A 286555-nucleotide genomic window follows, 5' to 3' on the forward strand; every position below is an offset into this window, starting at 1 on the left:
TTTATTTATTTATTTATTTATTTATTTATTTATTTTTGGTACCGGGGATCGAACTTGGGACCTTGGCTTTCGAGGCAGGTGCTGGAACCACTGAGCCAAATCCTTGGCCCCGTTTTTAAAGGTTTAGAAGAAAGCTCAAGCCGGGCATGGAGGTACACACCTGTAGTCCCAGCACTCTGGAGGCTGAGGCAGGAGGATCGCCATGAGTTTGAGGGCAGCCTGGGCTACATAGTGAGGTCAAGGCCAGACTGAACTACAGAGCAAGACCCTGTCTCAATCCCCTCTCCAAAATCAATTAAAAAACAAAAAAGAAGGGAGGTTGGGCCATTGCATAAGCAATATAATCTCCACCCAATAGCAAGCTACAAACTTTTCAGGGTCCAATCTATGCAGTGTTCATGCAGTGCCCATACAGGCCCCATGTGCTCTCCTGATCGTGCCCTGGGGAGGTCCGTGACAGCTGCAGGACCCCTGCCAGATGTTTTTGTAAGGTCCCTGGAAGGGGTGACTCAGCCACCTCCACTCAGGACTTCCTGACTCCATTTTGGGGCTGCTGACCTTACTGCCTAATAGAATCCTAAATCCTGTTCCACTAATTCCTGTTACCCACCTCCCTTAAGAGGTGACCCTAACTGCTGTTAGGGAAGAACAGTGTTGATGGCTCTATCTGCTTCTCACTGTGCAGGGGCAGTGAGAAGGGGTGGAGGTCAGGGGCGTCCTCCTGGGCAGCTAGACCTTCATTGAGACCTTCTGAATGTAACAGACTCTAGGCAAGAGGAAGCAAAGTGAACCCAGAGATTTAGCAAATAGGGTCCAAATATACAGAAGAGTAGCATGAGTGTCAACACTGGCATGAAGGATTTAGAAGGGTTCAGGCCCACTCGGGACTACCTGAACCTAGGCTGGGTGAGAGACTGTTCTAGGAAAGAGCCCAGATTAGAGATGGATCCAGAGGTGGAAAGTAGATTGGTTAAAGAATTTGGAAGTCGGAGGCACAGACAACATGAAAAAGGCCAAATGTGGGATAAGAGCCTTGGGCCGAGGATGTAGCTCAGTGACGCTATGCCTGCCTTGCAAGTGCAAGGTCCTGAGTTCGATCCCCAGTACCAGAAAAAAAAAAAGAGACTCCCTTAGAGAAATGGAGCCCAGTTCCTGTGAGGGAGAGGGCCGTGGTCTTGTCCAGTAGCCAGATAAACTTAAAGATGGATGTAACCTGTGTCCATGGGGGAGGCGCTGGAATTCTGGGGGACTGTGGACTATGGATGAAGGTCTGGTTCCAGAAAACTGCAGAGGGGGTCTTTAATGGTGTGATTGCTGGTGGGGCGGGGGGAGGTTGACTAGCACTGTTTGGATCATGAGAGTGGAAATAGAAAATCTGGAGTACAAGTAATGTCCTGTCTTACTGAGCACAGGCCCAAATGTTGGGAGTGATAACCCCAGGTATGATGATTGGTGTAATTTAGTTCTAACATGAGCCCGGAGATTTAGCTCAGTGGTTCCACTGCCTGCCTCGAAAGCACAAGGTCCTGAGTTTGATCCCTGGTACAAAAATAAAAAGAAAAGAAAAGAAAAGAAAGAGACATTACAGAGAGAGAGTCCAAGGAACCCCAGGACAGGTCCTGTGCCATTAAGGTTAGAGAAGCAGTAAGAAGGCTTTGGAAGTGGAGATGTTGCTTGTCCCATGAGCTGGTAGTTTTGTCCTGTATTTTTCCAACTGGGGAACTGAGGCTGAGACCACCCTCCAACTTTGTCTCCCAGAGGGTATGAGGGCCAGGCATGCAGAAGAAGGTCAGACTGAGCTTTTTCAGAATCTGGGTCTCAAATGAGTCCCATTTTTGAGGATATGCTCCAAAGGGATGATGGGAGCTGAGACCAAGATTCCCATTTTTTCTGAAAAACATCAAAGGGAGAGAAGGCATCCATTGGTCTGCCTATTGAAGTACTCTCTGCCCAAGCATCTCTGGGCCACATGTGAGGGCCTAGTTACTAGCGACTGCAGACTAAGATCAAGAGGGGGTAAAACTACCAGATTAATCCCTTTGACTGCTGTGCTCTTCATCCTCTTTTGTGTCCCGGAAGAAATTGGACTTCTTTTTTTAAAATTAATTTTATTGGTACATTTTAGGTATACAATATAATGACATTCATTATTGGAAATTTGTGCCTTTACATAATTTCTACTCTTTCTTTTTTTTGGTACCGGGGATTAAACTTGGGACCTTATGCTTGTGAGGCAGGTGGCGGCACCACCGAGCTAAATCCCTAACCCTTGGACTTCTTTACCCCAAAGAAATTGAAACTTCTGAAAGTGAAACTGAAGATCAACTGCCAGACCCTCTGTTATGTGCTGAGGGGCAATGAAGGCTAAAGAGGGACAGTCCCAGGAGCCACAAAGCCAGGCAGAGCAGCCACATAAGCATTCTTTAGGGCCATATTATCACCAAGCCCAAACTCAAAGTCCAGATCTTGACAAGACATAGGTGGTCGTCTGTTTATTAAACAACTACCAGCAGATGCTGTCTTACCTCATCTCCATATAAGAAGACAAAAACAAATCCTACTAGATTGCCCTGCCCTTCATCCTCGCATTATGCAAGGAGACAATGAAGAGGGACCACTGCTGACAGACTAGGGAGGGGAGTTGGGACCTGAGGAGGAGAGCTACAGCTCTTTAGCCACCTTTGAGCAGCAAGAGCTGTAGAAGGAACAGTCTAGGGCCAACAAAACCAGCAAGAGCAAAAACTTAAAATAAGCAAACATGCATATTTCCTTTCATATGCCTCAACGTTTTCAAATCTTTTCTTGTTTTGTTTTGCTTTGGCTTGGTTTGTTTGTTTTTTTAGACAAGGTCTCACTCACTATGTAGTTCAGTTGTCCTTGAACTCACTATGAAGCCCAGGCTGTCCTTGAATTCTTAGGGGTCCTCCTGCTTCAGGCTCATGAGTGATGGAATTGCAGGTGTGTGCCACCATGCCTGGCTTCTTCAAACCATTTGACATATTTGGACTTGCTAGTTTTGCCATGATTTTTCCTTTTTCCATCTTGATAGGGTAAAATCTTGTCATAAAATCCTCTTATACCAAAAATATATTTTCATACTTATAACTTTCTTTATATTTCCTTCTCTAACCTACTTAGTTTCCTTTTTTAACAAGCCTATGTGGCTTGGATTTTAAAATGCCCCTAGTACACTTTTTTCCCTTTCATCTCAGAGTTAATTTATAGATGTTTACATTCCAATTAGGACTGGCTGAGCAACAGACTTCCAAGTGACCTTGAGTAGCAAGCATCCTTATCTTAGCCAGAGCAGAAAACAGCACAAGAGCAAGTTAACCCTGTAATTGTAGTTTAAGAACTATCCCAATGCACAAGAAATGTTTGTCAATTAGACAAAAATACCAATTCAAGTTGGAATCCCAAACTAAATTTACCAATCAGCCAAGATGTGCTTCAGTGGATTCTTTTTTTTTTTTTTTTGGTATCAGGGATCGAACTCGGGTCCTTTCGCTTGCGCAGCAGGCGGCAAAACCACTGAGCTAAATCCCCAGCCCCTCAGTGGGTTCTTGTTAATCCTTGAAGGTGACCAGGAAGGCTTGTTTCCTCTCTGGTATACCCAGAGAGGAGTTGACACCAACTTTGTGATCCATTAGGATGCAGTGCAGGCTGCATACTGTTGAAGAGCCGTTTTTCCCATGCAGCTTGTAAATTGGCCCCATGAGATCTCAGAAATGAAAGCCACGGCCTTTGTCTGAAAGCACCAGTTTCTGTGACGTGCAGGAGGATAGGAGAGCAATTTGGCAGGTGGGAGTGGTGGAAAAAGAAGAGTTTGAAAAACAGGAAGAATGTGACTCACAAGAGAGACAAAGGATTAGTCGAAACTTTCAGAACTCAGAAGCAACCAGGACAAAACATTCAGGGTGCAGGAAAAGATTATGTGTCAAAGACATTTTATCCTTTTGTTGCACAAACATAAAATGTAAACCTAGCAGATGCATGGGAGTTTTCCTGAGTCTGTAGAAGCCTACAATGCTCTGTCCCATGACTGAGTTATCCTTTCACAGGAGTCTTTGGAACACTGGATGCCCTAACAGCCTTTAATTATCTGACTGTGCTCAAAGAGTGCAACCAGACAATGAAGACAATGAGACTTGGGGGTCTTTCTTATCTCCTGGCTCAGCTTACCAAGAAAGGGAGTCCTAGGGGCCGGGGATTTAGCTCAGTGTTTCTGTTGCCTCCCTTGCAAGCACAAGGTCCCGAGTTCGATCCCTGGTACCAAAAAAAGAAAAAAAGAAAAAAAAGAAAAGGAGTCCTGGGTATAGGGGTGCACACTGGTAGTCCTAACACTTGGGAGCCTGAGGCAGGAGGATTGCCATGAGTTTGAGGCCATCCTGGGCTGCATGGTGAGTTCAAGGGCAGCCTGAACTACATAGCGAGACCTTGTCTCAAAAACCCAAGAAAATAAAAGGGGAGTGGTTATGATACCAATGGAGAAAGGCAATCTGTTCCCTCCAGCGGGTGTGGGAAGTGAAAGGAGCAGTATGTCCAAGGACCATCAGCCATGGGCATGGACAGCCAAGAGGACCAAGAGCAGAGATTGCTCCCTCGACAGGGGAAGGATCAAATTGGAAAGGAAAACTAAGGCAAGACTGGGCCGACATTCCCTCCACTCATGTTAGAGGGATTATCAACTTAGCCCATATCAGTGAAACCTGTCCCCTAAGACTTAAATATCAGCAACCAAAAAAAAAAATATATATATATATTTATATATATTTATATATATAAATAAATATATATTTATATATATTTATATATATAAATAATATATATATATATATATATATATATATATATATATATATCAGCAACCATGCTAGTGAATTTTTTTTTTCTTTTTTTTAGTCTTGCTATGTAGTTCAGGCTGGCCTTGAGCTCACTAGGAATCCCAGGCTGGCCTCGAACTTGCAGAGATCCTCCTGCCTTAGCCTTCCAAGGGCTGGGGTACAGGCATACACCACCATGCCCTGTGCTAATTGCTTTTAACTGGTCTTGGCATCCTGGTATTGTTTTGAGCAGAAAGCCGAAAAGTGAAAGCAAAGAATGTAGGAAAACAGAGACTTCATTTGGAGTCCTGGAATTCCTCTTCTTGAAATCATGGATGAGCCCCTAAATATGATGCCAGAATCCCAGGGTCATGTTTCACAGTGACAAAGAATAAAACCATGGATGGAGAAGGTAGGGCAGCAAATTTATTTAAAAGATATTAAGGCAAGCTAGGAGGGGTCCCAAGCAGGATGCCCAAGATAGCTCTTTGTCCAGGAATTTTTAAGGGATTTAGAAGGAAGCTTGGGCCATTGGATAAGCAATATAATCTCCACCCTTTAGGAAGCTACATTCTTTTCAGGGTCCAATCTATGCAGTGTTCACCTAGTGCCCATGGAGGGCCTGTGTGCTCACATGATCATGCCCTGGGGAGGTCCCTGACAGCTGCAGGACCCCTGGCAGATGTTTTATAAGATTCCTGGACAGTATGACTCAGCTGACTTTATTTTGAGCTTCCTGGCTCCATTTTGGGGCCGCTGAACTTACTGCCTAACAGAATCCTAACTCCTACTCCACTAAGTCCTGTTACACAATGCCTGTGCCCCGGGGAGCCCCACCTCTGAGAGGCTGGATAAATGTGGAGAGGTGAGCAAAGCCTGGAGAAGGAGATGGAGAGGCGGCAGGACAAGAGCAGGGGTCTGGGAGGAGGAAGTGATCCCCAGGTCAGGTGCTACTGATGGGCCAGTGAAAGCAGGCTGACATCTGACCACTGGCACCCATAGTGTGAAGGTCATTGGTGAGTTGGTTTCAGTGAGGGAGTGGAGATAAAAGCCTAGAGAGTAAAATTTGTCAGGCATGATGGCACCCAGGGCTCGGGAGGCTCAAGCAGGAGGATCAAAAGTTCAAACCTAGCTTGGGCAGGTTAGTGAGGTAGTGAGACTCTGTCTCAAAAAATAAGAAAAATAGGTGCTGGGGATTTAGCTCAGTGGTTTCGCCGCCAAGGACCCGAGTTCGATCCCCAGTACCAAAAAAAAAATAAGAAAAATAAAATTAAAAAGCAATGGGAGGCTGAGCTTGGTGGTGCATGCCTATAATCCTAGCACTTGGGAGGCTGAGGCAGGTGGATTGCTAGTTCAAGGCTAGCCTGGACTACAGGGCAAGACCCTGTCTCAAAAAACAACCACAACAGGGCTGGAGATTAAGCTCAGTGGTTCTGCTGCCTTCCTCACAAGTGCAAGGTTCAGAGTTTGATCCCTGGTACCAAACAACAACAATAACAACAACAACAAAGCAATGAGAATGTAGCTCAGAGTGAAGGCTCTGGGTTCAATTCTTAGTGCAAAAAAAAAAAAAAAGAAAAAGGAAGTTTTATATCTGTGTAATGTGAATTTGGCATGTCATTTTATGTACTTTATCAAGTTTCCATATTATGGTTATGCTAGTTTCATTATGAATAAATTAGGAGGACTCCAATCTTCTGATCTAAAATAACAATAGATAGACTTGCTAAAAACATTTTTTTTCTGGTTTGGAGATTGAACCCAAGGCTTTGGATTCACACTGAGCTATTTCTCAAACCCCTATCCCTTTATAAAAATTTTTATTTGTAGACAGGGTCTCACTAAGTCACTGATTTCCCTGGGCTGGCTCTAACTTTTAACTCTCCAGCCTCAGCCTCCCTGAGTGCTGGGATTATAGGTGTGCACCACCATGCCTAGCTCAATAGACTCTATTTTCAATGATTAGAGAGAATATAGCTATGAAACCATCTGATCTCATATTTCTTTTAAAAATAATTTTTAATTTATTTTAATGTAATAATAGACTTACAGAAAAGTTGTAAGACTAATACTAGGGATTTTGGATTCAATTATACTTTTTTCAAAAAAAAACAGTTATACTTTTTTCTACGCAATTCTCATATTCTCATTCTCTCTCTCTTTCTCTCTCTTTCCTTGTAAAACAAAGACATTCTCTTATATAGCCACAATATATTTATAAAATTCAGAAAATTTAATTTTTTTTTTTTTTGTACTGGGGATCGAACTTGCAACCTTGCGCCTGCGAGGCAGGCGGCAGAACCCCTGAGCTAAATCCCCAGCCCCAGAAAATTTAATATTAATGCAATACTATTACCTACTATACACTCTATATACAAATTTCTTTCTTTTTTTCTTTTTTTAAGACAGTCTCTCTATGTAGCCCAGGCTGGCCTCAAACTCAGGACAATCCCCCCCCCCTTTTTTTCCCATGGGGCAACCCTCTTGCCTCAGCTTCCTGAGTGCTGAGGCTACAGCCGTGTGCCACCACACCTGGCTCCATATTCAAATTTCATCAACTGTTCCAACAATGAGCTGTAGAGCTATTTCTTCCAGGTTCACGATTGAATCTAGCATCATAAATGCTCCTGGTCCTGTCTTTTTAGTCTCCTTTAATCTGGAACTGTTCTTAGGGTCTCACACATGCTAGGCAAGTGCGCTACCACTGAGCTATATTCCTAGGCCCCCATCTTCTCTTTTTAAGATAGGGTCTCACTATGTAGCCCAGGCCGGCCTGAAACTTGTGGCAATCCTCCTGCCTCAGCCTCCCCTGTGCTGGGATTACAGGCATGCACCACCATGCCTGGCCCCAAATCTCAAATTCTAATACAACAGAAACATTTCCACTCAATATCCTGTTACATTTGCTTGGCGGACCCTGCTGCTTTTCTCCTGATACCCATTCTCTTCTTTAATAGAACCATTCCCAAAATCAACTGGCACAAAACCTTCATTTCCCAGACTTCCTTGCATTTAGTGTGGCTATATGACCATGCTTTGGTCAATGGACTAGAAGTTTTTCTTTTTTCTTTTTTTTTTTGGTACCAGGGATTGAACTCGGCTCCTTGTGCTTGCAGGGCAGGCTGTGGAACCACTGAGCTAAATCCCTGGCCCTGGACTAGAAGTTGTTTTTGTTTTTTTGGTACCAGGATCGAACTCGGGTCCTTGTGCTTGCGCAGCAGGCGGCAAAACCACTGAGCTAAATCCCCGGCCCTGGACTAGAAGTTTTTAAGAGACTCTTTTAAAGAGTCTTCTTTTGTTTTTGTTTTTGTCTTGGAGATTGAAACCAGGGCCTTAGCACTAAGCTACATCTTCAGCCCACCCTCTCTCCCTCCCTCTTGTCCTCCTTCCTTCCCTCCCTCCCTCCCTTCATTCCTTTCTTCTTTTCTATTTTGAGACAAGTTCTTGCTAAATCATTAAATTGCCCGGGCTGGGCTCAAGCTTTCGACCTTTTGCCTCAGTCTCCCAGAGTGCTGGGATTATGAGCATGCTCCACCATACTCGGCTTTCTTGGGTCTTGAAGCTAAAACCAAGCGTGGTGGAGCCACAAAAGTAGTGGAAAAGTTTGGTCTTCGCTGCATTTGCAGCTGCCTAACCCTAAGTACAATGAACTGAATGTCTGTGTTCCCCTCAGATTCATATGTTGAAATCTTGATCCCCAATGCAATGGTGTGAGGAGGTGGGGCCTTGGACCCCAAAGAGCTCCCTTACTTTGCTCTCTCCTCTGTGAGGCTGCAAGACGTCGGTGATCTGCAGCCCTGGGGCTGGGATGAGGCCAGTGGTAGCCAGCTTGCCTAGCAAGCCCAAGGCCTGGGTTCATCCTCAGCCAAGAAAACAACTACCAACACACAAACCAAACGAACTGCATGAGGGATCCTCACCACCAGAACTCAACCGTGCTAGCACACTGACCTTAGCCTTCCAGCCTGCTCACTTGTGAGAAATAAATTTCTGCTGCTTATCCCACCCACTTCACAGTATTTTATTAGAGTTCAAACTGACAAAGACTCTCATAAATACAGTACAGCCGGGGATGTGGCTCAGTGGTGCCACGCCTGCCTGGCAAGCACAAGGTCCTGAGATCCATTGCCAGTACCAGAAAAAAAACACAGTACAACTGGGATTTTTTTGAATAGTGGTGGAGATTGAACCCAGGGCAGAGCCTCGTGCATGCTAGGCAAGTGCTCCAGCACTGAGCTAGGCCCTCAGCCCCAGAACCTGTTTTATCATCTGTCTACCCACAGAGACATTCAGATCTATGAGGACAAGAACCCAGGAGCCCTGACTGCCCGGCTCACCTCACTGCATCGGAACACCTTGCTGCACATCCAGCAGAGTGGGTGGGTACTAGCAGGGCAGAGGAGTAAATGGGGATTGCGGTGACTAACCTGCCCAAGGTCACCCTGGATACCTAGCAGTAGGTAATCTGATGTTAGGCCTCAAGAGTTCCTGCTCCCCGACATCTGCTCAGTGACCAGGCTCAATCTCAGGACAGCCTCACTTCCAATCTACTTCCTTGGAGGACTGGCACTGTAGAATGACTTTATTTATTTATTTTTTTTTTGGTATGGGGGATCGAACTCAGGTCCTTGTGCTTGCGAGGCAGGCGGTGGAACCACTGAGCTAAATCCCCGGCCCTATTTATTTATTTTTGAGACAGGGTCTTACTGTGTAGTTTAGGCTGGCCTTGAACTCACTATGTAGCTCAGGCTGGCCTTGGACTCATGGAGATCTTCCTGCCTCAGCCTCCAAGTGCTGGGATTACACGAATGTGTCACCACACTTGGCCACCGTTGAATGACTTGCAGTTCCTTAAACACAACTTCTGGTTTTGTCTCTGGACTTTGGTTTTTGCTTGTATTTGCAGCACTTAAAACAGAGCCCAGGGGCTTTTCAATGAGCTGCATCCCCAGCACCCTTTCTATTTTGAGACATGGTCTCATGAACCAGTAAATTGTCCATGCCAGCCTTGAAATTTTGATCCTCCTGCCTCAGCCTCCCAGAGTGCCGGGATTATAGGTGTTGTGCACCACCACACCCTGCTGTCTTTGGACTTTTACCTAAACTGTTCCTGATGCCTACAATGCTTCATCCAATCCTCCCTGCCTTTCTCACTTATCAGCCTTATGAACACCAAGCCACTTTTCTTTTGCTTGCTTTTGGACAGTCTCACTATGTCGCTCAATCAGCCCTCAAACTCACTGTGAAGACCAGGCTTTAACTGGAGGTAATCCTCCTGTCTCAGCCTCCTGAGTACTTTGAAACCAGCTTGTCAGTCAGCCAGACTGGGCCTTCCCTTGCTCTTTTCTTCCACTCTACCTGTCCAGATATGTTTTGTTTAACCATCTCTGCATAAGATAGGCACCCTGATGTTTGATACACATAGCCACAGTCAAGCAAGGGCTGCAGACATGTAAGCTGACAGATCCATCCCCTCACAGGGCTTTACCTTTCTTTTCCTGCATAGATTTCTCCCAGCTGGGGATTTAGCTCAGTGGGGCCGCCCTCTATCTCGAAAGTCCAAGGTCCTGAGTTCGATCCCCAGTACCCCCCCCAAAAAGGAAAATAGATTTCTCCCAGCCCAATGATACTCTCTCACTGCTCTGTAAGTGGTAACAAAGTCACACTGTCCTGTCCCTCGTGTGATTTCTCCAAGGGCAGGAACTGGGTTTTATTCACCTCTGAGTTCTCTGGACCTGGAGCATAATAGAGGACTGGACTATTTGTTGAATTAATAGGATCCTGATTCCATTTTATAAGGAGAAAATTGAGATCCAGACAGGGATCTAGAGTACAGGTCTCCTGGCCTGGTCAATAATTTCCCTGTTAGTTTGCTGGGGTTATTATGACAAAGGACCACTGCCAAGTGGCTTAAATGACAGAAAAGTATTGGCTTACAGTTCTGGAGGCTGGGTTCCCTTCTGAGGGCTCTGAAGGAGAATCGGCTAGCTTCTGGCAGTTTGCTGGTGATCTTTGGTGTTCCTTGATCTCCTCTGTGTGTGTGTGTGTGTGTGTGTGTGTTGTGCACGTTAAGCTAGTGCTGTACCACTGAGCTCCACTCCCAGCCCCTCTTCCTTCATCTTTATAAGGTGTTCTGTGTGAATCTGTCTCTAAAGTTATCCTTTTATAAGGATTCAATAATTCTGAATTAAGGGCCACCTTGTTGATCTCATTTTAACTTGATTTTGTCTCTGTAAAGACTCTCCAAACTATATGCAAAACAGGGGCTGGGGATTTAGCTCAGTGGTTCCCCTGCCTGCCTCACAAGTGCAAGATCTCAAGTTCAATGTCCAGTACCCCCCACAAAAGAAATATACAGGGCCGGGGATTTAGCTCAGTGGTCTCGCTGCCTGCTGAGCAAGAGCAAGGCCCCGAATTCGATCCCCGGTACCAAATATATATAGACACACAAAACAAGACTCTCCAAACTAGATTACACTCTGATGTGCTGAGGATTTCAATTTAAATTTTTGAGGGGGACACTATTCAACTCAAAATAGCTTCTCAATTGCAAAGTGAGCTAGGTGTGGTGGCACATGCCTGTAATCCCAGCACTTGGGAGGCTGAGGCAGGAGGACCACCATGAGTTCAAGGCCAGGATGAACTATACAGCAAGACCCTGTCTCCAAAAAAAAAAAAAAAGCAAAGGGAGGGCTGAGATGGTTGATATGGTCACTTCTGTCTCCCTGTACCCCAGGAGAGGGGAAGTGCTGGCTCAAGTCCACATAAATAGTATGTAGAGCTGGGATTCAAACCCAGGTCTGCCTGACTCCAAACCCTGGACTTTTTTTTTTTTTTTTTTGGGGGTACCAGGGATCAAACTTGGGTCCTTGCGCTTGTGCAGCAGGCGATGAAACCACTGAGCTAAATCCCCGGCTCCAAACCCTGAACTTTTAACTCAGCACAGGTTTCCAGTGCCCACTGCGAGGGGCCAGGGACTTCAGCTTCGAGAGGGCACAAAGTGCTGCTCTGGGACAGCATGGCCATGTACCCATCTCTGCAGCTATCCTCAGCCTCTAGTTCTCCTGCAGTGCAGAGTCCCTGAAATCCCAGCACTCGGGAGACTGAGGGAAGAGGGTTTCCATGAGTTTAAGGACAGCCTAGACTACATAGGGAGACCCTGTCTCAAAAAAACAAAACAAAACAAAACAAAAAACCAAAACATATTTGTCATCATTATTATGCACAACAAAGCTACTTTAAAATTTTTATTTTATTGTATTGTATTCTATTTATTTTTTGGGTACTATGGATCAAACTGAGGACCTTGTTCCAGGCAGGTGTGGTGCCACTGAGCTACATCCTGGCCCAAAATTTTTATTTTATTAGTACATCTTTGCAGTACATAATGATTACACTCATCATAGGGATATGACAATGCTATTATTAAAAGACAGCACTTGAGGGCCAGGGATTTAGCTCAGTTGTTCCACCGCTTGCCTTGCAAGTGCAAGGTCCCAAGTTCCATCCTGGTACCAAAAAAATAAAACAAACAGCACTTGAAATCTTTTCTGTTTTGCATTTATAATTATTAACAAATATTTGTTGATGCTTGTTTTTGCAAGAAACCAAGAATAAAGAAACAAAGCACAGTGCTACCTCTAGAGAACTGAGATGAAAAATAAAAGTCCTGGTGAATGTAACCTATCATTTAGCTCTTCTAGGCATCAATTTCCTGACTCGCGAAATGAAGGATGATATTAACATTCTCTTGAAGTAAGAAAATATGCTGAGGGCTGGGAGTGGACTCAGTGGTACAGCACTTACCCATCCCTAGGACTGTGAGTTAAGAGAGAGAGAGAGAGAGAGAGAAAGCAAAGGAGGAGGAGGTGAGGTCTCCTTACTCCACACCATGTTGACCATCTTCCACTCTCTGTTATTCAGAGACAGCAGTTTGGCAACTTTCTCAGGTGGAGGATGTGACAGTCTACATGAGCCTCAAAACTCTTGGCCTGGAGATCTCTTTGAAAGTAACAGCAGACAATGGCTCATGGCATGGTGGCACTCGCCTGTAACCTCAGCTCTCTGAGAAGCTGAGGCTGGAGGGTTGAAAGTTTGAACCAATCCTGGGCAATTTACCAATTAAGTGAGACTCTGTTTCAAAAAAAGTTTTTTTTTGTTTTTTCTTTGGTACCGGGATCGAACTGGGGACTTTGTGCTTTCGAGGCAGGTGCCGGAACCACCAAGCTAAATCCCTGGCCCTACAAAAAAAGTTTTTTTAAGACTGGGTACAGTGGCGCACACCTGTAATCCCATCACTGAAGAAGTTGAGGCAGGAAGATTACTGTGATTTCGAGCTTGTGCTACATAGTGAGTTCAAGGCCTGAGCTATATAGCAAGATCCTGTCTTTAAAAAAATTAAAAAAAAAAAAATGGATAGAGGGGCTGGGGATTTAGCTCAGTGGTTCCGCTGCCTGCCTCACAAATGCAAGGTCCCAAATTCAATCCCTGGTACCAAAAAAAAAAAAAGGATAGAGGAGCGGGCTGGGGATTCAACTTAGTGGCACCATGCCTGTCTTGCAAGCACAAGGTCCTGAGTTCAATTCCCAGTACTAGAAAAACAAAATGAAGAAAAAATGGATGGGGGGAAGTAAGCATATTAAGGCCTTGGGTTCAATCCCCAGTACTGAAAAAAAAGCATTCAGAATAATATTAGATGTGCCAGAAGTGGTGGTGCACGCCTGTAATCCCAGCACTCTGGAGGCTGAGTCAGGAGAATCTCTGTGGTCTTGAGGTCACCTGGACTATATAGTGAGTTCAAGGCCAGCCTGAACTACATAGTGAGACCCTGTTTTAAAAAAATATATTAGATGTATGTATCAGTGGTTCTCATTAATAAAGGATACTAATATTTCATAAGCTTCTTTTTATTTTTTTAAGACAAGGTCTTGCTGTCGTTCAGTCTGGCCTTGAACCCACTATGTAGCTCAGGGTGGCACCAAACTCGAGGTGACCCTCTTGCCTCAGCCTTCTGAGTGCATGCCCCACTTACACCTATTTTTCTTACAAAACAATACATGTTTATTACTCAATATTTATGATTTTAGAAGCCTATGAAGCTGGGCGTGGTGGTGCACACCTGTAACCCCAGCACCTTGGAGGTTTAGGCAGGAAGATTGCCACAAGTTCAAGGATAGCTTGGGTTACATAATGAGACCTTGTCTCAAAAACACCAAAAGGAAAAAAAAAACCCCACCAAAAGCCAAGTACATACAAAAGCCAAGTACATACAGTTCACTCCTTGGAGTATGCATTTATTTAATCAGCCTTTATGGAGCACCTGCTGTCTACCAGGCCCTGACTGGGAACTGCTGTGTGGGATGTGAGCCTTGAAGAAGTTCCTGGTGTGAGTCACTGGGGGTGGGGGTGGGGGTGAGAGCTGAGAGCCTGGGGGGAGGGAGAGCTGCTCTAATTGCCAGGAAGAAAATGTGGCAGACAGAGGAAAGGTGGGTTTATGGATCAGCAGTAACTCGCCCAGGGTAGCCTGGGAAGGGACTTTCTCACCTCAGCAGAGCCTTTTCGTAGGATTATAAGGAAAAGAGTTCTTGCTGTGAGAAGGGCTCTGTAGATGTCAACCTCTGCTGCAGAAGTTCGAAGCTACAGATCTATAGCCCCACCGAGCCAAGTGGCCTTTGGCAGGGAAAGGACCATTGTCAGAGAGAGGCTGGGGAAGAGTCAGGGACAGGGGCCTCCCAGGCTTCTAGCCCAGGAGCGCAGCTACCTACAGACGTACTTTAAAAAACTGCTATCAGTACATGCTTGCTGTACATTCCTTGTGGGGAGGTGGTACATGTACATGACACATCTTAATTTTTTTTACAACCCTCTTCCTTTTTCTTCTTCCTCTCCCTTCCCTCCCCCTCCAACTCTTTATGTTTCAAAACATAGAAACAAAACAAAACGAAAATTAATAGAAAAAGAAGTAAACCTGGTGTGGTGGCACCCCTGTAACCCAAGGGCTAGGACTTGGGAGGCTGAGGCAAGATTCCTGTGAGTTCGAGGCCAGACTGAACTATATGGCGAGACCATTTTCCTCAGAAGGCAGTGGTGTCAATGAGATTAGTATGTAACATGTCATGTGCCTGGCACATTGACCAGGTGAGGAAGCATAGTCAGCCAGTCCAGATTCGCACTCACATTCATCTGCCTGCACCAGAGAGGGCTGTCCACACCTAGTGGTTCCCTCCAGGTGGCACTGTTTTGGAAGCCAACCTTTCCTGGGAACCCGGGGAAGAATGGGCAGGTGGAATTGGGAGAAGCTCACTTCTCACCCTTCCCATGATTCTTCAGCTGTTGAGCTCAGCAGGAGTTTTATTATTTATTATTTATTTATTTTGGTACCATTTATTTATTTTGGTACCGGGGATCGAACTCCGGTCCTTGTGGTTGTGCAGCAGGCGGAGAAACCACTGAGCTAAATCCCTGGCCCAGCAGGAGTTTTATTAATCAGTAGACAGTCTGGGACACAGCCTTGACGCTCTAACATCCTTAGACTTCTTACGGTGGTCGTAAAATGAATTCGTGAAACTCCCCAGGAAGGAGGGTCTCAGAGCCCTGTGTTTCGTGGGGGAATCCGTTCCTTCCAGATCCCAGCCAGCAGTTTCTGAACTGCACTCCTACGCAGCGGCCTTCCCGCAGCCAAGGAAGGGAAAGAGCTTCATTCCAAAAGTTGTCTTGAAATACTTTATCTTAAAAAGAATTAAACCGCTCTGCCTTTTAAAACGAGTTTTGTTTTGTTTTATTTTTTTGGTACCGGGGATTGAACTCGGGACCTTGCGCTTGCGAGGCAGGCGCCGGAACCAGCTCAGTTTTAACAGGAAGGTGCGCATTAAAAACAAGAGCAGATCCCCCCCCCCCCCCCAGCACGGGGGATTGAACTCAGGGCCTTCACACTGAGCTACATCCCCAACTCTTTTTTATTTCTATTTTTAAATTTTGTGGTGCTGAGGACCCTTCACACACACTCTTATTTTTTATTTTGAGATAGGGTCTTGCTAAGTAGCTAACGTGCCCACGCTGGGCTCAAATTCCTGCCTCTGCCTCTCCGAGTGCTGAGATTACAAAATCCGTTCTTTTTAAGAAAACTGAGGTCAGAGAGGAAGAGGCAGAACCTTAGGCTGCCTCCACACGCACTGCCCCACCTCCAACCCCCGCTAGCTGAGTTTAAGCTCCCCTGCTGGAACCTCCAGTCTCGGTATCGATGCAGAGGACCAATCGGGTTCTTACTCACAGACTTTTGCACCCACTGCCCTCCTCGGGACCTGGGCCCCCCACACACACAGTGGGGGAGGGGTCGCCTTCTCTCCTTGCCCCTCCGCCCCACCCCCTTCTTCCAGCTCATCTTTTGGACAGTGATTTAATTCCTGGGGTTTATGTGTGTGGACAGGTCCCCAGCTGAAAAGAAAGAACAAGGAACCACAAAACCAAAATGTACTCAAAGGAAACTCGTAAGCAGTACAGCATTTATTTTGGCTTTGCTTTTGCTTTAACAGTACATGTTCTCATCAGTACCTTTGTAAAAGGCAAAATGAAAGTAGAGTTGCCAGGCACAGTGGCACGTGCCTGTAATCCCAGCACCCAGGAGGCTGAGGCAGGAGGATGGCCATGAGATCAAGGGCAGCCTGGTCTAGGTAGTAAGTTCAAGCCCAGCCTGAACTACATAGAGAGACCCTGTCTAAAACAACAACAATAAAAACCGAAACAAACAAACAAAAATTAACTCCTGACTCTAGGAGCTAGCTGGATTGGCTGAAAGACTGTGTCTCCTCTTTCGGGTCCAGGACACTTGTGTAATACCTCTTAGTCTGGGGCAGACAACCCTGTGTCACCACACACTATCCTTGGCCCCCCTCCACACACACTTGGGCCAGGTTGAACCACGAGGATGGCTCGAGCAGAGGACAGGACTGAGACCATCCGTGTTTCACTCTGAAGCTTGGGAAAGGAGGTCAAGAACAATGCCCGGACTGGGGACACCTCCTTGGGGCAGCAGAGAGGGCCCCAGGTTCCGGACCAGAGGCTTTTTACTGAGGGTTGAACCCAAGGCTTTCTGGCTACATCCCTAGCTCTTGTTCTTGCTGTTTTCTCTCCCTCCTTCCCTTTCCCCCTTCCTCCATCTTTCCCTCTATGGCTCTATCACTTTTTTTTTTTTTGAAACAAATTATTTATCAGTACATTTTAGATCTACATAATGATAACATTCATCATTCTCTCTATCATTTTGAGACTGGGTCTTGCTAAATTCCCCAGAGGGGAATCAGGCATCAAATTTTCAATCTTCGCTGTCTTTTAAAAGATATTTATTCAGGGGCTGGGGGATTGTGCTGCCAGGCAGTGTTGCCCGAGCCAGGGCCTGGGTTCGAGTTTGAATAAAGGTGTTCCTCATTCTCTCAGGCCTTGAGTGTTTCCCCACGCTGGGCAGCAACAGAGCTGCCCTCCTGCCTGCCAGCAGCGTGCTCCCCAGAAGGAAAGGAAGACCCAGCGAATGTGAGGGGTGTAGAGGAGGGAGGCAACCGTGGGACAAAGAAGAGCACATAGCTTAACAGCGTTTTTATTTGGAAAATGCAAGACAAAATTTTTTAAAAAAATTTCCCTCTGTCTCTTTTTTTTCAGGGCTGGGGATTAACCTGGGACCTCGAACTCACTACAAGTGCATTCCAGCACTGCACCACACCCCGAAGCCCTTGAATGCTTTTTGTTTTATTTCTTGTGCTGCTGGAGATTAAACCCTGGGCTGTGGCACTGAGTTAAATCTCTAACTTTTTGTTCTGTTTTGTTTGTTTCTTCTCACTCAATTGCCCCAGGAGGTGGAATTACAGGTGTGATTTTAGTAATGCAGAGAATGGAGAGTTCCTGGAGAGGAAATCTTAACCCTGAGGGGTGTAACAGTCTCCTGTGCTAAATCTGGTGGTGGTGTAGGGTCAGGCAGGCAGGCAGGATCTATCAGGAATAGGTGGGTGTGACCTGTGTCTACAGGTGTTGTTTAAAGTGTGCTGCCCTAGGGCAGGTGTCTTGGAAGGAAAGACATTCCAGATTAGGAGGCTGAGTGGGAATCTAGGCCCCTTGGCAAAGTCATACAGGGACGGGGGGGGGGGGGGGGGGGGGGGGGGGGACGGACCGGAGATTAGGCTGGGAGGTTGGCCAGGATACAGAGGATCCTGGACTGAGCTAAGGCTTCGTGACCTATGTCCCCAGGGTGAGGGAGAGCCAGAGAGTACTGGCCAGGGTTGATTATGTACAAAGGCACAATCACAAGCTACAGTTTTAACTATTTTTTGGTTTTTTAGTTTTAAATGGTTTTTAATACTACAAGATGGAATGACAAAACAAACAAAACAAAAACAAAACAAAAGATAACATGACAGCTCCCACTGGGCAAGCAATGGGTTTTGTAGGGTGGGAGCAGGGGAAAAACAATAGAAAAAAAGCTGATCAGCTAGCATCAAGTGACTTCAGGTTACTACAGTATTTTTAGTGTCCGGAGACTTCCCTATTATGCTGACTCAGGTAGCCTGGAATCTCCTGTTTTCGGGAACAATTGGTCTGTTTTGGGATCTATTTGTTCCTTAGGTTTCAGTCTGTTTATGTGGCATTTAGCATGAGTCACTCCATTTTGGTTGGATCTGGTCTGTTGAGGCATAGTGCAGGAGCTCAGTCTAAAACAAGGGACTCACATAATTTTTGCTTAACAGTGAACAGCAACAAAATCTAGGGCTGGTGGTAAAGCTCAGTGTGGGGCACAAGCCTCACATACATAATGTCCTGAGTTCAATTTCCAGCACCAAAAAAAAAAAGCCTATTGAAAAAACAACTAAGGAGGGCTGGGGATGTAGCTCAGTGGCACAGTGCCCTGCCTGGCAAGCACAAGGCCCAGAGTTCAATTCCTGGTACCAAAAAAGAAAAAAAAAAAAAGAAAGAAAGAAAAAAAAAAACCAACCAAAGGAACAAGAAGCAAGTCAAGAATTTGGCCTGTGAGCTGTATCTGCTGATCCCTGTTTTAGAGAATTACACATGCTCCTCTTCCGTGCTTCTTGTGAGAGTTCTTTTATTTATTTATTTTTGTTTTGTTTTTTGATTTTTTAAAAAATTTGGTACTGGGGATTGAACTCCAAACCTTGCGCTTTTGAGGCAGGCACTGGAACCACTGAGCTAAATCCCTGGCTCTTGTTTTGTGTTTTTGAGACAAGGTCTCACTATGTAGTTCAGGTTGGCCTTGAGCTGGCTGCCTCAGCCTCTGGAGTGCTGGGCATTACAGGTGTGCGCTACCACACCTGGCCCAGAGACTCATTATGTAGCTGGGGCCAGCCTCAAACTCCTGCTGATCCTCCTGTCTCAGCTTCCTGACTGCTGTAATTACTGGCTTGCCTCACCTGGCACCTCTGAGCATTGAGTCTTTTGAGATGAGGCCTCGTTATGTGCCCCAGTGTGGAGACTAGGCTGTGCTCTGCTGTGAGTGACTCTACATGGTATAGAACAGTGACTTTCTGGCTGTGCCTCACCCTGAGTGATTCTCTTTTTATAAAACAAACAGTGCACTCCACTGGAAATACAAATGCTGAGGCAGAGTGACTGGGCAACCTGAAAGTACGAACAGATTACCACCAGATGTTGGACACATCCACCTTCTGTGGGGGGCAACTCCCAGCTGCACAGCACAAGCATAAGGCATAAACTGATAAACACATGAAGCTGCTAATAGAAGCTTGCCGCCTGTAAATGTTTGTAGTTAAGTCAGCAGCGTGTGTATCTAAGCAAGATTGGAGAAAACCAGGGAGCTTATTGGACATGCCAGGCCTACCTCAGATGCAGCCCTCACTGGGATCCTATAAAAGGAGGGACACCCAGCCCTAGGGGACACTGACCCATCATCTTATCAGACTGCTGGCTACTGCATCATCAGGTGCACAGGCCACACTCTCTGGCTGTTGTGCCCTGGTTTCCTCAGCTCAATTTCCCTGCCAGATGTGGCCGCTCAACCACCTGCCCTCCAGAGTCTGGCTCTGAACCAGCTACTCAGTAAGCCCGGAGCCGCCACCTCCTGGTCTGCAATCTCATCTGCTCACCCTGCTGGTCTCACCTCCTGAGACCCTGCTTGGCTTTCAGTTTGGCCCTTTGAATCCAGCAGGTGCTGCTAACCCTTTCTTAGCCAGTCTGTAACCTATCTGTTATCCCCTGAAGTGTGATGTGTAAGTTGAGTGTCATAGAGATTAGTAATTAGGACTGAAATAAAAGAATCTGTGCGATCTCTGGCTCATTTGCCTACCAAATGAATGTTGAGTACTCAGCCTGATAAGACTGGTGAAATTGACATAGCTTGGGAATTCATTGTTGTTCAATAAATTATGACATTATGGAAAGACATGAACATGTTCAGTCTATGTCACTGGCATAGCTCGTTCACCACACCCAAACTGGCCTCAAACACTTTTGTTTTGCAATGATGAGGATTGAACCCAAGGCTTTTGCACTGAGCTACATCCTTCCCCATCCCCCCTCCTTTTTTTTTTTTTTTTTTTTTTGGTACGGGGGATTGACCTTGGGACCTTGCGCTTGCAAGGTGGGCGATGAAACCACTGAGCTAAATCCCCAGCCCTCTTTTTTTTTTGAGACAGGGTCTCTATATGTAGTTCAGGTTGGCCTTGAACCCACTATGTAGCCCAGGCTGGCCTCAAACTTTCAGAGATCCTCCTTCCTCAGCCTCCCAAGTGCTGGGATTACAGGAGTACGCCACCACACCTGGCTCCCTTTCCCTTTTTTTTTTTTTTTTTTTTTTTTTAATTTGAGACAGGGTTTCTCTTCTAAATTGCTCAAACTGGCCTCCCAGAGTGCAGGGATTATAGGTGTGGGGCATCACACCTGCTGGCCTCAAGTTTCAGTGATCACAATTATGACAAACATTGTCAGCTTCCTCACACACTTTTTGCAGTGCTGGGGATGGAGACCAGGGCCTTGGATGTGCTAGGCAAGGGCTCTACCATGAGCTCAGCACCAGTGTCATTTGGTATACCTCCTACAAACTAAAAATGGGACATAAATACCATTGTAAGTATTCAATGGTGGTCATGCTAGAGGTTAGAAAATAACTCACGATTTTTGTTTCTTTATACATGATATCAAAATCACATGTTTGGTTTTTTTTTTGTTTTTGTTTGTTTGTTTCTGTTCACTGGGGATTAAATCCAAGGCCTTGCACATGCTGGGCAAGGGCTCCACCACTGGGCTACATTCTTAGCCCAATTATAACTGTATTGTTTTTTTTGCTTGTGTTTTTGTTCTGTTTTGTTTTTTGAGACAGATTCTTGCTATATAGTTCAGGCTGGCATTAAACTCATTGCAATCCTCCTGCCTCAGCCTCCCAAGTGTTGGGATAACAGATGTGCACCACCACACCTGAGCCTAGGCTGGCTTTGAACTCACATTAATCCTCCTGCCTCAGTTTTCTGAATGCAGAGATTACAGGCCTATGCCACCATACCTGGTTTAAGAAGGAAAAATCTTTCCTTCCCTGAGTCATCTGCTAAATAAAACCTCCCAAAATGTTATGTTTTATATATATATATATATATATATATATATATATATATATTTAGTTATTTTATTGGTACATTTTAGGTATACAATTCATTTACATTTATCATTGGGTGTTTGTACCTGTACATGATATGTCTTGGTTCTTATTTTTTTCCCCCATTACCTGTGCACCCTTCACCCCCTCTGCCCTTCCCTATTTACATAGATTTCATTTCCTTTTTTTTTTTTCTTTTCTCATAGTTTTTTCCTTTCCCTCTTTTCCTTTCCCCTTCCCTTCCCTTCACTCTTTTGTCTTTGGACCTTTTTTCCTATTTCAAATTATCAATTATTCATTTTTATGTATTATATATTAACTTAAAAATATGTGAAGCTGGGCATGGTGGCGCACTCCTGTGATCCCAGCACTTGGGAGGCTGAGGCAAGAGGATCACTGTGAGTTTGAGGCCAGCCTGGGCTACATAGTGAGTTCAGAGCCAGCCTGAACTACAAAGGGAGACCCTGCCTCAAAAAAAAAGAAAAAAAACCCCCAAAAATATATGTTTATGGGAAATTAAGAAGTCTAAAATAATGTTTTTTGCCCTCTAGATACTTATTTCTTGACTTATATCTAAAATAAATGAGCTGGGCCTATAGTCTCAACACTCAGGAGGCTGAGGCAGGAGAATCACTGAGAGTTCAAGGCCAGCCTGGGCTACATAGTGAGCTCAAGGCCAGCCTCAATACAAAGCGAGACCCTGTCTCAAAAAAACAAAAATATAAAATAAGTGAGTATGGGGCTAGGAATGGTAACACATGTCTGTAGTCCCAGCACTTGGGAGGCTGAGGCAGGAGGATCACCCTGAGTTCAAGGTCAGTGTGAATTAGATCATTTCTCAAAAGAACAAACAAAAGGGCCGGGGATTTAGCTCAGTGGTGCGGCCACCTACCTCACAAGTGCAATGTCCTGAGTTCGATCCCCAGTACCAAAAAAAAAGAAAGAAAGAAAAAGCTGCTTCTAAAAGAAACAACCACAATAATTGAATATGGGGTGGAGAGTGTACCTCAGTGGTAGAGGGCTTCCAAAGCATTCAAGAGGACCTGGGTTCCCTCTCCAGAACCATAATAAATAAAATAAATTAACTGAGTAGCGTCTGCCATCTCTTTATTCAACATGATCTCATTCATTGCATCTATAATTTTAAATTAGTTCCATCTTTCATTCCTTAAACAATGTGTAATGCTTTGTATCAATATTTATATTTTATGTAAATGTTCTGCCACAATTGTATCAATTTTGATATGATTCTTGCCAAATAAAGAAAATTTTTCATTATCACACTCATCAACTGCCTTGGATGAGCCTAGATATTCCCTTACCAAAATCCGAATCATAAATATCATGTTTCAGTAACAGCTCTCACTTTTTTTTATTTTCATATGTATATGTATATGAATAAGGCATCAGTAGTTTTGGTGGTATAAATTCGCTTTCTTCATGTTTCTTAGGAACATGCAATAGTTGCTGCCAATCTATACACTCAGGCTCATTCTAGTGTTGATTTAACTTTTCTCTATCCTCAAACACTTAGCAGCTTAGACAAAATATCTGATCCTTTGAGATACAATGTAGTTACTGGGGTATAGTGATTCCCCCCTTGGAGAACTGTATTAAGTTTCCTAACACTTTCTACCTGAGTTGTTATTTTGAAATTTAAAATTCTTATTGGGCCGGGAATTTAGCTCAGTGTTTCTGCTGCCTGCCTCGCAAGCGCAAGGCTCCGCGTTCAATCCTCAGTACCAAAACAAAAAACAAAAAAACCCCATAAAATTCTTATTTAGGATATATAATATCAACTAGAGTTGTTGTTTTAATATGCAAAATGATGTGGCCAGGTACATAAGCAGGAAAAAAAATAGCTAAATGAATTCTTTTCTCTTCTAGGTAATTTTTTATGTATTTATTGTCCTGAGGATTGAATCCAGGGCCTTCACACTGTGTTACATGCCAAGCCCTTCTGAGATATTTTTTATTTTTTTATTTTATTTTATTTTATTTTTTTGGTACGAGGGATCGAACTCGGGTGCTTGGCGCTTGCACAGCAGGCAGCAAAACCACTGAGCTAAATCCCCGGCCCCTGAAATATTTTTTATTTTAAAACAGGCACTTGTATGAATGAAATTCCCTAGTCTCTGGTCCTTCAAGTGATCATTGATTGATACTTTAATCAATAAAGCAGTTCTTGGTATTTTTTATTTTTGATTTTTGGATTACTGTCAAAATGGAATGATAGGACCGGGAACGTACCTCAGTGGCGTCGTATCTGCCCGGCAAGCACAAGGTCCTGAGTTTGATTCCTGGTACTAGAAAAAAAAAAAAAAGGAATACTATCTGGTGAGTTTGACAGAAAAGACTATTTATCTGGGTGCTGGGGGATGGATCTCAGGGCCTCCCCATGCATGCTAGGTAAGCTCTTTATCACAAGCAACATGCTCAGCCCTGAGACTAATATGCTCCTAAATATGGTAGCAATTTCTAAAGAAGTCAAGGATCTTGGGAGCCAGCAAAATTATAGCAAAATGTTTTACTATAATTATAATTGTAATTCAATATAATTATAAAATTATGGTAAAAATTTAAAAATTTTTATATTTTATATTTTAAAAAATTCAAAATAGCAAATCTATCTGCTGTTTGAGGGTCAACCTTGAAATGTGATGGTGTTGTATGGGATACAACCTTAACAGCTGTACCCAGAAGATGTGCTGGTGGTGGTCATGTGATGGGGACCTACAGGAAGATATTGATAAACTGTGGTAGAAGATGCCATTTCCAGATGAAGGGCACTATTTTGTCCTAATTTCATGGCAACAATTGCCAGGAGAGGAGGGAAACAGAAGTGAGTGCTACAGGGAGTCCCTGAAAGTATCCACTGTAAAGATTACCCTCCAGAGCTGGGCATGGTGGTGCATGCCACCTGTGATCCCAACACTCAGGAGGCTGAGGCAGGAGGATCGCTGTGAGTTGGAGGCCAGCCTGGGCTCCATAGTGAGTTCAAGGACAGTTTGAACTACATAGCGAGACCTTGTCTCAAAATAAATAGAGGGCCAAGGATTTAGTTCAGTGGTGTCGCTGCCTGCTGTGCAAGCTCAAGGACCCTAGTTCGATCCCTGGTACCGAAAATAAATAAATGATAGATAGATAGATAGATAGATAGATAGATAGATAGATTTTTTTTTTAACAGATTACCCTCCATCAACCTGTGGAATCTCTTCTCTCTCCTCTCTTTCTTCATCACCCGGATGTGCTGGAGCCCTACTGGCTCCCTTGACCTTACCCAAGCTCACTTTGCTGTGGCTTTCTGACATGCAGTACCATCGCACTCCCTCTATTCCCTCTTAGAAGCTTTTCCATTGCCTCTTTTTCTATTGTCCTCAAGGTCACGACAAGATATCTTTGGCGTGCGTCGGTGCCATCCCACATACCCTTCCGTCATTCCTTTGGCGAGCATTCAGGCCCCACGCTGGCCTCTGGAGACTAGCAGATGGGCCAGGCACAGCCCCGACTCGGCCTCAGGAGAGACGCAGGCGGGGTGGGGGTGGGAATGTGTCCGACCTTGGTCTAATGACCGTGCATGCGCAGCTCAGGGGCCCCCTCGCTACCCACTCAGCAGCGAAGTGGAGGAAGGAGGCAGGCAGAAAGGATACAGTGACTGAGATTGCTAGGGGAGCGGGAGAGAAGTCTTGGCAGTGCGGTGACTGGCGGTGCCGCTCACAGGCCTGGGCAGAGGCAGGCGGTCTGGAGAGAGGAAGAAGATGAGGTGTGAAGGTCTAAAGAAAGGAGGTTTTCTGTGTTTGTAGGCTGAGCAGTGGGTGGCTGTGGGGCCTGCAGCTGGGCAGAGGAGTCTGTACGAGCGATGGAAATGGGAGCAGAATTAGTACATCAGTTGTAACTGTGTGGACGGGATCCCCCCAGGAAAGACTGATAGAGAAAAGAGAATTCAGGATAAAAGTGTAGATGACAGCAGCGCATAAGGTGCAGGCTACCTGGGCATAGTAGTGCACATCTGTGATTGCAGGTACTCAGGAGGTTGAGACAGGAAGATCGAAAGTTCAAGTCCAACCAGGGCAACTTAGCGAGACCCTGTCTCAAAAAATAAACAAGTACGTTATTCATTTATTTATTTTTACAAATACTTTTTTTGGGGGGTTACCAGAGGTCAAACTGAGGACCTTGGGCTTGCAAGGCAGGCACGGTACCACTGAGCTAAGTCCCCGGCCATACAAATACTTTTTTTTTTTTAACAAATATATTTTTTTAAAAGGGGTTGGGGATGTAGTTTGGTATCAAGGTTAGGTACTACCCCCGCCCCATTTTTTTTTTTTAAATTTAGAAAATAGGACTAGTTTGGGGGGTATGGCTAAACTCATGGCTTCAGGACTTGATGGTGTTTGCCTCTAGGTTCATTTTCTTCTTTCCTGGACAACTCTTCCTATGATGTAGCAAATATGGTAACCAGCAGGTTCAAGATTATATCCTACTTGTATCAGTATCCAGTTCATTCATTCATTCATTCATTCATATATTGCAGCACTAAGAATTGAGCTCAGGGCCTTTGCACTGAGGTACATCCCCAGTCCTTTTTTATGATTTTCTAAATTATTATTATTATTATTATATCCTTTTATTGGTACATTTTAGGTGTACAATATAATGACATTCATCATTGGAGATATGCACCTTTACATACTCTCCCCCTTCCCCTGCCCTCCCTTCAACCCCTCCATCCCTCCCTATTTACAAAGACTTTGTTTCCTTTTTTTCATTTTCTCATATTAATTCCATTCCCTTCTTTCCTTTCCCCTACCCTTCCCACTTCCCCTTCCCCCCTTTTCTTCCTATTTCACATTATCTATTATACCTTTTAGTCCTTATTCACACTTTCAGTTTCTCACACTAGAGAAACTATTCGATATTTACACATGTGTGTCCTATTTATTTCACTTAAGAGTATCGCCTTGGGCTGGGGATTTAGCTCAGTGGTTCTGCCGCCTGCCTCGCAAGCGCAAGGTCCCAAGTTCGATCCCTGGTACCAAAAAAAAAAAAAGTATCGCCTCAATGTGCATCCATTTAGCAATAAATGTCTCTAATTTCTCATTTTTAATGGCTGAGTAGTACTCCATTTCATTAAAAAAACACATTTTCTTTATCCAGTCTCCAGTTTATTGGCACTTGGGCTGTTTCCAAATTTTAGCTATTACAAACTGTGCTGCTATGAACATAGGTGCACATATATCACTGTGGAATGATTCTTTTAATTCTTTGGGGAAGATACCCAGCAGGGGAATAGCGGGGTCAAATGGGACTTCCAGTCCTAGTTCTTTGAGGTATCTCCATACTGATTTCCACAGTGGTTGCACCAGTCTACACTCCCACCAGCAGTGGAGCAGGGTTCCTCTTTTCCTACAGCCCTGTCAGCATTTGTTATTGGTTGATTTCATGATAGCAGCCATTCTTTCTGGAGTGAGGTGGAATCTCAACGTTGTTTTCATTTGCATCTCTCAAATGACCAGTGATGTTGAACATTTTTTCATATGTTTATTTGCCATGTCTACTTCTTTGTGTGAGAAATATCTGTTCATTTCAGATGCCCGTTTTTGGATTGGGTCTTTAAATTTGGGAGGTCTGATCAACTTGCCAAAGACTAAAACTAGACCTATATCTCTCACCATGTGCTAAACTAAAATCGAAATGGATTAAAGATCTAAATATTAAAACAGAAACTCTGAACCGGCTGGAACAGAGGTTAGGTAGAACTCTTGAAGACATTGGTGTAGGAAAAGACTTTATGAACAAAACCTCAGTTGCCCGTGAACTAGCACGATCAATAAGTGCTATCTCTTCTTACTAACAAGCTTCCACACAGCAAGAGAAACCACCAGCAGTGTGAAGAGACAACCCACAATGTGGGAAAAATTTTTCACCAGCTGTCCCTCAGACAAAGGTGTACTATCTCAAATCTATAAAGAACTTTAAAAAAATCAGACCTCCCAGATTTTCTAAATTATTAATTAATTAATTTTTGGTTTGAGACAGGGTCTTGCTATATAGTCCAGGTTGGGCTTGGAGCCCATGTAGCCCAAGCTGTCTTCATACTCACACCAATCCTCCTGCCTCAGCCTCCCAAGTGCTGAGATTATAGGCATGCACTACCATGCCTGGCTATGTTTTATTTTGAGACATAGTCTTGCTAAATTGCCCAGGCTGGGCTCAAATTTGTAGGAATTTTTTTTTTTTTTTTGTACCAGGGATTGAACTTGAGACCTTTTGCTTGTGAGGCAGGTAGAGGAACCACTGAGCTAAATCCCTGGTGCTCAAGTTTGTGATCTCTCATACCTCACCTTCCCAGAGTTCTGGGATTACAGGCCTGTGCCACCGTGCCCCACAATATAACTCATTTTTTTTTTGTTTGTTTTGTTTTTTGTTTTTAGATAGGATCTCACTGTGTAGTTCAGGCTGGCCTTGAACTCAACTATGTATCCCAGTTTGGTCTCAAAGTCACAGCGACCCTCCTGCTTCAGCCTCTGGACTGTTGAGATTACAGGTGTGTGCCACCATGCCTGGCTAATTCTTTTTTTTTTTTTTAATTGTAATTTCAGGGTGTCCACATAGTTAGAAGTTAACAAATTATTATTGAATGCCTGAACTTTGAAATATAATACATATACTGGTATAAGAAGACACTGGAATGCCAAAAATGTTTAAACTGTGCCAAAATGAGTGTGTCCTTCTTTCAAAACCATTTTGTAGAAGTAGCTGTCTTAAAAAAAAAGTAGCTGTCTAATTTTATTTATTTATTTTTTGGTACCGGGGATCGAACTCGGGAACTTGCGCTTGTGAGGCAGGGGTCAGAACCACTGAGCTAAATCCCCGGCAAGTAGCTGTCTAATTTAAAGAGTGTGTGACACAGGCCAAGTGTGGTGGTGCACACCTGTCATTTCAGCACTTGGGAGGCTGAGGCAGGCAGATGGCCACGAGTTTGAGGCCAGCCTGGACTACATAGTGAGACCTTCTCTCAAAAAATAAAAACAAAACAAGTGTGTGACAGGCAAAGAAACAGTCTGTGCAGACAGCCATTCAAGTCCTCTGGCTGTGTGTGAAGGGGAAGAGCAATGGAGGGGCAGCCAGTGGAGAGCAACTTGACCCTTCCTGAACATGCAGAGCAGGAAGGATCATGCTGTGATATACATCATCCACGGAACAAGTCTTTGTGCCTCACATTTGGCTATGTTCTACGTTGCAAAACTTTGGTCCATGTGTTTTGACTTCAGAGTGGAGATTTGGTTGAAGAAATGATGTAGCAGTCAATAGGAATTTCAAAATCTATACCTGCTGGGGATTTAGCTCAGTAGTGCCACCACCTGCCTTGCAAGCACAAGATCCCAAATTCAATCTCCAGTACCAAAAAAAAAAAAAATAATCTATACCTGTGTTCTCCACTAGGAATCACAGCTAAGCCAGGTGGTTCTGTCTAAAGCTGATCTCTGCTGAGCCGCTAGATTCAAGAATATCACTCCCGGGCTGGGGATTTAGCTCAGTGGTTTCACCGCCTGCTGTGCAGGTGCAAGGACTGGAGTTCGATCCCCGGTACCAAAAAGAAAAAACCAAAAAAACCAAACAAACAAAACAAAGGGTATCACTCCAGCAGTTCTTCCTCTCCTACATCATCCACTTTTGCTCTGTACTGGATTATTCCCAGGACTTCCTAAACATTCCATTTCTCTCATCTTAAAAGAAACTTTTCTTTACCTTCACACGTTATAGCTTCTTTGAAGTCAATGTCCTCCAAAGAGCTGTATACTTTCACCATCTTGAATTGCTCTCGTTTCATTCTCTTTTAATCTTGCTCTGTTTTCTTTTTTCCTTGCTCTGGTTTTTGTTCCAGCATTCCACTGAAACTGTTCTGGTCAAGATCACCAAGGGCCTCCACTTTATTGAACTCAGTAGTGATTTTCTCTCTTTCTTTCTTTCTTTCTTTCGCTCTCTCTCTTTCTTTTTTTTCTTTCTGACTGTCTATCTGTCTGCCTGCCTGTCTGTCTTTCATTTTCCCAGTACTGGGGGTAGAACTCAGGGCCTTGTGGTTGCTATGCAAGTGTTCAAGTGCTATGCTAAATTCCAGCCCTTTAAAACATTTTTTTTAAATTAATTTTTTATAGTACTGAGGATTAAACCTTAGGGGTTCGCAACTGCTAAGCCAATGCTCTGCCATTTAGCTACATCTCCAGCCCTTTTTACTTTTAGTTTGAGGCAGGGTCTCACTAAATTGCTAAACTGCCCAGGCTGGCCTCCAACTTGTGATCTTTCTGCCTCAGCTTTCCAGAGCCCTGGGATTACAGGCATGCTCCACCATGCCTGACTCTCTTTTTATTTTGTATTTTGAGACAGATCTCACTAAATTGCCCGGGCTGGGCTGGAACTTGAAATCTTTCTGTCTCGAGAGAGAGCTGGGATTCCAGGCATGTGGTTAATTCTCGATTTCACCTAACTTGTCACATTACCCCTCCTCCTCCTGATACATTTTCTACTGCTGGTCTCCTGGACACCACATCACCTACTTCACATTCTTTCTTCTTCTCATTGGAAGCATCTTTCCTTCTCCCAGACTGCTGAATGTAAGCGCGCTGCACAGCCTGGTGCTGGGTACTATGCTTTGTCTGCATTTACTCTCTTGTCTCATTCAATGTCTTGGTTTAAATTCCATTTGTATACCAGGAACTCCTAAATTTATATTTCTAGCCCATTTGCTTGAATACTCCACTCATTTATTCTACCCAACTACCCTGCTTGAATCTACATGCATGTTGAAGAGCTATCTCAAAAGTTTTAAGTGTTCATGCTGGCAGTATAATGATAGAGTGCTGGACATCCATGAGACCCTAGTTTGATCCCCAGTGCCACAAAACAAAACACTAAAGAGTAGGCATGGTGTTGCATGCCTATAAGTCTAGCTACTTGGGAGACTGAGGCATGAGAATGGCAAATTTGAGCCCACTTGGGCTAATTATCAACTTAGCAAGACCCTGTCTCAAAAATTTTTTAAAAATGTTTTAAAAGGGATGGGGCTGTAGCTCCGTAGGAAGGCCCTGGGTTCGGTCCCCAGTACCATAAAAGCAAAAGGGAAAGGGAGAGAGAGAGAAAGAAAGAAAGAGAGAGAGAGAGAGAGAGAACAAATGGACCAATTTAGTTACATTAACCACCCACCCTGACCACTTGGGATTGAACCCAGGACCTTGGCACTGAGCTACATGGCCAGCCCTTTTAACATTTTTTTTAAAACAGAGTTTTACTATGTTGTTCAGGCTATTCTTTAACTCACTGTATAGTCCAGGCTAGACTTGAACTCATGGTGACCCTCTTGCCTCAGTGATCCTCCTGCCTCAGCCTCCCAAGTGCTGGGATCACAGGCATGTGCCAGCTACCACACCAGCCCCATTTCTTTTTATTTTTCTTTTCTTTTCTTCTTGAGACAGGGTCTCCCTATGTAGTTCAGGCTGGCTTGAACCTGCTATGTAGCCCAAGTTGGCCTCAAACTCACAGTGATCCTCCTGCCTCAGTCTCCTGAGTGCTGGGATCACAAGTGTGTGCCACCACGCCCAGCATTTTTTCTTTTTCTTTCCTTTTCTTTGGTACCGGGGATCGAACTCAGGACCTTGCGCTTGCAAGGCAGGTGCTGGAACCACTAAGCTAAAACCCTGGCCCTCTTTTTTTGTTTTGTTTTGAGACAGGGTCTTGCTTTGTGGTTCAGGCTGAACTTGAACTCACTATGTAGTGCAGGTTGGCTTTCAACTTGAGGTGATCCTCCTGCATCAGCCTCCCAAATGCTAGCATTACAGGTGTGGAGCACCATGCCTGGCTTTTTTTTTTTTTGTCCTGGAAATGGAACCCAGGGCTTCCTGTATGCTAGGCAAGGACTTTACCACTGAGCTAGATCTCAACCCCTTTATTTTTTCCCCATTCTTTTTTTTTTTTTGGTACTGGGGATTGAACTTGGGACCTTGCGCTTTCAAGGCAGGCGATGGAACCACTGAGCTAAATCCTCCGGCAAGCTCTTTATTTTTTATTTTGAGACAGTCTTGATAAGTCACTAAATTGCTCAGCCTGGGCTGGAACTTGTGTTCCTCCTGCCTCAGCCTCTCAGTGTGCTGGGATTATAGGCCGGCACCACCATGCCTATCTGTTATTTTTATGGTAATTGTTTTACTTAAAACCCACACACATGCTTATTAAATTCATATCAAATGGGGGGTACTTGAAGAAGGGGCCTTTGCCCTGAGCTATATCCCCAGCTCCTCTTGCCCTCTGACACAGGTCTCACCGTCACTAAATTGCCCAGGCTGGGCTGTGATCCTCCTGCCCCTCAGCTTCCCAGAATGCCGGAGTCACAGGCGTTTGCTACCTTACCTGGCTTATTTTCTTGAATGTAATAAACAATTCAATGACTCCAAAATCTGATGTTATTGTGGGTCCTTTTCTGTATTATTTCTGCTGGATTTTGTTCATATTATTTTGTCTTCTAGCATGTGTGACTATTTTGCTTGTGGAATGAATATTAGATCTACATATTTGTTCATAGCCCAAATTAGAGGTCAAGTATGTGGCCCAGTCTTTATCCCAGAGGATACCTGTTTTCTGCTATATATCTGGAGGTACTGGTACTCCAGATCACCTTAGCGCAGGTTCCAGGTTTGGGATGAGTCATAGTCAAGTTGCAAGCCCCCGGGGAATTCCTGAAAGGGTCTGTCTACTTTATTCACCTTTACTTTTAGGGTACCGTCCTTTGGACTCTAACCCAAGATAGAACTGTTCACGAGGGTCTCTCTCCCTAGGTAGGCTCCAACCCCAGTGTCTGATCTGTAACTACCGAAGGGTGTTAAAAACTCCACTCCCCCTGGGTTTGGTGGTGCAGACCTGTAATTGCAGCTGCTTGAGGGCCTGAGGCCAGAGGAGCTGGAATTCAGGCGATCTTGGGCTACACAGTGAGAGCCTGTGTCAAAAACCAAACCAGACCAAACCAAACCAAAAAGAAAAGCAAAGAGGAAGCCCTGTGTGATGGTGCATGCCTGTAATCCCAGCACTTGGGAGGCTGAGGCAGGAAGGTCATCCTGAGTTCAAGGTCAGCCTGGGCTACATAGTGAGTTCGAGGCCAGCCTGAACTGCATAAGGAGACACTGTCTCAACAAACAAACAAACAAACACCCCCAAAAACCAAAAAGTGAAGAGCAAAACAAAGAGCAGGATATATAGGGAATACTCCCTGGTACCCAGTACTATTAAAAAAAGAAGATAGAGGGCTGAGGATTTAGCTCAGTGGCACCAGGGCTGCCTTGCAAGCAACAAAGTCCTGAGTTTGATCCCCGGTACCCCCCTCCCCCCAATAAATAAGATGAAATAAGCCCCTGTATTCATCCTTTTACCCTTTTTGCTGTGTTTCAGGAAGTGCCTCACTTAGAAAAGTAGCTCTAAATTTCTGAATGTGGAGCTTACATCCCTCAGTTGCTCTCCTTCCCTAGACCAGGGCTCAGTAATTCTTCACTAACTCCTCAGCTTTCCAATGGCACCAAACAGAGATTTGCGTGTTTTCCCACTTGTACTAGTTTTCCTCCAGCGGGAGGGTTGCTTGGAACTACCTAGACGCCAATAGCAGAAGCCAAAGCCTCCCTTCCTCCCCTCTTCCGGTAACGCTAATAAGCTGATCTGCTAAGGAGAGAACAGCGACAGTTTCCTAGGCCAGGAAACATCCCTGCTAACTCTGGTGAGTATACCAGGACACAAATGCAACATAGTTGGAAAACAACATTGAAAACAAAGTATCCATTAAGAAAATTAGTGTATTCAAATTTTGCTTGGGAATGCTTTATGTTAAATTTACAAATTAAATTAGAAATTACCACATTATAGAAACTTTTTTTTTTTTTGATACAGGCTCTTGGTATGTAGTTCAGGTTGGCCTTGAACTCACTACATAGCCCAGGCTGACCTCGAACTCTCAGTGATCCTCCTGCCTCAGCCTCCCTAGTGCTGGGGTTACAGGTGGGCACCACCACACCTGGCTCACATTAAATAACTTTACTGGCCAGTAATGGTTGTAAAGGAGAATGCACTTTGCTGGAATGGAGTGGCATTTGTTCTCAGCTATCTAGCAGGGCAGGATGGCCAACTTAGCAGGAAGCTTCAGACCACACTTTGAGAACCATACCCATATGAAGGAAGAGGTAATACAGTATTTGAAATTCTGAGCCAAGGCTTTCTTGAATTATTTTCATTGAAAGTGTTTCTTTTTTGTTTTTTTAGTTTTTTTTTTGTTTTTGGTACCTGGGATCAAACTCAGGTCCTTGCGCTTGCATGGCAAGCGGTGAAACCACTGAGCTAAATCCCCAGCCCTGAAAGTGTTTCTTTAAAAAAAAAAAAGTGTCTGTCTTGAAATAGGGGCACGGTGAGCCAGGCATGGTGGAGCATACCTGGGCATACCTCAGGAGGGTGAGGTGGGAGGACTGTCAGGAATTGAAGGCCAGCCTGGGCTACATAGTAAGTTAAAGGCCAGCCTAAACTACAAAGCAAGACCTTGTCTCAAAAAGAAAGAAAGAATGAAAGAAAGGAAGGAAGGAAGGAAGGAAGGGGAAGGGAGGAAGGACATGTTGGCACAGACCTGTAATCCAGCACAATGGGAAGCTGAGGCAGGAGGATCAAAAATTTGAGACCAGGGCCGGGGATTTAGCTCAGTGGTTTCGCTGCCTGCTGCGCAAGCGAAAGGACCCGAGTTTGATCCCTGGTACCAAAAACAAAAACAAAAACAAAAACAAACAAAAAAAATTTGAGACCAATATAGACAACTCAGTATGAAGGCACTGAGTTCAATCTCCAATACCTCCCTCAAAGTATCCGTGTTGAGATTTCTGTCTTTCTTTGGTAAGGCTACAATTACATAGATTGAGTTCTTCTGATTAAATTAAAAACACTTCTCAAATTTAATCTTTTCCCCAGATCAGCTTAATTAGGTTTTTAGGTTTCACAACCTCCTGAAGATTGATTTTTTTTTTTTGGTACCGGGGATAGAACTGGGGTCCTTGCACTTGCGCAGTAGGCGATGAAACCACTGAGCTAAATCCCCGGCCCATGAAGATTGATATTATCTGTTATGTATGGGTCTAACCAGATGAATATGTGGGGATTGCCAATTTTTTTTTTTTGCATTTTAAAAAATTTGTTGGTATATTTTATTTTATATTTTGGTTTTTTGAGACAGGGTCTCACTTTGTGGTTCAGGCTAGCTTTGAACTCACTGTGTAGTCCAGGCTGGCCTCGAACTCATGGTGATCCTCCTGCCTTAGCCTCACTGTGATTACAGGGAAATGCCACCATGCCTGGTGGTACAGTTTAGATACACATTAATGATCATGTTCATCATAGGAAATTTGTACTTGTACATGATATATCTTGCTTCTTTTTTCCCATTCCCCTCCCCTCCTAATTTACAAAAGCTTTGTTTCCACCTGGCCTGGTGGAGCATGCCTGTAATCCTAGTACTTGGGAGGCTGAGGCAGGAGGATCATCAGGAGTTCAAGGCCAGCCTGAACTACATAGTAAGACCCTCTCTCAAAAAAAAAAAACCAAAAAAAAAAACCCCACAAAAACCAACCAAACAAACAAAAAGCTTTATTTCCATTTTTTTCTTTCTATTCTCTCTCTTTTTTTTACCCCTAATGGATAAATATATATAGGGAAATGGAAAGAAAATATTCAAAGGAAAAAAAAAAAAAAAGAAAATGTTCAAATGAGAAGGGGAAAAAGGGAGTAGTTCAGGCTGGCATTGACCTCACCATGTAGCCCAGGCTGTCCTGAAACTCACAGCAATCCTCCTGCCTCAGCCTCCCTTGTGCTGGGATCACAGGGTTGTGCCACCATACCCAGCATGGATTGCCAAATTTGGGGCAGGATTTCAACATTGTCTTATCCAGAGCAACTCTCAGCAAATAGATAACTTGCTTGGATAAATGTAGACTCAGTTCCTTAACCTTTCTAAATCTTGGTTTTCTCATCTTCAAACAGGAATAAAAATGTCCATGTCATAGATCACAGATACTTAGGAGTTTTAAATGAAACAACAAATGTAAAAAGTCTCAGGATAGCACATGACATACAAGTAAGATTTTTTCTTTCTTTTTAAAATTATTTATTTATTAATTTTTGGTGACACTGGGGATTGGATACCAGGGCCTTCACACTGAGCTTGATATCTCCAGCCTCCCCCTCTTTTTTGGTACCAGGGATCAAACTCGGAACCTTGAGCTTGCAAGGCAGATGCCGGAACCACTGAGCTAAATCCCCAGCCCCCTTTTTATTTTTCACTTTGAGACAGAGTCTCTCTAAATCAGTAATTTGCCCAGGTTGGGTTCAGGTCTGTGTTCCTTCTGCCTCCACTTCCCATAGAGCTGGGATTACAAGCCTGCGGCACCAGGCCCTGGCCAGGGAAGCTTTGACAACAGCACAGACTCGCGAGTTAGTTTGAGGCCGTGTTTTGGTTGGGTTATTTTGAGTCTGGACAGGGGCTGTAGTTCCTTTAGGACACCAGGGATGAGTGAGGAACACTCAGCTGACATTGCCTCTTTTGGTTGAGCAGGGGCCTGAAGCCTGCTACCACAGGATGGGGGCTGAACAGACAGACAGTCTCTCCGCCTGAGTAATGAAGTCTAAAGTTAAAACTAGGGAATTAGTCACGGACTTAAGATGAAATCACGGAGCACAGAGCCTGGGAAGATTCTGGAGACGAACTTTCTCACATCTGCTATGTTGCTTCCTCCTGCGCAGTTTCCTATTATGGCCACCCAGACTGTGCAGTCCTGGCCCCACAGGCTAAACACATTATCCACTTTATTTCACTTAGTGCTGTTGTTATACCCTCCATCTTGCAGGGGGGAAACAAAGTAAGTAATTGTTGGTCTGTCTCCAGCGCTGGATCTCTGAATAGAACATATTACTTGGGAAATTGAGTGTTGACACTATAAATGGCTGTTACATTTATACATTTAACAAACATATTTATTTAGTTAGTTTTTTGAGACAGAGTCTCACAGTGTAGTTCAAGCTGGCCTCAAACTCATGGCAATCTTCTTGCCTCAGCCTCCCGAGTGCTGGAACTCTAGGTGTGTACACCACACCTGGCTAACAAACACTGAATGAGCGAAATTCGTGTATGCCCTGCACCGTGTTGGCCCCTAGGGATTCATACATGAAAACAAGACCACTACTACAACAAAACAGCTACATTTATTGAGTACTAATTCCATATCAGACCGTTCACATATACGAGTTCTTTTAACCGTTATAGCTAACCCGTGAGAAGAGTATTAGACATCCTTATTCTACAGATGAAGGTGCTGAGATTCAGACTTGCCCAATGTCACACAGCCAGGAAGTAGCAGAGCTCAGGATCTTTAACTCTCAAACCTTATTTTAAAAAAAGAATTATATCTCTATCAGTACATATTTTTGGCACATAATGCAAATTCATGGTGGGGAGTTGGTTGCTGCAGGGATGTAACACATCTTAATTTTCTACACCCCTCCTCTCCTTCCCCTCCCTCCATCTCTGGCCCCCCTTTCCATTTACCGAAAGATCTATCTCCCTGATTCCAGTCATCTTTTACTTTGCTCTTTAATGTATTTATACTTTGGTTTTCTCACATAAGAGAAATCATGCACTATTTAAATTTCTGTGTTTGACTTATTTCATTTAACAATATGGTCTTAGAATGCATCCATTTATCTACAAATGCCTCAAATTTATCCTTCTTTATGGTAAAGTACTGCATGGTGTGTAAATACAATATTTTCTTTATCCATTCATCTGTTGATAGGCATATAGGCCACTTCCAAGATTCAGCTATTATAAATTGTGCTGCTATAAACATGGGTATGCATGTATCACTGTAACATGATGTCTTTTAACTCTTTTAGGAAGATACCTAGAAGCAGAATAGCTGGGTTGATGGGAATTTCTAGCTTTAGTTTTTTGAGGAGTCCCCATACTGATTTCCATAGTGGTTGTACTATGGTGTTTACACTCCCAGCAGCAACAGAGAAGGGTTCCTTTTTCCCCCACAGCCTCACCAGCATTTGTTATTGTTTGATTTCTTGATGATAGCTCTTCTTTCTAGAGTAAGATGGCATCTCAGTGTTGTTTGAATTTGCATTTATCTAATGGCCAGAGATGTTGAACACGTTTTTGTTTGTTTTTTTGAGGCAGGTTTTGCTGTGTAGTTCAGGCTGGCCCTGAATTCACTATGTATCCCAGGCTGGCCTCAAACTCATGGCAATCCTCCTGCCTCAGCCTCCTGAGTGTTGGGATTACAGGCATTCACCATCATGTCCAGCGAACATTTTTTCATATAATTATTGCCCATTTGGACTTTTTCTTATCATAAGTGTCAATTCATTTCAATTCCTTTTTTTTTTTGGTACGGGGGATTGAACTTGGGTCCTTGTGCTTGCGAGGCAGGCAGTGGAACCACTGAGCTAAATCCCCAGCCCCTATTATTTATTTTTTTGAGACAAAGTCTCGTGTAGTTCAGACTGGCCTTGACCTCACTATGTAGTTTAGGTAGACCTCCTACTTTTGACAATCCTCCTGCCCCAGCCTTCTGAGTGCTAGGATTACAGGCATGATCCACCACCCTACTACACCTGGCTTTCTGTGTTAATATTTAGATTTTTGTTGTTGTTGTTTTTTTTGAGACAGGGTCTTACTATGTAGTTCAGACTGGCCTTGAACTCACTATGTAGCCTAGGCTGGTCCCAAATTCCCAGTGATCTTCCTGCGTTCTGAGTGTTGGGATTTCAGGTGTGGACAACCACACCTGGCTAATATTTAGATCTTTTATTTTTAGTTTAGTAGATGATGAGAGATATGGATCTAGATTCAGTCTTCTGGATGTGGACAGCCAGTTTTCCCAGGAGCATTTGTTAAAGAGGCTATCTTTCCTCCAAGCACGTGTTTTTGGCCCCTTTGTCAAAGATTAGATAGCTGAATATGCCTGGGGTTGTTTTTTTGTATCCTTTATTCTGTTTCTTTGATCCACAAGTCTGTTTCTTTGCCAGTGCCATTTTCTTACTTTTTTTTTTTTTTTTTTGGTACCCTGATCGAACTCGGTCCTTGCGCTTGCGCAGCAGGTGGCGAAACCACTGAGCTAAATCCCCGGGATCTTTTTTTTTTTAAAAGACTGTAGTGCAGGAGGGCCTGGAACTCACTATGTAGTAGTTTAGGCCAGCTCTTTTTTTTTGGTACTGGGGATTGAACTCTGGACCTTGTGCTTGTGAGGCAGGCAGTGGAACCACTGAGCTAAATCCCTGGCCCTAGGCCAGCTTTGAATTCCTATCCATTCTCCTACCACACCCTCCAAAGTGCTTGGATTATACTTGTGAACTATCATGCCTGGAAAAAAAAACCCACAATTTTTTTTTTTTTTTTAACAAAGGAAATGTATCTTGTTTTGTAAATACAACAAATATATGCTCAAACAATTTAAACAATATGAATACTGATTTTTTTCACATACTTAGAAACATCATGTTAAAATCATTTAAATTTTGACCAGGTGTTTCATAGATGAATATATTCTATTTCAACCTCCCATCCCCAGTGCTGAGAATTGAACCTTTGTGCTGAGCTGCATCCCCAGTCTTTTAATTTACTTTTGTGAGACAGGGTCTCACCATGTAGCCCAGGTTGGCCTCAAATTCATGGAGATCCTCCTCCCTCGGCCTCCCTAGTGCTGGAATAACAGGTGTGCATCATCACACCTGACTCCAGCCCTTTAAAAATTAATTTTTTTTTTTTTTGAGACAGGGTCTAGCTAAATTGCCCGAGCTGGCCTGAAATTTACCGTCCTCCTTTCTCAGCCTCCCAGAATGCCAGGATTACAGGTGTTCTGCTGTCACTATTTTGAAATTTGTAATAACTTTTGAACGAGGATCCTTGACAATTTCATTTTGCGCCGCAATTTTACAAATAATGCTATTGATGAGTTCAGAAGTCCCAGGGAGTGTACTAGGTATTATATATACATTGTCCCTAAATCTCACCGGCATTGTTTCGGGTTTTTTTTGTGGCGGTAGGGATTGAATTCAGGACCTTCGTCATTGAGGTACATTTCCAGCCCCTTTAAAATATTTCCTTTTGAGACAAGATCTAAGTCGCTAAATTGCCCAGGCTGGGCTGGCGCTTGTGATTCCCCTGCCTCAGCCTCCCAGAGTGCTGGGATTACACCTGACATCACAGGCGTTCTGTTAATGTGTTACCATTTTTCTTTTTATTTTATAAATGGGGAAGTGAAGACAGGAAGATTAAAAACAAGGCCACAGCTAGAAGGCTTCAGTAAGGGTCTGAGTGCAGCGCCTCGGATGCCAGAGCCTCACTGGTGCGTAACACGCCCCCCGCAGGCTGCTCTAAGCTGGCCGCTCTCTAGGGCTAGGAGACCTGAGCGCTCTCAGGTGAGTGTTGGCGCTTCGGCCGCCGCCGGCGCGCGCTCGCCCATCAGGCGGGCACTCTCGCGCGCTTGGATAGTGTTGACAGCGAGTTTCCCAAGTTCAAACAGGCCCTGGGTTGGCATGGCAACCAGGCAACCTGTTCTAGAGCTGCCGGCGTTCTTCTCACACGCGGCTGCCACCGCCGGAGTCGGGGCCAGAGCCTATCCCATGATGCACCGCGTCAGCCCAGTCCCCAGTGGGCCGCCATGTTGTCGGAGTGAAAGGTAAGGGGGAGCGAGAGCGCCGGAGAGAGAAGATCGGGGGGCTGAAATCCATCTTCATCCTACCGCTCCGCCCGTGAGTATCCGCACCCCGCTGCCCCCAAACGCTGCTCCGGACCCCTAGCGAGCAGATTATCACTTCGTATTGGTGTTTGAGAGCGGATGGGGGCCCGAGAAGGGCTTTGGAAAAGCCGCTGGGGCCCTGGCTGAGGCTTCTCACTGGCTGTTCTTCGTACATGTTTTGGAGTCAGCAGCAAGGCCCCTATTGTTATCAAAGGAGGGGGTGGGGTGGGGAGCGGGGTCGAAGCGAGGAAAATGCCTGGGGCTTAGGCCCAGGCCCAGAGCCTAGGGGTGTCTCCCTTATTTGTGCTCGACCCTGTTGGGAGTCCCTGGAGATTGGTGTTGCCATTCGGGTTGCTTTTTTGATGGGTTTGCGAAGCCCCGAGCCTTGTGTGTGGCCATAAGTGTAATTCTGTGCAATCCCGGGTTTCTTCGACTTCTTGAGCTTCCGTGGCGGCGCCGATGGAGAAGGAACAATAAATCGCTTTAGAAGCAGCCGTGGCCCTAGTGCACGGGCGAGACCCACCATGGGGAACTTTGCGAGCCTTAAATGTGGAGAAGAGGCCATCAGGAAGTTTCAGATCGCTCTTTAGGCTCCTGGGTTCTTGTGGGCCTTTTGTTTCCGTGAGAGCTCATGTTTTTGGTAGGTTCTTCCTCTCAGAGTCTCTCAGTGTGGTGTGTCTCAACTTAAAGAGGGGTTTTCCTACCCCTGGCTCGTAGGAAAAAAACATGTATATTCAGAATAATAGTTTTCGCCCTTACAAACGTGCTCGGTAAACATAGGTCATTTGTTTTACTTGTCACTATCACTCCCACGTCCAGTGAGGAATACACTCTTGTAACTTTTTTCCACTGTAGTTAGCCCCCCCCCCCGACCTGAAAGCAAACCAAAGAACCCACGCACAAATTACCAGAGGAGGGTTTTCTCACCGTAACTTTGAAGGATCGTTCCCCTTCATTGTTCAATTAAGAAAACACTGTTCGTAGCTCTTGATCATTTTGCTCACTTCCGATTATGACTGGGATTAGTAAGAGTAAGATTTTATGAGACCTTTTATCGAGGGTCTGTTAAAGTCAGTTATTTCTGAGACAATAGGTTTGTAGCTTTAGGTTTTTGTTTGCTTTCGTGAAACGCTAAAAAACCAAGACAAGCCTTCCCCGAGATATATGACTTCTGATGCGACTTTAGTAAACAAAATGAAACGTTTTATCCCCTGCAAATTTTAACTTTGTAAAATTCTGGGTGCTGTTGATTCTTTATCTGGAAAACTCACTGGATTCTGAACTTTGAGTTTGTGTTTTGCCTTAGCCATATTTGAATTCATTTTGTTCAAGGCCGTGGCTTTTTCAAGTTGGAGTTTGTTTAGCTTGGGTTTGAGATAAACTGCTTTAAAATAAATTTATGACCACAGAGTGTTTGTTCAGTGTGATAAAAATAAACACCTTTCAAACCACTAAGCATTTTAGTAAAAGGAGATAGTTTAAACCATGTTCCTTTGTTTGAAGTAAACTCTTTTTAATGATAATTAAAAAAAAAAAAAAAGGAAAACCAAACCAAACCACACCTTGATATAAACAGTTTGGGAGCTGTGGTAGAATAGCAAGGATTGGCATCTCAGTTGCTTAAAATATTTTTAAAAAATATTTTAAAAGTGCATGTTAATAGAGAATAGTGGTATTATTTTGGAGAATTGGTACATGTATATATAAACCTCTTTACCTTCTCTATAAAATTGTTTTATTTGTCATTTGTATAAAAATAATTTAAGCCAGGCATGGTGGTGCACCCCTGTAATCCCAGCACTGGGGAGGTTGAGGCAGGAGGATCACCAGGATTTCTAGGCCAGTGCCAGCCAGCCTGGGATACATAGTTGGACCTGTGTCAAAAAACCAAAAAAAATTTTAAAAAGTATAAAATTACATTTCAAATGTTACACATAATTTTTAGTGAGCTTTGAGAGTTCCTAAAAGATAAGCAATTTAAATTGTTTCCTGATACTCTTAATTTTTGTACTAAAGTTGCCCAAGACACTGCTTATTTATTGCTGATTGCTTAGGTATTGCTCACTTTTCAAAATGTCCCTTCTGCCAGGTTTTCTCCTGTTTGGGAAATGGCCTTGCCTCCTTAGGTAAAGCAAGGAAGTCTTCAGGGCCTACAGATAGCTTTACAAAAGCCAGTTATTTGGTTTCAACATTTTTAAAGGTCTCCTCTCCCCATCCCTTTTTGGAATGCAGTGATGTTTGGTGTGCTTCTCTGGTAAGTTTTTTTTATATGGAAATTCATTTATTTATTCATTTAATTTTTTTTTGGTACCGGGGATTGAATTTTGGACCTTGTGCTTGTGAGGCAGGCGGCGGAACCACTGAGCTAAATCCCCGGCCCCCCCATTTTTTTTTTTTTTTGAGGCAGGGTCTTGCTATGTAGCCCAGGCTGGCCTTGACCTCATGGTGATCTTTTGCCTCAGCCTCCTGAATGCTGGGATTACAGGTGTGTGCTACCATACCCAGCTGGAAATTCATTTTAGATAACTATTTTGACAGGCCTTTTATATCAGAAAAGGCTGCATTTACTATTTTAGGATTTATTTTAAGAGATTGGCACACCAATTATTATGGGTGGTAACTAAATTTGTAGGTCTTGAACATTGTGACTTTAAATTTTTCAAAAACTTTTAAAACCTATTACTTTATTTTGATTAAGAAACTGGGGCCAGGCCCCTGAAGTGGCGAAGGCCTGTAATCCCAGCACTAAGGAGGCTGAGGCAGGAAGATTGCTATGAGTTTGAGGCCAGCCTGAACTACACCTAATGAGATCCTGTCTGGAAAAAAAATATTTCGAAAAAAACCCAAAAAACAAAAAACAGGCGTACAATATTTCTTCCATTTTCTACATATGGAAACGGGCTCAGAGAGTTTGTTAATTTAATGACAACTTGGGTTTTGGGACTCCTGGATTATTCTAGAAAAAAGATTGTTGGATTGAGCTTCTCTTGCAGAAGAAAATGAGATGTTCAGTATTGGAAACAGGGCAATGAGCACTTTTGAAAATCAAGTGAGAAGGCATTAGGTTTGTACTTTGCAGAAGACTATAGTGAAGCCATTGTGCTTTCCTACTTTTGGTATTTGTATATAGACAAGATTTTATTGATGAAAACAGAAACTGAAGTCTAGAATGCTGAAGTACTCCATACTGTGATAAGGTTCTCCTGGATTGAAATTGTTAACCTAGAGTAGACATTTCCTAATTAGGCTTTGAACAGATTACAAATTCTATTGTGTCTTCTTATTCTGGTTGCAAAACATGAATTGTGAGAAGTGAGTGCTGCTTTACTAGAAAGCTTAATTATTCAGTAAGAGAGATTATCGATTTCTCATTGATCTATAAGGCATAGGTAGCAGTGGACTCAGGTTGATAACCTTTAAATCAGGCTCTAGTCCTTGAGATGGCTATGTTATAATTCTGATTTTTTGTAGCAGATGAGAAGGATGTGTCTTAATTTTGATTTATTTACTTTGTATGTACACATGTAATTTTCATCAGTATTAATGTTTCATAGAAAGAGTTCAAGGATTCTTTGTTATTTTTCCCCAGGAGGAGAGGATACTAAGGGATACAGTTGCAAAGGGGTGGTAGGGAAGAACTAGGTTTTTAAAAATTTTATTCCATTCCCCCCCCTCAGTCGCCCTTCCCTCCCCATGTACAAAAGCGTTATTTCTATTTTTTCCTTCTATTTTTACTTTTTCTTGTCCCTTCCTTCCTTTTTCCCTCCCTCCTCTGGGAAGAACTAGGTTTTAGTGCAGAACAGATTGAATTTTTTTTTTTTTTTTTGGTACTGGGGATCGAACTTGAGTCCTTGGGCTTGCGCAGCAGGCTGTGAAACCACTGAGCTAAATCCCTGGCCCCAGAACAGATTGAGATTGAGGTCCTTTCCTGCTACTGGCTAGCTGAATGGCCTTGGGCACAACACATAGCTTCTTTCATTTAAGACTTTCATGTGTAAAATAGGGACAGTAATCCTTACCTTTCAATGTTTTTGTGAAGAGATAATGTCAGCAGTATATTTGCTACACTATTACTGTGGTGAGGGCTTTGGTTTTTACAGTGCTTTTTACACTAGTAAAGTAAGTTTGTTTTTAGGAGTTGAAGCATTAATCAATTGTAAGTTATTAGAAGTCTTGAATTCCCCCCTTCCCCATCAATAGCACCTGAGCAGTGTTTAGGCTGAGAACATTCTGTTACTGTTCTTGGTCAGAATGTCTGTTTCTCCAAGAACTATTCTATGAATACTTTGGACATGTTTTTGTTTGTTTTGAGGCAGGATCCCACTATGTAGTTCAGACTGGCGTTGAACTTACTGTGTAGCTTAGGTGGGCCTGCAACTCACCCTCCTGCCTTATCCTCCTTGTGCTAGGATTACAGGCATGAGTGCCACTCTGCATGGCTATATGGGACAATTTATTGTTGACTTTTTTTTTGGTACTAGGAATCGAACTCAGGACCTTGTGCTTGAGAGGCAGTCGGCGGAACCACAGAGCTAAATCCCTGGCCCAATATTGGACAATTTAATTTTTTTGTTTTGTACTGGGGATTGAACTTGGGTCCTTGCACTTGCGAGGCAGGTGGTGGAACCACTGAGCTAAATCCGAGGTCCTATATTGGACAGTTTAAAGTTACACAATTTGAACTATTGATAATTATATTTGGAGTTCATTTTTTTTGTTGTTGTTGTTGGCATATGTTTACTCCAGCTGTATAGTTGTGATTTATTTATTTATTTTTTATTTGTAAAAATCCAGATAAATGTGATTTATTTTTTAATTTTTAAAAATTTAAAAAAATTGTGATTTTTTTTTTTTGGTACTGGGGATTGAACTTGGGACCTTGTGCTTGCGAGGCAGGCAACGGAACCACTGAGCTAAATCCCCAGCCCCCCAAGATTGTGATGTTTTAAAAAGCTTTTGTTGCTGGGTGTCATGATGCACACCTGTAAGCCCAGATACTCAGGAAACTGAGGGAGGAGGATTAAGTTGGAGTCCAGTCGGGGTATTTTCTCAATAACTTTTTTTTTTTTTTTTTTTTTTTTTTTTTTGGTACCAGGGATCAAACTCGGGTCCTTGCACTTCCAGGGCAGGCAGCAGAACCACTGAGCTAAATCTCCGGCCAGTCTGGGTATTTTAGTGAGTCCCTGCCTTGAAATAAGAAGGATTAGGATGTAACTCAATGGAAGAACACCACTGAGTTTGACCTCTAGTACCACTCCTCCACCCCCTCCCCCCAAAAAAAAACCAAAAGCAAGAAAAGAAAGATACTTATTCTTTTAAAAGCTGTGTGCTACAATTGACTTAAGGAACTGGTATGGTAGGTCGGGTAAAGAAACCATTGATTGAAGTCTAAAATTGTGTTAATTTTTTTTTTTGTGTGTGTGTGTTGCTGGGATTGAATATGTGCACATGTCTTACACATTAGGCTAGTATTCTGCTGAGCTATGTCCTCAGCCTCTATATTGTTACCTTTTTTTTTTTTTTTTTTTTGGTACCTAGGATTGAACTTGGGTCCTTATGCTTGCGCAGCAGACAGCAAAACCAATATTGTTACCTTTTGGTAAAACTTCCCCTGAAGTTGCTAATTAAGTCCTGATCTCATCTTGTCAGGAATGTCTGTCACCAACTGCAACCTTTATTTTCATTACATGTATACAGACTCAGCAACTTAAAAATAGAGATTTCGGTTTCAGAAATTGTGTGTATATTACAAATACATTGCTGGTTGTATTGGAAAAGATACGTATTTTTTTTTTTTTTTTGGTACTGGTGATTGAACTCGGGACCTTGCGCTTGCGAGGCAGGCAGCGGAACCACTGAACTAAATCCCCGGCCCTGTAGTTTTAACTTTTATTGCTATAGGTCAAGTTGTTTTAAAAACCCAAATATTGAACATTTTGAACTTGTTTGTCCCTAGGTGTTGGTGGAATGAGCGTTGCATGTGTCTTGAAGAGAAAAGCAGTGCTTTGGCAGGACTCTTTCAGCCCCCACCTGAAACATCACCCTCAAGAACCAGCTAATCCCAACATGCCTGTTGTTTTGACATCTGGAACAGGGTCGCAGGTGCAGCCACAACCAGCTGCCAATCAGGCTCTTGCAGCTGGGACACACTCCAGCCCTGTCCCAGGATCCATAGGAGTTACAGGCCGCTCACAAGACGACGCTATGGTGGACTACTTCTTTCAGAGACAGCATGGTGAGCAGCTTGGGGGAGGAGGAAGTGGTGGAGGCGGCTATAATAATAGCAAACATCGATGGCCTACTGGGGATAACATTCATGCAGAACATCAGGTAAAAAAAGTTCACTATTTTGTAAAACTTTTGTAATTTCTGTCCACTTAGGATATCTGCTCTCAGTGAATGTCTTTAAAAGCTTAAATTGCTGATTTAAACAAGAGTCATTTGCTTTAAAGGATGAGTGCTAATATTGTCACTTGGTTATGTACCATTTTAGTGCTGAATAGTAAATAATTCATTTAAAAAAAGATTTAGCATTGTTTTAATGTGCACAGTGTATTTCTAGGAATACTTTTAACAAAGAACACCTTTTTTTCTGTTCATACATGTTTTTAAGATTGCTGGGTGGCTTATGGGATAAATACGTATTTTAAAGTCTTTTCTGTTGGGCATGTTTATTTTTAAGCTATTACAGTTAAAGGATGGGAAATTGATAACAAATCAGCTAGATGCTTAAGTGACATCTGTTTGAAATAGGACTGATTCATGTTTTGTGTCAGGAAGTTTTTTTGGTACCAGGGATTGAATTCAGGACCTCGCGCTTGCCAGGCAGGTGCTGTGCCTCTGAGTTACATCCCTGGCCCTGTGTCAGGAAATATTGATTGTGGCTTTTAGGTTTTAATCATCTTTGTCCATAATAGCACATTACTGAAGCCCTAGCTGCTTGGGAGGCTGAGGCAGGAGGATTAAAAGTTCAAGGCTGAGGGCTGGGTATTTAGCTTAGTGGTTCCTCCACCTGCCTGCCTCAAAAGGGGAAGGTCCCGAGTTCATTTCCTGGTACCAAAAAAAAAAGGTTCAAGGTTGGCTGAGCAATTTAGTGAGACTGTCTCAAAGAGAATAACAAGATTCGGGAATGTAGCTCAGTGATAAAGTGCTTGTCACAGTAGCATGTAAGAAGGCCTGGATTCAATTCCCAGTTCCATAAAAAATTTTTTGTTCAGGAGACACAGATCAGACTAAACCTGTAGTCAGTAAAATATATTCTGATTCCAGCTTTGATTTTGGACTAGTAAGATTAACAGTGTTAAAATTAACCAAATCAAACAAGTTCTTAGAACTGATTTACATCTATCCAGTCCTGTAATAGACCATTTGAGGAAAGTTATTGAATGCATGAGTCCTTAGCCCTTTGCCCTCTAAATAAAGATAAGGAAAAAGGACATCTTTATAAAGATAAAGGCCTTGAATTTCAGGTTAAGATTTAATTTAGTAAGGTAGCAAAGTTTTTCAGTGTTTGGAGTTGCTTTGCTTTGTTTTTTGAGACAGGGTCTCACTGTACAGTTCAGGCTGACCTTAAACTCACTATGTAGTCAGGCTGGCCTTGAACTTCTGGGATCCTCCTGTCTCAATCTCCTGAGTGCTAGGATCTCATAGGCCTGTGCCACCATGCCCAGCTGTAGTTGCTTTTCTCCAGTGATGTTTTGGGGAGATTACACTGGTTTTCAAAGGGATTGGAGTGGACATGGACTGAGACTAATTGATTAACCTTTGTAATAGACCTGATGTGATAAATGCTTTTTTTTTTTTTTTTTTGTACCGGGGATCGAACTTGGGTCCTTGTGCTTGCTCAGCAGGCAGCGAAACTACTGAGCTGAATCCCCGGCAACTGATGTGATAAATGTAAAAGAAGCAGTGAGAGATCTGTGTGCGATGGCACATGCCTGTGATCCCCAGATCCTGTGAGGCTGAGGCAGGAAGGATTGCAAATGTAAGTCCGGCCTAGGCAGTTTTGTGACTTAGTGAGACGCTGCCATAAATTAAAAAGGACTGGTGATACAGCTCTCGAAGGCCCTAGGTTTAATCCCCCCCAATGTACTGAGATGTGCAGAAATTTTTGATTGAATTTGAAATCTTAGTTGTTGAGAAAATGAAGTAATAGAGGCAAAGAAATAGAGAGGGTCTGATTTGGGGACAAGGTGGTGAATTTGGTAGTACACTTGTTGAGTTTAAGGTGAAGGTAGAATACATACGAAGGAATATATTCTAGGCAGCTGTTCCTTGTAGGAAAACATCAGGGTAGTAGGAGTTGATTTGGGTGGCACCTGTGAGAGGGACAAAAGTAGAAAGCCTATTTTGCCTTATTTATCTAAAACACCGAAATTCATAATTTTTTTTTTTTGGTACTGGGCATCAAACTTGGGACTTTGCATTTTTGAGGCAGGTGGCGGAACCACGGAGCTAAATCCTCGGCTCTAAATTCATAAATTTTTGGGGCTTGGTATTGGGGATTGAACCAAGGGTCTTCACACTGAGCTATATCCCTAACTCCTTTTACATTTTTATTTTGAGACCAGGTCTTGCCAAGTTGCCCAGGCATAGCTAGCTCAAACTTGTGATCCTTATGCCTCAGCCTCCCAGAGTGCTGGGATGTGCTTAAACATTGATTTTGGGGAGGGAGTTTGAGACAAGATCTCCCTGTATATTCTAGGTTGGCCTGGAACTCCTGGTGTGATCCTCTTGTCTCAGGCTCCCAGCCTCCTGAGTGCTGGGATTACAGGTGTGTGCCACCACACCTGACCTTTATTTGAGACAGGGTCTTCTTAAATTGCTAAATTGCCCAGGCTGGGTTTGAATTTGTGATGATCTTGCCTCAGCCCTCCCAGAGTGTTGGGATTATAGGCCCGAGTGGGAGTGGAACTTGTTGGTTTCTGTTTTTTTGAGACAGGGTTTCACTATGTAGCTCAGGCTGGCCTCAAACTTGTAGTCATCCTCCTGCCCCAGCCTCCTGAGTGGTAGGGGGAATGGATCTTGTGGCTTAGCTGTTCTGGTTGGTTACACATGGTAACAAAGTAGAGGTCAGTGACACAAGGAAAGGTAGTGAGTTGTAATACAGTTGAAGACAAAGGGGCATATCTATCCTTTGAGAGAGATAATAAATCTCATTTTTTGAGAGATGAGAAACTAAAGGTTAGTTTTGAGGTCAATCTTGATTTTGAAATCCAAGTCTTTGGTTCTAGTGCACCTACCCTAGATATACTTCTTTAGGTGAGACAAATCAGACAGAACAAAACTCTTGCAACAAAGTAGCATGGTCAAGGGCCAAATAATTACTTTGCCATAAATTTGCTTGAAAGTAAGAGATAAACTTAATACTAAAGAGATAAATATAAAATGTGTCCTTTCTCTGACTCTAGGAATCTTTTTTAACCTCCCACAAGAACAATAATGCTAAAGTCCACTTTCTTTTCCTGTTGTGTTTTTCCTCCGTTGTGTTTTTTTTGGTACTGGGATGGAACTTGGGTCCTTGTGCTCCCGCTGAGCTAAATCTCTGGCCCTCCATTGTGTTTTTGTAAGAATCCTAGGTGGTAATGTGGGGAATGTAATCTCTAGAGATGGAATGATCCTCTCTGTCACACTACTGGGTCATTATTCATTTTGGTGGGGCCTTTTCCTCAATAGTTTTTCTTCTGAAATAAATGACCTGTTGGGCTGGGCATGGTGGTGCACACTTGTGATCCCAGCACTTGGGAGGCTGAGGAAGGAGGATCACTGGAATTCGAGGCCAGGTTGGACTACACAGTGAGACCCTGTCTCAAAAACAAAAAAGGCCTATTGGCTTGATGAACAAAGTTAATATTAAATTGGTGGGATGCTTTTGCCAGTGAACTGGTGAAGGAAAGAATATCACAGGCTGTGATGCCAACCAGTAGTATTGGAAGGAGGGAAACTTGTGCCATAATTAATTTATGATCAGTCACTTTCATCCTTTTATTAGAAGGCTTTATTTTTTTGGTGGTACTGGGGATTGAACCCAGGGTTCTTGCACTGAGCTATATCCACAGGCGCTCCCCCCTCCCTTTTTGAGACAGGGTCTCACTATGTAGTTCAGGCTGGCCTTGAACTCGTGGTGGTCTTCCTGCCTCTTGTGTGCTGGGATTACAGGCATGTGCCACCATTCCCTGCTCCTCAGCCCCCCCTTTTTTTTTTGGTACGGGGTATTGAACTTGGGTCCTTGCACTTTCGAGACAGGCGACAGAACCACTGTGCTAAATACCTGGCCCTCCTCAACCCTTTCTAAAATATTATTTTTTCTTTTTTTCTGGTACTGGAGATTGAATCCAGAGCCTTCAAATTGAGCTAAATCCCCCGTCATTTTTATTTTTAATTTTTATTTTGAGAGAAGGTCTTGCTAAGTTGCTAACTTGCCCAGGTTGGTATGAATTTGTAATCCTCTTGCCTCAGCCACCTAGAGTGCTGGGATTATAGGCATGTACCACTATTCCTGGCCCCTTGCCTTTGTTTATTTAATTTACTTTTTATTTTGAGGCAGGGTTCTGCTACCTTGCCTAGGCTGAGCTTGAACTTGCGATGTTCCTGCTTTAGCCTTCCCAGTGCTGGGATAATGGGTACATACCACCACACCCAGCCTTTCCTTCTTTTTTTTTTTTTTTTTTTTGGTACTGGGGACCGAACTCGGGTCCTTGTGCTTGCACAGCAGGCAGTGAAACCACTGAGCTAAATCCCCAGCCCACCTTTCCTTCTTTTAATAGTGAGCCCTTTCAGCTGTTCTTAAATATATTGCTAAATCTTTTATTTTTTCTTTTCTTTTTTTTTTGAGATGGGTCTTCCTATGTAATTCAGGCTGGCCTTGAACTTGTGATGATCCTCCTGCCTCAGCCTCCTGAGTGCTGGGACTACAGGCATGCGCCACCACACTGGGTTAAATATTTTATTTTTTAAGTATGAAACTTGGCAGGTAATTAGCATTAGTCCTTTTAAATACAAGTTTAAAACATTAAGAGCCTGGGGGGCCGGGGATTTAGCTCAGTGGTTCCACCGCCTCGAAAGCACAAGGACCTGAGTTTAATCCCCGGTATAAAAAAAAAAAAAAAGAATAGTTGGGCCAGGGATTTAGTTCAGTGGTTCCGGCACCTGCCTCACAAGCACAACGACCTCAGTTCGATCCCCGGTACCAAAAAAAAGAGCTTGGGGTAACATGCAGTATGTTGAAAGTCTTGCAAACTAAGATATTTAAGATAGGTGAATAAATTAAATTAATTTAGGGTGAGGAAGAATGTTAAGATTTGTTTATGTATGTATGTATGTGGTAGTGGGGCTTGAACCCAGGGCCTTTGCACTGATCTACACCCCCAGCCCTTTAAAAACATTTTTTTTTTTTTTTTCTTGGTACTGGGGATCGAATTTGGGTCCTTGCGCTTGGGAGGCAGGCAGTGGAACCACTGAGCTAAATCCCCAGGCCTCTTTATTGTGTTTTGACAAGGTCTTGCTATGTGGTTTAGGCTAGTCTTGAACTCATTATGTAGCCCTGACTGGTCTCAAATTTCTCAGTTCCCCTTCCCACCTCAGTCTCCTGAGTGCTTGGGATTACAGATGTGCACTATCATGCCTCGTTTTAATTTTTTACTGAGACAGGGTCTCATTATGTTGTTAAATTGCCCCTGCTGGACTGGAATTTGGGATCCTCCCACTTCAGCCTCCCAGAGTGCTGGGATTACAGGCATGTGACACTAGTCTGGGTTGCTTGTTTTAAGGTTTGTTTTTTTTTTAAAAGTAGTACTGGGATTGAACACAGGGCCTCACAGGTGGTAGGAAAGTGCTCTATCACTGAGATAAATCCCTTGGCCTTTTTATTTTCTCTTGAGACAGGGTCTCTGTATATATGATCCCCCTGCCTCTGGATTAGCTAGGATTATGGACTATACTACCACTCTGGGATCTAATAGTAACTTTTATAATTTACCATTTTATTCCTGAACAGCATTGAAAGTTTCATCATGTAGTACTGAAGGTCAGGTCTTTAACGTGCTGTGATTGTTTTATTCCCTTATTGGAAAATCTGTTTCTCTGTAAACTGCTGTGAGGTAAAGTGGATGATGAAATAGGGAAAAAATTTTAAGGTCGATTGGCTCAACTGTAGCTTCCGTTTTGAGTTACAAGGGACAGAGACAGGTAGAAACTCTGCTGGAGGAAAGGAAATTTAGAGGACAATTTTAAGAGTTTAGTTACCTTGCTTGCAATCTTTGGCGCTAGGATCTGTCAGTATGTTTGAGATTGACAGTCTGTGGAAAGTAATTGTGGGTAGCCAGGCAGAGTTCAGTGGATGAATATTCTTTCCCTCTACTTGTACTGCTTTTTTACAGTGTTGTCATCTTACAGTGATGTGCTGACACCCACCTTTGATATACCTACCATTCTGATTCTAAAGTGCTATGAATTAATCTTTGCACCTTGTAATTATTAGGAACTACTATGTTAAACTAGAAAGGAGCCCACATATTCTCCAGACTGGGAGCCTTGTTATTCCCTGGTGATCCCCCCTTTTTTGGGGTCTGTCAGTGGATTTCCAACCATGAATCTCCTTTCTGGATAGTTTGCTTAGGTGCTTCAGCATTTGAGCCAGTAGCATTTAGTTTATGTGCCTTTTTCATATTTCATTATATTTTGAGTTTACAAGACAACATTATGTACTTAGAAGAATCATTAGCAATAGCTGGGCATGGTGGCACAGGCTTGTAATCCCAGCACTCAGGAGGCTGAGGCAGGAGGATTGTTGGAAGTCGGATGCCAGCCTGGGCTACACATTGAGACCTTGTCTTTTTTTTTTTTTTTTTTTTTTTTGGTACCGGGGATCGAACTCGGGTCCTTGCGCTTGCACAGCAGGTGGCGAAACCACTGAGCTACATCCCCGGCCTGAGACCTTGTCTTAACCAAAAAAGGGGCCAGGGATGTAGCTTAGTGGCACTGCACCTGCCTGGCAAGGGCAAAGTCCTGAGATCGTTTGATTCCTGATACCAAAAAGAAAGAAAGAAAAAAAAAATCATTAGCAATTCCCCTCATTTATTTTTTGCAGTACTGCGTATTGAATTCAGGGTTTTCTCACTGAGTTACATCCCTAGCTGTTTTGGTTTTTTTTTTTTTTGGTACTAGGGGTCAAACACTGGTCCTTGCGCTTACGAGGCAGGTGGTGGAACCACTGAGCTAAATCCCTGATCCCCGTACCCCCGACCCCCGATCCCCGATCCTGTCTTTTAAATTTTGAAACAGGATCTTGCTAAGTTGCCCAGGCTGGGCTGAAATTTGTGATTCTTCTGATCCAGCCTCCCAGAGTGCCTAGATTACACCCACCTGTAGCCTTTTGACTATAAGGATTATTTCGTTTGAGTTGTGGGTGTGGGTCACTGGTAGAGAGCATACTTCACATATTTGCAGGTTTTGGTTCAACCTCTAGCACTCCAAAAAAAAAAAAAAAAGTTTTCAGTCAGATGCCCGTCTTTGTTGTGTATGGAACTTAATTGTGTGTTTCCTACCTGGCAACTTCTTGTAAAGGATTTTCTCTTTCCTTCTTTCTTTTTTTTTGGTACTGGGGATCGAACTTGGGACCTTGTGCTTGTGAGGCAGGCAGCGGCATCACTGAGCTAAAACCCTAGCCCTCTTTCTTTTTTTTTTGAGACAGGGTCTTGCTATGTATCCCAGGCTGGCCTTGAACTCACTAAGTAGCTATAGCCCAGGGTGGCTTCAAACTCATGGCGAGCTTTCTGCCTCCATCTCCTGAGTGCTGGGATTGCAGACTCACCACTGTGATCAGTTTAAAAACATTTTATTCATTTTTTTGTTAGTACATTATTTGTAGTACATGATTATATTCCTTGTGTGGAGTTGGTACCTGTACACAACACATCTGAATTCTTTTTTCATCCCTTTCCTCTCCTTTCCTGCCTCCCTCTTTGATCCTCTGTTTCATTTAAAAAAAATCTGTCTCCCTACTTTCTATTAACTATTATTTTGCTCTTCATATTTTGGGTTTCTGATATAAGAAGGTATGTGATATTTGAGCTTGTGTATCTGATTTATTTCATTTAACACTATGTCTCAAGGTGCATCCATTTTCCTACAAATGACTCAAGTTTATCTTTTATGGTAGAGTAATACTCCATTGCGTATAAATATGACATTTTCTTTATTCATTCATGTGTTGACTTAGAATCCATTTCCAAGATTTAGTTATTATGAGTTGTGCTGCTATAAACATAGTATGTATCTGTAATATGTCTTTAACTCTTCTGGGAAGATACCTTAGAATGGGTTATGCTTTTGATGCCCAGTTAGGAAAAAGTTAAATAAAAGGTGGTAGTGGTAGTTCATATGGGAAAATAAGAATGTAAGGGAAATGAAATTAACTTAGAAGTATTGAATATTGGGTTATAAAAATTTGCTTTGAGTGTGCTTATGACTAAAGAGAATGAGATGAATCATAAAATTGTTTTTTTTTTTTTGTTATCGGGGATCGAACTCGGGTCCTTGAGCTTGTGAGGCAGGCAGTGGAACCACTGAGCTAAATCCCCAGCCCAATGATAAAATTCTTAGTAAAATGTAGCAGTTAGGAAGAATTGTTTCAAATTTCAGCGTGTGGTGGAAGTACCTTGTAAACTGTAAGGAATAGAGTGTTTTCCACACACCTTTCTGTAGTTACAGAAGAGATGTGGATGTTTTGAAAATGTGTCCACTTTCTCTCAGGCAATAATCTTTTGTTTTTTCTTCTATAATAGGGATTGAGCCCAGGGCCTTCATGCTGAGCATACATGCATCATGTATTCTTTATTCATTCATTCATTCATTCATTCATTCACTTTGTAGTGCAGGCTGGCCTCCAATTCACAGGGATCCTCCTCCCTCAACTTCATGATTACTGAGATCACAGCTGTGCCCCACCACACCTGGCTCCTTTATTTTTTATTTTTATTTTGAGACAGGGTTTCACCAAATTGCTGAGTTGACCTGGCTGGCTCTGTTTGAACTTGGCACCCTCCTACCTCAGCTTCCAAGAGTATTCAGGCAACCACATTTGTGGAATACTTTCTACAGGCTAAGCCTGAGTACTAGAGTTATACTTCTTGGGTTTTGTGGAATCTGTCTAGTTACTCTTGTGAATGATTTACATGCCAATAGAGGAACATAAGACAAACAACACACACCAAGAGAGTAGTGAGTGCATGAGCTGTATGTTTCTTTTTTTTTCTTTCTTTCTTTTTTTTTTGAAGAATGTTTGTCTTCTGTATATTTTACATGGAGGTTTTTTTTTTTTGGTACTGGGGATCGAACTCGGGACCTTGTCCTTGCAAGGCAGGTGGCAGCACCATACATGGAGTTTTTTAATCCTCTGGATACATTAAGGAGCCAGAGTGGAATTACAGCTCAAGCTCAGTGTGTAGCTGTGGATGCCCAAGCCTTTGGTTTTTGCTAGGAATATTCCAAGAAGTGGTACAGAGGTTGCCAGTGGGTGAATTTAGCCTTTTTTTGTGGCATTGTGGATGGAACCCAGGACCTCATCCATGCTAGGCAAGTCTTGCTGTACTGCTGAGCTGTATCTCCAGCCTGGGTTAGTTTGATATTTGGGAATTTTTTTAAAGAACTTGGCTTACCGCGTGTACATGCCATTGGTGATAAAACTTGAGATTGTAGAGTTATTAGACTTTGTCTAGAGAGTGTTTGTAATTTTTGGTGTGTAATATTTTTGAGAACTGCTAACTTAACTGATTTTTTTTTATTAATGGTTTGAAAAGATTTGGCTGACTTAGGTTTGTCTATGAATTGCCTTTAATAACTGCTTTTAGAATTGTTGGAGTACATTTATTTATTTATTTATTTTGCAGTAGTGCGGATTGAACTCAGGACCTTGCATTTGCTAGGCAGGCACAGCACCACTGAGCTACATCCCCAGCCTGGAGTACTTTTATTTTTATTCTAACCAAAGGCCTCATGCATACTCGCCAAGTGCTTGACTATTGAACTACACTCCTCTCCCTGAATTAGTTAATATTTTTTGAGTCTATGAGGAAAGCTGTTTCAGTTTTATGGAAATAGAGCACTCTGAAAAATTTTAAAATAAAAGCTTTTATTGGTATAATATTTACCCCTTTAAAGTAATTAATTGGTTTTCAGTGTATTCACACAGTTGTACAACCAACATCATAATCAATTTCAGAACATTTTCAATACTTCAAAAATCTTTTACCTTCTAGGTAGTCTCCAACCCTAGGCAGCCACTAATTTATTTGTCTATGAATTTGCCTAATTTGGACATTTTATATAAATAATCATACAATATATGGGCCTCTGTGCCTGCCTGTCTGCTTTCTTTCTTTTTTTTGGAGGGGGGAGGGCAGTGTCTCACTGTGTAGCCTAGGCAGGTCTGGAACTCACATTGATCCTCCTGCCTCAGGCTCTTGAGTGTTTGGATTACAGGCATGGGCCTGGTTTGTCTTCTGCCACTTAATGTTTTAAAGGTTCATCCTAGGGCATGGGGATATAACTTGGCAGTAGAGTGCTTGCTTGCCTAGCATACATTAGGCCAGTGATGGTGAACCTTTTAGAGCTTGCAGTGATAACAAACAGCCTACTGTGGCACACGTGCCATAGGTTCAGCACCATTGCATTAGGCCCTGGATTCAATCCCTAGCACGTAAAGAAAAAAAAAGTCATCTTTGTTGTTGTTATCAGTGTGTCATTTCCTTTTATTTTTGAATAATGTTCTGTTGTATAGATCTGCCATATTTCATTCATCAGTTGGTAGGCCTTTGGATTGTTTCTGCTTTTTGACCATTATGGATACTGCTCCTACGAACATTTGTGTAGTCATATACAGACATCTGTCTTGGTTACCTAAAGAATTTTATGATGATGCTGAGGATTGAATTTAGTACCTTGAGCATGCTAGGCAAGTGTTCTTCCACCAAGTTACACCTCCAGCCCAATATTTTAGAGTGCATAGTTCTCTAATGTACAGATAAAAAAATAACAGAAATTTCACTGGTGCCAGTGCTTGATAGGAGGGGTTGAGCTGGGTGTGATGGCAAACACCTGTAATCCCAGCATTTGGGAGGCTGAAGGAGGAGGATCCCTTCCGAGGCCAGCCTAGGCTGCATAGTGAGTTCAAGATCAGTCTGATTTACATAGTGAGACCTTGTCTCAAAAAACCAAGAAAAAAAAAAAGGAGGCGGGGAGTTGGATTAGTTTATCTACAGCCTTGTACTCTGGATTTGAAAAAATTTTAAACCAGTGTCAAGTTTTACTGGAGCCCTTTTTTCTGTGAAGAAAGTATTTTCAGGCAGATGGTGTGATGGTGTAAGTAAACCTGTCTATACTCTGCAAAGAGGAATGCTTACAATGTAGAGTAGGTGTTTTCAGGGGAGCTGTAAACTCTTTAGATGCCATGAATATACTGTACAGTCAATTGATCTGCTAATGACAATTTTTTTCTATTAAAGAAAAGTCTCTGAGGATTTTAACAAGGCTGTATGTATTAAAAAGCACCAAAGATGCTGCTAATTTCAAGAAGTTCTGTAGTTTAAGAGTTTGATTCAAATTGTTTCCCCCCATCCCAAATGTTAGGGAGATACTCTAATGGGTCAGAAGTCTTGTAATAGCAAAACAGTGAAATCAGTGTGTTATTTTCTCTGAAGAAACTTAATTTCATGTGGAAAGGAGGTAATTGTAAGGAAGAATATTTCAAAATGAGAATTTCATTGAATTTCTGTGATGAGATGCATGGCAAGGTGAGGTTATAGTATGTGATCCAGAAAATCAGACAAAAAGCAATTCTGTATCAGCAATTCTGCATCAATTCTGTACATTTCCTTCATTTGTTAATCTGTTTTCTAGCAAACAGGCTTTATGTTCTATGTGACATATATAGATTAAAGATTCGGAGGAAACACCACAAAATAATATTTGTTTAGGTGGGGAGCTTCATTATGTGTGATTTGGTTTCTTGTCCATTTTTTTTTGGTACTGGGGATTGAACTTGGGTACTTGCGCTTGCGAGTTCTTGTCCATTTTATAGTCTCCAAATTTCAAATGGCTAAAAAAGAAAAAAGGACAAGCTGGATACTGTCTAAAAAGAGATTGGCCTGCCATGTTGAGTGAAAGTGTATGCTTGATATATTTCTTAGGGAATTTTGATATTGGAAAAGACTTTGAGAATCATTTAGCTTTTTATTTTTTTAAAGTGCAGTAATCTCTTTTACATTAATCTAGTAAATTGTTTCAATAAACAGATTCTTGGGCTTATGTCCAGACCTATTGAATGAAAATCTCCAATGATGGATATTCATTCTCTCTTCAACATATGGGATATACACATCCATTTTTTTTGTGTGTGTGGTACCGTACTGGGAATCGAACTAAGAACCTTGCGCTTGCAAGGCAGGCGGCGGCACCACTGAGGAAAATCCCCAGCCCCTACATATCCTTTTCATTGAGCTACATCTCCAGCTCTTTTTTATTTTTTATTTTTATTGTTTATTTATTTATTTATTTTGGAAGTGGGGATCGAACTTGGGACCTTAAGCTTGCAAGGCAGGCAGCGGAACCACTGAGCTAAATCCCCAGTCCCCCTGGGTGCTTGTACCTGTACATGATGTATCTTGGTTCTTATTTTTCCCCCATTACCTGTGGGCCCTTCCCACCCTCCACCCCTCCCTGTTTACATAGACTTTGTTTCCATTTCCAGCCGCTTTTAAAATTTGAGACAGGGTTTCTTCAGGTTGCCCTCTCTGGGCTAGAACTGGTGATTCTCCTGCCTCAGCCTTCCGGGCTACCATGCCCAGCTCATGTTTTTTTTTTTTTTTTAAATTTTCTTTTTAGTTTTTTGAGACAAGGTCTTGTTGTTTAGTTCAGGCTGGCCTTAAACTCACTATTCAGCTGAGGCTGGCCTAAAACTTATGGTGGTCCTCCTGCCTCAGCCTCCCAAGTGCTGGAATTACAGGGTTGCATCACCAAACTTGGCTTCATGTATTATTATTATTATCATTATTATTATTATTATTATTATTATTATTGAGTCAGGGTCTTGCTGTGTATCCAAGGCTGGCTTCAAACTCATTGAAATCCTCCTGCGTGCTGAGTGTGTGTCACCACTCCTGGTAATGGATTTTTTCTTTTTGAGACAGGGTCTCACTGTGTAGTTTAGGCTGGCCTTGAATTGGAGACAAACCTATCTCAGCCTCCTGAGTGCTGGGATTACAGGCATATGCCACTATGCCCAGTGATGGATTATTTTTTAAAGCATTCCCTGGTAATTTTCATGTGTACCTTAATTAAGAACCACTATGATGGTTCTTCAAAAACAAACCAGAAAACCCCAAAAAACAAAAAAAACAAACCAACCACAAAAAAGCCAAGAACAAAACAAAGAAATCTTTTCAGCCTTTTATTTCTAGCACCTGGCAAATACTCATTAAATGCTAAATGAATACATTGTGTCATCAGGGCACATTGAAGAAATGTATTGAATGTAGTGTTTTATTTTGAAGAGTATTAAGATGTTATTTTGAATTGATAAAAATGTAAGGTTAACAGAATGTAGGATCTTGAATATGAGGGGGTTTGGGCTTGAAGGTATGGAGCCAGTAAACATTTGTTGAAGGGCTATATAAAAAAAACCTTTTAAAGAGTTTTGTCAGCTCTAATTTTGTGCTTGTTGTAGCCTTTTTTTTTCTTTCTCTTTAAAGTGTTTAGTTTCAGTGTGAAGAGTTATGGCACAGGATTAAAAAGAAGTTATTTTGGGACCAGGGATTTAGCTCAGTGGTTCCGCTGCCTGCCTCACAAGCGCAAGGTCCCAAGTTTGATCCCTGGTGCCAAAAAATCCCAAAAAAGTTATTTTCAACGATATCAACAGATAGGCAAACAGAAAGGACTACAGGACCAAGGTTTACTTTCCTGATTTTGTGAAATATTTTTTACCAGTTACATTACATATTGGGAAACAGTACCTTGCTGCTTCAACCTAAAACATCAAGGTTAGCTTCTGTTCTCAAAAGTGAATATTTTCTACCAGGACAGCTGTTTTTAGTTTTGTTTTTTTGTGGTGGTGGGCATGGAACCCAGGACCTTCACATTGAGGTATATCCCCACTGATTTTTATTTTTTATTTTGCGATAGCATCTTGGTAAGTTTCCAGCTTGCCCAGGCTGGGCTTGAACTTGTGTTTTTTTTGGTACCAAGGATCGAACTCAGGACCTTGCACTTGTGAGTCAGGTACGATGCCACTGAGCCAAATCCCCAGCCCCATTTGATTTTTGTTTTTTGAGACAGGGTTTTGCTTTGTAGTGTAGGCTGGCCTTCAACTCACTATGTAGCCCAGGCTGGCCTCAAACTTGGGCCAGTCCTCCTGCCTGAGTCTCCTGAGTGCTGAAATTATAGACATGTCTCAAAACAAAAAAATGGCTGTTTGAAAAGTTCCTGTTTTCAAATACACATTTTCGAAGCTATCACTATAGTCAAAATGATGGCAATACCATCATTTGCAAAAGCCCTTCACCTTATTTTCCCTTTTTGAGATACTGGGGTTCCACCTGATGCCCTTGGGCAGGTTAGGTGAGCTCTCTACCATTGAGGTACATCCCAGGCTCACCATAGCCTTTTTTCATTTCTCCCCAGCAGCAGCCAGTCATGTGCTTTCCACAGAGACCTAGCTTTTTTTTTTTTTGGTACCGGGGATCGAACTCGGGTCCTTGAGCTTGCGTAGCAGGCGTTGAAACCACTGAGCTAAATCCCCGGCCCCAGAGACCTAGCTTTTGAGTTCTGTATTCTAATAACACATGGAGTGAGAGTAAGAGCAGTCTTGCTATTTGTAGTAACAGGTGTGCCCTATCTCCCAAAGTTTTGCACCCAGTTCTGTTTGCTTGAATGCTGTTCTCTTGGATTCTGTCAGTATTGCTTCTTGTCCTTTAGATCCCTTGCTGTGTGCCACCTCAGAGGGAGCCCTTCCTTCCTGTACTCTGCCTTTTCTGCTTTAAGTTTTGCAATAACATTTATCACTGTTTTGTAATAACCTGTAATTTCCAAATGTTTGCAGGGAGCATCTGTTGTTTTTAGAATTCAGAAATATCTAAAAGCCATTACTTTTTCTTTTTTTGAAAATCTCACTGTAGTTCAAGCTGGCCTTGAATTCACTGAAAAGCCTGGGCTGGCCCCCAACATCCTCTTGCGTCAGTCTCCCTAGTGCTGGGATTATAGGCATGCACCACCACCCTGGCCTTTTTGGTTTTTTGGAGATAGGACCTCACCACGCATAGCTCAGGCTGGCCTCAAATTTGGAACAATCTGTCTCCCTCAGTATGCCAAGTGGCACCATACCCAGCTTCCCCTTATATATTAATCTGTTGATTTAGAATCATTGTATCTTGGGCCGGGGATTTAGCTTAGTGGTTCCGCCGCCTGCTTTACAAGCGAAAGGTCCCGAGTTGGATCCCCGGTACCAAAAAAAAAAAAAAGAACCATTGTATCTTGATTAGCACATCACACTTTTAATTCAGCGGAGGTAGGAAAGCTAAATGTGGTGGTGTATGCCTGTAATCCCAGCACTTGGGAGGCTGAGGCAGGAGGATCAATGTGAGTTCAGGGCCAGCCTGGGCTATACAGTGAGACTGTTTAAAAAAAAAAAAGAAAAACAAAGGAGGTAGGAATCTATTGAAGTAATTTCTTCCATGGATACAGATTTAGATTTGTGTATTATATATTCTCTTTTAAGATCATGAAGTCCAGAAGAGTTATTTGGTGTGTTCAGTAGCTTTATTATCTGGATAGACTTTTACTGGTTGAAAATTCCTAATTCTCTTACGTATTAAAAACAGAATGTTGAAACAAAGGGGTAGTGATGTTGGTAACAGGTGGCTCAGTGTTAGAAGACCTTTTCTAGGCCTCCTGGCCAAAGACATGTTGAATAAAAGCAGCTCTTATTTTCTTTGTTAACTGTATTGAAAGTGTAATACCGGACTACAACAGTAACAATGGATGTGCAACTTGAGAAACTTTCTCTGAGAAATGTTAGGTTGTTAGTGTGGATTGCCTTTGTTACTGTACCATGTTTATTCCTTACATCTAGAATTGTAATCATCCTGTTTTGCAGATAGGCTGAAACAAAACAAAGATACTTTTTACTGGTGCTGAATGTAGTTTGTATTTCAATATTGTAAATGAACTAAGGACTCATTCTATTTTGCATCTTCATGAATCATGTTTGAAAAGTCAGATGTCTTGCCAGGTGTGGTGGTGCACACCTGTAATCCCAGCACTTGGAGGCTGAGGCAGGAGGATTCTTGTGAGTTCAAGGCCAACCTGGACTGCATAGTGAGACCCTGTCTCAAAAAAAAAAAAAGGTCGAATGTCATTTATCTTCCCAATAAAAAAATAATGGTTTGCAGGTTTGGGGGTGTTGTCGCTCAGTGGGAGCGTGTTTATCTAGTTTGCTGGAGACTCTGGGTTCAGTGCCTAGCATTGGGAGAAAACTAAATTACAATGACTTGTATGTATTTTTGAATTTTGAAATCAGTAAATGTTCATTGTAAAGCTTGGAAAGTATAGAAAATTATGAAATTACTCCAAAACAAAAACAAAACCCAGATCACCCAAGAATCTAACCAGCCTTTAAATGTAATTCAATTTTCTATGGAATCTTTTTTTTGTTTTTTTGAGCGAGTCTTTCACTGTGTAGCACAGAATGGGCTTGAATTTGTGGCTATCCTCCTGCCTCAGCCTTTTGAGTGCTGGAATTACAAGTGTGCACCACTATGTTTGGCTATTTTCTTTTTTGCAGTGTCGAGGATCGAAGATTGAATTCAGAGTCTCTTGTATTTGATGAGATCAGGTGTGTTCAGGATATGGCTATAGATGGCCTCTTGTATTTGAGACAAGTGCTGTACCCCAGAGCTGCATCCCTGGCATGTATGTGTATATATACACATATATACATGTATATATGTATATATGAGTTTTGCTTACTTCAGCCAGTGTTTTGTTAATAGCTTTCTTTTTGCATTGCCAAGAAGCTTTTTTTTGTTTGTTTGTTTGTTTGTTTGAGACAGAGTCTATTTCAGGCCGGCCTTGAACTCACTGTGTAGCCCAAGTCGATCTCACTCTTGGCAGCAATCCTCCTGCTAGAGCCTTGTGAGTGCTGGGATTACAGGCATGCACTGCCATGCCTGGCTTCTTGCATTCTATTGAAGATTTTAAATAGCTTTCTAAATATATCTATGTGTATGTTTTATTTTTGCATCCAATAGAAGATCATTTTTAGAAATCTTTCTTTCAGATCTACATAAGGAGGTTTCCTTTTCCTAGTTAAGCAGTTTTCTCTCCGTGGTCTCATGTTGATTTATTTCCGTTTGATCATCCTTGAATTAACAGAGAAGAATCCTAGTGTTTGCCCACAGATGGGCTGTGTGGGTTGTTATATCTTTTGATATGCAGCTGGTGGCCGGGCTTTTGTACAATTCCTTAGTTTTCGGGTTCTTGCAGACTTTTATCTAGTGTAGCTGGGTTGGATCTGGATTATTATTTTTTGCTTTTATTGCTTAAAAAGTTGAGGTATTCCAAACATATTTTGGTCCCTAATACAGAACACTGGGTAAGAGTCAGAATTGAGCTAGGCTGCCTGTGTAACTTTGAAGAAGTTACACAAAAAGAGAGTAGAATGAGGATAATTCAAAATTCATGAGACCCTTTCTCAAAAAAAACCCAACAAAAACCCAACCCCCAAAACAAAACAAAACAGCCAGGCATGGTGGCACATGCCTGTAATCCCAGCACTAGGGTGGTGGAGGCAGGAGGATTGCCACAAGTTTGAGGCCAGCCTAGGCTACATAGTGAGTTCAAGGCTAGCATGAACTACATGGTGAGACTGTCTCAAAAAAAAAAATCAAAATTAAGTAATTTACAGTGCTAGTAAAGAAGTAATAAGTAACTAGCTATTATAACAGTGGGTATGTGGGTGCTGAAGGTTCATCCTGTCTTTGTTCTTTTTTTTTTTTTTGGTACTGGGGATCAAACTCGGGACCTTGCGCTTGCGAGGCAGGCAACAGAACCACTGAGCTAAATCCCCAGCCCCATGTCTCTGTTCTTTTTTAACAGTGCTTCAGCAGTGGAAACTGCCCCTGGATATGCTATAACTCTTTTCATTTCCTGTTATCTATTTATTCCTTTCCTTGAGGATTGAACCTGGAACCTTTTCACTTCAACTACGTCTCCAGCCCTTTTGAACATTTTTTTATTATTATTATTTTTTTTGGTACCGGGAATTGAACTTGGGACCTTTCGGTTGTGAGGCAGGTGGCGGAACCACTGAGCTAAATCCCTGGCCCTTGAAATTTTTTTTTTTTAACACCAGGTCTTGCTGAGTTGCCCAGGTGGGGCTGGAAGTTTTTTCTTTTTCTTTTTTCTGGTACCAGGGATCGAACTCGGGACCTTGCACATGCGAGGAGCTAAATCTCCAGCCCTGGAACTTTTTTCTTGAGACAGGGTCTTGCTATGAAGCCCAGGTTGCCCTCCAACTTGCGACAGTCCTCCTCCAGCAATCCTTGGACAGCCTCCGAGTGCGCCACCATGAGTAGTGGGGCTGGAGCTTGTGATCCTGATACCTCAGCCCTCCAGAATATTAGATCACAGGCTTGCTTCGCCACACCCAGCTAGATAGCTTGCAATTTTAATAGTATAACTTTTACTTTAATAGCTAAAGGTGCTGGGAGCTTTTTTGATTAGTGATAATAAAAAATGAAAGTTTAACCTAATTCTAGCTTTGATGGTGACTTTATTTTTTTCTCTGTTATGTATCATGGAAGTGAAAATAAAAATAGTATACTAAGTACTTGGCTGGAATAACAGGTGTTTAGCCTCGGGTGTATTGGAACTTTTGTTCTTTTTTGGTGAGAATAGGAAGTAGTAAAAAGTAGCTTGGAGTTATTAACGACATGACTTTGGACAAGTCTGTGAATCTTGGTCTCATGTAAAATGGAGTAATGTCTATTTTTCATTATAGTGTGTATTTAGTGTTGTTATTGACAATAAATAATTGAAACATTCACAAATATGGTCATGTAATAGGGTTTTCAGACAAGCCAAAAGAATAGCAGGGTTTTTTTTTTGTTTGTTTGTTTTGTTTTTTTGTAATGGGCATTGAAGTCAGGGCATTGCACTGAGCTACATCCCTTGCCCTTTAAAAAATTTTAAAATCCGAGGGTCAGGATTTAGCTCACTGGTTCCACCGCCTGCCTCGCAAGTGCAAGGTTCTGAGTTCAATCCCTGGTACCAAAAAAAAAGCATGCATCTAAAAATTTTAAAATTTGAGATAGGATCTTGCTAGGCTTGAAATTGTGATCTTCTTGCCTCAGCCTCCCAGAGTGCTGGGATTACAGGTGTGTGCCACCACACTTGGAGAGGTTTTTTTTAGGGTTGGAGGGGGTGGAGGGACTTTGGAGATTGAATTTGGGGTCTGGGCAAGTAAAAACATGCGTAACTACTGAACTACATTCCCAGCCTCCCTCCCCCATAATTAGGAAAGTGTTGATTTATCTATATTTTTTTAAAGAACTAGAAGACCTTGTTTTTATTTATAAATAAAATGGGGATAATAGTACTATGTTTCAAAGACTAGGACAGGGCCTATCACAAGTATTTTTGAGTAATGTTAATGATAAAAAATATAAGGAACAGAAGACACCTGTAGAATATAAAGGATTTTTTTCACTTTAATGAGTAAATTCAAGTTAGGTTAATTCTCATTCTATTTCCCCTTCTCATTCATTGCTCAGATTTCTCCTGTTTGTCTGGTTTTTTCTCATTGCTATCTTTTTCCTCTAATTGTGTTTGCTGTCTGCTCTTTTATTTTTATTTTTTTCCATTTTTTATTGGTATACTTTATATATAATGATTATATTCATCATAGGGAAATTTGTACCTGTACATGATATGTCTTGCTGCTTTTTTCCCATTCCCCTCCCCTCCCATTTTTTTCCCCATTCCTAATCCCTCTTCTCCTCCTGTTTACAAAAGCTTTGTTTCCATATTTTTCTCTTTTTTTGTCCTTTCCTACCTTTCTCCCTGTCCCCTCTCTTGTTCCCCTTCTCATTTGAACATTTTCTTCCCATTTCCCCATATCTATTACACATTTTGGTGCTTATTTTCACTTTCGGTTTCTCATACCAGAGAAACCTCATGCCATTTCATGTGTGTCCAATTCATCTCTCTCAACAGTATAGTCTCAAGGTGCATCCATTTAGCTAGAAGTGTCTCAAGCTTATCCTTTTTTGTGGTATAGTAGTACTGCATTATATTAAAAAACCCACATTTTCTTTATCCATTTTATGCACTTCTTTGGTTGATGGACATTTGAGCTGTTTCCAAGATTTAGCTATTACGAACTGTGGCACCAGCTCTTCTATATGTATTGGTCTGGGACTATGTTTGGTTTTTTTTTTTTGGTACTGGAGATCGAACTCAGGACCTTGCACTTTTGAGGCCAGTGGTACCACTGAGTTAAATCTCTGGCCCGGTCTAGGACTATGTGTTGTGAAATGGAGTCATTATATCTAGGCTTGCATGTTTGAAAAATCCTGCAGGAGAACAAAAGTAGGTGTGGAGATGGAAAGGCAACTGTATTGAGGAAATAGATGTTTTATTTAGCAAATGCAGTTTCAGTGCAGTCTCAAGGTATAGAGAAGTCCACTCTAGTTAGCAAAATTTCAGGGCATTTAATTTAAAAAAAATCAGGGTCATTGTGCACCACAGAGCAAGAAATACATATGGGAGGGCTCTTGAATACTGGGAATATTTCTCTTTTTCAGGGACACTATCTTGTCTCATATTCTATGAGCATGTTCTTTTTTTTTTTTTTCAGTTCCGGGGATGGAGCTCAGAACCTTATGCTCGTGTGGCAGGGGTGATGCCACTGAGCTTAATCCTGGCCCATTTTTTGTTTTTCTTTTGTTTGGTATTTGAGATGGGGTCTTGCGATGTAGTTCAGGCTGGGCTGGCCTTGAACTTGCAGCAATCCTCCTGCCTCAGCCTCCCAAGTGCTAGGATTACTGGTACATGCCATCATGCCTGGGTAGCATGTTCTTTCTTTCTCTTTGCTGCATTGACTGCCAGCTTCTGCTTATTCTTCAGGTTATTCTTGAAACAAGATAATGGGCACATCCTCCAAATCTTTGGGAAATTTTAGGTTCGAAGATGACCTTTCTTATAAAATAGAAGTAAATAAAAATGGAAGGAAAAACTGATAACTAAAATATCTCTACACATCTTTTTTGGCCTAATTCAATAAGGCTAGTTCATCATTTCTCTATGGTGTTGGCTTCTTCTTTCTTTTTTTCCCCCTCCCTCCCTCTGTTCTCCCAGGCTGCCCTCCAACTGGCTGCAGTTCTGTCTCAGCCTCCCCAGTGCTGGGATTGTGCCACACCCGGTTATTTTCTTTACAGCAGTGATCTTTGTGGCCAGAGGCAGTAAGAATAAGAATTGAGACTTTATCAATCTGGGCAGGTAGCACACACCTGTAATCCGAGCACTTGGGAGGCTGAGGAGGAGGATCTCAGTGAGTTCAAGACCACCCTGGGCTACATAGTGAATTTTTTTTTTTTTTTGTACTGGGGATCCAACTTGGGACCTTGGGCTTTCCAGGCAGGCTGCAGAACCACTGAGCTAAATCCCTGGCCCGCTACATAGTGAATTTGAGGCTAGCCTGAACTACATAGACACTGTCTCCCAAAAAAAAAAAAAAAAAGTCGCCGGGGATTTAGCTCAGTGGTACCGCCACCTGCCTCGCCTGCCTCGCAAGCGTAAGGACCGACCTGAGTTCAATCCCGGTACCAAAAAAAAAAAATCAAGAAGTTACCCTTCTTTACCTGGGTGTAATGGCTTATGACTATAATCCCAGCATTTAGGAGGCTGAGTCAGGAGGATTGCTGGGAGTTAGAGGCCAGCCTGGACTACATAGTGAGTTTACGATTAGCCTGAAGTACATATCTCAAACCCCCAACCCAATCTTTCCTCAGTAAAGTGTCTTGCCTCTTACAGAAAATGTTCAAAAAATGCCAAGCATTGTGGTCCATGCCTTTAATCCCAGCATTCTGGGAGGCTGAGACAGGAGGATCTGAAGTTTGAGTCCAGCCCCAGCAACATAGCCATTTAGTGAGTCCCTGTCTTATAAAAATGGACTTGGAATATAGCTCAGTGCAAAGGCCCTGGGTTCAGTCCCTAGTACCAAAAAAAAAGTTCAGAAACCGTTTAAACCGGCCAGTGTCATTGTAAATGCACACTGAGCAATTAAGGAACAATAATCCAAGGACAGGAATGACAACAGAGCAAGGGCATGAACCAGGTTAGCATGCTATCAAATATCAAACCCTGTTGTTTTTTAGTAAAAAAAATACTTTTTTTTTTTTAAACTGCTGGGGAACAAACGGCGCCATGATCTCTTGCATGCCTTGCCAGGGTTCTACTGCTGAGTTACAGTCCCAGCCCCGGTGATTTTACTCTGGATTCTATGGTATACGATGATGTCTCCTTTATTCTGTTCTTTGAGGTTTAATGTTCAATGATGTCCTTGGAAAAACTGATAAATTATACCTCAAAATAATCTGTTTCTATTTGAATTATTAGCTCCTTCCAGTCTGTGTCCAAATCTCTGTCTGTCTGTCTTCTCTTCTACTCCTGTTCCTCCCTTCTTTGTTTTTGACTATAATGTAGAGTGGCTGAATGAAAGACCAAAAAAATAAAATAAAATAAAAAATAAACAAACAGCTGGAAGGAGAATCAGGACACCATAGTGAAATAGTCAAGGAATGAAGGAATTTTCAAAGATAACCTTACTGATTAAAAAAAAAGAAAATTGATCAAGTATTGTGGGCTTGAACTAGTGATTTTTTTTCCTCCTTGTCATACTGGGGATTGAATCAGGGCCTATGCACTGAACTGCATCCCAGCCTTTTAAAGTTTTTTTATACAAGATCTTACTGAGTCCCTAAACTGCCCATGTTAGGCTGGAGCTTGGGACCCTCCTGCCTCAACCTCCTGAGTGCTTCAATTACAGGCATGTGCCACCATGTCTGACTGAACTTAATGTTCTAAATTAGGGTTCTTACTCTGTTAGAAGAAAAGGGAGGTGTGAAGCTCATAAAAAAAAGTTGTAGACTCTAGAAAAGGAAACTCAGAAGAAAAGATCATGTACATGAATGATGTTCTTGGTTGGAATAAAGAGAGGAATACAGGATTAAATCTTGCACTGAAATTGTCAACTCACTTTTTTGGGGGGGGGCATAAGGAGTGGGAGGTATATTTACAGAGAGGACCAACAGCAGAGAAAGCCCTGGATGGGGATAAATTAGTTTTCCAATACTGGTAAATGGCCCAAAGAGAAAAATAAGAAATAGTTTTGTGAAGCCAAAGGAGATGCAAGTAGAGATAATTAGCAAAAGTGAAAAAGTAGTTAGTAATACTAAAAATTAATACTAAATTGCCACTCAGATTTTTGGAGGAGTTGTAGACTATAAATATTTGTAAGGATTGTTCTGCGTGATGGAAGTGTTTACTCTGATTAAAAGTGACAGCTGGGGGCTGGGGATTTAGCTCAGTGGTTCCGGTGCCTGTTTCACAAGCTCAAGGTCCTGAGTTCGATCCCTGGTACCAAAAAAAAAAAAAAAGTGACAGTTGGCTTTTCTCCTTCATGATGGAGAAAGCTGCTTTGTTATTGGCCTGAAATATTTCTGACAGGCATCTGTGTCTTTTTTTTCCTTTTTTTTGCTGTGCTGGATATGGAAGCAGGGCTGTTCTGACACTGAGCCACATCCCTAGCCCTTTTTATTTATTGAGATAGGCCCCCCCTAAGTTGCTTCGGCAGGACTGGTTTTGATCCTCCTACTTTGGCCTTTCTCCATGCTAGGATTTCGTTTGTGTGCCACCATGCCTAGCTTCATGTATGTCTTTATTCTTTGGTTTCTACTGATCCCTGAGCATTCTTTTTAGATAGTTTTGCTTCCTTGGAAGAAGACTAAATCAGCTCTACCTCCCTTTATAAGCAAAGAACTTCCTGAATAGTTCTTGTGTAAGAAGTGACTTAGTCTTTCCAATGTAGTCAACTATGGGTTGATCCACACTTAAAAATGGGATTTCGGGCTAGCAAAGGAAACTTCAGTGAGGCTTCTTTCTCAACAGTTGACTATAGGGAGCAGAGGGTGGTACACAGAGGTGGTAGAAAAATGGCTTATGGTGTACAGTAGGGGAGAGAGTAAGGGAGTGAGATGGGAAGTGGGGGGCAGAATAGAAATGAGTGGTGAGAAAGAGAATGATGACAGGAAGCTAGCATAGAAAGGAACAGGAAATGCTGTAGGGACAGGGGACCCCCCCCCCCCCCCCGTATTGATCCCATGGTCTTTAAGCTGAGCTACATCCTCAGGCCTGGCCCTTTTTTTTTTTTAATGATAGATTCTTACTAAGTCACTAAGTTGTCTGAGCTTGGTTTGAATTTGAAGCCCTCTTGCCTCAGCCTCCCAGAATGCTGGGATTATAGGCCTGTGCCACCATGCCTGGCTAGATGGGCGTATTTTGTTTTGTTTTGTGAGACATGGTCTTTTAAAGGCTGGCTTTGAACTCACTGTGTAGTTCAGACTAGCCTTGTACTCTCGGTGATCCTCCTGCCTCAACCTTCCTGGGCTGGGATTACAGGTATGCACCACCACACCTGGCAAGGGCATAATTTGAAGGTAGGAGAGGAAACAATGGAAAGCAAAGGATAGAAGGCCTAGGGTACACTCTGATCAGAAGCCCACAGCAGAAACAGATGGCAATTTTGCCTCTGTTCCTCAAAGAACCCTGGGAGTGCAAACTTCTGTGGCTGCCATGGTGGCAATTTGGTGTAGTATGGGAAGGACATTTCTCATTATTATTATTATTTTAGTTTTTTGAGACAAGGCGTTGCTGTGTAGTTCAGGTTGGCCTTGAACTCACTATGTAGCCCAGGCTGTTTGGTGATTCTTCTGCTTCAGGCTTTCTGAGTGCCAGAATTATAAGTGTGTGGAACCATGCCCAGCATACTGTTATTATTTTGAGACAGGGCCTTGCTAAATTGCTTAGGCCAGTCTCAACTTGGGTCTCTTCTCACCTCTGCCTCATAAGTGCTAAGAATGCTGATGTATACCACCACATCCTGCTGAGCATTGGACTTTAAATGGAAAGACATGGATTAATACCTCATTTTAAGTGCTTTTCTTAGCAGTGGTTGGAGAAGACAGTTCTCTGAGGCTTAGTTTGCCTGTCTCTTAAATGGGAATAGTCGCTTAAGATTATTCTGGTGTGAGGGCTGGGGATTTAGCTCAGTGGTTTTGCCACCTGCTGTGCAGGCACAAGGACCCGAGTTTGTTCCCCAGTACCAAAAAAATATATATATATTTTGGTGATTATGTAAGTAATGCATAATGCAAGTTCTCTGCTTTTATTCCTGTTTCATTTTTTAGGAGATATAAATATACTTCTTAATATTTCTGATTAAAGCTGTATTTGTAGACTTTTGGATTTCCAAGAAATGTCTAGCTCTAGTTAAGTATGTGATTAAATTCCACAGGAGGTAGACATAGACCTTTGTGCATTTGATTTGCATGCTTTGTAAATGTTAATGCAGACCTGATGGTTCAAAACCATTTCATATAACATTTGTAGAGTTTCTAGCTAACATCCTGTCCTCATTCTCCCTTCTCTTTATATATATATATTTTTCCTTCTCTTTATATTTTTAATGTATAGTTTTGGAACGTATGTATTTAGTGTACTTATCTATCAGTAAATGTAATCACATTGTAAAGTGATTGTAGCTTCTATTTCCAGGCCTTCTGAAACTATTATATCATAATAATAAACCTTGCCTCTTTGAACTTATGTAAAATGGTATTTTAGTTTTATTTTGAGTATTATAAGTTTATATTTTTAGTCTGTATTCCAAAGCTGCTAATAGCTTAGTGGCAGTGTGTATCACCCCTGGGCTTTTTTTTTGGTACCGGGCATCTAACTTGGGCTCTTGCACTTGCGAGGCAGGCGGCAGAACCACTGAGCTAAATCCCCGACCCCTCCCTGAGCTTTTTTGTTGTTTTTATTTTTTAGAAACAGGGTCTCTGTGTAGTTCAGATGGCCTTGAATTTCACTATGTGGCCCAGGGTGGCCTTGAACTTGCAGTGATCCTCCTGCCTCAGCCTCCTGAGTGCTAAGATTACAGACAAACACCACTATGTCTAGCCTAAAAATATGTGATTTAAAGCAGTAGTATTTTTATGTAGTGCTGGTTTAGACAAAACTCTTAGGTGGGTGACATAGGCAACATTGTAATAAAATTTTTAAATTGAGTCTCAAATGCATTTTGGTCCATGCCCTGTGTAATCTTCCCCTTTCTTTCTTGGCTGTAGCTTGACCTTTGCATTTATTCACTGCTAGAAATTATATACCAACCTTTAGTGGGTAGTGGTGATCAGAGGAGGGGGTTTTGGAGTTGTGCAGTCAGCAAGCAGTCTTTTCCAGTGAGGCAGAAGACCCACCTTTTTAAATAAATTCTTCTATTAAGGGATGGGCAAAGACTAGCCTCAGAGCAGAGATGGCTTGCTGCTTATACTTGAGAAGGCTAGTAGACAGCAAAGAATTTTTTTCCAGTACTGGGGATTGAATTTAGGACCTTGCGCTTATAAGGCAGGCACAGCGCCACTGAGCAAGAACTTTTGAATTATAAAAATACTGAAAGCTAAGTGTGGTTGCATTTTATAATCCTAGCACTCAGCCAGCTGAGGCAGGAGGATCAGTCTGAGTTTGAGGCCAGCCTGAACTGCATAGGGAGACCCTGTCTCCAAGAAACACATGAAACAGGTCCAGGGATTTAGCTCAGTGATGTTGCTGCCTGCCTAGAAAGCACAAGGCCCTGAGTTCAATCCCTGGTACCAAAACAAAACAAAAAAACACATAAAACAAGACCCCCAAATTTTGAATTACAGTTTCTTTCTTTTTTTTTTTTTTTTTTTTTTAGACAATGTCTTGCTTTGTAACCTAGGCTGGCATTGAATTCATGGTCATCCTCCTGCCTCAGCCTTGTGAGTGCTGGGATTACAGGCGTGCGCCACCGCACCTGGCAAATTATAATTGTTTTAAATAGTCTTTTTCACTTAATTCTCAATATTGATATTTTTTAGTAACAACTTTAGAAATGAGTAGGTTGAAGTCTAAAAAGATTGTTATGCTGTGAGTAGGAGTACATTTAATGATAGGTAAGGTTTGGGATATGTGCTGGTTTTTAAAAATTTTTTTGGTACCGGGGATTGAACTCTGGACCTTGTGCTTGTGAGGTAGGCGCCGGGACCACTGAGCTAAATCCCCGGCCCTATGTGCTGTTTTTTGCTGCTCTGGTTTTGGGGTCCTGGAAGCCCTCATGGATCTTCCACTATGGAGAAATGTTGGAGCTAGGCACAGTGGTGAATCCCTGTAATCTCAGCTCCTTGTCAGCCTGAATCAGCCAGACTGCAAGCTTGAGGCCAGCCTGGGCTTCATAGCGAGACTGTCTCAGGGCCCCCCCCGCAGTGTTGCTCAGTGGAAGAGAGCCTTCTTAGCATGCAGTACTAGTTTCAGTCCCCAGTACTTCAGGGAGTGTTGTGGCCTAGGGGAGTTGTTGGGATACTCTGTTACAGTATGCATGGTGCTCCAATGAGATTTACTGAAGACATAGTGGGTTGGATGGGATGAGTTCCCTAGTTTATACCAGTCACAGCTGGAATGGAGCTCTGTGATCTTTTGACTTACTAGCAATGGTCAGTTTACATAATCACCTCCAAACATCATTGTCCTAAGTTAAAATGTATAAAAGTAGCTAACAGTTGTCATGTGAATGTATTTTTTAATATTTTGAACATAAAAGGGAATGGGAGGGATAAAGCAGGGATCATTGCTGAGCCCTGATGACGATGAAAGGTAAGTGAATATTTAATCTCGGTCACTTAATTTTTGCTGTTTGTCAGTATTTGAATGTAAATGAAGCTTTTCAGTTGTGTGTAAAATTCAAGATCCTGAGTTGAAGCTTTTCCTTCCTCTATTCTCAACACCTAGGTGCGTTCTATGGATGAACTGAATCATGATTTTCAAGCACTTGCTCTGGAGGGAAGAGCAATGGGAGAGGTGAGTGAGCTGAAATATCAGAAAAGTGGGTCTGTCTTTAAGGGAAGGTTGTCTTTCATCAAATGTGTCCAGATCTAGTCTCCAGAAGTATGTGCTTGGTTTTCCTTGTTGGCCATCCTCATGACAGAAATGGAATGCTGGAGAATTTTGCCAAAAGTATATCATTATTGGAAGAATGTTAACTTTGCCTAATGGCTGAAGATCAAAACAAAACAACCAACATGCGAGCATAAATTATTAAATATTGAGTACAAATTATAATTCAGCTATAAACTGAGGCATTAAAATTTAAAGATATTTTAATTTTATGTTTATTAAATGTCTTTACCTTTACCTCATTTTCCAGTGGTTAGGTTCTTTGGCAGTTGGAAAAGGGAGCCTTAGTTTGGCTGCTTATCAGAATATGTCAATAACGTATTTAAAAAAAAAATAAAGTATTTTAATTTTATTTACCTATTTTTTTTTTGAGATAGGGTCTTGCTGTGCAGTTCAGGCTGGCTTGAAGTATGTAGCCGGGGCTGGCCTTGAACTCCTGGTGACCCTCCTGCCTCAGCCCTCCAAGTGCTAGGATTGTAAGCGTGGGCCACAGTTGATTGCATTAACCTGCAATAACCTAGAGTACTACCTTTTAAAAGGAAGTTATTTAGAGCTGTGTTGTAAAGGTAGGGGTGGCTGTTAGATTTCTGGTCAAATAATTTCAGAAGATTGAAGTTTGAATCAGTTATCTTCTAGAAAGAATTCAGAAATAAGACTTTTGCCTTGTTTGTAGTGTTTAAAATTTATAAAAACATTTGTTATCACCCATTATACAGATAGGTAAGGTTGCCGTGATTCTAAAAGAAAGGAGATTATGGCTAGCTAAAGTAAAGGCAACTTCTTGTGATTCTAGTTGTTGATAAGGAGCATGTATTGATGATAAAGACACCTTGTGCAGTTTGAATTAATTCTTCAAGATGTCACAGGTTCACAGTGGGGCATTTGTGGCTTTCATTCTGGAGAGTAAGTTAGCTTTTCTCTTCTGTTTGTTGTATATCTAATATATAAAAGCTTCCCTGTCTATTCAAATATTTTAAATTAGGGACAATTGTCATACTTTATTTTTCTCATGTATGTATACCATCCATTAGATATGTTTGTTCTTTGTTTCAGCAAATTTTATTTGATCCAGGCACTGTGCTAGGTTCTGAGGATTCAAAATTAAAGTTAATTCCTCTCCTGAGTTTATAACAAACATTCATTGATTGCCTTTGTGGTTGGGCAGTGAATAGTTAAAATCTTTGGAGGTTTTGGCCTGAAATTCCTTGTTCCTTTGTTATAAGCTGTCGCTTTGCTTCCAACTTTTCTCAATCATCTAGTGGTCACAGAGGCCAGTGTCCTATCATCTTGGGCTCATGGCTTTTAAGAGATGATTGGTAGGTATGCTAGTTTTAACTGTGCTTGCCTAATATTGAAACAGTGTATGTCAATAAACCCTATGTGACAGAAGTTTGAACAGAAAATTAACAGGTTTGTTAGATTTAAGAATTGATAGGAAAACTACATTCATCTTATCACACTCCTGATTCTAACCTGTTTTGTGCCACTAAATAGCTAATTCCAGATTGGTTTTAAAAGATACAAAATATGAATAATCTGTTAATATTTTGTAAATACCAGTTAGTGATCTCTCTCTCTCTCTCTCTGTCTCTCTCTCTCTCCCTGTCCCTCTGTCTCTCTGTCCCCCCCCCCTCCCCCCGCCCATTTTGTCTGAGACAGGGTCACACTATATAGCCCAGGCTGGCCTCTTACTCAGGGTGACCTTCCTACCTCAGCTTTCTGAGGGCTGGGATTACAGGCATACGTCACTATGCCCAGCCCAGTTAATGATCTCTTAAGGTTTAATTTTTTTTTTTTTGTACTGGGGATTGAACTTGGGTCCCTGTGCTTTCGAGGCAGGCGGTGGAACCACTTAGCTAAATCCCTGGCCCTCTTAAGCCTTAATTTTAAAGGAATAGTGAATAAGATTTAACAGAGGATGAGGTTTATTTATTTTAAAATTTATTTTGTAATATCTGGGTATTGAACCCAGTGGCACTGTTCCACTGAGCTATATCCACAGCTCTTTTTATTTTTTGTTTTGAAACAAGCTCTTGCTAAATTGCCTAGGCTGGACTCCCAATTTCCATATCTTCCCACCACAGCCTCCCCAGTGCTGGGAGTACAGGCATGTGCTGTTGTGCCTAACTTGAAGGGTAAATTTTATTTCAGTGACCAGTTGACAATGTTAACTTTTGTTTAAAAATGTTTTTTTCTTCCATGAGTGCTTGTTTTTGGTATATGTAAGTAATTCCTCAGACACCCATAAATAAGTAAACAGCATCATTAGTCATCACTGTGTGACTCTGCTTTCTTTCCCTAGTTTCCAGAGAGTAGCAATAGCAATGGACATATCTTAACTACTCTATTAGGCTGATGTAAGTGGCTTGCATGCATCATCCCATCAGTACTACCAAGACAGCAGTTTCCTTATCCACATAAGGAAAAGGCCAAGAGAGTTGAATTAATTTGCCCAGGTTAACAGTTGTAATGGAGTTGGGATTCTGACCAAAGCATGTGCTCTTAATTAGAGTAAGTAAAACCAATATTTTTTGTAAAAATAATTGAAAGACAAAACATTTAACTTTATTATTTTCTTTTGTTTGTGAAACAGGGTCTTGCTAGGTAGTTCAGGCTGGCCTTGAACTCACTATATGGCCCAGACTGGCCTGGAATTTGTAGTGATCCTCCTGCCTCAGCCTCCCAAGTGCCGGGATCACAGGTGTGCACCACCACACCTGGTTGTTTTTTTTTTTTTGCAGTACCAGGGACCAAACTCAGGATTTTGCACTTGCCTGGCAGGCTGCAGTGCCACTGAGCTACATCCCTATCCCCCACACTCAGTTTTAACAATCTTTTAAAAGTAAGTTTAAAAACACAACTTCTAATTATTTCATTATTTTTCAACCTATTTAGCAACAGAATACTTCTAGTAGACATTGTATGTAAATACAGTGTTTATCAATATAAATGCTAAAATTTCAAGTAAATTTAATGGACTTTTAAGCTAGACACAGTGCATTTTATTTTATGTGTGTTTGTGTACATGCCCATGTGTGAGTCCTCACTAGAGGAAACAGTGTTAATGTATAAGAATGTATGAATCTTTAGATTTCAGAGACTTGGTTCCATCCAAATTTATAACAGTTAAAATACATTTTCAGACCGTGTTGATTGTCTGAAGTGCAGCTGTTCTTAGCTGAAAGACTGATAGTGCAAGTGTTTTACTTGCCTCCTCCTTTAGAAAGGCAGCATGAAGAAGATAGGAAAGTGTCTTTGGATTAGGCCCACAAATTAAAAATATTTAATCTATGTTCCTTGTTTACTCCTTTCATTCATCTTAAAATTTTTTTTCACCTAAAATTTTTGAAAAGTTTAACATCATGTATTTGTGCAGCTTTGCTTTATTATGAAAAGATTAGTCTGTAAGAGAATATCTTGGTAGTAGTGCAGAGAGAGAGGCTTAACTGACTTGAGTTTCTTTGCTCTGTTTCTATAGTGGTTTAGTTTATGATTTTCTTTCTCTTCGCTTTGAGATAGGGTCTCAGTATATAGTTCAGTCTGGCTTTGAGCTGTGTAGTCCAGAGTGGGCCCACACTCGATGGTGATCCTCCTACCTCAGCCTCCCTAATACTGGGATTACAGGCATGTGTCACTATGCCTGGCTGCTTTATGATCTTGCAGGACCTAAATTGCTCCACCTGTAGAAGGGCAACATTATTACTGTCCATGTCCTAAAAAACAGATTTTTGGACTGAGTATGCAACTCAGTGGCAGAGTGCATGTCTTAACACTTTAATTAAAAAAATTTTTTTATTAGTACATGTTTTCAGTGCATAATGATTGTTTTCATTGTGGGGGCATTGGTACATGTACATAGCACATATTATTTGAAGGAGTGCCTATTGTATGGAGGGTTCTAGGTTCAATCCTGAGCCCAGGGTGGGCTCTGGGGTGGGGTGAGAAGCAAGCGTGGATTTGTAAATAGCAGAGGGAATTACTCTGTAATTGGAAAATACTTGGAGAGCCTTTGACACAAAGGTACCTAATGCTGCTTAATTTTTTAAGTTTGAAAAAACCAGGGTTTTTTTTTTTAAGACTCCTTAACATTTTAGATGTAGTGAGCTTTACAATTTTCAAGGTAGTTAAAATAGAGAATATCATCTCATTTTTTGGATAAATGAAATATGTTTAGATATGTGGCCCTTTATCTTTGTCTTAGGAAAAAAACTACCCTTGGTAAATGTTTGCAAATATGATACAGGAGATCTTATAGAATCACAGTCCTGAAAGAACTTGTTAGCAAAGTGCCGTAAAGCAACTCAGTTGAGTATAAAGTGGATAGGATGTTAGAAAGGACGTATATTGTCTGTCACTGAGATCATGTGGCCTTTGCTGGAGTGGGGAGGAAAGATTAATAAAGCCTTAAGGTATATTAAACTTTTGAGTACAAATAGCAGTGGTTAAAAAAAATGGTCCCTTATTCCATTAGCTGTGTATTAATACCATTCAGTTTTGGAAATTCTTGACATCTTGTGGTTAAAAGTTGAGGGAAAACATAACTAGCTAGGCTGAACAGAATCAAGGAACAAGATGTTAGTAAATGGCTTACTTGTATTAAGTTAATGAGATGTTAGACGTGAAATGACTTTTCTATGAGTATTGTTTGTGGAAGTTCTTGGGACCTCATAATAATTTTGGAATTGAATATTTTTGAGTAATAAAATTGGGGAAGGTATCTTCTCACCTAGAAATGTGGATGTATCTACATCTGGAACCTACTCCTTAATTCTGGCCTGTCATTTTGAGATTTGTGTGCAGTCTCACTCATTCCAGTATCTGCTTCATAGCCTGCACTAAGGGGACTAGGCAGACCCATGACTATTTACATGGATTTGCCTTGGAATGATTGAATACAACAAAAATATACACTTGTTAATAGGGGAGAGATTCACCTACTGCCTGATCTATCTTCATTAAATTTCTACTGTTTTATCTTTTGGCTAAAATGTTATTCTTTGATTTGAGGACTAAGCTGTAATAATTTATACTTTTCAATGTAATTTCATGGTGTAATTGATAGCATTATTTATATGAACCTCACAGTAGGTTTCTGAGGGATATTATTCATTTTTTTCTTTTGTGGTACAGAGGATTGAACCCAGGGGCTTTGCATTGTAGGAGGTAGGATGTAATTCTTCCTCTTCCATTCCCCATGCTATCTATCTATCTATCTATCTATCTATCTATCTATCTATCTATCTATTCATTCATTCTTTTATTTTTTATTTTTTTGAGACAGGGAGGGTCTTTCTAAGTCACTGAGTTGCCCAGGCTGGCCTTAAACTTGCAATCCTCCTGCCTTAGCTTCACAGAGTGTTGGAATTACAAGGATTGCTACCACACCTGATTCCACCTCCTATTTTTTTAAAAAGTGGGAAAAAAGAGTCCTGAGTTCAGGTGACTCCAGCTAAGATCATAAGTATCAAGGTGTAAATTCAGTTCAAGTTCTCTTTTGTTAGGCTCAGAAATAATAGTTGCCAGCACTATTGCACATATGTTGTTTTCTAGGTACTATGCTAATCACTTCATGTACATTACATTTTTTACAGTGGCCCTGCAATATTATAATGCCCTTTTAAAGATACGGAGAGGAGAATTAGAGCGCTAAGGGATCATGAGCCAGCTATTTATTGAACCTAGATGTCTTATTGCTCTTTTTTTTGGTACCGGGGATCGAACTTGGGTCCTTGCGCTTGCGCAGCAGGCGGTGTCTTATTACTCTTAAGTCCTGAGTTTTCCTGCCACGTGTTCTGCAGATCGTGTCTGCTCATTATTCAGAATCCAGCTTTAAGTTTGATTACCTCTGTAAAATTTTCTTGTTCTCACCAACTTGAAGCTATGGAAGGAATTAAAGTAGCAAGTGGTTTATATTATTTGATGCCCTTAATTTGTTTTATATATAGTGACCTGTGTACATGTTTTTGTTTTTTGTTTTTTTGTACACGTTTGTTGTGACCGGGAGTCTCAGCTAATGATATACTTTGCAAGGAGTAATAGCTTAATGTATTGTGTTGAAAAACATATATACCAGGGCTGGGAATGTAGTTCAGCAGTGTAGCACCTGCCTGGCAAGTGTGAGGCCCTGAGTTCGATTTCAGGTAACAAAATAGAAAAACAAACAAACAAACATATATACCAGTAAATATATTATCTAAGCATGGATTCCTCTTTACTTTCTCTTTTATACCAGAAGTTGATATCCTTGTCCCTGAAGGGACCTCAGTGCAACTTAGTAAGTGTTGGTTGTGCATTACATTCAGATTACTTTCTTTATCCTCAGAGTGTAGGGGTGTGGAGGAGAGGATAAGGACAGACAAAACTGAAAATAGTTACTCTGTCTGCTCTGCAAATAGGTACATTTTAGAATTATTTGATAGTTCTTTTTGCAAACATAAGGTATGAAAGGTGAATAATAAATTAACAGTGCTGTTGCCATCTAAGTTGAATCTGATATAAAGCATTTATTGTAAAAGATTTTTCAGGGCCAGGGATTTAGCTCAGTGGCAAGGTCCTAAGTTCGATCCCCAGTACAAAAAAAAAAAAAAGCAGAGTTGGTAAAAGATTTTTCATTTAACATAGTTGTAACTAGTTCAATAGCACATGTTCTCTGGGCCCTCTGTTAGGTTATAGAAGCATATCTTCATTATAATCTCTACACAAGAGGCATAATGTTTAGAAAACTGGAATTTTTTGGTTACATTACCTCTTCAAGTTTGTATTAAACTACATTGTGTGTAATTCCTTCTTGTTTTATTGATAACCAGAATACTAAAGCTAATTTATTGCTGATAAGAACCAGAATACCAAAGCTAATTTATTGTATTTTGAATTATAATTAAGTTGTTGTTCTCCTAGCAAGGAATGTAGAGAAAATAGTTTATCTTCTGTATTCATATTCCCTGTACACATAGTAGCCATATCTATGAACTGTTCATTTCCTGGACTGAATGAAAAAAGGGAGATGCTCTATGTCTGGTATATTGAGATCCTTGTCTTGTCAATTCAATAATTAAAAATACCTGGAAGCTGACTGATATGTGGGTGGGTTTGAGTATTTGATTCCATATTGAGGGGAACTTTTCTTTCTGTTCTTAGTTGAGCTGTTTGCTTCCTGCTTTGGGGATCTGAGGGGCACGAGTCATAAAACAATCTAGTGCTTTCACTGTTTTATTCATGAATTTTACAGGTTTCCTAAGTGATCTGGAACATACCTTTTGCACAGAGGGCTTTTAAATACTGCAGTTATTATAGGCCAATGATAATGTGAATGTGGTTATGCTATAGATCAAACCATATAGTGTATGTGTGTGTAAATATATAGATACACATAACCTTATTTATAGGTAACTTAAAAATAACAAGAGGTAATATAGTGCTCTTTACATATTCTTGTATCATGCAGAAAAGCCTGGTTCACATCAGACATTTTGTCATTTTCTGAGCATACTTGATTGTCAATCTGTCAATGTTTATGAAGATAGTAGAGAAGTCTCTTTTGGGTTTGTTCCCAATACTTTGAAATGGGCAAGTATAAAGAAAGCTTGCAGTGGATTCAGGTGGTAAAAGAATTAGTACAGAACTTGTCCCCAGGTTAATTCATAACAAAATAACATGAAGTTTGAAATGGTATCAGTATCTGGATATTAATTTTTTGAAGGGCTTGTTTTTATGAAAGTATGAACAATGTAGTTGCTGTTTTTTTGGTGCCTCGTTTTCTTGTTTTAAGAATGAAGTTCTTAATGGTTGCTGTGTTCTTTGTTGTGTAAAGAACACGGGAAACCCCTGTGTATTTTGGAGTTTAGTCATCAGCTGAAGAGCCAACTCTGCAATCCTAACTTAGGACTATCCTAATATTTAAATGTTATAAAATCCTTCTTAGTGCTGCTTAGATTGCTTTTTTGATCCCTTGATTTTATTTTTTTTGATTCCCAGCAACCAAAAGTAGATGTTTGTGGAACCCTTATAATCTTTGGACTTATGAAATATAAACTTGTAATGTCATGCTCTTTCATACTTGGACCCTGTTTGCATTTACCCTTTGCTCTCAGCTGGCTGTATGGAATGGACTCCCTAGTTGTAAATTGGCTTGTATATACTTGGTGACTTCATCCGATCATTGTAATGGGTGTGACTTTTTTTTTTGCTTTTGGGTATGAGGACTCGAACTCAGGACCTTGTGCTTACCAGGTAGGTGCTGTGCCACTGAGCTACATCCCTGGCCTTTTTTTCTTTTGAAATTCTACAGATTTTTTATTTTTAAACATGCTGTGAAAGGCCAGGGATGTAGCTCAGTGGCACTGTGCATGCCTGGCAAGCACAAGGTCTGGAGTTTGATTCCGGTTTGGGGTGGAGGGGCATGCTGTGAAAGCTGAGAGGCACCTCAGCAGTAATTCCTTCCCCAACTTCCACAGGTCCCTTCTGTTTTCCATTTAACAGCTGATGACTGCAAGTGACATCTTTGCTTAGACTCTTCTTCAGCATTCATTTATTTTCCCTTACCTCACTTTATGGAGAACTGTCAGATTACTCTTAAAAATAAGTTTTATGGTAATACTCCCTTTTTCTCCCTCTCGAACTAGAGTCCACCTCCTTGGGCTCATACTGCTGCACTGGCAGTTGGCATCCTTTCCTTTCTGCATACTGTCTCAGCAGCCAGTCTCCCAGTGGGCACCTGCTTCAGTTGCTTTTAGTTCTACTTTTGCTGGTTGCAGAAGATGCTTTGTATTGTCCTGCCCATTCTAAAGTCCTGCCTGACCAGCCTATCCCTGGTATGTTTTTCTGTTGACTGGTTAGTGTTCTTTTTTTCATCTGAAGTAGATTGTGAGATGTAACAGTCTTCACCATGCTGTTAGGGAGCCTGCTTATCTTAAAATACCTTGTAATTGTATCAATTTGATTCTTTTTGAAGAATTTAAATTTTAAATCTTTTAAATTCTTTCAGGGCAAAGAAAGGTTTTTATTTTTATTTTTTCCTTAATAGTAGCTAATGTAGGCTGTGCATTTCAGAGTATGTTCAAGTGGTACCTTTGACTTCAGGAAGTCAAACGGTGCTTAAAAAAAGTCATGATGGTGCTTAAACTTTTCTAAAGCCAGAGAAAGAATGTTGGTTTTCAGAGGTTGGAAGGAAGACTAATGATTTGGCCTCGTTTTGGAGATGGCTAAGTGATTCATGTAGTTTATTCTATAGTAGTGGAAGTATTAACAGTGCTTACCAAAGTGCTCAATAACCCAGAGAAACATTAAAGAAAACTATTAGTTTACATAATTATAACTAGGCAAAAAAAAAAACCAGACCCAAAAACTTAAACAAGAAGGAAAGGAGTAAGCCAGGCATGGTGTTGCACGCCTATAATCCCAGCAGTTGAGAGTCTGAGGCAGGAGGATCATCTGAGTTCAGGCCAACCTTGGCAACATAGCGAGACCCTAAACAACAACAAAACAAAACAGAAAAAGGATTATATTACATTTCTACTGAAGGAGACTTTGTTAAGAGACCATTTCTATGGAAGTCAGTAGTAACCATTTCCCCCGTAGGGTAGAAAATTTAAGCAGAAATTTTATAGCAGATTTTTTTTGTTTTTGTTTTTGCTTTGTTTGTTTGTTTGTTTTAGACAAAGTCTTGCTATTAGTTCAGGCCTGCCTTGAATTCACTGTGTAGCCCAGGCTGGCCTTGAACTCATGGCAATTCACCTGCCTCAGCCTCCCAAGTGCTGGGATTATGGGCAAGTGCCACTACTCCAGGCTAGCAGATGTTGATTTGTAGGTTGTGTGTGTGTGTGTGTGTGATTGGAATTAAATGAAACAATAAAAGTAACATTTAGAAATAATCTTTTCACATAAGTTCTGAGTAACTGATGAAAGACAGTGCAGCATGTGTTCTTCATGAGCAGATACACCAATAAGCACAATTTGGTAGATCATATTTTTTTTGGTACCGGGGATTGAACTCAGGACTTTCAGTTCTTGGGAGGCAGGCGTGGCACTGAGCTAAATTTCTGTTTTTTTTTTTTTGGTACCAGGGATTGAACTCTGGTCCTTGCCCTTGCGAAGCAGGTGGCGAAACCACTGAGCTAAATCCCTGGCCCCTGAGCTAAATCTCTGGCTGGTAAATCATCTTCTTAACCGAAAGAGGTGATAACTAAAAAAATAAAATCTTTTATATTCTTTTTTTTTTTTTTTTTTTTTTGGTGATGCAGTTTTTTTTGAAGGTAGGTAGGTGGGATGCCGGGGATTGACCCCAGGGTATTTAGAGTGAACTGCCTCCCCACCCCCATTTTTGTTTTGAGACAGGGTCTCACTGAGTCACTAAGTTGTCCAGTTTGGGCTGGAACTTTGGATCCTCCTGCCTTACCTTCCCAGAGTGCTGGAGGATAGGCGAGAGCCACCACTTCTGGCTTATATTTATTTGGAACTTAAAAAATAACTGACTTGTGATTGCAGTGAACATTTAAAATATTCTTCATTTAAACTACAGTTTTCAAATGAATTGGAGGTTTAGTTATTAAAATTATTCTAAACTTTTAATATGGTATGAGCTCTCTTAAAATTAGTACTAGTTTTTGTCAGTTTGAAGTTATACTGAAGTGAAATGTGTCAGCTTAAGAGAACATGCTTTATTTGTAGTGAATTCCAGACCATCATCATCTCAGTTTTTATTAGAAGGTCAATTGTTGGGCCGGGGATTTAGCTCAGTGGTTTCGCTGCCTGCTGTGCAAGCGCAAGGACCCGAGTTCGATCCCCAGTACCAAAAAAAAAAAAAGAAAGTCAGTTGTAAAGTATAACAAAAATATATTTTGTCACAGATAATTCATAATCCTACCACACAAGCATGTGTGTGTTTGTCATTTTTCTTTCTAGTCTCTATCCAAAAGAGAAGGGTACATGAATAACATATACCTTTGTATTTTATTTTTAAAATTTAATGTTCTATAAATATTGCATGCAGTCATTATGGCTATTTTTGGTGAGCTTACATTATATACCACAGCTACCTGATTATTGAATATTTAATTTGAGACCACCTTTTTGGTTTGTATCCAACAGTCTTATAGACGTAATGAACGTAGTGTTTTCTTTTGGAAAAATAAAATTTTAGCCAGGCATGGTGGTGCATACTGGTAATTCCAGCACTTGGGAGGCTAAGGCAGGAGGATTGCCATGAGTTTGAGGCCAGCCTGGCTACATAGTGAGTTCAAGGATAGCCTGAACTAGCATGGTGAGACCCTGTCTCACACAAAACAAAACAAAAACCAAATTTGTTTTTTTGGGTACTGGGGATCGAACTTTGCGCTTGCGCAGCAGGCAGCGAAATCACAGAGCTAAATCCCCGGCCCCCAAAAACAATTTTTTTTTTTTTGGTACCGGGGATCGAACTCAGGTCCTTGTGCTTGCAAGGCAGTTGGTGGAACCACTGAGCTAAATCCCCGGCCCACAAAACAAAATTTTTAAAGGTACATTCTCAGAAATGAACATGACTTTTAGTGATCCCCCCACCTTTCTAAAGAATTGTAATAACAGCGAATGAATGCACGTCTTTTTTTGGAAATAATGTAAAGGACTGATTTATACTTTTAGGATTTGTCTGTATATCTACCCATCTGTCCAATCTATGGGATTACCTGCATGTGCCACCACACTTGTCTCCTTTATCTTACTGAATGGTCACAACAGTCCATTTTCTAAGTGAGAACACTGAGCAGCTAAGGCCCAAATTCACACAACTATGATATAAAATCAGTTTTTTTTTTTGTGACTCTAGGCATTTGTGTGTTATCATTTTTATTTATCAAAATAAGCAGACTTACAGGTTCTTGATATTTTCATCTCTTTATCAGTATTGAAAGAATTCTTAGTTGTAGGTGGTCATGAGATGATTGTGTAAGTTTGGATTATGTCTTTTTTGTTGGATGAAAAAAGGTGTTGCCAGGCAGAATGTGGAGGTTGCTTACATGGCCAGCATTGCGTGTACAGAATTTCTCTTTTATTCTCTAGAAGCTTCATCAGTAGGCTTCCTGACTTTTTTCCTTAAGTCTTTTGTTTCACAAATCTGGGGTTCAAGGTAGGATAAATAGTGCATGTGCTTTTCTTCCCAAGATTTGAAAACAGACACCATTGGTAAGTAATAGAAATTCCATTTAATGGGACATTATGAGGAAGAATACAGGTTTGGTTTGTTACCTGGGGTGGTAGGACCTTCCAGGCTCTGCTTCCCAGTTTTCAGACAGACTCTCACAACTTTGGAGATATTGCAGGACTGACTCCACACTAACCAGAACCACAGGAGATTAATATATAAAAAGCAAAGTGAGCTGGGCGTGGTGGCACACACCCGTAATCACAACACTTGGGAGGCTGTGGCAGGAGGAACAGTGAATTCGAGGCCAGCCTGGGCTACATAGTGGGTTTGAGACCAGCCTGAATTACAGAGCCTAAGAAAAAGAAGCACAGAATGCCCTCTACTAATTTATAAGGAGAAATAACTAACTCTCAAGTGGACAGAGTCTTGTGTTCAGTGATCTTGCTTGGTTACTGGAGGAAGTCAGTCCTTCCAAGAAGTTAGTTGCTTGATGTGTTCAAAGCAGGTGTCTACTGTAATCAAAGTAACTTGATGCCTCTTTTGCTTTTATAAGGACAGAGTGGGTTGTGCATCAGATGCCCTCTCCTTCAAGTGTGCCAGCCCACAATCTGACTTCTGTTTTCTTTGCTTCTGTTGGACCAATTCTTAATTCCTGTTATCTTCCTTTAGAATTGTCAAATCTTTTAATCCTCTTATTGTTCCATCTTTCCTCTAAACCTCTGTTGTGATCTGTTGCTTTTTGTCTTTTTAAAAAAAAGTCTGGGGGCAGGGGATTTAGCTCAGTGGTTTTGCTGCCTGCTGAGCAAGGGCAAGGACCCAAGTTCCATCCCCAGTACCAAAAAAAAAAAGTCTGGGGCCAGGGATTGTACTTCAGTGGTTAAAGGGCTTATCTAGCATACACAAGGCCCTAGGTTCTACCCCCAGCACTGCAAAAACAAAACAAAACCAAGAAATGAAAGAAAAACTCCAGTCTTTATTGCCAAGTTCTTGATATGGGGTAAGGAGAATCTGTCTTTTCATATAGTACTTACATGTAAATTTTTGGTGATTGAATTTAGGTTTGACTAATTTAGGCAGCTATAAAGGTCCACAACATAACTTTAATTTGGTCACTTAACAATACTGTATTAATTCTTCCAGCTATACAATGCTTTTAAATTTAAACTCTGTCCTCAAAAAGGTGGTTGTGACATTTAAAAGCATATAATCACACTAAACAACTAATACCATCAGTTAGTTCCTGGCTATTACATTATTTACCATCCCAAGGACTTCATTCTGATTTAGCACTTGATGGATAAGTCCAGAAGAGCCTGTCATTTGGCTCCCTGCATGTGGATGATGATTTCATCAGCACAGAGATGCATGAGCCATGAGTCAGTGGATTGATGAGCCAGGAAGAGAGGTTACTGTTGAATTTAAGTAACATTTGGACAACACATCATTATTTTGTTTTAAAGTTTATTGTCTTAGTCACTTTCTTGTTGCAGGACACTTTGGCTTATGTTTTAGTAGTCTCAGTCCTTGCATGGTTTGCTGGCTCCAAGGCAGGACTGCATGGCGGAGGGGCCTGTCAGAGAATTGCTCATGGCACAGCAGACAGGAAACAGGGAGCCAGGGAGGAGCTGGGAAGGAGATCCCCTTCCCCCATCTGCTTTTGCTGATGAGACCCCACCTTCTGACATCACACCATCGCATAGTGCTCTTAAAATCCAATCACTTTACAAAATACTCCACCTGGGCCACGGATGGCTGATGATGTAGCTCAGTCACACCCCAAGGTCCTGAGTTTGATCCCCAGTATGGGGCTGGGGGGGGGTGTGGATGGAAAACACACAAAAAACTCCACCTTTGCATGAGGCGTTTGAGGAGGGGTATCCAGATATAAACCATAACATTTATTTTATCTATCTTTTTGTTGTTGTTGCTTTTTTGAGACAGGGTTTGCTATGAGACAGGGCCTGCTATGTATAGTTTAGGCTGGCCTTAAACTTCCTATATAGTGGTGATCCTCTTGCCTCGGCCTCCTGAGTACCGGGATCACAGGCATGCACCACTATGCCTGGCCTGACTCTTGAATATAAATGATTGCTACTGATTTCAGTAAGCTTAGTATATCTATATTAATTTAATTTTGGAGTTTTAAAAGCAAGTTTTTTTTTTTTAAATGAGACAGGGTCTGGCCTTATATATAGTTCAGGCTGATCTTGCATTCACTGTGTAGCCCAGATTGGCCTCCAACTTGTGATCCTCCTTTCTCAGCCTCCCAAGTGCTGGGATTACAGGTGTGCACCACCATGCTCAGCAAATCTCATCTATCTAATCCAGGTGTGGCTTCACTAGGGTCTCTGCCCAAGCTGCAGGCAAGATTTCAGCTGGGGATGCATGTATCTCAAGTTTAACTGGGAAAGGTTCTCTTCCCAAACTCTTATATCGGGGCCAATTTTTTAGATTGTTAGAAAGTGAGGGCCTTAGTTCCTAATGAGTTTTTTTTGGTACTGGGGATCGAGCTTGGGTCCTTGCGGTTGTGCAGCAGGCTGCGAAACCACTGAGCTAAATCCCCAGCCCCCTAATGAGTGTTTTGCAGAGATCTCTTGTGGGTTGGCCTTTCCAGGGGTTGCTCACAGCATAGCAGCTGTCTTCACCAAAACGAACAAAGCAGATGAGAAGGGTATAAGCAGTATGGACTTCACAGACTTTTAAAAAACCAAGCTCTTGCCTTATGTTTTTTCTTAGCGAGTCACTAGGTCCTGCTCTGTAGTCAGGAGAAGGGGATTAGATTATTAGGTGTCATCTCAGATGCTGTTAACAGTTGAGTGTACATGGGTATATTTCGGAGTGATGAGAGACATACTAGGTTCTGTGTGATATTTAAGGGGTTGACTAAGGTTTGCTTCTGTCTTTGCCCAGCCACTGTGGTTCAATAATTTTCATTCTCCCCAATTTGCAGAGCACCCTTGGAATTCATTAATTCCACTCTCCTCCTGCCCCCTTATCGGCAAGTTATCACCCTTCTCACTTTTTCCTTTTATTTCTTCTAAACATGCCTTTTCTGTTCCTACTGTTTGCATTAATAATAGCCTTCTCATCACTACTTTGCCAAAGCAAATTGTATTCTAGTACTTTCTGGGCTGCCCCTAAGCATCTGCTTAGGATTTATATTTATTGATTAAAAATTTTTTTTTGGTAGTATTAGCGATAGGATTTAAGGCTTTTACACTGAGCTTCATCTCTAGTCCTTTTATCTTGTATTTATTCATTTTTTTTTTTTTTTCAGTGTAGAATCTCCACTTTTTAGCATTTGGGTTCATGTTTGGTATATTGTTGGTTCCTTTTGAAAGAATTTAGCCTAAAAACAGCTTTGTTATGTGCTTATCTGCTTTTTCTGGCTCTGTACATTATGACAGCCTGACAAGTTAACAGTGAAGGATAACAGGAACCCAAAAATCATTTTTGAAGCCATAAGCCCAAAGACTGCTGCTTTCAGTTAGCAATTTAACAAATTATAGACAGACTATATTTGCATATGAAGTCTAGTACTAGGACTAGAAGCTATTTCCTGAGGTCTTTTGTTTTTTTGTTGGTTGAGTGAGGGCAGTACTGAGAATACTCCCTCAGTTTTGAATAAAGATTTCCAAACTTGTGTGGAGGATGATGAACACTTAAAAAAATTAAAGGATAAGAATGGTTTTAATCACTTTTGCTCTTTCCACTGTTATGTGGAACATAAAATTAACCAGTAAGTGAGGTGGCCCCGTGCTGCATGCTGCCATTGTTTCTTTTGTATACAGAGGGGTAGTTGATGTGGGCTCTTGTTTGCTCTCACTGTCTTCAAAATAAAGGGAAAAAAATTCAGAATCAGAGCTAGAAAGGGGAAAGAAATTTTATTTGTCATCTCTGGATAAGGTTTTTTTTAAACTATAAGGGGAAAAAAGGCATGGATGTTCTAATTGTCCCTTGAATAGTTTACATCAATTTTCAGTATCACTTCTGGGATTTGAAAGCACCTAGGTGTGATGCCACTGAATACATTTATTGAGAATATAATGTGTGGGAGACATTGTGCTAGGCATTTATTGACAATATCTCTAATTATCACAGCAGCCTGAAAAATATTTGCTTCATTAGTAAAAAAAAAGAATGAGGCCCAGGACAGTTCAATAAATTTCCTAGGCAGGTCACAGTTATCTAGTTTAGAGCTTCCTGGATCCACTGCTTATTTTTAATTGGATTGTCTATCCCTCTGCTTTTACCATCTCCCACCTCACTTAGATCCACTGAAGTTAACCCCAGAGGAATTGACTGCTGCCTGTTACTGTTGGCCTTTGAGGAAACTTAAGACATCTCTGCAATTAAATGTCAGATCAAAATGTCTTTTGTTATATTGTTTGATTAGAAAATATAATAACAAAGCCTGAAACACATATGGGAAACTGTATTGGTCCAGGCAGTAACCCATGTCTGCAAGATAGATTTATAGAACTTCTTAAGAGTGGTTTCAAATTATGCGAAGAAATTAAAAATTATGTTTGGGAAACCAGGATTCATTTTAATGGGCAGAGTTTAGTTTTTCTTCCTTATTGGGTTATAGGATTATAAATTGGAAAGTTAAACCTTTATTGTCAAGGAGGAGAGCAAAAGCTTTGAGTTTTCTGTTCCTCTGAGAAGTGCAGCTCTATAGGTGTGTGCCTTTTTATGTCTAAAAGCAGTGGTTAAATACTATCTCAAACTTTAAAATTTTCTGAGTAATAGCAGTTGAAAAGAAAACAATTAGAGGAAGTATAAGGGACATTTTAGTGAACAAAGCTGGTGACTAGAACCAGGAATGATGGATGGAGTTCTTGTGAAATTTTCCTTTGTAACCCTGATTGATCACTGATGCTTTGATTTTATGTAAAACTGTTCTGTGTTTTGCTTGAAGAGTACTTAGTATTTCCTTGGTTGAAGCTTGTTTAAGGTTCTCATCAATTTAGGGCCAGTGATGCCTGCATTTCTAAGAAGGCTGAATGATTTTTGAAGTCATTTTAATGGCACTACCAACTATTGTTAAAATTAGGAGACATTTTTTCTTCTAGTAATGTACAAATAGCTCTTCTGTGTTTTCAGAGTTTTGGAATAGTTTAAAGTTGTGGTTGGGAAGTGTTTGGTTAAGAGTCTCTGTGTATACAGGAAGTGAATTTTGCCTGTAGCATGCCATAGCTGGGGTACCCAGCTGGGTGCATGCTCCAGTATGAATAACTTTGTATGATCAAGTAGTTACACGTGTATGTAGAAGAAGTGGTTTAATAGTTGGTATTTTCTTTTTTAACAAGAGTCCTTTTAGTGAGCAGTTTGCTTACGGGGCCAGTATTATTTCCCTTCCCTCCCCCTTAAAAATCTTGGCATAGGTTAAGACATTTAAGACATATTAGACATTTAAGCTGAGCTGTTATTTGATGGTCCGATCAGTGTCCCCCTTTGCCTTAGGCCTCACTCTTATCTTTTACCAAATATACAGTAGTGCTTTGACCGCAGCTGTGTAGTCAGAACACTTTGATTAAAGACCTTGAGGGCACACGAACATCTTCAGTACCCTTGTCTAAAAGAAAGTGTTGACTGCTGTACTTTCATCCTTTATGAATTCTTTAAAAGCATCTATTATTTTTAATTTGCAGCAGCTCTTGCCAGGTAAAAAGTTTTGGGAAACAGATGAATCCAGCAAAGATGGACCAAAAGGAATATTCCTGGGTGATCAATGGCGAGACAGTGCCTGGGGAACATCAGGTAATCTAGATCTAGCATCTGTACTGTGATTTATGCCTGTCTTAGAGCTCCTTTCCTCAGCAGTTGGCAAGTCATGAATTTTACATCAGTGACATAACCATGTCAAGCAAACATCCTATCCACCTGTATAATTGCCATTAAGGAGCTTATATGCTGTAATATATTAAAATATAATTAACACAAAATCAAATCTTCAGTATTTTCTGAAGTGCTAGCCACAGAGGTATGGTCTTATTTGAAGTGACCATAATTTTAGCTATAACCTTTTGTTCTGTACTACTGACAGCATACTTGGAATTAGAAAATCTGTACCTGCCATTTGAAGTTCATATTTCTTTTTCTCCCCTTGCCCCTGAATACCATGTATGGGATGATTTGTCTTAAAATGTACTTGGGGCCAAATGGAGTCACTGGGCACAGACATTTTTGTGATAGGCTACCCCTGAAAAGGGATGAGGGAGAACATATAGAGACAGACACTGACAGAAGAAAAATGTGACTGATTATAGGGAGAAAGGAGAAAGAAAACCCCAAAGATGGTGCGCTATGACACATCCCAGTGTAAGAATGGAACCTCATGATGACAGCTAGTCATCAGGAAAGATTGGATTATGTTGCTGTTTTTAAAAAGGGCAGTAAACTCATATTTACTCAGTGATATTACCAATAAAATACTTTTAATACTCTGCTATTTGAAAGGTATAAATATTAATTTATTCATTTAGCTAGATGAACCAATTATGTGAACTGCTGTATTCTCTGCTATGCTGCATAAATGAGGAGTGTTTTCCATTTCCTTAGTTTATGTAGAACATCAGTACCTAGTGAATACAGTAGGAGATTTCTCCTCAGGAACATAGCAGGTTTCCTGATTCCCAGTCACTGGTTTATCCATGAGACATCACTCATAATTTGTTTGGGCCTCTGGCTGCACTGTATCATGCTTGTGTATCTTTTTTGTAGATCATTCAGTTTCCCAGCCAATCATGGTGCAGAGAAGACCTGGTCAGAGTTTCCATGTGAACAGTGAGGTCAATTCTGTTCTGTCCCCTCGATCGGAGAGTGGGGGACTAGGCGTTAGCATGGTGGAGTATGTGTTGAGCTCATCCCCGGGCGATTCCTGTCTAAGAAAAGGAGGATTTGTAAGTTGGCCTGAGGAACTTGTTCCTATCTCTCTCTTTCTCTTTTTTCCCCCCTAAAGCAAAACATACCTGTTTGACTTCCTTAGTTACTCACTGCACCAATTAAGGGTATTTTTAAACATTTCCATTGTAAAGAGAGCTCAGCAAACAGGAGGTGATATTAAACTAAACTTTAAAAGTGGAGAAATAGTATTTTTGGGGGACACACTGTGAAGTAGGAACTGAAATCTAAATCTTAATTTAATGGCCTACCAGAAAACATTAGTCTTAGTTTTAATGAAAGACAAAAAGCAAAGAGAGGAAGGAATTTAAAAAAGAAAGTTGAAACTGGGTGTTAATAGGGAATCCCAGATCTGAGACAGTCATTTGTCAGTATCCTCGGTGACCTTAAAATGGTCCAGATTGAATCATTCTTGCTTGCAAGCTAGACTTTATATAAATGTCATCTTTGGCCCTTCTTGAATAGCTTTGCCTCTCACACCTGGCCTATCAGGAAATTAGAATTTCTGTTATTTCTTTATTTACAGTATTTTCAAAAAATTCATCACTACTGACCTCTCTGTGGCTGAATGGTAGCTATAAGCTTTACCCATACATAGCTTCTTCCTGTTAAAGCTTAGCAGTCTTCCTGCAGCATCTTTGATAGCATTTCTCAAATCTAGTTCTTTCATCAGTATACATCCAGAAGTCTTGTTACATTACCTTTTGTTTCTTTCTCATTTTGTGTTCTGTGACTGGTTTTATGTTCAAGTCACAGCTGAGAAGGCAAAGAGAGACATCCCGAATCTGTCTTCCTTCTTTCTCTTCTAATGGAACTTGTTCTCTACCTTTTCACAGCCCTCTCTCCCCAAAGTCCTTTTTGGCTAATACCACCTAATGGCCAGCATTTAGGAGACTTTCCCCAAATTATATTAATAATTTTGGCTCCATAACTACTTTCTTTTATCTTATAGCATTTATTACTCAGTAATTTTATTTTTCTGTGTCTGTTACTATTGGAGGCTTGGCCCTGTGTTCCCCCTTTCACTTTAAAACTTCTTAGGGTAACAGTGTTTCATTTTGGTATAGCTTCCTGAAATATCAGGTATAATTCTTGAGTAATAGCCATTCTGAAGTTGATCTGATTGCTTCTGGGTCTTTTGACCCTTCAAAGACTTAGGTCGGATTTAGTGGCTTGGTGGGTCGGATAGAAAATAGCTTCTTATATTTGAACCTTTCCAAGGGGCTGCTTGGGAAGAATGGGATCTACCCTTTGGGAGTGGAGAATAGGGTAAGTCCAACTAATCATTTGTCTGTTGTCTCATGGGAAGAATGGAGTTACTTCTCTTTTCACTCTATCCCCAGTTTATCCCCTCAGTCCCAACCCTTCCTCATCCTATAAGCACAGATTCTTTAGAAGAAGTACTGTCTTCTAAACATTGGCTGAAACTTTCATTCATTTACCAGAGGAGAAAAAAATAGTATTATGCTTTAGTGAATTGCTAATGTGACGAATTGGAACTTTATGATCTGGCTGTGAATTTTCTGATGTGTGTGTGGCCACTTTCTAGTTTGTGGGCCTAGTTGGGAGGCATGTGCCTGGGTGTAACTATTATGTTTATAGGAGGCAGAAAAATCAGTGGAATGAGGAGGAAGATAAAATGGCGGGACTGAATTATTACTATAATTGCTTATAGTTTCCCTCTTTTTAAAAGAATTATTTTCTTAAGAGAATTTTTATTGTAAGGGCTGTGTCTTTTGGGTTCATTTTCTTTTCTTTCCTTTTTTTTTGTAAAGGTGGATTTCATCTTTATTTCATCTTGGAAGATTGGTGATTTTTAGCTTTTATGGTATTGTGACCAGAGGAGATTAGACCTCAGGATAGAGGATATCAGGAGAGTGCACTATAACAATTGAATAATTTACTGAGCTTCTGAGTCATGCGTACAGATTAATGAAAACTCTCTAAATCTGTGTTCCAGATTCTCAGAAGGAAGATTGTAGGCAATAAAATATTATCGTATATTTTGGCTTGAATTGCATCTACAGAATGACAGGAAGACTGGTCAGTGACGTCAAGCCACCATATTGGCATCTGCCATCTTGAGCTGCTCATGAGCTTTGGGGTTGGATCCTGGTGATCTTATGCCTAACCTGGCTTTGCTTTGCCTGTTGGTTAAGATAACACCTTACAGAAGCTATGTTCGTAGAAACATGAATCATTTTTCAGTTAAGATATGCATACATCTTCTTTACAAAGGTGAACCTTTTCTTTTTAAAAATAACTGATCATTTGGAATGTTGAGTTCAGAGAACAAGGACAATAGGATATCATGTTGTAGATAATTATTGTAAAGGGTGGTACTTGGTAGTTTAGGACCCAGGGCCTCTAATTGTTTTTTTTTTTTTTTTTTTTTTTGAGACAGGGTCTTGCTATGTAGGCTAGGCTGGCCTTGAACTCACCATGTAGCCCAGGCTGGCCTCAGATTCACAGCAGTCCTCCTGCCTCAGCCTCCCAAGTGCTGAGATTATAAGCATGTGCCACTACAACTGGCAGTTGTTTTACTTTTTGGGTGACTTTACCAATATGACTTCCAATAGGTCACAGAGAAATCATATTTTAATCAGAGAAGTAATATTTTAATCACTTGAGTGCTGAAAATATTATCTCTGATGGCATAATGATTATAGACCTCAAAGTAAGTACTAAGAAATCATTCTCAGACATGACAACAGATAATCTAGAGTTTAACTTTTCAGTTGAAGGTGGTTCATAACTATAGTAATCTCATTCTGCAATAGTTTTCCATCTTCAAGGAGGTTTCCTTGTTACACCTTGAATGACAATATTTAACTCTTTGTCACCCTTCTCTGAGCCACCTTTTATTTATTTTTTTATTTTGGGACGAAGTCTCAGTAAGTTGATAAATTACCCAGGTTAGGCTCAAACTTGGATCCTCCTGCCTTAGCCTCCCAGAGTGCTGGGACCTGGAGCAATCTTGAGTTCATTTTGGTTGGAAAAACAGTTTAGTAATTTTGGTTTCTGCTATAAGAATACTTGCAGGCTGACAAGAAGAAAATGACAACAATACTTTATTCTTAGCACTTGGAGTAAATTCTTGGGTAGCATTCCACATGTGAATCCCAACCTTCAGGGTAGTGGTTTTTGCAATAATAGGAATCAAGACTTTAATTTCTCTTATCTTTTTGTATCCTTCATTTTATTCCTGCTTTCAAAATGAAATGCAGTTTTGTATTTTTCAGTACTGTGCTTGCATCTATAGACCCTGGTGTTGTTGATCTTCTGGAATAATAACAGCTATATTCAGATAGACTAGAGCCTTGCCAATCAGACCAGTCAGAAGGGTCATACTTTCTGTCTTGTTCGTTAGAGAAATGAGAAGACTACTTTAAATAGTGATTAGAGTTTAGACTATTCTTTTCTTTTTTTTTTTTGGTACCGGGGATTGATCTCGGGTCCTTGTGCTTGCGCAGCAGGCGGCGAAACCACTGAGCTAAATCCCTGGCCCTAGACTATTCTAACCTTGCAAAAATAAGATTTTTAGAAGAAATATCTTGTGAAGGTCTTTGTGCTTGCTCTATAGAGAGTGGTGGCCTTTGCCCTGGAGGATGTGTACACATTAATAGCAGTTTATTTAGGTCAGTTTATTTGTTCTTCTAGGCTTCACTGCATTTATTTTAGGTAACCAGTACTATTTTAATTGATTTAAGAAAAATAAACTTTGAACAGTGAAATACCAGGGAGAAGTCAGGATTTTGAGTCTCATTTGGACCTTAATTTCCTCATCTGCAAATTGGAGATAAATATGGCTACGAAAGCCATATGGAAAGTCTCTGTAAGTCATATAACGGATTCCTTCACACAGTCATTGCACCAATAGCATTAGTGTCACCTGGGAGCTTATGAGAAATGCAGATCTTAGACCCACTCTAAATTACTGAAGCAAAACCTACATTTCTTTACAGATATACCCCCACAATTTCTTTCTGTATTAAAATTCCATAAGCTCTGCAATAAGATAATTTCCTTGGAATATGGAATCATCAAGAGGCTCTTAGAAACTCATATACCGGGTAGAACCCCTTCAGATTTGGGCTTGCATTAAGACATCTACATGCTCTACTTTGTAGTGTCAAGGTATTTATGTATGTATGTATGTATGTTTTTTGGTACCTGGGATCGAACTTGGGACCTTGTGCTTGTGAGGCAGGCAGTGGAACCACTGAGCTAAATTCCTGGCCCATGTCAAGCTTTTAGATGCTGACTAAATAAAGAAAAAAACCCAGCACATTATTTTGGGGAAGTCTTTATAATAAAAACAGACATCATTTTCCACATGTAAAACACGTTTTCTTTTTCCTCTTGGATGTTACAGCAGAGGTGACTATTTCTGCACATTAGAAAATGGTTGATTTTGTCTAGATTGCCTGGTATTGACTCTACTGTAATACACATCTCCTCACTTTTGTTTATTCTGAAATTATGGTACATATTTCAAGAGACAGTGTACCATACTTTAACTGGAAGGGTTTCATTTTTTAGTGGTGCATAAAATGTATCAGATTAGGGGCGGGGGATTTAGCTCAGTGGTGCTGCTCCTGCCTGGCCAAGTGCAAGGTCCTGAGTTTAATTCTCGGTACCAAAAAAAAAAAAGTATCAGATTGGATGAATCTTAGAAAAATCAGTTGGACAGAGTCTAATGATTAGAGTCATAAGTGGTAGCTCGGGGCACAGAATGTCTAGCAGTATTTTAAGCTTTGGGGGAAGTGGGAGTAAAGGAGATGTTTCTCTGAAAAAGGCAGTGGGAAAAATGTGAAAATTGGATAAAGTCCTTTGAAAGCTTTTTAAACAAATATGAATTGCCTTATTTAATCCTTAGGGTAGTACTTTTGTTTCTGTTAATTTATAGTGAGAAAAATAAGGCTTAGAGGAAAAGTAGAGGCCTGGATTTAAACTTTGCTCTAATTTTAATTCTGATCTCTATATAATTTTTTTTACTCTGCTATGCTGGCTTAAGAGTTGGGTTCCTCATAAAAGGATCCTATTTTGTTCAAGTTAAACATTTCTCTTTCCTTCTCCTTCCCCCTTGTACTCCTCACCCATTTGGTGGTACTGGGGATTGAACCCAGGCCTTTCCCCCCAGCCCTTTAAAAATGAAAAAAAAAAAAAAAATCAGGGCAGGGCTTTGCTATGTGCTAAGTTGCCCAGGATGGGCTTGAACTTGGGATTCTCCTGCCTCAGGCTCCCAGAGTGCTGAGATTATAGGCATGCATCAGTACAAAGGTATTTCACTTGGCCAGCAATTCAAACTTTTATTTATTTATTTATTTATTTTTATTTTTATTTTTTTTTGGTACTGGGGATTGAACTCAGGTCCTTGCACTTGCAAGACAGGTGGCGGAACCACTGAGCTAAATCCCTGGCCCAAACTTTTATTTATATTTGTAACTATTTCATTATAGCTATAAACTGCCACACCTTAAAAGAACTTGGCATTTTAGTATTTTGGCATTTTGTGAAAAACATAATTATGCTTAAGAGAAATCAATATTTAAATCAACATTGTGTTTTTTACACTCAATGAGTCAAGCAGATACACAAAATAATTCCTTTCTAGATAAAGGGGAGGAAAGCATCCTTGCATTTGGGAGGCTGAGGCAGGAGAATCTCTGTAAGTTAAGTCAGTCTGAGCTACATAATGAGACCCTATCTCAGAAAGAAGGAGGGAGGGAGAAAAGAAAATTTCTAATCTCATTGAATATAACTTTGTCATGTGGAGCTTTCTTCTAAGATTACTAGAGTAAGAGTGAGAATTAAATTCTACTTTTGAGGGCTGAGGATGTAGCTTAGTGGCACAGCACCTGCCTGGCAAGCAAGAGGCCCTGAGTTTGATTCCTGCCCCCCCCCCTTATACTTTTGACTTCATTCAGAATTAAGAGTGATACTTGGAAGTGTTTCTCCTTTTATGTGAATCTTCTGAGGAAGTGGAGCTATAAGTACAGGACTCTGATCTCAGTAGTATGTGCTGCTTTTACCCATGTCTACTCCTCTCCCTGTTTTTTAATACCTAGCGATGGACTATATTCTTTCACTTTAGCGTTTTTCTTGGTTCCACATAGTAAATTTTTATTGGGCTTGGAACACTTGGATTTTGGAATTTGTGTTTGAGCAGTGGGTTAATGTTCATCTAAATGAAACTCATATAAAAAAGATGCTGTTACTCCTTATTTTGTCAGTTATTTAGCTTTTAGTACCATCATGTATTAGAAAATATGTAACCAAAAAAACCCATAAATAAAATATAAACTTTTTTTTCCTTTGGCTTTTTGAGACAGGGCTGGCCTTGAACTCACTTAGTACCCAGTGTTGGGATTATAGTTTTGGACTACCATGCCTGGCCAAACCCTACTATTCTGATGCTTATGTTGGATTTAATTACATTGGTTCTCAGTTGTGGGTGCTTATCAAAGCTGTTGGAGTCAAAACTTTCATAACATTTGCTGGAGCCTCTGTCAACCACATAAATCAGAATATCTGTACCAAGACACTTGCTTAAAAAAAGATTGTGATGATCAGCCCTAACTACAGAACTACAGCATTGTGAAAATGATTGTGTCCTGGGAAGACCAAATTGACTATACACTTGTATTTCAGAGTTGAACCACTGAATTGAGGCATTTAAAATTTTTAATCTTGATACCTTACATAGTGTTCCTTACGAAACACAGTACTAGTGTATCCTTTTTACTAACATTATGTTACATTTGTATAAAATTACATTTTCTTTTCTCCTTTATAAAATGTTTACACATGCATTATTTCATTGACATTCTTAACTACTTTTTTCATAACTACTCTTTATTAAACACAATTGTCCCTGTTTTATAGCAAGCAAACTAAGATTAAATGGCCTATCCAAGCCTTCTGATGAGTGATTGTTAGCAGTTGAAATACAACATGCATTTGGTGTACCCCATGTCAGTACTTTCTGAAAGGCCATATACCTGTGACTGCCTTATTTTATGTATTTAAAAAAGTGTAAAAGTACCATATAATTTAGGAAGCTGGGTGTGGTGATGTACAGCTGTAATCCTAGTACTTGGGAGGCTGAGGCAGGAGGATTGGCGTGAGTTCTAAGCCAGTCTGAACTACATATTGAGGCCCTGTTTCAAAAACAGACAAGGGCCAGGGATTTAGCTCAGTGGCTGTGCGCCTGCCTCACAAGCACAAGGTCCTGAGTTTGATCCCTGGTACAGAAAACCAACCAACCCAAAAAACCCACACACAAAAATACCGTAAAAATTAGCAGTTCATTTATACCCTTGTTGTATTCTCTAGGATCTTAACATGTCTAAAAGACATTACGGCTGAGGATTTAGCTCAGTGGTTCCAGCACCTGCCTCACAGCCCCAAGGTCCCAAGTTTGATCCCCAGTACCAAAAAAAAAAAAAAAGACATTACTAGTTGGGCATAGTGGTGCATGCCTATAATCCCAGCACTCAAGAAGCAGAGGCAGGAAGATTGCTGCAAGTTCGAGGCCAGCCTGTGCTACATAGTGAGTTCGAGGCCAGTGTAAGCTACATAGCGAGACCCTGTCTCAAAACAAAGATATTACTACATTCTCAGACCTAGACTTTTGATAAATTGATTCCCACTTGGGCTCTTAGTGTGATTCAGGAGTCAAGATTTGACTGCCATGCAGTTTTATTGAGGATTCACTGTTGATTTACTGAGTTTTTTCTTTTTAAGCTAGAAAAATGTATTTTTTAAGTAGTGGTGGTGGTGGGGGTGGTGGGGATTGAACCCAAGGCCGTTTACATGCTAAGCATGTGTTTTGCCATTCAGCTATACCCCGATCCTTAAATAAAATTTTTATTGAACTGTGACCGATGTATAGAAAAGTGTGCAAGTCATAAGTGTTCCTCTTCATGAAATATTTACCAAATGAAAAAATTCATGTGACAGTCATCCAGATCAAGAAATGGAAGCATCTCTAGGGTCTTTCCCTTCCCAAAGAAGTACCTACTATTCATGCTGTCATCAGTAGCTTATTCAGAGTAGAAAATCAGGTGGCAATGTTTTGTAGGAATAAACTTAAAATAATTTGTGAAAAACAGCTTATCCCAGGGAAATTATTTGAAAATCTAGCTTTTGGCAATATAATTTCCTCCTCCTCCTCCTCCCCCTCCCCCCACCTCTCCCTGTCCCCCCTCCTTTTTTTGATACTGAGATTAAACTCAGGGCCTTCACACTGTGCTAAATCGCAGCCCATTTTTATTTTGAGGCAGAGTCTTGCTGAGTTGCCAAGTTGCCCAGGCTGTGCTGAAACTTGTGACCATTCTGCCTCAGCGTCCCACACTGCTGGGATTACAAGCCTGTGCCATCACACCTAGCTGATAGTATGATTGAGAATATAACTGGTGGTGGCAGGTTTTAAGGCAAGATCAGTCAGCATGTAGATAGATGGGCTGAGCAGTTTCTCAGTAAGCCCTTGTGAAGAGTGTCTGAAAGATAATGCAGTACATTGATTTGATCAGTGAGTATTCCTTGTCATAAGTTTTCTTGCATTTTGCAGAAACTTCCTATACTTCTTTATTCTGCTTCTTTGCATTTTCCCCTCCAGAAAATGAGGGGAACGTTTGAACTCATTGTGAGATGTTGGAGCCGAGTCAGTGATTTGATTTGTACATTTCAAGAAGATTCCTTATCCATGGCTGGGGAATGATTCTTACAGCTCTTTTGCTATTGACATTAATGGTTTCTGATTTAGGTGGAGTTGTCATTTAGACTATATTATCACCATCTAGACTCTCGTTTGATGATAATAGAACAAGAGGTAATGTTTTACTTTGAAGTTTAGTTTTATAGGATTTTTCTGGTCCTGTGTGTGTGTGTGTGTGTGTGTGTGTGTGTGTGTGTGTGTGTGTGTGTGTAAGTCATATTTATTGAGCTCCTGCTAGGCCCTATATTCAGTGCTGGGGATATAAAAATGAACATACAGCTTCTGTTAGTTTTACCTTTGCAGTATGGAGGAAGCTATTATCTCTGGATATCTTAAAACATCCCTTGCTTTAGAATCCTGTCATTTTCCCATCTCTACTTTGGGATCTCAATGTGGTATTTAATTAGCTATTATTCAGTCTTTCTGAATTAATAACAGCCCCATATTTTGAAGATTTTACTCTGAAAGACACATCTCAGTGACTTGCAGGTGCTATGGCTTACCATCTTGATGTCACGAAAATAAGTTGTATATCTTTTCTGAGTTCCTTGTCATATGTGTTTCTTTTTTCATATTATACACAAAAGTTTTCTTTTTCTGTATTCCGTTTATAAAGAGAATGAATTAAAAAATAAAATGGACTCTGAATCAATAGTCAGAAGGTCTAAGAATTTCAGAGTCCTTGAATTATTCGTATCCTTTCTTGGTCAGTATTTGAAAAATTACTATAAGATCATCTGTTAGTTTTATGTCAACAGGCCTGCCCCTGTACACAGTCGGTCTGTTCACAACTGATTGTGACTTTGTCCTCCATTACTTATGTTCTACCCAGTTTGCTTTTGGTGACTGAAATGCTGTGTAGCAGCTCTCATCTTCTGTTGATTGGACTTGCCTTTTTGAAGCCAAGAGCTTTAATTTGGATCATGTGTGCTTATTTCTTCCTTCATCCAGAGGTAGGTGGTGAGGAATAGCAAGACTGACTCCCTCTAGTATTACAAAAACAAAGATTACTTAGTGCTACTTGATGTAAGGTTCTTCAAAGGTCCCTCTACCATGTCAGGCCACCATATCAGATAGTTTTCTTTTGAAAAATCAAGGTGCATTTCCTTTATATATCCAGTGCTTATATTTAATTTCCTTAGAAAATAGAACATAAACATGTTTGGCAGCTGATCAGTTCTTGTAGGGTCAACATTTCAAGCTTTGTAGTGTGAAACACTTAAGAGATAAATTCTTTTCATCAAATGTTTTGGTATGCCTGCACTTATATCTCATGAATAATTTGCTTTGAAGAAGGCAGGTAGTATAAGATGGCAGATAGTTTTTAAAGTACTTTTCCTGACAGGATTTCACAGCTATATTTAATTTGTTTTAAAGTATTAAAAAAACTAAAGAGTCATCAGAGAGTTGTTGATGCAGTCAGCTGGGACTTTTATAGGTGGAACTAGAGAGATGTTGGTGCAAATTGGCAAGACATAGTCCAAGATCAAGTATAGAATAATTGAGTTGGAGTGATGTTAAGACCACATTGAGCTCATGTTTGGAAGTAAAGGAGAGGTTATATAGGATTGTGGGGAAGTATGAAATTCTTTTATGAGCTTAATACCTTGCCTTTATACTATTAGCTACCATACCTGGAGATTATTAGGTTATTACATGTTATTACATAGATAGGGATTTGAAAGTAGGGAAGTGGGACCAACAGGTACACAATTATGGTTGGGCTTTGGGCAGAAAGGGTAACCTGCCTTTTCCCTCACACAAATGAAACAGAACTAAAAACAATGGAATGGTGTCTAAACTCTGTAACATACACATATGTCTGTCTTCCCCATTTGGCAAGACTTTCTGTGGTGTTTCTGCCTGTGTTGTTTGTTAATTGGATGTAATGTCTGAAAGTGTATGGGTACCTCCTTTTCTGACTAGCACCTAGAGTAGCCTGATGTCCACAGTGGATGTCCACTTTACCAGTGATGATGATTAGTGAAGCTGAAGCTATTTTTTAAACAGGGCCCAAGGGATGCAGACAGTGATGAAAACGACAAAGGTGAAAAGAAGAACAAGGGTACGTTTGATGGAGATAAGCTAGGAGATTTGAAGGAGGAGGGTGATGTGATGGACAAGACCAATGGTTTACCAGTGCAGAATGGGATTGATGCAGACGTCAAAGATTTTAGGTTTGTATGTTTTACACTTCCGATTTTTGAATGTGGGCTGTGCGTTTTTGTTTCAATTTATATTTGTTTTAGAGAGCCCGTTTTCCCCCGTTTTCTTCTCAAATATTGGATCTAGTGTAGGCTATGCTACAAAGATGTTAATTAACTAGTAAGGTAGAATTTCCCAAGAATTGCCAATACCCGATACTTTGCCAAAATGATGAATTTTGCCTTGTATAGAGCTCTAGAACTCGAAGAATGATTCCATAAAAAAAAAATTTAAGGAATGCTCAAGTATCACAATTACCTCAGATAGGCACCTTGGGACTTTTACCAGCTTCTCCCAAATCATGGTACTAGAAAGCCACGTTACTAATGGAAGTGGGTCATGTTCCTCTGGCATGTTAGAGGGAAAAAGTTTTGAACTTGTGTATTAGCTCATTTGAGTTTCATAAGCTCCTTTTGAGGTGGGTGGGTTATGTATCATTTCCCTCATTTTGAAGAATCAGAGATACAGCTTAAATGACTTGGGCTTAATCATACCACTTCCACATGTGGCTCTCTTCCCATCTCTAGTCCTTACTGACTTGTAGATTTTACCCTGTAATTTAATACACAGTATTGCATACTTATCTTTCACAGTGGGCAACTATTTCTTATTTATGTTGGCAACCTTCAGTTATGGGGAAGAATTTTTAAAAAATCTATAAAAATCCTATATAGTTAATAATATAGTTAAATCGTATATATAAAAAATAAAAATCATGTATAGTTAAATACTATAAATATAGATGTAGTTAAATAGTTTAAATTTGAATCATTTTAATGTCAGCCTAAGTTAATAGATATATATTTTCATGTACACCACACAGACATACACACTATTCTTAATATCTACCAAAGTTAAAATTAAAATGTATTTTGCATCATTTGTAGAACAAAGTGGTAGTTGTTTAATTTTTATATCTTGAATGTGTATAGAATTATAGTCTTTGAGTAAAATTTGAGGCAAAGGGTAACAAGCTCTTCCCTGTGGTCTTTTAGCTGAGTTCAGGTGGCCTTTCCACCCTGAATTGCAAGCAGCCTATAACAATGTTTTGTAGTATTTGACTGGGGACTGGTAGTGCTGTGTGCATGAGAGAACTGATGTTACACTTAATATATACCAGCTATAGAATTTCTTTCAGGGATGAAGGACATTGAATGTAGCCAAAGGCTACATCCCTTGACTATAATATTAATATGTTAGTTTGATTTTGTATGTTATAATTCTGTAATCCTTTTACATAGGGTGATGGTATATCCTGGGCTACCCAGAACAGCATTCCTTTATACTTATATCCCAGGTAACTACCAGTAGTACCCTTTTTTTTTTTTTTTTTGCTGTTTGGAGTGTCCTAGCTTGGATGATAAATTATATCATCACATTAGTTTTAATTTTTAGATTTCTTTTGTTACTAGGGGCATAGCCTTGATAATGAATTAATTTTTACTGTTTTGAAATGGTTTGTTTTTTCTGGTTTCTTAGAAGGGAAGAGAGTTTTAACATTTATCAGTAGTATCAATGATACATAAAAAATTTTTATTAGAATCATTCTGAGATGTGGAATTTCCCCTAAAAACAGACTTTTTTCCATTGCCTCTATATTTAAATGATACATGTTGTATTTTTAATATTAGTGCCTACTTGTAGTACATAATGCTTACATTCATCGTGGGGAGTTGATACACATATATGACATATCTTAATACTTTTTATATCCTCTTCCTTTCCCCTCCCCCAGATGTTGCTTGTTGGGGGCATATTTTACTGCCTGTGTTTTGGTAGGCATGTCTTCTTTTGTTTTTTTTGAGATAGGGACTCCCTGTGTAGTTCAGGCCGGTCTTGAACTCACTGTGTAGCCTGGGCTGGCCTTGAACTTGTGGCAGTCCTCATGCCCCAGCCTCCTGAGTGCTGGGATTATAGGTGGGAGCCACCATACCCAGGGCATGTCTGTTTTCACGGATGCCACAGGCAATGATTTTTTTCAGTTTATCTAGTGTTCTCAAATCTGAACTTTTTTGGTGAAGGGATTATAAATTAATAGCAGTTAATGTAAATTTAATGAGTGGGTGGGTGTGTTGGGTGGGAAGGCCAGCAATAGAAAAAGTAGAGGATATAACCTTGTAAGGACCAGAAAGGATTTCTGGTTATTTTGTAGGAATAACTTTTTAAGTATTATTGATAATGAGCTGTGTCAAGGACATTGTCCTTAAACTTGGGGTTGCTTTAGTGTCCCTTCCCACTCAAAATAAGGTTTAATGCCCTTTACTTTCTCTGTTTAGCCGTACCCCTGGTAATTGCCAGAACTCTGCTAATGAAGTGGATCTTCTGGGTCCAAACCAGAATGGTTCTGAGGGCTTAGCCCAGCTGACCAGCACCAATGGTGCCAAGCCTGTGGAGGATTTCTCCAACATGGAGTCCCAGAGTGTCCCCTTGGACCCCATGGAACATGTGGGCATGGAGCCTCTTCAGTTTGATTATTCAGGCACGCAGGTACCTGTGGACTCCGCAGCAGCAACTGTGGGACTTTTTGACTACAATTCTCAACAACAGGTATTGTGTGTGTCTCTGTTACTCTTCCTACTTTCCCTCCAGCCAGCATATAATTCAAATAATTAAGGATGAGAGGGTGGGGGGAGGGTGGCATTATTTTAGGCTGGCTAATGACAGCCCCTACTAATCCCCAACAGTGAAGTGGGTTTACAAAGCCCATGTCTTTGTCCTCTGGCTTCTCATGCTAAAGTTATTGGCAAGAGAGTACCCTGCTGTATGTGTGCTTCCCTTGCCTCTTTTCTTCCCAGCACTTGGGGAGTGAGTGAGGTGGTATTACCTCTATATTACTTTCTCTAAAGATTTATGTGATTGTGATACTACTGCTTTGTTTTGTTATTGTGCCAAATCATATTAGTCATATTTTATTTAAGTTGGTTGCTGTAGATAAGTTATTAACATAATTGCTGTAAATAACAGGTAAAGGTCTGGTATCTTTCAAAACAGAATAAGATTAGGAGAACATACACAAGTAACTCTTAAGATCTACAATGAAGTTACCTGGCTCTTTCATTCATAAATTTCTGGAAAATTTTGTATGTGCGACATAGTCATAGAGGACTAATTCTAGACTTTCTGATCAGTTTTAGTTTTTTTTTTTTTTTTTTTTAAGGAACATATGAATTATAAAAGGAAGGCAAATAGCTTTATGATCTTGTTAAATACGACATATTCCTTATGGTAGAAGCAGTTGATGAAGTTAGAATTTCTGTTACTCTTGAGTTTGTTCTGGAACATGTTACAGCCTTCTAGGTATGAGAGGTGACTGTCTTATTTTGAACTTCAGAAACTGTTCATAGTGAGAAATTAGCTTATGATTTTGTGGATCAGTTGTACCATTTTGCATCTTTAGTTACTGTCATAAATAGCTAATATTGATAGTTAGCAACCCCCCCCCGCATACACACACTGGGATTAAATCCAGGGCTTTTGCACTGACTGCGTCTCCAGCCTACTTTTCTTTCCATTTTGATTCAGGGTCTTGCTAAATTGCCTAGGCTGGGCTCAAACTTGTGATCCTCTTGCCTCAGCCTTCCAGAGTGCTGGGATTTATATGTCTTCCTCACATCTGGCTTGAATGAATTTTGACTGGTAGACAACTAATAAAGTTAACTCTAAAAAGTTCATCAAGATAAATCCCATTGACATCCAGTTTCGTACACAAGTTCATTATGATCATTGATCCTTTTTCAATGGGAAATTGGTATGTGTTCCTAAATTTTAATCCTCCAACCTTTCTTATGGATTTTTCTTTTGATCACATTTTATTCCATTTTGTACTTCTAATTTAAAATCCTTCCTTTGTTTATCTGCACACCAAAAAGTATTCTTGTCTGCTTGTTTTGAACTCTGTTGTGTCTTGTGCGTGTCCTTTAAGAAAAGGAGTAAGTAACACGTCTTCTGCCTTGTGGTCTGATTTGTCTAATAACCCTTGTTGGACTGGAAGCTCCTTGAGGCCAAGGATTTTCCTCTACATTGTATTAGCAGACCAAGTTTTCAGGGAACTTTCCTCCTATCTGATGTATTATGTCTTTGTGTTTATCTTGTGCTTATTTACATAACTATTTATTTATATACATTGATTGATTGCTTGTACTAGGACTTAAACCCAGGGGCTTTGCACTGAGCTACATCCCCAGCCTATTTTATGTTAGGTTATTTGATTGATTGATTGATTGAGGAAGGTCTCTAAGTTACCCAGGCTGGACTATAAATTGTGATCCTCCTGTATTAGCCCCTGATCTCTTGTTTTTAGTATACTGTACTTTCAAAATTAAAATTCGCAACTGTAAAATTACTGTGTGGTACTCAGGAAAGTAACATTAATGTATAGTAATATATATATTTTTTTGAGATAGGGTTTCACTTTGTAGTCCTGGCTGGCCTTGAACTCACTATGTAGCTTAGGTTGTACTTGACCTCATGGTGTTCCTCCTGCCTCTGCCTCCTGAATGTTGGGATTACATGCAGCATGTGCCATCACACTCTGCACCAGAAATGTGATTTACTGTATAATGTCAAGGAGCATAATTTCTTGGATCAGAAATTGGATCTATTGCCATGTGATTGAAAGCCATGAGTCTTCTCATCAAAAAAAAAGAACAGATCTGTCAGCTACAGAGTAACCTTTTGTTATCATCTTTGGTTTCATCTGATCCAAGCATATCTCTGTGAATAGAGCAAGATTCCCTTTTTGCAACCCCCCCCCCCCCCGGACTTCTCAGTTTAGTAATTTAAATAGTTGAAAGAAGTACTTAATAACTTTTATGTCTGTGCCTTAGGAACCTTGAGAGCAAGGAAGACTACACTAGTCTATAGGGAAGGACAGATTATGGAAAAGGTGGTTTTTGAGTTGTACCTTCAATGACTTATTTATACAGGAGGAGAATGAAAAGCTCATGGAGGAAATAGTAAAACTAAAGCTTGAAGATGGAAATTAGCAGGAATGTGTTCAGTAGATAACATAGCAGTGGTTAGTCTGGCTGGTAGTTTAGGTTGAAGAAAGGTATGGAATAAGGTTGAATAGATAGTATATGTCTTACTGACTTGGCTGGGTTGCCTTATAGGCAATAACAAGACTTTTTTTTTTTTTTTTGGTACTGGGGATTGAACTTGGGACCTTGGGCTTGCGAGGCAGGCAGGAGAACCACTGAGCTAAATCCCTGACCCAATAACGATATTTTTAAGGAAGAATGTTTTATCTTCTATTTTTTTTTCAGGTGGGTGTTAGTTTAGAAGCAGTTTTAAACATTCACTTACTCATGTTAATCAGTTATTTGTTGACTGTTGTGTTTTTCGGGAACTTGAGGGTAACAGTTATGGGCTGTTTGAGGAACTGTGTTTAACTGGTCACAAATGCTATCACACAGGAGGGTGGTGAGAACCAAGTGTTTGAAGAGACAGTTGGAATCTATATTGTTGCAGGTAACAGAGCAGAGAAATGGAGATGGGAATATGGTGGTGTAGCCATAGGCTGACTACAGTAGAGGACATTGAACAGGTGCATTTGGTAATGGAGTCCTGGAGCCAGGTGCGAATCTCAGATGATATATTAATAATTATACTAATAACCAGAGTTGTAGAGTGGCACATATTTCCTTCCATATTCTGCTCTTTGATTTTGGCTTAAGTGAGCAACAGAGGTGAACTTCTTTAGTTTTTGAATTATTTGCTACAAACAGTAGTGTAGGTTTAACTGTGATTTTGTGTGCGGGTCTGATTTGGAATTTGACAATAGAGTGCCCTCTTGTTTTATTTTCTTTCAGCCAGGGCTTTGATTTGTTATAATAAGTTGGTTTCATAAAATTTAATATCAGCTTAAAGTGAGATGCATATCATGCAGTTTGCAAATAGGGGAAAGAGTATAAAGAAAGATTATAGTGGAAACCAATTATATAAAAAAGCTGTCAAGGTATTTACCAATAAACTTAATGATGTATTTGCTTTATCATAAGATGCACGGAATAGAGGTATCATAATGAGCACAATGAGAACTCTGGGATGTCTGTAACAATCATAAAGTAACATGAAAATATTTATGATTTTTAACTGTGGTAAAGCCATAGGTGTATGGCTAATATTACTGTGGGTTTTGGGGGGGAATTGAAGAACATGCCATATTTTAAGTAAATAGATGTTCATGAAAATAAAGATGCAATATTGCCCACTTGAGTAGAGACATGTTGGATTAACAGCCTCTAATTTAGGTCATTTTTGTCAACTTGAAGTGCTCATTGATGTCTCCGTAGTCTTGTCACTTTTTCTCACTTTCCCCACTTGCATTCTTCATCCTGGAAAATAGCCACAAACAGTTCATGTATAATGTGTCCCTGTCTGTCTGTCTGTTGGGCTCCCCCCCCCCGTCCTTCTTTGTTCAGGCTAGTCTTGTACTATGTAGCCCAAACTGGCTTTGAACTTGTGGTATTCTTCCTGTCTTAGCTTCCTAAGTGCTGGTATTACAGGTGTGTGCCACCATACCCAGCTTGTTTTCATGGTTTGTGTGTTGGTGCTTGAGAAGTATTTTTAAATTTTTTTACAAAATGTTTATTTCCTCAAATATATTTTTCTTTTCTTTTTTTTTTTTTTTGGTACTGGGGATAGAACTCGGGTCCTTCCTTGCGCTTGCGGGGCAGGCGGCGGAACCACTGAGCTTAATCCCCGGCCCTCCTCAAATATATTTTAGAAAAATATTGTTAGGTTTCATTATATTGTAACCCTGTAGCAAAATCCAAACCAGGAATATACTAGCATTGATTACCCGTGTGTGTGCGTGTGTGTGTTTGTGTATGTGTGTGTGTGTGTGTGTGTATAAAATTTTTTTTTTCCCCCCTCCGGTACTGGTGATCGAACTTGGGTCCTTAGGCTTTCGAGGCAGGCTGCAGAACCACTGAGCTAAATCCCCTGGTGATTAGCCATATTGTTCATATGCTTTATTTAGAATTTATTTAATCCAAAAATAGCCTAGGGCTGGGGATTTAGCTTAGTGGTTTTGCTGCCTGCTGCTCAAGTGCAAGGACCTGAGTTCGATCCCTGGTACCAAAAAACAAAACAAAACAAAAATAGCCTAATATAGCATATTTCACAAAGTTGCATACTATAGTACTTAAATACTTAAATTGAATATGAGTTTTAAACAAAGAGGCAGTATTCTTTACCATCCTGACAGGGTCTCCCTAAGTTGCCAAGGCTGACTTCAAAGTTGGAATCCTCCAGCCTCAGATACCCAAGTAGCTTGGATTATAGGTGTGTTCTATCTCTGGCTAAAGAAGCAATGTTCTGAACTCATTTCTGCACAGCCATAGTCAAGAGAGAAAATTAACTGCCTTTTGTTGTTGTTGTTGTCTGTTTGTTTTTCTGGTATGGGAATTGAACTGAGGACCTTGTGTTTGCAAGGCAGGTGTGGTGCCAACTGAGCTACATCCCCAGCCCCTCTTTGTTTGTTTTTGAGACAGGGCCTCACTATGTAGTTCAGGCTGGCCTTGAATTCACTGTGTAGCCTAGGCTGGCCTTGAACGTACAGTGATCCTTCTGCCTCATTCTCCCAGGTCCTGGATTTACAGGTGTAAAGGTGACATACTGCTTTTATTTTTATTTTTTAATTTTTAATTTTTTTGATGTATAGAAATACCTGGCTAACATGTCCCCAAACAGGTCAGTTAGTAAAATAGATTCTAGAGAATATGGCCTATACACAGCCCTCCCTCCCCAAAAATAACCCCAAGGGTGGACATTTCCCTCCTCCTGGGCTCATTGGGTATGAAAAATGTTTGGCAGTTGTGTTTATTATCTGGGTATGGGGCACCATGTCCGATATTCTGCATTTTCTGGGGTGCTTTTTAAATTTTATTTAATATTTTTTCCAGTACCAGGGATCAAACTCAGGACCTTGTGCTTGCCAGGCAGGTGCAGCACCACTGAGCTACATCCCTGGCCCCCGACATACTTTAATTAATTAATTAATTAGTTAATTTTTTGGTGTCAGGGATCGAACTTGGGTCCTTGCGCTTGCGGGGCAGGCAGCGGCACCACTGAGCTAAATCCCTGGCCCTCGACATACTGCTTTTAAAGGTGTGTTGATCATTAAATGTCATTCTCATGAGGCCAAGTATGTGCATAAGTTTTAAAGGAGATATTAAATATTATCAACTTTGTAATTTACAGATGATTATTCTGTCTGTCTCATGTGTATGGTCACCAACAAAGAATTGACTAGTAAATTCAGTCAATCGAAGCTTTTTATTTGATTTTGCTCAAATTTTATTTATGATAATATTTTCCTCAAAAGATATTAACTTGGTAGGTGGATTTTTTTATCTAAGACCTTTGCTGGAATTGATTGATTGACTATGCTGGGGGTTGAACCCAGAACCTTGTTTGTGCTAGGTGAGCACGCTACTGCAGAGCTACATCTCCAGCCCAGAATAAATATATTTGCTAAAAAACTGTGATGACTTAAAAAAAAGTTTAGTGGTATGGTTTGTGTGTGTCTGTTTAACCAAAAAATTATTGTGATTTTTTTTTTTTTTTTTTTTTTTTTTGGTATGGAGGATCGAACTCGGGACCTTGGGCTTTGCCAGGCACTGAACTAAATCCCTGGCCCTGTATCTGTTATTTTGATTTCTAGCTCCAGGCTGTTTTCCTTGAACCTCGTACTAGGAACACAGAGCCTTTGATAGGTGACATTGTCCCACCTTCACATTCAACTTTATTCATATCCTTTTCTGAAAGGAGTCAGATGTAAAAAGTACTTTTCAATTAGAATAACAAAAAATAGTTTTCTTCCTTCTGTGTTACTTTTTTGGCCCACTGACAGCAAGCAGTTAGTGCTTGTGGTGTAGTGGGGTTTTGATTCTCAAAGCAGGCTTCCTTGTGCTTGGGCTGCTGTGCTCTGGGTGAAGCCAGAAGAGGCACTCTTTTCATTCACTAGGAACAGTATCACACTGAAAGGACTGTTAAGGACTTCATGTGTGTTAATTTTAATCCTCACAACAACCCTATGAGCTGGATATTTCTTTGTTTCCCTATTATGGAGAGGAAAGTGAGACACAGAGAGGTTTCCTAAAGTCACTTGCCTAAAGTCATAGACCAAGTTAGTAGTGCAGCTGAGATATGAACCAAAGCTGTCTGGCCCGAGAGTCTGCACTCTTAATCTGTATCCACTATGTATGTTGTGTTACACTGGTAAAAAGTCAGGGCTGGCATTGCATTTTATTTTGGAGAATGAGTTTAGTCTTTTTTTTTTCATTAAGTTTATTAAAGTTTGGATTTTTTTTTTTCCAGTACCAAGGATTGAACTCAGGACCTTGCGCTTGTGAGGCAGGCGCAGCAGCACTGCGCTGAATACCCGGCCCGAGTATAGTCTAGTCTTAATACATTTCCTCACTTGTATTTGGACATTTTTTCCTTTATATCAGGAAATTCAAGGGCATTGATTTTGTGCCAACAGTTATTAATGAAAACAGTGATAATAGTAACAACTCTTTTATAATACTAATAGTAGCTAAATTTTCCAAGATGCCACCTACAAGTCAGTTCTGTGTTGGGTGTTTTCAGCTGCCCAGATTCCCCTGTGGAACATTAACACTGTCGGTATCTTTTGTAAGGTCATGTAGTAAGTGACAGAGAATGGAATTGAACTAGCTTGTCCCATTTCCAATTTGTGCTTTAATATTTATTAGGAACCCCAGTGTGCCTGAAGTGGTCAACTCCTTTCCTCCTACAGTGGAACTTTGTAATAGCTTATGAATTTTACCGAAATTAATTATAATCAGTATTGGCACATTGATCACTATATCAACCTTTAATAAGCATGCCCCTCAATTCTCACAGTATTTTGTCCCTCAATTATAGAGTATTGGCCTGCTTTGTGAAAATTATGAAAATGTTAACAGAGCTGTGTCTTGCCAGCAGATGGCATTTCTGTGTTTTTCAGGATTCTTTGGAATCTGTCACTTGCCAATTATCTAATTTTGTTTTGAATACTCTGTATTTCCAGTTAATATTGTGCCACTTACATAAAGAGAATGTGCCAAAATTGATGTAATCTATTCTGTAATCAAATTTTGCTGGCTATGGATACACAATTTACTTTTGTTAAATTTTTTATAGTAGTGTGCTCTCAAGAAAGTAATTCCCCCTTCATTTATCGTAATCACTAATATGTTAATCAGCTCTCAGGCACAGGGTATAGTGGAGCTGTGTGCAACTATAATGCTCTCATTTAAGAGTTTCTACTTCAAAATGTGGTAACATGATGGTGAGAACAACAAATACATATATAGAATGAGTAGTATATATTACGTGTAATAGTGAGAAGCGAGAATAGTCAGAATACCATTGGACTAGTGGTTTTGGTGTATAAGTCAGGATGAACTCCACAGTCATATTCTGCTTGTGTGTTTGTTTTTAGGTTGGTTTTGTTTTGTTTTTTGACTTTTTGAGACAGAGTCTCGCTGGGTAGTTCAGGCTGGCCTTGAACTCACTATGTAGCCCAGTCTGGCCTTGAACTCAAAGCAATCCTCCTCCCTCAGCCTTCCGAGTGCTGGGATTACAGGCATGTGCCATCATTCCTGGCAGCAGTCATTCTGAAAACAGCATGTAGCTCTGTTTTTCCTGAGCTCCACGTCGTAGTATTTACCTAGTGATAATTCAAAAAAGTTCAATGAAATGAGTCGTTTTGTTTACAATGGGGATAAAGGAGTGCAGAAAAAAAGCAAGAGCAGTGTCTTGAGGTGTTGAATGTTTCAAGTGGTTTTAGGCCAGGAAAATTCCAGAGCCCCAATGAAGAGATGATAAGATATTCAGTGGAACTAGGAGTTTTTACAACCTTGGGAGTAATTTTAAAATAATTTTATACTATATTACTTGTTTTCTGCCTCTTGGCTGCCATTCTTACTACCTCCTCTTGGTAAAAAAAAAAAAAATCAAACTGTGACACTGATCTTTAGGTAAAACAAAAATGTGAAACCAGCTTGCAGAAATTGCAAAATCATTGACTAAATTTTGACTGTCTCCTGCAGTGGACAAAAGTTTTAATATATTTGTCAGTAGATTTGATTCCTCCATGTCTCTTCATGACTTGATATTTAATGAATGCCTGTAAAGAAGTCCTTTTCCCTTTTATAGCATCACAGTGAAATTCTACTTTACTTTGATTTTGGGTAAACAACCTCAAGTATTTTTGATAACTATACGTGGTTAATATTGACATTTGTACTATAAAAGCAGACACTTAATTTTATTCTGTTTTTTCGACAGGGCAGTGTGTACAAATGAGAGCTAACAGGTGATGTTGGCCAGTACACTCAAAATATTCAACTCTTGCTTTCTTTTTATTTAAAATCAATTTACTCATGTATTTGAGGCACAGAAGTATCCAAGTCTCAGGCGGTAGTCACATTACATTATTTAATCTCTCCACTGCCAAGGATAACATGAAGTTCAATCATGACAAACTGAGTTGATGGAATGACATTATCTCTTAATTTCTGAGACAATCAGGTCTCTTAATATAACTTTAATTCAAAATCTGTGGTATCTGTGTTGTATCACCCAGTGATATCAGCTGAACTGTTGAGAAATCCTCTAGAAAGAGCAAGTAGGCCGAATATCCTATTCAGAGCAGTCCTTTTAGGAATACTTTCATTGCTGATAAAAGTCTTCAGTATGACTCCTTGGAAGGAGGCCTGTTGGGGTGATGAAAATCAGGTTACCAGTACTATTCATACTACAATGTAAGTTCTGTACAGGCTGGAGCTATGTACGGTTTTATTCACTGTTGTATCCCTAGTTCCTTGCACAGTGCCTAGTAGTTAACTATTTGCCTCACAAATACTTGTTGTATGAATGCGTGAATGCATGACTATCAAGATGGAGTCATAGATTATTTTTAGTGTTAAAACCTGCGAATTTCTTTAGTTTTTAAACTAAGAATTGTGCTAGGTATGAGTTCATAATCCAAGTTTTGTTCCCTACCTGTAAAGAGTAGATGTCTTAGGAGACTCTTGGGATCCCCGAAAGTTGAGGAGTTGTCTAATTTGCTCTTTAGGGCAAGCCACTAGTTCCAGTGTCATTTTCTGAGAAAGAATCAGCCTAGAGGATAATGTAAACCCTTTTCACGTTCTTCTTTAAAATGAGTATATCTGAGGGTTAATGAAAATTTTCTGGGTCTGAAAAAACCTGAAGGGAGATGATAGTACTAGGAGTAATGTGGTAAGTTATTTTTGTAGTTTTTTTTTGGCGGGGGGGGGGGTGATACTAGGGAATGAACCTATGGTCTTCACACTGAGCTATATAAGCTGCCCTTTTTATTATTTGAGATGGTCCCACAAACTTTAGGCAGGACTTAAATTTGAGATTGTCCTACCTCAGCCTCTCGAGTGCTGGAATTATAGGATTACATGATTACCACCACGCCCAGCTGTGCAACTTTTAAGTATACCTTGAATCAGGTAGGTCCTGTAGACTTGCTGATAAGCATTGAAAATTTTGCAAATGTATATATTTTTGTGGCTCAGGGTTCATCTAATCTTTGAAGAAGTCAGCTCCTGGAACTGGGCACACCAAACAGAAGGAAAGAGATAGGGAAAACAGAAGAACTGAGAAGCATAGTAGTAATACCATGGAAATGGAATAGAGTGTTTTTGTTAGTCTCATGCCTCATTAAGGATTTATTGAAGAGGGCCAGGGATTTAGTTCAGTGGTTCTGCCACCTGCCCCCGCAAGCTCAAGGACCCGAGTTTGATCCCCAGTACCAAAACAAAAACAAAAAAAGGGATTTATTGAAGTTTCTAGAGAGTTGGGTTTTTTTGTGACCCCCCCCCCCCCATACTGGGGATCAAACTCAGGACCTTGCACTTGCCAGGCAGGTGTAGCGCCTTTAGAGAGATTTTTAAATTGTTTCATAGGACAGTTTCTCTAACCACACGTCTTTCTTTTACCTCAGCTGTTCCAAAGACCTAATGCGCTTGCTGTCCAGCAGTTGACAGCTGCTCAGCAGCAGCAGTATGCACTAGCAGCTGCTCATCAGCCTCACATTGGTAAGTACTTAAGCCGATAGCTCACTTATTAAAGGGGTGACCACCTTTTTAGGATAAATGGATGCTGTGAAACCCAGTAGCTTAGACTGATTATAAAAGTCCAGACAGATGTCTCAGAGTAAATGGCCTCTTCCATTTGTTTCTAACTACTTTCTTTGTTCTTGACATACTAGATTTCCTTAGTACCCAGCTCTTGCCTTATCTCACCTGTTTAAAAATTTAAACTATTCATTTCAGAAATGGCTAGTGATTAGCATTAGCTCTTTTGGTAAGGTTTGGACACTGCTGATTAAGTGGGCATTGTATGGACTGATTGTATCAACTTCTCACCTTGCTAAGTAGCAAGTAGTACCCATGAATCTATCTTCAAAGTATTGAACATTTTAAAAAGTATTAATATAGGTAATTGCTAGTTGTTAAATACATGTGCCTTTTTCAAGTAGCATTTATGAGCCTCAATGAGTGAAGAGGAGTTTCTTGGGCCACATATAAAGTATATAATATTGCCAAGGTATATTAGTAAACCAACCCTCCCCTGCCTCCCAGACAAGGTCCCACTATGTAGTGCAGGCTGGCTTTGAGCTCACGGTGTAGCCAAGCCTGGTCTTAAACTCATAATTCTCCTGCCTCAGCCTCCTTTTCTTCCTTTCTTTCCTTTCCTTCCTTCCCTTTCCTTCCCTTTCCTTTCCTTCCTTCCCCTCCCTCCCTTCCTTCCTTCCTTCCTTCCTCCCTTCCTCCCTTCCTCCCTTCCTCCCTTCCTTCCTTCCTTCCTCCCTTCCTCCCTTCCTTCCTCCCTTCCTTCCTCCCTTCCTTCCTCCCTTCCTCCTTTCCTCCCTCCCTCTCTCCCTCTCTTTCTCTCTCTCCTTTCCTCTCCTCTCTCCCCTCTTTCTCTCTCTTTTGTTTTTTTGGTACCAGGGATCGAACTCAGGACCTTGCACTTGCAAGGCAGGAGCGGTGCCACTGAGCTAAATCCCCAGCCATCCTCTTTTTTAAAAAAAATATTTTTTATTACTTATAACATTTAAAATAAAAATGAAAGTTCCCCATAGCGCACAGGCCACAGAACATGCCTGGGTAGGCCTTTCTCCCTAATTGACCTTTTTTTTTTCCTGGGTATTGGGGATCAAACTTAGGACTTTGCTTTTGCCATATGGGCGAGGCACCACTGGGGCTATATCCCAAGCCTCTAATTGACCTAATTTTCTTCGTTTTGGTACTTGGAATCGAACTTTGGACCTTCCACTTTCGAGGTAGACGGTGGAACCGCTAAGTTAAATTCCTGGCCCAAATTGACCTTTTGTTGGTCATTATTTTTTGGTACTGGGGATTGAACTCCATGTAAGGCAGGTGTGGTGCTGCTGAGCTCAATCCCCAGCCCCCTAATTGACCTTTTTAAGGTCTCTTCAAAATGAAATGCCAGCAGGGCTTGGTGACACACACCTGTAATCCTAGCACTTGAGAGGCTGAGGCAGAAGGATTAGTGTGGGTTAGAGGCCAGGCTGGGCTACATAATTAGTTCAAGGCTACCCTAAACTACATAGTGAGGCCCTGTCTCCAAAAAACAAACAACAAAAATGAAATGCCAGAAGTGCAGACAAATAGAGGCACAGATTTTCTTTTATGTGCCAGATGGTACAGTTGAATGGAAAGGAGATCACCGGTTTTAGATGTGGTATGGTGTGGAAGAAAAAACTTGGATTAAGTTAAATCCTAACTTTATAGCGGCCTTTGTCTGGACCTGATACTATGTAATTGTAGGTAGTAGCCTTTATAAACATTTGGAGAATTCTTTTAATTGGAAATAAATCTCTTCTTCTGTTTCATTTTACAAGTCTTTTACTCTGTTTTAATTAAAATTAATTTAAGGACTGAGAGGGCCGGGGAATTTAGCTCAGTGGTTCTGCTGCCTGCCTTGAAGGCGCAAGGGCCCGAGTTCAGTCTCCGGTACCAAAAAAACAAAACCAAACCAAATTTAAGGACTGAGAAATAACTCAGACGAGCAGTATTGCCTTGTGTTCATAAGGGCCTGGATTTGATCCAGCACTGGGGGAACCCCCTCCCCCCCCAATTAATTACAATTTTTAACAAACAAGCTTAGTTTAAAACTACATAAGCTTTTAATTTAAGCATTTCTTTAGCAAAAGTTCTTTCTTTCTTTCCTTCTTTCTTTCCTTTCTTTCCTTCCTTTCCTTCCTTTCCTTCCTTCCTTCTTTCTTTCTTTCCTTCTTTCCTTCTTTCCTTCTTTCTTTCCCTCCTTCTTTCTTTCCCTCCTTCCCTCCCTCCCTCCCTTCTTTCCTTCCTTCCTTCCTTTCCTTTCCTTTCTTACCTTGAACTCACTGTGCAGCCCAGGCTGGCCTCACGAGTGCTGAGATGTGCCACCACTCCCAGCTTTAGCAAAAGTTAATGAAGAAGACTAGCTATATCTCATCACAATCTTTCTATCTCTCTCTTTTTTAAACTCCCAACCTATTCTCTGTTTTCTTTTTTCTTTTCCCCTCACCTACAGCCTGAAATGCTAGCCAAATATATAGATATTTGGTAATGCTGCAGTTGTGGTCAAGTTTGTTTTAACTGACAGGTGTGTTTTCAGCAGGTTTAGCTCCCGCTGCGTTTGTCCCCAATCCATACATCATCAGTGCTGCTCCCCCAGGGACGGACCCCTACACAGCTGGATTGGCTGCAGCAGCGACACTAGGTGAGATATTCTGCTGCATGAGGGATTTTCTCACCTGCTGGAAAGTCATGTGAGATAGGTGTACGTTCTTTATATTTCCCCAAATCCATGTCTCTAATGGAAATGTCTGCTGATTTTCAGTGCTACCCACGTGCCAGCTGAATATCTATACTGAGCTATTACATGGGCCCCTCTGACTTCAGTGTATTCCAAAACAAATTGATGCCCTACCCCTTGCATAGATATTTTGGATCCATGGAGCCATCTATTGATTATTTATATTTTAGGAATTTCTCTCCTTAGCCAGGTCTCTTAATACTACTATCTATCACACTTCAAGTCCTGATACTGGTCTCTTACAGATTCCTAATTTCTCTGCCTTTTTCCCTTCCTCTACCTTCTATATTGTTCCAAGAAATGGTTTTAAAACAAAAATTGTGCCACTTCACCCTTCTGCCTAAACCTTATAATGATTTTTCTATTTCCCACCCTAATATGGTATGCTAGTCATAATTCAACATGATGGATGATTACAAACTGCTTGGGTGGTGGTGGTTCCTTGGGATTAGTATTTTTAAGGAGCTGTCATGTAATGCTGAGGGTTAGCTAGGGTTGGGACCCACTGTGTATGGGACTTTCTCCATGACTTGTACATGGATCTGAACCTGTGAGTCACTCTCTTCCTGCCCGATTTGCTACCATTTGCTAACACTTTACAGTAGCAACACTGATCTGATTTCCTTTTGCTGCAGGTGCTATGCTGGTTTAGCCCTTTGTCTTTGGACACTGTGGTCTCCATGGTCTTCTGTAGTAAATTCTTTTTCCCAGGTTTTTCCTGGGAAGCTCCTTGGGTGGCAAAATCACCTTTCCTTGGTAACCACTCCCTGTTATTTCTCTATCATTGTCTACTACATTGTTTTTATTTGCTTTTGGTATAGTCATAAGTCAGAGGTAAATACCTTTCCTGTTTGACTCTGTATGTCACATTTGCTGCCATCCCAGTGGAGCCATAAATGGTGGATTGGGTTCAGGATTAGGGCAAACAAAATGTCTTCCAAAGTAAATAGTTTTGGGACTGGGGATGTAGCTCATGCCTGCCTGGCAAGCACAAGGTCCTGAGTTCAATCCCTGGTACTGGGAGAAAAAAAAAATTCTTTTAGGCACATCCCTTTAAGTTATGTTAATCATGACTAAATATTACTGCAATATGAGATTTTGTTTATCAGATAACATAGTTACCAATTATGAAGTCATGCACTCTATGCAGCATACTATTTCTTACTTTTTTGGTACCAGGGATCGAACTTGGGAACTTGTGCTTGTGAGGCAGGCAGCAGAACCACTGAGCTAAATCCCCAGACCTTTTTTTGTGGTCCTGAAGATTGAACCCAGGACCTTTGCACTGAGATACATCCCCAGCTCCTCTTTAAATTTTGAGGCAGGGTCTCACAAAATTGCCCAGGCTGGGCTTGAACTTTCAATCCTCTTGCCTCAGCTTCCTGGAGTATTGGGTTTATAGGCTTGTGCTACCATGCCCAGCTATTTCTTAGCTTTTCTTTAGAGTTGTTTCCCTGGTTATAATGTGAACTTATGTAGTCCCTGCTCCACTTTTGCTGAAAATAGAGTATTTTTTCTAATAGAATGATCTTTGTCATCCTTTTTTTTTTTTTTTTTGATACTGGGGATCAAACCCTGGACCTTGCGCTTGCGAGGCAGGTGGTGGAACCACTGAGCTAAATCCCCAGCCCTGTCATCCATTATTAACATTTACTGAACACTTAACTACCTGCCAGGCATTGTCAGATAGATGGTTATACTTCACATAAGGAGTTTATGGCCTACAGAGCTATCTTTTGTGGGATTATACAATTTAAACATTGTGTAATTGGGATTATAACCAGATTTAACTAAAGCCCACGCATCATCTTCACTATCTTATATGGAATGGCTGTGCTATCTTGTATGGTCTTCTCTTCTTTTTGTTTTCTTTGCCCTTATCCTTTTCTCTTTTTCTTTTTCCTTTTCCTTTTTGTCCTGTCCTGTCCTTTCCTTGTCCTTTCTTCTGCTAATTTAATATATGTTACTTGAAACAAAGAACTAGTTGTAGGGATGACATACTTGGAGTCAATAAGATGATAGGTAGTGAGGGTCTTGTTTTTTGTATTCATGAACTGAACCAGACTGAATAGGACTTTCACACATGATAGGACACATTAACTGTACAACCTGTGATTAACTATTGTGTTAATCACATAGAAATTGAAGCAAGCATTTTCATGAGCCAAAGTCAATTAATTAATCACCCTGGGATATCATCCTAAATTCAGTATTAAGTTGCATGAGCAGGATCCAGTAGTAGAAATGCCGGTTGAGAAAATTTATAAAGGACCATGGAAATATTTATATTACTAGCAGACCCTGCCCAGTAGAGATTCTCTTTGTTGGCTTTTGAGACTGTCACTGTAGGTTGCAGTCCATTCCTTTAGGGTAGATATGGCCATACTCCTAGAACCTCTTACAGCTCTTTTTTAAAGTTTATTTATTTATTTATTTTTTTCTTACAGCTCTTTCATAAGTGAGGAAACTAAGGCACAGGTAGAATCTTTGCCTTTTTCTCTCATTGTTTGCTTCAACTGACTAGGGTTTGACTAGTCAGATGAGTTTGGGGACCTACCATTGTCTTTCTTTAACTTGGAGGTATGGTGTTTAGACTATTAAGGTTTTGCCAAGTAAAAATGCTTTAATCTGTTTGCTTATTGTAATAGTTTATGTCATAACACAGCTTTTCTAAAGAGCACCTACATTCTGCACCCAGTAGTGTTAACAATGGTGGGAACTTTCACTTGTAAACAGAATTTCTTGGTCTTTGCTAAGCCTACAGGTACAGAAAATAGCAACTTCGAAATGTCAGAGTAGATAACTGGACAGTGAGTGATACGATCTAACCTGTTTATGCTTTGGAAGCGTAAATGGGGAAACAGAACACATGTTCCAGTTTATTTTTTATTTACTTTTTTGGTACTGGGGATTGAACTCGGGACCTTGTGCTTGCGAGGCAGGCGGTGGAACCACTGAGCTAAATCCCAGCCCCAGTTCCAGTTTATTTTGACTTAATGTATGATGTACGTTTTTCAGAGTTAGCCACTGTGTCAAGATAGCTATAATGCTTGAAACAGCTCTTTGGAACTCCAGTGTAAGGCATGGCTTTATGAATCAAGTTGAAAATATTTAACTGCTTTAATTATTAAAATTCCAATTGGAGATATATTTCAGCAGATTTATTTCAGTATTATTTTTGAGCCATTTTCTTGGTTGGCAGTGTGCATCCTTGGTGTTTCTTGTCACCAGCTTCACCAGAGAATTCTAAGGATTAGACTTCTGTCACACTGAAGTGTTATCTGCACAGCTTTGTTATGTCTGTAACTATAGCTTATTCCAGAGAAGGTGAAGGGATCATTTGGATTATAGTGGGATGTTTAGTCTTTTAAAGGATATTCACCTGGCCTGTAACAAGTCTAGGGATATGTTTTGTTTTTGTATTTGTGTTCAACATTGACTTAAATTTAAAAATTCACATATCAAAGTCGGAATGTCATTGTTTTGAGTCCCTTTTGTTACTTTTGAAAATAGAAATGTTAAACCAAGCCTTTTTGGAGTTAGGTGAAGGTTCAGTTGAGTGTCTGGGTTTTGTTGTTAGAGCGGATAAGAGTTTCATGTTTTTTTGTGTGTGTTTTTGTTTTTCCTGTGTGAGTTTCATGTTTTTGAAGTTAATGACACACCAGGGTCCTAGTACCTGTCAGTCCCTTCAGGTGCCACTCATATCATTGAAATCAGAATATAATGAAATTTTGTTCTTTTCCATTACTCTAAGCACACAGATCTTCCATTTATTTCCCTTCTAACAACAAACTACATCTATGGCTATCTTATATTATTCTCATGGGAAAATCTTGACTTCTTCCAGTTCCTCCATCTGTTGGTAAATACAGTAACACCTTTCAGCTTCTTCTAACAGTTTTTCTCTTTTCAATGTCTTTAATAATTTGTTCCCCAGTGCCTCTTCCTCTAGGCCTGGAATATAATACTGAATTGATAAGACTTTAGTGTAAAGATCTTGTATAATACTTTCTACTTTTAAAAAACAGAATTAATGACTAGCACAAATCAATATTCTAAGTTAGTATTTTATAATAGATCTGTTGTTAGGTGTAGTCTTTGGGATCCCCTGGGATGAGTCTTACTAGTCTAAACTTTCGTTCTCTTTCTCTTGCTGTTTTTAGGCCCAGCTGTGGTCCCTCACCAGTATTATGGAGTTACTCCCTGGGGTGTCTATCCTGCAAGTCTCTTTCAGCAGCAAGCTGCTGCTGCAGCAGCAGCAACTAATTCTGCTAATCAGCAGACCACCCCACAGACTCAGCAAGGACAACAGCAGGTAAATGTAAATAACATTCGCTCTATCTAAGTGTGATTTAGTTACTGTATTTAATTCATAGATGATATTATTGGTTTTAACAGACAAACATTGTGAATGTATGAGCTCTGAATTGTGTGTGTGTATCTGAGTTCAGGCTTAGATTGGGTTGTTGTTGCAGAATGCCTTTTAAGTAAGTATCAGTCCCCTTGGTCAGTGTAACTAGGTGAGATAATGATATTAATTCAATTTTTTAATGAGAAAATTGTTTAGAGCATTTTCCATTTAGTGTTACAAAGCTAGCACATAACAGAAGTGGATCTTTAAATCTAAATTTTCATTCAGCCATACATACTGTAGTTTCCTGCCGAACAACATTTTCAGATCACTTCAGGGCTTTGTAAATAGCCTGCCAAACCAAAGGAAAGAGTCTTTCTTTTGGTTTTATGATTATTTACAACACCCATTGGATTGGATATAAATCTTAAACCTGTCATATCAGCGTTAACTTATAGGAGGTTTTTAATTGGGTTGGGAAAGAATAGTTAACTGCTAAATTGTATGTCGTATTCTTTTTTTTTTTGTACCAGGAATCGAACTTAGAACCTTGTGCTTGCGAGGCAGACACAGTGCACTGAGCTAAATCCCCAGCCTGTCCTTTTCTTTTAATAGATTAGGTCCTTTTCCTGATTACTAGACTAATATTTATTGTTACAACTTGTGGTAAACTGGGAAGGGGGAAAAATTACCCTAAGTTTTATATTAACCCAATATTAGTATGCTTTGTATATGTTAGTCTATCTTTATCATTTAATTTCTTTTATAAATTTTTTTTAAAGAGACAGGGTTTCACTATGTAGTTTAGGCTTGAACTCACTATCTAGCCAAGGCTGACCTCAAACTTGCAGCAGTCCTTTTCCTCAGTCTCCTGAGTGCCAGGATTACAAGTATGTGTCATCATGCCTGGCTAATTTCCTACAAAATTAGAATTACTTTGTCCAGTTGGTTTCGCTTCCTATTTTCATATTGTCTTGTATTATTTAGTGTTCTTTTTAATATCATTCACTTAAATACATTACAGGGCATCCCATACTTTGATTTGTTACATTTGATATTTAACTTAGCAATATTTTGGTGTTATAAATTTTTTTTTTTTGAGACAGGATCTCACTTTTTAGGCTGGCCACGAACTCATGGCAATTCTCTTGCCTCAGCCTCCCAAATAGTGAGATTATAGGCATGTGCCATTGTGTCCAGCTTTGGTGTTATAAATAATATTCAATTAACATTCTTTTCATAAGTCTGTAATTGTTTCCTTGGAATAAGTTCATAGTAATGAAATTTTTCTATACAGCCTGGTTGGATTTTCTATCCATGTAGTTTAAGGTAGGTATTCTTCCCTTGTAAAGCTGTCTAGAGTCTTTATCTAAGTCAGAAACAAAAATTGCTTTTGCAGTGCTGGAGATTGAATCCAGAGCCTTACAAAAATAAGTTTCATAGTATTTCGATACTACTAATTAGTTAGTCTTTATGGATTATCCATTGGATACCAGGCATTGTTTTTATAGCTGTTTTTACTATTCCCAGCAAATATGCAAGATCAGCTGTTAAACTTTCAATATTTACAGATTAGAGAAAAGATACTGAGTAAATTGTCCACCCATCTTTTTCTGCTGGAGAGTTACCAATGATCATCTTATGTTCATTTAATAAATAGTTGATTATTAGTGTTGTTTTCACTTTTACATTTTTTTACCAATAGTTCCAACAATAATTTCTGCCCAAGTTCTTGTCTACATATCTAACTTTAATAAATAGTAAGGTGATAGTGAAAATTATCTGATAAGAACTTTGTGTTTGGAAACATTGCAGAACACATTGTTAGCATCGATCTGTGGATTTGAAGTTTTTACTTGCTGGAGTGTATTGATCTTATGAAATGGAGTCTTCAGATCCTTTAGAGTAAGAATGATATCTAGCATTTTGGACCTATGTTTCATTAACAAAGCGAAACATCAGTGGCAGAATTGATGTTCTGCGCTGAACTTGACTAATGCTCATCTCCATTTAGATGAAGGTATTTGTGAGATTTATGAAAAAAGAACTGGAAACTAAATAAAATCTGGTGAGCTTACTTGGTTTTGATTGAATGGGAATAATGGTAAAGGGTAGAGAAAATGGTCTTATTCCATGTAAAAGAGAATATAGTTTCATGTGTGTGTGTTTTTGACACATTTTAACTTAAATATGTGGATGAACTACCCTTGTTCATCCTATCTAAACTACTCTCCCCCACACCTTTCTCCTTTCTATCCTTCATCACCATTTTTTTTTAATCAGAACATTGACATTATATAGCTACTGTTTATTATTTTTCTTATTCACTGGAATAAAAGCTCTGCACAGAAGGAGTTGGCCTCTCTTGTTTATTGCTCTGCCTCTAGTATCGCCACTGGGTAGGAATTGATACTTAATTATTGAAGGAATCATCTCTTTTGTATGTTTTTTACTACTTAGATATATTTAAAAAAAAAAGAAAGATATATTCAAGATTGTTAGAATTAAATTTCATTTACAATAATAATATTAATTGGATTGTTATCCTAACAGCCATACCACATGAAAGCATTATAGAGAAAATGTTTAGAAAGTCATCTTTAGTAGATGGTGGATCTTAGGTCTTACATACCTTTTTTTTTTTTTTTTTTGAAGGGTGGGTTTGAGACAGTCTAACTGTGTAGTTCAGTCTAGCCTTGAAGTCACTGTGTAGCCTAGTCTGGCCTTGAACTTGCAGCAATCCTTCAGCCTCAGCCTCCTCAGTTGTGAGATTACAGGTGTGCACCACCACACCCCGCTTAGAGACTTCTAATGAGAATAAAGTAGTTGGACTTATTTCTGTCTCACATTCCCAGGTTCTCCGTGGAGGAGCCAGTCAGCGTCCTTTGACCCCAAATCAGAATCAGCAGGGACAGCAAACAGATCCACTAGTGGCAGCTGCAGCAGTGAATTCTGCTCTTGCTTTTGGACAAGGTCTGGCTGCAGGCATGCCAGGTAAGGCTGCATACTAATGCTTTGGGAGGGAGGGAGATAGAGTCAGCTTGTTTCAGGCAATGCTGAGGTGAATTGGCAGTGCTTTCAGCTTGCCTAAGCTCATTGTGATTTGGGGACTGGCAAGGAAGATACACACTTGTCCTCACTTAGATCATAGTTCATTGATAGCATTGTTCTGAGCCAGTCTTAAATCTTACGTGTTGGAGAATATCCACTCAGCTTAGAATATGTGATTTTCTTTGGTGGTGACCTCTGTTCTCCTTCAGGATTAAGAATAGGTAGAATAGCCAGCCTATTTTGGCGTCACTCCAAAGGCTTTAGTCTTTATGCCTATATATTTGAACCATATAGTCAGGAAGAAATTCCTGGTGTTCTTTGTAGGGGCATCGCTTGTACATCTAGTATTTCTCCCAAATAGCAGAGGGCCTCTTTAGCTATCTAACTCTGAGTTATAAATGAACATGTATCATGAGTGTAATTTTGGTTTTGGCTCACTGTCCTGTACTTTGCATGGGATTAGATTTAGTAGATCTTTACTGACTGTAGAGCATAGCAAAATGAACTGATCTGTTCATGACTTCAGTAACAGTGTTAACTTACTTCATTTGTTTTGCTAGTAATTGAGTATTTTTTATTAGGAAATCATTTCTAGTTATTCATATGGCTTGAATTAGGATTTAGAGATTGCATTTTACCTAATAGGGAAGCCTGTTTAGTTATTTTCCTGCTAACTTGCAGGATATTAGTGTTTAGATTATTATGTGTTATGAAAATATTATGATTATTGTAGCCATTGTAGCTTCTGTTGTTTGTGTAGCCAGGAAAACAACATATTGTCCATATTTGATTGCTGATGATAGCAATAGGGAAGAACACAGGTATTCTCTATCACACCACAGTTGCTTTCCTAACAATTGGCAGAGGACACATAACATTTCTTTATTGCACACTTAATATGTACCAGACACCATGCTAAATGCTTTACATTCATATTTTATTTAGTTTTCTCAAGGGTTTTTTGAGGCAAGTGGTAGTATTTTTATCCTCTTATAGATTCAGAAATGGGTGCTCAGATACTCAGGAGCATTCAACTAACTAGTTACTTGGTGGAGCCAGGATATAATTCTAGGTCCCCCCTTGTCCCACAGCTGAGTTTGTGACTATCTGCAATATGTTGGTGCACAGGGACACATTTGTTTAGTACAGTAGATGCCTCTTCTCCCATCTATTGGAGTTCTAAGACCCCAGATACCTGAAACTGTGGATAGTAGTGAACACTGTATATACATACTAAGTTTTTTCCCTGAGAGAACGCTTAATTTGTAAATTAGGCACAGTAAGAGATTAACAACAATGCCTTACTGTAGATTTTAGTAACTTTAGCATATGAGTTTTCTTTTTTTAAGTCAAGAAATTTTACCTTTTCACTTGGCACTTAATTGCTTTTGTGGCCTACCCAAATCGCTAGCGTCACTACTGTTGTACTTTGGGACCCTTATTAAGTAAATAAGGGTTACTTGAATGGAAGCACTGCAGTTCCAAAGTTGTTCTAATAACTGAGACAGTCTGATAACCAAGATGGCTACCAAGTGACTAACAGGTGGGTAGCATTTATAGCATAGATATGCCAGACAAAAGGACTATTTATATCCACAGCAGATGGAGCCGAATAGTGTGAACTTTCCCATGCTATTCAGAATGGAATTTAAAACATGAATTGTTTGTTTCTGGATTTTCTGTTTAGTATTCTTGCATGGTCGTTTACTGGAAATGTGGCAAGTGAAGCTGCATTTTAAGGGAGGACGATGTTATATGTTTTTATATGTTGGCTTGATATTCCTAGGCTACCCTGTCTTGGCACCTGCTGCTTACTATGACCAAACTGGTGCCCTTGTGGTGAATGCTGGAGCCAGAAATGGACTTGGAGCTCCTGTTCGGCTAGTAGCTCCGGCCCCAGTCATCATTAGTTCCTCAGCCGCGCAAGCAGGTGAGGTGCATCTTACTGACTCCTGTCAGAGATCTAGAGGGATGTAACTAATTGTGACATTCTTAAAAAAGAGGGAAATATGCTTTATTTGATACCCTCAGTGTGGCATATCTACCCTGTCATATTTCAAATAGAGAAATAAGCTACAGTTGACCTCAGTGGATTCTGATTTTCTTGAGGGGAATGTATCATCAAGTTAGAAGCAAAAACTCGCTCCATTGAGAGAGAGCATAAGAAGTTGGGTTACTCACATAAAAAATGACACTGTTGAAAGAATTGCAAGGCAAAAGTCACAGAAACCCAAGCCATTGTTTTTCAGATAATTTTTTGGGGGGGGGTTATATATTTTTTGGCTTAGGGCAGGGATGGAGGAAGTGAGAAAAAGTAGTGAGAAGTAGCAGAGTAATATAGTTGGTTGGGGAAGTGGTACTTCTTTTTTTCGAGACAGGGTCTCTCTGTGTAGTCCAGGCTATCCTTGAACTTGTGGCAATCCTCCTGCCTCAGCCTCTCCCAAGTGCTAGGATTACAGGTATGCCCACCACACCTGGCAGGGAAGTGGTAAGAATTACATGCTTTTTTTTTTTTTTAAGTTAGTAACAAGAAAGGAAATATCTAGAAGAGAGCAGCCTACTAAAATAGGGATTTGAGAAACTTTAGTATATTGTTTTAAGAAAAGCTCACCATGGATATGTGTGGAATTTGAGATTTTAAGAAGTAGTACTATTTAATGGATACATTTGATGTTTGTACCCCTTTTAAACTACAGAAACTTTAAATTAGCTGTCAACATAGTTGAGCCTGCTCCCATGATATTTTGACTGCAAGTCCAAAGTAGAAATAGTAGAAGCTTTGAGATCAAAGATTTTTATAGTTCTTTACAGGATCTGTTTTTGTCTTGAAAAGATAGGCAGCATTAAAAGGTTTTTAAAAAATAGATAAAAATGTGGTTTAGAAATGTGACCAAATCCCCTTTATAGCCCATCTGTTTGCTTTCTTTTTCATAGCTGTTGCAGCAGCTGCAGCTTCAGCAAATGGAGCAGCCGGTGGTCTTGCTGGTACAACAAATGGACCGTTTCGCCCTTTGGGAACCCAGCAGCCTCAGCCCCAACCCCAGCAGCAGCCTAATAACAACCTGGCATCCAGCTCTTTCTATGGCAACAACTCTCTGAGCAGCAACTCACAGAGCAGCTCCCTCTTCTCCCAAGGCTCTGCCCAGCCTCCCAACACATCCTTGGGATTTGGAAGCAGCAGTTCTCTTGGTGCCACCCTGGGATCAGCCCTTGGAGGGTTTGGAACAGCAGGTAGAAATCAGACTGATGCGCTATTAAAACTGATTTTTAATTATTTTTTACAATCTTTCTGGAATCCTGACAATGCGTGGAACCCTGGACAGATACCACAGGCAGGTCTGGACTGAACCCAGTGGGGATCCAGCCAGCCCACATAATCTTTGAGATAATGGAATATTGAAATCAAGTTACACAGTTGGGGCCTATGTCAGGTCGATGCTCATGTTGCTACTTAATTTATATTCACATAGTCAGTTTGTTTCAGAGGCTTGAAAACCAGGGCAGATTTTTACAGGCATTGGGAAAAATGTGGAGGTAACTATAGAAATGTGGATGTTAAAAACTTAGGAGGACCTACTGAAGATCACAGGGCTGAATGCTCCATATTTGAGACTGTGCCCCATGCTAGTTTACAGACCATAAAGAGTTAGGAATTTTCTCCAGTCTTTTGAACAACATTAAGGTAGACAGTGTGAAAAATTGGGAGGAAGGATATCAATTAGACCATGATATTTTTAATGTTTTGATGGGAGAAAACAGCAGGAATTGTGGTCATTGAACAGTGAGAAATTGCAGTGGCTATAAAACAATGTGATCTCAAAACAGAAGGGCATGTTTGAGAGCAAATATCCTATTTGGAATCTGAGGCTAGTAGTAACTAGATTGAGCCCTCTGCGAAACAGGCTTTCAGATGTAAGTCTTGTGTAGTGGGGCAGTACCCCATTTACAGATCTTTTTTTCTGTATTCCATTTTTCTGTTAGTACCTTTGGATTGATGAAAGGCATTCTTGTCCATTTTCTTTCACCTTTTCCCATAGTTCATGTGGCCGTCAGAGCTTTTAAAACCCACCCCGTCCCATAATATACAACACCAAAGGAAGATAAATTTGCCATATATGTGTGATGGTTTGAACAAAAAAGTTTCATGTTAATCTGAGCCATGTCCTCTTTATTACTTTATCTATCCCGTAGAACTGCTACATTAACAGTTAGGCTGTCTCTGCTGACAAATTTGCGGTGGTAAGGAGTCTGGATCAAAGTAGTAGGGTCAGGTCACTGGGCTTGTTCTTCGAAGAACAGGCCTGTTCTTATCTGCATTGTTTTAATTCCATTTTAGTTGCAAACTCCAACACTGGCAGTGGCTCCCGCCGTGACTCCCTGACTGGCAGCAGTGACCTTTATAAGAGGACATCGAGCAGCTTGACCCCCATTGGACAGAGTTTTTATAACGGCCTTAGCTTTTCCTCCTCTCCTGGACCCGTGGGCATGCCTCTCCCTAGTCAGGGGCCAGGACATTCACAGACACCACCTCCTTCCCTCTCTTCACATGGATCCTCTTCAAGCTTAAGCCTGGGTAAGAACCATTACTCTAACACCACCTTGCACTCTAGAACTCTCTTGCCACTGATGACATTACAAGTACTTTGCATAAGCAAAGGACAATCCCTTTTTCCTAGAAGTGTCCTGGGTGTTCTGTGCCTTCTGTAAATACTTCATGTTGTTCAGGCTGTACCTATAGCTAGTAAAGCAGGTTGTGATTGATTAGCATTTGGGTACTCCCCCTATATATTCACTTCAGCTTTAGTATGAACATTTTGTTCTTTGGCTGCCTGTGGTAGTCTTTCATCATAAACACAGTACAGGTTCATTGTAGTGGAGCTAGAGAACACAGACAGAAAAAAATTATTCATTTAGTTATCTACACCTGAAATACCACCACAAGTAATATTTTGCTTTATTTCTTGCTGATTCCTTCCCATATATTATATAATGGTTAATATATTATTTTTTCATGTAACTCATTTTATTTAAAATTTTTTGCCAGATTCTTAAATATTTATAAATAATGCTTTTAAATGGCACAGTGTGCTAATGAGTAGATATATTTCCTTATTGTATGTTTAGGTTGTTTTATGTATGGGATTTAAAAATTGTTACTAATCTAGATTCTAGGAAATGAGGAGAAAAGAGGATTACAAGCAGCAGACTATAAGAATGAAAATTATATTAGCAATTTGGGTGGCAAATCTCTAAAGCTTTCAGAAAGTAGGAGATGATTTATCACGGACACATGGTGCACACTACTGCATTCTAGGCATCTATCAAATGGATTTCAAAGTACTTTCAGTGGGGAATGTTGAGGCTTAGAAGTGGTGTGACCACATGTTGTGCAAGTGAAGAGAGTGCTTTTAATCATTTTGTGTTGGTAGACCTAGATCGGGACTGCCATAGCAAATCAGCATGGATGGTTGCTTTGCCTAGAAAATTCTGTTTTTAACCAGCAAGTTTAAATGTGGCATTTTGGATTCAGCAATGAGAATCAACTAGAAATCAATAAGATACTTTGATTCGGAAAGACAAAGACTGGAAATGGTTTGTAAAAGTGAAGATTCTGAAGTGTGTAGGGTAATGAAGTTATTCTAGAGCGAGCTAAGAGTTGCTGCCTTTTGAGTTTGAAAGAAAATATATTTGCACATGTGTATTTTCTGAAATTTTGAAAAGTTGCAGAGATATTTCCTGATTGGTAGGTTGACAAAGGATGCATAAGGGGATGAGATATGTTGCAAAACTATTTCCTAGAGCTAGAATGCCTGGCTATAGAGACCAGAGATGAGTGCAAAATAAGAAGGGAGGTCAAAGTCCCAGTATGATATTGTGGATAGAAGGGAGGAATGAATATTTGTGGACCTAACATTTACTTGCTACAGTGTTAATGGCTTTGGGTCCTGTACAGACAGGGTTGGAAGGGGCAGGGATCATCCCCATGTTACACACATGAAACAGCATCTCAGAAATTTTGTCTTGCCTGGGTGGATTCAAATTTGAGCAGTATTGACTCTTAAAGCCTACTGTTTCAGTGTATGTATTTCACCACATGATGTGCCCAGGATATCTTCTCAACCAGTCCATTATCAGATCCAGAAATATTGCCTTTTAATTTCTTCATTTAAAATTTGAACTGTGTCACCTCATACTGCACAGTATTAAATAAACTAAATCTGCAAAGCTTTATTTACGTAGTGATTAAAGAAGCCAGATAGTATTTTAGATTTTGTGGACCAGATTTATAAAAAATAAGTAGTAGACCGAATTGATTCTGGAGGCTGTGGTTTTTCAACTTTGAACTAAATACTGTGGCTCCTTGGCATGTGAAAATGGAGCTGGAAATATTACTTGCATTTTTAATGCCTTTCATTTTTCCAATGTATCAGCAATTGAATGAAATACTTCTTAATTCTTTTTTCTCCCCCTGGTACTGGGAATCGAACTCAGGACCTTGTGCTTGCCAGGCAGGTGTGGCACCACTGAGCTACATCCCTGGCCCTGAAATACTTCTTACTTCTTATTTTCCTTATTAAATAGGAAATAATTATTAGTGTTTTAATTCTTTCAGAGACTTGCTGCCTGCAAAGGTTTATGTATAACATAAATTAACCTCAAGTAATTTTATTTGTGTGCATTTGCATTGGACTTCTATTCCTGCACATAGTTTATGTGCCATTTCTGAGGAAATTCATGTCTGAGTCAATAGAGCTTTGCCTCATTTCAGTCTGCTTCTTTGAGAAAAGGGTTTTTCCCCCCTTAGTCTTACAAAATAGATCTGTGGTAATTGCTTTGCAACAGTGTCTATAAAAAGGCCTTAAACTGCCTTCCTTGTGGTGCAAGACACCTAACAAATGTATATTGAGCCATTCCTAGTATAGCTTCTCTTGTTAATATTACTTGCTGCTGCCATCAGCCCTCAGTTACTGGATTGTGAGCAGCCATTATATGCATTTCATAGTCAGTATATTGAATACTCAGAATTCCTCTGCACATGGAAACTTAAACTTAGCATGGTTTAAAGTACGGATTTTTAAATACCCCATAATTAAGAAGTAGTTGAATGTACATACTAGCCTGTCTCTGTTGTACCAATGTGGATGTTTTTCTCCATCACATCATTTTCACACTTTCTCCAGTCAGTAGTCAGGCCTATGTTAGAATATTTCTTTAAAAAGTCAGTGATCTGCTTAGTAATTTTTTTCATTATTCATCAGTCATTTGATTTCCCACTTAAGAATCTTCAGTGGCTTTTTTATGTTTTGTTTTTTTGGTACCGGGGATCAAACTCGGGACCTTGCGCTTGTGAGGCGGACACTGGAACCACTGAGCTAAATCCCCGGCCCATTCAGTGGCTTTTCATTACCAGTTGTTTGAAGTTGTGACATAGGAAAAAAACTCTACCAAGTTAGATATGATTAAAATTTGCCCATTTTAAGTATACTTACTATTCAGTGTATTTTAGTAACTACAAGTGGTACAGCAGTTATTATAAATCCATTTTATAAGACTTTCATCCCCTCAGTGAGACCTCCCCTCCTGTCTTTTTATAGTTAATCCCCATTCTTATTTTGACTCTGCATTTTCTGGACATAAAATATGTATGTCTGTATAGTACTTGATTTTTTTAAGACAGAGTTTTCTATATAGACTAGGCCAGCCTTGAACTCACTATATTGCCCAGATTGGTCTCACATTTATGATCTTCCTCCCTAAACTTTCCTCCTCAAGGACGTAGATTACAGACATGCTCCACTACACCCAGCTTGGCTTCTTCTTTTTTTGGGGGCGGGGGGTGGTACTGGGATTGAACCTGGGACCTTGTGCTTGTGAGGCAGGTGGTGGCACCACTGAGCTAAATCCCCAGCTTGGCTTCTTTTTTTTTTGCATTTTTTTTGAGATTCATCCATGAGATACTATGCACCAGCAAATTGTTCCTTTTTGAATTGCCTTTCATTTTATGTATATACCACAGTTTTGCCCTTCCATTCAACAGCCAGTGCACAATTACTGGGTCCAGTTTTTGGCTGTTAGAAATAATGTTGCTGTGAACATTCCCATGCAGCCCCTTGTGTGTCCACATTATTTCTGTAGGAGTAGAGTTGCTGGATCGTATGAGAGCTTCATATTAAACTTTTTGAGAAACTTAAACTATTTTACAAATTTCTGTATCATTTTTACATTCTCACCAGCAGTGTGTGAAGGTTCCAATTTCTGTACTTTCTCCTCAACATTTATTTCTGTCCTAACACATTCCTGCTGGCTTAAATCACAGATGGTACATGCACAACTGTCCCATTGGGCAGCTTGTAGTACTGGTGGTGCAAGTGGTACAGTCATGCATATACCATGGTGGTTCAAGCTGCCCCGCAGTGAGACATATGAATTATGACCTTGTTGTGAACGTGTTAATGGAACTATTGCAGCCAGGTGTGGATGGCACATGCCTGTAATTCCAATACTTGGGAAGCTGAGTGAAGAGGATTGCCGCAAGTTTGAGGCCAGCCTTAACTACATAGTGAGACCCTGTCTTAAGAAAACTAAAAACCAAAACAAAATACACACACACACATACACACACCCATCCCAAAATCTCTTGGATATGAAGTGGTATTCCAATGTGATTTTATTTCCATTTTCCTGATAACTGGATGCAGGCTCAAGAGCATCTTTTAGTATGCTTATTCATTTCTATTACTGAGTTGTAAGAGATCTTCGTATATTCTTGATATAAATTCTTTATGAGCTATGTTTTGCCTTCAGTGTATTTCTCTTTTCATTTTTAAAGTGATGTCTTATGAATTGTGACATTTTAATTTTGATGAAGTTCAACTTATTGTGTTTTTTTTTGTACCAGGGATCGAACTCAGGACCTTGCACTTCAGCACCACTGAGCTAAATCCCTGGCACTATTGTCCTTTTATTTTTTTTTTTTTTTGGTACTGGGGATCGAACTCCGGTCCTTGCTGCTTACACGGCAAGTGGTGAAACCACTGAGCTAAATCCCTGGCCCTATTGTGCTTTTGATATAGTATCTAAGAAATCTTTGCCTAATAGAAGGTCTTAAAGCTTTTATACTATAAAGATTTTATGCTTTAACGATTTTTTTCTTTCATCCTAAAAAATTCTATTGTTTCAGCTCTTACATTCTAGTCATTTTACTTTGAGTCGATTTGTCTCTTTCGTGAGACATTGCTTATGTTTGCACCTGTGGATAGCTTAGTTGTCCTAGCATCATTTTCTTCGTCATTAACTTTCAGTGTTCAGGACTTACATTTCTTTTGTTAAATTTGTTTCCAAGTATGTATTTTTTTTATACTATTGTGACTGGAATTGTGTTCTAGTTTTATTTTTGGATTTTGTTGTTTGCTTATAGATATATAGTCCAGTTTTGCATATTGATCTGTATCCTGCAAACACCTCACTGTTATTGGTTCTGATGATTTTGTGTGAATTCTTTAGGACCGACCTTCCTTCCCTCCTTCCTTCCTTCCTTCCCTCCTTCCCTCCTTCCCTCCTTCCCTCCCTCCCTCCCTCCCTCCTTCCCTCCTTCCCTCCCTCCCTCCCTCCTTCCTTCCCTCCTTCCTTCCCTCCCTCCCTCCCTCCTTCCTTCCCTCCTTCCTTCCCTCCTTCCCTCCCTCCCTCCATTCTTCTCTCTTCTCTCTTCTTTCTTTACCAGGGATCGAACTCGAGATCTTGTGCTTGCAAGGCAGGTGGCCAAACCACTGAGCTAAATCCCCGGCCCAGGACTTTCTGTATACAAGATTAAATATAATTTTTCCAATCTAGATGCCTTGTATTTTTTGCCTGACTGCATTGGTAGAACCTCTAGTACTGTGTTGAATAGATGAGAGCTCATTTCCTTGCCTTGTTCCTAATCTTGGAGGGTAAAATGTTCATCTCTTACCTTTACGGTTGATCATAGTTGGCTCTCAGTAGATGCCATTTATTAGGATAAGGAAGTTTTCTGCTATTCCTAGTTTGTTGAGTTTTTGTTGTGAATAAGTTTTGGACATTGCCAATTTAAAAAAATTTATTGATAATTGTGTGATTTTTTTGTCCTTTCTCTTGTGAATATGGTACTGTACATTACATTAGTTGAATATTAGATGTTAATCCAACCTTTCAGTCCAAGGATAAATCCCATCTGGTCATGTTGTATTCAGTTAATATTTTTGTTGTGGGTTTTACATTTATAGTCATAAGGATATTTTGTTTTCTTTTCTTGTAATGTTTTTGTGTGGGTTGGTGTCCTGGTGATAATTGACCTTTTGGAAATGGATCACTACCCTCTAGTTTCTGGAGTATCGGCATTACTTTGTTCAGTGTTTGCAAAATTCACCTGTGAAGCTGTCTTAGTTTATTTGTGGTAAGATTTTGAATTACTGATTTAGTTTCTTTAAATCTTATAGGTCTTACAGGTTCAATTTTTGTATTTCTTGAGTCAGTTTTGATCATTTGTGCCTTTCTAGGAATTTGTTCATCTAAGCTATTGGAGTTGTTACCATAATGTAATTGGGTTTTTTTTGTTTGTTTGTTTTGTTTTGTTTTGTTGTTTTGGTACCTGGGATCCAACTCGGGTCCTTGCACTTGCGCAGCAGGCGGCGAAACCACTGAGCTAAATCCCTGGCCCTGTTTTGTTTTTTTTTTGTTTGGTACCAGGGATGGAACACAGGATCGTGCACTTGCAAGGTAGGCATGGTGCCACTGGCTAAATGCCCGGCCCACCATAATGTGATTTTTTTTAAAAAGTGAAATTTCCTCTTCCTCAAAAATGTCTCCTTCCCATCTCCCACCTATATACTCAGTACACATAAACATGCAAGCTTGGTAGTACATATAATATTTGTGACTTGGAACAAGACGGATATTGCAAGTATTTATTTGGCTTAAAAGTTTGTGTTATATTTCTCAATTTCACTTTTCTTTTTTAGTACTGGAGGTTGAACCTAGGGCCTTCACACTGAGCTATATCTCCAGTTCCTTTCTTTTATATTTTATTTTGAGGCATAGTCTTGCTGAGTTGCCCAGGCTGGCTTGAATTTAAGATGCTCCTGCTTCAGCCTCCTAGAGTGCTAAAATTACAGGAATGTACTACCTGGCCTCGATTTGATAGTGTTATTTTCATAATTATTAATAGGTAATATGATTATTAACTATCTCTATAAGTTTGGGGTTTTTTGTTTTTTTGGTACTGGGGATTGAACTCAGGACCTTGTGCTTGTAAGGCAGGTGGCTGTACCACTGAGTTAAATCCCTGGCCTGTCTATAACTTTTGTAAAGGGTTAGATGAAGCTTATATGTAAGTGCTCACCTATAAAGTATCCACCTATAGTAAATTCTAGCTCCTACCTCAAAAAGAAAAGGCATAAGGGATGATGTGGATGTGAATCTCCCAAAAATCTGATTCTTAATGTTTTTATGTCCGACAAGCCATATATCTCTGTCCAGTACCCATCCTCTCCTTATTTCCGGGTATGTTTTTCCATTTTGATGATCTCCCCCTATCCTCTCTCCTCTCCCCCTTCCCCTTCTCCCTTTCCTCCGCTTCTCTTTTTCTGTCTTCCCTCCCTTTTATATTGCAGTGCTGGGGATTCGACCCAGGGCCTTGTGCATGCTAAGTAAGTGCTGTACTACTGAACTATAGCCCCTGGCCTTATTTTGAGACAAGATCTCTCTAAGTTGCCCAGGCTGGCTTTGAACTTGAAGTTCTCCTGCCTCAGCCTTCCATGTAGCTAGGACTACTGGCACCCAGCTGATGCTTACAGTTTTCTGCACAATGCCTGGTTTGTACCATTTAAAACTTTTAAGATCAAAAGGTAGCTGATATAATTTATTTTAAGGCATGATTGACAACCCCCAGGCTTTTCATGTGTTCTGGAAGAAAAGTATTATGTTTTTTCATTTCTTAAGGTTGAAATACTGTAAAAGAAAATTCAAAACATAATCTACCTAGAACAGAATAGTGCGATCATTTAGTTTTATTATTGTTATAAAATTTCTGTCTTCCTAAAATTCTGTCTTTTATATTCAAAGTTGCATGTGTTGTTCATCTCTTAGGCTAAGCAAAGTGCAAAGACAAAATGCTTTTCTTTGTCCTTGCCCAGACTGAAGTGGTATCTGTTATTATTGAGAAACCTGTACTAAGTGCAGGTTGCCAGTTGTGTGTACACCTTTAGTTAGATACTTGCTCATTCTGAACAGAATCTCTGAAAGTGACTTTATCAGCTGTAAAACTAACCATGTGAAAATTAAGACACTTTAGACATATTATCATGCACCAGTGATATTCTTAGCCTTAACTTTAATTCAGGACTACCTTTGTATTGTGTTTGATTGGATTGGGAAGAGCTTAATTTTAAAACATTTTGATGAACACTGTTGCATCTTCCTGTATTATGTGTAGAGGTAGGTATTGGGGGCTTTGGGAATTTTTCTTGAAAGATGGCAAGAGGTCTTTACAAGACGAGGCTTTGCTCATGAGGCGTGTGTAAGATCTATTAGTACCAAGCACAAATAAAAGAAATTCCACACACCAAGCAGTTGATATACTAGATGGCCACTGACAGAAAGTCCTTTAGTAGGATTATATAAAAAATACTGGAGCACAGAAAACATTTATACACTTACTTAATTTCTGTGGAAAGTTTTTGTAGAACATAGTCCTATGAATTCTACCACTGGGAAGATGGTATAGGAAACAGAGAAATAATGAGAGACAGCTTTTAAAGTCTGATGAGAAATGTTTCTTTTAAGAGTTGCAAATTTAAGTACTTTCAGGGCTGTAATGGGTTGGATACAAGTACATGTAGTTAGTTGTATGAGCTATGAGGAACTGTGAAAAATGCTTCTTCACATTCTTCATCTAAGTGAGATCCAGTCACCAAATATGGATGGTCTTCTTGCCAGGCTTCTTTCCAGTAAACAACCAGAGAACTTGAATCAAAAATTTAGGCATGAGAATAATGTTTAAAGATATACTGCTTAGCCCCCACAAAATATATCTGAATTCTCGTTTTGCCACTTACAGGTACTAAATAGTACCTGGGAAAGTTTCTTTTCCTTTTGAGAGATTTGTATATTTTTTCAATAATAAAAGCGCTGTGGTGTGGTGTGGGGTGTGTGTGTGTGTGTATTTGTGTGTGCGTGTATTTGTGTCTGTGTTTATAACTGTCTGGAGCCCATGAGACCAGAGGCAGAAAATCAAAACTTAAGGGTGAATGTATAGGTATAGTAACCATTTCCCCCTCTAGCCTTTTGTTTTATGGATTAGTGTATTTTTTAGGCCACAATAATAGAAAATCTAACTAATAGTAGCTTGGGCCGGGGATTTAGCTCAGTGGCATCATGCCTGCCTCTCAACCACAAGGTCCTGAGTTCGATTCCTGGTACAAAAAACCCAAAAAAACCCCCAAAAACAAGTTCCATAACTATTAGTAGCTTAAAAAGTAAGTGCATGTATTGGGTCATATAACTGGAACTGTAGTTATAGGACAGTGTTCAGAATTGATTTGCCTTATCATTCAACATTGTCACCAAGAACTTGGCTATTCCAGTTTATCTGTTTTGGTCAGTGGCCATGTTCTTAAGATACCTTTAAATCATTCTAAAACTATGTATATTTGTGGCATTCCCTCTTAGGCATGCTGGTTGGTATTGTCATGTTATTCTAATACCTGCTGCACCATCTCTCACTATCTCTCTCAATCTCTCACAGAGAAAAAAGTGGTTTCTGAAATGGAATAAAAAACAGTCATATGATTACTGTCTTATTTTAAAATAAATCTGCTTTCTTTTCTTCTTGGATTAGAAAATATTGTGGAATTCAACAAAAATAGCAGCATTCCAGAGAATAAGAAAACTTGACATAACTGAGTCAGAATATGGATTTTGTGTAATTGCAGGGACCCTGACCCAGGAGTCAGGAACCTGGCTCTGAATTCTGGCCAAGACAGTTATGAGTATTATGTATTTGGATGATCATTTCATCTCTCTGGATCCTAATTTCTTATTACATAAATGGAAATTAAAAACGCCTTCATAAAAAGGCCAATGAGAATTCCTTAGAAAGTATATGGAAAAACATGTAGTATAGAGGTAGAGATAGGACAAATGCTCAGTAAATATTTAACAGAATTTAACATTGAGCCATTTTCTTTTGGTTCTGTTACTTTCATTGAGACCCAGATCTTTGACGCTGGGCCCTGGAAATCTGGAGAAATCCAAGCCAGTTATCTTTCTATAGTTACCATTAAACTCCAAACCAGACTTTCATTAAAACTCACGAAGAAGTTAACAAGCAGTTCAGGTGGGTGAGTTTGCTCATGGATTCTGAATTGTTATCAGTCTAAGCATCTAAGCTCTTTGTAGTTTGTGGCATTTCTTTGCTTTTGTTTTGTTTGTTTCTTTAAAAGGAGGGGGAGCCGGCCTGGTGGCACACGACTGTAATCCCAGCATTTGGGAGGCTGAGGCTGGAGGATCGCTAAGAGCTTGATGCTAGCTTGGGCTACATAGTTCAAGGCCAGGCTGGACTATACAGCGAGACCTTGTCTCCAGAAAAGGAGGGGGAAAAACAACTGTGAGGACTGGGAGTGTAGCTCATTAATAGAGCACTTGCCCATTGTGCTAGAGGGAGGCCTTGGGTTCTATCCCTAGCACTGCCCCCACACCTCAAAAGGCTTCATGACCTTTTTATAGTACAGTCTAAAAAATAGCCATTATTTAAAAAATTTTCAAACATGTACTTGTTATACTTATGCTCCTTTATATGTGTTTATGGCTGGCTGGGGATTGAACACAGGGCCTTGCACTTTAGACACATGGTCTACCACTGATCTGTACTCCCAGCCCTGGTTTACCTATTTGATAAGCCTTTGGTCATATCTCTATCTCACCTGTGTAGAGACTCAATTATTATTCTGTTCTCACCAGTTAAAACATCAGTATCAGTGGCATGAAGGTTGATGCTACTGCAGTCATTTCTGGCTCTGTTCATAGAAATTGTGAAATGCCTCGTGTTTGGAATGAAGAACTTGAAAGCTACCATTCCAAAGTGTGTCTTCTTTTTTCTACCCCCTCATCCTTGGCCTTGGGTATCTTAGTGCTTTTCAAATTTCTGTTTATCAGCAAAATTATTCCTTCACAGAAAGCTTCTTGGGAGTTTGTTGTGTATAAATAGACTAATGTGGTTACTCTCATTTTTAAGGATGGGTTTAAGATGGAAGTGAAGGTTATTTAAGGAAGTCTCCGCAGGGCCCAGAGCAGAAAATCACTGAATCTTCACTGCATTTTTTAAGTCTTTTCTACTGGTACTCAGATGCTGGGTTCACATGGTAGGCACTTTACTGTGGGCCATCCTGGCATCATCATCATCTTCATCATTGTTTTTTTTCAGACAGACTCTCACTATGTAGTTCATGCTGGCCTTGAACTCACTATGTAGCCCAGATTGGCCTCAAACTCACAGTGATCCTCCTGCCTCAGCCTCTCACTTAAAAGGATTACAGGCATGTGCTACCATGCCTAGCTTATTGCTTCATTCTTGCTAGCAGTCTACTGTCAGTGAAAAAAAGCACCACCTTCTCAGTCTTTGTCTAAAAGTTTCCTTCCATATTGGTCAGTTGGCCTTATAAAAGTTGCAGCACTGATAGAATTGAGTCCTAACACAAAAGCAACAGAATCAAAAAAATCAGAGATGATGGAGCATTTTATGTGTGGGATACTTTTTCCCCTCTTGAATACTGTTAAGAATAGTCTTAAGTTCTTCTGTTCTGTAACCAACAGGAGGACTCACAAACGGCAGTGGAAGATACATCTCTGCTGCTCCCGGTGCTGAAGCCAAGTACCGCAGTGCAAGCAGTGCCTCCAGTCTCTTCAGTCCCAGCAGCACCCTTTTTTCCTCCTCTCGTTTGCGATATGGAATGTCTGATGTTATGCCCTCTGGCAGGAGCAGACTTTTGGAAGATTTTCGAAATAATCGGTACCCTAATTTACAACTGCGGGAGATTGCTGGACACATAATGGAGTTTTCCCAAGACCAGCATGGGTCCAGGTGAGGACTTGGCTTTGGCACTTAAGGTAACTGAAATCTTAATGCCTTAAATTCCATGCCTCACATAGGCATGTACTAAAACAAATTGCCATAGTATGATTCAAACAGAGTATACCTCTAGTATGCTTCCTGTTACTTATTTCAGAAGGACATGGATAACAAGGGTCACCAGATAAGTGTTTGGATAGAGCCTTTTGTAGTATAGGTCACATGCTTTGAGCAAACCTTTTAGCTTGCTGAAAAAGAGTGTTTTTAGTTCCTAAGAATCTCCCAAACCTTTACAGTCTTAAGAAACAGAAGTGCTAACATGAAGGCATGTGCACACTTTTGCTACTTTTTTTTTTTTTTTTTGGCACTGGGGATCGAACTCAGGTCCTTGGTGCCTGCGCAGCTTTTGTTACTTTTAAGCAATATAAAGAATCCTTTGTTTTCAAAGAGAAGAGTCTTTAAATGTAATTTTGGATCTCAGCTGGGTAAGAGTAAGGCAGATCTACCACTTACAGAGGTGAGGGTGGCAGCTGCTATAGCAGACCGGACTAGGCTTAGTCTGCCTCCTTCTGCTTGGCTGCTCTGGGGCTTTTTCCTAGAGATGAAACATAATTTGATGACATCACCCATCCTTCTTTCCCATCCCTTTCGGTTTCTGTTAGCTTTTTTTCCCTCTCTCTGTACGCAGTGAAACAACTTACAATAACCTCTCTTCACTGTAAGTTCTGGCAGCCTGCTGCTGCACAAGTGCTTCTCATGTTTGGAATGAATAGGTAAGATTCAGAAACAGAATGATTTTCCTGAGCTGAGCAAGGCAAACTGCTTATCTGCTGCTTAAGAAGATAATGAATATTGCTGTTTCTGGATATGAGTTAAGGATTATAGCAAGGGTTGTAAGCTTTGAGTTCACTGATGTGGGACTGGCTTCTAAAGGCAAAAGTCAAGAAGGACTCTCAATTTGGTACACTTGTCCTACAATAAAGAAATGTGTTAAAAGTTTTAAAAGTTCAGCTACTTGGGATAATTCCTCCTTTCAGAAGTTCTTTTAAGTTCTCAACTGACTCATTTAAACAACACTCAGTTTATTGTTTGCACATGTGAATGCATATTTCAGAGCTGATAAAGTGTGACTTATTAATTTCCAAGTCTTTAATTTCCCGTTTTACTTTGTACTTCAGATTCATTCAGCTGAAACTAGAGCGTGCTACGGCGGCTGAGCGTCAGCTTGTCTTCAATGAAATCCTCCAGGCTGCTTACCAGCTAATGGTAGATGTGTTTGGAAATTATGTCATTCAGAAGTTCTTTGAAGTAAGTCTTTGTTCTTTCTATCCTTTGACTTTAGAGAATATCCAGAGTGTTTTGCTTTTCACTGGCCTTTTAAAAGAACAGTTCTGATTCCATTCCAGTCCTTAAAATGCAGTGTGTGTGGTCTTTCTGAAGAGGTTTCTTAGTTTTTTCCAGTTCATTAGCAGTAGTTTACTCATTTTATATGATTAAGTACCCAAACAGGTCATGCTAGTTTATTCTGGACGTTTGGTTTGTTCCCATTTAAGACTCAGCACGTTTATTTTTGATTGTCAGACTGGTTTCATTAAGTACGTCACCTTTGGAGGAAATAATCGTTTTAAGGTAATTTTTAGCAGAATCACAATTATATATTGTAAAAAATGAAAAAAGAATTAAAGATTCCTAAAGAATTGTCTTTAAACACCAACTCCAGTACTTTTCTTTATAAACTAGATTGTTGAATGCTTCTTGGAAGATCCTTTGGCCATTGCTTCTTACTTCACCTCTTAATTTGAATACACTCACTGTTATCATTGACTTTGAAAAGAAAATAAGAAAATGTTGTGTTACTATCTGTGTCCTCTAATTAGTTAAAATTTCAGAGGAGGACAGTTTAGTTTGTTTTTTTTTTTTTGCACACCATTATTGGCAATCCAAGTTACGAATCCAGAATGCCCTTTAGTCACTTCGTTCATTTCTGGGATACTTGATCCTCACAACTTGAAGGAGGGGAGCTTCATTTTGACTCCCATTCTAAAAGCTTCAGTCTTTTTATGGTCACCTGGGTCGAGGAAGAAATGGCATGGTGGAAGGGCCAAATGGAGGAAAGCTGCTCCTGCCCTGACAGCCAGGAAGGGGTAGAGGGCACAGAGAGACAAGCAGAGAGAGGGAAGAAAAGCCAGGATAGGAGATAACACCCTTCTAGGTAAGGCCCTCAGTTACCCTCCTCTTATGACCATACACTACCTCCCAACATAAACTCATCAGTGTACTAATACACCAGTGAGTATAGCACCCAGTTGATCATGAGGTTTTGTGTGTGTGTGGCACATCCAGCTATAAACCATGGAAGGTAAAATTATTGAAATTAAGAATCTGTAGGACTGGGGATTTAGCTCAGTGGTTCCAGCCCCTGCCTCATAAGCACAAGGTCCTGAGTTCGATCCCCAGTACCAAAAAAAAAAGAATCTGTTATAGAAATAAATATTGGAATACTGCCTCCCACCAAACAACTTCGTAAAGTTCTTACATTTTACTTGGTTTGTATGAAGATTACAAAAATGTCTTCTGCTGGGCATGGTGGTACATGCATGGGAACCTACCTATTTGGGAAGCCAAGGCAAGAGGACTGCAAGTTTGAGGCCAACCCTGGGCAGTTAAACCGGATCATGTCTCAAATTTAAAAGTAAACAACTAAAAAGGGCTTGGGATGTAGCACAGTGGTAAAGTGCTTCCTTAATATGCATGAGGTCCTGGATTCAGTCTTCAGTATGAGGAAAATAAAGGCTTCCTACTCAAAGGTTTTATCATCTCCATTTTTTCTTATGAAGCTTTAAGTTGTAAATGTACACTAAAATCTAAATGTGTCTCTTGTACTTTTGACATTAGAATGTTTCTATACTGCCAGCTTGCTATAGATACAAAAATAGCTTCTCTAGAAGCTGGTTGAGGTTGGGGTCGCAGAACATACAAATAGAATATAACACTGTGGTTTGAAGAAAGCTAGAGACTTCCCTGGATCTTAGTGTCCTTTAACAGAAAATGAGGGGGTTAGACAGGCTGAGAATTCATAAATTCTTCTTTAATCTCATGATTATGCCATTTGAAAACAAAAAAAGCCAAGGTTAGAAAATCATTCTAATTTTAATGGTTGACCTTGAATCTTGATTCTACTACCTTTTCCCTCTCAAGTCTATTGGCTCATGTAAATAGTAGCAATTCTTGGAAAGATATAGTGTCTGTGTATGGTTTAGCTTAAACTTCACATAGATGAGAGAGCTTTTAAGCTAGTGGCCCCCAATGCCTCAGATGCTGTAATTTGCTGCAAGAAGTCCTTGCATCTTTCCCAGGCATTGTCTGAAGCTCTAAAAAAGTGTTTCCCACATGTTATTCATTTTAGAATAAATACTTGTGCTCTTATAATTAATGAAGTATATTCACTTAATAGTATCAGTGAAAGCTTTGAGGATTACATATTTGCTTAGCAAAAGTTGCTAGAATTGTATCTGACAAAAAATTTTAACATTAAAAGAAATTTCTCAGAATCAGGCACAGAACTACTGGCTTGAAGAAACAAGGGATCTTTGAATAAAAGGTTTAGTTAATCATATGTAACGGGGCTAAAGAAGGTTATGTCAGTGATTAGTGGAGAATAGTGAAAACTTTGCTTTCTCTGGTTTCTTTGCTTCTACCTACCTAAGTAACGGTGTTCACCTACATATTATATCTAGTTTGGAAGCCATGAACAGAAGCTGGCTTTGGCAGAACGAATTCGAGGCCACGTCCTATCATTGGCACTACAGATGTATGGCTGCAGAGTTATACAGAAAGCTCTTGAATTTATTCCCTCAGACCAGCAGGTAATTGTAAGTTTCCCCTTTAACTTTTCTCTTGGTGTTTGATGTTTCTCTGTGGTACGTGCAGTGACTCTTATAAATCTGTCAGTCTTTGGTTTTCTTTCACAGTGTTACATTAGCACTCATGGCTACCTTTCTGTGCATGGCAAGCATGAATTATGCAATCAGTTTTGTAAATTTGTAGTGGGTCAAGTGTCTTGTGTTAAAAAAAACCCAGTAGATTCACTTTTACTAACTTATTAACTTACTTTTACTAACTTTTATTAACTTAGCCGTTAATAGTTGCAGTTATACAAGGTGGGTGCTTTCCTTACCAATAATTGAAGCAGGTAAAATGCTAATATGTTGCCATTTTCCTCAATCTAAACTTTACATCACACCAAACAAAAACTTTCATCCAACCTGTGTTCCGCTCCCTGGTTTACTCATTCTGTTATCATGTATTAAACAAATTGCTGCTCTGTGCCAAGCACTGGGCAGCACAGAGTTGACTAAGATCTGATCCCTGCCTGCTGCCCACAGTCTGGTGTGGAGGAGCAGTGTTACCCACATGAGAGGGGCCCCTTGCCCTCCCCAGTGTCCCAGAAGGAAGGCTTTGCAGAAGACAAGGCTAAGGAAGAGTTAGATAGGGGGAAAGGGACAGAAATCTGAACAGTTAGGTTCTGTGAGTGGAGAGCTGACAGAGAAATCACCCGAAGAGGCATCGGGCTGCAGGAATAGTCACAGAGTGGGTCCACCCCGTCACTGCACAGACCACAGGGCCCAGGGATCAAAGCAAGCCGATGAGCAGGCAGGGTGCACTGCAGCTGTGCTTGTGCCAGGCAGTGCCCCAAGCCCCAGGGTGCTTCTGAGCCCATCCCTCAGCCGGGGGCTCTGAGCTCCCTCAGCCCTTCTCAATGGAGGGGTCGTCATCGTCTGGCAGTGATGACTCACTTGCCCTCACTGAGAACAAAGTTCGATAATGAGAATCTTTGTTATGGACTCAAGTTCTGAGCCAGACAGACGTGCGCCCACCTCCAGTTCCAACCCAACCCATCCAAACCACCAGCCTCTGGTGCTGGCGATGGCAGCTGTAGGTTGGGGGGAGTCCAGAGTCCTTCAGGTTGAGTTTATTATTAATTTTAGTTTTACTGGATAATTGAATTTTTCCTCTTTAATTTCTTTTTTCTTTTTTTGTGGTACGGGGAAGTGAACCCCTGGCCTTGAGTGTACTAGACAAAGACAAGTGCTCTTCCATTAAACTACATTTCCAGTCCTTGTTTCTTTTAAAAATGGGAGGTGTTTTTGCTTTCTTGACCACTGGTTGAAAGAATGTAGAAGTATGGTACTTTCTTATATATCTCTACCCCTGCCTTCCATTTTCTCCCATGAGCATGGTAAATGGTTGATTTTTGTTGCTGACTTTTAACATTTTACTCTTCTCTAATTGGATGGGTATATTATGGAAGGTTTTTTTTTTTGTTGGTTTTTGTTGATATCCCCCCCAACCCCCTTCCCTTCCCCTCAAGCTGTTTTCTGTCTTACATAGTTTTGTATCTTTTTTTCTCTGGTCATGTTTCTCTTGGGCTGTTCTGTTCTAGTTTGAACTTCTTCCTGCTATGGATAATGTGCTATTTTTTAGATGCAAGATTATTATTTTAGGTGAAATTCGCTTAGTTCCAAAGCACTTTTTACCTCTTTCAGATCAAGGAAATATTTAGGGAAGTCATCTTTTCTTTTGTTCAGAAGTTACCTTTATCTTTATACTGTATAAGCATTATTCATTATTTATCATTCCTGTAACTACACTTCTGGAGTAAATTATTCTTTGTGCTATTTGAATAGATGCTTCCCTTTTCTTCTGGCATTTGATTAGTAAACTTTCCTTTTATTCTACCATTGTAATCTTAAATTTCTTTAATTAGATTATATCTTAGTTGCTTTGACATACTCAGCATCTCAGGAATTGAGCCATTTTATCATTTTAAAGTGACTGTAGTCTTCTAACAGAAATACAGTCAGTGCAGTAAACAGATTGGGGGCAGCAAGGAGATTGGGTAGCACGTACCAGGGTGCAGCCATGTGTAGACAATTCTATTCAGGTTCCTGAGGCAGTGAGTTTTGGGGAAGGGCTTTAGTCAGAATCTCACTCTCTCTTCTTTCTCTCCCTTTGTCACACCCATTCCTTAAACAGGCACGTCACATTCACACATACTCGATGTCTGGCTGTTGTCTGTGTTCCCTTGTTTGGACAGTTTTCATTAGTTAACTGAGCAAACATTCCTGTAAACTTCACAGTCATTATGGATGTTGAAGTCACAGCCTGGGCTAGAATTCTGATTCTGTTGCTTTCTCCTGTAGTCTTTCTCTTCTTTTTTTCTTTTTGAGATACGATTTTTCTCTTGTTGTCCAGGCTGGCTTTGAAGTCTGGGGCTCAGCCTCTGAAGGGCTGAAACTACAGGTGTGTACTACCATAGCTCTATCCATAGTTTTAATTACCTGGCTTAACTCCTCTCAAGCTCAGTGTCTAAATATGTGTGTGGAAAGGCTGTGCAGGAGATTATATAATTGACAGTTGGTTTGCCAACAAACACTAGTACCACACACTGAAGCCAGATTACTTGGGTTTGAATTTTGGCAACGTGAGTCTAGATTTTGAAAAAATCTTTCAATTTTTTTGTGCTTTGCTTCTCCATCTATAATAGTGCCCGGTGCATAGGTCTGTTAGGAATCTATAAATAAAAACATGCTAAGCACTTACAGTTATGCCAATTTAGGGTCAGTTCTAGATTAATGCTTATTATTATTAATAACAAGCCTTAACAAGGTTATCAAAATAAAATCCTGAACTGCATGTGAAATCTTTTAATACAGTATGTTTCTGGGGTTTTTTTTTTTGGTACCGGGGATCAAACTTGGGTCCTTGTGCTTGTGAGGCAGGCAGCAGAACCACTGAGCTAAATCCCCGGCCCAATACAGTATGCTTCTGTTTGAAGAAGTTTACATTTTTAAATATGTTCCTGCTGACTTGAAGCACCAGTGGCACATGCATGACTGTCCCCATCAGGTGGCTTGTACCACTGGTGGTACAAACAGATCTAATCACTTTTATTGGTATTTTTACCAGTAAAGTTAATAAAAATCCCCTGATGGGACAATCATATATGTACCACCAGTGGTTCAAGCTGCCCAGCAGCGAGACATATGAATTACAGCCCTGTCGTGAATGTGTTAAAACTCCAAGAAGTCTTTCTCGAGTTAGAGATCCTTTGTGGTACTGGTTACCCTTACAGTAACTTTTACTGTATAGTAGATCTGTAAACAGACGGAAGAACTTGAGCCCTCATTCGTTGCCGCATTGTCATATTGCCACAGTTGCATTGTTCCACTTTCATTGTTAATAGATTCCATTCAGTACCTTGATGTCTGGTAAGGAGACTAGACTGTCCTGGTGTTTGCTTGCTGTGATTCTGTTGGTGTTTTCTTTCCTTGTTTCCAATAGAACGAGATGGTCCGGGAACTCGACGGCCATGTCCTCAAGTGTGTCAAAGACCAGAATGGCAATCACGTGGTTCAGAAATGCATTGAATGTGTGCAGCCCCAGTCACTGCAGTTTATTATTGATGCTTTTAAGGGGCAGGTAAGTGACTTAGGAAAGAAATAAAGGAAGCAAATTAATGAGTGTTTCTCTTGTGAGCAGTGAACAGAATAGGATTTGTGGCACGCTCTCAATATGCTTTGTTTGTCTGAGACTGCAGCAAAAAACAGTCCTCCAAAGTGGCTCTGTTTTACCACCCTTCTTTCCTTACGTATCTTTGGGACTTTTCTTCATCATTAATACAGATGTCTGCTCATGTTGGAATGAAACACTGTCATCAGAATTGTTAAGATGAAATCTCATAATTGCTGAATAATTTTTTCCTTTAAGTAGTATCCTAATATTTATTGATTGGATTGATTAATTGATCTTTTTTTTGAGACAGAGTCTCAGTATGTAGTTCAGGCTGACCTTTAACTCACTGTATAGCCAAGGCTGGTCTTGAGTACACAGTGATCCTCCTGCCTCAGCCTCCCAAGTGCTAGAATTATAGGCATTCTGTACCTTGCCTGGCTATTCTAGTATTTAAAGGGTATTTTAAAAATTAAAGTCATTTGCAGAAGTAATGTAGGTCATACATGAATATATCTTTAAAATAACTGTGTGTCCCTTATCTGAAATTTTTTGGAGGGGATATGGTTCACATTGATTTGAACTTCATTAAGTGGCCACCTAACCAGAGATAATACTTGCATGTCAAAAGTCTGTTCTTAGCATCAGCTTCTAAGTTGTTATTTTTTTGGCTTTTCCTGAATTGCCTCTAAATTATTACTTTCCTTTTGCCAAAAAATAATACGCTCAGACTTCTAAGTTGACAGGAGCGTGAAACATGCCACTTTTTTATGTGTAGTGAAAATCAGGTGTAGGTTATCAGGTGCATGTACAGTTAAGCCTAGATTGGTAAATGGTTTTGACTTTTTCAAGTTTTGTAATTTCTTCAGTTACTGCTTAAGTTACTGGTTAAGTAGACTACAGTTAGGATTCAGAGGGTCTTGAAAGACAAGACTCCATGTGGAAGCAGGGTATGGTAAGACCCTGAATATGCGTGCCTGTGTGCATTTGTTTTGAACATGGTGCTGGGGGAATGGAACCCAGGGCCTGACACATGCTAGGGAAATGCTGTACCACTGAGCTGTATCCCCCCAGCCCAGGGAGAAAATATTTTCAAGATTGAAATGTCAAACAGTTGATATCTACAATATATAAAGAACCTGTGTAACCAAAGAAAAGAATACAGTGTAATGAGAAAAATGAGCCCAAAACATGAAGTAACATTTTACAGAAGAAACACAGATTGCCAGTTGACATATGGAAAAAAAGTTGATTCCATTAGTAACGAGGAAAATGCAAAAGGAGGCCCAAATGACTGAGTGTTTCCCACCCTTCAGTTCCTGTTTGCTGGTGGGAATGCAGGGTCTTGCATACTGCTGATAGGAATGCATACTGGCACAGTCATTTTGGTACATAATTTAGTTTCATCTTTTTAATTTCAGCATTTATATTTCCACTGATCTAGTACTCCTGGCCTGGGTTCACATCTCGTGTAACATCTGCACAATGTATGTTCCTTAAGACCTATTTAGACCTGTTTAAAATAGATTATTATTCCATTTATGGGAACAGACTAAGCAGTGTGGAGGTCCATGAGCTGGATATTGGGTTTCTAAAATACTGACATTCAGCCAGCAGGATCCTGTATACCTACCTATGCAGAATAACCTACAGAATCATCTACTGTCTTGTAAGTGAATGTTGGAAATGTAATGTTGAGTGACATTTCCTGCATTGCTCTAGGCTCTGAGTGTAGCATTTTTATAAAGCTAAACTCAAGCAGAATCATACAGTATATTAGTATCAGTTTTAAGCATAAAGCTACATATATAAAAGTCATACATAAAGCTCTCAGTGCAGTTACTGACACTTGATGGGAAAATATCCAGTATATATTAACTATTCTTACTGCTTCTGTCATTGTTACTGATTACAGATCTGAGATGCATGTCCTTTAGCTTGGGTGGGCAGAATCAAGATTGAATGTCTGATCTAAAGGCCATGCATTTTTTTTTTTTTTTTTGCGGTATTGGGATCAAACTCAGGACCTTGCACTTGCAAGACAGACGTGGTGCCACTGAGCTAAATCCCTGGCCCTGAAGCCCATGCACTTTTCTGTTGCTCAAAAGCCAATAAAACATCCCAGTTAACCTCAGAAAGTTGTATGCAGTTGGTGTGTTTATGGGAAAGCATTTAGGATTTTCTTCCAGCCCTCCTTGCTTGCACTGGATAAGTGGTCTGTGCTTGAGCACCTCGCTCCCTTCTCTTTTTAAAAAACCCATCTTTTGGAGAGGCCGTTGAGTGACACTCTTGTTCTTTTTTTTTTTTTTTTTGGTACCGGAGATTCAACTCAGGTCCTTCTGCTTTCGAGGCAGGCGGCGGAACCACTGAGCTAAATCCCCGGCCCTCTTGTTCTTAACTATGTGTTTTTCGTGACTGTTTCTTTCTGGGCTTGGAAAAGTCTGTTTTTGTTCTGAATTTATACAAATTAAATGAATTTCCAAAATAATTAAGGAATGGATGTATTTACGTGCAAGAGACACATACTCCTTGTTATTTGTAGAGAGAAGTTAAATACCTTAAGTTCATTTGTGAAAATCAGTGCGATAGTGTGTATAAATTCTTTTGAAGCAGTGAAAGTGGTAAGTGTCATTTTTGCCTTTCTTTATATGTTGTCTGCTCTAGGTATTTGTTTTGTCCACGCACCCTTACGGCTGCCGAGTGATTCAGAGAATCCTGGAGCACTGTCTTCCTGACCAGACTCTTCCTATTTTAGAGGAGCTTCATCAGCACACAGAGCAGCTTGTACAGGTAGTGGGGTTGCCAGTAGAGGCACTGCTTACACAAGTGGGCTTCAGTGTGTCCTGGGAGACCTGCAGCTGGTGTGTTTTGTCCACATAGTTCCAGAAGAAGTTAACATTCCTTAAGTACCATGGAGTCTTGAGGGCATGTCTTTTTTAGCAGCCCGGTTTGTGTTTCGTGAGTATAGCCTGGACCTCGGAGTTAGAACTGACTTCTGGAGCTGCTGTGGATTTTGTCACCTTAGACCGTTTAATTTCTCTAGGTCGCAGTCTCATCATTGTCAGACCAACTAAGTGTATTAGTTGATTGCTTCTTTCAGGCTTTGTTACTTTTCTCTTGTTCTGCCACTGATTAAATAATTAGCTGTGTTTGTTTTGGACATAAGTCTTTCCAGTTTTTATCTATTACAGAAAGGTACAGCAAACCATTTGTATTTTGCTAATGACTCTATTCTCAGAAGACTACCTCCCCTCCCCTTTTTAAATTATAGGCCTACTTTTTTGTATGCACTAATTTATGAAAAATTCAACCAGAACCTGTAGATAAATAAATAGATAGATAGATAGTTGGATAAAAAGATATTCCCTTGTCTAGAAATAATATGTTCCTATTTTATAATGATAAGGGAAATAGGGCTGGGGATTTAGCTCAGTGGTTTCGCTGCCTGCTGTGCAAGCGCAAGAACCCAAGTTCGATCCCGGGTACCAAAAAAAAAATCCTTGGATAGGGGAAATTGTTATTATTTATTTAAAAATTCCCTAATATTAGTATTCAATAATCCATCATGGTGAATAAGAAAGATAGGGATTACTTAGATGTAAGACTTAAATAAGCCACAGAACTGGTTTTTATATACATTTTTACTTCTCTTGTTTCTTTAAACAGGATCAGTATGGAAATTATGTAATCCAACATGTATTGGAGCATGGTCGCCCTGAGGATAAAAGCAAAATTGTAGCAGAAATCCGAGGCAATGTTCTTGTATTAAGTCAGCACAAATTTGCAAGGTATGTGCTTTGAGTTCCATGGTTTCTATTCCAGAAGAGAAGATTACATAGTAGTTCAGCTATAGAAAGAATGAATAATAATTCTTTTAAATATTTTTTCAAGCATACCTAGCTTTAAAAGTCAAGTAGTTCTACAAAGTAAGGGGTACATGAAGCCTCTTTTTTTTTTTTTGGTACCAGGGATTGAACTCAGGACCTTGCGCTTGCGAGGCAGGCGGCGGAACCGCTGAGCTAAATCGCCGGCCCACATGAAGCCTCTTAGGTGGGCCTCTCACTACCCTAGAGTCAGCCACTGTGAAATCTGGGGACTGTGATTTAAAATATAGGACTTTGATACACTGGGCATTGCATTAACTGAATTGTTTGGAACTATGGAATGTTTATTACTCAGGTTCCTCTTTTGCCTGAAAGACAGGCAGTTTATAGTATCTCTGTAGGCCTCAACATTCTCAGAATCTCATCTCCAGCTTCATAGTGTCCAGGCTCAAGAGTGAAGCATGCTAGCTGTTCCCAGGTTGAGAAAGATGTTTTAGGTGACTTATAAGTAGCAGAGGCTGGAGAAGAAATTGATGACTCTTCCATGGATTTAGTGGGATGGTCTTCAGGTAGGTTCTGGCTATCCTGCTATTTATATAACACAGTGCTTTACATTTTTTGAATATTTTCTTTCCTGGTTTTTAGGATAAATTGCAGGGCAGGTAATATTTACATAGTTTTTATGTTTATTAATATTTATTTTTAATTTATAAAATCTTAGATTTTAACATGAAAAATAGAGGAAAGAAATAAAAGCTCCCAAAGTGTGATGATTTGAGAGATAAGAAAGAATGTTTAATAGAACTATTCACCTGTATGGTAGTTGCCCTAGAAAGTAGCTACTTTCAAATCATTAGAAATTTCTAAGCTGTAGTTAAATGACTATCTTGCAGGCTGGTCAGCAAAGGTGCCCTGTACTGGGTAGGTATGGATTTTTTAAGGCTCTTTTCCTTCTTCATTTTTTTTTTGTTGTTGTTGTTGTTGTTTGTTTGTCTGTCTGTCTGTTTTGCTTTGTTTTGTTTTTGAGACAGGATCTTGCTGTGTAGCCCAGGCTGGCCTTGAGCTTACACCTATCTTCTGTCTCAGCCTCCCAAATGCTGGGATTACAGGCATGAGGGTTGTGTGATCCAGAGTAGCTCTTTCCCCCTGCATGAACTCTTTGCTGGGGAAACCTTCAGCCATGCTCTGCCCCCACTCCCACATCCTTCCTACCAGGTGTACTGGCTCCAGCAGTACACATACATATAGTGGGTATTGTTCTTTGACATCATGCAGCATCATTCCCACAGAGCCACAGGTGCAGGGTAGTGGTGTCTGATAGAGCTAAACAGCAGTGAGTAATCACTCTTGGATGGTAAATATCCATTAGTGTGGCAGCATATAATTTAATCAGCCTCTACAGTCCCCACAGATTATGGAAAAATGGTGTTTTAGTGGAACCACATTTCTCTTTTTCTTTCCCAAGAAGATGTATTTGTGAAATGTTCAGAAGTGCAAATAGGCCTTAGGATCCTGTGCTTACATTCCTGATGGCAGGATATAGTAGTTTCCCAGTGGTGCTACGGCCTGTGGAAGCTCCTTCACTGAGTCTGGAAGCCTCTGCTTAGTGCCATGCTCTGTGCTGGCAGCAGGAGACAGGCATCAGTGAGACTTGTTCCTGCCTTCCATAAGCTTATAGAGGTGAGGAGAGGATTGATAGGTTAGGGTAAGACCTCACTGACTGTTGGACACCTCAGATGGTGGAGGTGGAGGCTCTTTAAGAGCTGACAGTGGGTGGATTCATTTTCCACAAGTGCTAGTTGTCTCTTGCTGCACAGGGGATCCTCTCCTAAGACTTTCCCTGGATCTGTCTCATTACAGCAATGTTGTAGAAAAATGTGTCACCCATGCCTCACGTACAGAGCGTGCTGTGCTCATTGATGAGGTATGCACCATGAATGACGGTCCCCACAGTGCCTTATACACCATGATGAAGGACCAGTATGCCAACTACGTGGTCCAGAAGATGATTGATGTGGCAGAGCCAGGCCAGCGGAAGATTGTTATGCATAAGGTAGGTGAAGTTGAGCAGAGTCTTAATCAGAGAGAAGAGGTGAGGTGCAAGGCCTTGGGTTCATTTCTAAAACACAAAGGAGGATTGCCTTTTCCTTCAGGCAGTCACTGGACTATACCCTGAATTCATTTTCTTTTTATGTCGAGTCACCAGTGCCCTCACATGTCTGCCACTCCTGTGAGTATATTAAGCTCAGTTTTTGTTTTTTGGGGGTTTTTTTTGGTACTGAGGATCGAACTCAGGACCTTGCACTTGTGAGGCAGGTGGTGGAACCACTGAGCTAAATCCCTGGCCCCTAAACTCAGTTTTTGTGAGGAGTTTCTCTCCCTGGTCTTTTAAGAGATCAACTTACCAGTCCAGCAAGTGAGCCTGCTCCCCTTGCTTCTATTTTCTCCTCCAATCTTGTTTACTCATTCCACCAACATCTACTGAGCAGATGCTTGCCCAGGGGAGTATATCATCTGACACAAGGACCTAAGCCTAGTCTGTGCGAGGCGCTGGGCAGCACAGAGTTGACTAAGATCTGATCCCTGCCTGCTGCCCACAGTCTGGTGTGGAGGAGCAGTGTTACCCACATGAGAGGGGCCCCTTGCCCTCCCCAGTGTCCCAGAAGGAAGGCTTTGCAGAAGACAAGGCTAAGGAAGAGTTAGATAGGGGGAAAGGGACAGAAATCTGAACAGTTAGGTTCTGTGAGTGGAGAGCTGACAGAGAAATCACCCGAAGAGGCATCGGGCTGCAGGAATAGTCACAGAGTGGGTCCACCCCGTCACTGCACAGACCACAGGGCCCAGGGATCAAAGCAAGCCGATGAGCAGGCAGGGTGCACTGCAGCTGTGCTTGTGCCAGGCAGTGCCCCAAGCCCCAGGGTGCTTCTGAGCCCATCCCTCAGCCGGGGGCTCTGAGCTCCCTCAGCCCTTCTCAATGGAGGGGTCGTCATCGTCTGGCAGTGATGACTCACTTGCCCTCACTGAGAACAAAGTTCGATAATGAGAATCTTTGTTATGGACTCAAGTTCTGAGCCAGACAGACGTGCGCCCACCTCCAGTTCCAACCCAACCCATCCAAACCACCAGCCTCTGGTGCTGGCGATGGCAGCTGTAGGTTGGGGGGAGTCCAGAGTCCTTCAGGTTGAGTTTCATACATACGTGTGTGAAGGCAGAGGGAAAGTTGGGAGATATGTAGAATTTAAAGCATGTCTTTTCATTCGTTCATCAAACACTTAAGTATGGCAGGCCCTCCTCTCAGGAGGCTTATATTGGTGAACACCATATGGTGCACAAATTGGCACCATAATTCCTGGGAAATAGGGGTTCGTAGGTGGGGCAGCGTGTCTCTTGGTATATGTGAGTACAGAGAAGGCTCCTCAAGGGAGAGGCATTTGCATAACCCTTTTCAGGAGGAAGGAGCTTGGTATGCAAAAACTTGGAGCCAGGACAAAAGGCTGAATCTGTAAGAAGTTTGGCAAGATCAGGAGGGCAAAGCTGTAATGACAACATCACCTCCACATTCCAGATAATTGTCCTGGCCAGTTAGTATTTTAACTTGGAAGAGGGAAGGCACTGATGAAACTTGAAATAGCTGAGTCAGTAGCTGGTGACAGCTTCGGGATTGAAGAGAAGTGGACCAAATTGTGTTCATATCAATAGGGTTTCTTGTTGGTTAGTGGGAGAAGTTCTAAGAGTCCCTCACAGTTGTCTCATTCTTTCATTAGTAGACAGTATCCTTTTCAGCAAAAGGGAATGTTGGGAGAACAGCAAGTTGATTACTTTCCACTTTCTGTTGAGCCAAAAAACAATACAGTGCAATGAGAGATAGAAAAAGAGGGGGGGCGGCATTGTTGCATTCTTTTTTACAGGCAAGTTTAGGGAAGTATTAACCAAGTTGTCTACTTCACATGGCTCAGAATTAAAATCTGGATGTTTATTACTTGTTGTTTTCCCAGAGAATGTAGTATTTGATTTGAATCTGTGTCCTGTGTGAGTTCCTAAGTGGTTTCTAGATCTGGTAGGCCCTTCCTCACTTTGAGGGCACGGCTGAAAGATGGTTGCACTGCTAGAGCTCTCCCCCTCAAGCACCCATGACTCTCATCCTAGTGTGTTGGTGTGTGCACATGCAAATTTGAATTGGGAAAATGGGCTTATACACCATGGCCCTTTACTCTCTGTGTGTAAAGATTGGTGGTGGTTCAAAAGAGAGAAAACACTGAGCTCATAGAGAATCACCACCTCTTGGTCACTGGGATGCACCAGTCTTCCTGAGATAGATCAGCCCAAGAGCAGGGCAGAAGAGAATGCTTGAGGGGTGAGCCCCAGACCATAGTCGTCAGGTAGGGTGAGGGAGGAGAGAAGAAATTTCTGAAGAAGGCAGACAGTTTGGGCTCATATAACTGTGTTAACCCTTGTCAGCCATTTCATCTTGACTGAATAACAGTACCACTCTGCCTTCACTTTTTACCAAATCAAATGGGGCTCGTCACTGGCTCATAATGATCATCATTTTTGTTGTTACTCTGAGCTTTCTGTGATCCCCTGTAAACGAGGGATGGGTCAGGTGGTGAGCCCAGGGTTCATGGAACCCAGAAATAAACCCTCATTTCCTCAGCCTGGATACAGTGTATGAGGCCAGGATGCCAGGGTGTGCCCTTGTAGCGTGGCACCGTGCAGCTGGCCAGTCGGTGTACTGTGTGTCTGCTGTCCTGGGAGTGGGCCATGTCACCTGGCCTCTGAGCCCTCACATCCTGTGTCAGTGCTCACGGGAAGAGCTGTTCTCCTCATCTGATGGGTCATGAAAACTCCGAAGCTCAGGAGACTTGCTGAACCAGTGAAAGGCATCGCTGTGGGAGTGTGCGTGTGTGCATGATGGTTTATCTATGGGTGCGTGCCAGAGCTGAGGCCAGCATAACTCAGCTTGTCTTTCCTCCTCAGATCCGGCCCCACATTGCAACTCTTCGCAAGTACACCTATGGCAAGCACATCCTGGCCAAGCTAGAGAAATACTACATGAAGAATGGCGTGGATTTGGGGCCTATCTGTGGCCCTCCTAATGGTATCATCTGAGCAATGCACCCCGATCCCATTACTGCTGACCTCACTGGCCCCTAGCAGATCAACCAGCAACCCGAAATGTCCTAGTGTAGAGCCTGAAATGGGCACATGGTTGCTCTGGGATTGCTCCCTCCTCCAAAAAGGAATCAGTCAACCAGTGGAAAAGCCTTTGTAAATTTAATTTTATTACACATAACATGTACTAATTATTTTTTTTAATTGACTAATTGCCCTGCTGTTTTACTGGTGTATAGGATACTTGTACATAGGTAACCAATGTACATGGGAGGTCACATATTTTGTTCAATGTTGTATCTATATTCCATGTATGGAAACTTTCAGGGTGGTTGGTTTAACAAAAAAAGTTTTTAAAAAAGAAAAAAAAGGTTTTTAACTCATTTGCCTCATTGGCAAGTTTTGCAAATAGCTCTTCCCCACCTCCTCATTTTAGTAAAAAATGAAAACAAAAAAAAAACCCAGGAAGTTTGAATTTTAGTTAAATGACCCCGAACTGGCATTTAACACTGTTTATAAAAAGTATATATATATAATACACACACATACACGCACACATATAAAAAAAAATGAAAAACGTTTCAGAATTGCTAAAACTTCAGTTTATGACATTGTGTTCATGAAACTTGTGAAAGCCGCTCCTTTTGGAGATGCTAGTGTACCGAGGAAGCTGATGTGGTCCGTCTTGCGAGGAGGCACAGCACCCAGAATGTCTTTCAGGGCCGGGTGGGTGTGACTGTTTACTGCCTACTGGATTTTTTTCTGTTAACATTGAAAGGCAAAATCTGATTATTTAGCATGAGAAAAAAAAAATCCAACTCTGCTTTTGGTCTTGCTTCTATAAATATATAGTGTATACTTGGTGTAGACTTTGCATATATACAAATTTGTAGTATTTTCTTGTTTTGATGTCTAATCTGTATCTATAATGTACCCTAGTAGTCGAACATACTTTTGATTGTACAATTGTACATTTGTATACCTGTAATGTAAATGTGGAGAAGTTTGAATCAACATAAACACGTTTTTTGGTAAGAAAAGAGAATTAGCCAGCCCTGTGCATTCAGTGTATATTCTCACCTTTTATGGTCGTAGCATATAGTGTTGTATATTGTAAATTGTAATTTCAACCAGAAGTAAATTTTTTTCTTTTGAAGGAATAAATGTTCTTTATACAGCCTAGTTAATGTTTAAGAAGAAAAGAATAGCTTGGTTTTATTTGTCAGCTAGTCAGAAAGTAGTGAGATCCTTTCTAAATGTTATTCTGGATGATTGAGTTCACACTAGTATTTTTTTCTTTTAACCCTAAAAAAGTAATGTTTTGCTTATTTTGTGACAGTCAAAAGGACGTGTAAAAGTTCAGCCATGCCCCAGTTTTCCTTACAATCAGAGCTCCTCTCACCTTGTAAAGTGTGAATTGCCCTTCCTTTTTGTACAGAAGATGAACTGTATTTTGCATTTTGTCTACTTGTAAGTGAATGTAACATACTGTCAATTTTCCTTGTTTGAATATAGAATTGTAACACTACACGGTGTACATTTCCAGAGCCTTGTGTATATTTCCAATGAACTTTTTTGCAAGCACACTTGTAACCATATGTGTATAATTAACAAACCTGTGTATGCTTATGCCTGGGCAACTATTTTTTGTAACTCTTGTGTAGATTGTCTCTAAACAATGTGTGATCTTTATTTTGAAAAATACAGAACTTTGGAATCTGAGTTTGTGCCTAACTTTAAACCAACCAACCAACCCCCCCAACCCCCACCCCACACCCTAGTTATGCCCCAGAACAGCCTCTTGCTTGCCTCAGCCTCTTTTTCTGCTCTTTTTGGGGGGGGGGTACTGGGAATCGAACTCGGGACCTTGCGCTTGCGAGGCAGGCGCCGGAACCACCGAGCTAAATCCCCAGCCCTATCTGCTCATTTTTTGAAGGAGCTAGGCGGGAAGAATTGGACTAGAGTAGGAGGGTCAAGCAGATGGCTCATGTTTTGTTTTGCTTTTTGAGACAAAAGTCTCTCTCTGTAGTGCAGACTGGCTTTGAACTCACTGTGTAGTCCAGGCTGGTCTTGAACTCATGGCCCTCCTCCTACCTCAGCCTCCCGAGTGCTGGGATTAGAGACGTGTTCCACTACGTCTGGCTAAGCTTGAGCCCAGTTGACCCAAAGATGTGTTGGGTTCGCTTTCACAATCAAGATCATTTGCATAAAAACCTAAATTTCCAGCTTCTGTTGGAAACATTTGCTTCTTGGAGCTGAGTTTGTCTTCTCCAGGCCTGTGCCTTGTAGTCTGATCCATCCTTCAAGGGTGCTCTTCCTTCCTTTGCCCTTCTGGCCTGGCCTCTGTAGCATATGTGAGAAAGCCCTGTGGTTTGAGTTAGATGTCTCCAAAGGCTGGGCAGTGGGTCAAGTGTCTGGACTGCTTCAGTGCCTGCCTGGGGCTCTGCTTTCTCCTCCCCCTCTCCAGTGTTTGGGCTGGTTCTGTCTGCATTCTGCCACCTGCACTTCAGGCTGCCCGAGCAGTCCCAGTGTCCCAGCCTACCCTTATCACCCTGATGGGCAACCTCTCCCTGCTTGTAGTGCAGGAAGCCCCTGCTCACCAAGTGCCTGTCACTCGTGCTGCATCCTTGGTTCACCACCTTTGCTCCAGGAACAGCTTTAGCAAAAGCTGAAACAAACTTGGGTCCATGTTGATGACTACAGGATGTGCTCGGGCAGGAGGGCCATGTGGGAGGTCATACCTGGAGGAAAAGGTGGCTGGGGAGTACAGGTTTTCAGTTCAGGACTGGATTGTGCTTGGACAGCTGCAGAGTAGCCTGGACCCAGTGGTGTTCCCCTGCAGTGGCCGTCATGGCCTCCAGAGAGAACCTCTCTGTGGTGTTTGTTCCCTTACATCTGTCTGCTCCTGTCAGTGATTCTGAGAGGGTAGGGCCTAGGTGTGTGAGTCTTTCGGTCTGTAAGGTGGGGCAGTGCCTGTGAGCTTTGTAACACAGCAGCTGGTAAGCAGATGTCCAGTGCTGGCACACAGGAGGTGCTGGCCTGCTGGCTTTCTTCTCTCCCTGCCTGTTTATGTTTGTGCTTTGCACTCTGAGGTTTTTTCTCTCCTTTGGTCTCAGTTTTTAGTTGTTTTGTTTTAGTGGTAATAAAGCAGGGACCTAGGGTAGAAGTGTGATTGCTGCCACTCTCTTATTTCAAGTCTTTGAGGCCTTGAGGAGGCTTCTGAGGATTAAGTTTGATTTAATCCCAACTGCTGTTTTTCATCTGGGTACTCCTGAAACTCAGTTTCTCTAAAATGGGAAATATCAATACCAATGCACAAGACTAGTTGTGAAGATTAAATTAGAAGTTTGAATAGTGCCCAGCTCATAAGCCTCCCCCACATAGAGCTAAATAACCCATTGCTCCCTTTTTTGCGCTGGAGAGTGAAACCCTGGTGTAGGACCTTTGAACTGAGTTATGTCCCCAACCCTCTTACCCCCTTTTGTGAGACAGGATGTAAGTTGTTAAATTGCCCAGATGGGGCTTAGATTCTCTTGCCTCAGCCTCCTGAGTAGCTGGGAGTACAGGGGTGTGCCACTTTTTTGGGACTTTTACTTCAATAAGGGGAGATAAGAAGCAGTCCTTGGTACAAAAATGAAAGTACACTTTGTCTTTTCCCTTCCCATAACCTGTACAGTGGTCATGCACAAGTTTTGGTGAAGAAAACAGTCCTTGGTCCTTATGGAAGGAGATCTAATGTCATTAACTGTAAGCCTGTGCTGCCCAGAACAGTTTCCTTGTGGGTTCTCAATTGTTCTTGTAGGAGCCCTGCCTGCAAAGAATGTGATTCCCCCTGTTACAGAGATCTGGAACTGAGGTTCTGAGCTCTGGGACTGTGGGTTCCCCCTCAACTCGTTCTGTGAGACCCTTTCCTGCTACAGGCCCAGCCGCTGCTGAGCAGGCTGTGCTCTGGGCTCTGCTTAGGCCACCATTTCTTGGTGCTATCAGGTCTGCTCCAAGAATGCTTAACTGGGTACCTGTATTCCTGGTCTCTTTCAGAGTCCTACCAGGGCATCCCTTGTGTGGGTACCTGTTCAGTCTTTGCAGTTTGCAATGCTCACATTTGTGATTCCTTTGGTCCTTGTTGAAAGCCCTAGGAAATGAAGTGAAGTAGATATTTCGACCCATTGTACAGATGAAAAGTTTGAGGCCCAAGCTTCATGTGAGTTGATAACCAAGTGAGGAATTTATCTGAAGTCTCCTGATCCCCAGTCCAGTGCTCTGTCCATGCCTTCTTGCTCTTTGGACCTCCTGTCAGCTTCTGCAATGGTTGCTTTCTCTTTTTAGAGGGTTGCAGAAGGGTAAGGCCCCAGGGAGTGAAGCATTCTGAGAGGAAAGTTGTGACTTTATGTAGTTACTGGTTGTAGCCACACGAGGGTGCTGCTGCCTAGAGCAAGTGTGGAGGCCCCAGGGCACAGTGGTCCAAGATCAACTTGCCCCTGGCTTGAGGGGCTCAGGACCAGTCAGGAGTCCCACTCAGGGAGCAGAGAGGTCTGGCATCTGCCCTGAACCTGCTTTCCCCTTTCTTCACTCCTTCCTGTCCCCAGGCGTCCCCAGTGCATAGGGCTGCTAGGCTCTTGTTCTGGTTGGAGGTGGGAGGATGTAGTCAACTCTCTGGCATAGGCCCAGGCTTTTTCTTTGACTTCCTGTGTGACCCTGGCAAATCCCTGACTTTTCTAGGGTTCAGTTTCCCTAACTGGGCCCTGGAATATTGATTTAATACTCTTGCAGGCTGGTATGGAGTCAACGGTGGGGCTGAGGAAAGCAGTCCCAAGCCTCTGAGTGTATAGCCCAAGGCCTGGGTGCCTCCTGCTGGTACCACACCTCTGGCTTAGGCACCAAGCTCTCAACCCAAGCCCCCAAGTCTTCCTGCGACCAACGGCTTCAAATCTCAGCTCCACCTCACCCTCTGTGGCTTTTGTAAATCACGTGCTGTCCTATTCCTCTATTTCCCCAGCTGAAATGGTATAACTATAGTTCTACTGCACAGGGTACATTGGAAGTCCTTGTTACAGGGCTGGGCCCACAACCACACATAAGAGTTGAGGCTCACATTATTAGTGTTATCCTGCCTCTGATTTCCCCCTGCTGCGTTGGTGGGACACCTTGAAGCACAGAAGAGGACACATTGCCAGGTATAGCTCTGGGGTGGCCTCATGGACTCTGGTGCTGATGTTCTCACCTTGTGGAGTCCCTGGCCACGCGGGAAAATAAGATACTGTGAAAGGGTCGCATGTGACTTCTCAGGCTAGTTCACAAAGACACTGCAACTTTTGCCTCCTCTGAGGGGAAGCCAGTGGCCGTATCTTGGGAACACTGACGCAGCCTGGTGGCAAGGCAGGCATAGGGAGGAACTGAATCCTGCTGGACCCATAGATTAACATATTGGGGATAACCTGCCACCCTGGAAGTACAGCCTTCAGGAACCTGTAGCCTCAGAAAAGATCCACCCACAGACTGCTTCTGTCTTCCTGACCCACAGAATTTACCAGACAACAAAAACGTGCTGTTGGTTAAGCCCTGTGTTTGGCTGACTTGTTATGCACCTAGATACAACTAACACACAGCACAAGTTGCGTGCAGTAGGACTGCCCAGGCAGACTGGGAGGCCCCCAGCTCATGGCATCCTGGTCTGGGGCCAGGCTTACCCTCCCTCTGAGCTCTGGGGAGTCCGTTCCCACCCTAGCTGCCCCTCCCACAGGTCCCAGCCCCAGGGGTGCTTCAGCCTCTGTCTCTTGAGTTCCAGACAAAGAGTGGCTTAAAAATAGTGGCCAGCTGGCTGTGGCTATGGGTTTTCCCTGTGCTGGGCACTGTCCTGGGCCCCCTGGTTTGCCTGCCTCGAGCTCTGGGAGCCATCAGTGACAGGCTTGCTGGGGAGACCCTGGGAAGTTGTAGACCTGGGATTCAACTCCTGGCCTCCCCTCTGAGGTGCTGCCAGATCCCTCCCCCCCTTGCCGTCCGCAGGGTAAAGAAATGCTCACTCAGACGTAGAAGTGAGACAAGGAACAGAGCAGGGACTGTCCCTTCTGGAATGCAACTTGCTGTTCACTGCCTGCCTCTGGCCCTTCCATGCCAGCTCCCACCTCTACAGTGCCAGATCTGCAGCAGGCCTAGAGCACAGCTCAAGAACTGTAAGGGTTGAGCACCAGGCTCCCAGAACCTTGAGAATTCAGAAGAAAATCCCACCCTAAGACGTGTTAAATGTCTCAATGACAGCTGGGCCTGGAGAAAGTGACCACGTGGCCAGGAGCCACAGCCTGGGAGTGGCGGGGAGGCTCTCCCTCAGCTTGACAGCAGGGCTGCTTTAGCCCCAAGATGAGGCGAGAAGGAAGATGTATTTTTAGGGAATTTTTTTCCTCTTTCAGGAAAATGACTCCAAATGTGCAGTTTCTTCCCAGGAATGGGGTTGTTAGTGGCATGGCAGCAGGGGCAGTGCAGTCCTCCTCCTTCCGCCTCCTGTCCCTGCCCATACTGGGTGCTCCTGGCCTAGGTTCCCCCAGCCTTCCCTGGTCCTGTGACTTTGGACCTGTGAGCCAGAATCTAGGCCGGGAGAGTCTGACCCCAAGAATGTCTGCAAAGCACGGGGCAGGGGCCTGGGGGACGGGGTGGGAAGGGAAAGCCTCCCGGGTTCTAGTCCCGGTCCTGCTGCAGACTCTGTGGCCTTGGACCGGTCTGCCCCCTTTTTGGGGCCTTACTCCTCTTGATTGTGGGATGGGAAGATGAAGCAGGTAGGTGGGGACCAAGACAAGGTCACGCTGCTCTGTCCGCTCGAGGTCATAGAGACGCAGCTCCCGGAATCGGCTCAGGCTCATCCACACACACGATGTCAGGACGAAGCCTCAGGCTGGGTGGTAGCAACTTCAGAGCACCTGCTTCCCCAAGGCCTGCCTGTCACAGGCCTGTGGAGATGTCACCACCACCACCGCAAAGCCTTCCTAGATTGCTCTTCCTGCCCATGCCTCTTCCAGCTGTGCTGGCCTCAGACTTCCGCTCAGAGGCAAATGTGCTGCAAATGGGTGTGGCCGAAGTGTCAGGGCCCTCACCTTGTCCCCGCGGTTGTATCTGTGAGCTCCTCACATCATGTCAGCTTCAGACTCCACACAGCCAGGTCCCACCCAGCTCTCTGGCCACCCAGCTTGAAATCCTGGGTGGGGTGAAGGCCTTCCCCTCAAGAAGACCCCTCCTCTGGAGCCTGGCCAGACCTGACCTAGAGATGGGAGCTTCTGTAGCTACAATGGTGGCTGGGACCCATGGTTGGGTCCCCATGGTCCCTACAGGGACCTCTTATGAGTACAGCCAGGCCTGGCCCAGGGCCTCAGAGGGCCCCACCTCAAATCTCCCTCGCTTTCGCCCCTCCCACTCTCACTGCCCCTGAGGCTTTGGGTCACATCTGGGGCTCGAAGCATGTTAGTACCAGACCTAGGAGAGGCCTGAGTTCAAATCCTAGCCCCATGCCTGGTGGCCATGTGCCCTGGAGGTGCCATCAGCCCCTCTCCGTGAACGGACTTGCCCAGCACACAGGATGATTCATGAAGCTGGCCTTGCCCTGCCCAGCACCGAGGTTCAGCATGGCCCTGTGACACTCTGACCAGCCCCCTTGGCTGGGCTGGAGCTCCTCCACTGGTAGAGACTGCGCCCTCCTACCCCTCCCTCCCTAGGCCCCTGCATGGCTCTGCGGGTCCTAGCAACGGCTGCCCAGGCTGGATGGCCACTCACAGAGGCATTGGGTGGCCTTGGAGCCTCTCCACCTTCCCCCAAGAGGACATGTGGACCCTTTAGAGCTGGAGCCCTCCTGCCAGGACCCTGTTTCGGTTCCTGAGTTTTGGGGGTCACTGACCTCTTAGGGCTGCTCTCACCCAGATTTTCCCAGAAGTGAACCTGGGCTCTGGCTCCCATCCTGACTCTAGCTCAAAGCAAAAGAAAGCTGTGGCAGAGGATGTGGGGGTGGGAGTGGAGCAAGGGGAAGCAGGGACCTGTGATTGCCTTGAGCCAAGAAGGCACTTGTGTTTGGAGGCCCCCTTAGGATCACAAAGTCCCCCTGTGCCCTTGGGGACAGCACTGCACAGGGCTAAAAGCTAGAGCTCTGTCCTCACACTGCCTGGCTCATGTCTTGGCTGGCCATGTGCTCAGGGCAGGTTACTGGACTTCACTGAGCCTCAGACGAAGTAGCGAGCAGGTACACACAGTGCTCAAGTGTGCCAGGCTCTCCTGGAAGTGCTAGCTCATTTGTTCCCACAGCAGCAACCCTGAGGGGACTGTTGTTTGTTGCCTCCAAGCCCTAGGCCTGTGGGAGAAACATAAGAGAGCATTTTCTCCCAGCCTGGACCCCGTGAGTTGGAAGCCTGGACAACTCTGGCCCTGGCCCTTCCTATCACAAGGGAATGCTGGGTGCTGAAGAACCGGTCAGTGCAACCAAACCCCTGGGGACACATGGAGTCAGGTGGCAGGTGCTGGCCAGGAGTACAACCCTGAATGAGGTGCATTGGGTCCCCCTGAGGTGCTCCAGAGGCCTCTGATGACCCCTCTGCTGCCTTATTAAAGCCAGGAGGTCTGGCCAAGGGCAGACGACAAAGATCATGCTAGGGTGGCCAGAGCCTCTAGGTGTGGAGGTGGGAGTTATGCAGGTGCCAGGCTGAATCCGAATATGTCCTCAGGTTGGTGTGTGGATCCCTAAGTGACTCTTTAAGTCAGTCATCAAACACTTCCTAGCACATCTCTAGTCCTTACACTATGGTGTAACTATTAAAAGCCTAGGTCAAAAATAAAAAATTAAAAAAAGAGACAACATGAAAGCAGACGGGAGACTAGTAGGAGAAAGGAGATTGGGGGGAGGGACGGGAGGCAGCGGAGGGTAAAAATGATCAAAATATGTCACATGCATGTAAGAATGTGGCAAAACAAAACTCAGTATTCTGAATAAACAACATGCACTAATGAGAGAGGAAGGGAGGGGGCACCTGGGTCAAGATCTTGCTTCTTACTTCGCAGCTGTGGAGAGCTGGAATCCTCTCCTAACTTCCTGTGCCTTGATTGCTCATCTGGAAAAGGGGGATGATGTATGTGTGTGTATAGGACAGTGCCTGGCACTAGCCAGCTGTATTGAGCTCTTCAGGTTTTGTCCGCTGGGGATACCGAAGTGGACACTAGGGGTACCGAGGGCAAGCCAGACTGAAGGAATGGTGGGGAGTGCAGGGAGAGTGTGATCAGGGTGACACCCGAAAGGAGTCAGGAACCCTTCCTGCTAGAGATGGCACATTCTGAGGGCCAAGAGGGCTGGGAGAGTTGTCCTGAGAGGGCAGTGCCAGATGCTTGTGCGGGTGGCCATGGCAGGGAGTCGAATGCTGGAGTGGGGCTCTACTGACAGGGCACAGAGGGTGACCATGTGGGTGCACCTTGTGCTTGAGGGTAGGGAGTGGACACATGTGCCCAGGAAGACCCGGAGCAGGTGGGGAGCTGGATGAGACCCTCTTGGTCCAGACCTGACTGTTCTAGCTGCGACCAGTGTCTCTGATGAGCAGCAGGTGGCGCTCCTAGCCTGGCCAAAGACTCTCCACCCCCGCCCAGTCCCTGGGATGTCAGGGAAGAGGGCCTGGTGCTTCCCAAGTCTCTGACCTTTGAAGAAGGGCCATGCTCACTGCCTACCTTGTGCATGGAGACCATCCTTATGGTGTCCCTGCTAAATGGCTCTCCGAGCCTTGTTCACTTCCCATGGCAGGGTGCTCACCACCTATGACAAAAGCCCCTGGCGGCTATGGCCGACTCCAGCGGTTCCAAAGTCCTTCTGTGTACCAACTGACGTCTGGTTCCTTATAACCACACTCCAACCCTGTTGTGTCTCTGGGAGCTCCTCAGAGCCAGCCTGTGCCCCTGGGGCTGCTCAGCTTCTCTGGAAGGTAACTTTATGCCCACATCTGGGTCCCTTCCTTTGTAAGTATCATCCCAGCCACCTCTCTCAAACCCACAGGGTGCCAGGCTCATGTGCTATCTATCTCCATATTATAGATGGGAAACAGGCTCAGAGAGGTAAAGTTATGCTAATGTAACACAGCATATAAATGGCAAAGGTGGAATTTGAACTCAGGTACTTGCCTAACTCAGAGTTAGAGCTCTTTGGTTCCCGCTGTACTACCTCAACTAAAACCAGGTCTGCTGGTCCTACTTGACTTTTCTCTCCCAACCATCTGTCCAAGATGCTCGTGGGTCCAAATTCTTTTTTTCCTTTATGTACTGGGAATCGAACTCAGGACCTTGAGCTTGCCAGGCAGGCATGGCGCCACTGAGCTAAATCCCCCTCATAGGTCCAAATTCTGAAAGATTTGGGAATGAGATTTCCAAAGGTTGGGATCTCAGAATTCCTAGGGATTTTCAAACAGCAGAGTTGAAAAGTGTCCCCCTGTTTCTGCAGGATGCCTGCCAGAGGGCAGTGGGGCTGGCCTACAAGCGCTTCGGGGCCTGGACTCTCTTCAGGGAACCCTTTCAACACAGCTCCATGTTAAGCTAAGCTCACTGTTGTCACCTAGGCTTTCTCCGAAGGACCCTATAGGCCCAATCAGGGGCCCCTGACACCTGCAGGCTATGGCTGTCTGTGCAAGGCCGGGTCCCCTCTTGCCTGTCCCTTGCCTTGTCTACACCGTTCATCCTTTTGCTCGTTTCAGTTGAGCTGGGTGTGGAGTCACCGGGACGAGAGAGGAAAGTGGCCAAGGGCAAAGACACCTAGCTCGCCATCATCACCAGGTAACCTTTCCTGTCCCAGCCTCAGCTTCTTCATCAAGGAAGTGTAGGTACTGGCAACACCGACCCCATGGAGTTCCTGATGGATGACTTGAGATAACCGAGGAAAGCCCTCGGCTGATAGCATGGGTCTAATAAATGCTTACTCCTCCCCACTTCCCCCCAAACACCTGGGTGTGGGCGAGCTGAGGCCCAGAAGAGACACATCATTCGTTCCGCACCCACTGCATGCCAGGATGGGCCAGTGCCGGGGACCCAGGTGACATTGGGGGCATTGGGGACTAACGGTGGCAGCTCCACGCCTGCCCTTCTGGAGCTTAGGTGCTAGTGGGGATGCCAATAAGCAGGCACAACGCACAGTGTGTCTGGTGGAGGAAGAACCAGGCGCAGGGGCTGGGAGCTGCTACCAGACACCCAGAGTGGGTGGTCTCCACTCCACCCGGGAATCTGAGTCTCAGAACCGGGACACTTCAGGCCTGCCGTGGTTCGACTGCAGATCCACAGTGCCAGGGTCCATCCCATGCTGCCTGGGGAAACTGAGGCCACGAGAGGGCCAGGCCCAGCCTGAGGTCAGCAGCCCTTCTACGGTCCTAGAGACTGGAAAGGAGTCTTGGGTCGACTTTGGGCCCATTCCGCAGGCCGGCTGGGCGCGTGAGGGTGGCAATTGGAAGCCCCTGAAGGAGGCTCCTGATGGTGATACCCACATGACCCACCCAGAAAGGGGTCCGGCCCAGGGTGGTGTCCCAGCCTTGTGCGCGCGCCCGGGGGACCGAGGAGGTGCATGGGGCCCGACTTCCGCTCGCCGCTGCTGGGGGCCAGGCGCCAGGCGGGGGTCCCGGGGGCGGGGCGGCGCGAGGCTCCTCCCCTCTCCCTCCCAGCTCCGCCCCCTGCCCGCTCCCAGTCCCGCCCCCTCCCGCTGGGGCCGGCGGCGGCGGCGCACGCTTCCTGCGGGCGCGGCCGCTGTGGGCGCGGAGACTGAGCGAGGCGGAGCCGGCCGCGCAACCGAGCCGAGCCGAGCCGCGCCGCGCTTCGCGCACCGCCGCCGAGCAGCCGCCTGCGCCGGGAACAAAGGCCCCGCCGCCGCCGCCGCCATGAAGCCGGGGCCGCCGCACCGCGCTGGGGCCGTCCACGGGGCAGGCGCCGGGGCCGGGACCGTGGCCGCGCCCGGGGCCCGCGGGCTGCTGCTGCCGCCACTGCTGCTGCTGCTGCTGGCCGGGCGCGCCGCGGGGGTGAGTGCGGCGGGGACCCCCGGGCCCCTTGTCCCTCGAGATCACGTCCCTCCCCCCGGGATACTCGCTCGCCCCCCGACCCTCACTGCGCTCCCCCGGGACCCCTGCCTCGCCCCCCGCTATCCCCACCCCGCCCCCCGCGCTGGCATTGGTGGGGAGGCCACCCCGCCGCGGCGCCTTTGCAGGGCTCGTCGACCCTCCCTATCGGGACCCCCTCCCCAGAAGGAAGGAACTGGGGTATGGGTCGTGAACCGCCCCCAATCTCCGCGCCCGGGTGAAACGGCTCCCTGGGGGCGGCGCGGGGGTCCTTGGCTTGGCCCGAGGGGCGCGGGGGTGGCGCTGACACGTGGCTGGGTGTGCCCACACGGGGGCCACTCTCCGGACACCGCGGCCCAGGGCCCTGCCTGGGGAGGGTGTGCACCTGGTTTCTCCCAGGGTCGCTTCCCTCAAGCCACACGCGGGCTTGTGGGGGCTCTCGATGGAGAGGCAGAGGGTGATTTGGTGAAGGTGACCTGAGGGGGAGAATGAGGGTGACCCTGTGTGTGTGTGCGCTCCCACTTCAGTGAGGGCCTGTACCTGGGGGATGTGGGGTGTGAAGAATGCACCTACCAAATGCGTGGGTGCCACCATACCCCTACCAGTGGTTGTGTGAGGGCGACCCATTGTGCATGGCGTGTACCTGCGCCGGGCTGGGGCACTGTGGCCATGGCCATGTGTGCTTGCAGGGGTGTGGGGTGTGAGTGGGAAAGACCTCCGGTGGGCGTGTGCGTTCAATGCACAGTTACCCTGGGCGTGGGGCAGGGACCTTGGAGGAAACCACGTGTATTTAGGTAGAGGTGCTGTGTGTGAGGCGACCCCCTAAATATCCCTTTGGGTGACCACAGCAGCTATGGGGAGTGAGAGGAAGGGGGTGGAGGAATCACAGCCCCCCCTTTGAGGAACCCAGTCCTGATGAGTTCCTTGTGGGCCCCTGTTCAGATGCTGGCATGGGTGGGCTGGGATTTCTAGGTCCAGCTTCCTCAGTTGGTCCCACAAGCAGTGCTGTCATCCCCCAGGCTGAAAAGGAGCTGGGCCTGTCAGGCAATGCCAGGTGCCCACCCTGCCCCTGCCTGTCTCTTTCCTCTTAGAGCCTGAGTGGCCAGGAGGCAGGCTTCAGCTGGGGGTGTGGGTGTGGGTGTGGGTGTAACGAGCCTGGTGGTTCCACCCTCATACCTCTCCTCCTCCAGGTGGGGTGAGGGAAGGGGTCCCTGGGAAGGATAGAGACCCCACCCATTCTAGCAGATGGGCTCACTTTCTCAGTGCTTTCTGGAAATCCTTAAAACCAAAGTCTTGGGAATCACAGTCTTGGGTTCAAATTGCTGACTACCACTGCCCATTCCTGGTGTGATCATGGGCATGTGGTCCCACTTCTTTCCTGGGTTGCCCATCTGTGAAGTGGGGCTAGTGACACCCTCCTCAGAGGGAGCAGATTACAGGAGATGTACAGGGAATGTTTCAGGGGGTGAGTGAACAAGGGCCTGTGGGCATCAGAGCTGTGCAGCCCTGAGCAAGTAAGTCACTGCCCATGCTGAACCACTGTCCCCTGTCCATAAAGCAAGGCTAGTAATTACTCCCCCACCCCACACACACATGAGGCAGTGAAAGGAATTAAACAGAGCATTTAGGGGCCTGGTGCACAGTAAGGCCTGAGCAAGGCAGAGTGACCCTGAAGCTGAGAGGCAGATCAAGCAATTCTCCCACCCCAGGGAAGGGGCTCTGCTTCGGGGAGAGGAGAGGCTGCAGGGGATGCACCGAATCCCTCTCCACACTGCCCATCTTCCCAGGGCTCAGGCTGTGAGGAAGGACATCAGCTTTCTGTGCGCTTGTGGCCTGGGAGGCAAAGGGTTGATGGGTGGGGCTGGTTGCCAGGGATGCCATGCAGAGGAGAGGTGATGCCTGCTTAGCGAACAGGGACCCGGGCCACGCGGGCACCTGGCCAGGTGCTCCAGGAGTGGCCTCTGTTTCGGTCCTCTAAGGACCTATGGGGTGAGTGGTGTCTGGCTCAGGGCAGGGGAGGGACAGGGTGACCCTGGGTGTGCCCACCAGCCTGAGAAAATGGGGCTCCAGGTGGGGATGGCAGGTCTCATTCCTGCTTCAGATGGGCTGAGAGTGTGTGTGTGTGTGTGTGTGTGTGTGTGTGTGTGTGTGTGTGTGTCTGTCTGTCTGTCTGTCCTGGTGTCTCCTTGGGGAATCCTGTCTCCTGAGAGACCAGGTGACTTCCTGAGGGACATCTGCTTTCAGGGCCACTTCAGCTGCTATATATGTCACTGACCAGAATGGCTTGGAGTGTGGGGGGTCCAGGAAATTTTAGCTTTTGAAACATAATCTTTTAAAAGTCTAGGTTTGGAAGAGATCTTAGGTGTTGCTTAGTCTTCTTTGCTTGGACCGGGGATTTAGGTCAGTGGTTCTGCCGCCTGCCTCGCAAGCACAAGGTCCCGAGTTCAATCCTTGGTACCAAAAAAAAAAAGTCCTTGCACCCCTTATTTGAATGCTTTCAGCAACGGAGTCTGGTAATCTGTGGCCACGTGACCTTGTAAAAGCTATTTAATGTCTCCGTCCTTTAGTTTTCCACCTGTATGAAACAGGGTAGGTAGAATGACAAGGGAAAATGTTTAGCCCAGTACCTGACAAATGCTAAAGGCTCAACAGATGTTGCTGTCTTGTTCTTTCACCAAGCTGTCGTTCTGTGGTTGGGAAGGGGGCAGAGGTAGGGAGTGGAAGGCAGGTGATGGATGAGATGTGTGGGGGATCAGCCAGGAGCGGTTCCTGCCCGTGCCCCAGCCCCCCTGTTTCAGGCATCCAGGATCCCTTGATTTTGCTTCTCCTGGCTACTCTGGTTGACTCTGAGTCTTGGGTCCTCACTGCAAAAAATGAACAGTGCAGACCCCTGGGATGTTCCAGGCCGGGCCCTAGGGTGAGCAGCATCCTCTCCCAGCAGCTGCGGGGCAGGGGGGGGCTGCAGGGACCCTGCATGGGTTTGGAGCTTCAGGGATGCGGGGACGGATGACTGCTGTGTGATTTGGGCAGGGGGTCTTCTCTCCGTGTCTCAGGATCCTCTTCTGAACAAGGACAGTCATAGTATCTGCTGCAGGGGTCCCTTGAGGAGCCTGAGCTCCCCGGGAACAGGGCCCTTCCAAGAGGGAATCTGGAGGGCTCAGGGAGGGCTTCTTGGAGCAGGACGCCTTTGTGCTAAGCATTGGGAGTGGTCACCATGTGCCAATAAACAAGGTATAGCCTGCTCTGACCCACAGGCTTCCTTCCTGTCAACTGAAGACACACACTTGACTTACGGGGGAGGTGACAGTGTCCTCGTGGCAGAGCTGGAATTTGGACCTGGAGCCTGCTGCTCTGTGGGGATTCAGTGCCGTTCTTGGGCCCCCCGTTGGCGGTGAGAGGAGGCCTCTGCTGGAGAAAAAGCAGTGTGGCATTTGGAAAACAGATGGCTCCTGTCCGGACTGAGGCATGACACCTTTGGGACATGGCACCCTTGAGGGGTTGGGGAGCCCCGAGTTAGCGGAGGAGTGAGTAGCAGGGAGAAGCTCTGGCCAGAAGCTGCCCTCCTGGGGCCTCCCTTCTGTCCTCGCCATGGAGGGAACACCACCAGGTCCACCTTGAGCAGTGGGGCTCTGAAGGCTGGAGCGGTCCGGAGTCCCTGAAGTCTCCACCCCAGCTTGGCAGGGGCTGGGGCAAGGTTTGGAGGGTGCTCCACTCCTCTGAGCGCTTAGTAATCCAAATAGCTGCTACTACCCAGAGCTCGCCCACCAAGCACTCTTGTGTTTTGGTATTTAGTCTAGATTGTATAATGAAGTAGAACTTATCTGAACCCCCGTTTTACAGAGAAACCTGAAGCACAGAGAAGTTAAGTGACTTGTTCAGAGTCACAGAGCCACAAAGTAGTACAGCTGGGTTGAGCCAGGCAAGCTCATAGAAGGAGCTGCGGTCTTAACTCCATGACTTCTTGCTGTGTGAGCACCTCGTTGGAGCCTCTCTACCCCCAAATTATGCCCATATTTGCTGCTGCTCTCTTCCCAGTTGGGTGCTGTATCTTTTTCTCCTTTACTTCCCAGGTAGTCTCTGTGTTGCCAGTGGGGGGAAGGGACGTGCGCAGGGCGCTTCCTTGACTGACTTGCTGGGCTCTGCCATCTGAATAAGGAGCTACTCTGAGGGCCCCAGGGAGGGGCTGGAGGAGCTTGAAACTGTGAAGGGCTGTGGACAAGATCATGTGTATTTGAGGGGCTCGTGTTGGGGTCTGTGGTCAGGCCCAGGAGAGGGGAAATGTCTGGAATCTCAGGAGGAGAGGGGTCTAAGAAGCCACCATTCCACTGGTGCCACCTGAGTTGGGGCTCACCCTGCTGAGGTGACCAGGCCTGACCCTGCCACCCCCTCTCCGAGTGCTGAGCCCACTGCACTTCAGATTCCCCAGCTCTGCAGTGAGTGAAGCTGAGTGGGGGGAGTGGCAGGGTGCCCTAGCAGCAGGAGTGGTGTCACAGTACTTTCTTGATAGAACAGGAGCTTCCAGGGGTGCACATTCACTGAGCCCCAGGGACCTCTGGGGGCCTGGCTGGGAATTAAATGATTCACATGGTGAATGAATGAAGGAAGGAATGGAGGAAGGTTGCAGGAAGGGGGCCAGGGCTGTGGGTATGGTAGGGGGACAGTGAGGCTGGCAGGGGCCTGCTGGGTTCCAAGGCATGTGCTGTGGGCTGGGAGGCGCCAGGGGGCTGCAAGGGGCTGGCCTGTGGTCTGAGCACCCTGGCACTGCCACCACCATATCTGGCCAGGACAGAGAAGCTGTGGCTCTGGGCTCCAGCCCAGCTTCTGGGAGCCCTGTGATTTTGTGTCTGGGGGCAGGGAGGCCAGAGCTTTTGGAGCTTCCCTGGGCTGGCCCATTGCTCTCCTATCCCTTCCAGACCCCATGGGAGTGGGAACAGAGTCTGGGCTGATTGGATCTCCTGGCTTATCTTGCTGGCCCCTTCAGACCTCTGCCCCTCACAACATTCTCCCCATCCTGGGGACATCAGGCAGGCTCCCTATAAACATGTTTTGACTGACACCCCCCACCCCCAGTTGCCTTGGTTCCCAGTTTCGCAAGATTCCAGGAGGCCGGGTAGCCTTCACTTCTGGCCCCCTCGCTCCAGAGCAGGCCCTGGCCAGAGGGGCAGCCAGTCCCCTCCCCCCACCAGGCTCAGTCTGAGAGCCAAACCGGAAGCTGTGATTATAGGGGGAGTGTGAGCAGCAGTGGCTGCGGGCCCAGCTGTGGGATTGGGCGAGGGGGCTGACAAATGGTCTAGCCTCTTTCTAACCTGGTTGCTGAGGGTGCAGGGCCAGGAACACCTATGCTGGCCTTTTCTTTTACCAAGAGGAGAGGGTTGTACAACACCGTTGCCTGAACTGGCTGAAGCTGGCCTTCTTTGCACCCCAGGATCCCCTTAGGCCTTGGTGCTGTGTCTGGGGCCCACTAAGTCTGAGGGTGCAGCCTGAAGCAGAAGGAGCTGGGACCCTGGAGCCAACTAATCAAGCAAATTTACTTAACCTCTCCAAGCCTCAGTTTCCCCTCCTTTAACAACCCTGGGGCCTCAGAGATGTTTTGGAATTATTAACATGAAGTAATAAAGTAAACAAAATAATAACCAGGGAGTCGGATGTGCCTGCAAATGTGGTTTCTTCCACCCACCTGCCCTGGCTCTGCTTTTCTCTGTGCCTTTCTTGGTCTTACTGAGAAACTGCTCTTTGGGAATAGAGGCAAGATTTTCCTTTGTAAAGTGTGGGGACCAAGTATGGATGATCACAGATGTCCCAAAGCTGAGCTCTGGGCTGGGGCTATGCTGAGAGGGACGGCTTAGGCCTCCCAACTGCAGCTAGCAGGATGTAGGCCAGATTGGACGATGCCCTCTCCAGGGCCTTGTGGTGCTGAGTTGGCAGGGAGTTTGGTTCTCCAGAGCTGCTGAGCAGCCTGCAGTCTAGACTAGGGGCAGAGGCTGGAGTTGCTGCTGCTCAGGTCCTTCCTGTCCTGGGGCTCCAGGGAGACCTGGTCACTTGCAGCAGGAACCCAGGCTTGGTGGCATGACAGGTGGTTGCTGTTGTCTACCCAGGCCCTGGCTAAGAGGGTGGTGCTGATGTTGACAAAGGACTCGGAGAAGTGGTGCCCTTGAGAGATACGGTCAGGCCTCAGCCTGCTGCTGATGGTCTGGTTCGCCATGGATCAGGGCTGGTTCTGCAGTCCCAGGTCCTTGAGCCTTCTGGCCACTCTTGGAAGCTGGCAGCCTTCCTGGCATTCAGAGGCAGAATCAGAGATGTCAAGACACCTGCCAAAGCTCACACAGCCAGGAGGAGGTAGCACTGATGTTCAGGTGCCCTCTTCCCTACTGTGGCATTCTCTGCACCCTTGCTGGTCTTTTCTGGGGTGAATGAGAGTGGAACAACACACTGAGACCGTCATCCTGGCTCTGGGGTGGTCCATGGGCTTCTAGGCTGCCTCTGCACTGTTGCTTCATTCTGGGGTCAAACTGCCCCAGCTCCCCAGAGCTTCCTACCCCCTGCCCGCACTGTCGGGTAGGCCCCTCATCCGTCCTGCCCTCTGTCCCCACCACCAGCCCAGACCTTAATGAGAGTAATTTCGAATCAATCACCCGCAGGACCTGGGAAATCTAATTGCAGGAAACTGATTGCCGGTTCGATTGCTGGCACCAGGGGGCTGTGGGTGCTCATTAGACTCCTCCTCAGCCCTGGCCTGGGGCTCTTCGGGGGTTGGGGAGTGAGTAGGCAGAGCTCCCAGGGAGCCCACATACTGTCCCTTCTCCAGGGCCCATGCGGGGCAGGGGGCATCCAGCCTCTCCCCGTCTTTCTCCACTACGTGTTCCTGCCCCTGCTTGGCCTGGCTGCCCCTGGGCTGTGCAGCTGTGCCATTTGGCTCCTGGCCTCAAGGTGCTTCTCATGTCAGGGAGACAGACTGCACAGAGCACAGTGACAGCAAGGGCCGGGACATACAGAGTTCATCTGTGCCCCAGGTAGAGTTCTCGGTGCATCCCGTGGCCCATCCCAGCTGCCCCTCACCAGATCCTGTGTGGTTGCCCTGTTTTACCAGAGGCCCAAGAGGCCAAGGCAGTGCATCCAAGGTGAGCACGTGTTTACCGTGTCGGGCGGTGAGCACAGCTCTCACCTAGGGCCCAACTCTTGGCTCACTGCTGGGTTCACTTGGCAATCTCTTATCAGGCACCTGTCACTGGGCCCTGTGTGTCTCCCGGCTGTGCTGGCTCGGGAGGTGTGCGGTGCAGAGGGAGGGAGGGGGTCCCCCCTCTCCCCTTCTCTCCTTTGGGGGCTGGGGCCTAGCTCTGCCCGGGAAGTGGAGTGAACTCGGCTGGTGAGCCTTGGCTCACCCTCTGTCTCCTCTCCTGTGAGATGCAGCTGACGATCCTTGACTCACAGGCCATGGTGGAGTAGTATGGGGGGCGGGGTAGAGCTAGCTAACTAGCTGGCAGCTGGTTAAAGGGGAGCTGCTACTGGATGGTTACTTTTAATGACTCTACTTTGCCCGAGATTGTTGCATCTCAGAGATGAACCTGCCCCTCGCTTGTCAAGTAATAACTTTTTACCACCTCTTCTACTTCCATACCTGCAAAGTGGGGAGAAGGTTTGGAGAGAGCCAGGTGCCTTCCAGGCTTCAGGTTTGGGGAACTATCAACAAGACCAGAGGCCAAGAGGGCAAGGCCTGACCTTGAGTGGCCCAGTGTGGGAGGAAGGCCGGCTTACTCCTTTCACGTGGCCTGTCTGGGCTTCCTCTGGGCCCAGGCTGGGAGGGGTCCCTTTCTTTGCCTGTCATGCTGAGCACCACCTCCGTTCTGACCCCCTGGGCCTTGAGTCTGGTTTCTTAGGGAAAGGAAGAGGCCTGGGGAGGGAGACCAGTGCTGTGCCCTTGTGCCCACCCTGCTGCCTGTCACTTGGGTGTTTCCTAATGCCCCTCTGAGTCTGGCCTGTGCTGCGAATTGGGGTTATCAGTTCTATTTCTGACCTCAGGAAGCTCCCAGTTAGGTGAGGGAAGGAGTCAAGGAAGTGATAGGTTGGTCCTGGCTCCATGGAGGAGGTGACCTTAGGCCATGATGGATAGCTGCACATTGCTGGACAGTGGGACCCGGGTGGGCAAAGGCAGTCATGGGGAGGGTCATGGTATGTTAGGGAGCTAAAGTGTAGTTAAAAGCAGTAGTTCCCAGTTGGAGGAGGGGGCACATGTGGAGAGAGGAATGCATCTCCTTTTGGGGTACAAAGGTTCCTGCTGTAGGAGGCGCTTTTTCTGACAAGCATGTTTTGCATATTTAATAGCTGTTTAGTGGGCACTTCACAAGGGCCTCCTCTGTGCCCCAGGGCATTCTGGGGCTGAAGGGTTTCAGCACAGAGGCCCCCAGTGCTTGGGGACAATCCCCGTGCCTCCCAGAAGGGGCTGCAAGTCCAGAGCATTTGTGTTCTGTCCTGCAGGTGCAGGGGGAGGGGACTACAGATAATCTGTTAAATGCCTCCTGTGTAAAAATTCACTTAATCCTTAACAGCGCCATGAGGGAGATACTAGCATTATCTCTGTTTTACAAAAAAGGGAATGGAAATACAGAGAGATGAATTAACTTGTCCAAGGTCACAGAGCTAGTAGGTAACTCAGATGGGGTTTAACCCAAATAGTCTGGCTCCCTGTTTCCTACCTAGGGCATAAGCTTTGCTCCCTGCCACCTCATCTATAGCAAACTATAAAGTACAGTGCCCCTGAGAAGATGAACTGAAGACCAGATGGGTCTCGTGAGGTACTTGAACTTGTGTGGCTGCCATGGGGGAGGCCTTAACCCCAGCCTGGGGGATCTTGGCTTCCACTTGCGTCTGCTCTCTGCTGTTTGTTTTCTGTCCATATTGAGTCTGGACTGAGGCTGGCCCAGGCTAGCGGAAGATCAGAGGACTGGAGGTCTCTTCAGCTTGAGGGGCCTTGGAAATCCTCTTGTCTATGTTGTCCATTGGAACTGAGGCCAAGGCATCCATCTCAAGTCATAATGTCTTCTGCAATCCTGTTGTTCGGCCTTCTTATTTTACATTTGGAGAAGCTGAAGCTCAGAGAGGCACAAGGTCTTGCCCAAAGATCTTACTGTTCCCCTCTTCATCCTCACACACAGCAAGTTGGTGGTTAAGCTGGGACTAAAAATTCCATCTCCTGAGCCCTGGGCAAGGCACTACCCAAGCCTAGTACCTGTGCCATGTTTCTTCTTTTTACCTGACTCTGTTCTTCCCACAGTACAGGCCCAGCTCCACCTCCCTCCCCCTAGAAGCCTTCCCTGATGGCCCCAGCTGTCCCTGTGCCTGATACTCTATTCAGACTCCTTCCCATCAATGCATTCCATGCACTTCTCTAGCCTCACTCCTTTGTCTTTACATCTGCACAGCTACCACCCAGTCCCCAGGCACAGAGCACACCATGGTCTTTCTTTGCTTCATGTCTGCCTGTGTGCTGTCCCCTCACCGTGGACTGTTTCTTTCTTCTGGTGAACTCCTACTCATTCTCAAGAGCCTGCCCCTGTTGTCCCCTCTTCCCAGCTTCTGATTTTCTTCTAGATTCCCAGGCACTGCATCTCTCCTAATGTGTTGGGATACTTTGCCAGGCCTCTGTTCTGTGCTTTGCTTCCTAGTATCTGGCTCCCCACAGGGTTATAGTGTTGCCTCCCTGGAGCCCTCACTTGGAGATATTGTTGCAGCTCCTAATCCCCCATTACATCATCTCTCCGCTCAACCCTCACACATGCTACTTTGTTTCATTCCACCAAATTCTGACATTGCTACATTGTTTCTTTTCCCTGCTTTCACACATCCTCGATCTGTTTTATTTCTAGTTCTCCCCATTGTCACACCTTGTCCTTTCTCCTCAGCCCCCTGCTCACGTGACCCCAGGCCTAGAAGCAGGGAAAAGTAGAGCAGGCACGAGGGGGTGCAGCCTTACAGTTTCAGCAGACTGAGGAGGTGTGGGGTAGGGGAGGGGTCTGTCTGGGCTTTTCTATTCTATCTTTCTGGAAGGTGGTCTCTCAGCTTCCGGAGGCTGCAGCTTGGTTACCCAGAGGTCCCCTCACTGCCCTTCTCTCCTTCCTCCCCTGTGCTCCCTCCTGCTCTCATTCCCGTGGGCCTCTGTCTTCCTCCCTCCCTCCCTGGCTGCAACTCAGTTGGGTGACGGGTCTCAAGGGCTGGAGCTGGGCCTAGGGTGCCTCTTCTTCCGTTTCTCACTCTGTGGGTCCAGAACTTCACCCCCGCCCCACTCCCCGGGAGTGGAGCTCTGAGACAGAGAGCTGTTGGAGTCAGCCCCGGCTTTGCTCTGAGGAGGACACTGAACCTGAAGACAGAGTGTGGCTGAATGGGCCACACAGCAGAGGGGGCCGCTCCACAGGGGAGTGTCCCCTCTGTGTCCCCTGGGAGCTGAGCCTGTGCTCAGGTGAGTTCTGTTCTCATGTTAGGTGGGAAACAGGAGGCTGGGGGACAATTTCAGATCCAGAGGAGCCTGCAGCCCAGTGTCCAGGCCGTGGCCGAGCCGGGTACTCCTTTTCCGTGTGTAGTTGCCATTGACACAGGTTTGGGTGAGGGCCGGGATGTGCTGCACGCTCATGTGAGCAGGTGTGTTGCTGGGCACCTGTGTAGATGTGTGGGGCTCCCAGTGTCTGTGTGGGAGACGGTGTTTGTGCCCGACACAGCTGGGGATCAGGAGTCCCCAGCTGCTGTCCCTCCCCTCACTCAGCCACAGGGCCTACATGCAGTTGTAGCTCTGGGAGGGATCTGAACTACCAGGGCTGTTTGTCCTTAATCCCAGTCATTAATCCCAGGGTCTAGAGCGCCCAGGCCAGAGGAGCAGCTGGTCGTCTGGCCTCCTTAGGGTGATTACGGCAAGGGCGGAGGGGGGGGAGAATAGCTTTGTCTGCCTGACTCCAGGCCCACTCCAGCCCCAGCCCCCGAAAACCGGCCTGGGTTCCTCCAGCGATTTGGCTCTATGTAATTTACTAAACCCAGGCTGTGGACGTGCTGGGGAGAGGCGAGAGGGTGTGGCTGTGTGTTCCAGTGGAAAGTGACAGTTGCCATGAGGGAGGCCGGGAGAGGTGGGTCCTCACTCAGCTGCACCTGACGCTGACCCTGAAGGGGACTCTTCAGACTGGACAACCCTGTTGCTTACTAGGAGGGGCATTTCTGATGAAGTAGGAAAGCAAGGCCCAACCAGGAAATAGCGAATTTGGGGCCCTAAGCAGGAGCAGTGGTCACCAGGGACAAGGTTGGGATAGGGACCTTCCAAAGGGAGCTGGGGCCTGAGCTGGCCATGGAAGGTGTTGACTCTTGGTGCATGGGACATTGTGGGTTGCCACCATAAAGGAGGTGCTGCTGGCATTTAGGAGACAGGGAGCATGGGTGCAGAACGCCATCATGCCCCGAACACTCCTGCCGGGGAATCATCCCACCAGGTGTCGGCAGGGCTGCTGTTGACAGGTGCTTTGGGGGTGGGGCATTTTGAGGATGCTCCTCGTGGCAGGGGTCACGTGGACCATGGCTCCAAGGTGACTGTCCTTGGTACGCCATGGAAGGGAGTAGAACCCTACTCTACCCTGGGTACTCAGCTTATGCAGGCTGAGGCCCCACTCTGCTCCTCTGCCCCCAGCACCCCATGTTGGTGTGGATGTGTGTATCTAAGGGGCCATTGTGAAAAATGGTGACAAGAAGGTGCTTTGGGCATCAGCCTCATGGGGGCTCTACTCGGGTCTCAGCTTGTCAACTGGGTGACCTTGGGCCGGTCCCTGTGTCTGTGTTGTCCTCTGAACCTGCATTGTTCTCTATACAGGGATGGTGCCTGTGGCATTCCAGGGAGTTGCAAGGATTGGGATTCCGGGGGCCCAGGGTCCACACACTGCAGTGCCCGTGGCTATGACTGGTGTGGCGGAGTGGGGCCGTGCTAGTGAGAGATGGCAGCCATCACCCCCGTCCTTGTCCTGGAGCTTGGGGAACAACACTGTCCTCACAGCAGCCCCTTGCTATGTGCAGCTTTGAGCCCATTTTTTCAAGCCCGTCCTTCTTTCATAGGCTTGTCTTCTACGGAGCTTGACCCCTGGGCCAGCCCATTTGAGACTCACTCATTCCCCCGGGGCCGGGACTGGTGGGCAGCCTGGCCCCAGAGCTGGCCTTGGCCTGGTTCGGTTCCATAGGGAAGGGGCTGGAAACTGGTGAAACTGGTGAGTGTCAGATGTCAGAGCCTGAGCCTTTCCCCTGGGCCCAGCACGGGTCTGGGGGGACTCCTGGTGGAGGGCTGTGTTGGCCTTGTCCGTAGCAGGCAGGGAAGTGGGCAAGGCCTTCAGCTCCCTGAGGACCCGGTGAGTGTGTGACTCTGAGCTCAGTGGGAGGACCTGTGCTGTGAGCTGCAGGACATGGACACACTGGGCCCTCAGGAGGCAGGTGAGTGTCGGGGAGAGAACACGGGACACTGGGCTTTCTCCGGCTCCCTGAACCCATCTCTGGGACTGAGAGGTCTTTGTGGAGTTCTTGGCCTCCCTTCCTCTAGATCCTTGTGGCCCCTGCCCTGCAGTCTGAGCTGTGAGGCTGTGAGGTCACCTCCTCTCTTCTCTGTGACAATATGGGGAACTTGGCCAAGGAGGGAGAGACTTGGCCAGGTGGTGGGACAGAGGACTAAGGTGTTAGGCGTCACACCTGAGCCAGCCTGTGGGGTGTGGGGGAGGAAGGGGCCCCAAGCCCCTGCCAGACAAAGGGCTGGCAGCTCAGGCCTAGGCCCAGCTCCCAGACAGACAGGCCTGCGTGCAGAGAATGAGAACGGAAACCAGCCCAGGGCTTGGCAGCTGCCAGCTGGCCTGGTGGCAGCTGGTGCCTGGGAGCCAAGGGGAGGTGAGGCAGGGGTAAGGGGTGGCCCTGGAGCTGGTACAGGGGTGTCTGTCCTCAAGGCTGCCTTAGACAGGGCCACAGGGTAGATGGACTTGTATTTGAGCCCTCTGCCCCCTTCCTTGGCAGGAAGTAGCTTCCTGTGGGGAGCCACGTGGGCAACCCCTGAGGGCTGCAGCTGGGAAACAGGTCTGGGACGGGGATGGCAGCCAGCTTCTGTCTGGGGCGCCACCCTTCCTCTGGGTTCCTTTCAAGACTGGGCTGAGACTGTCCCTTCAGTGGCCCCACCTGGCAAAGTGGCCTTTGACAAGCTCAGAGGAGGCTGTTGCTGAGCTGGGCCTCACTCACTCAAGGTCTGCAGAGTAAATGTTTGCCCGTCCCGAGGTGGGGGGCCTGGAGCTTGGTTGAGAGGAGCGCGGATGTGGCAGGAGGGACAAAGCAAAGGTGTCTCCAGGACAAGGAGCACTGGGAGCTGTCATCTGGATTTGAGTCTAGGCTCTGTCGTGTGAACCTGGGCAAGTTTTCCCCTCTTTCTGAGCTTCAGTCTCACATCCTTTCTTTTTCTGTCTTCTCTCCTGTCTCCTCCTCCTTTTCCCCCCGCGGTGGTAGGGATTGAACCCAGGGCTTTTGCACTGAGCTACATCCCCAGCCTCTTTCTTTTTTTCCTTAAACAGCTTTATTGAGACATAACTCACATTCCATACAATCCACCCGTCCTAAATGTATACACTGTCCCTTCTTGGCTGTGGTTTCACTTTCCATGACTTCAGTTACCCATAGTCAACAGCAGCTTAAAACTATTAAGTGGAAAATTCCAGAAATAAACAATTCATAAAATTTAAATTATGCATCGTTCTGAGTAGTGTGATGAAATTTTGAGCTGTCCCGCTCTGTCCCGTCGGAGACAAGAATCTCCTGTGCTGTGTGTGCTGCCGGCCTACGTGTCACTTAGTAGCATCTTGGCTCTCTCTCAGTGCCTGAGTTCAAGTGACCCTGCTTACTTAATAATGGCCCCAAAGCCCAGAGTGGTGACGCAGAGCAGGTGGCAGACAGAGAACACAGGACAGCAGAACTCCGGTGCTGCGGGGCGGTGCTGCAGGGCACAGGGGAAAACAGGACGTGTATGTGGTTTGTGCCATGTGAGGTTTCACGCATCCCCTGGGGTCTTGGACAGTCTCCCCCATGCACAGAGAGGGCTGCTGTAGTTCAGCGCTTTCTGATTTATTTACAGAGTTATGTAACCTTTTCAAAGTTTAGAACATTTGTATCACTCTGCCAAAAAACCCTGTACCTATTTGCAGCCACTCTGCTCCTGCCCAGTCCCAGGCATCACTTGTGTCTGTGTCTGGGGACATTTAATTCAAGTGGAATCATACAATGTGTGGTCTTTAGTAATGGATTTCTTTTACTTAGCATAGTGTATTTAAGGCTCCTTCACATTGTAGCAGGCATCGGGACTTCATTTTTTTTTTTTTGCTGAATAATATTCCGTTGAATGGACATACCACATGTTATCTGCCCACTCCTCACTTGATGGCTGTTTGGTTAGTTTCAACTTCTTGGTTGTTATGGAGAATGCTGCACTTTAAAAAATAATGTGGACATATGTTTTTATTTTTCTTGAATATACACCCTGGGAGTAGAATGACTGAGTCATATGGGACTCTGTTTAACATTTCAAAGAACTGCCAGCCCCATTTCTGAAGTGGCTGCACAATTTACATTCCCACCAGTGGTGCATGAGGGTTTGGATTTCTCCGCAGCTTCACCAGCTTGTCATTATCCAGCGCTGTGATCACGTTCACTCTTGTGTCTGTTCATCCCTCAGGTATTTATGGAACATGGGTACTGAGCAGGGCAGAATGCTCCCTGCAAAGTGGGAGGAGAACCAATCCCTTGAGGAGTTGTTTTGAAGATTCAGTAGCACAATGTGTAAAACCCCACACTGGGCCTGGCACGTAGGAGGCTCTCAGCTATGTGATGAGCATTGTGAAGGAGAAGCAGGGGTTGGTGGCAGGACTCATGGGCCCCCCTGAGAGCAGAGGAAAAGAGGCAGGAGCCCATTTGAGAAGTGGTACTCTGGTCCTCATGACCTGTGGCCTGTGTCAATGTCCCATTTACAGTTGGGGGAACGAGTAAGAGCCTTGTTTGGGTCATGTCATCGAATCCTCCCAGAGTTTCAAGGTCGGGGCTGTTATTATGCTCATGTAGTATGTCAGAGAGGTTGACTTCCTTGTCCAGAGTTGCACAGCTGCTGAAAGCTGGTTCTGGAATTTGGACCCAAGTTTATCTTCAGAGGCCCTGTTTAGTGTGAGCCCCTCTGGTCTCCCAGGACTCAGCAGTTGCCTCTGGGGGCTGTCAGCCCTCCCCTCCATCTTTGGTCTGACTTATTGCTGTGCGCCTCTCTTTGGCCTGTGGGCAATAGTGGTGGTGACCTAAGGCCTCCGTGGCACAGGCCACCTGAGTATGGCTTGTTCTGTTCCTTGGAGTGGAACAGCCCGGAAGCCAGTGGGGCAGCTCTGGGCTGGGGGCAGGAGGTATCTCCACTGTGTGAGGTATAAATAACTCAGCCAACAGGAGGGCGAGGGAAGCCATAGCCCAGCTTCTCAGAGCTCAACCTAGATGCACGCACACTGAGCGTGTGCCCTGCTTGTGCCTGGGGAACATGTTGGAGTGGGGTGCTCTCCCAGGATGGCTGGCAGGGCTGGGCCTGCCTTTGCTGACTCCAGCAGGGGCCGTGCCATTTCCTGGAAGAGGCTACCTCAGCCCATGGAGACCTAGGGCTGGTGAGGCTCCTGGAGCTCCTCACCTGGCTACAGGGTGTCCCTGAGGTCAGACGAGGGTCCCTCAGCTCTGAGGGCTGGTCCTGGGAGTGTTGGGCCAGATGTGGCCGTGGGGCCTCTGTCTGCACCCCTAGCCCACCCCCACCACTGGCTCCCATGCCCACCTGCCTTGCACCCCCTCTTCTTACCTCTCACCCCGACCTCCACTGGAGTGCACTGACTCTAGCAGGCCACTGGGCCTCAGAGCCTAGGAGTAAGGAGCCCATTTCACCTGGTCCTGAGAAGATGACTGGGAACACAGAGCCTAGCGTGCTCAGTGGCTGTCTGCAAACACCGCCTGCTCTCAGCACAGGCCTGCTTGGACAGTGCCCAGAGGTGTGGGGTCCACTGGGAGCCCTCATACCTGCGTGCTTTGACATATAATTTGCATAGATATTTCATAACAAAATACGCTGGCATCAGTCTCAATTTCCCTTGTCCTCTGCAGTCCACTTGGAGTCCCCCTGGCTAGGTTTTGGAGGGATCGGAGTGAACCCTGTGTGTCCCCCTGGTTTTAGGTAAGGGGGACTGAAGCTCAGAGAAGGGCAGGGCCTGGCCTGGCTCCCACTGTGGGGGGATGAGTGATGTGTTGCCTGGACAAACACTGCCAGAGGCTGACTCTCCTGGGTCCTGGGGCAGAGAAATGACCACACGGACCTGGTCACTGCCTCCGGGAGCTCGTGAGGAGGAGCCCGACGTTAAACAGGGAAACAAAGACATTAATTTCAGGCAGTGGTGAGCTCTGCGGGGCAGCCGTGGTTCTGGCAGAAGTGGGGTATGTGGGGAGATGCTTGGGGGAATCTGGTGATCAGGGAGGTGAGCTTGGAGTGGGGACACAGTGGTGTCCTTGCACCTGCTAAGTGCCCGTTAGGTACTAGGTGTATTGTAGCCGGCATCTGGATGTCTTGGGGGTCACCAGTCCCATTGTGTAGGAGGGAAGACTGAGGCCCAGCGAGGTGGAGGAACTGGCCCAGGCACGAGTTAGGGAGTGGGAAGCCGGGTCTGGAGCACACGGGTAATGCCATGGAGACTTGGAGCCCCAGGGCCAGCAGCCCTTGCCTAGTTTGTTGGTAAGGATGGTGTGGAACCCAGAGACTCAGTCCCAGAGGCACGTGCTGGTGAGTCATCGGTCTGCTCACCTGCTCTGGGCTACCTGTCACGTCAGCATGCCGTGCCGGTCAGCTGTCTGCCTGCATGTCTGTGCAAGGTGCTGAGTGGGGTGGGGTGGCTTCTGATATCCCCTCACCTCAGGGCGCTTTCTGGAGGGGGAGACTGAGGAGGCCAGGCCTAGGCTGCTCTGTAGTACAGAGGGTGGTCTTGGGGCTCAGTTGATCCGGGGTTTAAATCCTGGTTCCATTGCTGTGTAACTCTGGATCAGTTGCTTCCCCCGCTCTGAACTTCACTTTGCCCATCTATGAAAGGGGAATGCGAATCCCTCACCAGGAAGGTGTGCAGAGGAGTGGGGTGATAAGAACATAGCCGTGGCCATTTCCATGGGGAGGGGAAGATTGCCCCAAGTCCCCTGCAGAAAAATGGCCAGGGGGACAAGTTGTGTCACAAACTGGGATCCCCACCTGTACCCTCGGAGGTTCAGGAGATCCTGGGCACAGGATTTGATGGTTCACTGGTAGCTTAAGAGTGTCAGTCTCTCATGTGTACATGAGGCCAGTGGTACCCACTTCCTGGGTGGCTCAGGGGCTCAGTGGATCTGGTGGGGGGGGGCTGTGGGAGCCGGGAGCATGGCTGATGGGCTGCCTCAGCAGGTGACAACACCGTGGAGCTAGAGTCCCCAGGAAAGGATTCCCTCATCTGGGTCAGGGCAGTGGTGGGGTGTGGATGTGACATAGGCAGGCCTGCAGAGGGGTCTTGAGCATCACGGGGGCACACCGGTCTTGTGGGTGTAGGTCTCCAAGCACTGGCAGGGTGTTTGGCACACAGCAGGTGTCTATAAGCGGCAGCTGTGCTGATGAACAGTCACATGGGCGCTGTTGGGGCAGGGTGTCCTTGAAGGAGCTTGGGTTCCCAGAGCCTTCCGGTGGAGGAGTGAGAAGGAGCAGGCCTGGAAAGGGGACCTCCATGAGGTGTCCTGCTCTCAGCACAAGCCCGGGGACAGGAATCAATGGGCGATGTCAGTGGCCTGGAGGGTGACGTGACCGCAAGGGGCTGGGACAGGTGGAACAGTAACAGAGGTGTCCCGGTGTGGAGCGAGGAGAGGTCTGGGCTTTCCAGGGCCTGGTGACATCCTCTGTCCCAGCGGGTGAGGACTTCTCTGGCAGGTGTAGCCAGAAACTGGGCTTCTGCTTTGGGTGCCCTCCCAGGTGGAGACCAGACAGACAGGGCAGTGCCAGGGGAGGGAGGAGCCCTGCCAGCCTGCCTGCCTGCCTGCCTACGGGGAGACACCGCCTGCCAACTCCTTGGAGGCGCTGTGTCCTTTCGTCCCTGCTCCCTGCTCTGCGATCACTCTAGAGGGGCACAGCCTGGCGGGGTTCCTGCTGGGGATTTCACAGAGCAGAGCGTGGCAGGAGGAGCGTGCTGTTTCTAATGCTGAAAATGCTGTGAGTCTGTCATGGAAAACGTGGAAGCTTCAGATTCCCCTGTGATCTCCCTACCTGGAGAGCCTCCTGGAACCTTCCAAATTCAGGGTCTGGAAATTCACATTGGTAGTGAGTTTATTAAAACAGGAGCAGGTTCCGCGTGTGTTTTGTAACCTACTTTTTAAACTTAACGGTGATAACAGCATTAACAGCCAGCACTCAAGTGCGAGCACGGCCAGCCTCCTCCGGGGCAGCTCGCCAGGTGGCTATCATTACCTTTGTTTAACAGGCACAGCAGGCTGGGAGATTAGAGGTCTGTCCAGGGCCATGGGCACTGAGGGATGGAGCGTCTGGCAATCCTTCCAGCAGCCCAGCTGTACTGCCTTTCCCCAAATTCTTAATTATTCTTTGGAACAAGTTAAAAAAAAGTAAAGCCTTCTGTGATACATTCAGACTTTTTAGGGACCCAATTACTGTGGATTTGTGTAAACACACTTCTTGACAGCTGTATACTATCCCACATTGAGGTTGTGACCTCACTTATTTAACTAGTCCTCTGTGGGCGGTTAGGTCGCTCCCACTTTTCCCTCTTATAAGTAACGTTGGCCTGGGTCTCCTTAACTCAAGCCCTGGCTTCTAGCAAGCACAGCCTGTCAGGATCAGAAAGGCCCTGCTTAGATGGCTAGGCTTGAGCTGTCATTTTACAAATGAGGCAGAGCAAGGGTGGTAGGGGGAGGGCGCATGTGCCTCCGGAGCCAGGGTGCCACCTGCTCTCCTGTTGGTCTGGGGTGTGGGAGGGGGCTCTGGGAGGATGTTGGGAGCCTGGGGGAGGAGAGCCTGGGAAGGGAGGGGATCTGCAGCAGGATCTCCTTCTAGGAGAAGCTGGTGGGGGTGTGATGGCCCAAGGAGGGGGTGCTGCCCTCTGAGCTGCCCTTGTGGCTGAAGGGGAGGTGGAGGAGGGCATGGCGGCCGGTCAGGGTGCAAGTCTGGGCCTGGCTGGGTGTGGAAGGAGGGGCTTGGCAGGGTTTCTCCACCCCTCTCCTGCCTTCCTGCCCCACATGGCCAGCAGCAAGTGGGTGTGGGCAGTGCTGGGTTCCCAGCCAGGGCAGCTGTGGCCCAGCGGGGGTGGGGACCGAGGCATCCCCCTCCTGGCCCAGGCCATCCATTGTGCAGCCCCTTGGCTGTCCTGCTGCCCAGAGCCTGGCCCGACCCACATTCCTGTGGTGACGCTCTGGGTCTCCGGGGTGGAGCTGGTGAGCGTGAGGGGCACTGAGTTCTCACAGGACCAAGGGCCTTTTGGGGACGGAGTCTGCAGGGATCCAGAGGGCTCTGCTGAGACCCTTCCTTTACTCCCCTGCTTCCAGGAGCTGGTCAGTGTCACTGTGTCTTTGGGTGGTTTGCTTTACCTCTCTGAATGCTGGTTGGCAGTCTCATTCCCAACCACTCACTTCTCAGGGGTGGGATAACGCAAGGCTTTACCCTCTTTGTGCCTCAGTTTCCCCACTTGTTGGCAGAAGGAATTGAACTGAGTGATCTCTCAGGCCTGGTTCAGCCTTAAAGTTGTGGCCTGATGAGGGAACCGTGCCGTGGGAATACCATGCAGATACTGTACTGAGCTCTGGCTGTGTCCTGCAGTGTGTACCTTTGGTACATGGTCTCACTCGATTCTCACAGTAGCTCTATGAAGGCTGTTATTTTCACTCCCCAGTTAAAGAAACAGGCTTAGAGAGGCCAAGCAACTTGCCCAGAGTCACTCAGCAAGTAAGCAGAGCTGGACTTGAACCCAAGACTGAACCTAAGGCCCTTGCTCACATCACATCTTAAGCACCGGGAGAGTGGAGCCTGTGTCTGGCTAATTAGGGGACCGAGCCCGGGCCAAGCTAATTACTCTTGATTGTGCTGTTAGCTTTTACAGTGTGATTAGTGTGGCTCAGGGTGCTGGCCCCCTGCCAGCTGACCTGATTTGTGTGTCTGGGTCTGTCTGTGGCTCGCCCTCTCCCAGTCACTCCCCCCCCCCGCATTCTCCCTTGCTGTGTGGCACTGGCACTGCCACTCGGTCTCTCTGCGCATTAATATCCTCATCTCCATTTACTCTCACCAGGAGGTTGAGGCTTAAAGGACATAGTTTCCCGAGGTGGTCATAGAGCTCTGAGCGTGCAACTAAAAATGACCTTGGCTACGTTACTTTATGCTGCTTTTGCTTGTTTTAGGGGCCTGTGTTTGTTACCTGTGTGATCTTAATCTTCACAGCAACTGTGAGAACCACCTCCTCTTTTATCCTCTCCATTTTACAGGGAAGACAACTGAGGTATGGAGAGATTAACTGAGTTGCCTGCAGCCAGCGGGCAGTAAGAGGAGGAACAGATAGATCCTGGGTTCATGTCTGTGGCACCGTGTCTGGGCAGCTCGTGGTGGGCAGCGGAAGGCCATGGGGGCTGGGCACAAAAGACCCCAGCCTTCTCAAGCAGACTTGGAGGGGGCTGGGGCTGGGGGTGAGGGAGGTGGCCTGGCTCTCCCTAGCGTGTCCCCTGCCCTCAGAGTGGATGGTGAGTGGCTGTGGAAGGGCAGGGACTTGTCTGAATCAGGACGTTCCCCACCCCAGCCCTGGCTGTGGTCCAGGGAGAGAGGGAAGCCCGGAGAGGAGCCCCCCAGTGGCTCTGAAACTGTGGAGAGAGTAAGATATGTCGGGGTGGTGACGGGGGCGGGGGTGCTGCTAGACACTGCTGGGACTGGCTGTCCTGGGCTGGAAGCTTTAGGGGTTCTGTGGGACGAGGCTACCAGTCAGTCCTGCCTGGGGGTGACGGGGGGAGGAGAATGGCAGGGGTGTCAGTCTGTTGGGCAGGATGCCACACCTACCCTGCAGTGTGCCTGTGCACTTGTGTACTCCCTGCGAGTGTCAGTGTGTATGTGGGTGAGGGGCCTGGTGGTGGGCCCAGGTGTGTGGTGTGTGTGTGTACCTGGTTGGGTGAGGTCTATTCAGGGACATGGCCATCAAGCAGGTGGCAGCAGGGTGGGAGCTGGGAGCTCACGGTGTGTGCTGTGTGCTGTGGAGAAAGGGTGGACATTGGGTGGTACAGAGGGTGTGGGAAGTGGGACTGTGGTAAGGTGTAGGAACCCTGGCTCAGGAGGAGCAGTGGGTCTGGGTGACCTCAGAGTATTTGGGGCAAGGGTGTCAGAGACCAAGGGCCAGTGTTCACAGCACAGTCCTAACCCAACATCTGCATCTGTGGGATGGGGATCAAGGAGACAGCACAAGTGGGGTATTTCCAGCACCTGGCAGGCAGCCAGCCCTCTGCCAGAGCCCACTGGCCTCCATGGCTCCTCTGGGCCCCAATGCTCAGATCCCCAGGAGCCCACCTGGAATCCTCTGCTGGGTGTCTACCCTGGGGTTGGTGGTGGCAGGAAGCAGGAGGGTAGGCACTTCCTGGTGGGCATGCTCTTTGTTGAGGTTTATGTGGGGCATCTGTGAGCTGAGGAAGGCTGTGGTGTATGTCTGCAAGTGTCCCTGGGGTGTGTGTGTGTGTGTGTGTAGCTCAGGGTGTAGCAGATGGGAGGTGTGTGCTGGAGTGCATTGGGCTGTATTCCCAATACGCTCTGGAGAATGTACAGGTTGGGGTTGGCAAACATTGTTAATTGTGTGGTATGTGTGCATGTGTGTGTTTGTGTGTTAGAATGTGTGTGTCTGGGGCATGCAGTGCATACATGAAGATGTTGGGCTTTATGGTTTGTCAGTCACTGTGTGTGTGTGGGGGGAGGGGTGTCCGCCACCCTGTGAGGTGGGAGGGTATGAATTTACCTGGAGGGTCACAGTGTGGGTCCAGGAGAAGCCAGTAGGATCATGGGGCATTTGGATTTAGTTTTGCTTGAAGGGAATAGCATGGATAATTATGTACATTATGCATGAAATTATGTAAATGTGGAGGTCATTTAGGAGTCAAAGGCTGGTTGCCACTCTCCTTTGGCATTTTGTGACTCCCAAGATGTTCCGTGCTGCCTTCGAGGCCATTTCCATTCCCCTTCCCTTGGCACTCCACAAGAAGCCACCTCCCACAGGCCTTGGGTGTCCCCAGTGTTGAGTCCCCCCAGCCACCCTCTGCACCTCATTTGGGGGCTGCTTATTATTTGGGAAGAATGTTCTTTCAGAGGCAGGCTTGGAAAATCACTGAGGTAGCCCTTTCCCTAGCCTTGTCTGATCAGCAGGAAGCTAAATTAAGATGTGAGAGCTTTCTGCTTCCGACTCTTGCCTTCTCACCCTCCTTCTGCCCCTTCCCTGGCCTGTGGCCCTCTACCCCCTGGCCCCTCTCTGTCCTCTGCCTCTCCATCCCTGTCTCCACCCTCCCTCTCTGTTCCTCCAGGATCTCTCCCTCTCCTGCACCCCCCCCCATCTCTGTGGGGAGCTGCAGCTCATGGTCCTTACCATGGAGGAGATGGTTGTCATGGTAACGGTTGTCATGTCAATGGCTACTGAGCTAGGGATGAATAGTATCTAGGTGAGAGCTACCTGAGTGGAGGCTGATGGATTCACAGGAGGCTTGATGCTTGTCTCTGAGCCTCAGAGCTGCACAGTACACCCCACCCCGCCACTTCCCTCTCTTGCAGTGCTGTGTGCACCAAAGGCACGCTGACACATTGCCTTGCTGTGGCTGCCTTTAGGTGAGTGTGTTGGGGTTGCTGCTGTGTTCTCTGTCTCTGGGTGTGTCATCTCCAGAGGTTTCTGCGGCTTTGGGAGGTAGGGGACTCTTTGGGTTTGTGCAGATCTTTCCAGAGTCAGGATGTTGGGGGCTGCTGCATTGCACTAGTCACCGTGGAAACTTGACTCCCTGTTTGGGGTCCCAGGGAGCACTGACTTCTCAAAATCCTTCCTCTCCACTAATGGCCTCCTGGTCACTCCCCAGCTGCCTGAGGGGTAGAAAGTGAAGTTGGCCCTGCTCAAGCCCGGTGGCTGCTTAGTTCCCAGGGGCAGAAAGTTCCTGGGGGACTCCCGCTTGCGCTCCTGGGGATTTGTTCCTCTGGCTGGAGATGGGAGCAGCAAACACCTGGACAGTGGCTGCTGTGCACTCCTGGAATGTCTGAAAAGGAGGAAAACCCAGCAATTAGTCACGGGAACACTTACGCTAATTGTTCCACTCCATGACTCACTGGTAGAAAGTAAATACTGATTAATTCATTACTTGGAGACGTGTGTGTGCGCACGCGTGTGTGTGCGTGTGTGCGTGTGTGTGTGGTGAGGGGGCATCTCCTGGCTCCTTGCCCTGGCTGGGCTGTGCAGGGCTTGGAGCAGGTGGTTGAGGCTGCAGGCAGGAAGCCAGGACTGAGATCCTGTCTCTGGCTCTGAATGAACTCCAGAAGGAGGCCTATTGGTGGCAGGAGTATGAGAGGCTGTGCACAAAGTGCTGATCCAGCCCCTCTCCTGCTCATACACCTTTCACAGCTCCCACTGCCAGTCAAACATTGCAGATGCTCAGGCACTGAGACCTACTGGACTCCTGCATTTAGCTCTCACAAAATTCTTTGTTGTGCATTGACCAGTTTTCAAGAGAAAAACTGCAAAACCCTGAAACCTGTCTGTGATTGGGCCCCTGCTCCAGCCTGCTCTGCCCTTCCTCAGCCTCTAACTCTAACTCAACCCTTAACAAATATGTTCCGAAACTACTCCGTGCCAGGCACCTTGCCTGACATGGACGCACGTTGCCTTCATCAAGGGTCTAGTTTAGCAGGGGTGGGCACAGCCCCATGGACATGTGAACACCAAGCAAAGCAGCAGTGATAGATGTAAATCAGGACCACCAGGTTCTCTGAAAGCTCAAAGTAGTAGGCTTCTCAGAAGTGAGGTGGGATTGGGAGTTAGCTGCACCTAGTTTGAGGACGAAGGGATGGAGGCAGGATTGAAGGAGGCATGGAGCAGAATGGGACCAGAGTGCTGGGGGAGGATAGGGGGTAGGTAGGGTCCGTTTCAAGGACAATGGCTGCACTTCCTCACCTTGGAGTCTGCTTTTTCTCTTTCTGTTGCCGGAGCTGCCTTTCTTTCCCATTTTCAGTGTTTAAAACCCAAATGCCACACCCACATCCTTCATATCCTGGCACCAGGAGTGATCTGACTTCCCTCTGAGATCTCTCGGGGCAAGGACTGTGACTAGAGCTGCAGAGCAGAGCCATGCCTGTTCCCCTCTGGGCTCTGCTCTCCTGGCTTGGAGGTCCTTAGCTCTGGCTCTAGCCCTAGCATTGCAGGGGAGGGTAGAGGGGAAGATTGGACTCAGGATCCAAGGCCTGGTGAGCTGGACCCTTGCAGAAACCCCTCTCACCCCTCCTGGCCCTCCTGGCCCCTGGAGGTGGGGGTAGCATGTAGGCCCTGTGCTGATTCTGGGCTGTGGGGTAGGCTGGTGGAGGGAGCTTTCCCCGTTCTGGTTCCCCACCAAGGAATTGCCCTCCCTGAGTCCCAAACCTCCCCAAACCTCCCCAAACCCGTGTCTACCAGATACGATAGTATTAAGTGCCCTGCCTTTGGGAATTTGTGGTGCCATTTAGGGTCCCAAGCAGAGGCTGAGTCTCATGCATCCCCTGCCCTCTGGTGGCCTGGGCAGCTGCACCTCAGTTCTTCCATCTGTGCACTGGGCTGATACGCTTTGTACCCCAACCCTGTCTGGAGGACTCTGTGGGCTCTTGTCCACAGTAGGCACTTGTAAGTGGATTGATGACACTGGCCACATCGAGGGTGACAGACAGCTTGTGCTGAGCATTCACTGCACATGGGATGTGCCAGCACTGCTTGGGAATTAGCGTGTTGCACATGCACAGTTTGAGGAGCCAGGTGCTCTTCACTTATTTTCCAAATGAGTAAACTAAGGCATGGAGGGATGAGATAACTTACCCCAGGCCCCACATTTAGTAATCAAAGGAACCAGGACTCAGACTCAGAACTGGCTGGCTCTAAACCAGGTTCCACAACTCAGGGATTCTGAGCAGGGGATGGAGGGGAAGCCAGGGGTTCCTAGTGGTGGCCGTCAGGCAGGAGATGGAGCTGCTACCCTGTTGCCCACATGGATGTTACTCAGCCCTCCAATCTGCCTGCCATCCCTCTGGGTGTGTTCAGGGTGCTGGCCTCGGGTTCTGAGGCCTGTGCTTGTCCCGCCTTTCCAGGCTCAGCGCTGGCGCAGTGAGAACTTTGAGAGGCCTGTGGACCTGGAGGGCTCCGGGGATGATGACTCTTTTCCTGATGATGAACTGGATGACCTCTACTCAGGGTCGGGCTCCGGCTGTAAGTACCTCCCTGTGTCCCTGCCTGCCTGTAATGACCAGTGTGTATCGGCGCCCCACCCCTGGGAACCCACGCAGTCCTCCTGTAGTACAGGGGTCAGACTGGGCTCCCAAAGGGCAGAGCATCCTCCTTGGCAGTGAACCAGGCCAGAGGGTCCTTAGTACTGGGGACTCCTAGCTCCCCATGGCCTCTTGTCTCTGAATCTCCATGCTGGCAGGGTCGCTCTGCAGTCCTCTAGCCTGTGTCGGAAACAGATGCCCCTCAGTGATCCAGTCTTCATGGCACTATTCATCCACTTGGAGGAATTTAGCGTCAGCTCTTGGTGGGGATGGCAGGTCCTCAGCAGTGATTGGCTTAGCTGGGGTCAGGTGGGCCCCTTGGATCCAATCAGCTGTGCCCGGGGTGGGGCTGAGGCAGGGCTGATGGATCAGTGGTGCCCAGGCCACTGGTTGGTGGCCCTGCCCTGGTGAAGGTGTGTCAGGCCGTGGGTCGGACAGAGCGCGGTGAGATTAGGTGGCTTCATCGTGGCCTTGCTGCTGCTGTCTCCATATTCTTCCTTGTAGATGGGGAAAAACATACTTTCCTCTTGGGGACTCGAAGTCAGTGTCTGAAGGGGAAGGTCTAGAAATGGTAGGTGGGTGATCCCAGTGGAGAACAGGATGGCATCTGCTGAAACCTGGGCCACATGCTATGGAACTGGCTGCTGCCAGCCTCTAGCCTCCCTCTAGCCCACTCCTTGAAGCCTTGTCCATGTTAATCTTGGTAAAGACCCTTCCCTAATGAATCTCCCTCCCTCCTGTCCTCTGCCTCTTCAGCCCCCAGAGCTCTGGGCTTCTCTTGGACACTCCCCCAGTCCCTCCTTACTCCCTTCATCTCATTTCCCTCCAAGTTTTTTTTTGCCTATCCTGGGGGCATTGACTGAGCCAGTTCCCTGTAGGAAGGGCCCATTCTCCCTCTTGCCCTCTGTCCAGGCCTTGGAGGGGGGGGTCGGGTCACTGCCTCAGACTCGCAGTGGGCATGCACCTGACACTTCCCGAATGTCACACCTCTGCTCCCTTTAACCCAAAGTGAGATTTGCAGCCAGTAGCGCCTTCATTGCTGCTGCTTGGACTCAAGCTGATAGGAGCTCCAGGCAGGGAGGCTTCCTGGAGGCATTGGTTCCCTGGAGAATGTTTGGCAAGGCACAGAGGAGCTAGAGAGTATCAGCCATTTGGAAATCTGAGGCCAGGCTGTCTTCCTCCTTTCCCTCATGTTTTCCTGGAAGCTTGGTGGTGGTGTGGGGGGGTCACTTAGACGGCTGCTGCTTACCTGGGATCCTCATCCCCTCACATTACCCAGCTCCCTAGCTTTCTCCCTCTCCCTACCCCTTCAGACTTCGAGCAGGAGTCGGGCATTGAGACAGCCATGCGGTTCAGCCCCGAAGTGGCCCTGGCCGTGTCCACCACACCTGCAGTGCTGCCCACCACGGACATCCAGCCTGTAGGCACCCCATTTGAAGAGCTTCCCTCTGAGCGTCCTACCCCAGAGCCAGTCACCAGTCCCCCAGTGGTGACAGAGCTTCTGGAAGAGCCCAGCCAGAGAGCCACCACTGTCTCCACCACCATAGCAACCACCGCTGCAACTACAGGGGCCCCGACTGTGGCCACAGCACCTGCCACCATGGCCACTGCTGCTCCCAGCACCCCTGCAGAACCCCCTTCCACGGCCACCACTGCTACCATAAGGACCACTGGCATACGGAGGCTTCTGCCTCTTCCACTGACCACAGCTGCCACAGCCCAGGCCACCACCCCTGCGGCCCCCTCAACCCCCACCACGGTGGCTGTCTTGGACACGGAGGCCCCAACACCCAGGCTGGTCAGCACAGCTACCTCCCGGCCAAGGGCCCTTCCCAGACCAGCTACCACCCAAGAGCCTGATGTCCCTGAGAGGAGCACCTTGCCCCTGGGGACCACGGCCCCTGGACCCACAGAAGTGGCTCAGGTGAGGACACTGGGAGAGGATTGGCCACAAGAGGAGGTCAGGGCCTGGGCAGGAGGATGGAGCTGGGTAGGGAGAGGACTGGGAGGTGCTGGAGATGAGCCAGGCAGGGGTGATGGGGCAGAGAACCAGGGCTGGGTGCGAGCCACGGGATCGGGACAGCGATGGAGCTGGAGAGGCAGAGTGGGTCAGAAAGCCAGGGGTGGGCTCTGATACTGGGCCATGATGCCGATGGGGAGGGGATTGGGTGTGTGGATGTGGGCTGATGGGAACTGGGTGCATGGAGTGCCATGAGGAGGGCCAGAGCCATGTGCTCTGGTGAGGAGCACAGACTTGAGAGCCGGCAGCCTAGATTTGAATCCTGCTGCCAGTTTTCAGCCATGTGACTTCAGGCTGGTCACTGACCCTTCCTAGACCTCCATTTCCTTGCCTATGAAAAGGAGAAAGTAACAAAAAGACCATCATTGTATTATGAGAATTAAATTTTGTGACACATCCAAAGTGCTCAGCACGAGGTTTGGCAACAGTACACAAACTAAATGCTTAGCCACAGTCATTGTCCTCATCATTGTTGTGACTGCTGCTGGCTGGAGGGTGACTCGGTGCTGAGCTGAGTGGACAGGGCCCTTGAGCTTACTTGTGTGGGGAGCCTGTCCCCGGGCCAGCTGTGCTCAGGCTTCTCTGTGGCCTCTCCTCTCCCCTGGCTCCACGCTCACCCCTGGGGCACTGTGATGGGCTCCTGTCCCAGAGCGGAGGCCACTTGCCAGGGCTCCAGAGCAGTGCCAGTGTCAGGATGGGAACCAAGCAGTTGGCTCCTGAGATGGGGCAGTCTGGGGGCCTGGGTGTGTGTGTGGGTGGGTGAGGGGCAGGAGGGCTGGGTGGGGACTGAGGGAAGAGGAGGATGAGGAGCACTCAGGATGGCACGGGTGAAGGGGAGCAGAAGCCTGGTCCGTGTGGCTACGCTGGGCATGGGGGCCCACAGGGCTGTGGGCAGAGCTTCCTGGAGTCAGCATCTGTCCCCGTGGGAGCGGGCCCTGTGCTGGGTTCCTCTGAGCAGCTGGGGCAGACTGGTGCTTTTGTGGAGGCTTGGCCGAGCAGGAAGCAAAGACAATGGCGGGGCTTGGAGCCAGAGCCCAGGCCACAAGTGTAGCTCCAGCGCACTGCCTTCCTTGCCTAGGGATCAGACTCACAGCACCCAAGGGAGCAGCTGCCTTGCCTTGATGGCTCCCACAGCCCCTGCTCTGCTCTCAGGAGTCCTCACACCGTCCTGCCTCCATGTGGAGGGTGACACCAGGGTTTCTAGTCACTGGCTGGCTGTCTGGATGTGGAGTTGGGCTCTTGGACCGACTGAGGGACTCTCCTCTGCCTTGGGGCCAGGCACAAGTACATAGCAGTTGCACCCAGGGGTCCCCTGAGGGTTGTTAATAAGGCAGCTGGAGGGGACAGGATGGGGCCAGATTGAGAACAGAGGCAGCATATTAGAGTGACTAGAAACACAGACTCTGGAGTTGCATGGATCTAGTTTTTGGGGGGTAGGAGTGGGAGGTGGCACAGATTTGCAGTCTCCTGCCCCAGCCTCCCAGAGTGCTGGAATTATAGGCATGCATCACCATGCTTGGCTGATAGATTTAGATTTCCACTTTGCTTCTGCTTATTGTGTATCCTTGGGAAGTCACTTAACCTCTCTGGGCTTACTTCCTGCTCTGTAAATTGGAGGTAATATTACCTCCCTCGTGGGGACGGTGCTTTGCACAGTGCACTGCTTACCAAGTGTGGGGAGTACTTAGCACTCTGGGGGATGGAGGGATGGTGGGGGCTTATGTGTGTGGCTGTCTAGGTTGCTTGGCCTTGACTTCTGGGGTCCTGCCCCTTCTCTGCAGTCCCCGACTCCGGAGTTCCTCCTGACCACAGTCCGGGATGAGCTGGAGGTACCAGTGAGTGGAGGCCCCAGCGGGGACTTTGAGCTGCCGGAGGAAGAGACCACGCAGCCAGACACAGCCAATGAGGTAGTGGCTGTGGGAGGTGCTGCAGCCAAGCCGTCACTCCCGCCTGGAACACTACCCAAAGGTGCCCACCCAGGCCCCGGCCTCCTGGACAATGCGATCGACTCCGGCAGCTCAGCCGCTCAGCTGCCCCAGAAGAGCATCCTGGAGCGGAAGGAGGTGCTTGTAGGTGAGGATGCACTCTCGGCCAGGGCCTGGGAGAAGCCCGGAGTGTGGCGGCCAGTCAGGGCTGTTTCCCTTGGGACTGGGAAGGGTGGTCAGGGAGTGCCTTCCTGGGATTCAGATCAAAAGGGAAAGCTGGGGACTCCACTCTGCCTTCTGGCTGCTCCACTAACCTTCCCCCTAGCTGACAGTCACTGCCTTCTCATCTCCGGAACTTTCCTCAGTGCCTTCTGACCCCTCCTTGGACTCTGACTTACCCCTGGTTTCCTGGGTCATGCTGGTTGACCCCGTGGGACATTGCTTCCTGGATACTGATTCTGACCTATCCTTTGGCTTGTTGTTCCTCCACCCTTGAACCCAGGCCCTATGGACCTGCCCTGGCCACATCTGCTAGAGAGCCTTTGGACAGGTGGTCCAAGTCCTGGCTCCCCGTTAGGAGCAGTGCCACCTCTGCAGCTTCCTCTCCCCATCTGCATCTGGTCGCTTCTGTTGTGCACAGCTGTATGGGAGTGTGCCTTCTGTAACAGGGAAGTGCTGCTGTTTAGATGGCAGGGGCTTTTCTTTCCTAATAGTTATCAACTAGTGGAGCATTTTATAGCAAACCTGGCATCTTACATCTGATGCAGACCCCACCTCTCCCTCACAGGGCAGGAGTGAGGAGTATTTTGGGGATGGAGCCTGTGCTTTCCCCCCCTTCTCTCCTGCTCTGCTGGCAGATTTAGGACTCCCAGCCCTAGGCCCCACCCTCCAGTCCCTCAACCTGCTTCCATCCTACCTCAGTACCCTGACCTTTGCTCTCTTCCTCCATAGCTGTGATTGTGGGCGGGGTGGTGGGCGCCCTCTTTGCCGCCTTCCTGGTCACACTGCTTGTCTACCGAATGAAGAAGAAGGACGAAGGCAGCTACACACTGGAGGAGCCCAAGCAGGCGAGTGTCACATACCAGAAGCCTGACAAGCAGGAAGAGTTCTACGCCTAGCGGAGCCTCAGTGCCTCCCGGCAGCCTCAGCCGCCCTCACCCAGTCCCAGCCCAGCCTTACTGGCCCAGGCCTTCTTTGCCCTCCCTCCCATGGCCTGCCCAGGCTGCCAGCCGCACACATTGCCCTGAGGAAGGGGTACTGCCATCTACCCCAGACTGTGTCCTTATGAGCTCACCTCTTGTCTCTCACCAGCCTGGGGGTTTGGGATCTTATGTCAGTGGGGTAGGAGGAAGGAAGCTCCTGATTGGCTGGTGGGAGAAGAGGAAGGGTGGGGGCTGAGATGGCCTGAGCCTCTGTGAAATCCCAGAGGGCTGGCTCAGTCTCCTTCCTGGGTCAGAGAGGCCCTCAGGCTGGCTTCTGGGACCAACACACACAAACTTGGCCCTTGAAATCATCTAGACACTGTAGCCTCACCCCTGTCGCAGGGCCTCTCTTTGCCTGGTTGAGGGGAGGGATGTCCTTTGTCACCAGCCTATTTTGTCCTGGCCTCCCAGGGGTTGTGGGACCATGCTCCCCTCTCCTCTGCCCAGTGCATACATGCCCCAGCCTTCCCTTCCTCTTCCCCCAAGGACATGACTTCCTGAGAGTGCAGGGCCAGCCACTGGTGAGGACAGCCACCTGATGTCCCGCCTGTGAGTGGACTCTACACTGACACCACCCGCTCTGTTATACATATTGTCACTTGGTCACACACAAGACACAGTGGAGCAATGACAAAAGCGCATACCCAGCGGTGACCATCCAGTCCGTCCAGACAGGTCACAGACATGCTGTCCAAAGATGTGTCTCTTCGTGCATTGCTTACCCAACCCTTCAGACACCTCTGTAATGCAAGTCACTAGTCCCGGTCACCTGAATGGTGACAGTGTGGCCTGCCTCTCTGGCCCCCCTGCACACCCTGGCCCCACACACATCACACTGAGCTCTTTCAGGCTCATTGGAGAAGGCAGAATTATGTTGGACCAGTCAGCCCATATTGGGTCTCAGTTGCCCTGTTGCACTTGGTCCCACATCAAGGTGCCCACACCAGCCACCTTGCTCCCCATCCCAGCCTCTGTCAGGCACAGTTCCGCATGGATGTACAGTCTTAGTCCACACAGCCCTGCACTCACTGGGGGAAGACAGGTGGGTGCTTGGCTTTCCTGGAATAAAGTGTGATGTGAGGGGACATTGCCACCAGCCCTCCCAGAGCTTTTCATACCCGAAGGCCTGGCCTCACCCCTGACTGCTTCCCTTCTCTCTGTGGCCTCAAGGGGAGAGGTTCAGGACCAGCCCTGCCCACTGAGAGCCCTGGGACTTCTCCAAGGCTGGAGAAGGACAGGGTTGGGTCCTGAAATTTGGCCCTGGGCGGTAGAGGGTGCCTGGGTCTCCCTGGACCAAGGGCCCTGGGTGGGGAGGGGGCTCAAGGTCTGTCTCCTGTCTCCTGCATCCTTTTCCTGCTCTGCGTTAGGGGGCTGATTCTGCCTCCCAGGACACAAGTTTCCAAAGTGCCTGTGAGGGCTGGCCCTCCGCCCGGGCCCTCTGCATCCTCTGCCCCACCCACCCATTTGACCAAACAAGTCAGCAGTTCTGGCTGCTGCTGCTGCATGGGCCCACAGCTGCCCAAAGCAGCCCATCCAGATGCCCCAGGCCCCAAGGGCAGATATTTGAGGGACTAGAACAGGTGACAGCAAGAAGGGTTGTGTCACAGGCCCCAAGCCTGCTTTCCCCTTTGTTGTTACCCTTGAAAGTGGGGCCATTTTATAGGTATTGGAAGTGTGGGGTCACCACTCCTTTGGGCGAGGGTAGCCTGATGGGGGCTCTGGGAGCCAAGGGGATGTGGTGTGACTTGTGACTGGTTGGCCCTCCCACCCCACATCTCACCCACAGCCAAATCCAAGTCAGGAGCCCACCCTAGTTTTATTTCTGTTTCCTTTTCAAGATTACCTGGCAGTGGGCTTCTGCAGAGGAGGGGCCTGAGAAAGCAAGGGCCAGGCGCCAGGGGTCCTTCATCCAGACCCTGAAGCCCTCCTCGGCAGGGCCCAGAGTTGTGTGAGGAAGTCAGCCAGCTGGAACCTCGGAGGAGGGGTGGGGAGGGGAGGGGAGGGGGATTGGCCTCCTTAGGCCCTGCAGCAGAGGGGCTGGGCATAACCAGCCTCCCCCTGCCCTGGTTCCTGGTGAGCTGCTGTCTCAGGGACGGCAGCTCTGGTGAGAAGGCCCGGGCAGGCCAAGGCTGGGAAACCAGGGAGTGTGAAGGAGGCAGTGCCTGGGCACCCAGGCCCCAGGGACGCTGGCATTGGTGCGGGGGACCAGTAGTGAGCAGAATTTCTGCCTGTGGCTGGAGGCCAACATGGGGTGGCCTTGGCTGGCCTGATTTCTCATAGCTCAAGCACTGGCTCTGGACTGGGGCCTATGGACTTGGCCTCTTGGCACTGGTCCCTCTTCTGTGTCCTTTGCCTTTGAAAGAGAGGCCGAGGGCCTTGTGCATGGAGCCCTGGACCCACGGCCAAGGTCCAGGCTTTATCTCCATGAAGTTTAATGGTCTGCCCAGGCCAGGTCCTTCAGGCCGGTCTGTGGGCAGGGTGGGGGGCAGGGCAATCAAAGAGCCCAGCCAAGGACGAGCTGGAGCTCTCTACAGTGCAATGGGGGTGTGGGGCCCTCACCCCAGCCCAGGTACGGTGTGGAATGTGCAGGGCTGGCCAGGTGGGCCCATAGACGCCCAAGTGCTCCTGAGAGGGTGTGCTGCAGGCCCTGGCATTTCCTGGGAGCACAGCACATTCCAAATGAGATGGAGCTTGTGTGGCTTGAGAACTCTCCTAGGCTTTGATCAATGGAGGGCAAGGCAGGCTGAGCCGAGCTGGGGGTGGGACCGGCCTTGGCTGTGGTTTCTAGAGCCCAAATTCAGTCTCTCCAGGTGGCCAGACTCGATGGGACTTCACCTGAAAGGCTGGTCCACTCGATCACTGGAAGAATGGGGTGGCAAACGGGGCTGGACAGGCCTATGACAGGGACTTAGGGAGCTCAGGCCAGACCCTTGGGCTTGGCAAAGCCGCCCATCAGGCCAGGCTGGGAGCAGAGCTGACTTTGTCTCCTAGGCAGGAGTGGCCTTCCTGGATCTCCTGGCTTTCCTCCGCCAGCTGCAGCCTTGGACTTGCCCCCCTGCGTCTCTGGTCTGTAAATAGAAGCCCACAACTGTACAGATTGAGCGAGGCCGAGGCTGGGCCTGGGAGTCACCATCTGAGGGCTGAAGGTCCTGCATCCCCAGATGCCCACCTGGCCCCAGTGTGACGAATGCATGTAAATATTTCTCGTAGGCAGCGTGGCTCCAGAGAGCCCCCTAAAGACAGTGTCCCCCTCTGGTACGTCCTTTCCTCTGTACAGAGCCCTCCCAGCCCCGGCCGGTGGTGGGTGGGAGTTCGTCCTTCCCAGCCTTTGGTCTTCCCCACTCTCTCTCCCCCATAACCTCTTTATTAACCATACCTGTCCTGAATTCATGGCCAAAACTTTCAATAAGGAGAAGTGGAGGAAGGACAGTGGACAAGGTGACCAGGGCACTGCCCCACTGTAGGAGTGTGCCTGGCCCAGCCTGGGGAACGAACTGGTTTGTTTTTTATTTTTGTTTTTAACATTTCCCGTGCTGTGCCCATTTATAAGAGGAAATAAAATTAAGCTGAAATGATGCACTGTTGCCAGAGTGTGAGATTAATACAGGTGACGTTTGGGAAGGGGTGGCCCTGTCCCCACCTCGGCCTAGGCCACCTTCCTTTTAAAGGAAATTGAGAATCGAGCAGGGAGAATTGACCGGCAACCCCTGTGGGAACCATCGTGGTAAAAGCTGCCCTGGGTTCATAGTGTTTGGGAGACCCGGGAGGTGAGTGTGGTTGGGATGCGGTGGGGGTGGGGGCTGTGGTTCATCCCAGGGGAAGAACCCTGGTTTCAGGCCGCAAAGAGAATCCTGGTACCACAGCATAATGGCCTTGGAGCTCCCAGGTGAGTGTCTTTGGGCCTGATGGCTTTTCCACTCGGGTGATGACATCTCCTAGCGTTGACTCTGGGCAAGGCTCTTGGCCTCTCTGAGCCTCAGCTTCCCCATCCGTGAAATGGAATGACAAATGGAATGTGGTAGGGCTTACACAAAGAAGAGCAGTCAGCACAGGGTCTGGCAGCAAATGTGACTCAGAATCTTTGATGATGGAGTTAGGGTGGAACAGAACCAGGGCTAGAACTTCAGTTGCCTGCATTGTATACTGACTCCTGGGCTTGCAGGAGCAGAGGCCTGGGGCAGGGGTTCCCAAGCCAGCCCGGCCCCTCCTCGGAGTAGAAATCCCTTCTGTAGAGCCTTGGTGAGGCCTTCCCAGCCCCCACTCTGCCCATCTCTCTTGCCAGGAGCATCCCAAGGGCCACACTCTCTCTGCCTGTTTTGAAATCTGAGCCCCCCTCACCTGAAACCCATCTTGTCTGTGTGGACTTTCTCTGGTGCTCATGGTGCTCTTGGACTCATGGAGCTGTTTTGGTCCCTGCCAGGGGACAACACCTAGGGTTGGGTGTCATAGTCACGAATCTTCCTCCTCCAAAGGCAACCTCTCCAGGCCCTGCAGAGAATTCTTCTGGAAATTTCTTCCTCTTGAAATGTGATACGCAGGGTCCTGATGGTCCTGGGCTCCACCCCTTGGTGGGTTGGAACCTAAGGCCTATGGATTTGGTCAGGGTCCTACCCTTCCCTCTCTGCCTCTTCCCCTTCCTCCTTCCAGTAAAGGTACTCAGGGGTCCACTTATACCCAGCCTCTGCTTGGGGCTGGGAGGTGAGAAGTCACCGGTACAGACCCATCCTTGGCCTCCCTGCCCTCCCCTCCAGACACGTACAGCCCATTGGGCAGCTGGACAATAACCAGCCTCATGACTGAAGGCACCCATGTGGGGTGAGGGGATCTTTCTTCCTCAGCTGCCACCTCCAAACTCTGCACACTCTTTACTGCTTGGCAGTTCAGGGACAGAGCCCCAAGGCCCAGGGCCTCACTGTGAGACCTCAGACAACTTGTCACTTGGAGTCTGCACAGTTGTAAAATGGGGAAAAGGGGCCAGACCTGCAGAGGGCTTGGATGCAGTTAAAAGCCTTCTGTGATGTGAGGGGCTGGTTTCCCAGGATTCAAAACCAAGCACAGACGGCTGTTCATCCAGGAAGCTTCTGGAAGGTGATGCTCCACTTCCTCTCAACTCCCCTGGCCTGTAGTCTCCCCTTGAGGGGCCCACATTGTCTTCCCCACTGAATTCCCCTTGGATGCGTAGAAAGCGTAGTCTTGGAGTCAAGCTGTGTGGGTCTGTGTGCTTGGGCACATTGCTCTACCTCTTTGGGTCTCCATGTCCCACCTGTAGAAGGGAACAAGAAGGCTGCTGTTTGGAGGCTATGTTGAGAGTTCACTGAGATACTGTATTGAAATGATCTGCCATGAAGCTTGGCTTCCATGACCATCACAGCAGGACTGAAATTCCTCTCTTCAGTACCAACCTTTACCAGGAAAACCTTTCTTCAAATCCTAGCTCTGCCACACACTAGCTGCAGGGTCTTGGGTGAGTTCCATCCACTCTCGCTGCTCCTGGCAAGAGGGTCTGTGCTGTTTCATGTGTATGGCATTTGCCCCGTCCTGGGCCTAGGATAGGTGTTCTGTGGCCGTTATTATTGGTGCCTTCTTTGTTGGTGCTATCATTCAAAGGGCTCAGCATGCTGGCTACTGAGTGGATCAACTGTCAGTATTGGCTCTAGTTTGACCTATGACTTAGGCTTGGGCTTGTTAGAGCTGAGGTCAGCTGCCATATGTTTGGGCTGCACAGATGGTCTGGGCATGGCTGGGAGCTGGAACATTTTCTTCTGGGCCCCTTGGTCCAAGGGAAGGTGGAAGAATGGCTGATTGTTTCTGGCAACCCAGGAGGTCACAGCCACTGGGCTAAGCTGCCTGCAGAACACAGTGTGCTCAGCATCCAGGGTGCCCACTGCCTTTCCTTGTCTCAGGGTGGGCTGGGGGCTGACTGAGGATCTCAGCTGGGACTGCTGGAGCCGTGAGCCTCAGCCCGCCTTGGGGAGGGAAGAAGCTGTGCCATGTGTGCGGTGGGAGTAGAAGGTGGACAGCAAAGGGCACCAGGGTGCAGCTCTGCTCCCGTTAGTTTACTTAACCCCAGGCAGCTCTGGCCTCTTGGCCTATTTGTAAATGAAGAAACTAAGGCTCAAAGAGCAGAGACCCAAGTCTCAAAGCTGTTAGAGGGTGCAGTAGGATTTGAGCCAGGTCCTATGGTTCCCTCTGGTCCTCATGCTGTCTCGTTCCTCCCTGCTGTGTGAGTGTGGGCAGGTTCCTAAGCATCTCTGAACGACAATTATAGCATCAGAACAGAAGCAGTAGGGTGTAGTGGAGAGACTCAAAAACTAATATTAATGCATGACATCTGTGGACTGTCTTCCAATTATCAGCACTCATTCACACGATCTCATTTAATTATTGGAAAGAATTTTTTACCCCCATTTTACAGAGAAGGCATTGACCTTACCAACAAAATTATGCCATGGGACACTGTATCAGACAATGACTCAGCTTCTTCAATAAATAAATTGGAAGGAAGGAAGGAGAGAGAGAGGGAGAGAGAGAGAGAGAGAGAGAGAGAGAGAGAGAGAGAGAGAGAGAGAGAGACAGAGACAGAGAGAGACAGAGAGACAGAGGAGAGAGAGAGACAGAGAGAGAGAGAATCTATTATGTATTTTAAAAGTTATTTTGAGACAGAGTCTTGCTATGTTGCTCAGGCTGCCCCAAACTCCTGGGCTCCAGCCATTGGCCACCTCAGCCTCACACTCCCAGGCAGATGGAACTAGAGGTGCATTCCATGGCCACTGGCTAGCAAATTTATAAATACAATTAAAAGATATTCTTAGGCTGAGGCAGGAGAATCTCTGTGAGTTTGAGGCCAGGCTGGGCCACATAGTGAGTTCAAGGCCTGCCTAAACTACATAGCAAGACTCTTTCTCAAATAACAAAAGAACAAAAAACAACAAAAAACAAAACAAATCAGTTTTCAACGAGGGAACCTAATATGGATCCTGATTCACACTAATTACTTTTAAAATGCCAGCTATAAGGCAAGTGGAAATTTGAACATGGAGTGAATATTAGTCCTAACAAATCTTTTTCACTGCTTTTAGATGTGATAAGGGACCTTGGTGGGAGGAGTACTAGCGATTGACCTAGGGCTTTGTGTATGTTAGTAGCTAGGTGCTTTACCACTGAGCTACAGCCCTTTGTAAAATAAAATTTTGCTTCAAATAAAATAAGATTTTGTCTCAAACTTGCCCAGGCTGGCTTCCAACTTAGGATCCTCCTGCCTCAGCTTTCTGAGTAGCTGGGCTTACGGTCCTGCACCACAACTCCTGGCTCCTTCTCCCTTTTCTCCTCTCCCCTTCTCCTCTTGGCCCTTTCTCCTCTCTTTCCTCCTCTTCTTCCCTCTCCTCCTCTGCTCCTCATCTTTTAGGGATACAGACCGAAATCTTAGCAGGTGAAGTGATAGACTGTCTGGGATTGGCTTCCAAGTCCTGGGGGGGAGGGGTGGGGGGAAGGAACAGGAAGCGAGATGGGCTTGAGTTGATAATTGCGGAAGCTGAGGAATGGGCACATAGCGATTCATTATATTAGTCTCCTACCCTCAGTTTGTATTTTAAATTCTCATAATAAAGTGTTTTAGTGGGCTGGGGATTTAGCTCAGTGGCACCGCACCTGCCTTGCAAGTGCAAGGTCCTGAGTTTGATCCCCGGTACCACACACAAAAAAAAGTGTTTTAGGAAGGAAGAAATTGATTCTTAGGGGCCCTGGGGATCTGGCTGAGGTCTCACCCCTAGGAAATGCAGAGCTGGGTCTTCAGGCCCCCAGTCCAGGTCCCTGGCATGAGCCCCAAAGTGATGTCATACTGCCTCCAGCTTTGTCATCCACTTCTGGATGCTCAACACTTTCAGGGGCTCTGTTCCCACCCCTATTGTGGAGACTGCTTCTCATGGATGACGCTGGTGGAATAACCCAAGTGGAATCCCAGTGAGTGACGTGGCTTTTGCCTTTTCCCTCCTCCAGGGAGAGTCTCGGCAGTGGCTCCCTTCCCAGGTGAGCTTTCTAGGGACTCCTTAGCCTCGCTGTCACATCAGTCCTGGGAGGTGGGCTGCTTGGGGTTACCTCTCCCACTCGAGGGGCCCTGGCTCTGCTCCCCTCCCCTACTCCCTTGTTAAGGCTCTAGTCATGTCCAGAGCTGCATCACGTCTTGCTGGAAATCACGCAAGGGACTCTCCCCAGCCACATCTCGCTTTAAGGAAAGGACATGGGTTGCACATGCATTCTCTCGGGTCATTCTTGGAGGAACCACGTCGCTCCCCACTCCCAGCCTTGGCCTCCTCCTCTGTAAAGCAGGCATAGATGTTGGCTGTGGACGCTGTTTGTGGGGATGGGACTCAAACAGCAGGCAGGTTGAGGAGTCCAGCACAATGAGTGATACGTGGCAGGTGCAAGCAGTGATGGTGTGGGGCTCACAGTCTCAGCAGCAGAACCATGTCATCATGTGGACTGTGTGCTGGACGTATGTTGCGCATTTCTTCATATGTGTGAGGCATTTAGGACGGTACCTGGCACGTGGCATGCATGACATGAGTGTCCATTAGAAAAGTTTACATGTAGTAGCTCATTTAATCTTCACATAAGCCCTGAGAAGTAGAGTTTATTTCTTCATGTGAGGAAACTGGGGAACAGAGACTCCCAGAATGCTGAGAGTGTGAGACAACCCTGTCCACCCTCCACCTCGTACACTCCTATGGGCCCTTCAAAACCCTACTCCAACATCAGCCCCTCTGGAAACTCCCAGGCAGCACCAGACATTGGCCAGGAGGAACTCTTAGACATGCAGAAGAGGAAAACCCAGGGAAGAGAGGGCCAGGTGGAGGCTGGCTGAGTGAGGGAGTACAGGGACAGGTGGGTCCAAGAAAGGCAGGGCTTTAGAAGGAGGCCCTGGGTTGGCTGTTGGAAGGGCATACAGGGAAGGTCCCTGTTTCTGCTTCTAGCCCTAGATGCTTCTATCTCGTGACTTGTCCTCTGAGGTCCCACTCACCCTTTTGCCTTCTTGAGGTCCACTGTTTTGTCACACAGCCAGCAAAAAACCAGACACTGGGGTGAGTCTGCCTCGGCTTGGATCCTGGCTATTGTACCTTCTGGCTAAGTGAGCTCAGGTCGGCTGTTTAGCCTCTTGTGCCTGACTCCTATGGAAGCTTAATGGAGATAACCACAGTAGCCATTCCATAGAATTGCCACGGTATTCCCTTATGTTAAAACATCACACACAGCAAGTGCTCAGTAAATGGAGATGTGCACAATCCCAGTCAGCTTGGATGGCTATACCTTGTGGTGCGTTCTCTCCTCTAAATTTCTCCTGTGCTTACATCCAACCCATTACAGTATTAACAGTATCCATGAACTTTGATGATGGATTTACTATTGTCCATGCTCCATGCCTGGTCCTTTGCATACAGGGCCACCTTGGGATGTGATAACCCCATGAACTAGGTATCATGCCCATTTTACAGACAAGAAAACCGAGACCTCTTTGAAACATTAAAAATGTCTAAAATTACCAGGCCAGCACATAGCATTTGACCCCAGGCAACCTATCAGGAGCCCGTGTAAATCATTCTAGCTTGTGACTCAGTCAATAGTGATGAAGGCCTACTGTGTGCTGGGTGCTCTGCTGGGTACCAGGGATTTGGAGATAAAAGCCCTCAGCGAACTCCAACCCTGCAGTGGGAAAATAGATGCAGAATCCCAAAGCTGAGGCTGGGGCTAAGGTTGGAGGCACAGTGCAGCTCCTTGGGTCTAAACAGCCTTGCAGGAGGATGTGTTTTATTTAATCATATGCTAACAATTACTGGGCAGATGGCCCGTACCATAAATAGTGCTCTCTCTTCCCAAAGATAAGACAGACAGGTTTCTAGAGTGAACAACAACATAAGAAGCACAGCTTTGCCATGGTTTTTAGACTTCCATATACCTCTGAAGCTGTCAAAGACAAGTATTAATGACAGGATGTAGTGATAAATCACCTGGAATTGGTAGACAGCGCCTGCCTGTCTGGTGATGGCCACTCCTTCCCAGCAGGCCCAGACACATGAAGCTGACTTCTGCTTGGCATGAGGGATGCATGGTGATGCAGAATTCAATAAGGCCAAGGGAAACAGAAGCACAGAGTCCTTTGTGAGGACGGAAGAGGGAATAATTAACTTTGGGGTTTTCTGCAACAGGAAATGTTTGATTGAGTTTTGACTATGTGGGAGTTCTCTGTGAAATAAAGAGTGGAAAATGCTCCCTAGAAGAGGGGACAAAAGTGTGAAAAGCATCATTGTGTTTGGGGAAGGATGAAGTCAGGTGGTTGGTGTTTTGGATTTGTGGGGCTGGCGAGGACCTGTGTCGATAGAATGTCATGCTAACTGGCTTAGGGTTTACTTTATAACTAGTTTTGTGTGCATGTGTGTGCCATGGAGCTGTTTAGGGAATGATATGATCAGATGGGTGGTTTGTAAAAATGGCCATGGAAGCCAGGTGTGGTGGTGTATGTCTATAATCCCAGCACTCTGGGCAGCTGAAGCAGGAGTTTTGCAAGTTTGAGCTCAGCCTTGGCAACTTAGGAACTTAGAAAAATTCTCTCTCAAAATAAAAAATAATACAGGGCTGAGGATGTAGCTCAGTGCTAAGTCCCCAGGTTCAATCACCAGTACTGGGGAAAAAAGTGACTGTGGCAGACTGCAAGGAGGTAGCTGAGCAGTTGGTGACAGGGTGGCAAGTTTCCCAATCAGATTGGCGCTCAACTAACCGTGCTGTGTGAAATCCATGTGTGCCCCAGGGTGTGCGAATGTACGAGCAGGTGGATCTCTGCAGCGCTCAGAGCTGCCCCAGCGCTGTCCATGGTACTAGCACACATTGTACAGTTGCAACCCCAGTGGACTCCCTGGAGGCGGGGTGTGTGTGTGTGTGTGTGTGTGTGTGTGTGTGTGTGTGTGTGTGTATGTGTGTGTGTGTGTGTAGGGAGGAACCCTCATGTCTGTCTCTGGGGACCAAGGCAGGGCCCCAGCTGCTACAGCCTTGCTCAGAAGTGCTGTCCAGAAGGCAGGCCTCTGCTTCATCTGGCTGGGCCTCAGTACAGGGGTTTGAGACTAGAATTGAAGCTGGCCGAAAGGCTGAAACCAGAGTTGGGAGTGGCTTTGAATGTTACCCTTGAGAGTCAGGAACTAGAGAGAGTGACAGATCACATCTGTGTTCTAGGTCACATCTGGGTTGCAGGGAGGGTAGGCTGGAGAGCAAAGGAGATGCTGGAGTCTGGATCACACCTTGGCACCCAATGCTACACAAGAGGACTTTGGAGAAAGGAAACCAAGGAGGGGTAGGGTAACCAGGTAGGGTTTCCTTGAGAAGGTGGCACTTGTGTTGGCCTTGAAGGGTCCCCAGAGAGAGAGGGGGATGCCAGGCAGGGGGACAGCATGGGTAAAGGTGGAGAGATTGGATGATCAGTGGCTAACAAGTGTGAGAAGACTCTGCCTTTCTTTCCTCTCTCCTTTCCACCTCCTTTCTGTGCCCTTCTTGGGAGGTTGCTCTGGGACTAAACTCAGCTGGATTTCTGAGTGTCTGGCTGAGGGAGGGGCTGACTGGGTGCAGCGGAGAGGTCCTTTCATTGTGTGAGGCTGGGTCAGGCAGCGGAGGTGGCCCCACAGAGGCCTTTGTCTGCTAAGTCACCCACCAGAAATCCTGTAGGCTTCTGGGCCTTGCTGGCCTTGGACTCACGGCTGTGTCAGGGAGACAGGTTGTTTTGCCTCAGCTGGCCCTGATGCCATAGGAGGTGGTGGGGGCGGGGAACAGGGCAGACTTCAGGGCTGGCTGGGGGCTGACTAATTGGCTCTTGCCCTCGAGGTTCAGTGAGTCACCAAGTCCTAACATCCTTTAACCCTGGGACAGTCTGAGGGAACCTTTAGTACCTGCGAGTCCCAGAATAATGGGCTCTTGTAAGATCACGGATCTTTCATAACAGGCTCTGTGGGAAGCATAGATTCCTATAGAATCACAGGATCTTAAAATCATAGGCTTGTTTAACATCTTCATTCTAGAGTTGTGGTGGGAATGGAGTGGAATAACACAGCGGGGTGGGGAGATGAATAGTCCTGGAACACTGTCAGCCATTGTCTCTTTCTGAGGAAACTAGGACTAGAGAGGTGATGTAACCTGCCCAGGGATGCACAGCTAGGCAGTAGAGGCACAGTGACCTGGAGGGAGCTCAGCTGTGCTGACCCCTTCCATGCTGACTCCCCCAGAGCTGAGGCTCATTGGTGGGGTGAAGGTGGGAGGTAGAGAGGAGAGGGTGGAGGCCACTGGCTCTCCCCATCAGTTCCCATGTGACCTTGAGAGAGGAAGTCAATCTCTCTGGGCCTCAGTATCCCCATCTTTAAAAGAGGAATATAATTCCCCTCCCTGCTTCCATCCCTGGTGAGTGCTAGGGCAGGCTCCGAAGTCAGGTAGCTGGGCTGTGTGTTCCCAGGCAAGAGGGATCTCTCTCAGCCAGGCTGTCATGAGGATTGGTTGAGGGACTAGTGCTAAGCAGAGGCTCCCTGCATCCGGGCTCCAGCTCTCTTCCTTGATGAGTCTGTGATTCTGGGCAGGTCCTGCAACCTTCAGGGGCCTCAGTTTCCTCAGCTGCAAATCAGCATACACCAGGAAGTGCCTCTCAGGCCGAATGGGCTACTGCAAGTGAAGCACTCATCTCTCTGCAGGCAGGAGGTGCTCCTTGAGCACCTTGATTCAGGCCTTGCGAGTGAGTAGGGAGCTCTGAAGTCCTGCACAACTGTGTGCGTAAGTACTGTGTGCCTGTGCTGGAGTGTGTGCCACGCTGCCTGTTCACAGCAGAGCCTGCGGCCCAGAGCTGAGTGGTGTGCCCAGAATAGCTGTTTCTCCTGGCGGCCTCCCCGGGGACCAGAGTGTAATGAGTGTTTACAGAGCCCCCCGCCAGGCAGAGATGAGAGGCGCTGCCGGCACTGGAGCTAGGCTGCGGCTGGGAGCCCAGCGTTATTATATTAACGAGCATCAGGGTGATGATTACCATTAACAAGATTAGTCACCAGGCGGCTGCCCCCTTTGCCAGGCCTCGAGCATGCGGCAGGCAAGGCTCTGTGCCAGTGCCTTCCTGTCTGCCTTGGGGGGACTCCCTGGTGCCAGGCACAGAGCCAAGCCCGGCACATCTGTGTCTCCATCGTTCTGATCCCCTGGGCTCAGGTACTGGTTCACCTACTTTGCAGATGAGAAAACTGAGGCCCAGCAAGGGATCTAGATGACGCCAGGATGCATGTATTTTCATTTCCCATTAATGTGCCTACTAATATCTTCACAACAAGCCCAGGGGGAAGGACTCTTTCCCTCCTCCACAGTAGGGAAACTGAGGCAGGGGGTAGCTAACTAACTTGCTGTCCACATCTCCTTGCTTCTGTCCTCTGTGAGCCCCCTCTCCTCCCAACAGCCGTGAAGAAGGTGAGATTCCTGGGCCCCGGGTCGTTCCTGTGTAGCAGACCCAGCCAAGGGCTCTGTGACCAGAGGCTGGCCAGTGTTTTGTCCTTGTTCCTCATCGCCTCGGAAGGGCCCACCTCTGGGCACACTCTTGATGCTGTCTGTCACACACAGCTACCCGTTCATGACACAAACATCCTGGCCCTCCTTGGGACCAACAGGTCAAGCACTTTAGATATGGTTCAGCAAGCCATGTTCTCACCTTTGCTAGTCAGCACTGTGTTCGGTACCATGCCAAGCTCTGGACCCAGTGATGAGAGGGACAGGCCCATCCCTGTCCTCATGGAGCTTTCAGTCCCATGACTAATCAACGCGTGGCACACAATATGACAATCAACAAGATGGAAGGGATTTGGGCCACCTGAGCCAGGGAGCCCCAGCCAGAAACCACCCTGGTTTCTGTGTGAATTATTATATGAGGGATAAATCAACTCCTCTCTTATTTAAGCCAGTGTTATTTTGGGTCTCTGCTTTAGAAGCTAAACCTATATCTTAGTTAATAGCCAGGGCAAGAACTATTATCCCTTAGGGTGCAAGGAGCTGACAGGTTCCCCGGGGAGGGGAGGGACCCTGTTAGATTTACACTTGGAGGATGTCCCACCTGCAGGATGGGCTGGAGGGGGAGACACTATTGGCAGGAAGAGCAGAGAGGGCTTGGTGCTGCACAGTGGGGCATGGGCAGCCCTGAGCCAGGGCAGCCTGCTCTGTGAGTGGAAGCAGGTCAGCACCTCCCCAGCCCGGAAGTCAGGCCTCATGGGCTGTCTGCAGTTTCTGCCCCTTCCCTGAGCTCCCAGAGCTGTGTCCCTTGACTGTCACCCAGAGGTGCACCCTGTGAATCTGTGCTTCAGCTGCCCTTGGAGCCCAGGACAGCTCCTTCTGAGGAGGGTCCCTGAAGCAGGGCTGAGGCGGGGAGCAGGGCTTGGAGGGTGGTTTGGGAGGCCTGAGCAGTGGTGTGGGCTGTGCCTATCATGGGGAGGCAGCCCTGGTTGGGGCTGGGGCGAGAATAGATGAGAGAGGATGGAACCAGGCACGGTGTGGTGCTGGTCAGGTCTTCTGGGTGCATGTGGCAGATGTCCAGCCGGAATTGACAGAAGGTCTTCACAGGCTTGCATCCCTGGTACAGATGGGCTGGTGTTGGCTCAGGAGCTCCTGGGTCAGAGACCCCACTGAGGGGTCAGGACTGTCATTCTCTTCACTCCACCTCTCTGTTGGGCTCCATCTCCGCCATTCCAGGCAGACTTTCTGGAGACGTGGCCACAGCAGCTTGTGGTCACCTTCTTTTCATTGGTGAAGCAGGGAGACCAGAGCTTCTCTCTTCCAGCAGCCACATGTAAAATCCCAGGGAAGGACACCAATTAGCCAGACTAGGTCACAGGCCATCTCTGGCTGGTCACTGTGGTCAGGGTGACGGGATGGCCTGAAGGCCAGGGCTGAGTCTTGTCTGGCCTGGGGTCCTGGAATTGTGCCACCCACATGGAGGAAGGTAGAGGAAGTGTTCTTCTGTTACCTGGGAATAGGGGGATAGTTCAACAATCGCTGGCAACTGTAGACACGGCAGAGAGGGGAGACAGAGGGAGATGGAGGGGTGTGGGCAAGGGCCTTGTTGGGGGGAGGCTGAGGTGTCCCAAGTGTGACCTCTCGGGCTCTCCTTCGGTGGCGAGCAGTCCAATGGAGCAGTCCACGTCCATTGCTTCTTTTCTCTCTGGGCTGCTGGTGTCTTGTTTGTTAGGAAAAAAATCATCTGTCGGATGTGGGGCCCATGCCTCTAATCAGCGTTCTGGCAGGCAGAGGGGCAGGAGGATTGCAAGTTGGGGCACAGCCTGGGCAACTTAGTGAGACCCTGACTCAAAACAAAGCACAGAAAAGGGCTGGGGATGTAGATCCGTTCATTGGCCCTGGGTTCCATCCCCAGTGTGATGGTGGTGGCGGTGCCAGTGGGGCGCTGCATCAAACCAATTCCTCTGAGGGCACATGGGTTGAGCATTGCCGGGCCCTCTTTTTAAGCAGTGTCACTGCCTCCCTGACTTCGTCCCAACCGGCAGAGCTGGTGGCTCCCTCCTCTGGGCCCTGTGCTTCAGTCAGCACCATCTGTCAGGGTGCATCCTGCCCTGTGCCCCAGTGAGGGACCCACAGATCTGGGTTCCCAGGATGGGAGGCTCTTGGGGCGCTTCTCTGAGCTTCCTTGGTACCTCCCTCTGGGGCTCTGGTGCTGCTGGCTCCTGGGGTCTGCATGTGTCTCTGTGTCTGTCCTTGGGTGAAGGCGGGTGTGTGCTGTTTGTGCCATGCCTGAAGGAGACTGTGTGTGTGTGTGTGCGTGCACGTGCGTGCTGTCTGCAGCTGTGGGTGTGTCCGGGTGTGTGAGCATGCACCTGTCTGTGTGTTGTCTCTACTTAGGGGCCTTCTGTGTCGGCCTCAGTGCGACTGTGTGTAGGATGGTCTGGGACACCCTCCCTCCTCTCTGAGACTTGGTAACCATGAGATGTGCACACACAGACACACCCTCACAGACCTACACCGAGACAGGCACACCAACAGAGACACAGCTATACACAAATACACACCAAGACACAGACACCAACACAGATGCTCACAGAAACAGACTTGCACAGACATACACACGGTCACAGACAAAAGCACACACAGTTACACATAGGTCTGGATGCACACATGCACACACACAGGGCAGGCTGGGTGGGATGGATTCCTGGAACTGCCCCCTCCCCCAGCCCGCATCTCCCTGTGCCCAGCAGCGGCTGAAAGCCCACCAGGACCTCTCTGCTCCCCAGGCCACGGCACTGACAGCAGGAGAGCTGCAGGTGACACTGCTAGAAAGCAGAGGTCCTGGGGCCCTGGGTCCTGGGAGGAGCATTTGCACCCGGCTGTCTCTCCTCTCTGGGGACACTCTGAGAACATTCAGTCCTTCTGTCACAGGGCCCAAGGACCACGGGGATGGTGCCAGTCTGGTATGGCACCCAGCAGATGCATGCCTCAGCCAAGTGCTGTGGGGCGAACCCGGGGGATGGAGAAGCAGGAGGAGGAGGCCAGGACTTCTCAGGTGGAGCCCGACCTGCCCCCACAGGTTTATCCAGTGTTGTATCCACAGCTTCCAGCACAGCACCAGGCTCATAGTAGATGCTCACTGAATGCGTGTGGAATGAATTAATGAAGGTAGGCCTGATTAGCTCTATTCCAACATGGAAACTGAGATTCCAGAAGGTAGATAGCAAGTTTGTTCAAGGTAGATAGCAACTAAAAGGCAAAGTTAGGATTTGAATCCAGAACTGTCCAAGGATCAAGGCCCAGTGGGCCCTACTGCATATCCAGGTTCACCCCATGCGAACTAGATAGGGTTCAGGGCCTGGGACACTGGCAATTGTTCATGCACAGTCTCACTGCTTATTCAAGTTTAATTTTCCTCATTTGTGCGATGGGTTTGTTGATAGGATAACAGACAGAAATCACAAAATCAGTGCACAAGATACTTCACTTCCTTCTTATCACTGGTCTGGGTTTCAGTTTTGAGCCCCTGCTTCATGCTCTCTCTGGCCCTCTTGGGTGCACAGGGACTGTCCTGGGCCTGGAAGTCTGCTTCTTGAGCAAGGGTGACTTCAGTGACTCTAAACCTCAGTTTTCTTATCTATAAAATAGGGTGATCACAGCCTCTGCTGCCAGGGTGGCTCAGCAGAGTAAACAAGTCCATGCACACTGTAATGGTCCTGCAGCGATCCCTGTGACTCCTGATCAGAGGGCTTGGCTCAGGACAAGGAGGGGACAGGGCTCTCAGGTCACTTCTGTGCCTGGCTCTCCTTTGAACTGAAGAGGACAGATGTGGCTGTCCCAGCTGGTGACCGTCCTGATGTGAAGCATCGTGCGGGGGTCTGCGCAGGCAGGGGTGGCCCCACTTCCTGTTCTGTCCCTGCTGCATTCTCTGCTGGGGCCTTGCCCTCCTGGACTATCCTCAACCCCAGCCACCCTGGAGATCCAGTGACACACGGCCCAGCTGAGATGACATGTGCGAGAGGGTCCAGCAGACACCCCTTTTCTGGGAAGGAGCCTGGGGGAGCCAACAGCAGAAGGCAAGCGGAGGAGCAGGTCAGTGGGCCCAATGTATACACACTCCCCTCTTCAGGGCACCAGCCTGGCCTGGGGGCAGCAGAGGCCAAGGGGTAAAGTCCAGGCCACCAGGCTGTGGAAGGTCAAGCTCCAGGCTCTTGCAGTGTCTCGAGGCCCGGAGGGGCAGACATTCGGTGCATGGAGGAGGTGGCCCGAAGGTCACCAGCCATTGTGATCCGGACAAATGACTGCCCTCCTCGGGAAAATGGGCACAAGGCTCTCAGGCTGCGATGAGGGAAGCGGGAAGTGTCTGGGATAGAGTGGGAGACAAAGGGCCATTGTCGCCGCCGCTGCTCACCCACACAGGCCACCTACCAGGGAGATGACACAGTGACACAGCCAAAGGCTGCCCTAGCGACAGTTTCCACCATGACAGGGTGGCCTGAGGTGATGGGGAGGGATGGGAAGGGCTGGACCCCACAGCCTGATTCCCTCTGGGAAGCAGGAAGTCCATGCTACTCAGGCCACTGTGCTGGCCACAGGAAGCCAGTTGATTCCCCCTCCCCTCCCGGCCCAAGAAGGAATTCACTGTGTTGTCAACAGCCCGGCCCAGCTCCTGAAAGCAACTCTGAGTTGCCGGGGCTCAAAACAAAGTCCTGTCTTCTTATTTTACCGAAGGGGCTGCTGAGGCCCAGAGAAGGTCAGGTACATACCTTAAGTCACACAGCACACAGGGCAAGCATCGGAAGCACTCAGGACTTGGAGACTCTCGTGCTTAGCAAAAGCAGCAGCAGCATGATGGGTATCAAACTCTGACTTTCTGCCAGACCTTTCTGAGTAACCCACATGCAACAGCAGTCTGCAGGAGCCTGTTGTGCAGGCTCCACAATCACCACTCTTTTACAGATGAGGAAACTGAGGCACAGGCTGTCACCTGCCCTGCCTCAGGTCACACAGTTAGTTAGTAGGCAGCAAAGGCAGGATGGACACCAGGCCATCAGAGTGGGGTGAAGTCCCACAGCAGTTCTTCCACTTCCTCTTTGAAATGGGGACTTTGAGACCTAGAGAGCGGAAGGGAGATGGCCCAAACTGTACAACATGTTGACAGCAGGCTGGGACTGGCCCAGTTTCCTCTACAAGTTTACTCAGGGAACCCAGGCTTGCTTCCTGGTAGCAATGTGCCTAAAGCTAAAAAAAAAGAAGAGCTATTTCCCCATTAGGATTCCATGTGACACATTGTAGCCCATAAACTGTAAGCAGGGAACTGGCAGCTCAAGTGATTCACATTATATGCACTTATGTATGTATCAGTTTTCCAGGCTCAATGGGGGACTCAGCTTCTTGCTTAGAAGACAGCTGCTTTGCTATTCCACTGCTAATAGAGCTAAATGCCATCTCGTCAGGCAGCTATATTTGGAGAAGAAACTCGGGCTCCAAGGGACAATGGTCAGCTCACGCTGAGGGGAGCAGGAGTGCAGGAAAGAGGCCCTGGGCACCTGGGGGAGGAAGGAGGACTACCAGGGTGGGGCTCCATCCCAGGTAGCAGAGTGCAGGTGCCCAGGCACCAGCAGGGAGCGCTCGGGTGTGCCTGGATAGAGGAAGTCCCAGGCTGTGATGGAAGAGGGGACAGCGGCATAAAACACAGAAGCAGGATGAGGCTCCCCGCTGCTCCATCTCTGACCTTGGGATCCTGCTTCCCAGAGTGTTTGCAAAATGCTCAGACCCTGGATGCTGGGTAGATGAAGGCCCAGCACCCTTTGCCCAGTGAGGACCCAGCCTGGGAAGAGACTGAGCATTATGGAAGCAGGTTCCTGCTTGGCTACTGCCTTGCTGCGTGGCCTGAAGCTGGCCTGTGGCCCCTCTGGGCCTCTAGGGTTGGTGAGGGAAGAGGGCGGTGTGGTGCTGTCTTCGCTCTGACAGATCTGTCCAGGGAGTCTGGTGTGGCAAGAATGACAGATAATTTTCATGTAGCTGTGTGTTTCTGAACCACTTTTATGTGACTCTTCCTTTTCAGCCAGCGGCATCCAGGTCTTAGGGAGGCACAGGATTGGGGATCCGGGAGACAAAAGGGAAGGATTGATGTTCAGCTTTTGACTGAAGAGGATCCTGCAGTCTTTAACCAGATAATGGTCTTGAAAGGCAGGCTTTGTGGAGAGGGGAAAGGCTTTCTAAGTCCCCAAAGTCCTCTTTGCATATCAAGAGCCCAGCCGGCCAGATAGACTGAGATCACAGGAGGAGTGTGGAGAGGATGAAGGGATGAAGAGGGGGAAATTTCCACCAGACAAGAAGAGGGAGGGGAGCGGCACCCTCACAGGAGGAGGGAAGACAGATTCTGGGACTGTGCGGCTCCTGAGCTCTGCCATGTTTCTGACACAGGAGGGAGAAGGGGCAGTGGAGGCGGCAACACAGCATCAGTAGATGGAGTCTCCAGTTCAATGAGGTTGAGCTGGCATTGGTTGCCACCCCCACCCCAGAATCCCGGCCTGCCAAGCCAAGAGCTCAGCAGAGAGGCCTTCTGTAACCGAGACGACAGGGGCTCCCCGGCCCAGGTTCACACCGAGGAGCCAGTCCTGTCTCTGCAGAGCTAGGCTGCACAGTGCTCAGCACCAAGAGAAGCAGGAAGTGGTGCCTTGAGCGGGAGGCAGTGGGGGCCAGGTGGGCGGCACAGAGACGGGGGACCCCACTTCCAGGAAGCTCACCAGCCTCCACCACCTGCCACCCCACTGTGTTTACAAGGAGAGGTGGAAGGAGGAGAGACCCTAAAACACTGAGCTGACCCTCAGAAGCCAGATCAGACAGCAGGGCACAGAGTCATGGTTGCCAAGTAAGAGGCCCTCTCTCCCCTGAGCACCAGAGCAGGACGAATGCAAGAGGTGTAAGAGCACTGAGTGCTTTCTCTCACACACCTGGATTTTAGTGAGCACTTCTGAGCTCCCTTCACCTTGGTAATTAACTTTGCCTCCTCCTGGGTTAGGTTTTGGTTTGCCAGTTGTGCGCAAGGAGATTGGCTATGGGAGTGGGCAGCCCTATCCTTTATGGAGAGACTTATGTTGCATTATTTGATAGCGTTATGGACAACTGAGGCTCAGAGAGGGTGTACTAGTTAGGTTCCCCAGAGGAACAGAATCAATAGAAAATACATGTAGAATTATACAAAAGGATTTGTTAGGTAGAGCACAGAGTCAGAGGCAGAAGAGTCACACTGGCCGTCTGCGATATCAGAGGTAGAAGGATCCAAAATGACACTCTGAGCACTAGAGAGCCAGAGAATCCAGCAACAGTGAAATGTCAAAGGCTTGGAAGCTCACCAGAGAATCACTGGTGCAAGTCCACGATGGAGGCTGAAGAGACCAATGTGCAAAGGCAAGGGTGAAGACTGGAACTCTTTCCAATAAAAGGAACACATCTTTCTTCTTTTCCATTTTATTCTATGCAGGCTACAAGCCTGTTGGTTGGTGCCATCCACACCGGGGGTGGGGCTTCCCCCCCTTTGCTGGCCTACATGCCAACCATCCACAGACACACCTACAGTTTATTAATCTTCTAGGGTGTTCTTAAATCAGGTTGACATATCACAATTAACAATCACAGAGGGTAAGCAGTTTTTCCAAAGTCACACAGTGTGTTGGTAACAGGGCTGGGATTTGAACTTGATTCTGAGCCTCCAAAACTTACATGTTTCTCACTCGCACAGGCACTCTGGGGAGCACCATGACCAGATGATTGATGATGGTGGTTAGAAGCTCATGATTTACACGGTACCCTTCCAGTATGTAACAGGAGGCATCCCTGCTGATTAGTGAAAGGCCACGTGGAACTGCACGCTGGCCCCCAGGCATGCACTGTGATGCCTGTGGAGCCATTGCTCTTCCTACAGTGCCAAAGGAGGCCCAGATGACAAACTTCAAATACACCTGGCAAATTGATGTGTACAACAGAACTGTGCCTCTTGCTCCAATTAGGATAGTGGAAGAGAAGAGTCTGATTGTCCCACAATTACTTTTATTATCAAGCTCAGAGGGAAGTGTGATTAGGAAGTGTTCTGGAGAGCAGCTTGGGGTTGGGGTCCAAGCTCTGACTGGCCCCCACCTCCACAGGTGGGAGGTCTCCAGGCCCTGGGGACAAACACAGTGGGTTACCTTCAGCTCTATAGGCCAGCTCAAAGGTCCCCTGAGGCATCAGCTTCTTCCTATGGAAAGGTCTCATTTCACAGCAAAAGCAAGGACAGCTGGGACTCTAGTTACCCTCTCTGTGTGCTTGATACCTGCCTGGGATGTTTTATATGTCCCCAGCATGGGTCACAATGGAGATATCAATTAGTCCTCCAAACAGAGCCTGGCCCATGTGTCCCACCCACTCTGGAAATCTCCTGGCAGCCCTCAGGGTCGATGCCTCCCTTCACACCCCCTCTCCCTGCCCTCTGTGGGCCTGACTGTCTTGGGATTGAGCTGTCCCTCTCTTTGGATTCTCTTTGCCAAAGCCAAGATCATTCTTGACTCGTATTGGTGCCTCCAACACCCGGAAAGAACCTCCAGGAGCATCTCTGCCATGTGTGTTGGCCACTGAACGAGAGATGAGGATGCTAAAGGCTCATGGGGGCTTCAGATGCACCAGAATAAAGCTGCAGTGGCTGACAGAGGGAAGCAGTCCATCGTGTCGGGCACCTGCCAGGCACAGAATGAGACAGTGTCTCTAATGTCACAGACCTGGCAAGGGATGTGATCTGTGTAGTAAAAGCAGAGCCTGTGTGGGGTCTTGTGTCATGCCTGCTCCTGGTGGGAATGCAGAAAGTTTTCCTGGAGTACTTGGTTCTTGGGGTGAGCCTTAAAGGTGAGAGATGGAGCCAGGAGGGAGAGGCGAACAGGGAAGTTGGCCTATGCAAAGGCCTGAGTGTGGGAAAGCTTGCTAGAACCACAGGCGATTATGGGGCAAAGACAGAGAGAGGATGTATCAGGAAGGGCCTTGAGGGGGAAGGGCAGAGGAGACCGTGGGGCAGGAACCTTAGAGTGCTCTGAGGACCTGGCAGAATTGGACTAAGGCTTCTGGATCCCAGGTGTAGGAGGCACTGGAAGCTGTAGGATGTCAAGTTGTGACCCTGGGCTGGCTTGGGCCCAGCCCGCTCCATTAGCTCCAGACCACACGCTCCTGGGGCTCCAGCACAGCCTAGCAGCTCTGGCAGCACCAGGGAGGAGGAAGAAATCAAGGTTTGCAGAGTTTCCTCTCGTCCTTCCTGTCATCCGAGGGGTGGGCCCTGAGGAGCCCTGCCTGCTTCGAGACAGCTTCCTTCAGCTGGGCAGCTGGACGGGGCCTCACTGTTCCAGCCAGGGGCTCCCTTGCTCCTCAAACTGGCTGAAAGAGCTCAGCTCAGGATGACAAGTGTTTGCTGAGGACTTTCTGAGGGCTGTGCTTGGTGCCAAACGCCTTCATACCCTCCAGCCCTGCGAGGTGGCATGTGGTCCCGTTCTGTAGAGAGAAGCCTGGTGGCCAGGCGGCCTAGGAAGCTGGCCTGGGGACAGATAGCTCCCGAGGGCCAGAGCTAGGCTATGGCTGTGGGGCTCTCTGAGGCCACTGTGTAGCCACATCTCCAACCCTGTCCCAAAGGACTGGGTGGATACACACCCTTCCAGCCAGGCGATGGACGCTGAGGGCAAATATTGTCCCGACAGGTGAGTCCAGGGCACATAAAGTAGGAGAAGGCATGAAGGCTTGGAAGAAAGTACTGAAAATCCTCCTCAGCCAGTCTGACCGTGAGGGCCTTGGAGTGAGTAGCCTTTAGATAGGCAATAATATGACAGTGTTTTATGTTTTAATATGAATGTATATCTATAATCCCCTCCAAGCCATCCACTTCTACATCTCCCACCCATCCCTCCATCTGGATATCCACCCACACACCACACACTGGTTAATTCAGTGCCCTAAATGACAACCGTTGAGGGCCCAGGTGCTTTCTATGTTTTTGTTCTGTGGTACTCAGAATGCATGGCTTTGGTCCTCTATCTTGTCTCCTCATGGTTGCAAAATGGCTGCAGTGTCTCCATGCATCTCATCCTCACACACCAGTAACAAAGACCAAAAGAAAGAACGTGCCTTATTTGTGTTCCTTTAATGAGAGATCTTCCCGAAGAGTCCTCAGTAGACTTCCCCTCATATCTCCCACGCCAGAATCACACCACATGGCTATTTCTGAACAACTCTTCGGCAAGAAAATCTGGCATCATGGTGGCCTCAAACTAAACAAGATGTGCTGTCTTGGGAAGGGCCCTATCACCTCCTAAGCTGCCAGAGAGTGAATAAAATCGGGACTCATTTAGCAAGGAAGAAGGCAGGGGAAGAGGGAGGAGGCCGTTGAGTAGGCAAATGTGTCAGCCGCTCCATCCATCTTCCCCTTCATTCCCCTTCCGCACAGCGATGCATCCATCCACAGATCCCCCATTTATCCATCCACGAACCCATCCATTTATCAAACGCTTATTGATGCCCACTGTGAGCCAGTCCCCACGCTCCCCTTCTGGTGAGAACTCAGAAGAAAAAGATCTCGTTAGGGAGAAATATGGAATTTCCCATAATGCCCCTGATAACTGCTTTATTTAGTCACAGTAAGAATAATATCTGAGGCCAGCGCTGTGCATTGCAGTCTGCAAAGCTCTCCCAGGATCACTCCTTCATTCCACACACGTTTGTCCAGCATCTGCTGCACGCCAGGCTCAGCTTTTTAGTTTTACAAAGTGCTTTTTCCTGCATTTGTCAGAGAGAGCCCCTCCAAAGTCAGGGGCCATGTGTGTGCTGGAGGCAGGAGCGGAGCCTCCTGGGGCTTCCTTAGAGCCTCAGCAACCCTTTGAGACCAGGGCTGCCAGAGGCCCCTCCTGGGGGAAGGAGAACATGTTTTCCAGAGCAGGGCAGGGCTGGTCTGGAGTGGCGGCTGCACAGTGGCTCCGGAGCTCGTGACGGGGCATTGTTTGGAGTGGGTGCAGGGGTGTCCTTGTCCTCATGCTTCAGTGACATTGTCCCTTTGCATAGCACACAGGGCATACCCATTAGTCTCAAGGCCCCAGGTCTTTTCTCTGCCAAAGCAGGTAGTGTCCCTTGCCACAGCCCTTGCCACACTTCAGTTAGGACTCCTAGCCTGTTACTGGTGCGTGCAACCTGTCAGGCCCTTCAATTTCACCCTGACTCCCCATCAAACCTGCCCATCACCCCGTGTCCATCTCCTGGCCCCCCTTTGCTCAGAGGGTCTCAGGGAACCTGTGACCACCACCCTCTGCACTCATGTGTCAGGTAGAAAGTGGGCCTCACCTCCAGTGTTCAAAGTCCAGGCCTCCTAGATGGGAGGAAAAGCCCTAATATATACGTGTAACCAAAGCCACTAGGGTACCACCAGGACATAGGAGGACACCAGGAAAGTCAGGTTTTCTGAACATTCTTGCCTTTAAGTTGAAGTTATTGGCTTAGAGAGGGATGTCATAAATCAAATGATCAGGAGCTAGCCATGAGCATGGCTTAGACCCCTCCACCTCTGGGGCCTGGACTCCTTCAAGCCCAGGGCCTTAGAAGTCCCCACAGTCGGGGGTCAGAGTTTCCTACTCTCATGGAACTGGCTCATCCTGGCAGTGGTCAGAGGGCATTGTACGTGTCCTCTCCCAGTTCTGCTTTCAGGAATGTCACCGTGCCAACTTGAAATTGGCCATGGATCTTTACACCTGGAAATCGGCAGCAGCCCTCCCCGGCCAACAGCCCACCCGTTCCTCATTTACCAGCATACATGGAGCTCGGAGACCTCCAGAGTCAGGACTGCCACAGCAGTGGGTTTTCCAGATCTCATGGTGAAAGATTTTCTAGATTTTTGGATGCTGTATTTTCTAGTCCTGGGCAGAGTGTTTCTCATAGTCATAAAGAGAGTGTTTTCTATAGCTTGGGATGGAGTGTTTCCAGAGCTAAGACCTAGGAACAAAAATCTGTAGAGCTGGAATTGAGAATTTTCTTGACCAGAAATAGATTTTTTTCTCCCTATTCAGTCATAGACTTTTCCAGAGCTAGGCGAAGAACATCTCCAAGATGGAGAAGCATATGTCCATCCAGGGTAGAGAATGGCGGCTCCTTTAGCGTTCACAGATGTTGGCACCCAGGATGCTCCTCCATTCCCCAGGGTCTCTGTACACACTGATACTCTCAAATCCTCTTTCCTTTGTTGCAGCCCCCAGAAGGAGGCCAACAAATCTCATCAGAGTGTCAGCCACATAAATCAGGGCAAGAAGACACTCGAGTTCTAAGCCTTCAAGTCGGAGAGAAAATTCAGTCATTTTCCTGCTGTGAAAAAATGGTCTAAAATCAAGTTACCTGATATCTCCCTGCATATGTCAAAGACCTCAGGGCTTCTTTTGGCAACTAGTATTAAACTCATCCCATTCCATCATCATGGGGAAACCTGCAAATTGCCTGCCTGCCCTGAGTAAACAGCAGTGGGCAGACCTAGATATTGGTACAGAGAAATGCCTTTTCCACATTGTCAGAACCATGTTGCAGCCCTGGGCAGGCTGCTTAGCCAATTGGGCTTCCAGTTCTCCTTGACAAAGTGCAGCGCCCTGAGTGTGGTGCTCCCTGGCCTGGGACCCAGGAGGTAGAAACCATCCAGTAACAGCAAGATGCCATAGAGACAGTGAGGAGAAACCAGCTCTGGCCTTGTGGGGCTGGCAGTGCCTACTAGGGGTGCTTCCCAAGGCTCTCTCTTCCTCATCTGATGCCCAAGTTTCACAGTGTAAAATCAAGGGTTCAAAGAGACAATGACAACTAATGTCCCAATCAGCTCTGGTATGTATTAACCTCTGCTGAACTGAAACTTGACCTTCACAAAGCAAGCCCAAAGCTGGTTCTTTGAGCAGGGAGAGCTGAATCATTTCCCAGTGTTTGTAACGATATTAAACAAAATCTTCCTTTGGGGTAGGGTAGGGTGCGGTTGACAAGAAGAGAGACCTTTTGGCACAGATACAATAGAAATGAGAAGCAACATCCATGCTGCAAAGGGAAAGAGCCCATGGCACCCAGGGGCTTATTTTGTTGTCCCAGGTTCTGTCCCACCATGGTGGTCCTTGGCTGTGGACAGGGTTAGATGTTCTGATAGCATAAACATGGTGACTTGGCTCAGCACCCAGGAATGGAAGATATCTCCTGGTGACTCTGTTGTCCTCCCTGGAAATTTCCCTATACAGACAAAGCTAAGAAACACATCGGGGAGAAGCCAGAATTTTCTGTAATGTCTAATTCACATTTTCCTGAATGTATATAAGGCTTAAACTGTGATTTTCTTTGTGAAGGATATTAGGCTATTAAGGGTAAAATTCATATAATGGATGTAGCAATGATAAAAATTAACATTGTGATCAAGTTATATCATTTTGAACTCTTTATTTTTCAAATCTTTGCAGTAAAGTTTCTGTTTGCCATTCTGAATTTGGAGAAAGGGAAGTGAAAATGTTCCAGTGAGAAGAGAGGAAGGGAGCCTTCCCTCGCCCTCCAGGGGGGCCTGTGGCCAGAAGGGAAATGTGGCTCCTCCACATGCAGGATCTGTTTTTAAAGATGCCTGGAAATTCCTGCAGCCTGTTGGAGTCTATGTGGTTTTTTTCCATTCACCCAAACTCCAATCAATACAACTCAGATATCTCAAAACCACTGTGAAACACCTGCAGAGCAACTTTCAAGGCTTGCTGACTAAAACAAAGCATTTTAAATGAAAAAAAAAGAAAATTATTATGTGTAGATCACTGGATTGAAGAATCAGTGGGTAGGTTTATGTGCATGGATACTTTCAAGTATAGGACATGAAGGAAGTTTCCATTCCCCACACCATGAACACATGCTGCAGTGTAAATAACCAGGTAGATTGATAGACAAAAGATGCCAACGAATCCATGAGAACAGGACTCGCTGGGAGTGCCCCCATGTTCTGGCAGAAGCAAGAAAAATGTATAGAGGATAAGCAAAGACCTGATCTCAGGCCAGACGTGGTGGTGTGCATCTGTAATCTAAGCTATTTAGGAAGCTGAGGCAGGAAGATGGCAAGTTCCTAGCCAACCTGGGCCACACAGTGAGTTCAAAGCTAGCCTGGACTACATAGAGAGAACCTGCCTCAAATGGAAAGAGAGAGAGAGGAGCGGGGGGCGGGGGGGGGGGAGATTCAGTGTGAAGCTTAGCAGGAGAACCCTTGCCTAGCATGAGTGAGACCCTGGGTTCAATCCCCATTACTGCCAAATAAACAAACACAAAAACCAAGCCCCTGGGAAAACAATCTGCCTTCATTTGTAGCACGTGCTGGGGCCCCACACGGATAACTGCAGCACCAGTGCTTCCAGCAGGAGCATATGTGTATTACTACTGCATGTTTAGAATTTTAGTATACTCGGGGCAACTTGTTCTTTTCTTTTTTGGTAAGCTGTTTAGGTGTGGAGAATTCAGCTAGTGAGGGTAAATACAATTACTTACATTTCAATCAATATTTAATTTCTTAAAGCTATAGATCTTAACCCTAGTTCTTGGTTTTGCTTTTATTCTCAACTTATGGATCTTGATATTTTATTTATGACCTCGGTAATTTTTATATAAGATCACATTTATTTCTTCATTGATTCATATTCAATTAAGTCATAAATTCAACAGATTAAATTCCCATAAACTTTTAATGCCATTTAAAAATTTAATTAAGCAAATTCCTTTTGATATTTCAAACTACAATTACAAATTTAATTTATCCAATTCAAACACTTCAAACACCTGACAAGGGAGACTTACAAATACGATGAGCAAATTATTTCCCAGCACTTAAGCAGCTTCTGTAAATCTAATCAGACATAAAATTAGTTGCTTAGATTTTGTTTTAAACATGAAAAGCAAGCAGAAAATGCATAAACAAGACAATGATTATAAGAACTTTTGCTACAATTGTAAACATAAGTTATACACAAATGTTAACATTATAGATTCATCTGTTTCTTATCTTGTTATGTCAAAGGAAATATTTGTGTATAGATGTCTCTATTTCCTTCCTTCCTTCCTTCTTTTCTTACTCCTCCCTCCTCTTTCTTGCAATGTTGGGGACTGAACCCAGGGCCTCCTGCATGCTAAGCAAACATCTTACCACTGAGGACATCCCCAGCCCCTTGGACTTTACATTTCTCTCCCAAAAGAGATGAACAATGTTACTACCCTTTTTTGGAGACAGGGTCTCTCTGTGTATTCCAGGGTGGCCTTGAACTCACTATGCGGCCCAGGCTGGGCTCAAGCTCCTGACCATTATCCTACCTCAGCCTCCCCAGTGCTGGGATTACAGGCATGCACCACCAAGCTCAGCAACAATATTACCATCTTGCATTAAAGCTAGGGATCTTTGGTAGAAAGATATGGGGGAGGTGACTTTATGTGGTTGACTTCTGAAGACTAGGACATGGAAGACCTGGCAGTTTTCCTTGAATAACAGAGACCCCATGTGGATGGGGTTCCCAACCTCTGACTGCCTGGCCCTGGCGTGTGGTGCGTTTCCATTTGTGCAGCACAGATACCTTCTCAACTCTTGCCTTTGAGCTGAATTTAACCACCAATATAAGCTTTCATTTCTTGATCCTAGCCTTTTCTCTGGAAATGTCCAGTCTCTTAAATAAATGACGGGGATTCCATGCCACCGAGTTTCACTTCCTTCCCATAAAATGACCCAATTATATAATTTTGTACATTAAAAGCTAGTATTTTTGAGTTTCTTGTCTATTTTTTCTATATGATGTCTTTTCCTTATTTGTTTGCAGGATTATGCATATATTCTGGAGTTCTTTCCTAGATATGGCTGCTGTAACTATCTTCTTCCACTCAGCTAACATGGGGTCTGGATCTCTCCTCTGAGATCCTACACTTGATGGTATACTCAAGATATTTTTTTTCCTTAGTGCCGGGAATTGAACCCAGGGCCTCATGCATGCTAGACAAGCACTCTGTAACTGAGCTACATCCTCAGCCCTTTTCATTTTGAGACAGGGTTTCAATGAATTGACCACAGTGGCCTTGAACTTGCAATCCTCCTCCCTCAGCCTCCCAGCTAGCTGGGATTACAGGCCTGTACCGCTATGCTTGGCTCAAAGCATGGTAAACTTGATATGGCAGGAAAACGTCTCTCAGTATGGATTCGCCATCTACCTACTTCACCCTCCTTTTCTGAAACTACCTTTAAAGGAGAGGTTGGTGCCATTGCCTAGCCTCAGTCTTTGGAACACTTTTTTAATATTGTAAAATGGAAATTATAAAAAATAAATAAAATGAAAATTATATAAAGTACATGAAAATAAATGCATAACTCAGTGAAAATAAACACCCATGTATCTACTAGCTCCGGCCAAAAATATAACATTGGCAGCACTCAAAAACTTTTTGTATGGTGGACCTGGTGGTGCACAGCTGTAATCCCAGCACTTGGGAGGCAGAGACAGGAGGATCGTCACAAGTTTGAGGCCAGCTTGGGCTACATAGTGAACTCAAGGCCAGCCTGAACTATACAGCGAGAATTTATCTAAAAAAATGCTTTTTGTAAGTCCCTTAAAAATTTGTGTATATGTATTAGTTTTGCCAGTGTTTGAACTTTGTATTGAGGGAGTCACACAGATTATATTTTTTTTGTGTCTTTTTTCTTCCTTTAAATATTTCTAACACTCATCTTGTTATGTATAATTGCAGATTAAGAATTGTCATGATTGGTTATTCACTGCAATGTGTACAACAACTCTTTTTAAAATTGACACACTGATCGTACACATTTATGGGTTACAATGTGAAATTTTGAAACATGTATGTACCTTGTATAATAAAATCAGTGTAATTAGCACATTCATCACCTCAACCATTTATTGTTTCTTTGAGGTGAAACATTCAAAATTCTCTCTCTGAGCTATTTTGCACATTCCACTCTTGATGGATATTTAACTTGCTCCAATTTTCAGCTATTATTAACAGTGTTTCTATACTCTAAAAATATTCTTGGACATTGTTGTGATACACATATGGATGGATTTGATTGAGGTTTATACCAAGAACTATAATTATTGGTCACAGAAAGTTTCCAATTTTTCTAGAAAAAAACGAAACTGTTTTCCAAAGTGATTATGATTGTAACAATTTCTTTTCTTTAGTTCTGTGTTCGTAAGCTCTATTTGTTCTAGAAATTTTCTCATTTCACCAAAAATTTCAAATTCATTGACATAAAAAATTTTCAGCATTTCTTTTTTGGTGGTGTTGCTAGGGATCAAACCCATACTACTCAAGTGCTCTACCCTTGAGCTAAAGCATCAGATCCTGTTCTTTTCCTTTCTTTTTTTTTTTTTTTGGTACTGGGGCTTGAACTCAGGTCCTTGTGCTTGCAAGGCAGGCGTGGTGCCGCTGAGCTGAATCCCTGGCCCCTGTTCTTTTCTTTTTGACATCCCGTAGCATTGGTAGCAATGCCCTGTCCCTTATTTGTACTTGCCCAGGATCATCAAGACAAAAGTGGTTTCTGTGATCACTTCCCTCCCTAGGTTTGTATACATTTCCTTCCAACTTGCCCCAGCTAGTTCTTACAACCTTTGTTTCTTTGAAGAAGTTTTAAAATTTTTATCAAGCGTACCTGTTTATTTTCAATGGGAGGGCTAGTCTCAGAAACCATGTCCTCTGTGCCTGTAAGTCCGTGAGTGTTCACAGTTCTGCTCTTTCCCTCACGTCCAGCACACAATGCGTCTATCGATGAGTCCACTCAACCCCACCTCTAACGCGGAGCCCAGCCACACCCGCTGTTCTCCTGCTATCATCCTGGAACACAGTATTTCTCCAGTGCCATCTTGACCCAGTTTTCAGATCTGGGCTAAAAACTCTCAATTTCCCTTTGTGAGTCCTTCGATGAGCCTGCACCTCAGCTGCTTTCCTTCCTCAGCTCTGACACTTCTAGGTTGCAACAACACACCCAACTTCTGGGGGTCCTTGTGCCCAACATTCAGGGGGACCCCCTTCTTTCTGGGGCCTGTGGAATCATTCACACTTCCCAACCCACAGGAAGCCCCCAAACCTACCTAATACCACACAGCCTGCCCTGCATTAGCTGTCTCCTTGGTTCCAGCTTCTTCAACCTAGAGTCGCACTCAGGGAAGGGGTGTTTCCCTGGGTGCAGCCTCCCATATGGCCCTGCAAGGCCACCCTGTCCCATTTATTTTTGTTTTTTGACACAAAGTCTTGCTATGTAGTTCAGGCTGGGCTTGAACACTTGAACTCACTATGAGGTCCGGGCTGGCTTTGAACTCATGGTAATCCTGCTTCAGCCTCCAGAGTGCTGGAATTACAGGCATGCAGCACCACGCCTGGCACCCCTCTCCCATTTAATGCTATAGGAAAGATTTCTGCTTTTAGACCAGCTGGAGGTCATTGTGTCATGCCCTGATGTCACCAGAACCTAATATTAAAACAATAAACCTCTCTCCACCAGGCCCAGTCTCTATCATCTCAGTCTGAAGTCTTCAAATAGCCCCCAGCTCTCTCTTGGCTCTACCTTCCACCCTGAAAGACATAAGTGAGATTCCTTCCCTTCTCCGTATAGGATCCTTGTATTGCTGAAACCAGGCTGAAGCCTGAACTCCTCCTTTTGTTTTAAAAGGCCCCATAGGGCTTTGCTCCTGCTGATCTCTTGATCCCACCCACTATTCCACTTGTTAAGTCTCATATTCCTAGTTCTTAGAATTTCTGGCACAATACTACTGGGAGGGTAGTGCAGTGGTAGAACACATGCCCAACATCTGAGAGACCCTAAGTTGAAGGCCCTGGGCCTGAAGAGGAGGAGTAGGATGAGGAGGAGGAAGAAGAGAGAAGGAAGAGGAGGGGGAGAAGAGGAAGAGGAGGAAGGAGGAGGAAGAGAAAGAGAAGAAGGAGGGAAGGAGGAAAAGGGAATGGGGGAGGGGAAAGGAGAAGGGGAGGGGGAAAATGAAGGAGAGGAAAAAGAGGAGGCGGTAGGAGGAAAAACATCTGGTGCATAGTAGGCATTCATGAATCCTTGCTAAGTGTATTTCTCAGCATGGAGTCAGGAAAATCCAAACTGCTCTAGGTACTTCAAACAGAGAGAGACTGAATTCAGGGAATTGGTTACAGACCTGCTGGAAGGACCAGCAGGATAGAAAGTGGGTGTGGTGTCACTTGGAGCTCATGAGTCTCTCCCCACCAGTGCTCCTGGACTACTGTCACTGCCATTCATCAGAGAGAGGAGCATGGACTCCCTCTGGTGCTACTTCCAGAAGCTAAATGGTTTCCTCCTTCCTGCCACCTCGTCTGGGCACTTTCCATGGGCAGAAACCAACTGGGACACAGCCCTAATGATTTCTGGGAGATGTAGTTTTTAAACTTCCAACTCTGGTGGTTCTAGGAAGCATACAGAAGTGCAAGACTACAGCTGGGTGTTTGGCATAATAAGGAAGGCCTGTGAATGGCCATGACTGCAAACCTCAGGGGACTTCTGCCCTCAGCATCCCCTTCTGTCTTGGCTCCACCTGTCTATGAAGAGGTTGGGTGAGGGCCCATCAGTCTGCACCCTTTGGGAACTCTAGAGAGCTCCTCCCCACTGCTGTTTGTGAGTGCTCCCAGGTGCCTCATCATTAGATCCCTGACCCTTGGTGAGACCAACAGCTATGGGGAGAACAGACCCCACCTCCCACTCCAGGCCTCATGCTTGGCTGAGCCCCACGGCAGTTCTGGACATTGTACTCAGGAATTCACCAAGATGCCATGTAAGTGACATCTGGAAAATTCAGTCCAGCCCACACTGTTGGTCAGAACAAACTCCATAGCAACCATTCCTAGTCTCTGGTATTCCCATCCCCCAGCCCATCCTCCTATTGTAGAGGCCAGAAATGAAGATGATTCTGAGAAGTTGTCCAGGTCCAGGGGCACAGATACCCACAGACCTAGAGTTTTAGGGTCAGGGCCCTCCAGATTCCTGCTGGTCAACCCAAGTGCATAACTCTGGGCAGACACTTTCCTTCTTTGGCCCTCAGGGTTCTCTTCTGCAAAACCAAAGTTTTTGTTTCTTTTTTTTTTTTTTGGTACTGGGGATTGAACTCAGGACTTTTGCTTGTGAGGCACGAGGCAGCACCATTGAGCTAAATCCCCGGCCAAAATAAAAGTTTAAATAAGAGGATTCTAAGGGCACTGCCAGCTCTGACATCGGGAAGATCTGGACTAGTTCTCTTGTCATTGATTGATTGATTGGAAAATCTGGGTTGATTCTCTTGACATTTAAGAAGCTGCCAGATTGGCCTGTCTTTGTGCCTTGAGTCAGGGTATCTTGAACCTTTGAATCAAGGAGTTAGGTGAGATGTGATGGTATCAGTGTGGGGTTATGGCAGAGACACAGGATTCTTATCTTGCCATTATACTTCACCTTGTGTGTTTCTCCAAGGGTGTCTAACAAGGACACATGGCAAATGAGAAGTCAACATCACTTTGTGATGAGCTAAGCAAATGACCTACATCCAATGGCAGGGGTGTGCCGTACTGGAGTCCTAGCCAGGCCTCTCACCTTCTTCTCCCATCCAGTAAGAACCAGGTCATCGGTACAGCTGGTAGACTGGATAGTCATTGTATACTAGGTGACATAACAACCCCCTTATTGCACAATAATGACCCTGTTTACTAGCAAAGTGGCCCCACCAATCTGCAGAAATCTGACCTAAGAGATAAGCAACTTTTCCTGCTGGCTGTGGGGGTGAGAGGAATGAGACATGGTGGTGTGGGGACCACTCCAGAGCCTAGACAGGGACCCTACAACATGAGTAGAGTTGCTGGGGGAGAGGTGCATGGAGGCTGGCAAGGAGGGCAGGCTGGGCACATGGCAGGTCCAGGGGCAGGGGGTGATGGGGGTGTAGATCAGCTTACGTTTGGGAATGGTGCTTGGAATGAAGCTCTGGGAACAGAACTGATTATCAGCAAGAAGGAGCTGGAGAGATAGATACTGTAGAGACATCTTTTTCAGTGCAGCACAACTCTGGAAACATAAGTTGCCTACATGGATGACATTGATGTTGTGTGGAAGGGGGAGTGGCGACCCCGCCTGGTTGAAACAGGAGGGTTGCAAGTTCCAGCCCAGCCTAGGCAATTTATTGAGCCCCTATCTCCTCCCCCCCGGCCCCAAAAAAAGAAAGAAAGAAAGAAAAAAGAAAAGACGGGGATGTAGCTCAGTCCAGAGCCCCTGGGAGTGGAGCTCTTCCTGAAGCGCAAACCTAATCAGGCCCGCACGCCCCCTCCCCTTCCGTCCCTCCAGTTGTCTTGGATATGGTCCAAGCCTTCAGATCCTTTGGGGCCTTGTTCCTGTTTCCTATTTCAGCCTTAGCCCAGACTCCTCCTTTTCAGCCTCACCCCCAACATCTAATTTCCTGCTCAGGTGCCCAAGAGCTTCTGGCTCTCCCGTGCTGCCAGTCACTTCCGGGCACTCTGTCTCCACCCTCCTCAGCGCTGCAAACCCTTCGCCCAGAAGCCTGGCTGACGGGACAGGGGGACGCTTGCTCCGCGTCCCCACACTCCTTCTGCAAGCTGTAGTTTAGGCCTTATTTCAGGGCGGTGCAATTTTCTGTTGTACTGTTCGCCTGCTCAGATGTGGGTCCGGGAGGCCAGGGATGGAGGCTGCTTCTCTGTGTCCCCGCAGAACCCAGCGCGGCACCTGGATGCTGGATGGTGCGCGTTGCTGTTTGGAGCGTGACTGGGCGCGTAGCGAAGGGCTGGGGGCGGCCAGGCGTGGGGGGAGCTTGGCACTGGACGGTAGGCAGGCAGTGGCAGGGCAGTGATGGGGCCGATGGGAGTCACGGGAAGAGTTCTGGTCCCTGAGGCTGCAGGAGCTTGGTTTTCCCCTTGGGGCCTGAGTAGAGGGATCCCCTGCGTCCCGTCCCGTCCCCCCCCACCCCCCAGGATGGAAAGAGGTGGGGACAAGGCTCTCTCTCCTCGGATCCTCCCCTTCTAGCAGCCGTAGCAGCTCTCCGCGACCGGCTGGGCTGTTGTAGCAACAGCCCGCCCGGCGACTGGCCCAACCAATGGCAGCCAGTTCTGATGAGGTAATGCCCGGCTCTGGCAGCTCATTGGCTTCGCTTTTGTCCACGTCCAGGTGGGGGAGGCGGTGGGGAGCCCAGAGCGTGGGGAGGGGCTCTGGCCACCTCCACGAATTTGCTCGTGGAGGCCTCCCTTGGTTCCCAGGCGCGTGCCCTCTCTCTGTCCCTCCCTCCGCTCGCTCTCTTCGCTCCGGTTCTGGGTGCATCTGTGTTTCTCATCTCTCTCTGTGTGCCAGTCCTGTTTCCGGTCGTCGTGGTCCTTCTGTCTGTGCGTGCTTCCTGTCTCTCTTAGGGCCTCGGCGACTCCTAACCGCCCCTGTGTCTCTGAGTGAGGCTCCTGTCCTCTCTAAACAAGGGCGCAGTGAGAGCTGCTTGACTTGCCGCCAGGAGGTGACTCATTGCCTCAAACCACACGGCTGGCCTGGCCAATCTCAGGGACACCTTCTTCCCCAGGGTGTTAGAAAGCTGCGGTCTGAAGGCCTCCCTGAGGTGTGGGCTGGGCCTTTGCCTGGTCCAGCACAAAGGCATTTGTTCAGGGCAAAGGCAGGCCTGCCTGTGCTTTGGGGAGAGGATGGGTGTAGAGGAATGGCATGAGCCTCAGTAATTACAGTAGGGGAGGTTAGACAACTGGAGGAACTCCCAGAGAACTGCAGTATGTGGGCACTGAAATGAGTGAAATAAAAAAGTAGTTGGGCCAGGGATTTAGCTCAGCGGTGCCTTGCCTGCCTCACAAGCGCAAGGTCCTAAGTTCGATCCCCTGTACCACAAGCAAAAAAAAAAAAAGGGTAGTTGGACTTTCATTCTGCCCTTTTTTGGTCCATTCATCAACACAACATACTGAGCCTGAACTCTGGGTTCTGGCTTTGGCATTATCTCACTGCCCAAGCTCCAGGAGCCAAGCCAAGCCTGGGAACAGACTGAAGTCTTTTTGGGGGAGGGGGCAGGATGGGGGATTAAACCCTGGGTCTCCTGCAGGCTAGCACTCTACCCCAGCACACTGAAGTCTCGGGTTTTGATGGGATTCCAGAGGAGGGCAAAACCTTCTGCCAGGTGTGTGTGGTGTCCCCTGAACTGGGTGTTTGGGAGGCTGGCCAGTCACTAGCCTGGGTCAGCCTGGGTGGGACCAAGTGATAGGAGACCAGTCTGGAAGTACCCAGAAATGTGAATACCCGGAAGGAGAGTTTGCACAAGGTCCCAGGAGTGGTGGGGAGCCTTGCTCAGCCTGAATCCCAGCATATGGCCCCGTGCCAGGACCAGTGTGCAGGTGTCTGTGGAAAAGATGCTGGAGGGGAGGGTGATAGGGGTAGATGAAAGGTAAAAAGGTGAGTTCCCATTTGTATGGTGGTGGAGGGGACAGGAAATGGGACAAGCTCAAGAGATGGGGAGATAGGCAGAGCCCTTGAGCCCTGCCAGCCACTCATTGCTATGGGGAAATGGCAAGGAAAGTGCCCAGGGTGGCACCCAGGTTTCTGGCTTGAGCAGCTGAGGATTTGGGATGTGCAGGTGGGAAGTTTCCAGGGAAAGGTGGTTTGAGGGCCCTTGGTGTCTGGGGTAATTCAGACACTTGACCGTGGGGCATCCAGGTGGGTGAGGTTTGGGCTGGGATGATCTGCATAAAGGTGTTGGCTGAAGCCACAGGAAGATACAAAGCCACTTGAGGACAGCGACACTGAAGACAAGATTTTCAGGTGAGGGTGGCCTTCAGAAGCTCAGGCCGACCTGGCTAGGGATGGGAAGTCCCGAGTCTGGTCTGTACGCTGACCCTGGCTTGCTGAGTAGGTGAGTCACTCTTCTTCAGGTTACTGCTCCCTGGTTGTTCAGCAGAGCCTCTCAGAGGTAGACGGGCCTGGGCAAATTCTGTTTGTTAAGGTTTCTGCATTTGATTTAAAAACAAAGCCAAATTGTGGTTATAGTTACTTATTATGTTCACATTTACAAATTAACATTAGGAACAAAGATACAAGGAGTGTGTATAAGGTCATCTGGAGATGAAAGTGCAGATCAGAGTCTGTTGGGAAGCTGGAGCCCTGAGCAGGGCTTCCTTCCTGGTTGCCTGTGCTCATTGCCCTCTTTACAGCAAAGGTGTCTGGCTGAGGATGGGAGGGGTGGGGATGTGCAGAGACCAGAGGGCTGAGCCCAGGCTGATGTGTGAATGGGAGCTGCTGCTTGCCCTAAGAGTGGACATGGTGCCCCTCTCCTGGTTCCCGCCAACCCCCAACTTCGAGTCTTTTCTCCTGCAGCCATCAGAGGCTCTGCAGACCCCAGGCCTGGGGCTTTCCAGTGGAAGGAAAAGCACCGTCCCGAACCTCCACCTTTCTCTGTTCACTTATTCTCAGGTCCTCAAAGGCAGGAACCTTAGATGAGCCACCCTCCCTGCCCGTAACTTGCCCGTGGGGAGGTCATTCCCTCCCCGGTGCCAGGGTCTCAGATCTCGGCATCCTCAGGCTGTAGCTTGGTGGCTGGCATGAAGTACACATTTAGTCACTGTTGGCCTAATTGAATTGAATTGCAAAGTAGCTTATTTGACAGGAATGTGGGTTGGGAGGAGGCTGGTGGAAAGGGGTCAGGCCACTGGGGCCACCGAGGAAAATCATTGTAGGTGTGCTTTGAAAAAGGTAGACTGACAAACATTTACAGTGAAGAATCATATCATATTTGGTCCATCGTTTCTGAAAGGCTTCCAGAGTAAGGAGCAGACAGGAAATGGGATCCTTCCTCCACAACAAAAATCTTTATTTTACAAGAATTAATCACGGATATGTTTCCCTTGGCACAGCAGTTTAGAACAAGCACCCAGAGGTGAGCAGCCTGCTTTTGAATCTGACTCCCCAGCTCTCTGGCTGTGTGAGCCCCCCCAAGTGACTGAGCTTCCTTGTGTATCATTAAGCTCAAACGTACATTGCAAACAATGTTATCATTCACCTCCTGGGCTATGAGAATTTAGTGATTTATTAGATGTAAAGTATTTAAGACCACGTGAGTGCCCTGGAATCGTTAGCTTGTATTACTGTCAGCACTGGTGCAGCTTTCTGGACCCCTGGCTAAGCTGACTGCTCCCACTGGTTTCTGGGTGTAGCGGGGATTACAGGTGGGCTCATTCCATTACTATTTAACCTTCCTTCCTCTAGTAGGGCAGGTTGTCTCAGGTTTGGTTCTACAGTAGAATCATTTGGGGGAGATTTGAAAACTTCCAGTGCCAGAGCAGGATCCTCAGCCACTTGCGTCAGATCTCTTGCGAGATGACCCAAGCCCCAGAGCCTCCCCAGCTCAATGCCAGTGCTCAGTCAAGGTTGAGAACTGTTCATCTAGGGCAGTGTCCTCAAGGTCTAAGCCCAAGGCCAGCAGCATTACCCAGGTGCTTGTCAGAATGCAGATTCTCAGGCCCCACCCCAGAGCTGTTGCAGCATCAGCAAAAGTAAGGGTGAGGCCCTGCAGCCTGCGTTTGCACAAGGCCCCCAAAAGATTCAGAGGCAGCTAAACCTTTAAAAAAAAATCTTCTTCTTTGTGGTATGGGGGATTGAAACTAGGGTCTTTGGACTGAGCTACATCCTTAACTGCACCCTACGTTTCTGTTTTTAAAATTTGGAGGGCCTCACTAAGTTGTCCAGGCTGGGTTCAAGCTTGCAAGTCTCCCAGAATGCTAGGATTGCAGGTGTGTGCCACCATGCTTAGCCAGAGGGAGCTAAAGTTTGAGAATCTCTGATTTAGAGGCTGAAAAGCACAATACAGTTTTTCTTTTCCGAAAGCCACATTGGTAAGATACGTGCTATCAGTCCCAGTCTCTGACAGCAACAAGGACCAATTCCTGCTCATTGATAACCACACCTTTTGTCAGAGCCAGCTGCTTCATACAGATTCTTGTTTAGACCCCAGAGCTTCACTTCCACTGGCTATATGAGGAGCTAGAACTTCTAGGAACCCGTGACCTGCCCAAGGCCTCAGAGCCTGTTACCCCAGAGTTGGGTCCCTCTGAGCTTTGGCCAAGCAGGGACAGAGTCTGGGGTCTATTTCATGTTCTGAGCTCTGGCTCTTGTCAGCCGAGGGGCTGTGAGTCTTGCTTTTCTTCTTGGGCCTCTCTCCAAATCCTGTAAGGAATAAAACAAGCATGGGGAAGGGGACACTTTAAAAAAAAAAACTTATCTCAAGAAATAGCTGAGAGTTGCAGATTTTAAATTTGGACAGGAGGGGAGATGGTGTCCCAGTCCAGAGATGTGCAGGAGTGGCTCAGGGTCTAGTACGTAGTTAGTGCTCCCAACACTAGCCACTATCGTTATGAATCACACACGGTTATTGATCAAGATAAGAAAGTTCTGTTTTATATTTACTCTTCATGACTATTGTATTTATACTTTTACTGTGATAGAATGTACATGCCTTATTATTGGTACTACTAAACATCTTCCATCTGGTAAATTTCCCCAGTCAATTCTAAGTACAGGTGGTGCTGCAGGCTCAGCTGAGATGTTAATGCTACCCCAGGTACTGGGTGGGGTAGGGGAGAGCCCCTGGCTGTGGAGTGAGGTAGGTCTGGGTTCAAATCTTGGCTCCATCACTTTTCTCAGAGAGTGAGGGCTTCGTTTCCCCCTTGTTCCAGGGGGAAGCACAGAACATGCACTTCTCCACAGACCTGAGGGTTACTGTATCTGTTGAGGGCATTGCTGACGGTGCAGACATAGTCAAGAATTAAAGCTTGCACATGTCTAGCCCGAGACAGACACTTCCCTCATCACATGCCTGGGCCAGACACATTTCCTGCCTTTTATAACCAAACTTGTTTGCAGTGAGTGATGAAGAAAAGTGCCCACAAGTGCAACAGCAATACCCGGGTCTCCTCTCCCTGATCCTGCCCAGAACCTGATGTGCAGAGGCACTGAGCATGCTCAGCTCAGCCCCTTCTGGACACAGCCTCTGCTATCAGCCCAGGCTGTCTGGAAAGGAGCTGTATCCTGGGTGGTTCTCTGATTCCTGGTAGCCTCTGAGGTTTGCTGCTCTGGGAGGTCTGTGGTTGCCTGGCATTGGCAGAAACAGGACATGTCTAAGCCAAGGGTGGGATCTCTGAAACCCATTGGGTAAATCCTCCTCTTCCAGGCAGCTTTCTTTGTAACACCATGTCACTTCCCACCTCACCTGACCATAAGCCGTAGCTGCTGAACCCTAAGAACTCTCAGATCTGAGAGTCCAATCTCTCTAGGTCCAATCTGACTTCAATATTTCCCCCTCCCTTTAACTGGCCATGCTGATTCTGGATACCTGGGAAAGATCCTGCCTCAGGGCCCTTGAATGTGCTGTTCCTTCAATGGAGGGCACAACCTTACTTACTCATGTCAGGTCGGAAGTGGTATCACATCTTAGGTTCTTTTTTTTTTTTTGCTTTTTGGTACTGGGGATCAAATTTGAGACCTTCGCTTGCCAGGCAGGCAGTGGGACCACTGAGCTAAATCCCTGGCCCACATCTTAGGTTCTTAAGATTGCAAGCCCTCCCAACACTTTATATTCCCTCTTCCTGCTTTGCTTTGCTTTTGAGGGCTTCCTGTTCAGACATGACTTATTTTATTCATCTTGTTTATTGTGTCTCCCCTGCTAGAGTGACTACTCAATGTGACCCTGGTTTTGCTTGTTTTTTCATTGCAATTTTCCTAGCGCTCAGTGCAGGACACTGACACATACAGTAGCAGGTGTTCAGCAAAGCTTTGGTGATTGAATGGATGGAGCTGGCATTCTACTTGCCATCCAGTGCCAACTGCACGCATCTCAAAGTTGACTCTGAATTCAGGAGAGGAACTGGGATGTCACTTTTTGAGTCCCCTCACATTCCAGCCGTGCTCAGTTCAGTGTGACTGCATAGGTGCGGTGTAGTGGGTACTCACGGAAATGTATGCACTCCGAAGGCCTGAGTTTAAGTTCTCTTACCTGTGCTTCTGCACCTTTCTGGGCTGTGGTCTCCTCATCTATAAAGTTGGGGTGATAAGGTCACCTGAAGGCATCAAGGGAGATGATGCAGGTAAGGTGCTTAGCACGGTGGCTGGCATGTTACTACATGCTCAGTAAATGCCAGCTGCTGTTTATCAGCTTTGCGGCTTGGAGAAAGTGACCACCTGCCCTACTTGCTTCTCAGGGTGATGATGGAGGCAGACAAAGAGGCAGGACATGTGTCTTGGCCTTGTGGACTCTGATGCCCAGGATGAGGCAGAGTGGCTGGGATCTGAGGCCCAGTGCTGGACCAGGGAATGCAAAGGGAGTTGGCAGCAGGCAGCAGGGATGGATGCATCCTGATAGTCCCTGCTGGGCCACTCACGGTGAGAGTGTGGTAGTGGGGTGCTGTCTGCTGGAGCCTGGGCATCCAGGTGCTGCTACAGGTAGAGACCTGTGGGCAGGTGGACGGTAGCCTGGATAGCGACCTGGCCTTTTCTCTTCCCACAGTCAGGCACAGTTAATGAGACTAAGCAGGGTCACTTCCCCCCCTCCCCCACCTTACCCATTGAGCAGGAAGATGACCTCCAGGTCCCCCACCCCCACCCTAGCCTGATTCAGAAAGCTTGATTGTCCCCACGCCCCCTCTGCCCCCCTCCTGTAGGCTCCTGGGATGTGGACAAGAAAAGAGCTTGTCTTTCCTGACTCTGCTGGAGTCCTGCTGCTGAGGTTTGGTTACCATGGCAATGGGTTCCATGGAAACTCACAGCCGGCCTTTTCCAGGATGGGCCTGGACCCCAGCCCACCTGCTGATGCTTTGCCTCCCCTGTCCTCAGCATCCCGAGGCAATGCCTGGGTGGTCACTCCATGTGGTTTGCATCTCCGCCCCTCTGCCTTGGCAGGGGCAGTATTATTTCACCTTATTTCAGTAAGGTGGTGATTCTAGTATGAAGGGTCCATGGGGCAGCTCCAGGATTCCATGTCAAATATGACATCGAGATGCAAATTCTCTTGTATTTAGGCAAACTGGGGGCAAGTCTCCATGGCCACTACATGATGTCCTGGCTGTTCTGTCCCTGTGTCCAGGTCTGTTTCTCCCTGAACCTTACTGTTCTGAGTTCTGCTCCATTCAGCCCACCGTCTGGGCCCTGTGTGGACCCTGTTTCAGAGAACCGGCATGCTGTGGGGCCAGCCTTTGGGAAGGGACCTCACTCCAGAGTCTTCAGCCATGTGACCCTGACAGAGTCAGTTGCCCCTGCCTGAGTCTTGGATCTCCAAATGGGCCCTTCCCATGGCTGCTGGTTTCTCAGCGAGCCCGTGCTGAATAATATCTGCAAGTGCTGAACGCTCATTTATTTATTTACTTTCAATGTGTTTATTGTGTTAGAGCGGCATGTACACTGCCTCCTTTCCTCCTTATGATGACCATGTGGGGCAGAATTCTTATCTCAATTTGTCACTGAAGACTCTGAGGTGAAGATGGTGAAGGACCCTGTCCAGGCACAGCTACCACGTGGCAGAGCTGGGAGGAGAGCACAGGTTCGTCTGACACTGAAGTGCTACTCTTAACCATTTCATTATGCGGTCAGTTAATTTTTTAAAAAAGTTAATTTTATTGGCACATTTTAGGTGTACCATATAATGACATTCATCATTGGAGATTTGCACTTTTACGTAATCTCTCTTGGTTCTTATTTTTCCCCATTCCCCTGCCCTCCCTTCAACCCCTCCATCCCTCCCTATTTACAAAGACTTTGTTTCCATTTTTTCATTTCCTCATATTAATTCCATTTTCTTCTTTCTTTTTCCCTACCCCATCCATTTCCCCTTCCCCTTTGGACCTTTTCTTTCTATTTCACATTATCTATTAGACCTTTTAGTCCTTATTTACACTTTCAGTTTCTCACACTAGAGAAACTATTTGATATTTACACATATGTGTCCTATTTATTTCACTTAAGAGTATTGCCTCAATGTACATCCATTTAGCTATAAGTGTCTCTAATTTCTCATTTTTTATGGCTGAGTACTACTCCATTTTATAAAAACAACCACATTTTCTTTATCCAGTCTCCAGTTGATGGGCAATTAGTTAGGTTGCTTCCAAGTTTTAGCTATTACAGATTGTGCTGCCATGGACATGGGTGCACATATATCACTGTGGTATGATTCTTTTAATTCTTTGGGGAAGATATCCAGCATGGAAATAGCTGGGTCAAATGGGACTTTCAGTCCTAGTTCTTTGAGGTATCTCCATATTGATTTCCACAGTGGTTGCACCAGTCTACACTCCCACCAGCAGTGGAGCAGGGTTCCTCTTTCCCCACAGCCCCTCCAGCATTTGTTATTGGTAGATTTCTTGACAGCAGCCATTCTTTCTGAGGTAAGGTGGAATCTCAGCGTTGTTTTCATCTGCATCTCTTGAATGGCCCGTGATGTTGAACATTTTTTTCATATGTTTATTTGCCATTTCTACTTCTTTGTGTGAGAAATGTCTGTTCATTTCAGATGCGCACTTTTGGACTGGGTCTTTAAATTTGGGAGGTCTGATTCTTTTAAGTTCTTTATAGATTCTAGATAGTAGACTTTGTCTGAGGAACAGCAGGTGAAGATTTTTTCCCACATTGTGGGTTGTCTCTTCACTCTGTTGGTGGTTTTTCTTGCTATGCCAAAGCTTTCTTTGGTACAGGGGATTGAACTTGGGACCTTGTGCTTGCAAGGCAGGCAACAGAACCACTGAGCTAAATGGCCGGCTCATGAAGCTTTTTAATAAGAAGAGATCCCACTTGTTGATTGTTTGTGGTAGTTCACAGGCAACTGAGGTTTTGTTCATAAAATCTTTTCCTACACCAGTGTCTTCAAGAGTTCTACCTAACCTCTGTTCCAGCTGATTCAGCATTTCTATTTTAATATTTAGATCTTCAATCCATTTCAATTTTAGTTTAGTGCATGGTGAGAGATATAGGTATAGTTTTAATCTTTGGCAAGTTGAAGGCCAATTTTTCCAGCACCATTTATTAAACAGGCTATCTTTCCTCCAGTGAGGGTGTTTGGCTCCTTTGTCGAAGACGAGGTGGCTGAGTGTGTCTGGAGTTGTTTCTGTATCTTCTAATCGGTTCCACTGGTCCTCAGGTCTGTTTCTTTGCCAGTACCATGCTGTTTTTATCACAGTAGCTTTGTAGTAAAGTTTCAAGTTGCGGATTGTCATATCCCCTGCCATGTTCCTGTTGCCTAGAATTGCTTTTGCTCTTCTGGGTGTCTTCTTGTTCCAAATGAATTTTTGGATTGTTTTCTCAAGGTCCATGAAGTATGCTGCTGGGATTTCAATTGGGATTGCATTGAATCTACATAGTAGTTTTAGAAGTATGGCCATTTTCACTAAGTTGATTCTTCCTACCCAGGAGCAAGGGATGTCTTTCCATTTTCTGATATCATCTTCAATCTCTCTTTTCAGAGTGCTATACTTTTCTGAGAAGAGGATTTCTTTAGTTAGGTTGATTCCTAAGTATTTCAGTTTATTGGATGCTATTGTGAAAGGAATTGTTTGCCCTATTTCTCTTTTAGTGAGTCTGTTGTTCGTGTAGAGGAAAGCTCTTGATTTTTGTGTGTTGACTTTGTATCCAGCTACTCTACTGAATTTGGTTATTGAATCTAGAAGACTTTTGGTGGCGTTCTTGGGGTCTTCTATATAGAGTATCATGTCATCTCCAAATAAAGAGAATTTGACTTCTTCATTTCCTACCTTTATTCCTTTTATTTCTTTCTCTTGCCTAATTGCTGTGGGTAATGTTCCCAAAACTATATAGAACAGGAGTGGTGATAGTGGACATCCTTGTCTTGTTCCTGATTTTAGTGTGAAGGATGTCAGTTTTTGACCATTTAGTATGATATTGGCTGTTGGTTTTTCATAGATGGCTTTTATCAGATTGAGGTAGAGACCATCTATTCCAATTTTTTGCAGGGTTTTTATCATAAATGCTTGTCGAATTTTGTCAAATGCTTTTTCTGCATCTATGGAGATAATTATATGGCTTTTGTCCTTGGCTCTATTGATATAGTGTATTACATTTATTGATTTGCATATGTTGAACCATCCCTGTATCCCTGGGATGAATCCCACTTGGTCAAGATGTATGATCTTCCTGATGATCTTCTGCATTCTATTTGCCAGTATCTTAGTAAGGATTTTTGCATCTATGTTCATTAGTGAGATTGGCCTATAGTTCTCTTTTTCAGTTGGGTCTTTCTCTGCTTTGGGGATCAAGGTGATGCTTGCTTCCAGGAATGATTTTGGGAGTATTGCTTCCCTTTAATTTCATTGAAGAGTTTAAACAGTAGTGGCAGTAGTTCCTCTCTAAATGTCTTGTAGAATTCAGCAGTGAAGCCATCAGGACCTGGGCTTTTCTTAGTTGGTAAGTTTTTAATTACATTTTCAATTTCATCGATTAATATTGGTTCGTTTAGAATTTTTAGGTCTTCTTCATTCAACTTTGGTAATTCATATGTATCTAGGAATCTGTCCATTTCTTCTGTGTTTTCCATCTTATTGCTGTATATTTTCTTGAAATAGGTACTGATGATCTTCTGGATTTCTGCTGGGTCCATTGTAATTTCACCCTTTTCATTCCTAATTGCATGGATTTGGGCCTTTTCTTTGCTTTTTCTCATAAGGTTGGCTAAGGGTTTGTCAAATTTGTTTATTCTTTTGAAGAATCAACTCATGGCTTCATTGATTTTTTTTTGTATCATTCTCTTAGTCTCCATTGCATTGATTTCTGCTCTGATCTTTATAATTTCCTTGTATGAGCTTTGGGTTTTTCCTGCTCTTCTTTTTCTAGAAGCTTGAGGTTCAGCATCAGGTTGTGTAATTGAGCTCGCTCTGTTTTCCTAATCTGAGTATTCACTGCTATGAATTTCCCTCATAAGACAGCTTTCGTTGTGTCCCATAGATTCCGATATGTTGTGTTGTCACTGTCATTTAATTGAAGGAACTGTCTGATTTCTTCTTTAATTTCCTCTGTGACCCATTGGTTATTCAGAAGTGTGTTGTTCAATTTCCATGTGTTTATGAAATTTTTGCAGTTTCTTTTGCTATTGATCTCCAGTTTCATTGCACTATGGTCTGATAATATACAGGAGATAACTTCAATTCCTTTGAACTTCCTTAAACATGTTCTATGAGTGAGTATGTGATCTATTTTGGAGAACAACCCATGTGCAGCTGAAAAGAACGTGTATTCTGATTTTGTGGGGTGGAACACTCTATAAACGTCAGTTAAGTTCATTTGTTCAAGAGTTTGATTGAGTTTTAGTATTTCGTTGCTTATTTTTTTTCGAGTTGATCTATCTATTTGTGACAGTGGGGTATTGGAGTCCCTCACTATCATATTAGTGCTTATTTGATTTTTCATTTCTGTTAGTATTTGTTTTATATTGGGTGCACTAGTGTTTGGGGCATACATGGTTATGATTGTCATCTCTTCCTGTTGGATTGTTCCCTTTACACAGATGTAATGTCCTTCTTTGTCTCTCTTAATCAGTGTTGGTTTGAAATCCACTTGATCTGCAAAGAGGATAGCTACACCTGCTTTTTTTCAGGTTCCTGTCGCATGGACTATTATTTTCCACCCTTTACCTTTCAAGCTATGAGTTTCTTTTTGAATTAAGTGTTTCTTATATGCAGCATATTGTTGGATTTTACTTCTTGACCCATTCTGGCAGTCTATTTCTTTTGATTGATGAATTGAGACCATTAATATTGATGGTTATAACTGATAAGTATTGACTTATCATTGTCATGATTTTTTCTTTTTGTTGGATTTTCCCCCTTTTGTTTAATTTCTTTTCATGTCTGATGGATTCATTTTGCTGGGCTTCCTGGGGTTGTGATCCTCATTGTCTGTACCTAGGATATTGTCTAAAATTTTTTGGAATGCTGGTTTGGTAGTCATGAAATTCCTAAGGTGCTCTTTGTCACGAAAGTATCTTATTTCTCCATCAAATTTGAAAGATAGTTTTGCAGGGTACCTCAATCAGTTGGAGGCTGTTTTCCTTTAGGTCTTGGAATACGTCACTCCAAGGTCTTCTTGCCTTGAGGGTTTGTGTTGAGAAGTCTGCTGTGATTCGGATGGGCTTTCCTTTGTATATGATTTGTTTCTTTCTCTAACTGCTTGTAGAACTTTGTTCTTCTGTTGGGTTTCTGGAATCTTAACAATTATATGCCTATGTGTAGATTTTTTTTGATCAAGGGTATTTGGAATCCTATGTGCCTCACTTATCTGTAAGTCAAGTTCTTTTCACCTGCTTGGGGAGTTTTCTGTCATCACTTCTGTGAACAGTTTTTTTTTTTATGTCATCTGCACTCTCTTCTGTTTCTTCATTGACTCCAATCAGTCTTATGTTATTCTTCTTTACATTGTCTAGCAGCTGGTGGATTGATTTCTCATGGTCCCTTACAATTTTGAAGCAATTTTTCTTTTCCTGGTCACTAATTGCAATCTTATCTTCTATACCTGAAATTCTGTCTTCACATTGGCTCATTCTGCTGTGTAGACTTTCAGTGGAGTTTTTAATCTCCTGGAAATCTGTTTGCATCTGCTTTATGGATTCCATTTTTTTTCCTATGTTGGGACTCCTCAGCTCCTCTCTAGATTTATTAATCATGTCTTGCACTATGAGCACAATCTCTGCTACTATCTGAGAAATTATTTCTGATTTCATTTTTTCCAGATCCTCTTTTGTTGCCGTTTCAGGGAGTCCAGGTGTTTGAGTATCAGAGAGTTCCATCTTGTTTCCCTTTGGGTTTGCTTTAGGTGATCTGGAAGTCTGGTTTTGAGTTTTGTTTATGTGTCTTCTCATTTCAACGGGCGGAGGTGGGGGTGGGGACATGTGCTGCCTGGCGGCCACGCAGCTCACCTCCTTGGTGCTGGGTGTGGTGGTATGGCAGCCCAGAAGGTTCACCTCCTCTGTGCTTGCTGCAGCTATGCTCCTCTGTGCTAGCGTCAGTTAATTTTTATTGAGCACCAACCACTCAATGATTTGCCTTCCGTGCTTATGAAACAACCACTGGGGAAGGTGGACAGAGAAGAGAAAATAAAAATAATACCAACTATGCAAGTAGTATGTTGAGACGGGGGATAATGGATGTGTGTGGGGTTCTCTCTTTTTAATTTAGGTTTATTTTTAATTGATACACAATAATTGTACAAATGTATGGGCTACAGTGTGATGTTTTGATAGTTGTATACATTGTATAATGATCAAATCAGGGTAATTAGACTATCCATAGCCTCAAGCATATATAGTTTCTTTGTGATGAGACATTCAAATTCTCTCTCCTAGCAATTTTGAAATATAGAATACATTATTACTGACTATGGGGAAGTTCTTAAAGAGGGTGAGCAGTCAGGGATGCTGTCTTTGGAGTAAGTGGCATGTAAGAAGGAGATTTAAAAGCCAAGTATGGTGGCCTATGCCTGTGATTCCAACACTCTGGGAGGCTGAGGCAGGAGGATTCCAAGTTCAAGCCCAGCCTGAACAATTTAAGTGACTTACCAAGACCCTGTGTGTGGGGGGAGGTGATCTGAGTGGTGTGTTTGGTGTGTCTGCAGGGCTGGGTGCATCAGGGGAATCTGGTGAGAGTGGGTGATGGGTAGAGGGGTGAGATGAGCAAGAGAGGCCTGCAGGGTTCAGATCACACAGAGCATCTGTGTAGGGAGGGAGGTTTATCCTAAGGGCAGTGGAAACCACTGGTGGGGGAGAGAGGAGACCTGATTTATATAAGAAGCAGCTCCACTGGCTGCCCTGGGGGAATGGGGAGGAGAGAGGTGGTGGTGGGGAGGTCGGCAGTCACTGGGGTTGGAGATCCTGGTGTCCTAGGCTGGAGTGAAAGCTGCTGAGCCTGGTGTGGTCTGGACATGGACAGAACTGGCTGGTGGCCAGTAAACAGGGAGGAAAGGACAGGAAAGAATAGAGGTTCACTCCCTGCTTCTGCCTTGAGGAACTGGGGGAAGATGATGTTACCTCCCAGGCCAGGGGAGAGCCAGGTGGTGCAGGTGGTGGTGCTGTTGGGCCAGCTGGCTTCTAGGGGAGGAAATGCAGTGCTGGCCTGGAGGCCCAGAGACACCTGAGTGGAGATAGGAACCTGGAGTCAGGGCAGAGGCTGGGCTGTGGACACAAAGTTGGGAGTTGATAGGGTGGACCTGGCACTTACAGCATCGGGGCTGGGGGGAGCAAAGGAGAAAGTGCAGACAGGATGGGAGGAGATAGGGGAGAGGAGAGAAGAAAGGAACAGAGAGAGAAGAAAGAGGAAAGGAGAGAGAAGATGACACTTGGGCATGCACTGGACTCTGGTGCACCTGTCTAGCAAACCTTGCGGGCAGCACTGGTGCCAGCATGGAGAGCAGAGTGGGTCCCACAGATGCCGTTTGGCTGCAACAGGAGTTGGTCATCAGTGTGGGGTGCTTGGCCAGGGTCAGAGGAAGGCGCTGCCCTGGGAGGGACAGCCACTCTGGCCTCAGGGTTCGGGGAAGGGATGGCTTCCTGGAGAGGCAAGTGGGGCAGAGACCAGAGATGAGTGTGCCCTAGGAGGAGGGACAAGATGAGAGGGGAGGTAGTGGGGCCCCAGACTGGAGGTAGTAGAGTGGCAGAAGTGGGGGAGCAGAGATGCGGGGAGCAGACTCTCAGGACCTGCAGAGTCTCTTGGCTCTGGAGGGGGAGGAGGGTGCAGCCATGTGGTGGCAGCAGTTTCTTTCCTTGTCCCCAGTCCTCATCCTGGGAACCTTTGGCTTCCTGGAGTTGTGGGGCCCGGGCAGGGGGTAATTGAGTGAAGCCTTGTTTTGATTTAGTTCTGACCTCCTGACCTTGCAGCCTGAGGAAGAAGGCACAAGGCAGTGTGTGCGTGTTTGTCAGGGCACGCGCCTGATCTCAGAAAGTGGCTAGCCGGAAGCACTGAAAGTCCTGGACTTGGTAGCACTTATGAGCTGTGGTCCTTGGACAATCAATGGCCAGCTGCTCTGAGCCTCAGGGTCTCACCTGGTAAAAGCTGATAATAACATTTGGGGTAGAGGTGTGGAGAGAAGAGGGGAAGCTGAAGAGGGCAACGGGGCACCTCGTGAATAGCATTGATACCAAGCAAGGAGCTTGGGTTTTATCCTGGGAGCCTCTGGAGGCTGAGGGTTGAGGTGGCGTGCTGGGGTACTAGGTGACACCACTCAACCCTGACAGCAGCACCCTCCTCCTCTTGAGAGGCTTCACATGCCCAGCACGCACGGGTTTTAATGACCAATTCTCTGCCTCAGGTAGGTGTTAGGTCCCCTTTGAGGCGTAGAGAGGTGGCCTCAGATGACAGAGTCCTTAAAGGAGGGCTCTGAAGCAGGCCAGCCAGCACTGGCATCTGTACCCCTAAGCTTCCAGCCCCCCATGTGGCCAGCCCAGCACCAGCCCTTCCAGGGCCACGCACCTGTCCCCGAGTTCCCTGTCGGTTCCACAGTGCCTGGGCTCCGCCCCGGCTGGCTGACCCAGTGGCTTTAATGGAGCGGCCTTGGCTCTGGGCCAGGGGGAGGGGAGCAATTTCTCAGAAATCCAATCAGCCGAGTGACTCAGTGTGCGGGCAGCCCCCTCCCCAGCACAGCTCAGCACTCCTCCCGGCTGGCGGAGGTCACGGTCACCTTCACCCCTGCCTTACCCCAGCCCTGCTTTCCTGGCAGGGATGTTGGGGGTTGTTTGAAATCTGTCTGCACCCCATCTCCCTTGGGCCTGCTGCCTGGATCGTCTTTCTCAAGAACAACTTGGATCTGTCTCGCTCCTACACTCTTGAACCCTGGGAGAGTCTCCATTCCCTGACAAACCAAAAAGGTGGTTGGTTCACCGTTATTTCCCACCACATACCAGCTGGGAGTCTCACAGCTTCCCCAGACACAACCAGTGAGCACTGCTCGTGCCTCCACTAGGCTCTGAGCTTGGGTCCCTGCTGTCTCCTCCCCTGCAGGAAGGCCTTCCCCTACTCTTCAGGGTGAATCCTGCTTAGCCCTCCAATGGTGCCTCCTCTGGGCAGCCTTCCCTGACTGCCCCAGGTTGGATTACTTGCTGCTTCCCCTGCGTCCCCCACCTCCACTGCCTGGAGCCTTCTTGGCCCTGGTATCAGCAGTGACCCTGTTGTATAACAGTGTCCTGATTAGCTGCCCCCAATCAGACTTGGAAAACTTTGCTGCCCTCACTCAGCTCTTGCTTTATACCAGTTCCTGTGCTGGGGCCTCATGGGCCTGATTTCTAGTTCCCTCAGCAGTCCCTGAAGCAGGAACGATGTGGATCCCATTTTATAATAAGAAATGGAAGCACGGACTGGAGAGGGACTTGCTCAAGATCACAAAGCACCTAGTGGCCCAGAAGGATGTCTTAACAGGGCTTCTCTGGGCTGCCTCCTTTCAAGTTCAGGCCTAGCTTGGATCATTTGTGCCCAGAGGTTTGCTGAGTGAATGAATGAATGGATTGATGGAAGGTCTTCCTCAGCTAGATCTCTAATCAGCCAGCCTTAGGAGGTCAGAACTAGTGTGTAGCAAGCTCCTGAATGTACCAGCGGTTCCCCTAGTGTCCCTGGGATCTTGGTCCTCTCAGCTCATTTTATTCATTTTACTGATATCATTTACTCAGAAAACTGAGGCATTGAGCTACTAAAGGATTTTCTCAAACCCTGAGTCAGTGGCAGAGGGAGGATTCAGAGTCCAGGTTAAAATAAAGGTCTAGGGACCCCTATGCTCCTGTGGCCTTAGCTCTGTGTCAGCCTGATCAGGGTCACGGTTGTCATGTTTTCTTTTCTTTTTTAAAAAATAATATTTTATTGGTACATTTTAGGTATACAATATAAGGACATTCATCATTGGAGATTTGCACTGTTAGGTAATCTCTCTTGGTTCTTATTTTTCCCCATTCCCCAGCCCTCCCTTCAACCCCTCCATCCCTCCCTATTTACAAAGACTTTGTTTCCATTTTTTCATTTCCTCATATTAATTCCATTCCCTTCTTTCCTTCCTCCTACCCCTCCTACTTCCCCTTCCCCTTTGCCCCTTTTCTTCCTGTTTCGCATTATCTATTAGACCTTTTAGTCCTTATTTACACTTTCAGTTTCTCACACTAGAGAAACTATTCTGTATTTACACATGTGTGTCCTATTTATTTCACTTAAGAGTATCGCCTCAATGTGCATCCATTTAGCTATAAGTGTCTCTAATTTCTCATTTTTATGGCTGAGTAGTACTCCATTTTATAAAAACAACCACATTTTCTTTATCCAGTCTCCAGTTGATGGGCACTTGGGCTGCTTCCAAGTTTTAGCTATTACAAATTGTGCTGCTATGGACATGGGTGCACATATATCACTGTGGTATGATTCTTTTAATTCTTTGGGGAAGATACCCAGCAAGGGAATAGCTGGGTCAACTGGGACTTCCAGTCCTAGTTCTTTGAGGTATCTCCATATTGATTTCCACAGTGTTTGCACCAGTCTACACTCCCACCAGCAGTGGAGCAGGGTTCCTCTTTCCCTACAGCCCCGCCAGCATTTGTTATTGGTTGATTTCATGATAGCAGCCATTCTTTCTGGAGTGAAGTGGAATCTCAGTGTCGTTTTCATTTGCATCTCTTGAATGACCAGTGATGTTGAACATTTTTTCATATGTTTATTTGCCATTTCTACTTCTTTGTGTGAGAAATGGCTGTTCATTTCAGATGCCCATTTTTGGACTGGTACTTTAAATTTGGGAGGTCTGATTTTTTAAAGTTCTTTATAGATTCTGGATAGTAAACCTTTGTCTGAGGAACAGCAGGTGAAGATTTTTTCCCACATTGTGGGTTGTCTCTTCACTCTGTTGGTGGTTTCTCTTGCTGTGCAGAAACTTATTAATAAGGAGAGATCACACTTGTTGATTCTTTGTGCTAGTTCATGGGCAACTGAGGTTTTGTTCATAAAATCTTTTCCTACCCCAATGTGTTCAAGAGTTCTACCTAACCTCTGTTCCAGCCAATTCAGGGTTTCTATCTTAATATTTAAATATTTAATCTATTTTGATTTTAGTTTAGTGCATGGTGTGAGATATAAGTCTAGTTTTAAGCTTTGGAAAGTTAAAGCCCAATTTCTCCAGCACCATTTATTAAAGAGGCTATCTTTCCTCCAGTGAGGGTGTTTGGCTCCTTTATCAAAGATTAAATGGCTGAGTGTGTCTGGAGTTGTTTCTGCATCTTCTCATCTGTTCCATTGGTCCTCAGGTCTGTTTCTTTGCCATTTCCATGCTTTTTTTTTTTTTTTTTTTATCACAGTAGCTTTGTAGTAAAGTTTCAAGTTGCGGATTGTCATATCCCCTGCCATGTTCCTGTTGCCTAGAATTGCTTTTGCTATTCTGGGTGTCTTCTTATTCCAAATGAATTTTTGGATTGTTTTCTCAAGATCCGTGAAGTATGCTGCTGGGATTTCAACTGGGATTGAATTGAATCTACATAGCAGTTTTGGAAGTATGGCCATTTTCACTAAGTTGATTCTTCCTACCCAGGAGCAAGGGATGTCTTTCCATTTTCTGATATCATCTTCAATCTCTCTTTTCAGAGTGCTATAGTTTTCTGAGAAGAGGCCTTTGATTTCTTTCGTTAGGTTGATTCCTAAGTATTTCAGTTTTTTGGGATGCTATTGTGAAAGGAATTGTTTGCCCTATTTCTCTGTCAGTGAGACTGTTGTTTGTGTAGAGGAAAGCTCTTGATCTTTGTGTGTTGACCTTGTATCCAGCTACTTTACTGAATTTGATTATTAAGTCTAGAAGACGTTTGATGGCGTTCTTGGGGTCTTCTATATAGAGTATCATGTCATCTGCAAATAATGACAATTTGACTTCTTCATTTCCTATCTTTATTCCTTTTATTTCTTTCTCTTGCCTAATTGCTGTGGCTAATGTTTCCAAGGCTATATTGAACAGGAGTGGTGATAGTGGACATCTTTGTCTTGCTCCTGATTTTAGTGTGAAGGATTTCAGTTTTTGATCATTTAGTGTGACATTGGCTGTTGGTTTTTCATAGATAGCTTTTATCAGATTGAGGTAGAGACCATCTATTCCATTTTTTTGTAGAATTTTTATCATAAATGCATGTTGGATTTTGTCAAATGCTTTTTCTGCATCAATTGAGATGATCATATGGTTTTTGTCCTTGGCTCTATTGACATAGTGTATTACATTTATTGATTTGCATATTTTGAACCATCCCTATATCCCTGGGATGAATGCCACTTGGTCAAGCTGTATGATCTTCTTGATGATCTTCTGCATTCTGTTTGCCAGTATCTTAGTAAGGATTTTTGCATCTATGTTCATTAGTGAGATTGGCCTATTGTTCTCTTTTTCAGTTGGGTCTTTCTCTGCTTTGGGGATCAAGGTGATGCTTGCTTCCAGAAATGATTTTGGGAGTATTGCTTCCCTTTAATTTCATTGAAGAGTTTAAACAGTAGTGGCAGTAGTTCCTCTCTAAATGTCTTGTAGAATTCAGCAGTGAAGCCATCAGGACCTGGGCTTTTCTTAGTTGGTAAGTTTTTAATTATGTTTTCAATTTTATTGATTGATGTTGGGTCATTTAGAATTTTTAGGTCTTCTTCGTTCAACTTTGGTAATTCATATGTATCTAGGAATCTGTCAATTTCTTCTGTGTTTTGCATCTTATTGGTGTATACTTTCTTGAAGTAGGTACTGATGATCCTGTGGATTTCTGCTGAGTCCATTGTAATTTCATCCTTTTCATTCCTAATTGCATGGATTTGGGCCTTTTCTTTGCTTTTTCTGATAAGATTGGCTAAGGGTTTGTCAAATTTGTTTATTCTTTTGAAGAATCAACTCATGGCTTCATTGATTTTTTTTTGTATCATTCTCTTAGTCTCCATTGCATTGATTTCTGCTCTGATATTTATAATTTCCTTTCATGAGCTTTGGGTTTGTCCTGCTCTTCTTTTTCTAGAAGCTTGAGGTTCAGCATCAGGTTGTTTAATTGGGCTCACGCTGTTTTCCTAATCTGAGTATTCACTGCTATGAATTTCCCTCGTAAGACTGCTTTCATTGTGTCCCATAGATTTTGATATGTTGTATTGTCACTGTCATTTAATTGTAGGAACTGTCTGATTTCTTCTTTAATTTCCTCTGTGACCCATTGGTTATTCAGAAGTGTGTTGCTCAATTTCCATGTTTTTATGAAATTTTTGCAGTTTCTTTTGCTATTGATCTCCAATTTCATCACACTATGGTCTGATAATATACGGGGGATAACTTCAATTCCTTTGAACTTCCTTAAACATGTTCTATGAGTGAGTATGTGATCTATTTTGGAGAACAACCCATGTGCAGCTGAAAAGAACGTGTATTCTGATTTTGTGGGGTGGAACCCTCTATAAACGTCTGTTAAGTTCATTTTTTCAAGAGTTCGATTGAGTTTTAGTATTTCATTACTTATTTTTTGTCTAGTTGATCTATCTATTTGTGACAGTGGGGTGTTGAGGTCCCCCACTACTATTGTATTAGTGCATATATGACTTTTCATGTCCTTTAATATTTCTTTTATATAGTTGGGCGCACTAGTGTTTGGGGCATATATATTTATGACTGTAATCTCTTCCGGTTGCATTGTTCCCTTTACAAGGATGTAGTGTCCTTCTTTGTCTCTCTTAATCAGTGTTGGTTTGAAATCCACTTGATCTGCAAAGAGGATAGCTACTCCTGCATTTTTTCAGGTTCCTGTCACATGGAGTATTGTTTTCCATCCTTTAACTTTCAATCTATGAATTTCTTTTTGAATTAAGTGTGTTTCTTATATGCAGCATATTGTTGGATTTTACTTCTTGACCCATTCTGGCAGTCTATTTCTTTTGATTGGTGAATTGAGACCATTAACATTGATGGTTATAACTGATATGTATTGACTTATCATTGTCATGACTTTTTCTTTTTGCTGGATTCTCCCCCTTTGTGTTTAATTTCTTGTTGTGCTCAGTGGATTCATTCGGCTGTGCCTCTTGGGGCTGTGATCCTTATTGTCTGTACCTAGGATATTATCTAAAATTTTTTGGAGTGCTATTTTGGTATTCATGAAGTTCCTAAGGTGCTCTTTGTCATGAAAGTATCTTATTTCTCCATCAAATTTGAAAGATAGTTTTGCAGGGTACCTCAATCTGAGTTGGAGGCTGTTTTCCTTTAGGGCTTGAAATACGTCACTCCAAGCTCTTCTTGCCTTGAGGGTTTGTGTTGAGAAGTCTGCTGTGATTCGGATGGGCTTTCCTTTGTATGTGATTTGTTTCTTTTCTCTAACTGCTTGTAGAACTTTGTTCTTCTGTTGGGTTTCTGGAATCTTAACAATTATATGCCTATGTGTAGATTTCTTTTGATCAAGGCTATCTGGAGTCCTATATGCCTGATTTATCTGTATGTCAAGTTCTTTTCCCCTGCTTGAGAAGTTTTCTGCCATTACTTCTGTGAACAGTTTTGTTTAGGTTGTCTGCACTCTCTCCTATTTCTTCATTGACTCAAATCGGTCTTATGTTATTCTTGTTTGCATTGTTTAGCAGCTAGTGGATTGATTTCTCATGGTCCCTTACAATTTTGAAGCAATTTTTCTTTTCCTGGTCACTAATTGCAATCTTATCTTCTATATGTGAAATTCTGTCCTCACATTGGCTCATTCTGCTGTGTAGACTTTCTATGGAGTTTTTAATCTCCTGTAAATCTGTCTGTATCTGTTTTGTGGATTCCATTTGCTTCCTATGTTGGGATTCCATCATGTTCCTCAGCTCCTCTACTTTTTTTTATCTCTGCCCTGTCTAGATTTGTCCATCATGTCTTGCACCGTGGGCACAATCTCTGCTATTATCTGAGAAATTATTTCTGATTTCATTTTTTCTAGATCCTCTTTTGTTGTCAGTTCAGGGAGTCCAGGTGGTTGAGTATCAGAGTGTTCCATCTTGTTTCCCTGTGGGGTTGCTGCAGGTGATCTGGAAGTCTGGTTTTGAGACTTGTTTATGCGTCTTCTCATTTCGTCGGGGAGAGGGGTGCTATTGGCACCGTGCAGCTCACCTCCTCTGGGCTGGGAGTGGTGGAACAGTGGCCTGCAAGCCCCTTCCTGTGGGCTGGGAGCCAGTTGTCATGTTTTCGAGATGACACTAGCTGAGGCTTGGCCAAGAGAGACCCTTCCAGAGTAACTGGAGGAGGGGAGGAAGTGAGCTTAGCCACAGGAAAGAGCTTGGGCTTTAGGGATGGGTCTTGGTCCTGGGTTTGAATCTTACCTCTACCACTATTAGTTGTGTCACTGAAAGCAATGGTTTCACCTTTCAGAATCTCACTCTCCATATCTGTAAAATAGGGATAATGGACTTTGTATCAGATTTTATTGAAGATCACAAATACTGCATCCAAAGTACTTAGGGCACACGGAGCACTTTGTAAATGTCAGCTTTTATTAGGAGAGTCAGAATTAGGCTGGAATTGGAGTTAGGTTGAGTGTTAGAATAGAATTAGTGAGAGGCTAGGATCAGGGCTGCCAGTCGCATCTGTCTCCTTCTTGTGGTCACCCAGAGGGCTGGAGGTCAAGAGGGGGCTGGACTTAGAGTTGAGGCTTGGCTCATAGCTGAGTGAAGAATGACACAGACTGGAGTTAGAATTCTGCTATTTCTACTGATTTGCTGTGAACTTGGGTATTTACTTTCTGTCTTTAGGCCTCAGTTTCCCCCTCTGTAAAATGCGGGCGATGTCATGTGACCTGAAGGAGTTTGCCCAGGATGGAGTCAGTCCTTGAAGCTAACCCTGTGACCTCAGTAAGGTCTCTTAAAGTGATTTTTCCACTCCCAGGAATCTTCTGCATAAATTATTTATTTGCGTGAGCTGCTTGTAGTTGGCTTTCTTCTACCTACTCAGCCAGCCAGCCAGCCAGCAATGCATCAGTCCCGTGGAGGCCCAGTCCTGTTAGGAAACGGCACCATGGGTCCACATAGAGCAACACCAAAGTGTTGCCCAGGTTGGGCAAGGGGGGCCTCAGCCAAAGTGGGAGGTTCCCTGTTTGTAGACTTCTCAGTCCACTGCACGTGCGTGTGTAAGGCTCAGAAGGCTGGCCTCGGCAGCCTGGGGTGCTCTAACTAGGATAGGAAGGAGCCAAGGCAAGGACTCAGGGTTCCTAGTCCTTCCAAACCCCAGCTCCTGGTTTTCCTGGAAGCAGAATCCTCACAAACGAAGCCTGCGCGTCCCCTGCTGGCTGTTATGCGGATCGCACCTTTGGCAATCGGGTCTCTGAGTCTTTGGGAACCGAATGTCGGTAAAAGATGGAGATTCTGAACTGGAAGGACCCCCAGATCACTCATCCCAATTTACCGATAGGGATAGGAGGTGCTGCGAGGGGCAGGGAGCTTGCACAGAGCAGGAATTCAGGGCCCCGAATGCAGGGCTGGCCCCTGTGCGTGCCCAGTGTGGGGAGGGGGTCTCCATCCTGCAGGAGCTGGGGTTGGGAGGGGGCATGCAGACAGCAGAGGGGGTTTCAGATTCTCGACCCACTCTGCCTGGCCCAGTCGTGGGATTTCCTGTTTTGTCGTGGAGCAGCAGCACTGCAACCTGATAGCCATGAAATGGAAACTCAAGATGTGTGTGTGTGTGTGTGTGTGTGTGTGTGTGTGTGTGTGTGTGTGTGTCCTGAAGGGTGATGTCGACATCCATCAGCAGGTGCCCTGGGCTGGGCTGGTGACATCACCCCGTGAATGCTTTTTATCTTCCTTTAAACTGGATTCTCTGTTCCCAAGCTCCCAGGATTTGCCCGTGGGTCTCCAGTGTCAGGTGGCGGTGGGTGGAGGTAGAGCCCTGGTAGGAGAAGGGGTGGATGCTGGGGGCAGGATGGACTCCAAATGGACAGGATTCACTGCAGATTGGAGGGGGGAAGTGAGGGAGAGCTGTGTGCCAAAGATTCTCCTGGCTTCCAGCCCCGGGATGGCTGGTGCCCCTCAGTGGAATGAGGAGGCTGGGGAGCCCCCACTACCTGATGACTGAAAGCTCATCACATGTGGCCCGAACAGTTCCCCCAACTGGCCTTCTGCTCCCTCCCTGCCCTTCCTGCTGGCTGGGCTGCTGTGTGACAGCCTCTGTGTCCATGTGCATGCCTGCATGGCGTCCATCTGGGTGCTGTGCCTGTCCGTGTCAAGAAGCTACAGGCCTGGCTTTAAGAGGGACAGAGCCATGGGAGCCCTACTGCCCCAGTGGTACTCCAGGCCTCCTCCAGGTCACACCCAGAGCCCTGGTCTGGTGGTAGTTGGAGAGAGCCTGGCTTAGCCTGACTTAGAGTCAGATGGGGGTTCCAGGCCTGCACCCTGTTTTCCTAGTAAGGTGTCCTCAGGCAAGTCCTTGCACCTCTGAGCCTCAGTGTCCTCACCTGACAAATAGGAAAAAGCACGGTAGCTCACAGAGGCCTGGGGAAAGTGAATGAGGCTTTGCAGGCAGTGTTCAGTGTGGAGCTCAGCACAGTGCTTGTCCTGGATGATGAGTGGAGGCCCCTGTTCTTGTCAATCCAGGGGCTCGGTTGCTTGGTAATCGGCCCCTGCTGGCCTGCCTGACTTCACCTCCTCCATGCCCGCCTCCTCCCGCTGCTCCATGGCACTGCCTTTTCTTCCCGCTGGGAAACACCAGGCTCATTCTGCAGGAGCCTTCACTCTGGCTCCTTTCTGCTTCCAGCGCTAGGTGCAGTTGATGAATGGCTGGTCCTCTCTTCCTCCAGGTTCCCGTTTCATGTCCCCTCCCTGAGCAGCCACACTGACTGCTCTAGTGAAGGCACCCACTGTGTTCCCTCCAGCCACTTTCTAGTCCTCTCCATGGTTTTCCTTGCCAGGACCTGCTAGGGCCAGAGCAGGAGCCATGTGGTTGCCATTTGCTACCTAACCGTGGGCTCCATCAGGCCCGGGACTTGTCTGTCTCTTTCCCTGCCGTAACCCTGGTGCCTGTGACAGCATCCAGCACACAGTAGGTCCTCAACAACTTAGTGTGGACTCTGCAGAGGCTATTTTGGTGCCAGACGATTCTGGCTTGAACTTGGGTGGGAATCTGAATTCCTGGCTCCAGGACTCATTGGCTGCAGGAGTTGCACTCCCTGCCCCTGGGCCTCAGTCTACCTTTCTGTCACCTGGGGCTGAGTAAAGTGACATTGAAGCTGGTGTAAGGAATGAATGAGGGCATGTGCACATATCATGTCTGCAGGGGGTTATTGTTATTGATAACAATTAGGATGGCAGGGGTTATCAAGTGACTATTGTGTTCTGACTGACATTTTAAATCCATTTATCCTCACAACTGTGCGAGGAGGGAGGGACTGTTATTATCCCATTATACAGATGGACACATGGAGGCTCAGAGGAGTAAGGCCCGAGCCTAGCAAAGCCCTTGTCTCCCCAGCCAGTTTGCACAGGCAGGCGCTTTCATCACTCAGGAGGACAGGAGTCAGATGACCCTAGTCCTAGCTGCAGCTGTGCACTGGCTTGCTGTAGCCCATGGGGTTGGGCAGGCCCTGCCTCCTTGGGAGCCCTGATTCTCCACGTGCATCCGAAGGCACAGGTGCAGAGGCCAGTGCTCAGGCCAGGCAGCTTGGGAGGCTGGGGTGAGCTGGGCCAAGGCCACACAGCTCTGGCTGGCAGTTGCCAAGCAGGAAGGCAGGCCTAGGATTGCCAAATCTTTGAACTTTTCGAGAGAAGCAGAAAATTTGGATTTTGTATGTGAAATCTGATTTTCAAATGTTGGCAACAATTAAAAAAGAAAGAAAGAGAAGAGAGACACTGTGTGGACCAAACAAAGCCCATTTGTGGGCTGCACTGGGACTCGTGGGGTGTAGCTTGGCCACTCCTGGAGACACCCAGTATCTACGGAGGCCTTCAGCTCTTGGGGCTTGATGAGATGACTCACATTGTGGAGTTCTTATTCTGCTCAGGGGCCTGTGTGACTTTGTCATTCCACTCCCTCCCCCTAGTTTTCCTACCACATAATGTTATTCTAATAGGTAATATCATCTCCATTTAATAGGTGGACAGACAGAGACCCAGGGAGCCTAAGTAACTTGTCTAGGGTCACACAGCTAATAAATAGCAGAGCCAGGGGATGAAGCTGAGTCTCCTGCTCTGAATCTCTGAATCTCACTTGTGTAACCAGCATGCCATCCTGCCACAATGACCCTAGTGTGCTTTGTACAGGTCCCTGCCCCCCGGAACTCCCCATCCTGGCCTCCTGGGGACTGGTGCACTCATTGGCTGACCCCATGACTGATCTGGCCAAGTTCTGACCCAGAAGGAGAAAGAGCCAGGCAGGAGGCCCCTGCCTCTCCCAGGACCCCAGCTTCTCCCCTCTCCAGGCTCCCTGGCACTGCAGGTTGTACGGGTGCGAAATCTTCAATAGCCCAGTGCAGGCCAAGGGAGGGAACACTTCCTCCCTCCAGAAGCCCTGGCTGGGGAGCTGGCCAGTCCCCACATCAGCAGAGCTGCTGTTGGTTTTCCGTATTTCTCTGGAGCTCCCGCTGAAGTCCTCAGTGCCCCTGCAGCAGGTGCATCTGCCCAGGCAGGGACTGTGTGGGGCACTGGGTACAACCTGAGTGGCTCAGGGGATGGGCTCTGTGCACAGGAAGGCACACTGTGTGTAGGTGCTGCCTGTGGGCGCAGTGGGCTGGATGGGAGCTGTTGGAGATGGCACAGGGGTGCACGCATGTGCCCATATGTAGAGTTGGACATGTGGGGAAGCTCCAGAGCTTTTTAGAAAATAGAGGTGTAACTTACAAAGTGAGGTAAGCCAGTCCCAGAGGTACAGTTTGGTGGAATTTTGCAGAAGTTACAACTGTGCAGCCACTGCCAGGGTTCAGGGCTCCCTTGTGTCGCCTCCCAGATGATACCTCAAGGTGACCACTATTCTGTCCTCTGTCACATGCAGGAGGGCTTCAGTTCTTACTGAGCTGTTTCTTTTTCTTCCAGTAATGGGAATTGACCCTAGGGCCTCTGCACTGAGCTGTATCCCCAGTCCTCTCTTTTTTCTTTTATTTTGAGGCAAGGTATTGCTAAATCACTGAGTTGCCCAGGCTGGGCTGGAACTTGCAACCCTCCTGTGTCAACAGTGCTGTGATCACAGGTGGGTGTCACCACACACCCAGCTCTGTCCTGGTTTTCACAGAGACACAGCCCAGGGTTCAGAGAGGAGAGGTACCGCTCTCACTATGACTGGGTGGGCCTGGAGGGACCTTGTCATGACTCCCCATCACAGAAACCCTGTCGCATCTGTCACCATGGTCCAAGCAGGAGGCTGTGTGCTGCCGTGGATTGAGACTTGGGTTTGCAGCTACACAGGCGACTTGGGGTAAAATCCTCACTCTGCTATTTGTTTACTGTATGATCCTGGGCAAATTGCTTTGCCTCTCTGGCCCTGTTTCTTCACCTGTAAAATGGGGATAAGACTAGGACCTAATTCACGAGTATTGTGAAGATCAGTAGGAGTAATGATACTAATGATGACTGCCAGACCTGGAGTGTTTGCCATGAGTGGATGCTGTCATCCCATTTAATCTTTCCAGCAGCACTATGAGGAGATTGCTGCTGTGGTGCCCATTTTACAGAGGAGAAAACCGAGGCTCAGAGGGTTAAATGGCTTGGTCAAGGTCTTCCACTAGTAAGTATAGTCCCTGGATTCCAGCCAAGATCTGGTTTGACTCCAAAGCCCGGAATGCTTAACCCTGGAGGCTTAGTCAAGATAGTTAACAATTGGCCTGGCCTGGGCCCCAAGCCATCAACATGGTGCCTGCCACCAATAAACAAGCTGTATATTCTCCCAGCCTGGTCTTATCCGTTACACACTCAGCTGTGTTAAATAGGATTAATTCAGGAAATGAGATTACAGATGTCAAGCAGCTTGGAGAACCACAAAGCACCCCACAAGCCTCGGTTTCTATTTCTTCTTGCACTGTGGGGAAGGAGAACTGGCCTGGGAGGAAGAAGACCTGGGCTTCAGTCCTGGTTCCACCACTCACTCGCTGGTGATCTTAGTAAATGCTGGAAGAAAGTTTCCAGAGCCAGAAATGTACAGGGTCAAAAGCTGCTAAGGAGGTGGGTCTTGGTCAGCACCAGTCCAGTCTGTCCATGTGCTAATTACAAGCAGGTCATCCAAGCAGACCCAGGGGCTAGGGGGCCTTTAGCTTGGCCACTGTCTGTCACAGCATTCAAATAAGGGATTGTATGTTAGAATTTCTAAGAAACAACTCAAAATACAGGGTGCATATTTAATGGATATTGTACAACTCCATCATATTTCAAGTAGCTGACCTGGCCAATTTGGACAGACAAACATACACAACAGCAAAGGCCCTCCCACAACAAATACACCCCACATTTCCATCGTCTCCCAGATTTCTCATTCCCTATGGCCACGCATCTTTCCTTCCACTATTGTTCCCAGGAAAACACTGATATCTTTTCTGTCATTATAGATCACTCCATTTTTTCTAGGTGTTTAAATAAATGAAACTGCACAGCATGTAGACTTTTGTGTCTAGCTTCCTTTCTTTGGTATAACTGGTATTGCGATTTATTCCTATTGCTCTGTGTCCCTTTTCCTCACCAAGTAGTATTTCACTATATGGATCTACCACACTTTGTTTTTTACCCACCTTTGCATGGACATTGGGTTGCTCCCAGCTTTTGGCTCTTATACATAAAGCTGCTAGGATCATTGTGTGTGCAGGTCTGGTGGATATACGCCTTCACTTTTTTTGAGTAAATACCTAGCCATGGAAGGGCTGGGATGTGCAGGCTGTTTCCCGGGTGGCTGTATTGTTTTACAGCCCCATGGCCCCACTGGGGTGTTTTAGGTGCTCTTCATCCTCCCCAAACTTGCTATAGTTGGTTGTCTGAATCTGAATCCATCTCAGGGCTGAGTAGTGTCCCTCAGCATGGCTATGTGGTGGATTGGAAGAACACATGGTCTCCCGTGGCCCAAGCTATGTGGAGAAAAAGTTTCCCTGAGCTTTGAAGAGGCTGACCCCCGGGCCTCACTGCCTGGGCGCTGACTGATTTTGTGCAGCACCAGTGGGCAGAACAAGGGCCACATCACAGGGGTCAACAGGGACGCAGGTTTTGTTCAAGATTTCAGGAAGGGCTTTCTATTGTCAGAGCTGCCCACTTATGGAGTGAATTTCCTAAGGGAGTAGGGAGCACTCAGCATATAAATGGCTGGCTGAACAGTGGGGTTTGGACTGATTCCTAATGAGGGCTCCTCTTGGCACTGCCTTTTCTGAACTCTGTGGCACTGGAGGTCTCCTTGGCTGCCTTGGCCTTGATACTTGAGTGCTCCTGAACTGGAACAGGCAGCTGCCTGCATGGTCCTGTCTTTGCCCCACATCCAGCACCACTACTGCCTTGGCTTCTCCCTTAGGCCTCTGCCCCAGCTGGTCCAGAGATACCTGGGCAGAGACACCTTTCTAGACCTGGGCAGGAACAGGTCTAGAAAGCAGGTGTCAAGGTGTGTCCAGAACCCTTGTCTCCATCCTGGGCACTGTGCTTGAGGCTCACTTGCCACCCCATCTCTTCTCTGATGGTCCCTGAGGGGGCTGCTTCTGCTCTGACTTGCAACTGACCCCAGCCGAGGCAAGGACTCCTTGCCCAGCTGCCACCTTGTGACCTGCGGTTGTACCCAGACACCAGAATACTGAGTTTCACCCCACCTCACACAGTCCATGTGTCCAGGTTTCAGATCTGGCCAGTCACATCCTCAAGTACCCAGGAGAGGTTATCAAAGGCTTTCTTTTGGACTATGTTGAACTCACTTGAAATAGAAAACAGGCACTGCACACACGCTGTGGAAGCTTTTGTTATAGAATGTGAGCTTCCTGTGTGTGCTAGCGGCCTCCATAGCGACTCCCAAAGACCCTTCCTCCTGGTGTCTGTGACCTTGGGTTCCCTCCCCCAATCTCCTACCAGGGTTGGTCTGTGTGACCAATAAAGTGTGAGAGAACTGGCTGGGTGTTCCTTCTAAGATTTGGTTAGGAAGGATATTGCGGCATCTGTTCCTGGTTATTTTTCTGCCTTTTTCAGATCATTGCTCTGAGAGAGGCCAACTGTTGTGTCTAAGCAGCCTTATGGCAAAGCCCATGTGGAGAGAAAGGTTCAAAGTCTCCTGCTAACTGCTGGCCAGAAACTTCAGCCTCTAGCCAACAGCCATGTGGGTGAGCTGGAGAGTGGATGGGGCCTTGAGGAGACTGAACCCCTGGTTGACTTTCTGACTGGCCCTGTGTGACAGACCCTTTGTCAAAGCCACCCAGAGAAATGTGTCAGTTTCTAACCCTTAGAAACTGTGCCAGACAGCAAGTGGCTTTTTTTTTTTTTTTTTTTTTTGGAACCGGGAATCAAATTCAGGTCCTTGTGCTTGTGCAGCAGGCGGCAAAACCACTGAGCTAAATCCCCGGCCCCCAGCAAGTGCCATTTTAAACCAAGAAGTGTTTGGGCTAATTTGTCACACAGCAACAGATAACTAATGCTTTCTGTGACTGTGTACTTGTATCTGAGGTACCAGTCACTCCCTCCTGCCTTACCCCACACAACCCAATGGGAGCCTGGTGCACTATGGGTAGCCCTCAGCTCTAGTACAGCTGATTGGACTGGGGAGATCACCTGACTCCAGTTGAGTTTATTAAATCATCCCTTCTAGTAATTCTTTTTTTCTTTCTCTTCTTTCTCCTTCTTCCCTTCCTGCTTCTCTCATTTTCTTCCAACAGAAGAAGATTGAATCAAATCACAGTGCAATTGAGTTGGAAAGGTAGGTCAGCTCTGGCATAGGGAAGCTAGGCTGGTCTGCAGAGAGAAAAACTTCATCAGACAGAAGCTGGGACAAGGGGACAAAGATGGCACCTGAGGCCAGAGCAGGTTCTATGCTTGAGGCTATTGAATTCTGGGAAATTCCTTGGATGCTTAAAATAACCTCTTTTTGGTTTGAATTTCCTGAAGTGTCTGCTTTATTTTTTTTTTTTCCTTAATCAAATGATCTTAAAACAGAAAACTTCATAGGCACCATGTTTGAGCAGGTACAGAATGTGCCACTGAACAGGCCCACCTGCCTACTTAGTCTGCCTACCATGCCCCTCTGGTTGGACGTTTATTTCCAGCTTCTCTGTATTGTGTATTGTAAACAATGCCGAGATGAACATCTTTGGCACTCAAAATTTTTTTCACATTTCTCGTTTTATCTCTCAGAAGTCTTCCTAGAGATGGGATGATTAGGTTAAAGAATACAGACTTCTTTAGGCCATAAAAATACCCACTAAATGATTTCCCGGAAAAATGGCACCAATGCTTCCACCAGCAGTGGATGAAATCATTCACCTCTGCCCCCTCCTAGGTTTGTCTCACCGGGATCATGGTCTTCTGCTGTTTGTCAGGCCCCAGTGACATGCCTGGGATGGGTCAGGGGCAGAGGAGGCCCTGATGTCATACTGTTTAGCAGCAGCCATGTGGTGCCAGGCCTCTGGGGGCTAAACAAGTCAGCAAAGATCTATGTCGCTTTATTTAAAATGAAGTGGATTCTAAACACCACTTAAAAATACATTAATAATGCTGTTGGTGTGTTATTCATCTTGGAGAAGTGACAGATGTTTCCCTCAGCAAAAGCTGCTGTGAAGGGTGTGAGAAGGGGCTGGGAGATGGGATTTGCCTCTATTGGGGGCTCATTACCTCTTGGCTAAGCAACCTCCTTACTGCTTCCTGTCCTGATCCTACGCCCACCCTCCCAGGCCCAGGCTTTCCTCCATGTGGATGTGGAGTAGTTTGGGAAATCAGGGTGGTGCTGAGCTTGGTTTGGGGTCTGTTGCTGAGTGTCTAGGGTCCCTTCCCTCAGATCAGCACTCTGATTTTCATTTGGGGTCACATCTGTGCCTTTCTCAGTCCTGGGGTGGCATTAGGGGCTGGCACAGCTCCTCCCAGCCCCATTCCAGGGGCAGGCATGTTATACCCCGGAGCTGCCTTTGAGAAGTCTGAAGGCCACCAGCCAAGCCATTATTCAAAGGTGGCATTTGTTTCAAGTTGAACCAGCCCTCATGCGAAGCCTGGATCCAGCTGCACCTGAGGTTTACTCTTCAGTGTCCCAGTTCTGTGAGCCAAATCCCTCTTTTTTTTAAAACAAGCCTGTTTGAATTGGGTACTTGTCAATTGTAAACAAAAGAGCTGTAAATGATACACAGGATGACCTTGAATAAGTCCTTTCTCTTGCATGTCTCAGTTGCCCCACCTGAAAATGAGCAGATTAGATTCTCTGAGATTCTTCCAGCTAAGGTTCATATGTCCCATCTGGGCAGTGGGAGTTTGTACTGCAGGTCACAGATGGACAGGCTGGCTCCTGTGAGGACTCAGGGGTCAGCTTTCTTGAGACCTCCACAGGGCTGCCCTGGAGTGAAGGCAGTGGTGAAGCAGGGCCTCCAGGGGCAGAGGAAGGCCCAGGGACACACTGGGGTTCAACAGTGACCAGCAATGAGATTGTGCTGCTCCTACTCTGTGTCTCTCAGTGGCTCCCTAGTACCTTCAGGATTAAGTCTCTTCTCTTAACCCTGATGGATGGGTGCCCTAGTTAGATGGGCTGAGGCCGGGCTTCTCCACAGGGATTATGGGATATTGACTAACTGAATGACGGAACTTCATGGTCAAGCCCCTTGCCCAGCCCCCCAGCCCTGGCCTCAGGCCCTCCTCCTCCTCCGCACACCACTGCTCTCGCCCTGTTTCCTGAAGCCTGGAAGATCTTTCCACCCTCTGGCAGCCTCGAACTTCGCCTTCAGAATTCTGCTCAGGCCCAGCAGTAATTTCTGGAGCCCTACTGTGTGCTGGGTGATGAAGAAGGCAGATGAGGCCCCACTCCTTGGTGCTTAATCCTTGCAGGGAGGCAGCTGGGGAGAGGGTGTTGGCGGTGATAAACACTGTGCAGAAGATGAAGCAGGAGAAAAGATGGGGAAGTGTTGGTGGTGGGTGATTTTCTTGCAGGTGGCCAGGGAGGGTTTCTCCACCTTGGTGATGTTTCAGTGAAGAACCAGAGGAGGGGAGATCTGGAGGAAAGTGGCCAAGCAAGGGAGACAGAGATGCAAAAGCCCAAGGTGGGGACAAGCTTGGAATGTTCTAGAATGTTCCAGATCCTGGTGGCTGCAGGGAGGGGCCAGGCGCCCGGGGAGGAGGTCAGAGGGTAGCAGCAGCAGGCAGGGGGGGTCAGCTATGCTATTGTGGGGGCCACATCCTGGCCTCTTCCCCAAGGGAGGGGATGAGGTAGAAGCAAGGAGACAGTTGGGAGGCCCTGGTAGAAATCCAGGGGAGTGGTAAGGGGTGTGGCAGGAATGATCAGGCTCTGGGTGCATTTTGAGGGCACAGGTGGCAGGATCTGTGGATGTGAAATATCGAGGGCAGGGAGGATGGGGAGACATGCGGGGGAGGATGCCATTGCTCCCAGAGTCTGGTCCCCCAGAGGAGGTTTGGGCAGGTAGTAGTGAGAGTGCATGGAAATCTGGGGTGCTGGGGAAAGGGTGGGTGAGGTGTGCAGATACAGCCTGAGGCTGCCTGGGTCCCTTGGAAGGGGAGGGAGGGAGAGAGGGGGCAGGAAGGAGCAAGCCTGAGCCTGCAGGGGGCATCAGTGGAGGGGCCCATGAGGAGCCAGGAAACAGGAGGAGTGCCGGAAAGATGCCACAAGATGTCAAGAGGAGCAGAGTTCCCAGGGTCACGTGCCCTACCACCTGCTCCATGAACCAGGCAGCAGGCAGGTCCTGGGTGACCTTGACAAGGGTAGCCAGGACAAGAACAGAACCTAAATGGAGCAGGCTGGGAGGGGATCAGAAAGTGGCAGAAGGATCAAGGGTCAGGGGCCATCTCTAGAGCAAAGCCACGTCACTTTGGCAGCACATATTCTAGAGCAAAGCCTGCATGAAACAAGGGACCAGGGAAGTGGTCATCTTGGAGGAACGTTCTGGGGGCGGGGAGAAGAAGGGCTGCCGTGGGGCACTGTGGGTCTGGGAAGCAGACTGGAGCTGTGTCTGAGGGGAAGCTGCTAGAGGACTTCGAGTGCTTTATTTGGTTATTTTAAAAAAATGTCTTCTGGCTCCTGAGAGGGGGCTCTGGGAGCCTTTGATCTGAGCACCCTGCTGTGCCCTTCCTGCTGCCCTGTATCCAGGGCCCTCCAGCCCCCAGCCAGTCATAGCCTCTGCCCTGCTGCCTCTGACCTCAGCTGACTGCGTGGGCCCCTCACCGCCAGGCAGCGGAAGCTGGGGACAGTGGGCACGTCCTGCTGGTATGAGGCCCTTTGTCCCAGGCCCCCGCTGCAGGCCCTAGTGGGGCCAGAAGTGACTGGGAAGTGACGAGCTGGGGTATCTGCCCAGGCCCTGGGACCATCCCAGGGCCAAAGATTGCAGAGCCCTGGGCTGTGCAGACGCCTTTCCATGATGCTGTTGGTGCTAACGGGCTGGAGACTGCTTTCCTACTCTGTCTCAGCTCCCCAGGAGCCAGCCAGCCCCACTTCCTGTCCCTCCAGGGACACTCACAATAGCCCCACTCACTGTGTGAAGACACAGCCCATCCCCGTGCTACCCCCACAACTAGGTTCATCCTCACACTGGCCCCAGGAGAGAAGGCTGCTACGCTGCGCAGGGCATGAAGCCGGCCCAAGGTCAGGGGCAAGCGCTGGGGCTGGGGCTGGACCTGCAGTCTCCTCCTGAGCAAACCCTCTGCTGCTCCCCGCAGCATCCCAGGGCTGAACTCAGTGTGGTTGCTTGAGGCTGTGTGCTGCTATTGCCTCGATGTGAGGAGGGCCAAGGGGCAGGGGCCGCCCAGGTCACACAGTCAGTCAGCAGCCGATCACTTCAGGGCCCAGAGGGGGTTCCCACCCCAGCTCTGCCGTGGGACTTGTCTCTTTGGAGGACTGTTCTCTGCTTGAGGACAATGGCCCCTGTCATGGGACTGCAGATCTGATTGTTCAGCACTGTGCCCCCTGCAAGGCATGTCCTCTCGGTTGAGTTCCTTCCTTTCCCCTTCCTGCTTTCGGGTGACAGTGTCCTCTGGAGCATCTTACAAAGCCATGGTGTCTCGTCAGGGTGCCGGCCCCATCATCTGGGGAGCTCCTTCAAGTCTTCAGACCCAAAGGAATAAATCTTCAATAGTAGAGCGCTCAGCTCTGGGGTGCGTGGCAGGATGGCAGGAAGGAGCAACTGAGGCAGAGTGCAGGGGCCTCCCCAGGTCCCAGCTGCCCCCAGAAAAGATGCCAAAGACACATTGGCTAGTCCAGCCTCAGCAGGTCACTGTGGGCTGACCTCAGCTCCTTTCCTGCCGTAGCCCCAGCTCCCTACTGGCATTTGGGCCTTGACCACAGTGGCCTGGCTGATCCCTGGCCCCTGATGGGCCTCCTGGAGGAGCAGAGGGGATCCTGTCCAGGGAAAATGAAGACAACCTCTGGCTCTTCACATTGCTGTGACTCAGTTTCCCTGTGAATGCGGCAGTGCCTCCACACAGCTCCATTTTGCTCGGCCCCTGGTTTTCACCAGGCTGAGCATTCTGGGGAACTGGAGAGAAGAAAGTGTGGGTTTGCTGGGGATCTGTGGGCATCAGTGCTCCATCCCTGCTCTGCCTGGCTCTGCTGTGATGGTGGCCAGGCATCTTGCAGCCTTGCCTCTGAACAGGTCCTTAATTCTAAGCTCCTTTCAATTGGGACATCTCCGTGGCAACGAATGCATAATCCAGGATGTCCTGCACCCTGACCATGGGCAGTTTTCACTATGACCTTGGAGGCCCTGTCCAGGGAGCTTCCCCAGGACCTTTGCCCTCTCTCTGTTCCTCCTTGTCCAGAGCAGATTTGCTGGGTTCCTGGGTTCAGAGCGCCCCCTGGTGGCTTCCTGGAAACACTACTACAATGTCGGGTCCCGGCGGCCAAGCTCTCCATGTGCTGGCCGATGGCAGGGTTGGGGGGCGGGGCGCGGAACAACACACAGGGACAGTTTTCCTTCCTTTTTTAGGGGTAGGTGGATGCTAGGCTGCTCCATTTCCTGGTATACGTGATGGCCCCCAGATGCAAACCTGTCACCAACATCTCTCCTCAGAGGAACCCAGGCCCGGCTCCCGCTGGCATCTTGCTTCCCTCTTGTTTTTCAGGTCCCCTGTCTGGCGAGTGTGTGCGGCATTTGTCTCTGAGAGCTGAGTGGCATCGTGCCCACTTCGTGGGAGAGGGGGTTGAGTGCCAGGAGACCCCAGTGACCGGCGCTGCTGCCTCTCAGGCCTCCGCCCGCCCCTCCTGGATCTCCCCTGGGACTCGGGCCCCCCAGGCTGCGCCTTTCCCTTCTTTGGAGAAAGGCTCATCCGGCAAGTCCTATCTCAAATGCTCTTTACTCATTTTCATTTTAAGTCATAGTAACACATGCAAAACATAAAAATTTACCATTTTACCATTAAGTGTTAAAAGTTAAAAATGTTACCATTTTAATTCTTTTCTGTCCGGTTGAGCAGTATCAAGCACAGTCAGTGTGTTGGGAAACCATTGGCACCATCCACCTCCAAATCCTCCATCTTCCCAAGCTCAGACTGTGTCCCCATCGACTCCCCTCTCCCTCCTGCTCCTGGCAGCCATCACTCAACTTCTGTCTGCTTGAATTTGACTACCATAGGGACCTCAGATAAGTAGAATGATACAATATTTGTCCTTTCATGTCTGGCTTATTTCACATAGCATAACATCCTCAAGACTCAACCACAGGCCGGGCATGGTGGCACACACCTATGATCGCAGCACTCGAGAGGCTGAGGCAGGAGGATTGCTGTGAGTTTGAGGCCAGCCTGGGCTACATAGTGAGTTCAAGGCCAGCCTGAACTATGCAGCAAGACTCTGCCTCAAAAAACAAAATCCTCAACTATATTGTAGTGTGTGTTTGAATTTCCTTCATTTTTAAGGCCAGATAATATTTCTTGTATGTCTATACCACACTCTGCTGATCCTTCCATCCCCTGATGAACATTTGAATTGGTTTCACCTTTTGAGCTATTGTGAATAATGCTGCTGTGTACATATGGGTTGAACAAATATCAGTTCAAGTTCCAGCCTTCAGTTCTTCTGGGCACATCCTCAGAAATGAGATTGCTGGATCATCTGGCACTTTTATGTTTAATTTCTAGAGGAACTGCCATTCTGTTTCCCACGTGGGCCACACCATTTTATATTCCTGCTAGAAGTGCACAAGGCTTCCAGTTTCTCTACAGCCTCACTGACATTTATTATTTTCTATCTTCCTTAAAAAAAAAAAATATATATATATATATATATATATACACACACACATACACCCTAGCCATCTTAATGTGAAGTGGCATCTCATTGTGTTTTGGATTTTTTTGTTTTGTTCTTTTGAGACAGGGTCTCACTATGTAGCCCAGGCTGGTCTCGAACTCATGGCAATCCTCCTGCTTCAGCCTCCAAGTGCTGGGATTACAGCTGTGGGCCACCACACCTGGCTTCATTGTGTTTTTTTGTTTTTGGTACCGGGGATCGAACTCAGGACCTTGTGCTTTCGAGGCAGGCAACGGAACCACTGAGCTAAATCCCTGGCCTTTCCTTGTGTTTTAAAATTTGCATTTCCCCAATTATTAGTGAAGTTGGACACCCATTCATTTGCTTATTGATCTGGGAACTTGTTTGAAATTCAGACTCTTAGGCCCTTCCAGGAGTTGACTGAATTGGAAACTCTGGGGCCCACAATCTGGGTTTTGACCAGCCCTTCCCCTGGGGACTCTGACACAGTCACGTTGGAGAGCCATGGGCTGGGTGTTGTGCCAGGCACTTTGCGTTATTTCATTTATGTCACTATTATTATCCCCAAGCTCAGAGAGGTAGAGTCACTTTTCCAGAGTCACATGGAGTCTGAAGTCTAAGCCTTCTGTCTGTGTGGTCCCATTCCTGCGGTGCATCCGGTGCCTGGGTTTTCTTGCATGGCTGGCAGGGGGAGCGCTTAGCCAGGGACTCAGCGTCTGGGTGGGGCCTGCAGAAAGCGTGGTGGGTTGAGCTCTGGGGCTGGAGAAGCAGGGCAGGTGCTCTGGCGGCGAGTCAGCCCCACGTCTGTTATGGGACTCTCAGCTCTCCTTGCGCACATGGCCCCTGACTGCAAAGAACCCGGGTAGGGACTCTGGACCACCTGATGGAAGTTTATGAGGTCACATTAACCAACTGTGTGGCCCGGGGGATGTTGCCGAACCGCTGTTAGCCTCAGTTTCCTCATCTTTAAAATGGGGGCTGCATTGCTGCCTCGAGGATTCATGAGAAGGTGCTTCTGAAAAGGGCTTGAAGTCAGGCGACCCTTCCTGGAGGGTGGAGATGAGTGATGCTTATTTTGGGGACTGGAAAAGTGGACATTTACTGGATACTAAGGGTGTGCTGAGTGCTTTCATTGTGTGCTTTCATTATACGCTAACATAAAATTTTACGGACGAGGAAACCAAAATCAACAGAATTGCTGGCTCTGGGATCACACAGCCAGAAACTGGCAGAGCTGGAGTCCAAAGCCAGGTCCTCTCTTCTTCAGGTCACCACCCATGCCGAGGGCGGATGTGCGGTCCCAGCAGGGCAGGGAGACAAGGGACCACAGATGCCTTCCTCTGCACTCGGTCTCCAAGGTCAGCCTGCCTGCCTTAGGGTCTGCTGCTGCCAGCTCTGCCCCTGGGGGCAGATCGCTCCACTCCTCTGAGCCTCAGTTTTCTCTTGTGCACACAGAACCTTGGGTTACTTGGGATTTTAACAATAAGAAGGAATGTCCTAGCTCACTGCATGGGCAGCCTGAGGACAGAGCTGGTCTTGGGGATGGCAGTGATGGCGGAGCCTTCCCTATCCATTATTTCCCCCATCAGGCTTTGTTTCCTTGGTTTCTCAGTCTACCTCTCAACTCTCTTGGCTCTGTTTGTCTCTGAGTGGTGGCCTCACTTTGTCCCATTGCAGAAGGGCTGAGGACAGTGGGTGAGGACAGGAGGGCAGGGTCAGCTGCCCTGTGCTGAGGACAGGAGGCATCACTGTGCTTACCTTTTCCCAGCTTAGCCACCCCAAGGAAAGAGAGAGTTTCTCCACCAATATCCCAGGATAAAATCCCAGGGGAATGGTCTGATTGGCTGGCTTTGTCTATTCCTGGACCAATCACTGTGGCCAAATGGAGATGACACATTCCAGTTGGCTGGATGTAGGTCAGATGTATGCCTGTGTGGTTGGGAGGGGATTAGGGCAATTGGCATCAGTTCACTGGTCGGGTACCAGCACTGTTCTGAGCACCTTACTGCACTCATTCATTCAATTTTCACAACCATGATCCCGTTTGACAGGTGAGAGCACTGAGGCTGGAGAGCAGGGGTGCTGGGATTTGTGCTTGTCTGGTTCCGCAACTTGTTTCCATGTGCTGATTCCATGCTTCCTCCCTGGAGGGAGGAAGCACTGTTTGGCAGATGAAGGCAATCCCTGTCCTGTGTCCCCATGAGAACCTTTGATGGCAGGGCAGGCATCCATCCTGGGGCCTTGGATAGTAGACCTGTGGAATAGCATAGTGGACTTGGGGCAGACCAGCTTTATCCCCCAGGAGGGGGACAGAGCTGTCCAGTTAGAAGCCTCTGTGAATGCAGCCCCAGCCTGGAAGCTCCAAATGACAAGGGACCCCACCTGGAAACCTAGAGGAGAGCATTTGGCCCATTCCCTGCTCCCCATCACCTAGACAGAGGCCTCTTAGTGTGAGGGAGCCCGGGTGAGGGGCGCGGGGGTCTGGAGCTGGCTCTGGGATCCCCCTACACTGTGATCCTTCCTGTGTTGTCCTTGGAGCTGGGGCTGGGGCCTGTGGCCTGAGGGCTCACCGGGGGCCAGGCTGGGCCTCTGCTGGGTACACAAACACCTCCCCTCCATCCAGTGCTGTAGAACAAGGCAAGACTTCAGCAGGACTTGATAAGGTTTCCAAAAACAAGACCAGGCGCTAGAAGGCTGCATTCCTCCTCCTGCTGGCAGATGCTAATTTATGTTAATCAGATGCGTGAAAACCCCAAGTCCCCAGTGAGTCCCCAGGGTATGGGGAGGATCCAGCTGGCTGGGCAGGAGGATGAAGTGGACCTGTGTTCTCCTGCCTGCCCGCTCCTTGCCCTTCCTGGGGCCCCTGTTCTCCTGAGCTCCTGCCCTATGGGGGCAGAGGGGCTGAGGGCCATGGTCTTAGTGCTGGGCCCTGAGGAAGGGTCAGGGGCTGTTTGCCTGGCTGGGAAAGGGCGAGGTGCCTGATGAAAGGCAAGTGCTGCACTGGGTCCTTGATGGGCACCGATCCACTGCTCCCTCCCCATCCTTAGCTTGAGTAGTTCCATGACTTGCTCAAGGCCACCTGGAAATGGAAGCATTTGGTGACAACTCTAGCATCGGGCACCAGAGGCTGAGCTCCAGGACGGGCCACTTATAGCTGTGCCTTGGCCAAGGGGCTTAGTTCTTGCACCTCACCCTCCTCCTCAGGACAGCAGGGATGACAGCAGTACTTCCTGCAGGTGGTGTCTGGGGTTAAATGCAATTGGGCACCTGGTGACCAGAGCTCAGTGGAGCTGGCCCCAACTGTGGAGTTGAGCTCAGGTCTGGCGACTCTGGAGCCCAAGTTAGTTCTTCCGGAGGCCCCGGCTCTTTCCTTCCTGAGAAAATTCTCCGGGCCCTGCCTCCAGTTGGGCGAGCAAGTGTAGAGTGGGGACAGGGCAGTCTGGGGGCTCTTCTGGCTGCTCTGTGTCTCTCGGGGGATAGCCTCAGAGGCTGCCTCCTTCCCCAGGTTCATCTTCTGCTTCGAGTGGACAGCTTTGAGGAGCCCTGGTCTTTGGGGCAGCCCTGGGCCATGCCGTCCCGCTCGCTCACCTTCGCCTTGCTGGACTTGTCCCGGAAGTCCCTTCACTCCCCTTTCCTAGGCTGCCCTGCGGGTGCAAGGTCGGGCCTGTGGACTGGCCCAAGCCAAGCCCCAGTTCCTTCCATCTCCTTGACCTCAATGGCTGCCCAGATTCCTTCCTTCCTTCCTTCCTTCCTTCCTTCCTTCCTTCCTTCCTTCCTTCCTTCCTCCCCTCCCTCGGCCCCATAGCACCCCTCTCCTCATCCATCCACTCAGTGCCTTCTCCATCTTTAGTCTGTGTCCTCCCCTGGGAGTTGTCACTCACATACCCACTTAAGTTGCGAAGGCCTGGTGGCTTGGCACACTGGCTCCCACCTGTTTTCACTCTCCCACGGGGAGGTGACTATTGAGCCTCAGTTTCTCCAGATACATGAGTAGGATGATGCTAAAGACAGTCCAGCCTCCCAGGACTGTTTGAGGACTTAAGTAAAGGCCATGGCAAGCACTGAGCCACCCTCAAGGACTGCCCCCAGTGAAGGGTGGCCCTTCCCACTGTGCCCTGCGGCCCTGAGGAGTTGGCACTGGGCTCAGCCCTCTGCAGGCTTCGCATGAGCTCCAGCTCACGAGGGAGTCCAGAGACAAGTGTGGCTCCCTGGGCTTCCAGCACTTCCTGCGGCTGCTGGAGCATGAGGGGCCTGGATGGGCCCTCTGGGAACATGGACCTCACACCCCTGAGGAATTAATTTAAATTTTCCATGGAGGATCTGCTCCCATCTGGCCACCTGAGTTATTTCGGGACACCCTGGCTGGGGCACCCTGGCTGGGGCTCCATGGCCTCGTCCAAACACACCTGCCCCATGAAGGGGCCTGGACTCGCCCACTCATCCTTGTTTCAGCTTTGCAAGCTCTGGGGCTGGTCAGTGGCCAGAATCCAGTGTCTTGGATCCCCTGACCCCAAGCTGGGTGGAGTGGGCAGGACCATAAAATGTCCCAGTTTATTCATGGCAATGAGGTCTGTGGGACAAGCAGGGGCATCCTGAACTGAAGAAAAATAAAAATAACAAACAAGCACCACATTGTCACCCTCTGTGTGGCTCCCAGCATGTGACAGTGTGCACTGCAGTGTGAGGCCCGGGAAGAGTAATTGTGGTCAGCTGACAGCAGGCACACACTGCCCCGAACTGCTGAACAGCTTGGTAACTTTCCCGCTGCACAGCTTCTGCCCAGACACGGTGGGCTGTGGCCGGGTGTCTGGGTGTCCAGGACCCCAGCTAGAGGCTCATGCCCAGCTCTTCGAGGTGCTGCCAGAGACCATGTCCTGGGCTCTCCGGGGAGGGCCGCAGAAGGTCCCCTTCAGGCTGGCCTGTGTCTTTCCAAACCCGGTGACACACACCCTCAAGATGGGGCTTCCTTAGAGTGTTTGTGGTGTCCCCTTGTGGTTCAGCTTTTATGGCACATGGGGCTAAAAGCCCCACTCCCAGCAGGGAGGAAGGAGAGGACAAGGCTCCAAGGGTTCAAGAGGAGCTCCTTGTCTTTCTGGTTTTTTGTTTGTTTGTTTGTTTGAGACAAGGTCTCACTGTGTAGTTCAGGCTAGATTTGAACTCACTCTGTAGCCCAAGCTGGCCTTGAACTTGCAGGCAATCTTCCTGCCTCAGCCTCCCAAGTGCTGGAATTATAGGTGTGCAGCACGACACTTAGCTTTGTTGAGAAAACAGTGGGGGAGGCAGGTGCCATTTATTGAGCATTTACTATGTGCCAGGCAGTCTTACTTAGTGCATAGCCCCATGGGGCAGATTCATCTGTGCAGGGTCATGCTGGGGAACACAGAACAAATGACTGATCTGTAGCATTTGCTATTTTCCATGGCGTAAATGCTTCCATGAGGCTGAGGAGGGCCCTGGATGGAGACTCAGGAAGACGTGGGCACAGTGAGCCCTCACGGGTGGGGTGAGTGCCCTGTTCTGGGCTCTGCTGCTTCTACTCTTGGCTGTCTGAGCCATGGTGGGTGGCAGTCTCTGTCCAAAAGCTGAGCGGTGGGGAAAGCACCTTCTTTGCTAGGCAGCCTGGGAGAGCCCGAGGGAGCAGGAAGATACACTGGAAGGCATGGCTGCTAGTGCCACCCTGCTGCCCTGTTGTGTGGCCTCAGGCAGAGCTTTGACCTCTCTGGATGTGCATCCCTCACACCATTTGCTGGGGTGCTTTGAAAGCAGAGGGACAGAGGAAGCAGGAGGAGCCGCCCTTCTCCCTGCCACTTGTCTAAGCACCTTGGCTCTGGCCTTAGACCTGGGAAACCTCTTTCCCTCCCTAGCAGTCCCACATATGCAGGAAAGTGGCAGGTACCATAGAAGAGGCTTTTCACCCTTGACCATTAGAAAATAACTGGCCTTGTTGTTGTCAGGGTTTGCAAGGGATTTAATACAGGAGACATAATTTACAGATTATTTTATAATATCCACCCAAAAAGTCAAATGCAGAGGAGTGCAAGAGATCTGTCCATGTGCTAGTGACTCAAAGAACCAAGCCGAGGACCTGGACCCCATGACAATGTCCCCCACAAATCCAGCTGAAAGTCTAGAGCTCAACGCCATGCTTTCCACGAGTCCAGCCAGAGGCCTAGAGCCCACGGCAATGTCTCAGGCCAGTCCGTATCACGGATCTGCACCGGGAAGGCCCAAAGGCCTGTGGTAGAAACTAGAAAGCCTGCGCTGGTGGGATGAAGGGTCTGTGCCACCAGGCTGAGGGATCTGCACTGGAGCCAGGAAGCGACGCTAAAGGGAAGACCAGGGCTCCCCTGACAAGAACAGCAGCCATTCTCGGTGACAGTGAGGACCCGAACTCCTCTGACAGCAACAGCCAAGTTTGTATCAGCAAAACCAGCCTCAGTGAGGTTTTCCAGGAAAATTAACAGCATACAATCTTCCCCTCCTATTCTCCCTTTACGCTGTTGGAGGAAATTCTCAGGAGGGTCTTCCACGCCCAGAACCATGCTGATTCAGTTCAGATGGGTGTTCCAAGTTGACCAGTAGTTAATCCACCACATGCCTCCATAACTGTCCCTTGCATTGACTTCCTGTCTCTTTAGCCTCCTTCAGCTTGGAACAGCCACTCATGGCTTCCTTACCTCAAGTCCTTGATCCTTAAAGATTGTGGCCATTGTTTTCTAAGTTGTTCCTCCCTGTAGTTTGTTGGCTGGGTTAGATTTGGGTGGCAGCTTCAGCTGGACAGGACCATTACAGAGTGATGCTGGTCTTCTTGCCATATCCACTGGGTGCTTGAGGTTCTTATTTGCTGCGTAGTTGCTGAGGTTCAGTGGGGTCTGTTGGGGTCCAGCCTGCAGATGTGTCCACTGTCAGGTTACTCTTTCTCTCCTCAATTGGAAAAGGATTTGGGGATGAGTTGCTTTGTGACATCCAAACAGCCCATTTCTCACCCACGTCTTTTGTTCATTCATTCATATCAGTATGGACTTCCAGTTCTCTGTTTTTTCAGTGGGTGATTTAACAGGGTTTATTATTTATTTTGATATTCAAAAGAGGCTGGAGGGAGCCCCTTCTTGTTGGCTTCTTGTTCCCAAGGGTGTCCCCATCTTTCTTTGAGTACCTCCTTACTTCCCAGCACAAAACAATGTTCTGAGCTGATCTTATTCCTTCCCTGGCCTGGCCTTGGAATTTGCCATTTCCCCAAGGGCTAATTTTAAATTTTTCATCTGATTCTCATGCAGTTATGGTATCTTCTGTGTGTGTGTGTGTGTGTGTGTGTGTGTGTGCATGTATTGCATGTGTATTAAAAGAGTTTATTTCTGAAATTTACCATTAAATGAAAAAAGATGGTAAGTTTTATAACTGTGGCTGGGCAGTTCTTATTTTAAAAAATACACTAGCAGCTTTAGGGAGGTGGGTGGCACAGGAGAGTGACTGGCCCTGTGGTTTCTGCCTCCCCCTGCAGCCACTGAGGCGTGCCTCCCTGGCCTGGGCCAGCTCGAAGTCCAGAGGGGCACAGGTGAGGCTGGCGCCCTGCCAGAGCAAACACAGCCCCTGCCAGCGCCAAAGCAAACAGTCCATTAGCTCTTGCGGGGCAGGAGGAACGTGCAGCTGGTCCCCCAGGAGCGCACGGGAACTTGCCTGGGTCACAGGGTGGAGGGGCCGTCAGAAAAACACCTCTTTGTTTTCTCCCAGCGAGGCAGCAGAAGGCAGGTCAGGGAGCCTGGCCTGGGAGTCAGGAGTCCTGAGCACCAGACTCGTTTCTGTCCAATTCTGCTGTGGGTCTCTGGGGTGTTTATCTCAAGATCCTCTCTCCCTGCACATGACGGACTGTGACCTGTGCATCTGCTAAGTCAGGTCCAAGAGATCAAGATTCTTTGAGGCCCAGGAAGCTGTGTGCTGAAGCCCGAGGTGAGGCAAGAGGGAGAGGTGCAGACTGGGGAGCTGGGAAGTGCAGCCTCTGCCCGAAGCCCTTCACAGTGAAGCGAGGTCAGAGCAGTGTGTGGGGCAGGACCTGCTGGCTGTGTTCACGAGCACACACCCACCACTCTCTCTCCTGGGCACCCTGCCTCCCCTGGGTGCTGCTACCCTGATGGGTGCTTCGAGGTCGGGCTATGACGTGCCCTTGAGGAGCAGCGAGTGGCCCGCCATGTCTGGGAGCAGGTGCCTGTGTCCCGGCCTTCGTGGTACCCATCTGAGTCTCCCCTGGACTCCAGCCGAGGAGCACTGCCCACCACCTGCCTTGTCTGTGGTCCTGTCTCCTGGGCCTCCCAGCTGTCCACTCCTTCAGGGGTCAGTGACTGGACCACTGGGCACACCCTGGCCCTGTGTCTCCTGCCCCATTCAGCCCTCAAAGAACCCAAGAATCCGATTCAGCTCATCTGAGGCCAGCATCTGAGTCCGGTCTGCCACTTACTGAGTGTCAGCTGCTGGGTGCATCATCCAACCTCTCAGGGCCTTGGTTTTTCCATCTGTAAAATGGGAGAGAGAGGTAACAGATCTGTGCTGGTAGAGAGGGGTGAACCAGCTCAGATAGTGTGCTTCAGTGCCTACACTCCATGCACAACCTGGCTCCAAGCCCGGATCATACCTCAGCACATCTGGGCCTCATTCCAAGCCTGCCTCCTCCTGAAGTCTTCCCTGATTGCCAAGGCCTAGACTGAGGTTCTACTGTCAGACTCGAAGCAGAACTAACTTTGAAGAGTAGGAGAGACAGGGGAGTAGGAGAGGCCTTAAGAGCATCTCATACACCCTTTGCATAGGGATGCTCACAAGGGAAGGTGCTCTGATCTTACACAAGGGTAAACTGAGGCCTAGAGGGAAGGTCTGGACACAAACCAAGTAAAACAGGACTGACTTCCAGGGCTGTACCCAGCACATCTGGTCTTGTGATCTGCACCCCTTCCCTTCAAGTAACTCAAGGCAGCAGCCTGGGGCGTGTCAGTAGACAAACGTGTATGGACAACCACTCCATGCTGAACAGCACCCCAGACTGCTGGAACCTCCAACCCAGACCAGCACACAACTAGGACGGGGAGATGGTATATCTGGGCCTAAAATGTGGTAAAAACCAGGACACATGAGTAATCCAGAAGAGGGAATGATTCCACAATAGCATGAAGGTATTAAAACAATCCACAGAGGCATGCTTTTATAATCATATAACAGATACTGTTAGATTAAAATATCCATACATTCAAGCACCCTTTAAACATGGTGGGAAAATCTGTAAACACACCCGAAGAGTCTTGCAACTTGCATTACAAGCCAAGATGAATCTCCTCAATATATAAAGAAATCTTCCAAGTCAGTAAGAAACAAACCAATAAACAGGAAAAAAAAGATGGGCAAAAGATAAGAGCAGTTTCTAGAAAAGAAAATACAAATGGTTCCTAACCATACTATGCTTTACTTCTAAAAAGAAATGCGCTGCAATGCAAAACATTTTCACCTATCAGATAGGCAAAGATTACAAAGTTTGTGGTGTGGTTGTGGGAAACAAGTGTTCTCTTACATTGCTGGTGGGAATATAAGCTGACCCTCTATAAAGAGTGATTTGCCAATATTTATCAAAATTGGAGTGCTCATAACCTGACACTTCACCTTTAACCTGACACTTCCAGGAATCTAATTTGCACATGTACTCAAACAGGTGAAAAACTGTGCCTATACAATAGTGTCTACTGCTATAATGTTTATAGTTGTAAAAGACTGGAAATAATTTAATGTCCTGCTATGATTGGAGTGGGTTCTCCAAGTTTCATGTGTCTGAAATCTAATCCCCGGATTCATGTGTCTGTGGCATTCGGAGGCAGAGCCTTTGGGAGGTAATTAGATTAGATGAAGTCCTGAGGGGGGGCCCAGGATGCAATTAGTGGCTTCATAAGAAAAGGAAGGGAGACCAGCCAGCCAGCTCTTTCCTTATGGTGCTTCTGCCACCTTATGGCTTAAGAAGGGGACCCTCACCAGATGCCAGTGCTGTGCCCTTGGGCTTCTCAGCCTCTGGAGCCAAATAAACCCTATTCTTTTCACAGCACCCCATTTGTGGTATTCAATTACAGTAACAAACAAGGACTAAGAGCTTTGCTCTGGTTAAAGGCTAACGATGAGTGGACTGCTGCTCACAGGAGCCCTATGCAGCTAGAACATGTGCTTAGATGGGACCCTCTGCAAACAGATGAAGTGGGGAACACACCCCTGGGAATTCGCATGAAGTAGCGTATTTGTGTGTACACAGAAATGTTTGGAAAGAAGCCCCAGAGGCCAAGTCCTAGCCTGTGCCATGGGGTAGGGTAGGATGGCACATTCCGCCAGGGACAGGGTAGATATTTGTTTTTCATTGTACAGCTTCTTGTATTTTTTCAATTTTGTACCATGTGCTTTTGTTATATGTTCATAAGTCAATGTTTAAAGGTGAGGGGCAAGGTGGGGTTTATCCCCAGGGAGAGGGGCTCTCTGGCCATCTTGGGCATCCTAAGGGTGGTGGCAAGTGGGAAGGGCAGAAGAGGTCTGCCCCATTCATGTCAAATTCTTTCCAGTCCTGAGAATTGTTCCAAGGTCCTGGGGTGTGGTGCAGGGAACACAAGATTTCACACCTGAACCCAGGTTCTAAATGTGCTCCAGGGTGGGGGGACCCAATCCAACCCATTGC

The 286555-nt window shown here is 45.6% G+C and overlaps 2 protein-coding genes and 3 non-coding genes across 23 annotated transcripts; all 5 read left to right on the forward strand.

Moving 5' to 3' along the window:
* The first annotated feature begins 40114 nt into the window (after positions 1 to 40114).
* Positions 40115 to 162009, forward strand: Pum1 (pumilio RNA binding family member 1). 19 transcript variants are annotated; one of them, XM_021262819.2, is made up of 22 exons: positions 40115 to 40249; positions 46193 to 46566; positions 74368 to 74436; positions 92305 to 92413; positions 93377 to 93555; positions 104289 to 104455; positions 106760 to 107030; positions 117472 to 117565; positions 120156 to 120260; positions 124520 to 124671; positions 127563 to 127701; positions 129545 to 129688; positions 130693 to 130989; positions 132095 to 132331; positions 143584 to 143851; positions 145018 to 145147; positions 147577 to 147705; positions 151184 to 151321; positions 154016 to 154141; positions 155018 to 155139; positions 157036 to 157228; positions 160153 to 162009. In XM_021262819.2, the coding sequence occupies exons 2-22, from the start codon at positions 46204 to 46206 to the stop codon at positions 160282 to 160284; spliced, it is 3564 nt and encodes a 1187-aa protein (XP_021118478.1). In that variant the 5' UTR covers positions 40115 to 40249; positions 46193 to 46203; the 3' UTR covers positions 160285 to 162009. The 19 variants fall into 19 exon arrangements, with proteins under 19 accessions (XP_021118478.1, XP_004850854.1, XP_004850855.1 ...); XM_004850797.4 differs by having other exon boundaries at positions 120159 to 120260; positions 147577 to 147711; XM_004850798.4 differs by having other exon boundaries at positions 120159 to 120260.
* On the forward strand, positions 127817 to 127886 carry LOC147827218 (small nucleolar RNA SNORD103/SNORD85). The gene has a single exon (XR_015452857.1). It is a non-coding gene; the product is annotated as a small nucleolar RNA SNORD103/SNORD85 (small nucleolar RNA).
* LOC147827219 (small nucleolar RNA SNORD103/SNORD85) lies at positions 148617 to 148701 on the forward strand. The gene has a single exon (XR_015452854.1). It is a non-coding gene; the product is annotated as a small nucleolar RNA SNORD103/SNORD85 (small nucleolar RNA).
* Positions 158168 to 158252, forward strand: LOC147827220 (small nucleolar RNA SNORD103/SNORD85). Its single transcript, XR_015452855.1, has one exon. It is a non-coding gene; the product is annotated as a small nucleolar RNA SNORD103/SNORD85 (small nucleolar RNA).
* Positions 162010 to 172047: 10038 nt separating the features above from the next.
* On the forward strand, positions 172048 to 206596 carry Sdc3 (syndecan 3). The gene is made up of 5 exons (XM_013074195.3): positions 172048 to 172286; positions 197698 to 197815; positions 199188 to 199798; positions 201676 to 201967; positions 202771 to 206596. The coding sequence occupies exons 1-5, from the start codon at positions 172149 to 172151 to the stop codon at positions 202935 to 202937; spliced, it is 1326 nt and encodes a 441-aa protein (XP_012929649.2). The 5' UTR covers positions 172048 to 172148; the 3' UTR covers positions 202938 to 206596.
* The last annotated feature ends 79959 nt before the right edge of the window (positions 206597 to 286555 follow it).

Source organism: Heterocephalus glaber, unplaced genomic scaffold (assembly GCF_053883595.1).
Source record: "Heterocephalus glaber isolate CG9 unplaced genomic scaffold, H.glaber_assembly_v1.0 deba00001452, whole genome shotgun sequence".
Classification (NCBI taxonomy): domain Eukaryota; kingdom Metazoa; phylum Chordata; class Mammalia; order Rodentia; family Bathyergidae; genus Heterocephalus; species Heterocephalus glaber.

Coding starts and splice junctions, on each gene's coding strand:
- Sdc3 (XM_013074195.3), top strand. CDS start 172,149: ATGAAGCCGGGGCCGCCGCACCGCGCTGGGGCCGTCCACGGGGCAGGC. Junction 172,287..197,697: donor TGGCCGGGCGCGCCGCGGGG/GTGAGTGCGGCG, acceptor CCGCCTTTCCAG/GCTCAGCGCTGGCGCAGTGA. Junction 197,816..199,187: donor CTCAGGGTCGGGCTCCGGCT/GTAAGTACCTCC, acceptor CTACCCCTTCAG/ACTTCGAGCAGGAGTCGGGC.
- Pum1 (NM_001310237.1), top strand. CDS start 46,204: ATGAGCGTTGCATGTGTCTTGAAGAGAAAAGCAGTGCTTTGGCAGGAC. Junction 93,556..104,288: donor GTCTAAGAAAAGGAGGATTT/GTAAGTTGGCCT, acceptor TTTTTTAAACAG/GGCCCAAGGGATGCAGACAG. Junction 145,148..147,576: donor TCATTCAGAAGTTCTTTGAA/GTAAGTCTTTGT, acceptor TATTATATCTAG/TTTGGAAGCCATGAACAGAA.